This window comes from Podarcis filfolensis (genome assembly GCF_964270895.1).
Source record: "Podarcis filfolensis genome assembly, chromosome: 13".
NCBI lineage: Eukaryota > Metazoa > Chordata > Lepidosauria > Squamata > Lacertidae > Podarcis > Podarcis filfolensis.
In genome coordinates, this window is record NC_139615.1 from 41,320,570 (window position 1) to 41,604,254 (window position 283,685).

At 45.3% G+C, this 283,685-nt stretch overlaps 3 protein-coding genes and 3 long non-coding RNA genes across 12 annotated transcripts; 2 read left to right on the forward strand and 4 right to left on the reverse strand.

Annotated features, from left to right (window-relative positions):
* Positions 1-52,990: 52,990 nt before the first annotated feature.
* Positions 52,991-78,768, reverse strand: DCAKD (dephospho-CoA kinase domain containing). 4 transcript variants are annotated; one of them, XM_083583586.1, is made up of 5 exons: positions 78,764-78,768; positions 63,323-63,440; positions 60,113-60,316; positions 58,045-58,132; positions 52,991-54,193 (listed from the first exon to the last, which is right to left on the reverse strand). In XM_083583586.1, exons 2-5 carry the CDS (start codon positions 63,432-63,434, stop codon positions 53,908-53,910), a joined length of 690 nt encoding a protein of 229 aa, XP_083439712.1. In that variant the 5' UTR covers positions 63,435-63,440; positions 78,764-78,768; the 3' UTR covers positions 52,991-53,907. The 4 variants fall into 4 exon arrangements, with proteins under 4 accessions (XP_083439712.1, XP_083439711.1, XP_083439709.1 ...); XM_083583585.1 differs by lacking the exon at positions 78,764-78,768 and adding an exon at positions 69,410-69,427; XM_083583583.1 differs by lacking the exon at positions 78,764-78,768 and adding an exon at positions 66,237-66,349 and having other exon boundaries at positions 63,323-63,434.
* NMT1 (N-myristoyltransferase 1) lies at positions 70,879-97,944 on the forward strand. Of its 2 annotated transcripts, XR_014541023.1 has the most exons (13): positions 70,879-71,037; positions 78,511-78,619; positions 78,991-79,132; positions 79,573-79,691; positions 81,139-81,230; positions 82,654-82,770; positions 83,412-83,582; positions 85,256-85,364; positions 88,549-88,719; positions 90,771-90,938; positions 91,220-91,357; positions 93,059-95,138; positions 95,188-97,944. XR_014541023.1 is itself a non-coding variant. In XM_083583187.1 (12 exons), exons 1-12 carry the CDS (start codon positions 70,928-70,930, stop codon positions 93,077-93,079), a joined length of 1,467 nt encoding a protein of 488 aa, XP_083439313.1. In that variant the 5' UTR covers positions 70,879-70,927; the 3' UTR covers positions 93,080-97,944. The 2 variants fall into 2 exon arrangements, 1 of the variants encoding a protein (XP_083439313.1); XM_083583187.1 differs by having other exon boundaries at positions 93,059-97,944.
* On the reverse strand, positions 78,764-85,249 carry LOC310748244. The gene is made up of 3 exons (XR_014541242.1): positions 84,289-85,249; positions 82,519-83,405; positions 78,764-81,273 (listed from the first exon to the last, which is right to left on the reverse strand). It is a non-coding gene; the product is annotated as an uncharacterized lncRNA (long non-coding RNA).
* On the reverse strand, positions 97,896-187,267 carry PLCD3 (phospholipase C delta 3). 3 transcript variants are annotated; one of them, XR_014541000.1, is made up of 17 exons: positions 186,931-187,267; positions 150,827-150,988; positions 141,577-141,805; positions 138,951-139,080; positions 135,574-135,799; positions 130,081-130,282; positions 128,312-128,456; positions 124,835-124,987; positions 123,532-123,651; positions 120,115-120,150; positions 116,226-116,385; positions 113,354-113,470; positions 104,742-104,920; positions 102,913-103,048; positions 101,494-101,643; positions 99,244-100,469; positions 97,896-99,186 (listed from the first exon to the last, which is right to left on the reverse strand). XR_014541000.1 is itself a non-coding variant. In XM_083582769.1 (16 exons), the coding sequence occupies exons 1-16, from the start codon at positions 187,064-187,066 to the stop codon at positions 100,381-100,383; spliced, it is 2,370 nt and encodes a 789-aa protein (XP_083438895.1). In that variant the 5' UTR covers positions 187,067-187,267; the 3' UTR covers positions 97,896-100,380. The 3 variants fall into 3 exon arrangements, 2 of the variants coding, with proteins under 2 accessions (XP_083438895.1, XP_083438896.1); XM_083582769.1 differs by having other exon boundaries at positions 97,896-100,469; XM_083582770.1 differs by lacking the exon at positions 186,931-187,267 and adding an exon at positions 157,480-157,538 and having other exon boundaries at positions 97,896-100,469; positions 150,827-151,094.
* On the forward strand, positions 112,290-112,829 carry LOC310748240. Its single transcript, XR_014541238.1, has 2 exons — positions 112,290-112,352; positions 112,614-112,829. It is a non-coding gene; the product is annotated as an uncharacterized lncRNA (long non-coding RNA).
* A 3,475-nt stretch (positions 187,268-190,742) lies between the features above and the next one.
* LOC310748195 lies at positions 190,743-194,399 on the reverse strand. The gene is made up of 2 exons (XR_014541186.1): positions 193,507-194,399; positions 190,743-190,946 (listed from the first exon to the last, which is right to left on the reverse strand). It is a non-coding gene; the product is annotated as an uncharacterized lncRNA (long non-coding RNA).
* Positions 194,400-283,685: the final 89,286 nt, after the last annotated feature.

A 283,685-nucleotide genomic window follows, 5' to 3' on the forward strand; every position in this document is an offset into this window, starting at 1 on the left:
TGTCACTTTCCTCACCGCCCCCCTCCCCCAAGTCTGATCTTTTGCAGAACCAGCTTTGTTGTGCTAGACCCGCCAATCAACTCAAACAGCACAACCTGAATTTGCCGGGATGTGACTGAATCTCGTGCAAAAATAGCAGCAGTCTGGAAACGCTCAAAATCATACATGTGGGGAAGGTTTTAGCAAGACGTTCCTTTTTAAATCAATGAAGCCAAATGATGTCCAAGTATCAAAACACAAGCTTATTTGTGGAAAGCTGAGGAGAGGCAGAGAAAAAGCGAAGATAACAATGCCACGCACACAAGCAATAAATGAGACTTTGCACTGATAAAGTGACTCTGCTATTCTCAAATCTGGAAGAGGCAGTCAGGGAAATAAAGCTGAAATTAGAAAGATATGGGGCAGTAAGGGCTTGCAAAGCAACCATAGTAAGTCAGAGGTACTTTGCTTTAGTGTAACCCCACCACTGCCCACCTCAAAAGTTTAGGAATGCATAGGTCACTCCCAATACAGTGGTACCTCTGGTTACGAACTTAATTCGTTCTGGAGGTCCGTTCTTAACCTGAAACTGTCCTTAACCTGAGGTACCACTTTAGCTAATGGGGCCTCCCGCTGCCACTGCGCCGCCACCGTGCGATTTCTGTTCTCATCCTGAAGCAAAGTTCTTAACCCGAGGTACTATTTCTGGGTTAGTGGAGTCTGTAACCTGAAGCGTCTGTAACCCGAGGTACCACTGTATAACCTTCTGCACAAAGTCGTTTAGATATTTGGCCATAACAATACTGTACCTCAAAATCTGGCAATGCTGCAAAGCCTCAGATAATTCTCTTTTTTTTAAGGACTTAAGGTGGTGGACAAAAGTTATCCTTTTTTGGTTTGGTCACCTAGCAGCATTAAATACAGTGGTACCTAGGGTTACAAACACTTCGGGTTACAGCCACTATTATTAAAAGTTTTGTTTCTCTTCCAAGTACTGCCAGTCTCAGGGTAGAAATACTTATATGCTTGCTTCACCCATTAAGCGCGGAGTGGGGATATTTCTTTATCCAAGTTTGGCACTTTCTGTATACCTTGCTTTGACCACAAGCTTTCCAGTGGCTGTTCAAGATCGCATTGTGTTGCTTCCGTGTGCATGCCCTCCGCCACACGCGTGTGCCAGCCTCTTCCCTCGCACACACGTGTGTGCACAAAAGGCCCTGACCGTATTAGACTCAGATATGCCACTGCTACGTCTGACAGGCCCAGTGGCACTGCTAAGAGCTGTCACTGGAATGAAAAATAATAGCTCGGCTTTGGCTTCCTTCCTCTCACCAGCATCTCGCTCTCTTATTTTCTTCTCCTTCTTCAGTCTCCTTTCTCTTTTAATGAGCTCCTAAAAATATTCCTCACTGAGACTGTGGGCTAAATGAGTCAGCCTCTCTCTCCCGTTTTGACCAATTGCTGGCAAATCCCGACGGGGCCCAAACCACGCGGGATTCTGACATTTGAACGAGACATTTGCCGACCGCTGTGAGTGGTGGTGGGTGGCAGGGGAGGGCTGCGGCGAGGGAGCTGGTACCACAGTTTCGAGAACCATAGAAGCGCAGAGTTGGAAGGGACCCTGACGATCATCTAGTCCAGCCCCCTGCAATGCAGGAATACGCAGCTGCGCCATATGGGGATCGAACCTGCAATTTTGCCGTTATCAGCACCACCTTCTAGCCAACTGAGAAGGAACCCTCTTTTTAAAATAAAATACAGTGGTACCTCGGGTTAAGTACTTAATTTGTTCCGGAGGTCCGTTCTTAACCTGAAACTGTTCTTAACCTGAAGCACCACTTTAGCTAATGGGGCCTCCCACTGCCACCGTGCCGCCGGAGCCCGATTTCTGTTCTTATCCTGAAGCAAAGTTCTTAACCTGAAGCACAATTTCTAGGTTAGTGGAGTGTGTAACCTGAAGCGTATGTAACTTGAAGCATATGTAACCCGAGGTACCACTGTAGTCTTGCACTCCCTTTGGACTGTGTTACTGAAGAGTTGGTGAAGCCTAGAACTTGTTCGTGAAAAGCTGTTTTCTCTTTGGGAAAAAACAACTCTGTCCACTGTGACCTGGAAAGATTTTGAAGTCTTATTTTATTACATTTGTTCCATATAATCATCTTTTCTTCTATGGAACTTAAGGCAGCTTAAGTAGATCTCTGAGGCTCGTGTTCTCCCTATCCAGGCACAGACCAGGCTTGGACCTGTTTAGTTGCCCAGAGTGGCTGGGGAAACCTTATCAGAGGGGTGGGTATTTTTTTTTTTAATTATTATTATTATTATTATTATTATTATTATTATTATTATTATTATTATTATTAGAATAGGACCATAATGTTTTTATATATGCTACATAAGCCTCCCAGAGTGGCTGGGGAAACCCAACCAGATGGATGGGGTATAAATAATAAAGTTGTTGTTGTTGTTGTTATACGTCTCATTGGAGAAATGTTGGAGGGCATGTAGTCCTGCAAGCCATGCTGCAAATCCATTTCTAATTGGGCATCCTGGTATCAACGACACACATGCCAGCGACTGATTTCTACGAGTGGCCCATCCTGTTTCGGCTGCTTCACTCCCCGCCAAATGGATGGGCCGGGTCTCCTCGTCTCCCTCAGACCTCTCCAGACTGAAAAAGGGCAGTGAATCTTGAAGGTTTTCACTTTTATTTTCTTCCGCGTCAGCAGCGGGGAGACTGGCGGTGGTGGGAATAGCAAAGCCTCGAAGATGCACCGCAACAGCAGTTTCTCTCTCGAAAGGTTAAGCAAACAGCATCAGCTACAAAATCAATGAGCAGCCGTGTGGCAGTTATTTGCTTTGCATAATTACACAGGAAACTGGGCCGGGCCGGGTGGAAAGCGAGGGGTTATAGATGTGGTCAGATCGATGCCTTTTCATCCGAAGGGCAAGGGAAGATTCAACGGCACGAAAAGCCGGGCGGGAGGGAAAAGAAAGGCTCCTTATGCATCTGACTTTGCCTCCGAAGGAAGTCGTTATGACATGTTGTCATGTAGGGCGACCATGGCCTAAGCTTGGGATGAGAAACCTGTGGCCTTCTAAATGCTGTTGGACTACATCTCCCATCACCCCGGGTTCTTGGCTGCTCTGGCAGGGGCTGATGGGAGTTGAAGTCTATCAGCATCTGGAAGCCCACAGTTTCCAACAGGCAAATCCACACTACAGTGGTACCTCGGGTTAAGTACTTAATTCGTTCCGGAGGTCCGTTCTTAACCTAAAACTGTTCTTAACCTGAATCACCACTTTAGGTAATAGGGCCTCCTGCTGCTGCCGCGCCGCTGGAGCATGATTTCTGTTCCCATCCTGAAGCAAAGTTCTTAACCTGAAGCACTATTTCTGGGTTAGCGGAGTCTGTAACCTGAAGCATATGTAACCTGAGGTACCACTATATACATTTACTGAAAGCACAATGCACCTGACTTCCTCAAAAGTTTATTGGGAACTGTATTCATCATCCCCACCCTCACGAGAGTTTCATGTGTTTTGTGGTATTTTATGCATTGTGACTCGCCGTTCTCGTAACCGATCACAGTTTAGTAATTCTTTATTGTAACTGATAAGTGTAAAGTGTTTAATTCTTATTTGCTGGTATTTAATTTTACTGTTTATTATGATGCCCTAATGGATTGTTAAATATTGCTTTGTTTGAGATAAGTTGTTTATTTTAAAGTTATCATGACTTTTTTTGTATTGGATCAGATTGTTATTTTGTGTGTGATCTGTGGTTTCTTCAGCTTCTAAACCGCCTTGCGTATGGTAATATAGAAAGGCGGTGTACAAGTTGAAAGTGAAATGAAATGAAAATTAAGGTGATACTCTAGAAAGATTCCCTGATTCTCTCCTGCTACACTGAAGATGCATCTGAAACATGTGCAAGTTGCTCTGAATGGGCCTGATATTTGTGGATTTTGCACTCACAATATCTTTGCTGGGTGACAAAACTATAGCGCCGCCTGGAAGAATCAGCATAGAAGGACCTATTCTTCTGGCCTGGCGTTTGATGTCACCACCAGGAGAGGAGAAAAGCAACCCCAGCTGTTGTGTGTGTGTGTTTCGGATGACTTTGAAAAGAGGTGAAGTCTAAATCTCCACGGTGGTTTAATCCTAGTTAGGAAACTCTTGAGCATACTAAACAAACAAGTTGATTTGGCGAGGGGTGAGGGACAACGCAGCTATCAAGGAGAAAGGAAAATGAGGCAGAGGGCACTGAACTGCATTCCTGTGTTTAATTGTCAAATAAGAGGTGCAGGGGACTGGCATGCTGAAAAACTAGAGACCTCAACCTTCATTCGTCCTGTTTCTGCTTCCTAACCTTTGGTGCATAGCTGTCAACCGTCCCTTATTTGGCGGGAAACTCCCTTATCCCAGTGCCGTGTCCTGCTGTTGTCCCTTATTGATGATGTCCTTTAAATTTCCCGGGTTTCAAAGGAAGCAGCTCCTCTCCCTCCCTCCCTGCCGGCCAGGGAGGAGGGAGGCTCCAGCTGTGTTGCTTGGCTGCCCGCCCCGCCCCCCTCCGGCCTCCTCTCACCAGCCTCGGCCCCCGGGAGCCCCTTCCCGCCAGGACTGGTGGGAGCCTCGGGCCCTTCCGCCACCATCCTCCTCGCGGCCGCCGAACTGAGCGTCTCTGACTGGGGCCTCCTCTCTGCCCATCGCCGCCGCCGCTCCTGCTAGGCCGTACTGCGGCTGCGCCGCCGAAGGACCCAGATGAGATGGGCAGCCTGGCGCGGCCTATGAATTGCTGAGGAGCCTTGAGAGGAGAGTCAGGGCAACCATAGAGAAAGCAGTTCAGGGAGAGGAGGCGGAGGCGGAGGCGGAGGCGGAGGCGCAGGCAGGTGTTCCAAGGGCTAACCATAGAGGGGGAAAGCGGAGGAAGGACCGCAAGCGCTTCTCCCATAGATTTGTAGTGGGAGACTAGCATAGATGGTCTGATCTGCGGGTTTACTTCAGGCACTATTCCCCCCCCCCCTTCCTCCCGCCCCGCCTGATGGAACTGAGAGCTGCAGATGGAGCACGAGAGAAAAGTTACAGAACTGCAACAGCATCTTTGTAGCTTGGACTTCGTTTTGCGAAAAAAAGTGGTTGCTGCTTGTAGTGATTTAATTGCAGTGTTTCATCAGCTGGTGTCTTGAGCAGCAACCTCTGGAAACGAAGGGCTAAAAACCAGCACTGCTCTCCCAAATTATCTGGTCCCTTTTAACTTCGCATTTCAGCTGGTTGACTAAAATCCCTTATTTTGGCTGCTGATCCCTTATTTTCGAGGCTGCTGGTCCCTTATTTTCAAATCTGTAAGTTGACAGCTAAGCTTTGGTGGGGTGGGCTACCTATAGTTACTTATAGCACGTTCACACCCTACACTGAAAGCACTCTCCTATCACTCTGTCATGGCTTCTCCCAAAGAATCCTGGGAACTGCCATTTGTCAAAGGTGGTGAGAGTTGTTAGGAGACGTCCCCTCACAGAGCTACATTTCCCAGAACCCTTAGCAAATGGCAGTTCCCAGAATTCCAGGTGGGAAGCCATGACTGTTAAAGTGGTATAAGGCCTCCTTTGCACTATTATGCCGCTTTAAACTGTCATGGCTTTCCCCAAAGAATTCCATACCCTCCAACATTTCTCTGCTAATAATAATAATAATAATAATAATAATAATAATAATAATTTATTATTTATACCCCGCCCATCTGGCTGGGCCTCCCCAGCCACTCTGGGCAGCTTCCATAAAAACCAAAAATACAGTAAAATATCACACGTTAAATAAAAATAGGGACGTCTTCTTCCATAATCATAACAACAATAATTTTATTATTTATACCCCGCCCATCTGACTGGGTCACCCCAGCCACTCTGGGTGGCTTCCAGCATATATAAAACATAATAAAACATTTTAAAAACTTCCCTATACAGGGCTGCCTTCAAGTGTCTTCTGAAGGTTGTCTAGTTACTGATCTCCTTGGCTCAGGGGTCACATAACTCCATCCCCTCCAACATTTCTCTGATGAAAAAACGGACGTCCTACCATACGCTCCAAAATTTCTTCAAGGAAAAGTGGGACATTCAGGGATCAAACCAGAAACTGGGACAGCTTCTGTAAATCTGCAAATAGGGATACTTGGAAGGTCTGGAATTCTGGGAACTGTAGTTTATTAAGGATGCTGAAAGTTGTTAGGACAGCCTTACTACCCGCACAAAGCCACAATTCCCTCAGTAGTTTAACAGCTGGTATTTATTCTCAGGAAAGTCTGAGAGTATTGCTCTGTGAGGGGAATGGGGTGCCCTAACATCTCACGATTTTACAAACTAAAGTTTCCAGTACAGTGATACCTCAGGTTAAGAACTTAATTCGTTCTGGAGGTCCGTTCTTAACCTGAAACTGTTCTTAACCTGAAGCACCACTTTAGCTAATGGGGCCTCCTGCTGCTGTCGCACCCCCGCCACGTGATTTCTGTTCTCATCCTGAAGCAAAGTTCTTAACCCAAGGTAATATTTCTGGGTTAGCAGAGTCTGTAACCTGAAGCATCTGCAACCTGAAGCATCTGTAACCCGAGGTACCACTGTATTCTTTGTGGGAAGCCATGCCTGTCTACAGTGGTATGGTGCTGCATTAAATACATAGTGCATATGGAGCCCTAGACATGAGCCCTGGCTGTTTGAAGAAATGTCCCTGAGTCTTCTTCATTTTGGTGATCACTCATGGCTGAGTAAGATTGTCTTCCATAAACCCAGTTTTAACAGTGGGTCCATAAGTGACTATGGAGGCCAATTCTGGATCCACACCTCCTTCCACAGTGGGGACATAGGTTTCCAGGCGGGAGTTGATCATGGTGAGGGTTTGCCAAACATGTCTTCCTCTTAGCACATTTCTTCCTTATGTCCTGAGTTTGAGCATCTTCAAAGCCCATTAAACCTTTGGTAAAGGCTGATCTCCAGTTGGAGCGCTCGCAGGCCCGTGTTTCCCAGTTGTCGGTGTTTATACTACATTTTTTTAGATTTGCCTCAAGAGAGTCTTTAAACCTCTTTTGTTGACCACCGGCATTACGCTTTCCATTTTTAAGTTCGGAATAGAGTAGTTGCTTTGGAAGACAATAATCAGACATCCACACGACATGACCTGTCCAACAAAGTTGATCATCGCTTTGACACTGGTGATCTTTGCTTCTCTAGTACACTAGCATTAGTTTGCCTGTGTTCCCAAGTGATGTGGGAGGAGTTGGAGATGGTGTTTATAAGTGGTCCACATTTCACAAGCATACAGTAAGGTTGGTGGTACACTAGCTCTGTAAACAAGCATTTTGGTTTCCCTGCGAATGTCCCGGTCCTCAAACACTCTGCACTTCAATCGGGAGAAAGCCACAATTGCAGAGCTCAGGCGATGCTGGATTTCAGCATCAGTGTTGGCCCTTGTGGAAAGATAACTGCCCAAGTAGGAAAAGCGATCGACATTTTCCAGCGTTACACCATTGAGTTGGATTTGTGGTGCTGCGGAAGGATGGTTTTGTGCTTGTCTATCCCCTCCCATTTCCACATACAGCTCCCCACCCCTTGTTTTCCTTTTACAGGGAGGCTGCACACATCTTTCTGCTTCCTGGTTTATTTATGTGTCTTTGTGCGCAGCACGTCTAAGGTCAAGAAGAAGTGCAGAAAAGATGTGAAGTTTCAAACAACAACAAAAGTAAATAGTGGGATGGTGAACGAGTGAGGAAACAACCCAAGCTAAAGAAAACGTCAGCCATTCCGATATATCGTATTTTTGAACGTTCAGTGCGTGTCTTGCATATTATTCTGTACCAGTCCTTACAACGATCCCTGAAAGGTAGGTCAGCGCAACACTCTACATTTCTCAGATAATGGGGTGCATGAGAGAGTGCTTGTTGAAGATCATCTCATGAACTTGGCAGATGGTGGAATTTGAACTCGGGTCTTCTCTTCCATCTCTCAGCCAAGGATGTGCAATTCCTTTCGGAGAGGGTTGCAAAAGGAAAGGTGAATTATTTATTCATACTTCTCAACAGCTGAGTCTTACTTTACTTAAAACTTTAGTCATAACAGTTTAGATAATAGCCTGGGTAGTTATGCCTAAAAGTGTGCTGATGTTGGTTTCTTTATGACAAAATGTGTTGAGGCATCTCCTGCCAAGGAAAAGCATTGTAAAAGAGAAGAGTTCTGCTATGCAGAAACTTTGTATTTACCATGAAGACCTTGTTGAACCTGATGGCAAAAAGATCAACTGGGTAATTATTAAAATAAACCCCTTTATCCTAGAGGGGATATTTGCACTGTTTGTGGTCTCCCGTGGACCAGAAGTATGTGTCAATGTGGAGCCATGCCTTCCATGTGGTGGGTCAACTCAATGCAAATCCCTCCCATTAGAAATCCACTAGGCACCATCCCTGCTAAGTTCCAAATACCAGGCTAATTTTTTTTCTTGCAGAAGGAGTTTACACCATGAACATCATTCTAATGTTTCATTCTCCAGTGTTTCAATGTACGTCCAGCTCTGAGAGCCTTCTGGCGGTTCCCTCACTGCCAGAAGTGAGGTTACAGGGAACCAGGCAGATGGCCTTCTTGGTGATGGCACCTGCCCTGTGGAACACCCTCCCACCAGATGTCAAGGTAATAAACCAATATCTGACTTTTAGAAGACATCAGAAGGCAGCCCTGTTTAGGGAAGTTTTTAATGTTTAATGCTGTATTGTGTTTTTAATATTCAGTTGGGAGCTGCCCAGAGTGTCTGGGGAAACCCAGCCAGATGGGCAGGGTATAAATAATATAATATTATTAATATTATTATTATTATTTACATTTTGCATATTTGTTTCTTTTTAAAGCCGATTTGATACCCAGATGTGGTTAAAAGTGGGGTATATTTTCTTAATAATAATAATGAAATATGAACTTCTTGGTTTCATATTGTCTAGTCTGCACAATATATTACCCATTTGCATGCATCTTTGGGGGTAATTGAAAAAGAGCCACATTCTTGAAACACATCAGGAAATGGTCTAAAAATAAAACCAGATCCTTAGATTTCTTTATTTCCATTTTCTGCTTGGATTTGTTTGGTAGCTCTCACTTCAACATCCAGCCATGCCTCCTTCCCTTGCATTGCAGCGTGTGGTTCAACTGTTACTCACCGCAGAGCTTGACAAGGAAGGATATTTTGGTCTTTGTGGATCTTTTGAGATTGGTGTTTAGTTAAGCAGCTGTGACACTCTTTTTGTCTCTTTCTGAGTTTTCTGCAGTTGTTTTAATTAAAGCACAGCTGCTAAGGCAAAAGCCACTACTGTTGCCTCTTTCTCTAATACTGCGTACAAGCTCATATACTCTCAGTTGCAGGCTATTACTCAATGCTTAGACCAGGGGCAGGAAATTCTGCTACTTTTCGGATGCTGCTGGACTATTGCTCCCATTATCTCTAATAATGGGGGTTGCGGAAATAAATTCAACTCAGTTCATATTTAAAAGTGCACTTATCTGAAACAATAAGCGAACTGACTCTCAGCCGTCTTTTGAAATTCACAGTTCTCCAGATTTACCCCCAAAGCATGAAAATGCATACTGTATACAGTGGTACCTCGAGTTAAGTACTTAATAAGTTCTGGAGGTCCGTTCTTAACCTGAAACTGTTCTTAACCTGAAGCACCACTTTAACTAATGGGGCCTCCCACTGCTGCCGCGCACAATTTCTGTTCTCATCCTGAAGCAAAGTTCTTAACCTGAAGCACTATTTCTGGGTTAGCGGAGTCTGTAACCTGAAGCGTATGCAACCTGAAGCATATGTAACCCGAGGTACCACTGTACTGGGGGAAATGCAATAAATGCATATATATTAGTATATATATTCAGTATACCTGAAGGAGCATCTCCACCCCCATCGTTCAGCCTGGACAATGAGGTCTAGCTCCAAAGGCCTTCTGGCGGTTCCCTCACTGCGAAAAGTGAGGTTATGGGGAACCAGGCAGAGGGCCTTCTCGGTAGTGGCGCCCGCCCTGTGGAATGCCCTCCCATCAGATGTCAAGGAAATAAACAACTATCTGACTTTTGGAAGGCAGCCCTGTTTAGGGAAGTTTTAAATGTTTGATGTTTTATTGTGTTTTTAATATTCTGTTGGGAGCCGCCCGGAGTGTCTGGGAAAACCCAGCCAGATGGGCGGGGTATAAATAAGTAGTAGTAGTAGTAGTTGTTAAAATAACAAAGAAATATGAGTATATTAGGGGAAATTGCATACAAAATGTGTACAGTGGTACCTCGGGTTACATACACTTCAAGTTACATACGTTTCAGGTTACAGACTCCGCTAACCCAGAAATATTACCTCGGGTAAGAACTTTGCTTCAGGATGAGAACAGAAATTGTGTGGCGGCAGCAGGAGGCCCCATTAGCTAAAGCGGTGCTTCAGGTTAAGAATAGTTTCAGGTTAAGAATGGACCTCCGGAATGAATTAAGTACTTAACCCGAGGTACCACTATATATTCAAAGCAACTCACATAAAACCACCAATGAATTTCCATCAGGATTCCCCCCCTCCTAAAAAAATAATACTAATGTTGAACTGTGAAGAACTGAATTTAGGACTGGAACAGTGAGAGAAACGGAAACTGACATATTCATCCATCCCTCTCCCTAACCATTGGCAATGCTGGCTGGGGCTGCAATATCTGAAGGTTCACAGGTTCCCCATGCCTTGCTTAGAGGCTCTGGCAACATAAAGCAGATCCTGAACACAGGGCCGGCCCTCCCTTGAGGCGGATTGGAGCAGCCATCTCGGGCGGCAAAATCCCATGGGGCAGGACTTCTCTGGTTCCATGTTAACACCACAGTCGTGGAACCCCAGCAAATGAAGCTTGCGCCCCCAATTCCTGATTTTGTAGGGCCATCTTTCTCTTGCCTCAGAGCAGTCATTCCTGTTTTAGGCCAGGAATCCATTGCCACCCCTCCCACGGTACGGGGGGAAACCGGCGCTGCTAATATTAGCCGGGGACATCAGCACGCTGATGGATTATGAGAAATTAGCCATTCAGGCTCCGTAATTTGAATGTAAGGTCCACTGGCCGCTGACAGCTAATAGTTCCTGGGAAATTAATGAGGCAAAGAAGAAGACTCGAGTTTTTAGTTGTTCGATAATTTAATCTTTCCCGCTTGCAGCAGCGGCTCTGACAAGCCTCTCTTGTTGCACCAGAACGTCAGAAGGGATCAAAAGTAACCCCCCACCTCCACTTACACACTTGTGCCGTGCTGACCAAAGTGTACCTCAACCAGCAGATGAAAAGATGGAAAGATGTCTTCACAGGGAAGGATTTCCAGAGACCAATGGCGTAGGTTAGGGAGACGGAACCTCTGGCTCAGAGGCCAAAGGCAACCTCCATGCCACTCCGTCCGGCTCTTAGGATTCTGCCCAGGCTTCACCTCCGTTTCTTCACCTGCAAATGCCTTCTCCCAACCCGTCTCCAGACCTGTTCTGCCCACCTTGAGCAATTTTGCCTGGCTGGGTTGTGTCCTGGAACCCTGATAAATGGCTCGGGACCGCAATACCTCAAGCACCGCCTCTTTCCATATGAACCTACCTGGACCCTGAGATCATCTTCTGAGGCCCTTCTTCATGTGCCCCCTCCTCGAGAGGTCTGGAGGGTGGCAACACGAAAACGGGGCCTTCTCTGCAGTGGCTCCCCGTCTGTGGAATGCTCTCCCCAGGGAAGTTAACCTGGCGCCTTCATTATACACCTTTAGGTGCCAGGCAATAGGGTTCCTTTTTAACCAGGCCTATGGTTGATCCGATTTACATCCTACGCCCTTTTAAAATGTGTTGGAGGGGAGGCTATTGGGTTGTTGTTTTTATTTTTATTATGTATTTTGTGGTTTTATATCTAGATTTTATTCTGTGAACCACCCTGAGACCTCCAGGTTTTGGTGGTATATAAATTCAGTAAATAATAATAATGCAGACCTTCCAAGCGTCCCTATTTTCCAGGGACATTCCCAGGTTTACAGAGGCCATCCCGGTTTCTGATTTCATTCTGCTTTTACTTAAAGGTAAAAAGTAAAGGACCCCTGACAGTTAAGTCCAGTCGCCCACCAATTCCTGCAGCCAAGCTGGTGCCAAACATATTGCTCTGCTTTCCTTTGGACCACATCACCGGGGTCAAGAGGGGGTCTTGTCGTCTGGGCAGCCCAGGACCTCCAGACACACTATCCAGGGTCACGCCCAGGGGAAGGCAGTTCAGTGCTGCTAATACAGCAGTTTGACTTCACCCCCGGAGCTCTTGAGGATGGACGGATGCCAGCGAGAATGCACTCTTAATACCAGATGTGTGTTATGAAATGCACCTCCATGTTACAAAAAGGCTGTGGTCGCTTGGTGGGGATCAAAGGAGGTTACTTGATCGTGCTGAAGTCCCAGCACCCAAAACTAGTTCCTGAGCTTGGCCAGCCCATCCTAGTGCAAAACTACGTTCTTAATACCAATGGGTGCTAAAGCAGAGAGAATCAGGTCGCAAAGCCACTTCCGCCTAAGGAGGAGGTGGGGTTGCGGGCTTCATGGCCCCTCCACATGCACAGTGGGCGGAGCCAGCCCCGAGCAATTGGGGGGGGGATTCCCAGCCACGTCATTCCCAGGCCGGCCAATCGGCTGGCTCACGGGGCGTGGCCTGCCCTATTTAAGGCAGGATGCGGCCAGGGATCTCCCTCTTTGCCGCCAGCCAGCTGTTCCTGTTTTTCCCCACCCTCCCGCCCTATTAGGTTTTCGTTCCTTGACCTTGCTATGGACTTTGGTGGGTCACCGTTGAGGGGCCTGGTAGGAATTTTTCCACTTGGCAAATTGGCACCAGCCACTTGGTTTTTGCCTACCTCGTAGCAACTCGTCACAACTTTCTGGGTATTGGCAGTTAGGCATTGGTATTGTTCTGTAGATGGAAGAGGGGAGGTAGCGCCTTCACCTGCCCCACATATTGAAGGGTAGTCCGTTAATGGATTCCGGGGGGCGTGGCCCTGTCTGAAGCCTAAGGAGGTTAGAGCCCAAGGCACGCCCCCCTAGCGGTGACCCCGGAGGAGTTCCTAGTTGATGTGCATCAGCAGGACTCCCCCTACTGGTGGTTAACCCTTCCCAGACTTCAAGCAGATGGGCTGAAGCTGGATATAGTCGTTTAGGACCAAGGCCTAAGCCAATACTGTTCTTCACCTGTAACCAATAAAGTTCTGGCCTTTTTTAGCCCATTAACCTTAAAAATTGTGTCATGTGTCATTATTTCCACCTGGGGGGGTGGGTCAGGAACTCGCTACGCAACCCTAAAGATTACACAATGGCAGAGGTGTGGTCAAAGCTGCCTCTCGTTGACATTGGCTGCCCTTTCTTCTTCTTCTTCTTCTTCTTCTTCTTCTTCTTCTTCTTCTTCTTCTTCTTCTTCTTCTTCCTCCTCCTCCAGGTATCCACAGCCTCCTGTATTTGTGCATCACTGGAGCTTCCTTTAATCTCTGCCAGCCCAGATCACCCATCCTGGAACTCTCTGCGGCTTTTAACGCTGATCGGATGCAGCAGACGCCATGCTGCTGTGTCGCGGAGACAAGACACTCTTGTGTCCCGAGATGATGCAGTCAGCTACGGTTGGGGGAATCTTCGCAGCCGCCGGGCGCCTAAACTGACAGCGCCCCAGGCTCCAGGTTGGCTCCCAACACCCAAATGTCCCGCACAAAGCATTCCCTGTCACCACCGATGTCTTGGGTGATACAAGGAGGTATCCACAGTGGCGTAGCGTGGGTTGTCAGCACCCGGGGCAAGGCAAGTAATTTGCGCCCCCTAACCCGTGGATTTGCGCCCCCTAACCCGTGGATTTGCGCCCCCTAACCCGTGGATTTGCCCTAACCCCAGATGTTGCGCCCGGTGCGGCCCGCCCCCCCTGCACCCCCCACGCTACGCCACTGGGTATCCAATCTCTTCCATAAGCTGGTGTGCTCAGCTTTTCTGCACTGAAAAAATATGCTTTCGTGTGCTGGAGGGGAGGGTTTAGTGCATGGGTAGGCAAACTAAGGCCCAGGGGCTGGATCCTGCCCGATCGCCTTCTAAATCTGGCCCATGGACGGCCCGGAAATCAGCGTGTTTTTACATAATTAGAATGTGTCCTTTTATTTAAAATCCATCTCTGGGTTATTTGTGGGGCCTGTCTGGTTTTTTTACATGAGTAGAATGTGTGCTTTTATTTTAAATGCATCTCTGGGCTATTTGTGGGGCATAGGAATTCGTCCATTATTATTATTTTCTTTCAAAATATAGTCCGGCCCTCCACAGGGTCTGAGGGACAGTGGACCGGCCCCCTGCTGAAGAAGTTTGCTGACCCCTGGTTTAGTGCCAACTCTGAGGGACCTAACTTAGAGCTCTCTGCTTAATCCAGTGGTCTTCAACTGCTGGGTCAAGATCCAGTCGTGGGGCATGGCCTGATCCAAAGTAGGGCACAACAGGAGCACTACCACCATGCGAATATATGAGGAATCATTAAGAAACAGGCCCCCCAATTTCCTGTTTGGGTTCAAAATGTTGGGATGTGAATAGTTGCTAGGAGGGAATGTATTTATTAGGTATTATCCTTCCTTCCTTGTGTTTTTTGAGTTCAGCAGGGTATCGTCCTTTTGCAGCTTAAAAGGGAAGCTTAGCTAGGCTCCTTTTAGCCTTTTAGTTTAAGTACAGTGGTACCTCGGGTTACAGACACTTCAGGTTACAGACGCTTCAGGTTACAGACTCCGCTAACCCAGAAATAGTACCTTGGGTTAAGAACTTTGCTTCAGGATGAGAACAGAAATCATGTGGTGGTGCGGCGGCAGCAGCGGGAGGCTCAATTAGCTAAAGTGGTACCTCAGGTTAAGAACAGTTTCAGGTTAAGAACAGACCTCTAGAATGAATTAACTTCTTAACCTGAGGTACCACTGTAATTCCAGAACCTGAAGCTGAGGCTCCAATACTTTGGCTACCTCATGAGAAGAGAAAACTCCCTGGAAAAGACCTGATGTTGGGAAAGATTGAGGGCACAAGGAGAAGGGGACGACAGAGGACAAGATGGTTGGACAGTGTTCTCAAAGCTACTAACATGACTTTGACCAAACTGCGGGAGGCAGTGGAAGACAGGAGTGCCTGGCATGTTCTGGTCCATGGGGTCACGAAGAGTTGGACATGACTAAACAACAAAATCCAGGGTGCTTTAAGGCAGACTGGATTCTCCTGGACTTTTCTCTCCCTTAAAACAATAATCACACAAACGATCTTGTAGGAGGTAAAAATAACATTTACTCACTCAGAATACTTGCTGATGAGTAACAGATACAGCAGCTTTGTTCAGGCAGGCTTAAAATGGCAATTTGGTTACAAAGATGTACTTTAGTCTCTAGCTGAACATGGTGTCTGAGCATTGGAGCAGATGTTTTCACATTTCTGGCTCGGTGGAAAGTGACATAAAAAGAGGATGTCCCCAGACAGGTAAGAGTCCTCTCTAGCAAACTCACAGGAAAACTCTGAGCTTCAACTCCTATCATGTGCCTATCTAGCAAAACATGTTTAATGAATCCCTCAGTCTGTTGCCCTCTGGGATTGGGCCACCGTGAACCATTGCAGATTTGCAGACCCTCCAAGTGTCCATATTTTCCAGGGACAGCCCCAGTTTTACGGAAGCTGTCCTGGTTTCTGATTTGATCCCAGAATGTCTCACTTTTCCTTAGGACGTCCCTATTTTCATCAGAGAAATGTTGGAGGCTATGGTAGAATGCCCCTATTTTCATAGGAGAGATGTTGGAGGGTATGGAGTTATCCATGGGTAGGCAAACTAAGGCCCGGGGGCCGGATCCGGCTCAATCGCTTTCTAAATCCAGCCCACGGACGGTCTGGGAATCAGGGTGTTTTACATGAGTAGAATGTTCCTTTTATTTAAAATGCATATCTGGGTTATTTGTGGGGCATAGGAATTTGTTCTTTTTGCCCTTTCAAAATATAGTCTGCCCCCCCCCACAAGGTCTGAGGGACAGTTGACTGGCCCCCTGCTGAAAATGTTTGCTGACCCCTGGCAGTTATCTGACTCCCAAACCATCTGAAGGCAGCCCTGTACGGGGAAGGTATTTTTTTAAAAAAAATAATGTTTTATATACAGTGGTACCTCGGGTTAAATACTTAATTCGTTCTTAACCTGAAACTGTTCTTAACCTGAGGTACCACTTTAGCTAATGGGGCCTCCTGCCGCCACCACACGGTTTCTGCTCTCATCCTGAAGCAAAGTTATTAACCCAAGCTACTATTTCTGGGTTAGCGGAGTCTGTAACCTGAAGTGTATGTAACCTGAAGCGTACTTAACCCGAGGTACCACTGTATATAAAACATTATTTTTTTAAAAAAAATACCTTCTCAGAGTGGCTAGGGCAACCAAGTCAGATGGGTGGGGTATAATTATTAAATAATGTTCTCGTTGTTTTTGTTGTTGTTGTGAAATAGGGTGTCCCTGTTTTCATCAGAGAAATGTTGGAGGGTATCGATTTGTCATGGAAGGGGTGTGCAGCCCAAACTGGCTGGCTTTTGGGAGGGTGGACAGTACAGAAGCTTGAAGTGGGAAAAACAGGCACGGACTGGACATCTAATGCAAATAAACAGAACAAATTTGCTCTTTGAGATAAATTGATGCCAGTGGAGGAAGCCCAGTGACTGGACAAAAGTGGCCCGTCAGGAATGACAGATCGGCTTGGGAGTTGGGCAGAGATTGATTTCGAGATGTAGATAATCAGGGTAAGATGATCTATTATCCAGCCACTGGCAAGATAAACGTGATACAGAAACATTTTCTCCGTGGGTCTCTTGGCACTCGAAAATTCGTTTGAGATCACATGCCTGGAAAAGCGCAAAGCAGGAGCGGGGAAAACCTTGCACATTCCAGATGCCGCTGTACTACAACTCCCACCAGCCCTTGCAAGCACGGCCAATGGCCAGGGACGTTGGGAGCTGTGGTTTGTCAACATCTGGAGGGCCAAAGTTTCCGCCAACACCTGGTACAAAGCGACAGCCATGTCCAGAGAAGCCTGTTGCCTCCGTGAACAGAGAGCGCTTTTGTTAGAATCATAGAATCACTGAACGTAATCTAGTCCAGCTCCCTGCACCGGGTCCCTTCCAACTCAATGATTTCATAACTGTTCATAAAGGTAAAGGGACCCCTGACGATTAGGTCCAGTCGTGGCCGACTCTGGGGTTGCGGTGCTCATCTCGCTTTATTGGCCGAGGGAGCCGGTGTACAGCTTCCGGGTTATGTGGCCAGCATGACTAAGCCGCTTCTGGCGAACCAGAGCAGCGCACGGAAACGCCGTTTACCTTCCCGGTGAAGCGGTACCTATTTATCTACTTGCACTTGGACGTGCTTTCGAACTGCTAGGTGGGCAGGAGCAGGTACCGAGCAACAGGAGCTCACCCTGTCGTGGGGATTCGAACCACCAACCTTCTGATCGGTAAGTTCTAGGCTCTGTGGTTTAACCCACAGCGCCACCCGCGTCCCATACACACTGTTCATACACACACACAAATATACCCCCAGCTGTGTTATATGGGAATGTTGCAGGAGGAATGAACAGGGAGAGATTGCTTTCCCCTTTCCTGCTCCCCAAAGCTACCCCATTTCCCTTGCTATACATAAAATGCTCATGTTTGGGATTGGAAGCCTGCAAGAGGGCCATATTTTCCCTTCCCTTAACCACTCCCACCCCGCTGTTCCCTTCCCCGGGCTGGAACGGCCCTACCAGACTCCAATTCCAGGCTGGTTGGCCGGATCCCTGAGCAAAAGCATTCTTGGGGGCCGGAAATACACTGCAAAACTTTGTCGCAGACCCTCCTGCTACAGGATTCCATTAAAGAGAGGCTCAGCTTAGGAGGAGGCAAGGCAGGCCGACTCCCTGTGCTGTCTGCAGCGTGGGACGAGGCATACTGCATGCACACGCACCGACACAAGCACACACACACAACTTGCACGCTCTTTTCCTTGATCAAACCCGTCTGCAAAGTCCAACCGATCGATACACATTTTTCCAGCCCATCAGCAGGCGTCTGTGTGTGAGCTGCATCGAGTTATGGAGACTTAGACAGCGGGAACCCCAAGCCGACCCTTTTCTTCCCCTGTCAGAGGTCTGGAACGCCGGCAGGAGGTGGGGGTAAGCTGGCCAAAGGCATGAGCCAGCCACCCTACAGGGGAAGCGGCTTTGGAGCTAGAAAAAAAACCCCAAAACAAAACAGGGAACTGGCCGTTACATCAGAAAGCAGCCTCATTGCTGGGCGCCAGCCTCCTAGCTTTTTGGAGCACAAGTTCCATGCAGACCCTTTGATTCGGTTTTGGCTGATGAAGGGCTTCAACCTTGGTCCTTCTTGTTTGATGCAGTAGGAGCTGGAGATCAGCCACCCACACACCAAAAAAAGAGTAAGGGGTGGAGGTGGGGGTGGCCGAGTCTGGCATCCTTATCTCTCAGATATGGTATTGAATTTGGTAGTGGGCGAACCTAGTTTTGACATTTAATAAAAACTCATTTAATAACACTGTGCCTTGAAAGAAGTGCTTCCTTGCCACCAGAGTGCAACCACATACATTATTTTAGCCACCCTCCCAATGGCGACGAGGTTAAGGCAATAATATTATCAGGGGAGATTGCCTGACTACAGTGGTACCTCAGGTTACATACGCTTCAGGTTACATACGCTTCAGGTTACAGACTCCACTAACCTAGAAATAGTACCTCGGGTTAAGAACTTTGCTTCAGGATGAGAACAGAAATCGTGCTCCGGCGGTGCGGCAGCAGCAGGAGGCCCCATTAGCTAAAGTGGTGCTTCAGGTTAAGAACAGTTTCAGGTTAAGAATGGACCTCCGGAACGAATTGAGTACTTAACCTGAGGTACCACTGTATAGGGTTGGGAAGAAAAGAGTGGGGGAGACGGGAGAGAGGGGTGGTTGTAGTAAAGCTTATGTTCTTTTACTTAGTGTATTTGTGGGGGTTTTGTGCCAGCGTCACTTGGAGAGGTTCTCTTTCTACTCACTTGTTATATTTCCTTGGTGGTGAGAGAGTTTGGGGTGGCCGAGGGCGTATGTTGATTGTCTTTGGTTGGCTATGGCAGGATTTGTTTGTGTGTGTGTGAGATCAATTGATCTCAGGGCAACAGGTGAATGGTGAGGCGAAGGCAAACTTCCAACCTATGGGATTCAGGACCACAGGATTCATGGCGGGTGGAATGAAAGGCTTGTCAGAACAGTGGCGTAGCGCGGGTTGCCAGTGCCCAAGGCAGAGTACACATTCACATTCAACTGCCTAGCCCTAACGGCATCTGCACCATGCAGGAGATCGCAGCCACAGAGATAAGAAAAGAAGAGCGGTTCCGTCGTCTGGAGAGGTCACTTCCTGGTCTGGAGAGGTCACTTCCTGGTTTGTATGGAGGAGCCGTTTTCAACGGAGCCAAGTGGTGGAATTGCACAGCCATATTGAGGCACCACCGGGTGTAGAAGCTTTGCACCCCTAGCAATTTTGTGTCTGGGGCAACCACCCCATGCTACGTCACTGTGTCAGAAGGATCAGAGCCATGGAAGACAGACCTATTGTCAGCTTTGAACCATGCAGACCAATCCATAGCGGTCCATTATCAGACTCTGCCTGCTGGATAGATATCGCCATAATGCCCTTCAGCACAGATGGAGGACCTATGGACTCCAACTCCCATTTAGAGTTGTATCCAACACGTCCAGCAATCAGCAAGGAGGGATATGTATGCACAGCATACATTTAACACACACCTCCAACCCTGTCTTTTGAGATATTAACCCCTAGCGTGGCAGGTCTTGAACCAGTTTTCTTAAATGACAGGGCCATCTGCCAGCATTTGCCTTAAAAAAAATAAAAAAACCACTCTAATTAACAGTTTCATCAGAGCTGAGGGAGGTGGGAAGAATTATTTCCAGGATCATCTTTAATCAAAGGATGGGAAGACCGATACTTAATTAGATGAGAGGCTTCTTGATTGATGGAAAATCACTCTTCACTTGCCAGTTAACGACCGGCTCCTACCACTGTTGGTGGGTAGGGAATCGTACTTTCCCCCGTGTAGCTCCGGCACTCGGTCGGCTTAAGATGGATTTGGTGGTGGGAGGGACAGAAGTCAACGCAGCCAGGACTTCTGGACCAGAATAGTGCTGAGACCTTGTTGCAGAATCATGGTGCCTCTTTCAGAATCCCTAAATCCATCCCAGATGAGTGAGGGATGTGCTGTGCTTACTCAGGGTATGGGCAAGTGTAACTTTGTGCAACCTTGTGTAACACAGGGATGCGTGCTGAGTCCCTACCTGTACTCATTGTATACATATGACTGTATTTCATCTGATCCATCCATTGCAATGATTAAGTTTGCAGATGATGACACCGTAATGGGTCTAATTACAGGTGGAGATGAATCAGCGTATAGGGAGGAGGTTCAAAAAGTCTCCACATGGTGCCTAGAGAACAACTTGCACCTAAATATAAGCAAGACAAAGGAAATGGTGTTGGACTTTTGGAGGAAGAGAGGGGAACTAGCCCTGTTGTATATCAGGGGGGCTGTGTGGAGTCTCTTCCTTTAAATAACTGGGAGTTTACCTTAGTAAAGATCTCACTTGGAAAATCAATACAACCCAGGTGGTTAGGAAGGCCCAACAGAGACTCCATTTCCTTAGGGTCTTGCGAAAGAACAACGTCAAACAAAAACTGATGATCTTCTACTGGGCCACAATAGAAAGTGTCCTTTCATACTGTATTACAGTGTAGTACGCTGGTTTGACAGCAATGGACAGGAAGTCCCTACAGAGGGTGGTGAATACAGCACATGATATCATGGGTTGTCCCCGGAGTTTGCTAGATGAGATTGCGGGAGACCGCTGCCTCAGGAGAGCGAGGAAAATTCTTAGGGACAACTCACAACCTGGCCAGCACCTCTTTAATCTCCTACTTTTGAGCAGGAGATACAGAAGTATAGTCAGCCGCACCAACAGGTTACAGTGGTACCTCGGGTTACATATGTTTCAGGTTACAGACGCTTCAGGTTACAGACTCCGCTAACCCAGAAATAATACCTCGGGTTAAGAACTTTACCTCAGGATGAGAACAAAAAGACCATTCGACTTCCAAAACGTTTGACAACCGAGGCGCAAAGGGCGGTCAGCAAACTCAGTGGGGGAAATTGAAAAGGAAAAAAAAGCACACCGGAAGCCATTTGACTTCCAAAAAGCATTCAAAAATGGAAGGAATTACTTCCAGGTTTTTGGCATTTGGGTTCCGAAATGTTCAGCTTCCAAGACACTCCGAAACCTAGGTTACACTGTACGTAAATGTAATTCAAACTGTAATACAAGGAAGTGTAACGTAAGTAATAAAAGAAGCAATAAAACGCAATTAAAAACTAATATGAATATTTGATGTGGTGGATGTATGGTCTTCTGTGTTCAACCACAAATCCACAGACACACCACAAACCACCAGAATTAAGCTTGTGGACCACTGGCAGTTCATGCACCACAGTCAGGGAACCCCTGGGCTAGAGGGGAGCAGCAGCAAGACTTTCAAAGTAGTGGCTTCTTTCCTTTGGAACCTAGTCATCATCAGGGGCGTAGCTTGGGGTTGTGCAGAAGGGCTGAGGCCCTGGGCACACAATTCTTGAGGGGGCACCAACCAGGTGCCCCCAGCACGCCCCAGCCTGGTACTCCTCTCTGTTTGGGGCCAGGCGGGCAGGCTGCTCAGCACAACCCACTTTGCTCTAATGGGGGTGGGGTTGCTCCAGCGGCGACAGCAGTGCACAAGTGCACCCCGGGCACCAGCAACCAATGCTACACTACTGCCAGTCATTGCTGGCTTTTAGATCCCACATATAGATGCTCGCAGGTGGCGCTGTGGGTTAAACCACAGAGCCTAGGACTTGCTGATCAGAAGGTCAGCAGTTCGAATCCCTGCAATGGGGTGAGCTCCCGTTGCTCGGTCCCAGCTCCTGCCAACCTAGCAGTTCGAAAGCACGTAAAAGTGCAAGTAGATAAATAGGTACCACTCCAGCAGGAAGGTAAACAGCATTTCCGTGCACTGCTCTGGTTCGCCAGAAGCAGTTTTGTCATGCTGGCCACATGACCCGGAAGCTGTACACCGGCTCCCTCGGCCAATAAAGCGAGATGAGCACCGCAAACCCAGAGTCGGTCGCGACTGGACCTCATGGTCAGGGGTCCCTTTACCTTTACCTTATAGAAGCTTTCATTTCAAAAAAAGCCTTTGGCTAATTTTGAATATGATGTGAAGGTATTTTTCATTCACTGTACTGCTGATTTTCCCTGATAACTTTACTCTGGAAGCCTTTACAGTAGTACCTCGGGTTAATAACTTAATTTGTTCTGGAGGTCTGTTCTTAACCTGAAGCACCCCTTTAGCTAATGGGGCCTCCTGCTGCCGCTGCATGATTTCTGTTCTCATCCTGAAGCAAAGTTCTTAACCCGAGGTAATATTTCTGGGTTAGCGGAGTCTGTAACCTGAAGTGTATGTAACCTGAAGCGTTTGTAACCCGAGGTACCACTGTACATGTCTGGTCGCAAGTAGAGATGGGAGAGAAATTCTATGTGCTGATGGAAGTTGTAGTTAAAAATTGGACGGCTGGCCTAGAACCTACTGAAAACTTTGAACAAAATGTCTCCCCTTTCTCCCTCCTTCCTTCTCTAAATCTGAACATCCAACTTTAGTTTGCACCAAAACATTTTTTTTTATCTGTTTCCTATGACAGAATTGTGAAAGGGAGTTGTATTCACAGCTTTTGACTCATGGTTAGATCAGAATCCTAAATCCCTTGAGAAGCACAGAATGGTCCTTTCCTGAGGTGAAGCATCCCCTATATTGTATCCAGCCTTTTTTATGCCACTCAAGAAAACGGGTGTCACTTGCGTCAGAAATGAGAGAGGGGTGAGCCACGTGGCATAATTACTCACACCAAGCACAGGAGATCAATAGCAAGACAGAGGATGCCAAGAAGGGAGCTGAAAGTATTCGGCACTAGAATATTTAGGAACCACATCCTGACCTCCCACTGAGTTCAACATTTTATTATGGCAAGGCGCAACAGAAATGGTCTTCCGAAGGCCAAGAAGCGGTGCTCAGGAGCCTGACCCCCATTCATCACTGCTGCTTATTGAGATACTCCAAGTGTCCACCTCCCATCATTGGAAAGCAATGAAGTCAATTAATTGCAGCCCATAAATAAGGCAGTTAGAACAAGAGCTGCCTGGTGCAGCCAAATGGAGAACAAAACCCTTTCAGGTTAAGAACTTTATTCGTTCTGGAGGGCCGTTCTTAACCTGAAACTGTTCTTAACCTGAGGTACCACTTTAGCCAATGGGGCCTCCTGCTGCTGCTGTGCCACCGCCGCACAATTTCTGTTCTCATCCTGAAGCAAAGTTCTTCACCCGAGATACTATTTCTGGGTTAGCAGAGTCTGTAACCTGAAGTGTCTGTATCCTGAGGTACTACTGTAGTAAAAATGAGAACTGTGCAGGCTCCATGAAGACAGAATGCTGACTAACTGTTGGCAAGAGAGTCAGTGTGGTGTAGTGGTTAGAGTGTCAGGACAGGACCTGGGAGACCAAGGTTCAAATTCCCAGTCAGCCATGAAGCTCACTGGGTGACGTTGGGAAAGTCAACGCCTCTCAGCCTATCCTACCTCACAGGGTTGTTGCAGGAATTAAGCGAGGAGGGGGAGAGCCATGTGCGCCACTTTGAGCTCCTTGGAGAAAATGTTGGCATGCAAATGCAATGAATAAAATAGTAATAGTACTAAGAATAATGACTGGGGTGGTGGAATGGGTCATTTTGAAAGAAAGTATGGCTGTCTGGTTAGAATCCTGACACAGCAACACTTTGTTGTCAGTACAATCTGCATAGAGCCCGGCTTTGGTCAGGTAGGGTGGGATACAAATAAAAATTTATTATTATTATTATTAGAACCCATCCCAAAGGTTAGGGCCGGGCATCTGCCTCAGGCAGCAAGATTCACGGGGGCAGCAGATCTTCCCTTACCACTTCTTCCTTGGCAGGGATGGAGACGCCATTTTCAGGTCCGCCTGAGGTGCCACAATGTTTGGGGGAAGGCAAGAATCAGGGCAGGCTCTGAACCATTTCAAATCCAACTCCATCAAACACCTCCACCTGTCTCTGCCCTGGTCCTAATCTTGAAAGGCGGAACCAAACATTGTGGTCTTAACAGTGCCTCCAGAAGGAGTTCAGGTTCGGATTTCGGAAATCTATGCGGCGGAAGGGAAATCCCTAAGCGGGAGGCGATTCTCTCACCGTGTCTTCGCTGAATGAACCTGACACAAATGGTGTCGCGAAGGGGGACACCCACAGTGGGTTGTAGAGATCGTAATGAGAGGGAAGGGAGGAGGCAGCTGTGTTATGCTGGTCCTAAGCTCTGACAAAGAGCCAGCTTTGAGAGAGGGGAGTATATTGTGGTGCTAATGATGCAGAAAGCTTCTCTGTATGATTAATGGAGCTGTCAAGACTCTATGGAGAATGGTGGGTGGGTGAGTGGCAGGCGTCAGTACCCCAAGACAAAGCCCCCTTCCATCCTGCCTTTGCAATGAGGAGGAGGAGCAGGCTGGAGATATTGATGGCTTTGTTGTCATTCATTCACTTCTCTTCCATTTGCTTAAGCCAAGGACGGAGAACCTGCGGTCATCTGTGTGCCTGTTGTTGTTGTTGTTTAGTCATTTAGTCGTGTCTATTCGTGACCCCATGGACCAGAGCACGCCAGGCACTCCTGTCTTCCACTGCCTCCCGCAGTTTGGTCAAACTCATGCTGGTAGCTCCGAGAACACTATCCAACCATCTCGTCCTCTGTCGTCCCCTTCTCCTTGTGCCCTCCATCTTTACCAACATCAAGGTCTTTTCCAAGGAGTCTTCTCTTCTCATGAGGTGGCCAAAGTCTTGGAGCCTCAGCTTCATGATCTGTCCTTCCAGTGAGCACTCAGGGCTGATTTCCTTCAGAATGGATAGGTTTGATCTTCTTGCAGTCCATAGGACTCTCAAGAGCACCGTAATTCAAAAGCATCAATTCTTCGGCGATCAGTCTTCTTTATGGTCCAGCTCTCACTTCCATACATCACTACTGGGAAAACCATAGCTTTAACTATACGGACCTTTGTTGGCAAGGTGATGTCTCTGCTTTTTAAGACGCTGTCTAGGTTTGTCGTTGCTTTTCTCCCAAGAAGCAGGCGTCTTTTAATTTCGTGACTGCTGTCACTATCTGCAGTGATCATGGAGCGCAATAAAGTAAAATCTCTCACTGCCTCCATTTCTTCCCCTTCTATTTGCCAGGAGGTGATGGGCCCAGTGGCCATGATCTTCGTTTTTTTGATGCTGAACTTCAGGCCATATTTTGCGCTCTCTTCTTTCACCCTCATTAAAAGGTTCTTTAATTCCTCCTCACTTTCTGCCATCAAGGTTGTGTCATCTGCATATCTGAGGTTGTTGATATTTCTTCCGGCAATCTTAATTCCGGCTTGGGATTCATCCAGCCCAGCCTTTCGCACGATGAATTCTGCATATAAGTTAAATAAGCAAGGAGACAATATACAGCCTTGTTGTACTCCTTTCCCAATTTTGAACCAATCAGTTGTTCCATATGCTATTGGACTCCAACTCCCATCAGCCCCAGCCAGTAAAGCCAAGGATGATGTGAGCTGTAGTAGTAGTGGTGGCAGGAACAACACAACAACGATTCATTTATTTACAAGCTACCCATCTAACTGGGATGCCCCGGCCACTTTGGGAGGCTTCCAGCAAATTAAAACACAGCAAGACATCAAACATTAGAAACTTCGCTGGACAGGGCTGCCTTCAGAGGTCTTCTAAAAGTCATGTAGCTGCCCATTCTGTTGGGGATAATTCAGACTGAAATTCCCAGGTGTCAAAAAAGGTTATTTATGTATGCCACTCTGTGGCCCGTGTTTTGTTAGCCCCAAAATGGAGAACGAGCGTGGTCCCAACCAAAGAAGAAGAGTTGCAACTTAAGTTGACAGAATATGTGCAGCTTGCAGACTTAACATACAGAATAAGAGAACAAGAAGAACGTATGTTTGGAGAACATTGGAAAACGTTTTTTGAATATATGGGAAATAATTGTGTACAGCTGAAAACCCTGGCAGCATTAAGATAAATTCAACAGTGTAAATAAGTTTTGATGGATGCGATAACGGAATACTGAATGGTATGGTTTTTGTAAAATATGTAGGGATTTATGATATGTAAAATGAACAATGGAAAGAGAAGAAGGGAAGTCACTGATATCTTAAGGATGTAAAAATGAGTACTTAATATTGTAAAACAGAAAATGTAATAACAATTATATACAAATAAATAAATAAAAAATCATGTAGCTGTTTATTTCCTTGACATATGGTGGGAGGGCGTTCCACAGGGCGGGTGCCACTACAGAGAAGGCCCTCTGCCTGGTTCCCTGTAACCTCACTTCTTGCAGTAAGGGAAATGCCAAAAAGCCCTCAGAGTTGGATCTCCAGACTGAATGATGGAGGTGGAGATGTCCCTTCAGGTATGTGGGGCCAAAGCCATGTAAGACAGCAACATGCGGCTTAAAGTTTGACCTGTCCTTAAATCAGCTATGGGAAAAGTTATTTGAGTGAAGGGTCATTAATTCCAAAAGTCGAAATGTGCCCCTAGTAATGGGGAGATTAAAAACAGCAAGTCTTTATGGTCAAATTTTGAGGAGAACATTTTGAATTTCTAAAAGTGTATGTTCTGCATTGTAGGTGTCTAGTTTAAAATTAGGGCTTTTTTCAGCCGGAACTTGCCGCAACTCTGTTCTGACACCTCTCAGGTGGGCTCTATTGCCATTCTAAGAGAACAACATAGGCATTCATGGTGAGTTCTGGCACCTCTTTTTCCGGAAAAATAGCAGATGACAACTTCCCTCCCTCAAACTCGCTCTCATCTGTATTTGCTTATTATTTGTCTGTCTGTCTCCAGCTGATGGTCCTTCACTCAGCAGTGACTTCAGCTTCTAAGTCACACATTTAAAACTCTGCACATCCACCTCTCTCCCATTCGAATGTGTAAAGTCACTGTGAACTTCCCAGTATCCAGATGTTCAGACAAGCAGCCACATTAACTCCATTGCAGTAAAAATGAAAGCTGCAAGAGTCTGGTAGCGCCTGACGTTCTGCGAGAAGCTTTTGTAGGCTTGAGGCCGCTTCATCAAATAAGGAAGAAACCAATATAATGATGAAAATAATTGTGTAATGGGATTTATAGCTTGAGCTGCCTCCTTTACTGTGCTGGTACTGACTTTCTTAGAACACACTGAAATAGAACAGGCAGCTAGGCATCTTGGTTTTCCTTAGCTAGTGGCAGGAGACCTGATTCTTACTGCGAAGCAAGGGAGGAAGGATCTGTCAATATCAGTTCTCCACATTCAGTTCTCCACATTTATGCAGAAATTTGCATAACAAACCAACCTCATGAAAATTATTCACCATTTTAGCACGAATTTCTCCAAACAGGCGCATTTTATACGCAGTTTCGACTAACGTACACGTTTTTGCAAGCAGTTTCTCCCAGTCTGACTCATTTCTGCCTGTTATTCTTCAGCAATATATTATTTATGCACATTATATCCTAATATGTGCATTTTTGTAAACATTGGCTGGCTGGACAACTGCAATGCAAGATTCAGATAAGCAGGAACTTTGAAGGAAGGCTGTTGTTTGGCTCTCACGTTGTTTCAGAAAGCACGAATTTGATAAATTTGGCTTTAAATGCAAGGTGAATTGAATCCCCCCTCCTCAGTCCCTACAATGACAGTTAGGGAAGGTAAAGGTAAAGGTAAAGGGGGCCCTGACCATTAGGTCCAGTCGTGACCGACTCTGGGGTTGCGGCGCTCATCTCGCTTTATTGGCCGAGGGAGCCAGCGTACAGCTTCCGGGTCATGTGGCTAGCATGACTAAGCCGCTTCTGGCAAACCAGAGCAGCACACGGAAACGCCATTTACCTTCCCGCCAGAGCGATACCTATTTATCTACTTGCACTTTGACGTGCTTTCAAACTGCTAGGACAGTTAGGGAAACATTGCTTTAAATGTTAAAGTGGGATTCCAAATAGTATTCATTCTTTGCTTGCATTGCAGAAGCCTCAGAGACCCAGGGCTGCTTTTACAATGTACAGTTGTACCTTGGAAGTCAAACGGAATCAATTCCGGAAGTCCGTTCGACTTCCAAAACGTTCAGAAACCAAGGCGCGGCTTCTTATCCAATCAGAAGCCCCATCGGACGTTCAGCTTCCAAAAATAATTCACAAACCGCAACAGTCCCTTCTGGGTTTGCAGTGTTTGGGAGCCAAAACGTTCACGAACTAAGCTGTTTGAAAACCAAGGTACGGCTGTACATTTAAAGCGCAAGGCTTCTCCGAAAGAACCGCAGTGTATCTCTCACAAAGCTACAACTCCCAGTGCCTTAGCAAACTACAGAGGGGAGGTGCTTTAAATACAGTGGTACCTCTGGTTAAGTACTTAATTCGTTCCGGAGGTCTGTACTTAACCTGAAACTGTTCTTAACCTGAAGCACCACTTTAGCTAATGGGGCCTCCTGCTGCCGCCACACAATTTCTGTTCTCATCCTGAAGCAAAGTTCTTAACCTGAAGCACTATTTCTGGGTTAGCGGAGTCAGGAAGCATATGTAACCTGAAGCGTATGTAACCGGAGGTACCACTGTATAGGGTGTGTTTGCAGCCCCAGACATCAGAACACACTGGCTTTTTCTACACACTGGCTTCTTTCACAGTTGACGTGTGCTCTTGATCACAACCAGGGACGTCTTTACCATTGGTCATAGTGGCGCGGCGAGCCAGGGCGCCAAGTAGTGGAGGGCACCAGGCAGAGAGTCTGGGGAGGGGAGAGTGGGGAGGTAAGTGAGGTGGAACAGGGGCTTGGTTCCTGCGCACCTCCAGCGCTTGTCGGAGGCGGGAAGGTTCCGGATGCTTTTCCGCAGTCCGGAGCTATCTCCGCTGGCTCCACGACACACCACCTCCTCGGTTGCGTGGTGTATGCTTGCATCCCAAGCTCTGCGCATAATAAACGTGACTCTACCACCGCTCCCCCCATCCACTCTACCAGTGAGCCAGTGTGGTGTAGTGGTTAAGAGCAGTAGACTCGTAATCTGGTGAACCGGGTTCGCGTCTCCGCTCTCCACATGCAGCTCCTGGGTGACTGTTATGTACTGAGTTGAATAGGATCCAAATTGCAGCAGTCTGATTGGTCCTAGAACTATAAGATTCAGAATGCAGCAGTCTGATTGGTCCTAGAACAATAGGCTCCAGAATGCAGCAGTCTGATTGGTCCGCAGGAGCCACCCAATCGAACTCCAGGTGGAAGTGAATCCGTAACCTGATTGGCCTACAGGATAATCCCGGAATTAGCCAATCACGTGGGGCTCATTGTGTAAATAATGTATATAAAGCAGACATTTCGGGGGAACTTCCATTCCTCACTACTATGAGCTGAATCAAGAGCATGAAATCCACACTCGACTCCGAGTATATTTCAGTGACCTTCTCTGAAGTCTCTCAGCCTCACTCACCTCACAGAGTGTTTGTTGTGGGGGAGGAAGGGAAAGGAGAATGTTAGCAGCTTTGAGACTCCTTTGGGTAGTGATAAAGCGGGATATCAAATCCAAACTCTTCTTCTTCTACCTTGAAAGATCCCCGCACTCAAGGCTACACGCTGCAGCTGCTGCCCCCAGTGCCCCTCTCCTTCCCCTGCTTCTCCACCGCCTTGCACGGATCCTGCCTCCTCCCACTGCCCCCCCACCTCTGCAATTCTACACACAAACCGCGTTTCCTTCCCCTGCCCGATCCCCTCCCAGTCACGCTTTCTCCTCCTCCCGCCCACTTCCTCCCCAAGCAAGGACGGCAAGACTGCGACTGAGTGAGCGCGCTTCTCTGCTGTGGCGATGGGGATGACCCAGCTTGCTTCGCCTGCCCCTGCCCGGACGAGACCCCCGCGTGCCTCCCGTGCCGTCCCCATCACGCCCGGCTGCCCAGTCGACAACTCTGGGAAACGGGGGGAGGGGCACCGGAGGGATCCTTGCACCACAGTGTCAGATATGCTTAAGACGGCCAGGGCGAAACAGGTGCAAAACGCCGGCACCCTGTCGTCTACAACTTCATTGTCTACAACTTTATTAACATCTATCTACAACTCTACTAGGGACGCGGGTGGCGCTGTGGGTTAAACCACAGAACCTAGGACTTGCCGATCAGAAGGTTGGCGGTTCGAATCCCCGCGACAGGGTGAGCTCCCGTTGCTCGGTCCCTGCTCCTGCCAACCTAGCAGCTCGAAAGCACATCAAAGTACAAGTAGATAAATAGGTACCGCTCTGGCAGGAAGGTAAACGCCGTTTCCATGTGCTGCTCTGGTTCACCAGAAGCGGCTTAGTCATGCTGGCCACATGACCTGGAAGCTGTACGCTGGCTCCCTCGGCCACTAAAGCGAGATGAGCACCGCAACCCCAGAGTTGATCACGACTGGACCTAATGGTCAGGGGTCCCTTTACCTTTACAACTCTACTAGCATCTCTTGGTATTGTGAATATCACCGAACTTACCTTTTGTTGGTCTCTTCATGAACTTATCTAAAAGACTGAGTTAAGCATTTGAAAAATCTATTGAAACCAGACATTATAAGTTCATTTTAGGCTGGGTAGTTCGCAAGTCTTTGTGGCTTTGTTTAATGTTTTGTATTTTTCTCAGAAGGTTGATAAAGTGTGTATAATTACAGTGGTACCTCGGGTTACATACGCTTCAGGTTACAAACGCTTCAAGTTACAGACTCCGCTAACCCAGTAATAGTGCTTCAGGTTAAGAACTTTGCTTCAGGATGAGAACAGAAATCGTGCTCCGGTGGCGCGGCAGCAGCAGGAGGCCCCATTAGCTAAAGTGGTGCTTCAGGTTAAGAACAGTTTCAGGTTAAGTATGGACCTCCGGAACAAATTAAGTACTTAACCTGAGGTACCACTGTATTGTGCAGGGAGGTGGGACCGATTTGGATGGTCCGCCCCCGCCACTTAATGGATCCAAATGGTTTCCAGAGAGTGGTAGGGGATGCTTTATCCCATGTTGATGGCCTTTCAGCTGATTCCCTGGTGGCCCGCTGGAATGTGGAGTTAACCAGGGCTATTGACTGTTTGGCTCCGAAGCGCCCTCTCCGATTGCATGGAGCCCGGACAGCCCCGTGGTTTTTCACGGGTCTGAGGGCAATGAAACAATCATTGAGACGGCTAGAGCGCCGGTGGCGGATGACCCATTCTGAAGCTGACCGGACACAGGTTAGAGCTCAATGTCGAGCTTACCAAGTGGCGGTAGCGACGGCGAAGAAGACTTTCTTCGCCGCCTCTATTGCATCTGCAGAAAACAGCAGCAGGAGACTTTTTCAGGTGGTCCGCAATTTAGCGGAACCACCTGCTACATTGGGGCCCAGTACGGGCCACATGATCTCCTGCAATGATTTTGCAAAGTTTTTTTGCAGATAAAGTCGCTCAGATTCGGGAAGAGGTAGACGCCACCGTGGGAGCAGGGCCGGGGCAGGAGAGTGCTAGAGTTCTGTCTAGTCAAATTGCGTGGTATCAATTCCAATCTGTTACCTCCGAGGATGTGGACAGGCTGCTTGGACGAGTGAAACCAACCACCTATCTCCTTGATCCTTGCCCATCCTGGCTTATAAAAGCTAGCCGGGAAGGGCTGGGCGATGGGCTTCGTGGGGTGGTGAATGCTTCCCTCAGTGAGGGAGCCTTCCCAGACCCGCTGAAAGAGGCAGTTATTAAACCGCTTCTTAAAAAACCATCTTTAGATGCGGCCACGATGGCCAACTATCGCCCAGTCTCAAATCTTCCATTCTTGGGCAAGGTGATTGAGCGAGTGGTTGCTGGACAACTCCAGGCACGCCTGGAAGAAGCGGACCATTTGGATCCCTTCCAGTCGGGATTCAGGCCTCATCACGGGACTGAAACTGCCTTGGTCGCACTGGTTGATGATCTCCGGCGGGCTAGGGACAAAGGTGAGAGCTGTTTCCTAGTTCTGCTGGATCTCTCAGCGGCCTTTGACACCATCGACCATAACATCCTTCTGGACCGTCTTGAGGGGCTGGGAGCTGGGGGCACTGTCATACAGTGGTTCCGCTCCTTTCTCCTGGGCCGTGTTCAGAAAGTGGTGGTGGGGGATGAGTGTTCAGACCCCTGGGCTCTCACTTGTGGGGTGCCTCAGGGTTCTGTCCTCTCCCCCATGCTTTTCAACATCTACATGCAGCTGCTGGGAGAAATCATCAGGGGGTTTGGGCTGGGTGTTCATCAGTATGCGGATGATACCCAGCTCTACCTCTCTTTCAAATCAGAACCAGTGAAGGCGGTGACGGTCCTGTGTGAGTGTCTGGAGGCGGTTGGAGGATGGATGGCGGCAAACAGATTGAGATTGAATCCTGACAAGACAGAAGTACTGTTTCTGGGGGACAGGAGGCGGGCAGGTGTGGAGGATTCCCTGGTCCTAAATGGGGTAACTGTGCCCCTGAAGGACCAGGTGCGCAGCCTGGGAGTCATTTTGGACTCACAGCTGTCCATGGAGGCACAGGTTAAATCTGTGTCCAGGGCAGCTGTTTACCAGCTCCATCTGGTACGCAGGCTGAGACCCTATCTGCCTGCGGACTGCCTCGCCAGAGTGGTGCATGCTCTGGTTATCTCCCGCTTGGACTACTGCAATGCGCTCTATGTGGGGCTACCTTTGAAGGTGACCCAGAAACTACAACTAATCCAGAATGCAGCAGCCAGACTGGTGACTGGGAGCGGCCGCCAAGACCATATAACACCGGTCTTGAAAGACCTACATTGGCTCCCAGTACGTTTCCGAGCACAATTCAAAGTGTTGGTGCTGACCTTTAAAGCCCTAAACGGCCTCGGTCCAGTATACCTGAAGGAGCGTCTCCACCCCCATTGTTCTACCCGGACACTGAGGTCCAGCGCCGAGGGCCTTCTGGCGGTTCCCTCACTGCGAGAAGCCAAGTTACAGGGAACCAGGCAGAGGACCTTCTCGGTAGTGGCACCCACCCTGTGGAACGCCCTCCCACCAGATGTCAAAGAGAACAACAACTACCAGACTTTTAGAAGACATCTGAAGGCAGCCCTGTTTAGGGAAGCTTTTAATGTTTGATGTATCACAGTATTTTGATATTCTTTTGGAAGCCGCCCAGAGTGGCTGGGGAAACCCAGCCAGATGGGCGGGGTATAAATAACAACTTCTTCTTCTTCTTCTTCTTCTTCTTCTTCTTCTTCTTCTTCTTCTTCTTCTTCTGTGTATATTAATCGCCAGCGTGTTGCACGAGTCGCACTACTTCTAACACCAGCACAGCTTGCATTTTTCTAGCTGATCACAACCTTGGCAAACTCTTTCTCCCCCCCCCCCACCCTTGCTTGCAGCTTTTATTATGTTTACCTATGTGCCAATCAAAGGTAGCGACCCAATAACCATCTTGCATCGACACCTATTTTGGGGGTCAGCGTTAACAATAAACCTCAACACACAGAAGGTGCCATAAGCGCCAATATTAAAGTTACACAAGTTGATTTGAATCATTGGGGGGGGGGGGAGTTGCTGTTGTGAGAGAGCAGCAGAATCTCTGGCTTCTTCCCGAATAATATTATTATGGCATTGTAGCCATATATCCTTCCTGGAGCAGCATCTCGCCCACCCCAGTGCAAAACAAACACGATATTGAAATGTCAGCTCCGAGAGGCCTTTGTCTCTCAAAGAAAGATTAAGCAGGCATATATTGAGAGACGAAAGTGTCTGAAGTTGCTTCTATACAGGGATGTGGAAGGGAGACAGATCTCAGCCCATCACCACAATTCTGCTCCAAGGCTCCATCTGCAATACACATGTGAAGCAGAATTATGCCCATTGGCACTGGTGGGTGGTGGGAGGGCAGGCCCACTGCCAAATATTTTAGGGAACAGTCTCCCTGTTGGGAGTTGGGACGCGGGTGGCGCTGTGGGTTAAACCACAGAGCCTAGGACTTGCCGATCAGAAGGTCGGCGGTTCGAATCCTCACGACGGGGTGAGCTCCCGTTGCTCGGTCCCTGCTCCTGCCAACCTACCAGTTCGAAAGCACGTCAAAGTGCAAGTAGATAAATAGGTATCGCTCCGGCGGGAAGGTAAACGGTGTTTCCGTGCACTGCTCTGGTTCGCCAGAAGCGGCTTAGTCATGCTGGCCCGGAAGCTGTACACCGGCTCCCTTGGCCAATAAAGCGAGATGAGCGCCGCAACCCCAGAGTCGGCCACGACTGGACCTAATGGTCAGGGGTCCCTTTACCTCACCTCCCTGTACTCTCCTTCCTTGGTGGTTTTTAAGCAGAGGTTTTAAGCAGGCCATCTGTTGTAGATGATTTAGCGGAGATTCCTGTATTGCAGGGGGTGGACTGGATGACCCTCGAGGTCCCTTGCAAGTCTACAATTCCGTGATCAAATGTGAAAGGCCTTAAAAGGAGGGTCTTGCTCCCAGTAACTCTTTTCCAATGGAAATGCCAGGATCTGTTCCATACCCTCCAATATTTCTCCAGTGAAAATAGGGACACCCTATTTCATGGGTAGGCAAGCTAAGGCTCGGGGGCCGGATCTGGTCCAATCACCTTCTAAATCCGGCCTGCGGACGGTCCAGGAATCAGCATGTTTTTACATGAGTAGAATGTGTCCTTTTATTTAAAATGCATCTCTGGGTTATTTGTAAAGGTAAAGGGACCCCTGACCATTAGGTCCAGTCGTGACTGACTCTGGGGTTGCAGCGCTCATCTCGCTTTACTGGCCGAGGGAGCCGGCGTACAGCTTCCGGGTCATGTGGCCAGCATGACTAAGCCGCTTCTGGCAAACCAGAGCAGCGCACAGAAACGCCATTTATCTTCCCGCCTATTTATCTACTTGTACTTTGATGTGCTTTCAGACTGCTAGGTTGGCAGGAGTAGGGACTGAGCAACTGGAGCTCACCCCATCGTGGGGATTCGAACCGCCGATCTTCTGATCGGCAAACCCTAGACTCTGTGGTTTAACCCACAGCGCCACCCGCGTTGGAATTCATTCATATCTCCCCCCAAAAAAAATACAATCTGCCCCCCACAAGGTCTTAGGGACAGTGGACCAGCCCCTTGCTGAAAAAGTTTGCTGACCCCTGCAGTATTCCATGCCCTCCAACATTTCCCTGATGAAAATAAGAGATATCCCTTCCAACATTTATCTGACAAAAGTAGGGATGTCCTATTCCATACCCTCCAGCATTTCTACAATGAAAACAGGGACGTTCTAAGGAAAAGCGGAACACTCCAGGATCAAATAAGAAACTAGGATGGCTTCTGTAAACCTGGGACTGTCCCTAGAAAATATACGATATCTTTATTGTCATTGTCCCATGCAGAACAATGAAATTGAAAAATAGGGACATTTGGCGGGCCTGCAGTTCACCCCTGAATCCCATATTCCTTTGTCTGGCGTCTTTTAGAAACAGGATCCTGAACTAGGTGGAAGCTTTTCCTTATCCGTCCAAGTTCTTCTCCAGTGCCAAGAGCCAAGCTTCTGAAAGTACACACTAGCAGGAGAGTCAGGCTGAGGCAGGAAAAAAGCTGTGTATCCTTCTTTTCCATCCCCCAAAGGGGGTCAAGAGAGGCTGTGTCCTCACCAAAGCATTTAGTATTAGTACGAAGGGCTCAGGGAGCTCCTGACTCTTGGCCTCAAAGGTTTAAAAGGGGTGAGCCATCTTGAGGCCATTATGAGACCACTTTTAGGCTCCTGTTGCCCAGCAACCATACAGAGGGACAAAGGCGAACAGAGGTCTTTTTCTTTTTCTTCTCCTTCTCCTCCTCCTTTTCCTTTTAGTTGGTCACAACAACAAAACACGGACACAAGGGCAGGGAAGATATTTTACGGACCACAGTTGCTCCCGCGCAGGGCCCTTATACGTTGTCCTAGATTTCTCTCTTATTGATTCGCTTCACAGATGCACTTTAATCTTCTGCATTGCACTTCAGTTCACAAAATAATTGCGCCTCCCGCCTAAAACTGCCTCCTCTTGTCGTCGGTCCCCTTGCACCTCTACTTATGTGGGTTGTGCGGAACAAAAATCGCTGCTCATTGGCGATAAGGCTTTCCTTATACAGTGGTACCTCGGGTTACATACGCTTCAGGTTACATACGCTTCAGGTTACACAGTCCGCTAACCCAGAAATAGTGTTTCAGGTTAAGAACTTTGCTTCAGGATAAGTACAGAAATCGGGCTCCGGCGGCGTGGTGGCAGCAGGAGGCCCCATTAGCTAAAGTGGTGCTTCAGGTTAAGAACAGTTTCAGGTTAAGAACAGACCTCCGGAACGAATTAAGTACTTAACCTGAGGTACCACTATATATCATTTGCTCTTCCCCCGGTGAGAATGCCAGTATTGTCTCCCACAACCTTCGGACTCAGAAAACATGAAAGCTCAGGAGAAACAGGGGGGAGAAAAGTGCACTCATAAGGACTAGAATCTTGCTTTCTACAAACAAGTCTTGCTTTCTATTTGGCTACCAAATGGTAAAAGCAGTGCTTTTTTCTATTAATAAAAAATAGTTTAGGGGTACTCTCATTTTGACTCAAGAAAATCACCATTTTATAGTTCAAATCGGGGCTACCAAATGGTAAAAGCAGTGCTTTTTTCTATTAATAAAAAATAGTTTAGGGGTACTCTCATTTTGACTCAAGAAAATCACCATTTTATAGTTCAAATCGGGGGAAATAAATACAGTAAATGGACAAAAGTACAAAGACTCACAAAATGGTTAGGGGTATATGAACTCCTGCGCCCCCCCCCCCGAAAAAAGCACTGGGTAAAAGTATAAAACAGCAATTCTGTGTTTGGGGGGTGGATATTCTGAAAGAAGCACAGCTTCCTAGCCTATTTTTATAGGCTATACCATCCATAACATCCAACAGTTCTCCAATGAAAATAGCGACGTCCTCTTCAATAATAATAATAATAATATTTATACACCTCCTATCTCACTGGGTCTCCCCAGCCACTCTGGGCGGCTTCCGACATATATAAAAACATAATAAAACATTAAACATTTAAAAACTTCCCTATCCAGGGCTGCCTTCGGATGTCTTCAAAAGGTTGTCTAGTTATTCAGTGGTTGCATAACTCCATACCCTCCAACATTTCTCCAATGAAAATAGGGACATCCTAAGGAAAAGCTGGACATTCCAGGATCAAATCATAAGCCGGGACGGCTTCTGTAAATCCGGGACTGTCCCTGGAAAACAGGGACACTTGGAGGGTCTGGAGGACCCCCCCTAAATTGTAGAAATTAATAAATGATTTTGATTAATTGGGATATGGATGAAAGTACAAGCTGCAGAGCTGGGCCAGGCAAGGAATTCTGAGGAGATTTCACCCCTCCCATATCCAAGAATCTGCTGATGTTCTCTGCTGATTCTCCAGAGAGGAGGGGGCGGTTTCTGCTCTCTACTTATTCCGCTCCAGCCTCACATCAAAGAGAGAGAGACTGAGTGTTAGAGAGAGATTGTGTGTATAGATAAGGTTGCTGCTAAGAGCAGCTGCAGACACTCAGTGCAGTTCAGCATTTTTTGTTTAGACCTCATTTAGCTCTGTACATAGTTGTGTATTATAGTTGTAGATAGAATAAAAGAAGATGTTCTACAGAGCTGCTCTCCGAGTCGTTTATGCTCTGCTATACTCTGCTGTGCGACGACTGTCTTCTTGTGGAAGTGAATCCGGAGCTCACAACTCTAAGCTGTGAGTCCACAGCACTTTGACCTGTTCCTGTGCAGAAGGTGGTCTCTGGAAGTGCTACCCAGCTCGCCTGGCCCAGTCGGGGCTGAAGTGTGTGAGTCCAGTTGGTGGCACTGGCTCAAGGGCGATGCTGACAAGTTCCTGGTCTGGCTTATGCAAACCAGCCTGGCTAGCCAATCTGTTAGCATGACAAAAGGGGTCGATGGGTGTGTTTGAAGTGACATGAAAATAGAGTTTTTAGCAAGGTGTTCTGGGAAGAAGATGGAGGAAGGAAGACTGGGATCCATCTTTGGCAGGCTGGCTGCTTGCTGGCTGGGGAAGATGCCTTGGACTTGCTGTGGAGGACAAGCCCCTCTTGAAATGACCATGCTGCAAGATCTGGACTCCCTGGGGATGACGGGAGTTGGAGTCCAACAGCATACGCAGGGCTGCAGGTTCCTCATTCCTGCTTTAAACCGTGGCAAAATTGAACATCTTCATTGCCGGTCATTTATACTGAAGGCCACGTCAATCTGAGCAAAGGCAACACTGGGAGGGAGGCCAGCTTTCAAAGCCGGGACAGGGAGAAGCAGAATGGCTGTGCAGAGGAAAGTTGTGACTACAGCATATTTTGGGACCTGTTTGCAACAACAAGGACGAAGTACAGTCATTCCGAGATGACGAGAAGGGTGGGGAACCTCTTTTCTCTGCAAATGTCTCCCAGTTTCAGAAAGAATACTTTACTCCGGTCCTGTTGCATTGCGGTCACGGACGAACCGAAGTGATAAATGCGCAAGGGCGCAGCCGATTTTTCTCCAACTTTCAAAGTCCAGGGAGAGAGAGAGGGGAAAGTTCCCGACAGACACGGGCCTGCACGGGGAGAATTAGCAAAGAAGAACTTTTCTTCATTGAAAATCTCGCCTTAGCTCAGGTGATAGATTGCTGAGCCTGATGAAAAACGTGCTTGCAGAGGGAGCAGCAGATCTGGGCTTGCGAAGGGGAGGGACCCACATGCGGCAAGATGCTGATTCCTGAGCCCAAAGGGATGGCGTAGGGAGGGTGGAAAGTGACACTTGTCAAGTCAGCTAGTAATTGATCCGGAGTGCCAATTTGCAGCAACTAAATATTTGGCTTGGGCTCTCAGGATGTGCTCAAACAAACTTCAATTAAGGAGGAAAGGAGCAGCAAGGGGAGGCGAGGGACCACTGCGAACGCCGCCACCACGTCTTCTTAGATCCAGACACAGCCGATCGATCCGGGAAGGTTTTAGCGAGAGATGCTGTGGCATTCTCCTCGCCTCCGCTCCAGCGACCGAACAACCAATGCTTAACAATCCGAAAGAGGTCACCCCTTGACCAAAAAATGCCCGCCTGTTTCCGCTGCCATAACTATTCCCAGTTAATCCAGATAATAATAATAATAATAATAATAATTTTTATTTATACCCCGCCCTCCCCAGCCAAGGCTGGGCTCAGGGTGGCTAACAAGCAATAATAAAAACAAGCTGAATGATTACAACTTAAAAACAAAATTAAAATACAACATTAAAATATTGAAACATAAAAATATTAAAATGTAGCCTCATCGCAGGAGGAGAAAGGAAAAGAAAAAAGAACGAGAGGGAGGGAATCAAATTGGCTCCAAGCCAAAGGCCAGGCAGAACAACTCTGTCTTACAGGCCCTGCAGAAAGAAATCAGATCCTGCAGGGCCCTGGTCTCATGAGGCAGAGCGTTCCACCAGGCCGGAGCCAGAGTTGAAAAGGCCCTGGCTCTGGTTGAAGCTAATCTAACTTCCTTAGGGCCCGGGACCACTAGGGTGTTGCTATTTATGGACCTTGAGGCTCTCCGTGGCAGGGGCTCGCTGTGGCAAAACCAAGGGAGACCAGGATGTGCATTTCTTCAAATGGCATCTCTGATATTTCAGAGATGATATTTCAGGACCATGAAGGACAGTGGGTCCAGAAGGGATGCCTTATCCCGCCCGAGAGCCCACAGCTACATAAACACCACACGTTTAAAGCACATCAAAGAATCATGGGAACTCTGGTTTGTTAAGGGTGCTGGGAATTGTAGCGCCGTGGGGGCAAACTACTGTTCCCAGGATGTTTTGAAGGGGTGGGAGTGTACCTTTTGTTATGTACTGAAGTTTTCACCCTGGGCCAGCAGGGGGATACTGTTGATAGTTTTCACTCAGGTCCACATATGCAAATAAGGGATTGAAAGTGACGTTCAGTGATTGGATAGTTACAGAAAGTGGTTACTGTTGCGATGTAGTGGAGCTCTATATAAGCAGGTTGGCTGAACCCTTCAGTTCAGTTCTGTTCTGGCCTGTGAATAAACAAGAGCTGTTTGAAGAATTGCTGTGTCATCTGATATGTTCACCCACACCTTTAATGCATGGCGTATCTGTGGCCCATGTCAGTTTCGCTTGTCTCAAGGTACAAAGATTTTAGCCAATGCAAAATATGGTATAGAAGTAAGCTTTGGTGGATCTGTTCCTCAGGGCATTTCAAAGCACCCCAAAGGCCCACTTTAAGCCAGGAATAAGTAGCCTCCAGCCAGCAGGCTGTATGCAGGGCCTCCCCAACTCGTCTCACCTCCAATGCAGCAACAACGCTGGGTGAGATTTGCTAGTGGGGAAAGCGCTGTTGCAGACGCTCCAAGGAGCGTCTCCACCCCCATTGTTCATCCCGGACACTGAGGTCCAGCGCCGAGGGCCTTCTGGCGGTTCCCTCGCTGCGAGAAGCCAAGTTACAGGGAACCAGGCAGAGGGCCTTCTCGGTAGTGGCGCCTGCCCTGTGGAACGCACTCCAGCAGATGTCAAGGCAATAAACAACTATTTTTCTTTTAAAAGACAACTGAAGGCAGCCCTGTTTAGGGAAGTTTTTAATGTCTGACTCTGTATTGTTTTTAATATTTGATTGGAAGCCGCCCAGAGTGGCTGGGGAAACCCAGCCAGATGGGCGGGGTATAAATAAAAATTATTATTATTATTATTATTATTATTATTATTATTATTATTATTTCCAAGGGATAGCTCTGTATTTACCAAAGCTGTCTCGGTTTCTGATTTGATCCCGGAATGTCCTGCTTTTCCTTAGGACGTCCCTATTTTCATCGGAGAAATGTTGGAGGGTGTGGAGTTATGCAACCGAGCTAAGGAGATAAGTAACTATACAACCTTTAGAAGTCTTCTGCCCTGTATAGGCAAGTTGTTTAATGTTTTGTTATGTTTTTATATATGTTGGAAGCCACCCAGAGTGGCTGGGGCAACCCAGTCAGTTGGGCAGGGTAGAAATAATAAAATTATTACCGTCGCACCTCGGAAGTTGAACAGAATCAGTTCCGGAAGTCCGTTCGCCTTCCAAAGTGTGGCTTCTGATTGGCTGCAGGAAGCTCCTGCAGCCAATCAGAAGCCGCGGAAGCCCCATTGAACGTTCGGCTTCCAAAGGAACGTTTGAAAACCGGAACACTCACTTCCGGTTTTCGATCATTCGGGAGCCATAACGTACAAGTTCCGGGGTGTTCGAGAACCGAGGTATTATGGAATCGGATGTCCCTATTTTCATCAGAGAAATGTTGGAGGGTATGCTGTTGCAGTACTCAGGAACAGAACTGACTTTCCCCTCTAACTCAGGAACAAACTCAGGCGTAGCAAGAAAGAACCAAGAGAAAGGTCTAGATGCTTTTTCATCTCCCAGAGGCCGAATTTACCTATTTCAAGAAGGAAGTTGGCTTTCCCTGATCTCCTAACAGCCATCTCAGCCTTGCCGGCAATTAAGGTAAGCTGTCACAAGTGCACTTGGTAAAACAGCACAAAATGCTATGCCAGGAAAGCTCAGGTCCTCGGGTTGCTTAAGAGCAACTTTGCAGAACCTGGGATGCTTGACTAAACCCAAACGTCTAATGCAAAAGCCAGGCCCTTTGCTATCTAATTAAGCCAAAGCAGAGATGCGGGACAGTTCAGCTGTAAGGCCTGCAGGTCGCCTTCTGGAACTCCTTAACCGCTTTTCGGGACAAATCTTCCTAAATCCAAGCTTTGGGAAGCTAAGTTGTTGCAAGGGGACTGTGTTTCCGTGTGCCAACGGACCAAGCGGAAAATAACAGGGAGGGAATTGTGGGGTAGACAGCAGAACAATAGATTTCAAACAGGCTTCAGCCTTGTAGCAACGTGATTAGATGTTTCTGAATGGTACGGTTAGCAGACATTTAAGGAAACGGTCTAAACGAATACGTTGCCATATGGACTAGGTTACAGTTCTGTGTACGGTTTTCTGGACTATATATTCCTTATGGATAATGTTGTGGGGACAGAGGATAGATGAAATTCAAGGCTAAGGAAATAGACTCCACATTCTCAGTTCAGCTGTTTGACCTTGGCATGTATATTAAAACAAAATCTCTATCATTCTCTCTCTCTCTTATGAACACACAGTTACCAGACAACCCTCCCTCCCTCTGCATTGCCTTTCATTGATCCTGGTATCAATACTATGAGAGGAGCACTGTTAACCTGGAAAGTAAGTCTTGTCCATGATTGATGGAGGCAGAGTCACTTGTCTAATTATAAATAATGCCAGTAATGATGAGGACTTTGAGCATTGATCAGTCCGTCATGTCACCTGGCTGCATAGAGGTTTGCTAATGGGGAAAGTGCGGGCGCCTCCACTCACTCTATTGAGTCAGAAACTGCTAAATCCAGATCTTATCCCCCCAAATCTCACAGGTTTTTGGCACACCCATGGAAATTCGCACACCCCAGCAAGAATCAGGCCTGCGATTCACGCAAACTTCCATCAATCCTTTGATGCCGGTCTCCTCTATTAGTGAATCTTGCATGCATATGCAAGAAATGTGAGTGTATAGCCACCCGGCACTCCAAAGACCATGTTGCAGTGCAACACCGACATCCAAAGTTTGTGTTCACCAAAAAAAAAGTGAGGTAATCTATTGCAAGCCACCCAGAGAACTTAAGTTATAGGATGGCCTATAAGTAAAAGGTAAAGGTAAAGGGACCCCTGACCATTAGGTCCAGTTGTGACCGACTCTGGGGTTGCGGCGCTCATCTCACTTTATTGGCCGAGGGAGCCGGCGTACAGCTTCCAGGTCATGTGGCCAGCAGGAGTAAGCCGCTTCTGGCGAACCAGAGCAGCGCACGGAAACGCCGTTTACCTTACCACCGGAGCGGTACCTATTTATCTATTTGAACTTTGACATGCTTTCGAACTGCTAGGTTGGCAGGAGCAGGGACCGAGCAACGGGAGCTCACCCCGTCGCAGGGATTCGAACCACCGACCTTCTGATCGGCAAGTCCTAGGCTCTGTGGTTTAACCCACAGTGCCACCCGCGTCCCTGGCCTATAAGTACTTAAGACTAAATCAACAAAAGAATCTGAATAATTTCACTGTGGATTTGACCATTCCTAAGTGGCAGCTTAGCAGACTTCTGGCCTTCTCTATACACCCCTTGACAAAAACCTCTCCTGTCCAGACTGCCTCCTTATTCCTTTGTTTATTTGAAGCATCATTTATTGCGCTTCTGAGAGACCTCATTCCACACCCAACTATCCAGCTATGGCATCTTCACCATTAAGTCTGCCTGATCTCTGTGCCAGATTTATAATTGGTCGAGGTGGGGGTTTCCCTGCTTGATTTTGTTTCTTTACATTTGCAATTAAGGCTCTTTGAAAAACAAAACCAGATTGAGGTGTCTTACCCCAGGTCCTAGGGGTTGTTCCAGTAATGACCTCTGCTCCATCCCTGTGAGGTAATCTGTGCTGAGCAAAAGCACAGATGTATTTCGATGTATTATGCTTTGTTATATTGATTCTCATTCTAATATTTTGTATTCATTCTAGTCTGGTCTGGTCTGAGCCTCTTTGGGCTTTCCTTGGGAAGGAAAACAGAGTTATTAGAAGCTGGTGAAAGGGAAGTAGAATTTGCAAACAGCACTGCATAACCTACCCGCTCACAGAAATAGCTGCATGAGAAAAGTGGCTTTGTGGCTACTTGTGTACTGAACCTCTTGGGCTTGCCAATTGGAAGGTCAGCGGTTTGAATCCCGGCGACGGGGTGAGCTCCCATCGCTCTGTCTCAGCTCCTGCCAACCTGGCAGTTCGAAAGCACACCAGTGCAAGTAGATAAATAGGTACCGCTGTGGCGAGAAGGTAAATGGAGTTTCTGTGCACTCTGGTTTCCATCATGGTGTTCCGTTGCACCAGAAGTGGTTTAGTCCTGCTGGCCACATGACCCGGAAAGCTGTCTGTGGACAAACACCGGCTCCCTCGGCCTGAAAGTGAGATGAGTGCCGCAGCCCCATAGTCACCTTTGACTGGACTTAACTGTCCAGGGGTCCTTTACTTTTTTATTTTTTACCTTGCTATCTTTATGCCCTCCTCTTGGTTTCCAACAGTCATCTAGCAGGAAAAACGATATGCTGGAAACAGACTGGTCCAGCTAGCAATTGTTATGTGTTTATGACGGCGGAACGCAGAAAATATTTGTACATTTTTGTGTGTGAAAGCATAATACATTGTGACTGGAAAACAGCTTTCAGGGCCATTGTGGATCTGAAGGAAGTACGTGCAATGAATGGCCAGATGAGAGGGTTGCAGGTTGACCCATAGCATCCAGGCCCTGACCTCCCTGTGCCTTTTGTTCTTTTATGAACAGAGCCTTTGAGTGTACAGACGAACCAGGAAAATGCAGGTTTCTGTTTATTCAGAGAAAGCCTTTATGTGTACAAGTTGTACACATGCAGACTCAGTTCACAACAACAAAGAAGTGAAGGGGGAAATAGGGCAGGATGGCCCTGTAGGTTTGATCTTTTCTTCTCTTCTACATTTTCAGCGTTTCCACTTTCCAGTCCCCAATGCCTAACCATGATGCACACAGAGGAACAGGAAGCACACCTATTCTGGAAGTGGCAAAACTAGGCTGTTACCTGACTGTTGTTTCTTGCACACAAAAAGCTCTGTCATTAAATAAACAAACAAATAAAAATTCTTCTGTGTACAAATTCAGCGATATCTTGTTGCTCAGGCCAAAGAACCAGCCTGGTCAGGAAGCTCTTATAGAGGTGGGTCAGTTATCACCATGTGATGCGCTCTGATGTATTGCTGGACACGAGGCCTGATCCTGTTGGTCGTTTCCAACTTGACAGCAGCACATGGCAATGGCGTAAGGCCCAAGCCCTGCTTGACATTCCCCCGGGCTTGTGACGTTAACGTATGAGAGTGCTGGAGGTGAAATAGTTAAACAGATTACCCAATCAGAACCCAGGGGGGTGGAGTCAAAGGGACTATAAAACCAGCTCTGGGAGGGGCGAAGGGAGGAATTCACTGGGAGTTGGGTGGTTGGTTGGAGTGGGAGTGAATTGGGATAGAATTGTGCGTAGGTTGAGTTAGGGTAGCGAAATAAGCTGAGTCAGGAACAGTTAGGGGCTAGGAAGACAAATAAATATCTGAGAGGTGGTTTAGTGAGTGAGAGCAGGTAGCGGAAGTTATAGGTCTGGATAGGCACCCCATGAATGTAATTGACCGATACCGTTTATGAAACCACACTCTTGTTAAACTGCAATAAATAAACAGAAGTTTACATTACAATTTAACCCTGACTGGACTCAGTATTGTACCAGGTAGGGCCTGGGTGGTGGCAGCGAGAAATAAAGTGGTGTAACAGGGATCAATAGATGGTGAAACGTCCGGAGATCCTGTGTGATCACCACAGGGCTCAAGACCCGGCAGTTTCCCTGGCAACCAGGGTGGTTGGGTGGGTGTTCTAGTCGGTCAACCCAACACCCTTGTGGGGACCCTCATTTACCCTTGGTCAGGGGCATAGCGTGGTTTGCCAGAGCCCAGGGCGCAGCAGTCAGTCCCTTCGCCGGCCAGCGTCTAATCCAGGGACTTTCTCCTTGCAACCAAGCCCCAACCCGGAAGCAGAGCTAAGTCAGAGAAATGCAAAGCCAGGAGCGCCACTGTGTCTCCTCGCCCTCCTGTCCTTGCAGCGAGGAACTATGGGCAATGCACATGGCTCTGGCAGTGCTTTCCTGCCTTCCTCTTCTTCCCTCCTTGATGGGCAGTGGCGGCAGCACCCTCCCTCCTTCTTGGCCATCCCAGGGGTGTGGTACGTGTGGGCATCCCTTTGCCAGCCATGGGAAGGCCGCGCCACTGCTACCAAAGCCACACAGGTCTGGCTCGGGTGCGGCTCGCCTCCCCGCGGCTCCTGCCTCGATGGAGAAACCTGTTGTGGAGGTGCCTGGTTGTGCCCCCTCAGAAATTTGCGCCTGGGCCACGGACCCCTGTCCTTCCATGCTACGCCACTGCCCCTGGTGACCTCCTTCCTCCGCAATAGCTTCTCTCTTCTTCACGTCCACCTCCCTATCTCCCACCTTCCTCAATATTTCATGCCTCCTGGCTTCTCATGCTGCGAGACAGTGATTGATCCAGTTTGGCCTCGAATAAAAACAGCTGGGATCCCGAGAGCGGCAGCGGCAGCGGCAGCCGCGTCCGTCTTGCAGCCTCGCCATCCAGATGGGTCAGTGTGCTGATGGCAAAGGCAAGAGTTAAGCCGAGAGAGAGATGTAGCAAAGCGAATTAGTGTCAAACAACTTAACCTAATCCCTGCCCACCAAAATCCTCCGGTGTGAGCAGAGCCCGCCAAACGCCGCCGTCTCCCTATTCCTCTCACATCTCCGGCAGACGGGACCAGACTTAAGTTGACGGATATAGGGGTTCTCTGCCCTTATTATGTTTAATCAAGAGAGAACAATTGACAAGGTGGACTTCTGGAAAAAATGGAGCGTCAGCTTCTGAGGGCTGGGCGTGCAGACATCCACAAACACCTCCGATGTCTCTCTCTTTAATTGCTTTACCCTGCCAGAGCGAAACTGGGCTGGCACTGCCCTCTGCTGGGGGAGCGAAGTACCGTCCGCCCCCAGACTTTCAAATTGGTTAGTTGGGGGTCGTTGACTGATTGCATGCATCCTACAGCAATTGGTGGACTAGTTCCTATTGATATGTGGAATTCTGTGTCTACAGCTATAAGGCCCTTTTTGCCTCTTTGGGGTTTTGTGGGTCGCAATGCTGTAATAATAATAATAATAATAATAATAATAATAATAATAGGAAGAAGAAGAAGAAGAAGAAGAAGAAGAAGCTGTCCTTCTGACTGGGTTGCCCCAGCCACTCTGGGCAGTGCCCAACAAAATATTAAAACACAGCAAAACATCAGCCGTTAAAAACTTCCCTGAACAGGGCTGCCTTCAGATGTCTTCTAATAGTCAAATAGTGTTTGTTTGTTTTTTATCTCCTTGACATTTGATAGGAGGGGATTCCACAGGGTGGGCACCACTACTGAAAAGACCCTCTGCCTGGTTCTCTGTAGCATCATGTCTTGCAGTGAGGAAACTGCCAGAAGGTTCTCAGATAGCCTTAACCTCCGTGAACTTCTCTAATCTTTTAAAGCCATTCAAGATGGCTACCATCACTGCCTCCCATGGAAGTGAGTTCCATAGTTTTAACTATGCACCATGTGATGAAGGGGAGGGGTGGTCCCTCTGGTGGGGGCCATATCATGCTCCTTCTGGAGTGGTTTGTCCACCTTTGCACTCAGCTCTCACCTGTGGCTCCTAGAAGCTGTCAGCATGCGATAGCAGCATCCTGGGAAGATAGCTTCAACTGGCCAGGTAAACCAGGTGAGGGCAGCTGATGGGTCTCAAACCCTGGGTGAGTTAGGGATTTCCCCTGCATGTGAAGACGGGCTCTGGAGGATTGAGTGGACAGACAAATAGTGGGTCCAAAGCTCAAGAAGGAGGTTCCTGCACATACCATAGAGCAGTATGTTTCCGAGCACACTTCAAAGTGTTGGTGCTGACCTTTAAAGCTCTAACCAGCCTCAGTCCAGTATACCTGAAGGAGCGTCTCCACCCCCATCGTTCAGCCCAGACACTGAGGTCCAGCTCTGAGAGCCTTCTGGCAGTTCCCTTGCAGTGAGAAACCAAGTTACAGGGAACCAGGCAGAGAGCCTTCTCGGTTGTGGCGCCTGCCCTGTGGAATGCCCTCCCACCAGATGTCAAAGAGAAAAAACAATTACCAGACTTTTAGAAAACATCTGCAGGCAGCCCTGTTTAGGGAAGCTTTTAATGTTTAACAGACCATTGTATTTTAACGTTTTGTTGGAAGCCGCCCAGAGTAGCTGGTGAAACCCAGCCAGATGGGTGGGGTATAAATAATAAATTATTGTTGTTGTTGTTATATAGGCAAACTAAGGCGCGGGGGCCAGATCCGGCCCAATTGCCTTCTAAATCCAGCCTGTGGACGGCCTGGGAATCAGCGCGTTTTTCTATGAATAGAATGTGTCCTTTTATTTAAAATGCATCTCTGGGTTATTTGTGGGGCCTGCCTGGTCTTTTTACATGAGTAGAATGTGTGCTTTTATTTAAAATGCATCTCTGGGTTATTTGTGGGGCATAGGAATTTGTTCATTCTCCTTCTCCCCCCCCCCAAATATAGTCCAGCCCACCATATGGTCTGAGGGACAGTGGACTGGTCCCCTGCTGAAAAAGTGTGCTGACCCCTGCCATAGAGGGACTTGAGGGGCAGATGGGGCTCGTCAACCTGGGAAGGTAGCCCAACCAGGAGAAGGAAGACTCTGATCCGAAACCTCCACTGTCTTGCGGGGTATCTTCGGGAGAAGAATAGGCTAAGGGGTAAACCCTACACAAATTCAGAGTGAAGTCCCTAAGGTGCCTTGTACGCCTCCTTCCGGCAACTCCAAGCTGGTGCCAAACATATTGCTCTGCTTTCCTTTGGACCACAACACCGAGGCTGTCCAAGACCTCCATACACACTGCCTATTAGCTTCCCATGGCTTCTTCCCAGTTTCACACTTAGCCATGTTTATAGTCCCAGCCAAACCAACTACCTTCCCTTCCCTCACAGGATTACTGGGAGCCAGTGTGGTGTAGTGGTTAAGAGGGGTAGTCTCGTAATCTGGGGAACCGGGTTCGCGTCTCTGTTCCTCCACATGCAGCTGCTGAGTGACCTTGGGCCAGTCACACTTCTCTGAAGTCTCTCAGTCCCACTCACCTCACAGAGTGTTTTTTTGTGGGGGGAGGAAGAGAAAGGAGATTGTTAGCCACTTTGAGACTCCTTAAAAAAAGGTAAAGGGACACCTGACCATTAGGTCCAGTCGTGACCAACTCTGGGGTTGCGGAGCTCATCTCGCTTTACTGGCCGAGGGAGCTGGCGTACAGCTTCTGGGTCATGTGGCTGGCATGACTAAGCCGCTTCTGGCGAACCAGAGCAGCGCACGGAAACGCCGTTTACCTTCCCGCCAGAGCGGTACCTATTTATCTACTTGCACTTTGACGTGCTTTCAAACTGCTAGGTTGGCAGGAGCTGGGACCGAACAATGGGAGCTCACCCCATCGCGGGGATTCGAACCGCCAACCTTCTGATCAGCAAGCCCTAGGCTCTGTGGTTTAACCCACAGCGCCACCTGCGTCCCTTGAGACTCCTTAGGGTAGCGATAAAGCGGTGTATCAAATCCAAACTCTTCCTCTTCTCCTCCTCCTCCTCCTCCTCCTTCTTCTTCCAAACTGGCTCTGAGAGCAAATTCTCGGTTGCCGCAGGCAATCCAGCATCAGAGACTTCGCGGCCACCAGCAAAATATAATTATAGATACTGTAACTACACACTTGAAAAAACTAAATAGCTTCAAGGAGAGACATACTTATTTGCAAACACATGTACGCTCATTAGGGAGCCAGGGTTAGCTGTTACTTCCTGTTGAAGTAGCAACCTTGGCTTGCCTCTGGAAATAATCGGCCGGCTGTCAACAATTTCCTTAATTCAGGGGTTTTTGCTGTCCTTTTGCTGCTGCAGCATGCTTTGTGAGCTCTGGGTGGGGTGCTCCAGAAATGTCACAACCGTTTCTCAGCTTTAAAGGAGAATCCGTTTGTCTCGTACAATCTTGCGCACGTGGCAGTGAAGCTTTAATGCACAGGGAAGAGAATCTTTGTAATAAACAACTGATCATCCATTTACTTACAGCAGCGAGAGTTGCAACGGCCCAGAAATTTAAAGTTTATCTTAAGAACTGTTGTAAAATTAATGAGTGCTAAAATGTCATGGGTAAGGTAAAACATAATTGCAGTGATAAATAATTGGGTAAGAGGAAAAAGATTAGAAACTGAATTACAAGTATTGAAATTAGGGGTTGCTGGAAAAGTTTAAAACAGGGATGCAGAAAAGGGAGGTATGGGGAAGTCATTGAAACAAGGTTCAAGAAAGAGAGGTTATGAAATTATATGTGTTTACATGTTTGTTTGTTTATGTGTTATGTCGTTAATTGTTAGTTGTATTGTGTTTTAATATATGTTGTAAAATCAATAAAAATCTATTATAAAAAAAAAGAGAGAGTTGCAACGGCCCAGTTCTGGAGAGATCTTGCTGGTGCTAACGTTGCATTCTGGTATTCTAAAGTTTGGGAAATGGCACTTTTAGAAAAAACCAACTTATCAGCTAAGGTTCCCGAGGGGTCAAATGAAGAGAGACAGATTCCTTTCTGTTGGGTACCATTTTATTATGTTGGTCAACCATGGGGAATGGGCTTTCCCAAGGTTTTAGTTATGATCATAATTTTTCCTTTCTGTGTCTGTCTTCCATGAACATGTAAGAGGTGCTCATATAGAGTGGTACCTCGGGTTACATACGCTTCAGGTTACAGACTCCGCTAACCCAGAAATACTGCTTCAGGTTAAGAACTTTGCTTCAAGATGAGAACAGAAATTGTGCTCTGGTGGCGCGGCGGCAGCAGGAGGCCCCATTAGCTAAAGTGGTGCTTCAGGTTAAGAACAGTTTCAGGTTAAGTACGGACCTCCGGAACGAATTAAGTACTTAACCCAAGGTACCACTGTATAGTATTATTTACATGGCGAGAATTATATACTGTAAATATATTTGGTCTTTATGCTTTTTCTCCCCTTTTCTGTAAGTAGTCATACCTCAGGTTACAGACACTTCAGGATGCATTTTTTCGGGTTACGGACCCGCCGAAACCTGGAAGTACTGGAATGGGTGTCCAGGTTTCGGCGCGCATGCACAGAAGCGCCGAATGGCAACCCACGCGTGCATCCCGCACGGATCACGTCCGCAACCCGAGTCCACTATATATCTCGTTTCTACATTGCTGGATCGATCAACTTTGCATTTGGATATGTGTTTTATCACCTTCGTGGGGAGAGACTTTGTCTGATATTCTACACGGCACTGTGCTTATTGGTGTAATCTTTTTGCATGTCTTGTTGAAAATCAATGGTTTTATTTTTTCTTCTTTAAAAAACAACAACACCCACAGCACTTGCCTACAGGAGGAGGAAAAGGAACTGGAGATTGCGTAGGGCAAAGGAAGTCCTGGTTCACTGAGCTGGAGGCTATATTCTTTTACCCTTCCAAGAACATCTGAGCCAGGCATTCTGCCTGTGATACCTGCTTACATGAAAGCTCCACTTAAGCAGTGCCTCTCCTGTGACGGGAGAGGGAAATCATGCAAATCAAATCTCCCAACCATTTGAAGCTGTCAGCTCACACATTAGTTGATGGGCAGGTGCCCCTCCATCACACACATAACAAACTATGAGAGAGCCATCGCCAAGGCATGAATCAGGATAAACTCAGGCAAAATTGTTGGACTTGGCGGAGACAGCTGAGCTAATATGTCTGATAAAGAGAAAAAGCATTACTACCTTTGCTGAAGGGCTGGAAATTTCTTATGCTTTTCGCGTGAAAGAGAAAATGATCTTGTAATATCTGGATTTGAAAATTGAAAAAAAATACTGGTTCATAGAAGATAGAATGGTTGGATCTTAAAGAATGAATATAATATTCATTCTACAGAGAGCCAGAAGTCCTTTTATTTTGCTCTTATCTTTCTTTGGCTTTTTCATTCTTTTCCTTCTCTCTTGCTTTCTCCTTCTTCAGATTTCTCCTTTTCTTGTATTTTCTTTCTCTTTAGATTAAGTGGCTGTATATATTATAAACAGATACTTTGTAATGGGTGTGTGTTTCTGTATACCTTTGAATAAGAATCAATGATTTATTTCTTTTTAAAGGACACAGGCAAGAAGCAAGGAGGGACATTGAGAGGTGAATGAGAGAGGAGCATTTGAAGCTGGGTAGAGATTTTCTACTTTTGTGTGTTGGAAATTACCAAACAAAATATTGGATGCAAGCCTCCGGCCATGTACGGATGACATCTGCCTTCTGCTTTTTGCTTGTGGAAGTGGAGGCATCGATATCGAAAGGATGTGAAACCCAGCCAGCCTCGGAGCAATTCCGTTTCTGTCAACTTCCTCAAAGCACTCCAACAAAGCAGGCATCCGTTTCACAGGAGAAAGTCCCGGTGGAACTGTGACCTGTAATCGGAGCTGGTTGAAGAAGATAAAATGGCCGACAACCTTTAGGAGCAATGGTTGCGGGTGGCGCTGTGGGTTAAACCACTGAGCCTCTTGGGCTTGCCGATCAGAAGGTCGGTGGTTCGAATCCCCGCGACAGAGTGAGCTCCCGTTGCTCGGTCTCTGCTCCTGCCAACCTAGCAGTTCGAAAGCACGTCAAAGTGCAAGTAGATAAATAGGTACTGCTGTGGCGGGAAGGTAAACAGCATTTCCGTGCGCTGCTCTGGTTCGCCAGAAGCAGCTTAGTCATGCTGGCCACATGACCTGGAAGCTGTACGCTGGCTCCCTCGGCCAATAAAGCGAGATGAGCGCTGCAACCCCAGAGTCAGCCACGACTGGACCTAATGGCCAGGGGTCCCTTTAGCTCTCTCTCTCTCTGTGTGTGTATACACACACACACACACACACACACACACACACCGTATTTTTCACTCTATAAGACACACCAGACCATAAGACGCACCTAGTTTTTGGAGGAGGAAAACAAGAAAAAATAATATTCTGAATCTCAGAAGCCAGAACAGCAAGAGAGATCCATGCGCAGCGATCCCTCTTGCTGTTCTGGCTTCTGCGATAGCTGCGCAGCCTGTCTTCACTCCATAAGACGCACACACATTTCCCCTTACTTTTTGGGAGGGAAAAGGTGAGTCTTATAGAGCAAAAAATACGGTATATGTTTTATATAGGTTTTAATTGCATTGCAGACTGCTTCCAGGTGCTTCAACATGACACGATTCATAAATAACAAGATTCATAAATAACAATCATCATCATGATCTGTTTGAATATAAGCCAGGCGCTGAGGGGCGAAAAAAAACCTACAAGCTCCAGTTCATAATTACAAATACTATATTGTAAGACTGTAGTACATAACGCTTGAGCTGTATGAGTCATACATATAAATTGATGTTAAATGAAATGCAGTAACCAAACAGCCTCCAGAGGGGGGGGAAAAAAGGAACAGCCTCTCCAACTTCTCAGGGTATTTTCACACCTCCGAGAAGCGACTTTTCCTTGTCGCTTCCCCACAGAGAGCATTTTGGCTGAGTGCCCCACAAGCAATATTCAATACTGACCACATTCCTGGAGACATATTGAAAAGGAAGCTCTCAAGGATGCAGTCAATAGCATATCGGAGGGAGGGAGAGGAGGGACAAGAGGTGCACAGTACCCTTTTTTTTTTTTAAAAAAAGTAACTTTGTTGTGGGCTTATCCTGTCAAATTTAATAGGATGCGTTTTTACACTTCAGTAGTAGCCAGCAAGTTTCATCCCCACCCACAGCCCCTCGGCCCAGCAGACCAAAATTCCTACCAGCTTTAGTTAACAACACCCACAACCCCTCAGGTGTGACTAAAATCTTTTGCAAGGGAGCCACGTACAAAGATAGCCGAGAGCCGCTTTGGAATGAATGATGCCTCTTTTCACTTCCAGAGGCGTTCGGAAAGACAACAGACTTGCTGCCTGGATTTGAGGTCTTTTGAGTCGTTCAGGGTGCAAAAAGTACGGAAAGGTTCTGGGTTTATATTGCCCTTCCCAACACGGAAGGGTTCGGTCCCCCTTTCCTCCCCCGTCACCACCACCAAGGGCAAGTTAAGACATGAGCTGCCGCAGTAGGAAATACAGCAAGCCGCTAACCCCAGCTGCTGCTGTGAGGGCCAGGAGCCGCACCAGGAGGAAGTCCATGGAGTCCTCCAACGAGGAGTGCAGCTTCAAGACCTGCTTCCTCGTGGTCTCGACGTCTCTCGAGTTGTCGATGACGTGGCCGGCCAGCTTGACCTTTTGGTCCAGGGGCAGCTGGGCGGCAATGCGCGCTTCGGCCTCCGCCTGGGTCAACCCGTTCCGGCGCATCAGGCGGGACAACTGGCTCTGTGGGTCACTTGGAAAAGGAAGGGAAGAGGAACTGAGCTCAGGGAGAAAGTCAGAAAGTTGTGTGTGTGTGTGTGTGTGTGTGTGTGTGTGTGTGTGTGTGTACACCCCCCTCCCATCTATCTAGTCAATTCCGGCTGCTCTTACACACTCCAGCACGGCTAAGACATGGAAAAGCAGGGAAAGGCCATGGCCACATACACACCATATGTATGGGATGCGGGTGGTCTAAACCAGTGAGCCTCTTGGGCTTGCCGATCGGAAGGTCGGCGGTTCGAATCCCCGCGACAGGGTGAGCTCCCCTCCTTCAGCAGTAGCCAGCAAGTTTCGTTCCCACCCACAGCCCCTCGGCCCAGCAGACCAAAATTCCTACCATCTTTAGTTAACAACACCCACAACCCCTCAGGTGCAACTAAAATCTTTTGCAAGGGAGCCACGTACAAAGATAGCCAAGAGTTGCTTTGGAATGAATGATGCCTCTTCTCACTTCCAGAGGCGTTCGGAAAGACAACAGACTTGCTGCCTGGATTTGAGGTCTTTTGAGTCGTTCAGGCTGCAAAAAGTACGGAAAGGTACTGGGTTTCTTCATGCTGGCCACATAATCCGGAAAGCTGTCTGTGGACAAACACCGGCTCCATCGGCCTGAAAGTGAGATGAGCGCTGCAACCCCAGAGTCACCTTTGACTGGACTTAACCATCCAGGGGTCCTTTACACACACACACACACACACACATATATACACACACACACATATACATATATATATGTGTATATGTGTGTGTGTGTGTATACACACACACACACACACACACACACACACACACACACCTTGCTACCTTTATGCCCTCCTCTTGGTTTCCAACGGTCATCTACCAGGAAAAAATGATATGCTGGAAACAGACTGGTCCAGCTAGCAATTGTTAACAGTCCAGGGGTCCTTTATCATATATATGTATGTATGTATGTATGTACGTATGTCTTACGATACCATTTTAAACAGTCATGGCTTCCACCCCCTCAAAAATAAAAAATCTGGGAGCTGTACTTTGCTGAGAGGTCCAGAGGGTGGCAACATGAGAATGGGCCTTTCCTGCAGTGGCTCCCCATTTGTGGAATACTTCGACTGGCGCCTTCATTATATAGCTTTAGGCGCCAGAAGAAAACGTTCCTCTTCAACCAGGCCTTTGGCCAATTAATATTCTACAGCCTTTTAAATGTGTCTGCTATTGTTTTGCTGCTTTGGTTTAATTATTTACTTGCGTTTTATCTTGTAGTTTATTCTGTGAACTGCCCTGAGATCTGTTGATGAGTGGCAATATATAGTTTTAATAAATATATATATATATATATTTTTAAAACCTGGATGCCTCACAGAGCTACAATTCTCAAGAGTTCCCTGTGAAGAGGGGTTGACCATTAAAACAGTCAGCAGTGTAGCTCTGTGAGAGAAACAAGGGCCACGCCTAACAACTCTCTGCACCCTTTAACAAACTACAGCTCCCAGAATTCTTTGGGGGAAGCCACAGCTGTTTCAAGCGGTGTCATAGTGCTTTAGGGTGTGAACGTGGCCTATGAAGAGATCTGTGGGAAGGGTCATGGCCAGGCAGAGTGGGCTCAGTTGTCAAGGCTGACTTCTGAGGGGTGAAGGACAAGGAGCTCAACCAGCAAATCTGCTGAGGAAAAAGTAAACACACACACACACACACACACAAACCTGTCAAAGGATAGGTAGTTAAAGGGACCCCTGACCATTAGGTCCAGTCATGGCCGACTCTGGGGTTGCGGCGCTCATCTCATTTTATTGGCCGAGGGAGCCGGCGTACAGCTTCCGGGTCATGTGGCCAGCATGACTAAGCCGCTTCTGGCAAACCAGAGTAGCGCACGGAAATGCCGTTTACCTTCCTGCTGGAGCGGTACCTATTTATCTACTTGCACTTTGACGTGCTTTTGAACTGCTAGGTTGGCAGGAGCAGGGACCGAGCAACGGGAGCTCACCCTGTCGCGGGGATTCGAACCGCCGACCTTCTGACCCTCTGTGGTTTAACAGGAACAGCTAATTAATTCCCTGAAGAGATACGCTTACCTTCTCCATCTAACTCGAGGATGGGACACCTCAGGCTTGGGGGCAAAAAGCAGCCCTCAGGGGCCTCTCCCTCTGGAATCTGGGTCTCTTCCCAGCCACACACCCCTCTTCCCAGGCCATCCCCATCACTGGTTCTCTTTTGCATGGTTCATGATTGTTCCTGTATGGCAGGACCAGATCCTTAAACTCTGATAACGCCCTGTAATGGTTATATGGGGTTGCTCGTGCGTAAGTTGCTGCCACTCCTGGCTAGATTGCCTGGTTAAACCTTTTTCTGGCTGGCCAGCCCTTCACTTCGTGGCTGTTTCAGTCGCTAGCAGAATCCGTCAGTGGGCGTTTCTTGAACTTCTTCCAGCAAAGAAGTTCTTTGACGCCAAGTCTACGCCTACTTTCCCTGCGCGGAAGTCTTCTGCGCAGGGTGGGTGTGGGTAGCGGAGGACCCGTGCTCTCCCGCTGGTCTCCGGCGAGGAGTCCTGGAGCCCCCTCGCTGATTCCCCCATCTGCCCCCCTTTATCCCTGGTGTTACGCTGATTTCCTTCCCCAGCCGATGAGCTCCCTCTCTCCCTGCTGGGCCCTTCTCCAGCATCGCTTGGGAGCCTTGCCTCCACCTCTGGCTCCGATGTCAGTTCCCTGACACGCCCGTTGCTTGACGTGTGTGTGTGTGTGTGTGTGTTTGTGTATGTGTGTGCGCGCGCAGACACTAGCCTGTTACACAAAGGTAAGAGTTGCATTTGTTGCTCTGGTCACTTTTGGCTCTATCCTCACCCATCAGAGGCTTGTGGCCTCTGAAAGATTATCCAGACAGGAATGTGGCCCCTACAAAATAAACTTTTTATACAACTCTGTTCACAGGTTTGCAGGAGCTCCAACCCATTCCAAGGGTCAGTCCATTCGGAAGCGCAACAATATTCAGTGTGGCCGTTACAGTACTGCCCTTGAAAATGCTGCAGAAACAGAGTTTGGAATCTGTCAAGTGCATTTTGCACCTGGCTATCGGCCACCTGCGACCAGGTAAAGATGCCTGGGCACCAGGATGGTTCCTGATGTCTCCCGCCATATGGAGGTGTATGCCTGGAGAACCTTGGATCTTGCCTGTTTCCACACACTTGAAGAATTCTATTTGTTATGTTTTATCTGCACAGATTTTGAGTCTGCCCCCAAAATGGCAAAGTACGCATTTCATTCTGGCGACTGTAACCCTGGATTTAAAGAGCCATTTGGCGCCTAGCTTATATATCTGAGTTTCTAACACTGTACAGTAGTCGTACCTTGGTTTTCAAACAGCTTAGTTCTCAAACGTTTTAGCTCCCGGATGCCGCAAACCCGGAAGTGACTGTTCCGGTTTGCGAACTGTTTTTGAAAGCCAAACGTCCGACAGGGCTTCTGATTGGCTGCAGGAGCTTCCTGCAGCCAATGAGAAGCTGTGCTTTGGTTTCCGAACGTTTTGAAAGTCGAACGGACTTCCAGAATGGTTTCAGTTCCGACTTCCAAAGTACGACTGTACGAGCAACCAGTTATAATGGATTTGGTTCATCTGAACGGTCACGTGGAAATCCCATGTAAGCAGAGCTTGGACGGCCATCTGTCATGTATGATCTAGTTGAGATTCTTGCACTGCAGGGGGTTAGACAAGATGACTCTAGTCTAAATTCTAGGATTCCTGACTCAGTTCAGGAGCCAGTGCATTCCAATGGGCATCCTCTGTCCTTTAATCCGTCAGACCGGTTGGCGCTTTCGTACTGTGACATAACGACATCGTTCCCTGTAATATCCTTACCAGTACACGAGAACGGTGTGTTTCATGAACTTGATCAGCGTGTTGGTTTCAAAAAGGAGCGGGATATCGAGGATCACATACCGATGGCCTGCGGAAGGGAGGAGGGAGGTGAATTTTGTATCGCAAACGTTGTAGAAACTGCAAGCATTCATTCCACACACAAACACACACACAAAAAACTGCACAAGGAGTTTTGTGTAAAGCACTGCAAATTCAAGAGTGTGTGTGTTTCATCCCCTTGTCAGATTCTGGAGTAAAATTTGGGGGGCTCCCTGCCTGAAATTGAAAGTGGAATTTTACAGTTGCAATCAGAACAAAGAGCGAGGTTTCTTCAGAATAACTCTGAGTCAACGAAGCCAGAAGGCCTCATATGGACATAATATTGGATAAAGAATTAACGGAACAACTGACGGAAATTAAAACCTCACACAGGAGAAGAAAGGAGAACTTCACCTGCGAATTTACAAATTATTATATGTGTTAATGCGAACTGAAGTTAACTTTTGTAGCTGTGGTATAAGGGATTTTATCAAGAATGGATTGTATTTCATTTGAGCAAGAGTCTGGAGGCAGAATTAAAGGGAATCAGACCCTGAAGTACAGCAACTGGGAAACCCCACAACATTTATAATTGGCTATGTAATTGATTTGTATTTGAATTGGTATCGCTATTTGGTGTTAAGGTAAAAGGTACCTTTATTTGAGAGGGACGCGCGGGGCGCTGTGGGTTAAACCACAGAGCCTAGGACTTGCCGATCAGAAGGTTGGCGGTTCGAATCCCCACGATGGGGTGAGCTCCCATTCCTTGGTCCCTGCTCCTGCCAACCTAGCAGTTTGAAAGCACGTCAAAGTGCAAGTAGATAAATAGGTCTGGCGGGAAGGTCAACGGCGTCTCCGTGCGCTGCTCTGGTTCACCAGAAGCGGCTTAGTCATGCTGGCCACATGACCCGGAAGCTGTACGCCGGCTCCCGCGGCCAATAAAGCGAGATGAGCACTGCAACCCCAGAGTCGGCCACGACTGGACCTAATGGTCAGGGGTCCCTTTACCTTTATTTCATGTTAATATACTATGGCGCATATTGAATTTTTGTAATTGAAGATTAACAAAAATTATTTAGCAACAACAAAATTGGGCCAGGATCCATATACCGAACAAGGCACCGGGATGTCGTTTTTCTGAGCAGGGAATATTCCCCTCCTCTGGCTTCATGTGGCAAACTCCTTTGGAAGCACAGGGAAGTTCCAGCATTATAGTGTGCAGTTCAGAGAAGGAGCTGCTTTTATAATATTGCCACTAATTTGAATGACGGGAGTTGAACTACTCCAATTACCTTAATTTGCAGAAAAGTCTAGGTCTTCTGAAGAACAAAGCTTTGAAGATCACCAGTGAGGCTATTTTCCCAGTTCCCTAAATGCTTTCCCATCTCATCTAAGGGGGTTATATTGGCCTTAGAAACTGGAAAACAGAGAGCTCTGGCTCTCCCTCCCCCCCCCCCGTCTACTTTCAATGAGTTCCTCCTTGTGAGGAGACCCTTCTCTGCTACCCCGAGACCTCCAAAGCAGCCAGCGATATTATCAGGCCCTTGATTAGACAGATTTGTCAGCTGTATTTGTTACAGTTATCAGAGGAATGAAAGGGAATAGAGAGGCGCTGCCGAAATCCCAGCTGTCAAACCATTCTTTTACCTTATCGAGTTCAAAAAGAGCTTTTATAAGAGCACCCGGGAAGTGCGAGCATTTCTGAAGGTGTGACATTATGCACAATACTTCCCAAAGACTCTTTTGTGTGTGCTCTTTAAAGGCAACGTTAAGGGAGCAAAAATGCAAAGGGCAAGGATAAAGAAGGAAGAATTCTCAGGATGTAAGCAGTGAATGGATGAGTGCAAACACGGCACAAAGGAAGCAGCTCAGAGGCCTTTTTACAGTCCGTCCCCTCTTGGCCGGCAAAGAAAAATAAAATAAAATGCAGGGCAAAGGGAGATGGTGCAGCTTTTGTCAGCGTGTATCGATGCCCCGAGGATTCTGCAAAGTGAAATAAAAATAAAAATCAACCTCACCAGTAGCTTACCCAGCATAAAGTATTTCAAGATCTGTTTTACCATCTCCTTCTGTATCTCAGGGTGAGTGATGGAATTCAGCAGCCGACGTTTTTCGGGCTGAGAGAAAACTATGCTTCCCAGAGCTTTGCGGTTGATCTCGCCGCTCTCCAGGAGAATTTCGGGGCCAAAGGAATGCACAATGCGCTGGTATGCCAGGAAGCTTGGCTGGACCACTGAGGAAAGAGGGGTTAACATTAAGACTCCACCAGAGTTGCTTTCAATTTTTTGTCAGGGGTAGCACTGGGAAACTCGATCAGAGGCAAGGGGGACAGCAGAGACAAATTGAAAGTTGAGAAGCGCTGCTTCTGATAAGACAGTTTGCGTCAATTCCTACATACGCTCATTCATGAAATCCAATCTGTCCCGTTGTTATTGTTTAGTTGTTTAGTCATGTCCGACTCTTCGTGACCCCATGGACCAGAGCACGCCAGGCACTCCTGTCATCCACTGCCTCCCGCAGTTTGGTCAGATTCATGCTGGTAGCTTCGAGAACACTATCCAACCATCTCGTCCTCTGTCGTCCCCTTCTCCTTGTGCCCTCCATCTTTCCCAACATCAGGGTCTTTTCCAGGGAGTCTTCTCTTCTCATGAGGTGGCCAAAGTATTGGAGCCTCAGCTTCAGGATCTGCCCTTCCAGTGAGCACTCAGGGCTGATTTCCTTAAGAATGGATAGGTTTGTTCTTCTTGCAGTCCACGGGACTCTCAAGAGTCTCCTCCAGCACCATAATTCAAAAGCATCAATTCTTCGGCGATCAGCCTTCTTTATGGTCCAGCTCTCACTTCCATACATCACTACTGGGAAAACCATGGCTTTAACTATACGAAGCCATGGTTTTCCCAGTAGTAATCTGTTCCACTTCCCCATTAATTTGCAATTTTTGTTTTTTGAAAACCCGCAGGAACATTTGTATTTAAAATATGCTTTTTGCCACAAAATGCATGTTTAAATATGCACTGCATCTCGACGTATGAGTTTCTATCCTAATATGTGCATTTATCTGAAGCTGAGGCTCCAATACTTTGGCCACCTCATGAGAAGAGAAGACTCCCTGGAAAAGACCCTGATGTTGGGAAAGATTGAGGGCACAAGGAGAAGGGGACGACAGAGGACGAGATGGTTGGACAGTGTTGTCGAAGCTACCAGCATGAGTTTGACCAAGCTGCGGGAGGCAGTGGAAGACAGGAGTGCCTGGCGTGCTCTGGTCCATGGGGTCACGAAGAGTCGGACACGACTAAACGACCAAACAACAACAACATGTGCATTTATAACGCATACTGTGCCTTTTCTTTACTTGAGCCGAGAAATTTGGAGATGTGTGAAATCTGACAGATAACCACATTCTGAGCTGCACATTAGTCCAGCAATTGCAGGTCAGCTGGCATCAGAATCCACAGCAGCCCTAGCTTCAACTGGCCCAAACTATTTGCAGAGGTCCTCCAACTGGCAAAAAAACAGGTTCCAAGTGCTGTCGACAGAGAGATGAACACAGCTTCTCTTCCTTGCAAGCAGAAAGCCATATGAGCTCTCCCAAGCTTGCTGCATTTAGAGCTCCTGTCTCCAGCAGCAATCCGCAGGCTAACAAACAAGCGCACAAGATCTGCTCTATCGGAACAGACCAGTAGGTCAGCATTCTGTCTTTCCAGCAGCAGTGAGTCAAATAAGTTTAGAAGCTCACAAGCATATTACATTACAATTCCATGATTTAAAACTCCCAACGTACCGTATTTTTTGCTCTTTAAGACTCACTTTTTCCCTCCTAAAAAGTAAGGGGAAATGTGTGTGCGTCTTATGGAGCGAATGCAGGCTGCACAGCTATCACAGAAGCCAGAACAGCAAGAGGGATTGCTGCTTTCACTGCGCAGCGATCCCTCTTGCTGTTCTGGCTTCTGAGATTCAGAATATTTTTCTTCTTCTTTTCCTCCTCCAAAAACTAGCTGCGTCTTGTGGTCTGGTGCGTCTTATAGAGCGAAAAATACGGTAGTTTTATTTTGCTTTTCAAAAGGCAATTGATGGAGAGGGTGGGGGCCGAGTTTTCATCGCACCTACAGGTACAGAGTTTCTGCAGAGATAGTTTTTCTAGGTCAACAGTGCCTCTCGGGGTGTGTGTGTGTGTGTGCTGGGATCAGGGCTGCAGCGCTTAAGCCAGACTTCCTCAACCTTGGCCCTCCAGATGTTTTTGGCCTACCACTCCCATGATCCCTAGCTAGCAGGACCAGTGGTCAGGGATGATGGGAATTGTAGTCTCAAAACATCTAGAGGGCCGAGGCTGAGGAAGCCTGGCTTAAGCCATGGGTAGGCAATCTAAGGCCCGGGGGCCAGATCCGGCCCACTCGCCTTCTAAATCCGGCCCGCGGATGGTCCAGGAATCAGCGTGTTTTTACATGAGTAGAAGGTGTCCTTTTATTTAAAATGCATCTCTGGGTTATTTGTGGGGCATAGGAATTCATTTTTTCCCTTCAAAATAAAGTCCAGCCCCCACCATAAGGTCTGAGGGACAGTGGACCGGCCCCCTGCTGAAAAAGTTTGCTGACCCCTGGCTTATGCAAATAATTAAGCCCAGTTCCCCAGTGCCGCTGGGGACGCAGGTGGCGCCGTGGGTTAAACCACAGAGCCTAGGACTTGCCGATCAGAAGGTCGGAGGTTCGAATCCCCGCGATGGGTTTAGCTCCCGCGGATGGTCCCTGCTCCTGCCAACCTAGCAGTTCGAAAGCACATCGAAGTGCAAGTAGATAAATAGGTACCGCTCCAGCAGGAAGGTAAACGGCATTTCCGTGCGCTGCTCTGGTTTGCCAGAAGCGGCTTAGTCATGCTGGCCACATGACCCGGAAGCTGTAGGCCGGCTCCCTCGGCCAGTAAAGCGAGATGAGCACCGCAACCCCAGAGTCGGCCATGACTGGACCTAATGGTCAGGGGCCCCTTTACCTTTACCTTTTCCCCAGTGCTGCAGGCCTAATCCAAATTAACCCTCTATTCTTCCTCAGCAGCTTCTCTTTGAGGAAGAAAACCAGTATGTGGGTAGGCCCCAAGACAACTGGAAGACTGTATGGCAAGCGGCATTGGCCTGGAATCTATTTAGTCTCATTTTTATCCCACAAATGGATCCAGGCCGAGAACCCAATACTAATGTTCACCCTCATACAATGTTCACCCTCATACTAAGCAGCACAGGCTAGCTCACCTTGTCGGGCTATAACATCAGCATCAATGACAGCGCAGCCCAGTTCCCGCAGCATAGCAACCACCGTACTTTTTCCTGACGCAATGCCACCTGTCAGTCCTACCAGAAACATCTTGCCCTGGATGGAAAAGAAAAAATAACACTAAGCGACAAAATAAATGTAAAACTCAGCTTGTGGTCATTTGTAAACTTGGTTCTGAAGAGCTTAAATCTTTCCCTCAACCCACCTCGCCACCTAACATCCTATCAGGGTGGATTTGGTTTAAATCAAATCAGTAAGACTTGATTTAAATCATTTTTTAATAGAAAGACTCATTCTTGCTGGTATAATCTTAATATTTACAACCAGATGGAGGTTTCATTTTTGGAATAATACATTTTCAGAGTACTGTAGTTTTTACAGTTATATCAAAAATTACTGATTTGGTTATACTATTAGAAATACATAGACAGATAATTATGAAATTATTGTGAGGTTTAGTAAGTTAACTGTTTATATTTGGACAACTTTTCTGCTGTACTTTACTGGAAGGAGAAAAATAATCATTTCCTTAATAACAATTTAAGCAATCTCTTTAACTAAAACAATAACATTATAGCATATGTATCCATGTTTGTTAACTGATGTGGTTAAACTTTTTTTAAAAACAAAAACTTAGACTGAGTTTTATACACATGAAAAACTTAAAACAAATCCTTATTTCCTGATTAAAAGCCTTTGGTCTACAATGTAACTTAAACAGAAAACTATCTTTAGAAAGATTTTTCTTCCAAAAGCATTTTATTTTAAAAATCTGATTTAAATTAAAAAATCTGATTTAATTTTTTTTAAAACCCGATTTTTAAATTTTCTTTTAAAAAAATCATTGATTTTTATCCATCTTATCTGGAATTTAGATGTTTAAAAAATCACAAAGGGGAGAAAATAATCACTATATTTTTGAGTTGCTCCCTATCGTTACAAGAAAAATAAAAACACAAAAAACCAACAATACATTTAAATGCAATTCAACCAGTATATCTGTAGTATTAAAACAGCAGCATGCATGACCAATAAAGCACACGTTTTAAATGTCATTTGAAACAGGTAGAAGTTCAAAGCCTTTCAATACTGAGACAGCCAATGACAGATCCCTTGGGAGTGAGTTCCATAAGGAAAGGACCATCCCTTCTCCTCATGGCTGTCCAATTAAATGGCTCTTAATAGGGGCATGGGTGGCGCTGTGGGTTAAACCACAGAGCCTAGGGCTTGCCGATCGGAAGGTTGGCGGTTCGAATCTGCACGATGGGGTGAGCTCCCATTGCTCAGTCCCTGCTCCTGCCAACCTAGCAGTTCGAAAGCACATCAAAGTGCAAGTAGATAAATAGGGACCGCTCCAGCGGGAAGGTAAACAGTGTTTCCGTGCGCTGCTTTGGTTCGCCAGAAGCGACTTAGTCATGCTGGCCACATGACCCAGAAGCTGTACGCCGGCTCCCTCGGCCAGTAAACGAGATGAGCACCGCAACCCAGAGTCGTTTGCGACTGGACCTAATGGTCAGGGGTCCCTTGATATTTTTTAAGGGTGAGCCACTGAGTAGGGCCTCCAGTGCCGGTCTTAATCCAGGAGATGCTTCATATGGACACAGGCAGTCCTTTATTTAATAACTTAACCCGGAGCCATTTAGAGTTTCAAAGGTCAAAACCCAAGCTCTCTCAAGGCAAATATGAAAGATTAGGGGGATTGGTCAATGGGCATGGAGTTAAATCACCAGGTTCAAATTATCTGGTTTCTTCCACATAATGTAAAAAACAACACCTCTGTAACAAGCAGAAATATTACCTAAGGATTAGCATAGTATCGTAGAGTTGAAAGGGACCGTGAGGGTCTTCTAGTTCAACCCCCTGCAATGCATTAATCTTTTGCCATTTCATCAACGGCTACTTCTATAAAGGTGGCAAAATACCAATACTCTTCCATTAGGGTAGGATTGTGAATTTTGTGGTGGTGGCGGCAGCAGCAGGAAATCTTATTTTGGGAGTGTGATGATGTATGTCAATAATAAACATAATGAAATCTATAGTGTCTTCAAATTTGAAACTGCCATGGGCTGAAAGAAGATATACAATTTGAAGTTTCAAAATATACCATTTCAGGGCAAATCCAGAGACCCTGAGAGGTCTGTGTGTTTTTAAACAGGGATTTAGGGGAACCCTTTTAAGGTTACCATATTTTTTTACAATGAAATTGGGGACACTTTTCAACTTCAGTAGGAATGATAGGATTTTGTCAGGGGACCGATTTGTAAATCCGGGGACTGTCCCCGAAAAGAAGGAACGTCTGGTAACCTTACCTTAGGTCCTAACAAGAGCATGGCTCAGGCTCCCTGCAATACGTTACTGTGTCCCACCTCCAGTATCTCATATTTATCCCGGCTTATCATTACTAATCAGTGCAGACTTTGCATTTGAAATCTGTGGCTCTTAAAAGAAAGAGAGAGAGAGAGCAAAAACTGGCAATACGTCGTTTAACTTTGGAAAGGCAGGGTTGGAGTTTTGCAAAACGGAGATCCCTCCAGAAAAACCGGGAGAAAACAAATATAATTCACCGCTTTCTTCTGCCACAGATGTGCAGCACACTGCCACCTACACCTCCAAAATTTCTATTAAAAAAAAGAGAGATAGAAGAAGCACTTAAGGATAGAGCTGTCTGGCTACCCTGGAATCCCTTCCACTTAATCTCAGAGGCGAGGTGACTTGACTGCGGTGGCTCAACAGCGAACGCGGCGCGGGAACTCTGCACGTTCTCAGAAACCCTCGGTACGCCGCGCAGGAAATAAACCCGAACAAGCTTGTTCTCCCATGGGCTATGCCTACCCTCCCAGGCCCCGGGTTCAGCGAAGGAAGGGTCCCGATCCTCGCAAAAACACCCCACACTCACCCACACTCGGTTCCGCCACCAAATGCTTACTGAGACCTTTTCCCACCCTCTCGTCGGCTTCACCCGCCTCCAACTTTTCCGACTTCCTATTGGCAGAGGGAAGTCACGCTGGGAAACCCAACCAATCGCTGCCACCGAGGCTGGGCTCTGCTTCCCCAAGCGCGAAGCCAGTGTCGCGATTTGAGGGCGAGGGAGCCGAGGAGCACAAGGAATGAGCAAGGAATTCGAAAAGTTTCCAGGCGGTCAAAGCTAGCTTTAAAGCTGCTCCTCTTCGCCAGCGAGAAAGACTGAAGCTCCTTCACTGTATTTTTTTTTCGACACCTGCTAAAGGCATTCTTATTTAAACTTCTTTTTATTGAGTTTCATATAGGTAATCAAAAAGAGAAAGAAATAACTTCACAATTACAAAACGAAAGAAAAATACAAAACAAATGTCTAAACGTAACATAAGTATTATCTATTTCCGTTACAATTCTTTATCCTCACAATTATCTCTTTGTGTTTCAAGAACTTAAATCATTCTTCTACGCTCTATTGACCTCCATCCCTCCCGCTTTCAGGCTTCTTAATGTACATAATTTATTTTCCTCGCAGCTAGTAATTGTTAATAGTTTACACGTCGTAAGGTTTATATCAGATCTGTTATAGTTTTTAGGCTTCTGTAATTCCCTTCAATGTATGTCATAAATTTTTTCCAGTCATTAGTAAACTTTGTATTTTTTTGGTTTCTGATTTTTTGAGTCATTTCTGCAAGTTCAACAAATTCAAATAATTTTGTTTGCCACTCTCTAATTGATGGGATATCTTGATTTTTCCAATTTTGGGCAATTAATAATCTGGCGGCAGCTGTGGCGTACTGAAATAATGTCTTGTCTTCGTTTTTAACTTCATCCCCAACTATCCCTAGTAGAAATGCTTCCGGTCTTTTAGGGAATGTATATTTAAATATTTTTTTTAACTCATTATAAATATATTCCCAATATTTCTTCATTTCTTCGCAAGTCCACCACATGTGGAAAAAATTACCTTCTTTAACCTTGCACTTCCAGCAGTTCTTATTCCCAGTTTTGTACATTTTCCCCAACTTTGCTGGGGTAATGTACCACCTGTACATCATCTTTTCTAAATTTTCCCTGAGTGTTACACAAGCGGTAAATTTCATTCCACTAGTCCATAATTTCTGCCATTTGTCATACTCTATATTATACCCCAGATCCATTGCCCATCTCGTCATTACCCCCTTTATTTCCTCATCTTTGGTATCCCACTCTAATAATATGTTATACATTTTGGATAGTAATTTGGATTTGCCTTCAATTATCTCTATCTGAAACTTAGATTTCTTTTCATTCATACCTACTTTTTTATCATCACTCCATACTGCATTTATTTGATGGAATTGTAACCAGCCCGTTAATTTGTCTTTCAACTCCTCGTAAGGTCTCATCCTCCAACCATTTTCTGATCCTGTCAATAGGTCCTCATAAGTCAGCCTTTCTCCCTCCATGTTTGCCTTTTTAATTATTAAAATATCCATTGGTGATAACCACCAGGGTGTCTTCCATTCCAGGAGTTTTTTATTTCTTTCCCACACTTCGAGTAGGGGTCCTCTGAAAATATGATTTGAGAATCCTTTATGTATCTTCTCTTTATTCTGCCATAAATAGGCATGCCAGCCGAACCTGTTGTCGAACCCCTCTAGGTCCAACAGGTCGGCATTTTCTAGATTAATCCAGTCTTTAATCCAGCAGAGGCTGGCAGCCTCAAAATATAACTTCAGGTTAGGTACTGAGAAGCCCCCTCTTTCTTTTCGGTCTGTAAGGATTTTGAATCTAATTCTTGGCCTTTTGCCCTGCCATATGAATTTCGACAGGGTTCTTTGCCAATCTGTGAACATTTTAGATCCTCTAATCACTGGGATGTTCTGAAATAAAAAAAGCATTCTCGGTAGTATATTCATTTTTATCGCCGCCATTCTTCCCCTCCACGAAAGTTTCACTCTATTCCACATATCTATTTCTTTCTTGATCTCCTTCCACGTTGTAAGGTAATTATCTTGAATTAAATTTATATTTTTTGTGGTTAACCAAATACCCAAATATTTTATTTTTTTTACCACCTTAATTCCGTGTTGTTCCTCCAATTTTTCACTTTCTTTTTTCCCCAAATTTTTAATCAGCATTTTTGTCTTTAATTTATTTAATTTGAACCCTGATAGTTTACCGAAATCTTCTAGCATTTCCAAGGCCCTGCCAACACTTTTTTGCGGATTTTCCATAGATAACATTAGGTCATCCGCGTATGCTTTTAATTTGAATTCCTTTATCCCTATTTTGATCCCTCGGATCTCAGATGCTGCTCTCATTTTATTTAAAATTATCTCTAGTGCCATGATGAATAAAAGAGGGGATAGAGGGCACCCCTGTCTTGTTCCTTTTTCAATTTTAAAGGAATTTGTTAAGTTGTTATTTATAATCAATTTTGCATCTTGATTCGAGTATATTGTAAAGGCATTCTTATTTAAACAAGCCTACTACCTTGAGGTTTAGAAAGCCTGTATGAATTTTAACTTGTTTGAGTCTGTTCATTCACTCATTCATTCATACATTTTATTTATATGCCACTTTTCCACACACACAAAGAAATCATGCTTACAACCAAGAAACAGGAATGCATTTCAAACAAAGACTACAAAAAAAAAAAACACCCTATTCTATTGGGGTTCTAACTCTCTGTGTGTTTTAAATTATGGTGCAAATTTTTAAAGCGATAATTATTATTTTTTTGTAAACCGCTCTGAGGCTTTCCCCTACAATCAAGCGGTATATAAATCTTATTAAATAAATAAACTAGTAGTATCGACTGGTTGCTTGAAAGTCTTTGGGACAAAATCCCAGCTGACAGAGGCAGCTGGGTGACAGTTCTGTGGCAGAGTAGATCCTTTGAATGCACACTACCCTCCCTCCCCTGGTAAATTTAGGAATGTTGCCAGTTCTTGAATTTAAAATTGTTGATGGGTCCAGAGAGAATTTAAGGCAGAGCTGTGTGGTTTCTGATAGGTCCTGAAATGCAAAAATCTGTATTTTCACCTAGTGTCTAACTTCAAAACAAAACAAAACACTATAAACTTGTGGGGGACATTATCCCTTCTTGCTTTGGGACAACTTACTTGAAAACAAACACAAAAACACCTAGTTCCCTCGCTGCCCCAAGTAGATTAGTTAGTGTAGTGGTGTCTTGAATGTTGATGGACTTTGGCTGGGGAAATTGGGTTTAAATATCTACTCAACAGGATGACCTTCACTCAGCCAAACTTCGCAGAAATTGTTGTGCTTTCCCTGGGGCATATATTCTGGTTGTTGCTCCCTGAGGGAGGGAGGTATAAACATGTACCGCAATAGAAATAAATAAAACCCAATACTGAATCCTTTGCAGCTCCTGTTAAAAGAGGATTTTAGGTGATTGGAGGCTCTGTGAGGCTCTGGAGCACTGCTGCCAGCCAAGGCAGAAATGGAATCACATATTCATAACTGATGTTTTATTTGATACCATTTGCTAAATCTGAAAGCAAAAAAATGGCTTCAGTAACATCCCCTCATATTTGGTGGTTATCCAAAAAGTCTAGGAGACACTGAACCCAAAAAAGTTTAATTAACACTATATTTGGAACTTGTGCAGAGGAGGGTGACCCATATGATAGCTCAGTTGGTACAGCACAAGACTCTTAATCTCGGGTTGTGGGTTCAAGCCCCATGTTGGGCAAAAATATTCCTGCATTGTAAGGGACTGGACTAGGTGATCCTCATGGTCCCTTCCAACTCTACAATTCTTGGAATCTGTGAATCTATAAGGATTGGGAATCCAAGCCTTATGAGAAACGGTTGAGGGAGTCGAATATGTTTAGCCTGGAGAAGACTTAAAGGAGATATGCTAGCCATCTTCAAATATTTGAAGAGTTGTCACATGAAAGATGGAGCAAGCTTGTTTGCTGCTGCTCCAGAACCAACTTAAATGAGATTCCGGCATTGCAAGGGGGTTGATAAAGGCACCACCCTACAGTTACATTTGTATTCTCCCACTTAAGGGTTTATTATTATTAATGTGTCACATCTTAGTGTATTTTTGGTCTTTGTGGAAGCTGCCCAGAGTGGCTGGGGAAACACAGCCAGATGGGCGGGGTACAAATAATAAATTATATTGTTGTTGTTGTTATTATTATTATTATTATTATTGTCACATTTTGGATTTTCCTGCCTGAAGGGTCTATTATTATCAGTGCTTTTTTTTTTACCCAAGAAAATCACCATTTTATAGTTCAAATCAGGAAAAATAAATATAGTAAATGGACAAAAGTATAAAAATTCACAAAATGTTTAGGGGTATGCGTCCCCCCAGGAAAAAGCACTGGTTATTATTAATTAAATTTCCATATCGCCGTTCATCAGACTTGAAACCTCCCAACTCCTAGTACAGCATTAACAACCAAGGCACAGGCAACCAAGGTTTGCTCCCCGCCCCCGCCGCCGCGTCAGCGCGGTTCACGTGCGCTGCGCTTCCGGTTCCCGCCCTGAACCGCCAAGAGATGACTACAAGTCCCAAAGTTCCTTGCGGCCGGCCGCCCAATCGCGGCCCGTCTTCGGTTTCTTTTGCGCAGGCGCGGCAGCCGGCGCGGCTGCCCTTCGCCAAGATGGCGGACGACAGTGATACAGCAGTGAGGCGGCCGTCAGGGGAGGAGGAGAACGACCAGCAGCACTGCAGCGACTGCGAGAATGAGGACGAGCACAACTGCAACCGAGGGTGAGCGGCTCTGAGCCGGTCCGGGTCGGGCCTCCACTCTCTGGTGTGAGGGGAGCCGCCCTGATACACAACCGGCGGAGGGGGGGGGAGGCGGTCCGGTGGGAGGTGGGGAGAAGAGGCGGGAAATAAAGTCGGCCCTGCCCACTTTCCCTTGGTGCGGCGCTTGATTGGCTGAGGCGACTGGGCGGTTGCGTCCCGAGTGGTTGGTTGCTCTGCCAGTCCGAAAGGGGGAGCCGCTGGTTCCTCGCCCGTTGCAGACCAGCGGCGTGACCGCGAAGGCGAAGCGTTTGCCGGGCCTGTTTCGTGATAAGGAGACCCGCCATAGGGAGGGGTCCGGGACCTAGATATTTGGGGGTTATAGGGTGGGTGTGAAGGAAGTGGGCTGAAAAGCAGGAGCTTGAGGGAAAGTGTAGCCTGGGCGAAGGAGAGACTGGGACGGTTTTTATTGCATGCTTTTATTGTATAGCAAATGCATGTTAATCTGTAGCTCTAAGCATAAGGTTGATTTCTCTTCTCCCCCACCACCCAAAAAAATAAGCTGTTATTGCACACTACGAGTTCCTGTGCCTTTTAAACTGCTGGGTGAGGGGCAGAAATACAAGAGTTGCATTTCCACACATACCTTGGCTGGAGATGCAACTTCTGAATTTCTGCCTCTCACAAAGCTGTTAAAAGAACCTTTGTTGGGGGCAGCCGGATACACTTGCCCCAGGTCTTGGCGGGCTAAGCTGGGGGGCACCACCAGGGACCTGGTTGGCAGTGGGTCAGGGAGTGAAAGCGAAAATGGCAGCTGCAACCCAAAGGAGAAGCCTCTGCTGCATTCTTATTTTTTTAAAAAAATCATTTCTGCTTATGAATGTGCCTTTTTAAGTAGTGTAATCTAACCAATTCACATGTAGCATTATTAGGGAATATATGAAGTACCAATGGGAAACTTAATTAGGACCAGCTGCTTATATCTTCTTTTTTTGTTGCTGTCATAAATCCCCCTTATTTGAAATCCCCCTGCTGCTTTTATGGCAGGGTGATACACTAAATGGTTTCTCAGTTGCTTTCAGGCCAACCTTACAGGATTTGCTCCTCAAATATATCAATCCAGTGCCTTTTTTGTTAAACAAGAATGAAAACAGGGACATGTTATGGACAAGCATTTCTTTGAATATGGTCATTCCTCCTCAAAGTCTTCACCCTTGCTGCTAAGCTTATTTTTGATCGTTGTACCTACATAGAGAACTATAGAACTTGGGCTCAAAGAGGCCAAGTAGTCATTAGCTGCACTAGCAGTCTCAGAACAAGAACATCTGCACACAAAAGGCTTGCCAGACCTTAGCATAATGTGACTCAACAAGAGCAGGACTGACTAAAACAGTATTTGGAAAATGTACACACACCCATTTCTGAATTCAAATAAGATGCACACTTTTGTACTTGTGACAATAAATGTTTGTTTTGGTGGTGTAAGAAAGAATAAGGATGGCCTGCATCAAGGAAGCCCATCCCCTGTGTTCTTGCGGGAAGAACTGTTCTGAGTGTAACTCCTGGTGAAAAAAGGAAAGGCAGGCGGCACTGAGCAGCCTCCCCTGTGTACAGGTGCTATGGGTTCACAGGAACATCTGATTATGTAGTTTTATTTTTTTGATGACCCACTAACACTTCTCTCCCAGTAAATTATTGTGCCACAGTACATGGTTTGAGAATTACTAGCATGAGTAGTAATGCTCTTGCCATTAAGTAAGCCCCATTGGACTCAGTGGGGCTTTCTTCTGAATAGACGTGGATAGGATTCTGCTGTGAGGTGCCTGTAGAGTAGACTCCAAAGTACAAACTTGACTTGTTGGCTTTTGGGAAAGGCAGAAAATTTCCTAGGTCACTGCTTGATCTAAAACTGGGATGGAAAGCATTTTAAATGCAGTTATCTGTTTCAGGAGACTGATGATGATTATGTCTTCAAAAGTTAGTAGCTTCCACATACACTTATACAATTTCTGGCCGAAAAAATAATCAGTTAGAGTGTTATAAGAGTACAGTGGTACCTTGGGTTACATACGCTTCAGGTTACAGACTCCGCTAACACAGAAATATTACCTCAGTTTAAGAACTTTGCTTCAGGATGAGAACAGAAATTGTGCAGCGCAGCGGCAGCAGGAGGCCCATTAGCTAAAGTGGTGCTTCAGGTTAAGAACAGTTTCAGGTTAAGAACAGACCTCCAGAACGAATTAAGTATTTAACCCGAGGTACCACTGTACATACGGTCAAACGGTCAAACACTTGAGGAAAAAGGTTTGTTATGTATAGGGAAAAGCTGTTTTTGCACTCGATGACTTGAAACAGCTCTTCTCTATCTAAATAACCCCTAAATATCATCTAAGGAGCTTGCATGTGCTCATTGTGAATGAGCCTCTTAACCACGGTTAGTTTTGAAGACTGAATTGACCCTGTATGTATGAAAGATGAGAGCCACTTAAAATTCAGGTGGTGGAAATGTAGCTATTGAATTAGATTAATCTGTTGAGCATGTATTTTCCTGTTCAGATGAACACTTATAGTACTCTTTTATATCTAATTAAATGATTTGTTCTTTCTCCCCTGCTTGGACTGGTAACAAAGCAGCTTAGAACTTAGGGGGCGGGGGGCGGTACAACATCCCTGTTACACAAGTAGGTGGTTGACAGAGGGAGGAATAAATGCCTTTGAAGCAATAGCTGCAGCACTTGGCTCATCTTTCTAGAGGCTTCTTACCTGAAAAGTTGAGTTTTTTTGGGTTCTTTCATCTCTGCAATAGGTGTCACTGGTTTGTGGACGGACCTTCGGTCATTTAAAGTGTGTCTGTTTTTAGATGACCCAGCCAAAACTGTTTCCTCATTGTCACTATTATCAGTCACATACAGTGGTACCTCTAGTTGCGTTCACCTCCAGTTACGTATCCTTCGGGATACGTACACAGCAAACCCGGAAGTATTTTTCCGGGTTTCACCACATGCGCAGAAGCACTCTACATACTACGTGCATGCACAGAAGCGGCACCTCCGGTTGCAGATTCCTCGGGATGTGGCCTGACCTCCCGAATGGATCCTGTTCGCAGCCGGAGGTACCATTGTATAGTTTTATACCTCTGTAAAGTAGGCCTTTCAATTTCCCCTAAAGTAGGAGGGAGCTACTGGCACACTCGGGACCAAATTGCGACACTCCCAAAGTGGTGTAATGGGAACCCCAAAAGTGGTCTTGGACTTGCTTGCAAGCTCCTTTGGGGGAAGTTAGCTTTGAGGCTTTGACCTAAGTGCAGTGGCTGTGTTGATAATGGTTGGTGACTAGAGTCCTGCAGAGATCATCTGAAAAACGTGCATTAGGTGGTCATGAGCAGTAGGACTTAAAGCTCTGCTTATTAAACCTTCCAGGTGTTAATGCTTCCAAATGTTACAAGACATGGCTGGAGAAATCCTACAAATCTTATTATAACTCAACCCTCCGCTCTGATACCAAACTGGTTTTCTGGTTTAGCTGCTGCCACAGTGGGAATATGCGTGTGAGGCTATCCTGGCTTAATCAGTCTGGTTTGGCTTGCCTCTTGGTTCATATTCCATGTTCTGCTTTGATGTGGTGTAGCACCCATAATCCAGATCTACAAAGTAATGGCTTCCTTCAGCATGCTGTGGGAATCTGTGGAAGCTGCTGAACTGTGGGTTTTGAGATAGTTATTATTATTTATTGGATTTATACACCACCCTATACCCGGAGATTTCAGGGCGATTCACAAACGAAATCAAAATATATAAAATCAAATTAAAAACAATAGCCCAGTAAAAAACCCCAAAAACAGCCACATTCTAAAAGGGTATTGAATGTCAATTGGATCAACCAAAGACCTAATTAAAAGGGAATGTTTTTGCATGGTGCCTAAAGGTGTATAATGAAGGCACCAGGCGAACTTCCCTGGGGAGAGCATTCCACAGACGGGGAGCCACTGCAGAGAAGGCCCATTCTCGTGTTGCCACCCTCTGGACCTCTCGAGGAGGAGGCACACGAAGGAGGGCCTCAAGATGATGGTGGCAGGGTCCGGGTAGCTTCATATGGGAAGAGGCAGTCCTTGAGGTATTGCTGTCCTGAGCCGTTTAAGGCTTTATAGGTCAAAACCAGCACTTTGAATTGGGCCCAGAAAGCGATTTTTGTTCCTTACATGTTAGGGTAAGAGTTAAGGAAGATTCTGGAAGTGTTTTGATAAAAACAATATTTCGCATGTGTATAGTTTTTTTCTAGTTTTAATTGTATTAAAAGCACTTTTGGGTTGAAAGTGCTTTTTAGATGTTAAAGTCACCTTCTTTTTAAAATCCTTACAGCAGGTCCTGTAAGGTAGGTTTTATTATTCCAATTTTGTAGAGGGGAATGGAAAGAGAGGGGCATGCCTAAGTCTTTGTGAATGCATCGGAAAGGGCACATTTGAACCAAGGACTTCAGTTGCTGATGTGGATTGTAATATCACAACATGGGCATGCACGAGGCTCTTAAAGCATTGCTTCCATGGCTCCCACTATCTTGTGACCCTGGGTGTGGGCTGTGTGGATCTTCTTTGCCCTTCTGTTTCGGGTGTGTGTTGCTTGTTTGGTTTTGCTTCTTTCAGTAAACTGGAACCATCCACTCTTGATGGAGGCACCTGGTTTGCTTTGCCCTCAACTAGTGGTGCACAATGCGACCTAGATCTTGTGGTTAACTGTCTGGTGGAGGTGAGTTGGCTTGGGAAGGACCCTACTAAAGGTTTAGAGAAGAGCCTTCTAGCTTTATGGTTGTCTTTGTCTTGCCAGATCTGGGGCACAAGATACAGCACTGCAGCTGAAGAGTCTCTCTCTCTTTTCTCTTAATTCCACTTGGGGCAATGGGGGAAGGTGTCCAGGTTTTCTCCCACTCCCAGACATCATCTAAGGAGCCTGCATGTGCTCATTGTGAATGAGCCTCATAATTCTTAACCATGGTTTGTTTTGAAGACTGAATTGACTCTGTATGTATGAAACATCAGAGCCACTTAAATTCAGGTGGTGGAAATACAGTGGTACCTCGGGTTACATACGCTTCAGGTTACAGACTCTGCTAACCCAGAAATAGTACCTCGGGTTAAGAACTTTGCTTCAGGATGAGAACAGAAATCATGCTCCGAGCAGCAGGAGGCCCCATTAGCTAAAGTGGTGCTTCAGGTTAAGAATAGTTTCAGGTTAAGAACGGAGCTCCGGAACTTATTAAGTACTTAACCCAAGGTACCACTGTATAGCTATTAAATAAGATTAATCTGTTGAGTATGTATTTACCTGTTCAGATGAACACTTACAGTACTTTGTCATGGAGTACTTTCTTTTGCCACTGAGAAACATAGTATTTTCACTGCTGTCTCAGTAGGATCATTGCTCTTGTACTAATAACCAGTGAGCATCACATTTTTGAGTGCGTGAGCATTTGCAGTGCAGGAGATTTGTGAGATTCTCTGGCAACTGTGACATGAATGACAATTGTGTGTAAAACTTTCATTGTGTGCTAAACTGCAAAATGTGATTAGTCTGTGCTAAAATAGCTTTATGCTGCAGTCTGATTCTCTGTTTCGTTCCACTGCAATGCATGACCACACTATGCCGAGATTCCTTAATATCTAGTCCAGACTTATCCCTCTGGTTTCTGAAAAGATTACTTGCTGTAAGTATTAGCTGTAGATTTGCCAAGTAGGACTTAGAAGCACCTACATTTGACGTAGCATGGCTCAGCAGTCAGTGTGAAACACTGGAGCAGAGAAGTCTCGGTTGTGAAGCAGTGAGTGTTACATTGCAAGGATGTAGATTTTAGCTTAACATTAGAATTTCCTAATCTGAAGAGCCAGTCATCAGGCAACAAGCAACCCAGAGAAGTTGTAGCATAATGGTTTTATAGTTGCAGCCATGCAAAGATCTGTCTGGGGTGCTTCAATCATGTCATTGACTGTTTTCCTGTTTTAGAGGAAGTTAGACTCAAAGAATGACTTTCAGTCTTTGTTCTATAGAATCCTGGAATTCATTAGCAACTTATGCATGATTAATAAAAGGAAATTTATTCTGCCTTAGGTTCCACGATGAAAGAAAGGCAGGATATAAATATACTCAATGAACAAAACAAAATAAACTTCCCTGAGAAACAGGTTGTCTGTCAGTGCGTCGTGCAATGTACTACCACAAAGATGATTTGGGGGTAAAATTTCATACTGAGCAGTAGCAAAACCCAAGAGGCATGGCTCCACATGAAATATTCCTCCATCCCCAGAATCTTTTTCCCACAGACGGGTTCTGCAGCAGCTCCTTGGTGGCTTCCACAAGGATTTAAAGTTGTGAGAGAAGCTCTTATCTTGGGCCTAAAGCCAGCTTTTGCTACTTGCTTGGGTTTGCCAGCCATTAACAAACAGCTTGCACACTAGTAATAGAGAATGTTGTCTGGTTTGTGCACTTGGCTTGTGCAGGGCTGCAGTGAGGCTCAGTAGATTTTGCTGACACCCTGTGCTGACAAAGAGCACCCCCTTGGAAGACACCCCAGAATCATATGCAACACACAGAATTTCCATGGCAGGCATGCAGATTCATGTAGGGGGACATTTCGAACCAGTGTTCCATGGTGGCACATCAGATGTTCCTCCGTGGAAAGATATTTGTGGTGTGGGAAAGTGGGTGCAGTGTGGGTACAGGGAACTTATTTTAATTTTTATGCCTTCCTTTTTCCTGAAAACAAGGCCAATATATTATTTTAATCCATAATAACAAAACAGTGATTGAGAAGATCGACAGATCGCGTGCTAGAGGATTACTTTGCAGCTTAGGCAAAAAAAAAAGGGGGGATTGCAAAGAATGCTCAAGGTATATTGTCTTTCGTCTTTGCAACAGCCACCATTGTGCTAAATTAGACAGGAATTACAAGCTAAGAGTGTGCACATTGTGCTGTGTGGATAGTCCATAACTGTGTTATAACTAGTCAGTGCTGGTGCAATATTGTCAGGGCTTCTCACACAAGTGGTTCAATAAAGTCTTGATAAGGTGGAAAAATTGTGCCGAGGCAAAGTTGCAGAAGACCTGGTCGCCTCAGATAACTTGAGCAAATGAGTCGCGTCACATACTGCAGCCAGCCCTTCTTTCCCAATTCCTCACAAAACTGGAACACAGAGATACCCTCCTTCCCCCACACCACAAGAAGCTACAGATTGTGTGAAGCGCACACCTTTATTCCATGCAATTTAGTCTGTATAATTTGGGGTTCCAGCCTTGCAAGACGGAAGGAGTCGGAGCAGTGGTTTCTTTCTTCCCGTATATCCACTCAGGAGCTAGCTTGAAAGAGTGAGTTTCCCCAAGGTATATTGGTCAAAAGAGACCACGCAGAAGCAGACTGTGACCTTTGACCTTTGCACCCATCTCCCTTCAAGCCCTGCTCTTAGCAGTTGATCTGTAAAGTCCCATCAGTCGTGTTTCATTTCTTCCTCAGTGGCTTAAGCCCAGCTGATGACAGTGGGGGGAAAAAGAAGAAAAAGAAACAGAAGCGGAAGAAGGAAAAGTCGGATCAAGTTGATTCAGCCCAAGATCAGACAGTAAAGGTAAAAAGTAAAAATATTTTGCAACAGGTTGGTCATGTTGAACCATCCTCAGGTTCTCTTCCACTTCCTGAGCCTCCTGTTCTCTATACTGTGTTCTTTTTTGGGTACCCATAAAGTTAAATTAGGAAAGGCTGGGGATCTATGCAGTTCGGTGGGGACTGGTTGACCTATATTGTTGCATTTATATTTGTTCTGTTTTCAGTGCGGGTAGATGTGGAATGGTGGGGGTGGAGAGCAGTGTAGGCTTTGAATGTTCAGTGGTTTTAAGGGGCAGCAGGAGAATGTCCTCTCCAAAATTTTAAACTTTCAGGGAGGGGGGGAAGTAGGACGTGGTGGTCAGTTGACTCATTGTGCCTTTGGTGTATTTGCAGGTGACCTTGCCAGCAGAAAGAATGCAGGAGATTCAAAAGGCCATTGAGCTGTTCTCCGTAGGACAAGGACCTGCCAAGACAATGGAAGAAGCCACCAAACGCAGCTATCAGTTCTGGGACACACAGCCAGTTCCCAAATTAGGTACATAATCTTCTCCTTTCCTCTTTTTCTTCTATCTGTCAGGCTTTAAATAGTCTCAAAACATTGGAGAGATCTTTCCAGCCTGTTACTATGGCAATTAGGGCAATGGTTCAGAAATCCCCTACATCTTGTGCATTCCCCAAACCTCAAGAAACTGTGCAAATTGTGTGAGTGGTCAAGCTGTGTGATGTTTCAGTCCCAGAAATGGGATTGCAGGTAGGTTGGGGAATCAGGGAATGTGGGCCCTTGGAGCAATGCTGCAGACGGGATCTTACTAGTTCTCTTGGACAGAAGCATATGGGACCTGGAAGAATTGGGGGCCTGGAGGCTGGAGTTGCCCAGGAAACTATGCTAACACATGTGGAGGGCTAGGAAGGTCCCTTCAGTAATTATTTGTCATGCATGACAGCGATCCTCTCTCTTTTCCCACCCATTCTCAGGAGAAGTAGTGAACACTCACGGACCTGTTGAACCAGACAAGGACAACATCCGCCAGGAGCCCTACACTTTGCCTCAGGGTTTTATGTGGGATGCTCTGGACTTGGGGGATCGAGGTGTGGTGAGTAGGGATGCAGCGGAACTAACCATCCTAGAAGGTTCTCCTCTAAACCATCTCCACCAACCCTACCCCATTGCTACCATAGCGTCCAGTTGTTCCATCTCAGGATTCTGACCACTTGCATTTTAAGGCTTTCCACAGCTTCGCTAGATGATCCATATTTCTCTTCTTTCCCTGTCCATTCCGTGTTTGCCTTTTCTTCTGGCATCTTAATTTTGACCATGCCGCTGTTCCTCTTTCTTTCCTTCCCTTCGCCCAGAAATTCCTGCTGAAAACCAGCTAGGTTTTTGTGCGGGTAAAGATTGTCATAGGATTAATCTCATAGCTTTAAGCTTGGCTGGCTGGCTTGAGTCAACTGGATCTCTTCGTGCATCTCTGCATTGTTCTGCCTTGTCCACGTCTCTTCATTTTGCCCTTCTTTGTGCCATAGTTTTTCCATGTGGCCCAAAACCTTTCCTGCTGATCATGTAGAGCCTACCAGCACTTTAAGAGTCAATTTTTATTGACCCGTTTACCTTTAAAAAATGTTATTATTGATATAAACATTTACAGATATCATTTAAAACATGCGCACAATTTCATAACACTTTGGTTTTTTTGTAACATTGACCTGATCTTTTTATCTCTTAAAAACTAGCCCTCTGTTATTGGTTTGAGACTCAAGACTACACTCGTACGTAATGCTCAACCATGGTTTGATGTTACGTGGATGAGTTGTAGCAAGCCTGAGCAAAGCATTGGGCTTTGCAGTCTCCCCTCTCCTGCCACTATGCAACCAGGGAAAGGACTTGTACAGATATGGGTTTTGCTTTCCTGGAAGGTTAGCAACTTCCTGTCATATGAATCGGGAATCCTGGCTGAAAACAAACTGGCTAGTTAAACAAGCCGATTACATAACCCTTGTCTTGAAGTTGGATTGTTGTGAAACTTTGCAGGAGTTTGGTTTCGCTGTCAACAAGTTGCAGCTTGTTGTGTCACACAGACCAAGAATCGTAGCTTAAAACAAAATCTCTTCAAAGATCACCCCCCCCAGCTGCTAAATCACAGTTGATCATTGTGTGTGAACGCAGCCTTTTTGTCCCAGTCTCATTTTTTAAAAAAATGTTTGGTACATTGCAGCCAAGACACACCTGTGCCATTAAACTCTTAAACTCCTTCGTCATTGTGTAGCAATTTTTGTTGTGTCAGTACTTCGCAGGGTAGTTGTTAGGGAGATCCTTAAGATTCTTCTGCTGGTAGGTGATTGATAAGATATGGACTACAAGTAGAAGTTGAAGTCAGGTCTTTCCCAGTCTATGTCTAAAGCTATTTTAATGTGCTGCTAGTCTCCCCTGCAGTGGCTCTCTAATAATTCTCGCCACAAGTGTCCTTCCGGATAACTCTGTTCTCTTAAGAGGCAGCTTTGCTTCCTTAAGCAGATTATGCTTCTCTCTCTTGGTTTCTTCAGCTCAAAGAGCTGTACACTCTCCTGAATGAGAACTACGTGGAAGATGATGACAACATGTTCCGGTTTGATTATTCACCAGAGTTCCTCCTGTGGTGAGTTAAGGGTCCGTCTGAATTTCTCTGCGGTGGTCTCCATCTGTAAAAAATTAATACATAAAAATCAAAACTGACTCCTTATGCTGAAATAACTAAAATATTGACCCACGGGCTTGGGTTCATACTGGCCCAAGGTCTTGACTTGCCCAACATGGGTCACTACTACCCCATATGAAAATCCCCCTTTGCCAAGGGTCAGGGGGCACCTGCTAGCTCAATTGGCTAGAGCGTGGTTCTGATAACGCCAAGGTTGTGGGTTCGATCACCTGCATATTCCTGCCTTGCAAGGGGTTGGATGATGAGCCTCAGGGTCCCTTCCAGCTCTATGATTCTATGCCTGCTTCTGTTCTGATAGTTTCAGTTGGAAACAGTAGAAACAGGGAACATATGTAATGTGGGTACATATGTGTGGGATCAGCTGGAACTCATGGAGTCAATCGTTGTCAGCCACTGAGTCAAAATAGTGATAGATGAAGAGAGTTTCTCTCCAAAGGGCACACCGCCATACCAAGACAATTCTACAGCCACTGCAATTTATACAAATGCAGCATGCTTGGGTCATTTGTTCTACTGTGCTGGCATGCAGTCCGCCATCTCCTGGCCACCGGGAGCCTTGTTTTCCTCTTCCCCAGTTTTGAAATTTTACTGGGCATATATACTGCCAAGCCTATCCATAAAGCCATGAAACTTGCGGCTGGAAACTTTGACTTTTTTCATTGTGTGACGATCTGCCTTTACAGTCGTATCTCAGAAGTCGAATGGAATCCGTTCTGGAAGTCCGTTCGACTTCCAAAACATTCGGGAACCAAAGCGCGACTTACGTTTGGCTGCAGGAAGCTCCTGCAGCCAATCGGAAGCCCTGTCGGATGTTCGGCTTCCAAAAATAGTTCGCAAACTGTAACAGTCACTCTGGGTTTGCGGCGTTCAGGAGCCAAAACGTTCAGGAACTAAGCTGTTCGAAAACCAGGGCATGACTGTATACCACGGTAGAGGGGACCTGTGACCCTCGAGATGTTGCTGGACTCTTAATACCCATCACAGAATTATAGAGTTGCAGAGTTGGAAAGGATCACGTGGATCATCTACTCCAATGCAGGAAACTTTTGCCCACCATAGGGCTCAAAACCACAACCTGAGATAAATCTTCCGACCGAGCTATATCTGACCATTGGCGACGCTGGTGGGACTGATGGGAGTTGGAGTCCCACAGCATCTCAAGGGCCACAGTTTCCCCATCACCTGCTTTATACTGCCATGCTAAGTGTATCTGCCATTTCAGTATTACCTGCCTGGACTGCAGGGCCTCTTGAAGAGGTTTCCCCCGGGCTTATTACTTGGCAAAGCGCTCTGCGCTTCAGTAGCGATCTCATGTGGGCTTTTGGATCAAGATGTCTTTGACGAGACCCTGTGTTTCTTTCAGGGCTTTGCGTCCTCCAGGCTGGCTGCCCCAGTGGCACTGTGGTGTGAGAGTCATTTCCAGCAAGAAGCTGGTTGGCTTCATCAGTGCTATCCCGGCTGCTATACACATATATGACACGTAAGTCAAGCCACACACTTCTATCTCTTGACTTTGGATGCCCTTTGTGGATCAAAGAAAAGGTTTCAATTTGAGCTGGAGCCATTTTTCACTGTTTCCGCTCTGTAACCTTTCAGATGTGCAGGGGACCTTTGGGCGTGTGCAGAGTGCTTTTTTAATTTTGTGCTGCAAAAAAGTCGCGTGGAACAAGTCAACCAGGCTTGAATCCCAACACCTCTCATGTTACAAGTTACGTAGTGGCTGGGATCTTCTGGGGCTCTGCAGGCCTTTATAATAACAGGATGTGGGTGAGGTAGAATATTGACTGAATAGTATTGCCTGAAAACAGCCCAGTAAATTGGTGTATGCACAGAGAAACAGTGTGTGGGTGATGACAGGGACTTCAGCGTGGATGTGAGACTTAATAAATCCAGCTAAAACGGAGGATTTGCAGAAGAGCTGAGGGAACTCCAAAAAATGTATTTGTGAAAAATTGTGTTATGTGTTTTTATATTTTTGTATTGTAAAATGAATATTTTTTTTTTTTTTAAAAAGAGACTTAATAAATCCAGGACGGTCTTTCCTGCTCTCCTTCAGATCGCTTTTCAAAATGTGACAGAGAAACTGTTCTTCAGAGTTGTTGTCTTTCTCTTCCTCTGAAGGGAAAAGAAGATGGTAGAAATAAACTTCCTTTGTGTGCACAAGAAACTGCGTTCCAAGCGGGTGGCCCCTGTGCTGATCCGGGAGATCACCCGACGGGTCCACTTGGAGGGGATTTTCCAGGCTGTTTACACTGCCGGTGTGGTACTGCCAAAGCCTGTTGGTACCTGTAGGTGAGTGTCCTTTCATTTCATATATTGAATTTATATACCGCCCTATACCCAGAGGTCTCAGGGCGGTTCACAAAAAAGATCACAGTATGGGATGTTGATTAGGTCAAGCAAAGGCCTGGTTAAAAAGGAACGTTTTTGTCTGGCGCCTAAAGGTGTATATAATGAAGGCGCCAGGCAAACTTCCCTGGGGAGAGCATTCCACAGACGGGGAGCCACTGCAGAGAAGGCCCTGTTCTCGTGTTGCCACCCTCCGGACCTCTCAAGGAGGAGGCACACGAAGGAGGGCCTTAAATGATGGTTGCAGGGTCAGGGTAGGTCCATATGGTAAGAGGCGGTCCTTGAGCTATTCCGGTCCTAAGTTGTATAAGTATTTATAGGTCAAAACCAGCACTTTGAATTGGGCCTGGAAACTAATTGGTAGCCAGTGTAGTCGAACCAGGATCAGTGTAATATGCTCAAATCGTGATGTTCTGGTGAGCAACCTGGCTGCTGAATTCTGCACCAGCTGAAGTTTCCAAACCGTCTTCAGAGGCAGCCCTATGTATAACGCATTGCAGTAATCTAACCTTGAGGTTACCAGAACATGGACAACAGTAGTTAAGCTATCCCTGTCCAAATGGGGCATAGCTGGGCCACCAGCCGAAGCTGATGGAAGGCACTCTGGGCCACTGAGGCCACCTGAACCTCAAGTGTCAAGGTGTCTTACCTCGGCTTTACTTTTTTCTCCTCAAAGGTGGCTTCTGAGTTCCACAGTTCTTTCTCTCATGTCAGCTCTCCAGTAGCATCCTGTCTTTTGCCAAACCTGTCAAATGCACTGTGGCGTTTGCCTCCTAGGATGGGTCATAAGGAAAGGGTTAAAATGGGTGTGATGTGATTGGCCAGTGAGAATGCAAGAGGGGAATAAAAGTTAGAGTGGGAGGTTTTGAGTCAGTTGAATTGAGAGTTGAGGCTTGGGAGTTGAAGAAGGAAGAGGGAGGTTTAGGTGTGGGTTAGTAGAGTTGTATTGTGAGAGAGTGAGAGAAATTGTGAGGTGGAGTCAGATAGATAGTTGGAATAATCAGTTTGGAGTTGTTAGGAACTAAGAATAAGAAACTGCCAAGTAAAATTAACTGTAACCATAAGCTTGTTCCTGCATTTAAAAATAAACTTGATTATTTATGTTAACAACTGACTGGACTCCGTGTGTCCCCGTGAGATACGGGGTGGTGGCAGTGGAAAAAGCAATCATAGTGGCGGCACAGGGTCAATAGACCGTCAAACGTCCGGGGGCCCTGTGTGTGATCGCCACACGAACCTTCAAGTCTCCTCTTTCCATGATACTCATGCTGCAGCTGTGATAGGCAAGGGAGATCCTAGAAGTATCACCACTGCCCAGAGAGCAGGGCTCCATCTCTAACCCCTGACTGACTGGATAACAGGGGCAAGAGGGATGCCGGGAAATAAATAATAGGGCTTTCCTGAAAGGAGGGTTTCAGCCATTGTTCTGGCAAGATGATTGATTGATTGATTGATGGATTGATTGTGTGTGTGTGTGTACCTTTCTGGGCCTAGGAGTAAAACGTACCTCCACTTTTAGGTGATACTGAGTTAGGCCTCAAGTTACTAAGGCTTCCGTGGAGGAATGATGGGATCCGAGTGGGATGTCTAACCAGGAAGGCTCCTCTTTCCGGCAGGTACTGGCACCGGTCCCTGAATCCGCGCAAGCTGATTGAAGTAAAGTTTTCCCACCTGAGCAGGAACATGACTATGCAACGCACCATGAAGCTCTATCGGCTTCCGGAGGTCTGTGATGGGCAGGGCAGTAACCTCAGTGGGGCCTTTGTGTAAGAATCTTTCAAGCTGAGATTGTATATTTGCCACACTTTTCCTCATGCGAGTGAGGCAAGGAGTTTCAGAGCATGCGGGGACCCCGACCTTTCCGCACTATTTCCCCACGCCTCTCAAGTTCCGTGTACAGTCATACCTTGGTTCTCGAATTTAATCCGTTCCAGGAGTCTGTTCGACTCGCGAAAGCGTTTGAAAACCAAGGCACGGCTTCCGATCGGCTGCAGGAGCTTCCTGCAGTCAAGCGGAAGCTGGGTCAGACGTTCTGCTTCCAAAAAACGTTCGCAAACTGGAGCACTTCCAGGTTTGTGGTGTTCGGGAGCCAAAGCGTACAAGTACCAAGGCGTTCGAGAAGCAAGGTATGACTGTACAAAACTTCACTCTGGGCCCAAACCAGATTGCATTTAAATGAGGAGTGCCTTGTGAGCTGAAGCCTGAGCTTGTACCCCTTGAGGTCAGGAAAGATTTCCTTCTCACCCCGATCGCATCTCAGCATTAGTTTTTCTTAGGTTCTCCCCCGCCCCATTCTCCTTCCTCAGTATCACCGGAGATTATTCTGCATCTAGAGCAGCAATCCCAAACCTTGCCAAGGGCACACCGGAGTCCCGCGAGAGAACTGCTCACGAGCCGCAAAGAAATAATTACAGGCACCTCTGAGCCCAGCTCATCCATCTGCAGAGAAGATTGCCAGCTGCATCTCTGCGCAAGGTGTAGTCTTGGCCTTGCCTCTTCCTAATCATTCTCTTCCATGGCGTACAGCTTCTGGGTCTTGGCCAGCATGACTAAGCCACTTCTGGCAAACCAGAGCAGCGCATGGAAACGCTGTTTACCTTTCCGCCAGAGCAGTTCCTATTTATCTACTTGCACTTCATGCTTTTGAAGTGTTAGGTTGGCAGGAGCAGGGACCGAGCAACGGGAGCTCACCCCATTGCGGGGATTCGAACCGCCGACCTTCTGATTGGCAAGTCCTAGGCTCTGTGGTTTAACCCACAGCGCCACCCGCGTTTCTTCTCTCTTATACCCTAAAGCTAAAGCTTGCACATGGAGGATGGCACCCTTAATTTCAGAATAGTTGGGGGGTGGAATGTTGACCCATTTGACAAACCACAGAAGGGCAAGTAATGAATAGACAAATGATTTTTTTAAAAAGAACATTGGTCATTTATTATATTCTGGAATGGCAAATTTCCAGACAATATTCAACCATATGATCCTTTTGCTGTGCTATAGTGTAACATATATGTATATTCCTTTAACAAGATAATAATTAATAAAAAGGTGCTTTCTGGGTGGGGGACGGGACACAAAGAAAAGGCTTCTTTGTAGAGTATAAGGGTGAACTGCCCTTTTTTTAATTCGGGAGAAAAATTAACATCAGCCACCAGAAATGTTGGAAATGCAGATCAAGAGCCAAGATGGTGGGTGATAAAGTGATTATGTGCTCCCTCCCCCACCAACATTTTTTAGGATTTTTTCCCAGCATCAGATTGGCTAGAGTGGGGGTGCTTCCCTTTTCCCTCACTTGGAGTACATGTCTTGTTTGCTTGAGACACTAGCTCCAGATGCACCTGCTTTCTCTCCTCATTCTCCTACTATAATGTGAATTTTATTTAGGTTGCCTGGTAAGGAGCTAGAAGATGGGTGGCCCTACCCTTGGACGGGTATTTAGACAGCCTTTGACCCTTTCCTGATTCTCTGGCTGTAAATATTCTGATTCCAGAGTCGATCAAATCTGGTCTGTTGTGTCAAAGTGTATTTGCTTGAAGTCAGGACGTAAAGAGGGTTCACCTTTTTAAATTGGGAGAGCATCAGGTCTCTGTAAGTTGAGCTCAGCTCTGTGCTGGTGTTTCCGGCTGCCATGTGGAGTTGCTGGGCAAGCGGCCATCTCCCAAGTTCAAGGCTGTTCCCTGTGCTGATTGGGTGATTTTTGCTACAGGTCCCTCCCCCCCCCTTTTTTTTTAAAAAACTGAGATGTAATAGAGGGAAATCCTTCAAATTGCGAGTGGCCCTGGCACACGGGTGATTGGGCACTGCTTGGTAACAGTCGCTGGGTGGCAACCGTGCCATGTGAACCACCTTAAATAGTTGAGGCACATCTTTTGAGAATACCCATCATACCACAATTGCAACAGTGATTTCCAGAAAAAGAAGTTCCAGTGGGACTCTGGGCAACTCCGCACTAGCACCATTTTGGGTTGTCGTAGTGCCCATTACTTCTCCGTGCCAGTGGGCAGCAAACTAGCACAGAATCTGATCTGGTAAGTGCGTCCAGAGGAGTTGTTTTTCTCCCCAATGCCCTTAAATGCACTTGGTCCCCCAAGAAAGCCTTATGTGGCTGCTTCCTAATTCTCTGGATCTCATGCATACACCCCCCAAAATTGTCCTTATCTAGCCACTTCCCTTCTGTGCCTGGGCAATAGGATTAGCTCAATATAATACTCCTTTCCGTCTGAGCCACCTCAGGGCCAACACAAAAGTGCTTCCACTGGCCAGGACTGCAATCTCCAGCCGCAGGAATGTGCATGCAGAAGGGTCATCCATGTAGCTTTGAGGACCCTGCACATAGGTTTGCTTGGCACAGAAGCTGCGCAGCACAGGCGCTGCATTGCACAGTTGCCACAGCAGGAGGAGCCAGAGAACAGGGCTGTGCAGTCTCAGATAAGATTTCTCTGCTGGGCTCAACTTGGAGTGAAGGTGCCCAGCAGCGCCTCATCGCAGAAGGAGAGCAAAACAACAACCCCGAACAAGTTTTAGAACAAATTGCTTAGAAAATGTTGGAGAAGGACGTGGTAGTAAAGGGCACCTGTGGATCTAGTTTATCCGGGTTCAAGCTTTCTCCCTTCCCTAGAGATTGAACACTGGGCATCTTGGCGGTATTCAGCTAAGCTTCCATCAGCGTAGACCCCTCAAAATTAATGAGCACGACTCAAGTTAGGTCCATTCATTTCAGTGGTTGTCCTTGCAGTAAAACTTGGTTGAAAACCACACTTGTCACTGAGCCACAGCCCATCCTCCAGCAGTCCTGAGGGTACGGTCTGCAAACCGCCAGTCTAGCTGTGAAGCCCTTCCTTCACTGTCAGCCAGGATCTCTGTCCCCAAATGCCTTTCTAAGCAAAGCCTTTTCCTCTGACTCTTCCCCCAGACTCCAAAGACCCCAGGGCTGCGGCCGATGGAGCAGAGAGACATCCCTGCTGTGCACAAACTTCTGGCTGAGTATCTGAAGCTGTTCAACTTGACCCCTGTCATGAATGAGGAGGAGGTGGAGCACTGGTTTCTACCCCAGCCCAACATCATAGACACATTTGTAGTTGAGGTGAGGAGCGCTTTCTTCCCTGTCGCTTCACTGCCAGTGAGCAGAGGGCAGGGAGAAGGGGTTTGGGAGTTCTGCAGAGTCTGTCTCCCCTGTCCTGCGGAATATGAAGTAGGACAAATTGCATGCAGGTGGGCAGATTTAGATAACTGGATGCACAATAACAATATAAAAAATCGGTGTCACATCTTATGACCTAACTCCACAGACAGAATCAAGATCCTTAAATACATTCGTACCTTGGAAGTCGAATGCCTTGCCAGTTGAACATTTTGGCTCCCGAACATTGCAAACCCGGAAGTGGTTGTTCTGGTTTGCAAACGTTCTTTGGAACCCGAACGTCTGTTGCGGCTTCCAATTGGCTGCAGGAGCTTTCTGCAGCCAATCGGAAGCCGCGCCTTGGTTTTGGAAGTTGAACGGACTTCCAGAACGGATTCTGTTCAACTTCCAATGTACCACTGTACATGTTTTTAAGTATAGAAAAGCCATACTCCTTTGGGATAAAAACAGCCCTGAACATCTGTGTGAAGTGAATATATGAAGGGCATTGCTGTACTTGCAGTCAATTTTAACAGATTTTTCACGCATTCAAGCTGAATAAGGTGTTATGATGGATTTTGTTCTTGTAGACTGCTGGTGGGAGGGAATGTCAATTTTAATGCTCCCCCACATAGAAGAATATCCTTGTAAATCACGGGCTCCCAAACTTGTTTCCCCATAGACAACTTGAAAATTGCTGAGGGGCAGTTAATGATTTTTCTTCCTGTTCCAGCAGTTGCAATGTGCTAGATGCTGCGTGATTTTTAATTGTATTTTTATTGCTTCGTTTATGTCTTATGTATTTGATTGTATAGGCAACCCCCCCATTTACACGTGTTTAGTATGTGTGAGACCGCACACACATGTATTTTCCAAACCTAGAAGTGACCCAAAAATGTCACGAGAAGAGGCAGGGCAGGGGGCAGAACATGGTGTTTGCCGGCCTTTTCAATAGTGTTTCAAATATACGTCATTTCACTTAAATGTGCAATGCCTGTGTAAATGGGGGTGTGCCTGTATTACACTTTGAACTCCACAGAATTCACATTGTAATACAGTAAATTGCAATATAAGAAACAAAAGAAGCAATAAAAACACAATTAAAAACCAGCACCAATATTCCATGCGCTGTCTTCAGCCACAAATCCACAGGCCTGCTGCAGGCCCCCTGAATGAAGCTTATGGACCACCGGTTTGGGACTGCTGCTGTAAATTCAAAAGCAACAAGTATTCCCACATCAGTGGAGAGGTTCTAGCTCAGCCCATTCCTTGCTGTACTAGGTTTCTGCATGGCTTTCCCCCACCCGCAGTCCGAAGTTCTGTCCATTAAGAGCCATTGCCATCTTAATTCCCAATCCATTTTGTTTCTTTTCTAAACCAGAATAATATCGCACCCTATTTTTCGCTCCATAAGACGCACCTTTTTCCTCCTAACAAGGGGAAATGTCTGTGCGTCTTATGGGGCGAATGCACTGGATGGCAGAGGGATCCCTCGGCTGCCGCTGCAGTCGCAAGCTGAGGGATGCTCCGCAGCTGGAGCCATGGCTCCTGTCCGTCATGTAAAGCCAGCAGAGCAGGAGCCGCTGACATGGTCTGCGCAGTTCTTGCTTTTCTTGCTTTAAAGCAAGAGCCACGCAGAGCTTGTCAGCGGCTCTTGCTGGCTTTATAGCGAGGCGGGAGGAGGGATGGGCAAACCAAGTGAGAGCTGCGCAAAGCGGGACAGAAGCCATGTAAGCGGCTCTCGCTTTGCTTGCTTTAAAACAAGAAAAGCGAGAGCAGCTTACACGCCCTGCACAGAATATATTTTTCTTGTTTTCCTCCTCTAAAAACTAGGTGCATCTTATGGAGCGAAAAATACGGTAATTGGAGAGAAGGGAGGAATCAGATCTTCTTGCCCCGCTAAGTTGGAGAGGGCAGGCCCGATGGCAGATGAAGCCAACTTGCTTCCCCCACAGCTGAAGACTGACAGAGTCTGGGGGATTTCATTCTAAAATGTATCTCACTGTTTACTTCAGAACACCGATGGGGAGGTGACCGACTTCCTGAGTTTCTACACCCTGCCCTCCACTATTATGAATCACCCAACCCACAAGAGCTTGAAGGCGGCCTATTCATTCTACAATGTCCACACCAAGACACCACTTCTCGACCTCATGAACGATGCCCTTATATTGGCCAAGATGGTAAGCTGCGCTCTTTAGGTTACGTTATTTGCTTAATGTAACATTCGGGGAAACGTGCTAAAAACAATCTTGTTTATCAGAGCCCAATATATATGTGTTAAGGAGACCCGAGGAGCAGTACAGAATTGATAGTTCTGAATATCTGAGTTATGGGGTTTTTTTAAAGCAACGCTCTCATGGCACTTGAGTGGGAAAAACTGGCCTATTTTTTCTGGATCTTAAGGAATTACAAAGCATACAAATAAGCCCAATGTCTCTCCCTGCCGTACCTCTTTGTGCAGAGGGGCTTCGATGTTTTCAATGCACTGGATCTCATGGAGAACAAGACCTTCCTGGAGAAGCTGAAATTCGGGATTGGAGATGGAAATCTGCAGTATTATCTCTACAATTGGAAATGCCCCAGCATGGGGCCAGAGAAGGTAGGTGACCATTGCTGTAGAGCAGGGATGTCCAACTCCTAAGAGACTGCGATCTACTCTCAGGAAAAAAAGCAGGCAGTGATCTACCCCGTTTGGGGGAGTTCAGGTCATATTTGTTGACCTTTTTTGAGAGTCCTGTTTTTTAGGGGTTCTGGTCTAAGTTGTTGACTTTGTTTAGGGAGGAGAGTCCCGTTATTTTGGAGTTCAGGTCAAAGTTGTTGACACTCCCGTTTTTGGAGAGAGAAGGAACAAATTTTAGTAAAGGGGAATGGGGGGAAAACACTCACCTAAAAATCGCAAAGGAAACAATCTGCCTCTCTGCGAAAACTCCAGCAATCATGCGCAAATGGAGGATAGGGATATGCCCGGGGGTCTCAGGGCGGTTCACAGAATAAAATCAAGATATAAAACCACAAAATACCTAATAAAAATAACAACCCAATAGCTGCCCCCCAAACAAAAAAACACATTTGGTTGATGTAAATTGGACCAACCAAAGGCCTGGTTAAAAAGGAACATTTTTGCCTGGCGCCTAAAAGTGTATAGTGAAGGCACCAGGTGAACTTCCCTGGGGAGAGCATTCCACAGACGGGGAGCCACTGCAGAGAAGGCCCCGTTCTCGTGTTGCCACCCTCCGGACCTCTCGAGGAGGAGGCACACGAAGGAGGGCCTCAGAAGATGATCTCAGGGACTGTGTAGGTTCATATGGAAAGAGGCGGTCCTTGAGGTATTGCAGTCCAGGGCCGTTTAAGGCTTTATAGGTCAAAACTAACACTTTGAATTTGATAGCCAGTGCAGTCGAACCAGGATCAGTGTAATACGCTCAAACCAGCTTGAGCAACCTGGCCGCTGAATTCTGCACTAGCTGAAGTTCCTGAACCGTCTTCAGAGGCAGCCCTACGTATAACGCTTTGCAGTGTACAGATGCATCTATGCGCTTCTTGGCCCTTGCCGCTGTAACTGTTTTTTTTTTTATAATAAATTTTTATTGGTTTTACAACATATATTAAAACACAAAACAACTAACAATTAACAACATAACACATAAACAAACAAACATGTAAACACATATAATTTCTTAAACTCTCTTTCTTAAACCTTGTTTCAACGACTTCCCCATACCTCCCTTTTCTGCATCCCTGTTTTAAATTTTCCCAGCAACCCCTAATTTCAATACTTGTAATTCAATTTCTAATCTTTTTCCTCTTACCCAATTATTTATCACTGCAATTCTGTTTTACATTACCCATGACATTTTAGCACTCATTAATTTTACAACAGTTCTTAAGATAAACTTTAAATTTCTTCCAATCTTCTTCCACCGTCTCTTTCCCTTGGTCACGGATTCTGCCAGTCATCTCAGCCAGTCCCATATAATCAATCACTTTCGTCTGCCACTCTTCCAGCGTGGGTAGTTCTTGTGTCTTCCAATACTTTGCTAAAAGAACTCTTGCTGCTGTTGTAGCATACATAAAAAACGTCCTATCTTTCCTTGACACCAATTGGCCCACCATGCCCAGGAGGAAGGCCTCTGGTTTCTTATGAAAGGTACACTTAAGTACCTTCTTAATTTCATTGCCGCTGTAACTGTTGGGTCACAAGGCCTCTTTTGTGCAACTGGACAGCTTGCACCCACCCACGAAGAAACAGAAGTTCTCAACCTTTCCTAACCCTTTCCCTTTATGCCGGTTATTTCCACAGGTTGGCTTGGTGCTGCAGTAACCAGTAATCTCTGGAGAAGTGCTGGCAAAGCCGCTGAGGACGGGCTAGAGTGGAACTGCTGGCCGTCGCCGTTCAGATGTCTATGGAAGTGCAACCCTCCCGCGGAGGAGCTGGCGCCCCCCTACACTGGCCATGCGGACCGTCCACTGACACTTCTGATGATTGTACCATGCGCCTCGGAGTGCGCCGACATGTTAGCATCAGCGCTTGGCCTCCTCTCCCCCCCCCTCCCCGCCCCGTACAACCACGATCAAGGGAATGTAACTGCTGAAAAACTAGCTCACAATTGGCATATATTGGAGTTAACGGGTGAATAATAATAAAAAAATATATTATATATTCTATACTTTAACCATGTTTGCTGTTCAGCGGAACTGGGACTGGAACCACGGGGTTGCTTAGCTTTCTGGTGTAGAAATAGCGTTGAAAATGGCCCAGATTGCCCCACCCATCACCAGCAAAATTAGTGTTGCGTGGTGCATCCCAACACCCAGCTATATCCAGTGTTTCTCTTTGACATCCAAAGCACAATTGAGCTTCAGTGTGAGTTTTCTCTGGTCTGGTTGCCCAAGGCTGGTGCTAGTTAATGATGTTGGGTTGTTGTTGTTTTTTAAGCCAATTTTCTGCCTTGTGCATGCAGCAAAGGGCTAACGTGCTTAATACTCCTTTCAGCTTTTCTTTTGGAAAGAAATAAAGGGCTAATTTAGTGACTTGCGGAGCTGTCGCAGAACTGAACTCTTGTGGGATGATGTATGTAGCTGTCCCATCTCTCCTGTCCTGGACTTGTGCTAAGGGTTGTCGCTGCAACACTTGACTCTCCAAACTGTTAACAGCCTGTGCCTTTTGGCTCTTAAAATCCATGTTGGCCATGCCTTGCTTTATGGGAGCAGTTCTTCATTTTCCCCCTCCAAGAGATGGGAGTTATTTGGGGCTTGCGATGTCTTGGAACTACAGCTCCACCCCATCTGTGTTTTCTTACAACAGAATCGAACGCACTGCCCGTTTTTCGACCTTTCCTGAGCTGCAGCGTCTCCCTTCTGCTTAAGTCAACTAACAGTTCGCTTGTACTGCCCAGCCCTGAAAAGAACATTTTTGTGCTCCCTTCTGTGAGAATCTGCTGATATTATGAGAAACTTTCCTGGCAGTTGTGCCTGTTGCCTGTCTGCATAAACCCATGAGAATTTCATTCAAGCTACCATGGGAATGGCTATCTGTAACTTTGCCAATGAATACTTGCAATGGGAGACAGACCATATTATGTTGCTGGTGTATCTGTTACAGCAAGGTTATTTTACTTCCTGAAGTTGGGAAGACCAGGCCTTCATTCGAGGGCTTCTACTCAGTGACCTCTTTCAAGGAAGAGGCTTTCCAGTTTCCCAGTGAAAATGTGACCCAACACTAAGCAGATATGTCTTTCTACACCCACCCTTGCTGCCCGTCTTCCAAAATCAGCGGATTTGCTATCTGTGCAGTGAACAAGATGGATGGGCCTTGTCTTACAGAGGGCTCTCCCAAGTTGCCATGGTGGCAAACACCATCAGGGAAATGGGCTTTTCGAAAGGTCTTCTCCATATCTGGAAGGCGTTGGAAAACAAGGATGGCTGGAAAACAAGGATGGCTGAAAAGAAGCAGGGACCGTGAAGAAGAGCAGGAGGGAGGAATTGGCCTCCCATAAATTAAAAAGGTGCCACTTGGATCTGTGAAAACCCATCAGTGACGTTTGTGGTGGGAGACAGCCACTATTCAAGTTCTGAGCTGAGATCCTAGGAAGGGTGTACCTCTATCGTAGCCAAGTCAGTGGCTTTTATGTTGTTGTTTTTTAAAAATTACCATTTATTATAAGAAATTCACATTAAAAAATACAACACAATTCAATTTAATTTGCTGAGAACTGGCTAAAAAATGCAACTGTATCCCAAAGAAAAATAAGCAGTGTACACAAGGGGAAAGGGTCAAGAGTTTGGACAGGCTTAGGAAAACTTGAGTTTTTAAGAGGCATTTTAGAAGTCGTCATGGTCCCTGCCTCACAGATTTCCAGAGGGAGGGCATTGCAGAGGATGTCCTGCTTCCCCATTGCCTGCAAGGGTTCTCCTTGAAATATCTCGCAGGTCAGTTTGGTTTTCATTGAAGGAGATGCTCTGCTAGCTATCCCGGTCCTATGTTGTTTATGGTTTTAAATGTTAACAACAAAACCTGTAGTTTAGGCTGGGAAAACCTGTATCTACATCCTTGGGATGGGGAATCTGTGGCCTTCCAGCTGTTGACTGCAACTCCCACCATCCCTAACCACTTACCATGCTGCCAGGGGCTGATGCAGGTTGGGAGTCCCAACATGAACTGGGGACACCACAGGTTCGCCTCCCCTAATCTAGGCCATATCCCGTCAGACTGAATCTCCATATAGATAACTAGCATACATAGGGGAGAAGACTGGACTGCAACCGATCTTCCTCACCTCTAGCTGCTTTGTATGGTGGAGCATCCATTTCTGTGAGAGACTACCCGTTCTCTGAAATGGTACAATCCAGACACATTTACCACCTGAGTGAAAACTGGGCTCCACTGCTGGGCAGAAAAGGACAGTGTTACCTAGATAACTTGGCACCTCCTCAAAGTGCTATATCTGTTGCAAAAGATGTATATCTCATTCTTTACTTTGCTGATGGCTTTCTACCCAAGCCGGGAAACCGACCCTCCTTCGTGAAGACTGATTCATAAAGACGTAACGGTTTCAAAACACGTTTGGAGGAAGAGGAAATCCCCCTTAGGCTAGAAACCAGCGATTGTGCAATTCTTGTGTCGTAGGCTGGCAACGCCTGCAGCTTTTAACCTCCTGCTTGTGCCGTTGACTCAGAGCTTGTTACGTCGCCCGTGGAGGTTCAGTAGAACATTACGAAAAGGATCTCTCCCGTGATCTGTGCTTGCTTTGTCCAAGTTGCCTTTGCGTCTTTCCACGGTCAAGTGTATTGCTGCTTTATTCAGAAGGAGTACCTTCATTTCCACCCGAGAGGGGTTTGAGAAAACACCCCCTTGGATTTCCAGTGCTTTGAAAACTTCTCAAGAACTATAAGCCTGAAGGCAGCAGCTCCTTCGACAGGACATGCCTCCGGCATTGAAAGAGCACTGGAGTTTCCCTGGCTAATTCCCGTTTGCTTCACAGACATGCTCCCAGCTCTAGATCCTGTATAGACTTTGATAGTTCCGCTTCTAGCATTTTGCCCTTGGTTTGGATCCATTTTCATTTTGGATACGCTTTTGAGGTGTGCTGTGATGAGGACACAGACATCCAGCCTGGGCTTGTGCGTTTCTCTCTCTATATATTGCAGTCTCTGTATAGCATTCTTCAAATGTGATAAATGTGTAATATTTCTTTTCACCCCTTGTGTGCTTATTGGTGGGGAGTATCTGCTTACTTTGGCCAAAGATCTGACAGTGGTATCCTACTTCAATGGCTTTTGAGTGTGTGATTCATTAAGATGGGAACCACATGAATATAGTCATGCCTTGTGGGGTGGGGTAGGGGCTGTGAGTGCGACAGTGGCTTTTAAAAAAGTCATGCTGAAAGTAAGGTTTTCCATTCTGAAGAGGCGGGAGAACACTTCCCAACCTCACGTCTCCTGCTGTCCCTTCACTGTGCTAATGGGAGATGGCTCAGCAGTGCAGGACATATCTCTTCCTCGCATGTCCCTTACTGTGGATGCAGAGCCTATTAATCTCTTCTCAACAGAAATGCTTTTTAAGGGTCTGTCTATATGTTGAGTTCTACCAGCAAAAGAGCTCTGTCTTCAGAGAGCTTCCTGCTGGAGGGGATTCAGTAAAGAGCAATCCCGAAGTCTATAGTAGGGCCAACCAATGTTTAGCCAATCAAAACATTGCAGAGGAGGAGATTAAAAAACACAAACCTGTTGGAGGAGCTGCTTTCGGCTGCCTTTCTCCATCCTTTGTTTAGATCCTTTTGCATTCTTGCTTTTAAAAAATTTGACGGATAGTTGGGAGTGGTGGCGATTGTCTTGAATCATGACTTGTATAACTTCTTGTCTCAACTTGCTGCCTACAGCCTAAGAGTCGATGGCACAGGGGCAGGAAGGAGGAGGAGGAAAAAGGTGGCTTTGCCACGAGAGGGCAACACAGAGAAATGCCACGTTTGTTTGGGATACAGAATATTTCCCTCTCCTGGGAAATGTTGATTCCACCCAATATTCCTATATCGAACAACCCTTGTTGTTGAAGACCACTCTTGTGGTACACTGAGGAATAAAGCATCATCATTCCTTACAAACTCTAAAAGTTAACATTTTCAGCTATTGGAGTGAAGTTTGCTTTCAATTTTCCACCAAAAAATAAAAGACGCAGCTATAGATCTTCCTTGCCACATCATTGTGACGTGGTTGTCATTGGCAGAAAGGGCTTTTTGAACAACACATAAATATTGGTAGAAGGGAGAGAACTACACCACTACCATCACTTTATAAATGGGAAAGTAAGTTCCAGATTTTAAGAATAGGAACTCAAGCTTGGACACTACTTTTAAAGTCTGAAATTGTGCACTGAAAACAGCACATGCCTGCTTCAGAATCCAACAACTACCCAAGAAACCAATTGCTCGCTCAGAACTTAAATACTAAATGTTGAAATGTGGATTTTGAAAACCAGACTCCACATTCTGAAATGCAGATTCCCATACGGATATTATTCCCTGCCCTGAGTCCCATCACAGTTAAGTCTCTGTTAAGGGCAAAGATTGTAGTTCTATTTTGTTGTCATTTACACACGCCGCATTTGTTCCATGGAATTTGAAATTTCTGTGACACTGGGATTTTGTTAAAATAAAATATTTTTATTATAGCTATTCAATACATTATAAACAACAGTCTCTTTTGATACATAGAAGCTTTCAAAATCAAATTCTAGAAAGTGACACTGGTTCTTGGGGGCTTCTTCCTTTATAATATCAAAGAAGAGAGATGGGTAAGAGGTGAAATCACACCAGTGCTGCTTCTTGCAGAGTTTGCAAAGTCTGGATTTGTAAACTCTGTTTAGTTCATAGTGAAATTATGATCCGGGGGGGGGGGAGAAAGCTGGGAAGAATTTGTCTAATGCAGGGCATTGTCATACAGTCTACCATGTTCTAGAGATGGGCTCAGACCAGATCCCGTAGATCAAAGTATCTAAACCCAACTCTACAGAAACTCACTTGATTGCTTCTTTAAACAATCTCTAGAAAGATATTTGTTTGTTTTTTAATAGCTCTGCCTTACTTAAATCTACTTTGCTTGCCACCCAATCCCCCAAACCCCTATTTTAGGGGTAGCCAAAATGGTGCTCTCTAGGTGTCGGGTGGAACTCCCACCATCTGCCTACTTTTCTTGGGAGATGTATCTAATGGCAAGGTTTGTTTCCCTTTTGAAAACTGCCCTTGTCCAGTCCCCCTTAGTAAGAAATGTGTGGGGCTGTCACTGGGGAAAATGGCCCCATGTCAACAGTCGTTTTCTCTTCCTTCTGAGAACGTCCAATAATCCAAAGTGTCTGATAATGTCCATTGCTTTACAACTTTCACTTCCTCTGCATCATTAGCTGCTACTGGGGGCTTAAAAGGCAAGGCCAGCGTATCGCATTTTTGCATTAGCAGGTATAACTCGGAACGGGGGCTGTGGTGTTAGCCAGCGATGCAGCTCTATTTTTCTCTGAAGCGGTCTAAGTCACTTGCCACGCTTCCCCTTAACGTGTATTGCCAGTCCCTCGGTCACTGTCCTTCAAGCGCTCTTGCCTTACCATTACCAAAAAGGAAGGCTTTTCAAGCTAGTTGTTTTGAATGTAAGCCTTAACTGCACCCACCTACGTGTAGGAAGTTGCACACAGCCGTGACTCCCCTTGTGTCTGCAAAGGAAATTAAGCAAACTCCCTCATTCATCCCCATCGAATGTGATGGGCTGCATGCGATTTGTCTGGCTTTTCCCTCTACCAAGTAGGGATTTCTCGTTTTAGGAAATCCGTGGCTGTTAATCTGTGGTCAATAATGGGCAAAACCTGTGCACTGAGCCAAAAAGCTCTGATATTAAGTGACTAGAAGGGGCAAGGTTGAGCGGAGCTCCAAAATGACTTATTGTCTGGCAAAATGGCTAGTTAACTTGCTAATAATGCCTGCTTTTAAACTGTGATGCAACTACCCAAAGCGCCGAAAGATTAGGTGTATTAATATGCCCTTTTCAAATTAACCAAGGGGAAAAGCTATTGTGGAGGTAGCAAGCCTTTTTTATCCTGAAGGACAGGAGCTTATTGTAATCCCATCTTCAAAAGAACCAGTAGGAAAAAGTGCTTCTTAAAATATAGTGTGACATGTACGTGAACTCTTTGGGCACGCTAATATTAATTTGCTAACGCTTGAACCAATATATACAGTACTACTTTGAGAGCCTAGTATAATACGAGTTCTGACCTGCTCTTTTGGGACAAACGGAAGTCAGTGGCTTGTGATTTAGACTGACGATCGGCTAGCTTAAGCGTTTCTAGCCAAAATTTGTTGCCTGGGTATCAAAAGTCTGGACTGGCTTCGCAAGCTGACTGCCAGCTGAAGAGGACTGGCTGCCTATTTCCTAAAGAAGCAAAGATAAGAGTTTCCTACAGCCTCAACCCAACTTCCTACCAAATGCACTTTGATGGGGCGGTCCTCTCCAAACCCATATTGCCACGGGCAGGCTAGTCTAGGCTCGGTTCAATCTGTGGCTCACATTCCTCTGCAGCCTAGAGGGCTGTACCAGAAGCCTCAAACAGGATCCGTCCACTGGCGGATTGCTCACAACCCTCAACCCTCTGTTCCTCCTGACCTCTGTTCTCAAAATCCCCGTTCTAACAAGAGCTATACAAAATAGGTCTACAAATCCTTTCACTCGCTACTTCTCACAAGAGCCGTGTGACTGCCAGAAACTTAAGGAAGATATTCCCATCTTGTGTTCCCTTCCCAAAACATAATGGGGAAGGGGATGGGCCGGGGCCCTCTCCCCAATCTAAAAACCCTGTCCGGAAGAGAGAGATTCTAGGAGTTGCTACACCGCTTGGGCTGTTTATCTTCAATAGCACAAAGGTTTTTTCAGTCTTCTAACCCTAATGCGAGTCGGGCTCTCTGAGCGAGGGTTGCTTGCACACCCGATTCAGCCCAGACCAGGGGGGCTGGGGCATGCTGCTTCCTCAGTGTGGTCCAGATGCACACATCTGGGTGAGCGGCGGCCGGTTATTGGAATCAGCAGAGCCACTCCTCCACCGCAGGCCAGATTTGACTTGGATTCTTGACAATCCAACGCCTTTCACATCTTCCTGCATCTGACGTGCACAAACAGTGTGGCTGGAGACAAAGAAGTCCCATCTTTGGAGAGCAGGTGGATATGCCGGTAGCCTGAGGAGGGAAATCCAGTCAGAAAGGAAGAGGGAGATATGTGGTGGACCTGGAAAAAAGCTAAAGGCTTTTGGGAAATGATACACAGTCGTACCTTGGATCCCGATTGCCTTGGTACACGGACGTTTTGGCTCCCGAATGCTGCAAACCCGGAATTGAGTGTTCCAGTTTGCAAACGTTCTTTGGAACCCGAACGTCTGATGGGGCTTCTGATTGCCTGCAGGAGCTTCCGGGTTTGCGTCGTTTAGGAGCCGATTTGTTTGGCATCTAAGCTGTTTGTGAACCAAGGTTCCACTGTATCCACATTTGGAGAGGGAGACCCTCCCGTTTTGCACCTGAGAACATACTAATTCTCCCAATCTCCCACCCTGGGAGACCCTTTCTATTCTGCCTTTCAAGGCAAGGACCGCCCCTCTCCCGACTGCCCCCTTCCTGTTTGTGTCCTCCTCAGTCCCAAGTAGAGAACCTCTTCTCTCTTCCCACCCTGCCAAGCCTTCGTATAAAATTTTCCAATACAAAAAAATGCAAATGCAAAGAGGAAACAAATGAAATAGAAAAGAGAACAAGCAGAATAAAGTTAAGAGGGAAAAAAAGGAGAAAAACACAATATATGCTTCCACATTGCTACCTGCCAACTGTAGTCGTGGCCGACTCTGGGGTTGCGGCGCTCATCTCGCTTTATTGGCCGAGGGAGCCGGCGTACAGTTTCCGGGTCATGTGGCCAGCATGACTAAGCTGCTTCTGGCGAACCAGAGCAGCGCACGGAAACGCCGTTTACCTTCCCACCGGAGCGGTACCTATTTATCTACTTGCACTTTGACGTGCTTTCGAACTGCTAGGTTGGCAGGAGCAGGGACCGAGCAACGGGAGCTCACCCCGTCATGGGGATTCGAACTGCCAACCTTCTGATCGGCAAATCCTAGGCTCTGTGGTCTAACCCACAGCGCCACCCACGTCCCTATTTAGCATGTACATGATTCCCGAATCATTTCTGCAGCTGAGCTCTCCTGAGGCTGCCACTCACCTTCCTTCAGGCTGGGCAACGGCAGTGTGAATTGCCCCACGAAGTCGTTGGAGGAAGTTGTGTCGTAATCCTCCACTACGAATCGCACCAGCGCCAGCTCTGGCACCCGAACCTGGAAAGTCAGCGTCTCGTCCCAACACGGATTGAATCCTACAAAGAACGGGAAACCAGACATTTAGGAGACAGAGACTTTCTTCCCCGCGGCACAATTCCAGAGGAATATTGTGCCCCGAAACCTTTGTAAACCCAGAGATTCTCGGGAAGCTCACTTGCACGCCCAAGACTTGGTCCTTTTTCCTGCACACATCTTTTCTCTGACCAGAGCTGTCAACTTTTCCCTTTTCTTGCGAGGAATCCTATTAGGACTAAGGGAATTTCCCTTAAAAAAACTTGGGTCTCTGGCTGTTTTTGAACTACAACTCCCATCATCCCTGGCTACCAAGAGCAGTTCTCAGGGATAATAATAATAATAAATAATAAATTTTTATTTATACCCCGCCCTTCCTGATTCAAAAACCTGGGTCAGGGCGGTTAACAACAAATTTAAAACACTTAATTGACACAACAAAAAGCAGCATAAAATACAGTATAAACCATGAATAACAATAAATTCAGAATTCAAAAATCAATTTAGGGGGGGAAATCCAGCCAATAAACATTAGATGATCACCAGGGCTAGCTGGCGAAATTAGTCCTGTTTAGGCCAGCATGGAGACCAGGGGAGAATTAGCTGTGGGATCCCAGAGCGGGTAATCTTCATAAAAAGGGGAGGGGGAGGGAAGGAAGGGGAATAAAAGATCAGGCTAAGTTGAAAGCCAGGCAGAATAGCTCTGTCTTACAGCCCCTGCGGAAGGAAGTTAAATCCTGCAGGGCCCTGGTCTCATAGGACAGAGCATTCCACCAGGTCGGAGCCACCACTGAGAAGGCCCTGACCCTGGTGGAGGATAGTCTGACTTCCTTAGGGCCCGGGACCTCTAAACTATGATTATTCACAGACCTTAAGGTCCTCTGTGGCGCATACCAGGAGAGGCGGTCCTGTAAATACGAGGGCCCTAAACCACAAAGGGAATTGTAGTCTGAAAACAGCTGGAGGCCCAAGTTTGGGAAACACTGCCCAGTATTGAAAGCAAATCTCTCTCTCTCTGTCTCTGTCTCTGTCTCTGTCTCTGTCTCTGTCTCTCTCCCCTCTGGATTCGTAGAGCTGGAAGGGACCACAAGGGTCAACTACTACAACCCCTTGCAATGCCCAACCCGGGGTTCAAACCCACGATCCTCAAATTAAAAGGCTCTCATGCTCTACCAGCTGAGATAGTCCAGCTGGCAAAGGATGCCTCGTTTTGCTTGGAGATGCCAGAAATCAATGCTGGGACTTTTTGCAGGCCACGTGTCTATGTCATTTGCACTCCATTTCCCCCTCACCGTTGTTTAATTTGTATTCAGTATGCTTCTTGGCGCAGTCCCCAGGGACTCCGTAGATCTCGACCCGCACAAAGGGGTCCACGATGGAGGAGCTCTTCTCTTTGTTCAGTTTGGGCAGCTGCTGAGCTGTGATCACCTGAAGAGGGTGGCAAAGAAAGAGTTTAGAACATGGGTAGGCAAACTAAGGCCCAGGGCCGGATCCGGCCCAATTGCCTTCTAAATCCAGCCCGCAGATGGTCCAGGAATCAGCGTGTTTTTACAGGAGTAGAATGTGTCCTTTTCTTTAAAATGCATCTCTGGGTTATTTGTGGGGCATAGGAATTCGTTCTTCTTTTCTCCCCCCCCCCAAAAATATAGTCTGCCCCCCCAAGGTCTGAGGGACAGTGGACTGGCCCCCTGCTGAAAAAGTTTGCTGACCCCTGGTTTAGAACATCCTCCATAAGGTAAAGGGTAAAGGGACCCCTGACCATTAGGTCCAGCCATGGCCGACTCTGGGGTTGCGGCGCTCATCTCGCTTTATTGGCCGAGGGAGCCGGCGTACAGCTTCCAGGTCATGTGGCCAGCATGACTAAGCCGCTTCTGGTGAACCAGAGCAGCGCACGGAAACGCCGTTTACCTTCCCACTGGAGTGGTACCTATTTATCTACTTGCACTTTGACGTGCTTTCGAACTGCTAGGTTGGCAGGAGCAGGGACCGAGCAACGGGAGCTCACCCCATCGCGGGGATTCGAACTGCCGATCTTCTGATCGGCAAGTCCTAGGCTCTGTGGTAAAATGCTCCCCTTCCCCTTAAGAACTGTCAGCAAACCAAAGAAAATATTATTTTGGTACTGAGCATTTTAAAAATGCAATCCCAAATTTAAACGAATCTGTGCCAGCTGAACTAAAGTCAGAGCAATGAGTAATCTGTGCTTGGCAAATAAAAATGAAAACCCTGCCCTCAGTCACTCCCAGTTTCCAAAGCAAGAAAAAAGATGAATTCTGCAACCAGCATAAAACAATGCCAGTAAATATCGCTTATATTGTAGAATTTATTCAGCAATTTGTGCTGTCCTGCTTTATTCATTCTGCCTTTGTTAGTCACGGAAGGGGAAAAGGGCATTGAAGCTGAAAACCTTATTTACACACCTTTCAAGCATTTTGCAGCCTCGAGGGCCGGAGAGTTACTCTTTAAAAACAAAACAAAAGCAAAGAGAGTCAGGAAACTGAATTATGCACCCACTAGAATGTCGCACTAGGGCCTGTTGAATTTTTCAACATTCCAAATTCCAAAAATGAGGGCCACTAAAAAAGCTGTTACATGACTTGGGAATTCAAAAGATATTTTGGTTAAATTAATATAAATTAGTTTTGTTTGGTAAGTAAAATGTGCATAAAATTGCACAGAAATCATTAAAAATAATTGTCAAGTACTTGCAGTTATATTTTTTATTATTATTATTGGCTATTGTTCGGCATTACCTGACATTTTCAGAAGGTAAAATGAAAGTTCTTTGATTTTCCGAGAACAGTTTATGTGCTTCTACATCAATCATCAACTCACCAAGCCAAGTGTTGTGCAGTCCCAAAAACAGCAGGTTTGAATTCCTCATACTCCATAACATATTTTTAAGAGCCATCACCAAGGAGAAGAACCCAGAAACTACGTTTCACACCCAAAAATTACACACAGTATTTCCGGGTTCTGAAGAACTGCAGTATACACACAGCTGAAAACGCAGCCCAAGCGAGGACGCCCAACAGCACATTGCAGTTCATGCACACCCAAATACGTGCAGAAAAACAGGAAGCCAGCCATTTGCACAAAAACATTCTGCATGCTACTATACCTTGATAGTGAGGGCAACCGGGCGCTGGCCTGCCCTGCCCTTGGGAGCTTCAGGATCAAATGTGCTCTGGTGGTTGCGCAGGAAAGCGGGCTTTAGCACGTAGCCGCAACGGCCGTTGACCAAAAAGCGCCCGTCGTTCAGATCCATCTCTGCACCGGGCGTCTGGAAGTTAAGCGCCACTAGAAGAGATCCACACTGAGTTAAGCGCCACACTGAGATCCAGCACCGAGGGCCTTCTGGCGGTTCCCTCATTGCGAGAAGTGAGGTTACAGGGAACCAGGCAGAGGGCCTTCTCGGTAGTGGCACCCGCCCTGTGGAACGCCCTCCCACCAGATGTCAAGGAAATAAACAACTACCAGACTTTTAGAAGACATCTGAAGGCAGCCCTGTTTAGGGAAGTTTTTAATATTTAATGCTATATTGTTTTTAACACTTAATTGGAAGCTGCCCAGAGTGGCTGGGGAAACTCAGCCAGATGGGCAGGGTATAAATAAATTATTATTATTATTATAGAAAGGGGGCAGGGGAAGGAGAGGAGATTACACGGGAGTGGAAGTGGGGCAGAAAAGCAGGGTTCTGTGATGGTGCAGTTTTGCATACACCTGCATCTACACCTTCCAGACATCACTGGACGACAGCTCTCATTATCTCTGACCACTGGCCATACTGGCTGCAACGGATGGGATCTGTAGTCCCAACAACCTCCGACGGGCATTGCATTGCCTACCTCTGACCTATGCCGTTCGCAAATTCAGAAGAGGACTGAGCAACACAAGGGAGGAGGGAAGGGATGGCAGGAGGGGATGGGAGCGAAAGACACCTTGAGCCAAATGCTACCAAGAAAATAAAACATATGCAGAACCGCATCTTTTGTTCCAAGGACAGGGCTTAGTTTAGAACATGGGTTGGCAAACTAAGGTCTGTGGGCCAGATCAGGCCCAATAGCCTTCTGAATCTGGCCCACAGATGGTCCAGGAATCGCTGCATGGATCGCCAGTGCGTGTGTTCTTTCCCTCTCCCTCCCATGGCGGCGGCGCCGCCTCCCTCCCTCCTCGTGGCTTCTCCCTGCCCTGCCTAGAGGAGGAAGGGGCTGAGCTTTGTTGGTTGCTGACGACCCCAATTTTTTAAAACCCAAAATTAAGAAATTAAGTTGTTTAGCTTTTTTTTGGGGGGGGTGGGGGAGGTCACTTCTGCCAAACGCTCATCCACCCACCCACCACTGCCGATCGCTTGCCACAGCCACTGCCGATTGCACACCTCACCACAGCTGCCAATCGCCTGCCCAATTGCCGCAGCCAATCGTCAGCAGGCGTTGCCGCAGCCACCAATCACCCGCCCAATCGCCGCTGCCAATCTCCTGCTTGCTGCTGCCATTAATCGCACGTCCCCCCTCTGCATTCACTATTCATGTATAAGACGACACCCAATTTTTGCCTATTTTTAGCAAAAAGCGTCATACACAGAAAAATACGGTAACTAACCCCAACCCAACAAAAACAAAACAGTCTCAGGGTTGTCCTTGTAGAACTCAGCAAGGAGGAGTTAGCTGGTTCTGCCTGCCATTGGCTCTGGCTCCACCTACTGGTGGGTTCCTTACCTTCCAACCAACCACTGACTAGCCCCTTGCTCATTGGCCATACACCTCAACTGCCTGTCCACCTGTGTTTGGCAGTCCTCCCTAAAGGGAGGCAATGCTTCCTCCCCTCTGAGTCATAAGGCCCTCCTCTCTCTTGCAATGATAGAAGTCCCCCTCGCCTTGCCCATTTCCGCTGGGAGTTTGTGTGGGAAACTGATGTCAAGCACAACTATGCATGAGTGCTAGTTAGTGCATGAAGGGGTTAAGACAACCAAGTTGGATTCCTAGACTCAGCTAGGTCACACCCCCTTTTCTCCAATGAGGGAGGAAGTGAAGTCTTCTCTTCCTGTTCCTTCTTTCTTCTCGCCATGTTAACAACCAAGGCGGATGTGCCTAAGCAAGCTCCAAGCTTAGAGCATGTGCCTGAAGCTACCTTTCTGTATTTTCTACCCAAGATTATTCTGCCTGTGTTCTCCTTGCTGCTGCTTGGATAAATGCATGAATCTGACCTTTGGAACACTGTGTAAGTAAAGCATTTTAAACTTACTTTAACAGTATGTGGTCTGTTCATTGCAAGAGTAGAAAGAGAGGACCGATGGGATAAAAGGGTCTTATAACCTATATTCCTAATGATGCACCACTGCTTGACTTTTGTGTGTTTAAACTATGCTATTGGGGGCTCTCTCCTGCGGGAGAGTATACAAAGCCCTGCATTTTGAATCCAGGCACTCAGTTGATTTTTTTGTTATTTACCCCACACCTGTGGGTCACAGGGATTCATATTTTTACCCCCCTGAACTCCATCCTGCTTCCAGTCTTGTTCACCAGCTTCGTCCTGTCCTAGCTGCCGCCCGGCTTATTGGCGTTGACAAAGGCCATGCACAAACGCCAATGAGCTCACACGCATATGAATGTACTCTCCACATGCTTCAGTGGACAAACACATTAAAAACAGGGCAAGAAACAATGAATCATGGAACAACTCGTTGGAGACCCATTCTGACTATTAAAGGCTTTTTCAAACATGTCCCAATAAGTCCTAACTTCTCAGGAAACATTCTCAAAACAAACCTCTTTGGGGAATGCAGCCAAATCATTCCTTTTGTCTGCCGCTGCCTGGTAAGAACGCTGTCAAGCTGATCAAATTTATTTTTGCCAAGAAGCTGATCTCATATATGCAGATTGGATTTCTATGACGAAAACGGGCTTTTCTCCTCCTCTTCCCAGGAAAAAGACAAGAAGGATAATCTGACAGGGAAGGCGTCATTCTCCCAAGGGAACATCCATCTCCCTAGGGCAGTGGTTTTCAGCCAGTGTGCCATGGCACCCTGGGGTGCCTTGAAGGATGGTCAAGGGTGCCGTGGGCAATGCTGGCCTCTATCCCATACATTGGCTCCCAGTACGTTTCCAAGCACAATTCAAAGTGTTGGTGCTGACCTTTAAAGCCCTAAACGGCCTCGGCCCAGTATCTGTGAAGGAGCGTCTCCACCCCCATCGTTCTACCTGGACACTGAGGTCCAGCAGTGAGGGCCTTCTGGCGGTTCCCTCACTGCGAGAAGTGAGGTTACAGGGAACCAGGCAGAGGGCCTTCTCAGTAGTGGCACCCGCCCTGTGGAATGCCCTCCCACCAGATGTCAAAGAGAAGAACAACTACCAGACTTTTAGAAGACATCTGAAGGCAGCCCTGTTTAGGGAAGCTTTTAATGTTTGATGTATTACAGTATTTTAATGTTTGATGTATTTTAATGTTTGATGTATTAATGTTTGATGTATTTTAATGTTTGGTGTATTACAGCCGTCCAGAGTGGCTGGGGAAGCCCAGCCAGATGGGCGGGGTATAAAAAATAAATTATTATTATTATTACTATTATCCCTCTTTCCTTCCCCCCCTCCTCTGATGCCCTCTAGCATCTCTGCCTCCCAAAGGCTTGTCCAGCCATTTATTGCAGCAGCCCTGTCTACAAACTCCCCAGGGAAATGGTGCCTCTGGGGCTGGCCAAGGGGTGCTGATGCCAGGAGCTGAGAGGCCTCGGAGCAAGCAGGCAAGTGGGTGAGGAAGTCCAGCCAGCCAGCCCTTGCTGTTGGGAAATGGATAGACAAGTGGGAGGCTAGGAGCTGAGTGCCCGGTGCCGAAGGAGAGCCTTTCCGCCATGCAGGCCTGGCAGTGCCCACTGCTGCCACCCAAGGTAAGGTACTGGCCTCATGTTCACCTTTGGCCAGTCTCCGTTGGGCCACTAAGGCTGGGGACATTCTCTTCCCAGGCCTCTGTGGGGCAGTATGAGGAGGCACCTCTCTTTGGGGCAGGGAGGCAGCTCAGAGACCAGGGGCGGCGGCGGCTGCTCAGAAGTAAATCCCAATGAGTTCAATGGGGTTTACTCCCAGGTGCTTATGTATAGGATCTAGTTCTGCAATCCTATAATGACTCGTTTACAAATAAAACCAGCTAATCTCAGCAGGACTTGAAATTCCTCAGAGCAAATCTTTGTTTAACCCCTATCCTTGTAGGTTCTGAATTTCCCGGTCTAGTAGCTTAATGAAGCAAAGCCACAGTTATAAGAACTTAGAACAATATAACTGTAAAGGCACCCCTGGGTCATCTAGTCCAACCCCCTACAATGTAGGAATATTTTGCCCAACCTGGGTCTCGAACCCATAACCCTAAGATTAAGAGTCTTGTCCTCTAACGACTGAGCTAATCCAGCACTTACCCAGCCTTAGCAAAGGGGTTCATTCTCTGCGGCAGCAAAGGAATCGCCACAAAGAAAGATTCTGTTCCCAGCACTGGGAGGAGAGGAGGAAGCAATGATGTGCTTCCAGCTCATAGCTTAGCACATATTAAGCACTGCGCAACAGCCACGTTGTAAACTTTTAAAACGTGCACACAAAAATTACTTTCTTTGTTGTGGTTAATGGCCAGTACAGTGGTACCTCGGGTTAAGTACTTAATTCGTTCCAGAGGTCCGTTCTTAACCTGAAAATGTTCTTAACCTGAAGCACCACTTTAGCTAATGGGGCCTCCCGCTGCTGCTGCGCCGCCGGACCACGATTTTTGTTCTCATCTTGAAGCAAAGTTCTTAACCTGAAGCACTTTTTCCGGGTTAGCGGAGTCTGTAACCTGAAGCGTATGTAACCTGAAGTGGATGTAACCCAAGGTACCACTGTACTGGGAGGAAGGGGGACACACTGTGCCAACGGGAGCCAGATCAGGACAGGAAATGAAAGATCTTGCACTTTGCAGAAATCAATTATCTCCAAATGTGGCGGCCTTCAATTTACAAGTCCGGCGTCAGTGCCATCCAGCAGAAGGGAGCATTTTGGAGACTCTCTGCGGCTGCCACCTGGGCTCGCTCGTCAACAGTTCTGATAATCAAGATTTTTCTCTTCCTTAATTTATAACTAGTATCTTGTAAACTAACTTGAGTTTGGCACTGCCTAGCCAAGTGCTCAGCCCAGCCCAGCTTCATGCAGCCTCACAGTTCAGCGGAGTCAGAACAATAAAACAATGAGATAAAACAATAAATAAAAACAACAAAATGAAGCACGAAAAGGAGTTAAGAAATAAAATGGAAGAGAGGATAAAAACAAATGCTAAGGGTTGGTTCTAGAGCAGAAATTTGCCTCACAGTTGGCCTTAGAGCTCAAAACCCTGCTTCAAGCATTTGGCACCCATCTTCCTCCACTATGAGGAGCCTTCTCTGCATTGCCTGGGCTTCTCTGAGTCCCCAAGCACAGTAATATGAGGCGCCTCAATGTTTTGGTTTCTGGCATTCGTTTAGGGAAAGAGGGATTGTGGGTGTGCACAGCTCAGTGGCCAAGCACCTGCTACGGCTGCACAAGGTCTCAGGTTCAGTCTCTGGAATCTCCAGCTCACCCAGCAGCCTCAAGCAACAGCCCTTAAAGGGATCTTTGCCTGGGAGATTGGACAGCCAATGTAGCTTCACCCTAGTGTTGGTGCTGACCTTGAAAGCCCTAAATGGCCTCGGCCCTGTATACCTGAAGGAGCGCCTCCACCCCCATTGTTCTGCCTGGCCACTGAGGTCCAGCTCCGAGGGCCTTCTGGCGGTTCCTTCAGTGCGAGAAGCAAAGCTACAGGGAACCAGGGAGAGGGCCTTCTCGGTAGTGGCGCCTGCCCTGTGGAACGCCCTCCCACCAGATGTCAAAAAGAAAACCAACTACCTGACATTTAGAAGACATCTGAAGGCAGCCCTGTTCAGGGAAGTTTTTAATGTGTGACATTTTAATGTATTTTTAATCTTTGTTGAAATTGGACAGAGTGGCTGGGGAAACCCAGCCAGATGAGCGGGATACTACTACTACTACTACTACTACTACTAATATATTATTACAGTGGTACTCGGGTTACAGATGCTTCAGGTTACAGACTACGCTAACCCAGAAATAGTACCTCAGGTTAAGAACTTTGCTTCAGAGTTGGTGGAAGAAGACTGGAAGAAATTCAAAGACTATCTTCAGAAATACTATAAAATTAATGAATGCTAAAACTGTGCTTGGATTGGTAATAAGTGGTAATTAGTGATAAAAGTTAATAAGATTATGCAAAAAAGGCATTGATGATTGGTTGAAAATATTGATATAGAATATGTTATGGTATAAAGCTTAAATATTTGAAAAAGGGTAAGAATTTGCTGAATTAAATATCTAAATGGGAATACAAAAGGGGGAGGCGTGAGGAGGTCAAGAACATAAGCATATGAATCTGAGGTCATTGGGAAAAATGGATTTGTTTTATTTTTTCTTTGTTTAAATTTAATTTTTCTTAATTAGTTGTGATTTTTTCTTTGTATTTTTTTGTGTTTCTTTTTTCTGTAACTTATGGTTTCTTATTCTGAGAATTTCTACTTTCTTTTTCTGTAAAACTCTAATAAAAATTTATTAAAAAAAAAAAAAGAACTTTGCTTCAGGATGAGAACAGAAATCGTGCGGCGACAGTGGGAAGATCTATTAGCTAAAGTGGTACCTCAGGGTAAGAACAGTTTCAGGTTAAGAACAGACCTCCAGAACGAATTAAGTTCTCAACCTGAGGTACCACTGTATTGGATTAAAAACGCCTGCATAGGCTGTGTAAGGCAACGGGAAAGGATCTGTAAAGGCACCAGTGATCTCTCGCTGGGGGTTCCAATTGTCTCACTCCGTGCTCCTCCAACCGATTGCAGAAGACACGGTTGGTGGCCCGCTCTCCGCTGCGCTGCAGCTCCACCACTGCAGGTGGCTGGGTGTGTGTGTATTGCATCTACCAGCTCAGCAGGAAATCGAGAAACACGGGGAATAAAGAGGGTTGCCAAGAGTTGGCTGGCTCTGGCCTGCTCCTCAGTAAGGATGTTTGAGGACTTTGGGTTGGTTTGGAGGGAGCGGCAGGGAGAGGCCTGCATTCCTGCAATGAACTCATCCGAACCACAACTCCCAAATCAATGCGCGGATCGGAACGTGGTCTGGAATCCACAGCCTGACCAAACTCTGAGAGATAGCCCACATATACTAGAACATGAGAGAGGGTGTGTATATACACAGACAGAGCGATAGCAAATGAATCCAAAAATGCTCCTGAGAGTGACTGTACATGTTGATATGCTGTCCCTGCCCAGGAAATTGGACAGGGGGCAGCCATCTTTTTTCGGTACAATCGCCACACGTTCAACCTCAGGGTCATTTTCTAGGTGTACAGCAGCAACTGTTTGTTCTAGCTGCTCTGATAGCTAGAATCCTGTGTGGGATTTTTATTTTATTTTAAGAAAAACCATGGCCACACACAGAGGCGAAAATGGAACAGAACAGGCTTTCTATCAGTCGTGTGGTAAAATTGACACAACCTAAAATGTTATTTTGAGGGGCGCTATTGGGTTGCTTTTTTGTTTTTATTATATTTTTGTGCTTTTATATCTTGATTTTATTCTGTGAACCGCCCTGAGACCCCCCCAGGTATATAAATTCAGTAAATAAATAATAATAATAAAGGAAAACATTCACCCATCCCTACTCCTCAGGGCCAGCACACCGTCACTCAACCACAAACTACTGTATTTTTTGCTCTATAAGACTCACTTTTTCCCTCCTAAAAAGTAAGGGGAAATGTGTATGCGTCTTATGGAGCGAATGCAGCCTGCGCAGCTATCCCAGAAGCCAGAACAGCAAGAGGGATTGCTGCTTTCGCTGCGCAGAGATCCCTCTTGCTGTTCTGGCTTCTGGGATTCAGAATATTTTTTTCCTTGTTTTCCTCCTCCAAAAACTAGGTGCGTCTTGTGGCCTGGTGCGTCTTATAGAGCGAAAAATACGGTAAGCTTCCTTTCCTCTGTCCATCTTCCATCACCTATTGAGGCAGCGAGGAGACGACTAGGATTGACCATTTCACAGTGGGAAGGAGGAATCTGGGTCCCCTGCTTCTAGGCTTCCGAGGAGCGGTGGGCAGGGGTTCATGAGTTACCGTATTTTTCGCTCTATAAGATGCACCAGACCATAGGACGCACCTGGTTTTTGGAGGAGGAAAACAAGAAAAATATATTCTGTATCCCAGAAGCCAGAACAGCGAGAGGGATCACTGCTCGCTGTTCTGGCTTCTGGGATAGCCGTGCGAAGCCTCTTCAGGGTAGGGGGAGCCTACATCCCGCTGCCCTAAACAGGCTTCACGCGGCTATCCCAAAAGCTAGAACAGCGAGAGGGAGCGCTGTGCAGCGCTGCGCTGTTCTGGCTTCTGGGATAGCTGCGCAGCCTCTTCAGGGCAGCGGGATGAAGGCTCCCTATACCCGAAGAGGCTGTGCGTGGCTAAGCCAGAAGCTAGAACAGCGAAAGGAGCGCTGCACAGCGATCCCTCTTGCTGTTCTGGCTTCTGGGATAGCTGCGCTGCCTGCATTCGCTCCATAAGACGCACACACATTTCCCCTTACTTTTTAGGAGGGGAAAGGTGCGTCTTATAGAGCAAAAAAATACGGTATGTCCACCAGAGCTATTTTTCACCCATGATGCTTATGGGAGGCTGAGGGGAAGGGGTGGGAAAGAGTCCCAGGGTTGGGTGGTCTCTTACCAAGTTGGCAGCCAGCGTTCCACATTTCCTGAGGGTTGTAGTTGGCAGAGTTCATCTTCAGACCCAGTGGGTAGATGCGGCTGAGGTGCCGGGCGTTGTATCGGACAAAAGGGATTCCTGCAAGGCAGAAAGGAGAGTTGCAGCCCCAGGCTTAAAGCGAGGAAAGGGGGCTGCGAATCGCAATACCCTTAACCAATCTCCGTGCAGAGAACAAACCGATATTTCACTGGCATGACCAAGATGCCCAGGTTCAGCTAAGCAGCGGTGGGTCCGATACAGGGCCGGCCCTACCATTAGGAAACAGCAGCAAATTGTTATTTATTATTGTTGTACTTTTGCTGTCATGGAGGAGAAGTGGAGCCTGTAAGGTTTACTGCCTCAGGTGTCTGAATAACTTGACTGGCTTTGGGTGTTATGCATCTCGACTTCGTGGGGGCAGGGCATTTGCTGTTCCCCCTCAGGTGGCAAAATGTCTTGGGCTAGCCGGCATGCTCAAAGTCAGCAGGCTCCTTCCTGAATCTACAAGCTTTTGCCCAGGCCCCATTTCCCAGGCCCTGTCTCCCCTCAGATCAGTGCCATTATGCTCCATGTTTTGGCAACGAGGTAACCCAAATCCTGCAGCCTGTATTAATCAAACACGCATAAAAACCCTGAGGGAAAATCTATAACTGCTGCCTTGCGGAACATCTCGGGGGGGGGGGGGAGAAAAGGCTAAGGAGTAAACCCTAAGGTAAAAGGTAAAGGACCCCTGGATGGTTAAGTCCAGTCAAAGGCGACTATGGGATGCAGCGCTCATCTTGCTTTCAGGCCGGCATTTGTCCACAGACAGCTTTCCGGGTAATGTAGTCAGCAGGACTAAACTGCTTCTGGACCAACAGAACACCATGACGGAAACCAGAGCGCACGGAAACCCTGTTTACTTTCCCGTCGCAGCAATACCTATTTATCTACTCGCACTGGCGTGCTTTTAAACTACTAGGTTGGCAGGAGGTGGGACAAAGCAACGGGAGCTCACCCTGTCGTGGGGATGCGATCTGTTGACCTTCTGATTCGCAAAGAGGCTCACACATCCAGAGTAGAGTCCCTAAGACGGTTGGATGGCTCCTTGTACGCTTCCTTCCGGCAACTCCTGCAACCAGGCTGGTGCCAAACATATTGCTCTGCTTTCTTTTGGACCCCATCAATGAGGCTGGGGGGGCGGGTTCTTGTCATCTGGGCAGCCCAGGACCTCCAGACACACTGCCCAGGCTTGCACCCAGGGGAGATCACTTCAGTGCTGCTGACTCAGCAAAAACAACACGGGAGGCAGCAGTGACGAGTTACCGGTCTCTGCTGCCACAGCAGGCGCTGTGATTCTCCAGCAGTTTGACTTCACCCCCATAGGGTGCACTCCATTGTCTCTCAAGACAGACAGATGCCAAGGATGACAACAACATGTGATCAGACTCCTAATCATTACAGGTAACTCGCTACTTACACGCATTTAAGTTGTGCGCCTTCAGCTTTACACATTTGCCCCCCCCCAAAAAAAAATGTAAGGGCCAGAGTTCCGGGAAAAATGAGTTTGGCAATCCCAAACTCACACACTCAGCACTATTTTGGCTTTTACGTGTGATTCCCAAAACGTAACTCCTGCATAAATTGAGAGTAACTACACTGTATTTCCCTCTCATTAGGCTAATCTCCATCTGGCTAATACAGTGGTACCTTGGGTTACAAACAATTCTGGTTACATACTCCGCTAACCCGGAAGTAGTACCTCAGGTTAAGAACTTTACCTCAGGATGAGAACAGAAATTGCACGCCCGTGGCACAGCAGCAGTGGGAGGCCCCATTAGCTAAAGCAGTACGTCAGGTTAAGAACGGTTTCAGGTTAGGAACGGACCTCCGGAATGAATTAAGTTCGTAACCAGAGGTACCACTGTATGCAGGTTTATTTTGTATCCTCGTATGGCTCAAGACTGGCCTGGCTCTTGCCTCCAAGTACTGACTTGCTCCCCTTCCTCTTTCAAGGTACTTTCAAGGTTTTCCCTTTCATCTGGCTACTGCCCTATTGGCCAAGGACAAGAATTCCATCCTGCCATCCAGAAATAGGGCATGTTGCCTTTGCATCTCAATTTCTCCTCATTGGGCAGGTTTTTAAAGAATGAGTGAACACAGAAAGAGTACAAGGAAGCATCACCCTTGAGGTGAGATCTTCCTTGTTCAGGCTGATCTTATAAGCTCACTCTATCCCCTAATATTGGCTGCGTTCTCCATCTTCCTTGTAATTTTCTCTGACGCCCTGCCGTCAGACATGAGAGTCGCTTTTACTTCCTCCTGTTCAGGGAATTCACCTGTTCACATTAGAGCCAAACCTGACCTGATTCCTGGTGAGGTCAGCTTCCTGGCTGGCTGACCTCACCGGGAGAATCCGCGACCAGAAAGAAGAGGAACACCAAGAAGACTGGAAGAAATTTAAAGACTATTTGAATGAGTATTGTGATATTAAAGATATGTAACCACTTGAAAGAAACAATTAGGCCTAGGATTAAAATGGAATTAAATTTATAAATAAGAAAATGTACGATAAGGAAAGCTATGTAATATGATTAGAACTGTGATATGGTCTTTTGAAACTCTGATATTGGAAACTGCTACATATAATTACTAAGAAATTCGGATGGAAGAGATTTGAGGAAGTCAAACACTATGTTTATGAAAATGGATGGTACTTAATTTTAATTAATTAAGTGGTAATATGTTGTATGTATCTTTTTTCTTTTTTCTCTTTTTCTCCTATTTTTTGTTTGTTTTTATTATTGTTAATCTTTTCTTTTTTTACTATGTTTATCTACTGAAAATAATAAATATTATTTGAATCAAACCTGACCTGATTCTTTGATCAGCTTCCTGGCTTTCCGCTCGCTGAATGAGCACATCTCCGTAGGCTGCTGGTGGCGCAGAGCTTGAGACAAACTTTGGAAGGAAACAGACCGGCAATAGACAACCACATCAGAGAGTTCCCGTGAAATCTGCCCAGCATCCTTTGCCTGGGGAGAAAGATGTACAAAGATCAAATGATTTCCAATTAAGATGACCCTCCCAGCCTTGCAGTTGAATTACTCCAAGCTTGCAAATAGCTACTGGCCTGGTAGCCTACAGAGTAGAGGTGAGGGTCTACCAGCCCACAGACCTTATCCAGCCTGCCAATCTTCTCCATTTGACCCACAAGGCCATTTTGGGCAAGCCATGCCCACTTGCCCCACAGGTAAAGGTAAAGGGACCCCTGACCATTCGGTCCAGTCGTGGCCGACTCTGGGGTTGCAGCACTCATCTCGCTGTATTTGCCGAGGGAGCCGGCGTACAGCTTCCGGGTCATGTGGCCAGCATGACTAAGCCGCTTCTGGCAGACCAGACCAGCGCACGGAAACGCCGTTTACCTTCCCGCCGGAGCGGTACCTATTTATCTACTTGCACTTTGACGTGCTTTCGAACTGCTAGGTGGGCAGGAGCTGGGACGGAGCAATGGGAGCTCACCCCGTCGCAGGGATTCGAACCGCCGACCTTCTGATCGGCAAGCCCTAGGCTCTGTGGTTTAACCCACAGTGCCTAGCCAAAAGGGGCTTTGTAGCACTTCGTAAGCTGGTAGGCACTTTGGAAGCGCTGCACAAAATACCGTATTTTTCGCCCTATAGGACGCACTTTTCCCCCTCCAAAAATGAAGGGGAAATGTGTGTGCGTCCTATGGGGCGAATGCAGGCTTTCGCTGAAGCCTGGAGAGTGAGAGGGGAGAGCCCCAGCGCCAGCCCCACAAGGTCGGGGGACAGAGGGAGGCGGAACGCCGCCATCCCGCTGTCTCCTGAAGTGGTTTGAAGGCTGACGGCGGGGAGACCCCACCGCCAGCCCCGCAAGCTCTGGGGACAGTGGGGAAGCGCAGCACGTCTCCCCGCTGTCCCCGGACCTGATCTGAAGGCGGGTGGCGGGGAGAAGAGCGCTTCTCCCCGCTGCCTGCCCCACAAGCTCCGGGGACAGCTGGGAGGCGCAGCGGGTCTCCCCGCTGTCCCCGGACCTGGTCTGAAGGCGGGCGGCGGGGAGAAGAGCGCTTCTCCCCGCTGCCTGCCCCGCAAACTCCGGGGACAGCGGGGAGGCGCAGCGCGTCTCCCCGCTGTCCCCGGACCTGATCTGAAGGAGGGCGGCGGGGGGAAGAGCGCTTCTCCCCGCTGCATGCCCCGCAAGCTCCGGGGACAGCTGGGAGGCGCAGCGCATCTTCCCGCTGTCCCCGGAACACGTCTGAAGGCGGGCTGCGGGGAGAAGAGCGCTTCTCCCCGCTGCCGGCACCACAAGCGCCTGGGGGGGAAATAATTTTTTTCCCTTTATTTCCCCCCCAAAAAACTTGATGCGTCCTATGGGCCGGTGCGTCCTATGGGGTGAAAAATACGGTACTTTCCAAACCCTGGGTTCGGCACTTCCCAAGGGAAATGCCATGCAAAAGGCTCTGCAAGCTTTTTTTTTCTTTTCAAAAGGCAGGTGCCTTGGGAGTGGACACCTATCGCCCGATACCTGGTAACTCCAAGCCTCCTGTTCTTTGGAACGAAAGAAAAATATCCCTTTAAAAACAAACAAACAGCTGATTGCAAGTCCTGTGTGGTGCTTTGTGCTACAGATCTCTATCTCCTCGTGCTGATGACACAGGTGAGCAGCCTCACCCACCTGTCAAATCTGGCCTGGCAGGATCAGAGACATAAAAGGTCTGGCCCACCTGCTGAGAAAGTTCGTCACCCCTGCTATATCGAGACTAACAATAGCTTCCTGGCAATCAGGCAGGAAGGCCTTTGTAAACTGGAAGCCAGCTGAGTCCTTATTTTCAGCCCTGCCACAAATGAATGACGCACATGTTGTTGTCATTTAGTCGTGTCTGACTCTTCGTGACCACATGGACCAGAGCACGCCAGGCACTCCTGTCTTCCACTGCCTCCCGCAGTTTGGTCAAACTCATGCTGGTAGCTTCGAGAACACTGTCCAACCATCTCGTCCTCTGTCGTCCCCTTCTCCTTGTGCCCTCCATCTTTCCCAACATCAGGGTCTTTTCCAGGGAGTCTTCTCTTCTCATGAGGTGGCCAAAGTATTGGAGCCTCAGCTTCACGATCTGTCCTTCCAGTGAGCACTCAGGGCTGATTTCCTTCAGAATGGAGAGGTTTGATCATCTTGCAGTCCATGGGACTCTCAAGAGTCTCCTCCAGCACCATAATTCAAAAGCATCAATTCTTCGGCGATCAGCCTTCTTTATGGTCCGGCACAAAGTGGAGAGACAGATTTCAGGGCTGGTGTAAAGATGTTTGTGAGATAGCTTTTTCGGACTAGCTTTCGGAAAGGCTACATTACTAGCTGGCCAAGGATGGATAACCTCCAAGGCTCAAGATGGTCTGGATCGTGTGCTGTTCTGATCTCCAAGACCGGGCTGTCTACAGCGGCGGGATTGGAGGCTCAGGTTGGCAACCCTTTTGTCCAGGAAGCTGCCGTGAGTGGCACAGAAGAATAAAGATCCGAGGTCCTGTGACTGCAACCAGTGGTTCAGACTCCTCTGGTCTGAGGATCACAGAGAATTTCATTCACGGGGGAGGGGGGGGACCCTGTGACTGAAAAACCACCTGTGCAAGGAGTGGATTTTCCTGCACTTTCCTGGCTTGTGTGGGGCAGGGTTATGTGCCCTGTCAAAATCTGCACCTCCTTTTTAGATATTTCCCACGTACGTGCAGGTCCTGCTTGCTGAACACAATGTGCTCCTTTGAAATCGTTCATTAGGCTTGCATTCGCAGAACAAATTGGCTATTTCCATCGATTCCTATGAGTAAATTTCTAATAATAATAATAATAATAATAATAATAATAATAATAATAATAATGATTTATTATTTATACCCCACCCATCCTGCTGAGTTTCCCCAGCCACCCTGGGCGGCTCCCAACAGAATATTAAAAACACGATAAAACATCAAACATTAAAAACTCCCCTAAACAGGGCTGCCTTCAGATGTATTCCAATAGTCAGATAGTTGTTTATTTCCTTGACATCTGATGGGAGGGCATTCCACAGGGCAGGCACCACTACTGAGAAGGCCTCTCTCCTTGGTTCCCTGTAACCTCACTTCTTGCAGTGAGGGAACCGCCAGAAGGCCCTCGGAGCTGGACCTCAGTGTCTGGGCTGAACGATGGGGGTGGAGACGCTCCTTCAGGTATACTGGGCCGAGGCCGTTTAGGGCTTTAAAGGCCAGCACCAACACTTTGAATTGTGCTCGGAAACGTACTGGGAGCCAATCTAGGTCTTTCAGGACCAGTGTTATATGGTCTCGGCAGCCACTCCCAGTCACCAGTCTAGCTGCCGCATTCCCTACCACTTAAATTTGACCCCCCAAAAGCAAATAATATCAAACAGGAAACCTAGAAAAAAATGCTCTCTGATTTGTCCAATCACTCCCTGCTTCAGCCAACCAGCAAAAGGCAAACAAGGAAGTAAAAAATGCCCTCAGTTCCAATCGCTGATGCTGGAGTGTATAGTGAAGTTTGGGTACGAATTCAGATAAGTGAATCTTTGCATAGGAAATAGAAGTGATGGGAAGGTTTCCCACCATTAAGTTACAGATCTACCAACCACCTATCCAGGCAAAGAGAAACCACGACGCATTTGGTTTTACGTGACTGGGGGCGGATGAGATACAACTTCGCTCATTAGCCTCGACATCCCCTGCGACTGCCCTTTCCAGGAATCAAGACATACTCACCTGCAATGGTTTAATCCCTTGAAGAGAATGCGTAGACTAGAAGGGGAAGGGGAAGGGGGAAGAGAGAGAGAGAGAGAGAGAGAGAGAGAGAGAGAGAGAGAGAGAGAGAGAGAACCTCCTGTGAGAAACAAAATACATCTAAGGATATTTTTGAAGGGGCATATCTAAGAACAAATGGCCATTCTGGGTCAGACTAAAAAGTCCCTCTAGCATCTCTCCCCACACAGTGGACAATCAGGGGCCTCTGGGAAGCCCACACGCAGCGGGACCTGAGGGCTATATATCCCTCTCCCACAGTTGGTTTCCTAGTGACTGATGTTCAGAGACATGCTGTCTCTGATCCTAGATGTAGCATCATGTGCGCAGAGAATGGTGACCCATATGACCAAGGGTCAAGAAACGAAACCTTATGAAGAACGGTCGAAGGAGCTGGGTATGTTTAGCCTGCAAAAGAGGATACTGAGAGGGGAGATATGACAACTACCATATTTTTTGCTCTATAAGACGCACTTTTCCCCTCCTAAAAAGTAAGGGGAAATGTGTGTGCGTCTTATGGAGCGAATGCAGGTGGAAGGCTCTGTCAGCGCTCCCTTTAAAGAGCCGTGTGGAGCATGTGTGCGGCTCTTGGGGGCTTTTCCCGAGGAGGGAGAAGGGAAGAAGAAGCCAGGACAGCCAGTGGGATCCATCCCGCTGTCTGTCTTGGCTTATGCCATAGCCGCGTGCAGCCTCTCCAGGTTGGAGAGGCTGCGCGCGGCTAAACAAGAAGCCAGGACAGCCAGCAGGATCGCTGCGCTGCGGTCCCGTTGGCTGTTCTAGCTTCTGGCTTAGCCACGCGAAGCCTCCGCAGGGGAGCGGGGAGCCTTCATCCTGCTCCCCTGCGGAGGCTTCGTGCGGCTATCCCTGGCTTTTGCAGGAGGTGGGGGAAGGGACAGAGCACGTGGCTCTGTCCCTTTCCTCACCTCCCAGAAAAGCCCCCAAGAGCTCTCTTTAAAGAGCACACGGCTCTTGCGGGAGGAAAGCCAGTAGGCTTGCTTTCGCTGAAGCCAGAAGTGCAAGAGGGATCGGTATGCACTGATCCCGCTTGCTCTCCTGGCTTCACGGGTAGCGCTCCCTCTTAGCTCAGGATGCTTTGCGTTCCTTTCTTATTTCTTGTTTTCCTCCCCTAAAAACTAGGTGCGTCCAATCGTCCGGTGCGTCTAATAGAGCGAAATATATGGTATATTCAAATATATCAGGGGCTGTCACATGGAAGATGGAGCTAGCTTGTTTTCTCCTGTTCCGGAGGCTAGGACCCGACCCAACGGCTTCAAGTGACAAGAAAGGAGATTCCAACTAAACTTCAGGAAGAACTTTCTGACAGTAAGAGCTGTTTGACAGTGGAAAGGTCTCCCTCGGGAAATGATGGACTCTCCTTCCCTGGATGTTTTTAAGCAGAGGTCAGGTGGTCATCCGTCATGGGTGATTTCGCTGACATTCCTGCATTGCAGGGGGTTGGACTAGATGACCCATGGGGTCCCTTCCAACTCAACAGTTCTGTGATTCATGATCATTACTGGTGGCCACTCACAGATTTATCCTGTGTGAACCTGTCTAATTGTCAGGCTTTGGGGAATCGGTTTCCTCCCCCCATGGCAGTAGATAAAGGAACGCCTTACCAGTTAGAATCTTTAATAATCACAGTGAGAGAACAAACAGATCTCCTAGAAATGGCGGTGCTCCCAGTTAAGGGATACTCTCCCCTCCGTCCCTATTAATCTGCGTCACTCCTACGTCTTGTGATCTGAGCTTCTACCCACTGCACTTTCTATTCTGACACTTTCTGAGCTCTCTGTTACTTTGGAGAAGGGGTATGAATGCTGTCCAGAGACTATGAATCTCTTAACCCTCTCTCTCTTCCAGTGTTTCTTCTCCTAGCTATTTCCCATCCAGTATTTCCCAGCTTCTGCCTTCTGAACTATGCCCCTCTGCAAACCGCTGTTCCAAATCTATGCTGTCCTCCTGCTCCTGGGAAGATTCAGGGTCAGGATCGGGGGTGGGGGTGGCTCCCACCATTCTTCCTGAGTGCAGTGCTCCTCAGTTGCACTGGCTCCCGGTGGAGTACAGGGTCAGGTTTAAGGCGCTGGTTTTAACCTTTAAAGCCCTTCATGGCCTAGGACCCTCGTACCTACAGGTCTGCCTCTTCTGGTATGCCCCGCGGAGGACCTTACAGTCCGAAAATAATATCTTGGAGGTCCCGGGCCTCAAGGAGGTTAAATTGGCCTCAACCAGGGCCAAGGCCTTTTCAGCTTTGGCCCCAGCCTGGTGGAACACACTGTCGCAGAAGACCAGGGCCCTACGAGACTTGACATCCTTCCACAGGGCCTGCAAGACGGAGTTGTTCCACCTGGCCTTTGGTCCGGGCCCAGTTTGTCCCCACTCTATGGGACCCTGTAAGTTACCTCTTTGGTCCTTATATCGGCTCATGTGGGACCCACATGGATAGCTGGCCCTGATGAATACATGAGGTTCCCAATCCCTATGGCTGTAGGGATTAAATTATTAAATTAAATGATTCGTGGGCAATCATTTAATTTTATTCTGATTCTAATTTTTAAGCTGTACTTCAATTAATTGTTTGATTGTGTTTTAATGTATTTGATATGTGATGTTAGCTGCCCTGAGCCCGGTCTTGGCCGGGGAGGGTGGGGTATAAATAAACATTTACTTACTTACTTACTTACTCAGCACGGTCCCTGACACTAGGTAAAGGTAAAGGGACCCCTGACTGTTAGGTCCAGTCGTGGACGGCTCTGGGGTTGCGGCGCTCATCTCGCTTTCTTGGCCGAGGGAGCCGGCGTACAGCTTCCGGGTCATGTGGCCAGCATGACTAAGCCGCTTCTGGCGAACCAGAGCAGCATATGGAAATGCCATTTACTTTCCTGCTGGAGCAGTACCTATTTATCTACTTGCACTTTGACGTGCTTTCAAACTGCTAGGTTGGCAGGAGCAGGGACCGAGCAACGGGAGCTCACCCTGTCGCGGGGATTCGAACCGCCAACCTTCCGATCGGCAAGTCCTAGGCTCTGTGGTTTACACCACAGCGCCACCCGCGTCCCTGACACTAATCCTCTTTAAAATCTAAACCTCTTTAAAAGCCATATAAGCTAGTGGACATCATCACATCTTGAGATTCCATGGTCAGTTAGAATATTCAAGCTTAGGGAGGTTTGCCCTTTTAGGGTTTTTTCCTGAACACTTTTTGAGCATGTATACACTTTCAGGGCTCCCCCAAGCTTGCCAATTCCTCCATCTATCTTCTCAGTAGTTTTGGCTATGTCTGCCAGCACTCAGCCAATAGTTTGCTATTAATGAGACAGTTTATCCACGTAATTTTTCTCTCTCTTAGGGGAAGCGGTCTAATCTCTGCTATGTCCTCACCTTATCTTCCTCTTCCTCCTGCATTTCTTCCTCAGGATTTGTGATGTAGCTCATTTTTTCGGGATCACCCTTGTCCTCTGGCAGCTTCTTTGCCTTCACCAATATCTTCCACTTTAACTGCTGTCGGGTTTGAAGGAGCGGAGTGTAAACAGCTTAAATCTCTAACGAAACCTTGCACGTGAAATTGTAATAACCCAATTAGCAGAGGCGTCAGGGCTCCAGAATTTGCCCAGCGCCCAAATAGAATTGGGTGAATCTTTTGTTTTGGGTTTCTCTCATTTTTCCATTTTTAAATTTAGTTCTCTACATCCGTTTGCATTTTTTTAAAAAAACAATTGGTATTCAGCAAGTTGGTATTCAATTTACCTTAATACATTCATTTTTTTCAGGATCATTTCCCCTAATATAATGAGTTTTTGTATGCCATTTCCTCCAATATATGCATTTTAATGCATGCTTTGCTCCAGTACATGCATTTTTGTACACCTTACTCGGCTGACAAATGCACTATTGCAGAATGTGAAGAACTGTAGATATTGAAGGATGGCTGTGTTTCAGTTCATGTGTTGTTTTGCAAAGCGCAAACTACGTAGCTTGGCCTTTAAATGCAATCTGAATGAATTCCCCCCCCCCCGCCCTGCATTCCTAGGCCCAAAACCAACAAAAGGCTGGCCAGCCCAACAGTGCCAGCATTCTCACTTTGCTCCTGCAAAATTCAATGAAGATTTTTGTGGGGTGCAAAGTCCTGGCCATAAAGTGTCTTGTTCACACCTGTTAGGTGTTAAAACCCTTTATCCCTTGCAAGAACTAATCACCTCACTAGGACTAAGACGGAAGCTGGATGAAAGAAATCTTGCAATAACTCAGCTACTACATTACCCAAAGTCAATTAGGCCGCCATTTCCCTCCACATAACCTTTTTGGATATCAGTACTGCTCAAGTGCAAACATCTGGCATTGGGCACCAAAATTCTTCTTGGCTTTTATTGTTGTTGAAAGCAAAGTTTCTTAAAGCTAGAACAGATAATCTACTTGTCAAGTCAACCTCCTTTTTGACTTTGGTTTTCTCCTCAGCAAAATTCCCAGCACAGGTGATATGAGGGAGGTGATATGAGGGACATAACCTAGTACGACGCTAGAATTAAATCAGGAGGGAGGAACTTTTGGCCATCCAGATGTTTCAGAACTACAACTGCCACCAGTCCCAGTCAAGCATAGCCAAATGGCCGAGGCTGATGGGAGTCGTAGTCCAACCAAGTCTGGAGGGTCAAAGGTTCCCCCCCCTTGCCCTAAATGGTGTTACCTCTGGTGATGGGAGCTGTTTGGGCGTGTCTCCATCCAGTGGTTGGGTCACAAGCATGTTCCCTAAAATAGCCTTCATGTGGCGCGCCATCTTGGACTGCTGTTCCGGCCCACAGTGGTTTTCCAGAGAGAGAATCACAGGATAGGAAGAATGCTGAGGAGACAAGATGGAGTAAGAAGGCATCTGCCACCTTCAAGATTCTTTCCCCAACCCTTCAAATGATTACTTTTTTTAAAAAATAAAAACACACACACACACCATTAAGCATTTTACTCTGGCTTGCATGAAATTTTGTGTCCATTTGCAACCTCAAAACATTTTAGGAACTGTTTCATCCTAGCTTTTCATGTGTTGATCATTCGCTGGTTAGAATGAATTTCTTTTTTTCTACTCGTGTTATGCTTTCCTAATTGCATTAGATGGTTAGCTTTAATTCTCGGTAGTAGCACCCACCCTGTGGAACGCCCTCCCATCAGATGTCATGGAGATGAGTAACTATATAACTTTTAGGAGACATCTGAAGGCAGCCTTGTATGAGGAAGCCTTTTAATATGTATTGTTTTACAGTGGTACCTTGGCTGTCGAACTTAATCCATTCCGGGAGTCCATTCGACTCCCAGAACCATTCGAAAACCAAGGCATGACTTCTGATTAGCTGCAGCTAGCTCCTGCAGCCAATCAGAAGCCGCAGAAATCGCGCTGGACGTTTGGCTTCCAAAAAACGTTCGAAAACTGGAACACGTCCGAGTTTTTGGTGTTCGGGAGCCAAAACGTACAAGTACCAAGACATTCGAGAACCAAGGTACGACTGTATTATGTTTTTATATATGTTGGAAGCTGCCCAGAATGGCTGGGGCAACTCAGGTCAGATGGGCGGGGTACAAACTATAAGAGGAGGGGGAGGAGGCAAAGAGGAAGAAGAAGGAGAAGGAGAAGAAGAAAAAGCCACAAGCAGGATGCAATGACAATTAGCCGTCTCTGGCTATTATCCCCCAGCAACCAGAATTCAGGCTAGCATTTGTGCCACTCTGGAATTCACAGAAATGTGGTGATGGGGGTTTTTTTATGTTACGGTGAGCATGCTTTCTGGTTCCTGTAAACAGATAGGCACTATCAGTTGCAAACGCCATCTTTCAGTGCAGGGAAGGGTTCTTCTCCTGTTTCTTGCAACTCCACCGATAAGTGGGAGAAGAGCACAAAAGGATGCCAATATTACTTCACACCTTTTTCTGGAGTAGCAGGAAGTTCCAGAGGGAGATGTTCATGCTGAATTGGATGGAAAGCAAGAATGCAGCTGGCAGGGCTACTCCCAAAACAACATCCGTTTGGCACGCCGAGAATCTACGTAAATATCTGGCTTCTCCCAGCCAGGATCCTGTTAGCCATGTTTTCAAGTCAGCCTCAAACCCAAACCTGTCGTGTCTCTTTCTCGCCAAATTAAAGATTGCAAAAGCAGTTCCTCAGAAAACCCCACCCAGCCAGGTAGTATTTGGCCCAGATTCCAAAAGCATAGAGTGACTATCAGCCTTCATTAATCTGGTCTTCCTCAGGTACTATTAAGAGAGCAGGGGAACATTTTGTATAATGGAAAAGAGTCTTTTCATAACACGTTGGCATGCATAATGTGAGTTGCGACATCAGCCCAGCTTGCACATGACACTAAAGGTGTATTGCAAACAAGCAAATATGTGTATTCCCAGAGCAAAGGTCACAGCGACAACATCCTTCTCCCAATTCTACTTCCTCCATAATACCCAGGGCTAAGCCATGGTTTGGTTTACCATTACACTGAGCTGTAACCAAGGTTTGCTCTCAGTTTTGCTGCTCATGGTTGATTGGGGGAGACAAACCACAAGCCAGGGCTTGGGCGTAATCCTAAAACAAATGATGGGTCAGCGCTGGGCAGTGCAGCAGGACCACATGAGAAGCCCAGCAGGGGCAATCTTCATTCCAATCAATCAATTCAATTTATTGTATATAGCCAAAGGCCTTCACAGTGAACAGCAGAGGGCAAAAAGCAAGGCATTCCTCTAAAATCGCACAACGTAAGTCTGCACACGTCTACAGCATTAAAATTTGCAGCACAAAATTTTAAAGTTACAATGCATTCACATAACTGGAGCGAAGTTTCTTAGCTTCCAGAGCAAATTTGTCTACCAGAATTGTAATTTGTAGATATTTAGCAACTTAGCGTTCTATTATCACTTCCTGGCCGGGGGGGGGGATTGATCTGAGAACCAATGGAAAAAAAGGGGATGAAAAAAAATTCTCTCTGCACCATATATAAAGGGCAGGTCAACAAATTGTGTTTGATAGCCTCAGCCTGATTACACCCATAAACGCATTCCCATTTCGTTTGAGCTATTATCTCTAGGAGCCCACGCATTTGCTCAATCACACTAAACCATGGCTTGGCAATACATGCAAACCAGTGTTCCGTGTAAGGTAAAGGTAAAGGGACCCCCGACCATTAGGTCCAGTTGTGGCTAACTCTGGGGTTGCGGCGCTCATCTCGCTTTATTGGCCAAGGGAGCCGGCGTACAGATTCCGGGTCATGTGGCTAGCATGACTAAGCTGCTTCTGGCGAACCAGAGCAGCACACGGAAACGCCGTTTACCTTCCCGCCGGAGTGGTACCTATTTATCTACTTGCACTTTGACGTGCTTTTGAACCGCTAGGTTGGCAGGAGCAGAGACCGAACAACGGGAGCTCACCCCATCGCGGGGATACGAACCGCCGACCTTCTGATTGGCAAGTCCTAGGCTCTGTGGTTTAACCCACAGCGCCACCCGCGTTCCTGTGTTCCGTGTATGAGGCTATTAAATCAGTCTTTGTGTGAATACCTTCACGTATTGTGAAGGTGAAGGCCACATTGCCTAGATAAGAGGTAGTCACCTAGTGCCTTCTGCATGTTAATGGGACTCCCAACCCCCACCAGCCCCAGCCAGTTATGGCCAACGGTGAGAGATGATGCGAGTTGCAATCTAACAGCATATCTGAACAGCACCTTGTTGGCAACCCCACTGTTGCATTAAAATGCCTTCTGCATTATCAATATTTGCACACATGCAACAGAAGGTTGCACCTAAACAAGCAAGAGTTTTTTGTTTTTTTTAATGCTTAATCCAATGGGGGTTTTTTAAAGGCTTAACTACTTTGAGTACAAAAACTTTTTTTAAAAAAATGCAAGCCAGACACCATTGTTTGGAATTGTCTAGAACTGTACCCGCTGCGACCTTTGCATGCACCGCCTTTGAAAAAGGAAGCTTGCACAATCGTTTCCAGCAATTAAATTTGCTCATGAATCATGATACAGCTAAGTGACTAAGTGGTTGGGCAGCGAAGAAAGCTCCCGAGAGAAATGTTTGGGCCTCAGAACATCAAATGCAGCTCCTTCTCCCTTCCGAGGATTCTTAAGAACTGAAATCAATCAATCTTCTTGCTACCTGCATTTCTGAAAACTGTGGTTTAGTCTACCTTGAATGCATGGTCCCGGATGCTTTCAATCACATCCCGGAAGAGGATCTTGGAGGTCAGAGTGTGGCCGTGGTAGATGATGGGCTCCCCGTTGGAGCCCTCCCAGCAGTCAAGCTCCACACAGCGACACCCCTTCATCAAAGCCCTGCCGAAGACAGAAATGGGGTGAGGTGATGATGGACTTGCATTTCAGCCCTCTGCCTGTCAAGGAGCCGTCAGGCGAGCACAGGTCATCCACAGGGCAGGAAAGAACCTGAGGCATGAGATGCAATTAGCATCTAGGATTTTACGAGTCTTAGAGAGTCAGGGAGCATTGTGACGCCTTGCCCAACCTCAGAGATGGACTGTGGACCAATATAGGCCAAGGGGTCAAGTTCTGGTTCAGGCCAACAAGGGCCAAGGGTCGTTCAGCCCAGACACTGAGGTCCAGCTCCAAGGGCCTTCTGGTGGTTCCCTCATTGCGAGAAGTGAGGTTACAGGGAACCAGGCAGAGGGCCTTCTCGGTAGTGGCACCCACCCTGTAGAACACCCTCCCTTCAGATGTGAAGGAAATAAGCAGCTATCCTATCTTTAAAAGACATCTGAAGGCATGTTTTTAATATTTAATGCTGTACTGTTTTTAACACTTGATTGGGAGCCGCCCAGAGTGGCTGGGGAAACTCAGCCAGACGGGCGGGGTATAAATAATAAATTATTATTATTATTATTATTATTATTATTATTATTATTATTATTCTGGTAGGAGACGCAATTGCACATCGGGAAGCGCAAGGAGGGGAAAGGAAGAGTCTGTGTTACTATTTATCACAAGACGTTGCTCAGTTCTGCAAGGTGTACAGCTGCCTGGGTCCTGGCTGCCTGAGTGCCGAGTTCAAGTCCTCCGGCCCCTTATAGGGAGCCAGGCAAGTGTTGCGCTAGCCGGCACTCTTCAAACAAACTTTACGCAGTATGATCCACTAACTTCAAGGTGTAAACAGCTTGTGCCTTCCCACCCAAGGGACAGCTCAATTTCCCACACATTGTTCCGCAGGGCTCCTTCGGGGATTATGGGCCGCATAATTAATGAAATCACCTGAGCCGAGGAAAATGAAATGCATCGTTCTCTCTCCAGGTACCTGGTTGTACTTCAGTAATCCTGTCTTGGCATGTGGCCTCCTTCCCCCCCCCCCCATGCCTGTTCAAAGCAGCCCCACCAATCAACCAATTACTGTATTTTTCGCCCTATAGGACGCACTTTTCCCCCTCCAAAAATGAAGGGGAAACGTGTGTGCATCCTATGGGGCGAATGCAGGCTTTCGCTGAAGCCTGGAGAGCGAGAGGGGTCGGTGCGTACCGACCCCTCTCGCTCTCCAGGCTTCAGGAAGCTATCCGCAAGCCTTGGGAGCCCGCGAGAGTTCCCACCGGGCTCCCTAGGCTTGCGGATAGCAGCCTGTTCTGAGAGCTGGGGTTGGGGGAAGCTCAGGCTTCCCCAGCCCCGCGCCTGGGGGGGAAATAATTTTTTTCTTTATTCCCCCCCCCCCCAAACTAGGTGCGCCCTATAGGGTGAAAAATACGGTAGATTGCTCTCTCCACTCCAGCTCACCCACTGCCTCCCACACCTCTCTGCATGCCCTGGCCAAAATGTTGCAGCCAATGGCCGTGTACCCACCATTATTTGCTAGGATCCTTTACCTATCCCCGCTACCAGCACTCCTGGCCATCTGAAAGCAGTTATTGGGACCCCCTCTGGCTACAGCTGTTCTGTTGCTTCGGCCACAAAAGCTGCTTACCGGATGTAGGCCTCAGTGCTACTGGCGCCTCCAATCTGGTTCTGCGTCAGGTAGGTGTTATGGGAGGACGAGATGAAGTAATGGCACAGTGGCTGCGTCATGTCCTGGTATATCTTTGCATGGCCCTGGTTGAGGATGTCTCCGGCGGAGGACAGCAGGTACATCATGAAGCCATCCATCATCATGAGATTGTGCTGCCTGGCTGTGGGACAAAGACGTGGTTAGCGGAGAGAGTTTCAGACTCTACCCATCCGGCGTATTTTAGCGTACTCGTTTCCTAAGAACGGCGCGTCTTGCCAAATGCAAGGTGGTTCATGTTAGTGAGATTTGGAAGCAATACAGAACACAAGCGAGTGAGAAGATTGAAGATTTTATTCTAAACAGCAAGCGTTAGTGCACACCCCGGAAATGATCTCTTTCAGATTCAGCCTTCTGGAAGAAAGTACAGGGTTATAAAGACTAGGACTAGCCACCTGAGAAACAGTTTCTACCCACATGTGATTTTGGTTTTAAACGCAGTATTAAGGAGTCTCTATGGGAGTATATTGTATTTAAAAATGGGGTATCAGAGTTTTTAGGGGGCTAACCGGGTTGGGATAGCTGGGATAGTAGGCTTGTTGGCTTTTGAATGTCTTATGTAGATTTTTCAAGTTCTTTGTTCTGTATGGGACAATGACAATAAAGATTATCGTATCCTATTGTATCGTATCGTATTATATACATTACCAAGCAAACGCTTCGATCTGCAACTGGGAAGAAGTGGTGAGGCTATCCCCCAGGCGCATAGCTGTCAACGTTTCCCTTCTTTTAAGGGAAATTTCCTTATTCCAAATAGGATTCCTCGCAAGAAAAGAGAAAAGTTGACAGCTATGCCCAGGCGGCCTTCGTTGGCACAGCCCCACGGCCTATAGTCAGAACACGAGCTTCACAGAACTATGCCCCCAAACCATCCGATTTATAGATAGCTGACTTGTTAGCCTACGTGCCTTGCCCGGAGAGCTAGTGCAGATTATTAATTGGCTAGCCCCCTCTTCTACGTTCCTCCAAACAATGTCTAACATCAAAGAAGGTCAGAAGGTTCCCTGCATTATCACTTCTTCCTTCCACCAGATTATACACGAAAGGCTGCTCTCAGCCACCCAAGAGCAGAACAAGAGACAGAGAGGGGAAGTAAACAGAGGCAGGAAAAGATGACCATGTCAGATCACGAAACTCCTCAAAATTACAAATATCTTCCGGAAAAGGTTGTCCATACACGGTGCCTCCAAACATTGTAAAAGTAGGCGAAAAATACACAATACGGAGGTCGTGCGACAGCTATGGAAAGCAGGTGCCCCGCATCTTATTCTTCCACAAGGCCAAGATTGCAACATGATTCCTTGTTTTATAAAGCAAGGACACTCCTCTCCTCCTGCTGTTGAGTGTCAAGCAAAAATCCTGACTTGCACTGATCCAGAGTCCCTTGCTATGTGCAAAGCGGGAAACGCTAGCTTGCTGTTGGTCTCTGGCTTATTTTCCCGGTTCGCCCCTCTGTTGGGCTCTGGTTTATTTTTCTGGCTAGTTGATCGACATCAAGCCAGATTTGCCGTTTGGACACAGCAGGGAACTCTGGCTTTTTGCCAGTCGGGATCTCCATGCCGGAAGCTGATGTGGGGCAGTTGTGGAGCATGAGGCTAGATGCTGCCCCTACGCTACCCCTCCCAGCTGCAGCCATCCTGCTGCTTGCCGGGACTAGGTAGGGCACAGGAAGCACTAGGTTGGCTGTAGCAGTGGGCACAAGCGTGGGCACATAGATGCTTGCCACTACTGCCAACACGGGGTTTCTTCTGCCCTTGACACCTGCAGCCAGGTGGGCAGCACAGCATCGTATGCCACACTCTGCAACTGGTGGCAAGAAAAAGGAAGAGGCAAGAGAGGAGGACTCATTCCCATCACTTGTTCTTTGTTTAAGAAAACTATGGTTCACAAACAATGGCTGGTGACCTAGAATGATTGTGCAAACCATGGTTTAAGTCTAGAATGATCATACAATCCATGGTTTATGACCTAGAATGATCATACAAACCATGGTTCAAGTCTAGCATGATCGTACAAACCATGGTTCAAGTCTAGAACGATCGTACAAACCATGGTTCAAGTCTAGAATGATAATACAAACCATGGTTCAAGTCTAGAATGATCGTACAAACCATGGTTTAAGTCTAAAATGATCATACAAACCAATGTGCAATGCAACAAAACATACCATGGGATGCTATTGTACTTTCTTTTCCACCACCCCACTCGACTTTGCAGTCTGCTTTTTGTGGGGGGAAGGAACAGCAGAGAAACAAAAGCATCGTGATCTGTTATGTATAATCATGATTTCTGTCCCTCCCTCCTCTTTACATTCCTCTGCCTTGTTATGTTTCTTTCTACTGATGTTATTGCTGTGCCGGCTGTTTTCGTTGCAAGGTATTATGCTGTAATTATAATATGGAAAAATCAATGAAGTGTTTGTTGTTGTCGTTTTGTTTTCCTAAAAAAGCATGATGAAATTGTGTCTTTTGTGTGTGTGTGTGGAAGAGAGGACGAAGGAGAGGCTGCTTCTTTCACAGACCAGCACATATACTCTCCATAATGTGTAGTTTCGAGCCGTGGACTTCAATTTTATGGGGCGGCATGCAGATTATAGCTTTCCAAAGACTCAGGGGCAGTGTGGTGTCATTATTTATATAATGCCAGCTAGACATGGTGCTTTGCAAAGGACAGGAGTGACAGACTCCTTATCTGAAAGGGCTTGCAATCTGAAAATAGTAACAGGGGAGAGATGAAAGCTGGGGAAAGCAGAGAAAGAATGTGCCATCATTACAGTTACGTGTACTTAGGCTTGGTCGTATTTATTTATTTAGTTGTTGCATTTTTATCCCAGATTTCCCCCCGCCCCAGGAGCTCAAGGTGGCATACAAGGGTCTTGTCAGGGAACTGCCATCGGAGCCAAGAGTGGAGGTAAGGCTCCCCAACGATGCAGGAGAAGGGACCAGCAGGGAGAGAGAGAACACTTCCTTTGGGGAAGGAAATCGGCGTGACACCAGGAAGAAAGGGGAGCAGGGAAGGACTTCGGAGACATGGCTCCAAGACTCTTCCACAGAGGCCAGCGGGGAGAGCCCAGGACCTCCGCTGGCCACGCCCACTCTGCGCAGAAGACTTCCACGCAGGGAGGCTAGGCGGAGACTTGGCGTCAAGCAGCTTTTATGTTGGAAGAAGTTCAGGAAACACCCACTGACGGATTCTGCCAGTGACTGACACAGCCACGGAGAAAGGGCTGTCCAGCCAGGGAAAGGTTTAGCCAGACAACGTTGCCTAGAGCAGCAGCCCCCTTACGCACGAGCAACCCCAATTCCCTTTACAGGTCTCTCCTCAACTCTTTTAATCCCCAAAACCAATCTGTGCTGTAGGTTAGGCTGAGAGTCTGTGAGTGGCCCAAGGTCACCCAGCAAACCACATGGTTGAGCAGCGATTTGAACCCTGGTCTCCCAGGGACCACACTGGCTCTCAGAGTAAAAACACAAACACACACACCATTATAATAGACAGTCGGGACTAGGCTTTCCCCGCTCCAACCAAGGCTTTAGGGAAAATGTGGGTTTTGAGGAGGATTTTAAAGAAGAGAGGTGATATCACAGAGGTTTCCTGGGAGGCAGTTCCTGGCAGAAGGGTGATCAAGGAAAGGTAAGAGAAAAAAAGGTAAAGGACCCCTGGACGGTTAAGTCCAGTCAAAGGCAACTATGGAGTTCTGGCGCTCATCTCGCTTTCAGGCCGAGGGAGCAGGCGTTTGTCCACAGACAGCTTCCAGGGTCATGTGGCCAGCAGGACTAAACCGCTTCTGGCGCAACGGGACACCGTGACAGAAACCAGAGCGCATGGAAACACCGTTTACCTCCCGCCGAAACGGTACCTATTTATCTACTTGCACTGGTGTGCTTTCAAACTGCTAGGTTGGCAGGAGCTGGGACAGAACAATAGGATGCACCCTGTCATGGGGATTCGAACCGCTGACCTTCCGATCGGCAAGCCCAAGAAGTTCAGTGGTTCAGACCTCAGTGCCACCAGCGTTCCCGATCGAGGAAAGATTACCATTGTTTAAGGAAGCAGGAGTCCTTGAGACAGCTATAGGAGATGAAGCTGGACAAGCTAGGATAGCTCAGTTGGTATGTACCAAAATGATTCCTGCTGCAGGGGGTTGGGCTAGATGACCCACAGGTCCCTTCCAACTCTACAGTTCTATGAAGCGAAGGCCCCAGGTAGGGAAGTGAGAAATAAGGAGAGGACAAGGCCATAGAGGGTTTAAAGGTGAAGGTGAGAAGCTTGTGCAGGATCTGGAAGCAGACACGAAGGCAGCGGCAAACTGGAAGCAGACACGAAGGCAGCGACAAACAAACTCATCTCCTCATCAACACAAAGAAGCCTTCCCCTTTTCTGATCTTTCATATTTGTCAGAGCTGAAAATCCCTGTTCACAACAAGACAGCGTGGAGAACTATAGAAGAATAGCCAATGCTCTTGAAAAGAGGCATGGCTATTGTTCCTGGTTGTATACACTGAAATGTTTAAATGCTTCTTTGATTGTCCTTGAATCTTCCCACTCTGCCACCCTCTCCTGGCACACCAGCGTGGTGAGACACACCCTTTGAAAACCACTGACCTAGGGTGTGGTTTTGCAGAGGGGATAGAGAGGAAGGGCTGTGTTTTTGCAGAGAAGCAGGGCGACTGAGAATGGGAGGGTCAGCAGCAAGAATATTATTGGCCCAAAAATGGAAGCAAGAAGAACTACCAACATTAGAAGAATGGAGGAGAAATTGATGGACTACGCAGAATTAGACAAGCTAACAGGAAGGATCCGAGACTGGCGGGACCAGAGGTTTACCGAAGACTGGACTAAATTTACTGAGTATCTGAAAAGTATTTGTGATGATCAGATTACGTTTGTAGGACTACAAGAAGTTCTGTGAGGCGTAATTTAAGAAATATTGTAAAAATGGAAAGGGAGAAATGATTTGTTAGAAAAGGTAAAGGCAATATTAAGTTAAGAATTGCAGGAGAAATAATCAAGACAGAAGGCTATATCAGAGATGCTGAAGGAAGTCCAAACAAGGACATATGTATTTGTGTGGTATGTCTTAAAAAAATTGTATGCTAAGAATTAATAAAAAATATTATATATATAAAAAAGAGAGAATGGGAGGGTGAGGGGCAGGGGAGAGAAAATCAGAGATAAAACCAGGTTGCTCTTATTTCTCCACGAAAATAACAATCTTCATGCAACCCATGAAAGTCTTAGCTGAGACATCAGTCCCAAGAGAGATTTTTTTGGATTTCAGCTCCTTAACCTGCTTGTTCTTTCTGGATGTGCTTGCAATGCATCAACACAACAAGGGCACTGCATTCACGACAATTATGACCATGCTAGAAAGTGTTCCGTCATAACCTTGAGGTGTGTGTATCGGGTTCATACCTTTCTCGTTCAGCTCAAAAGTCTGGATGATTTCATGAGCCCGCTGCAAGCTGGCTTCCTCGCCCTGGTCGCGGAGAAATTCCTGCAGCTCCTCAGACGACAGCACGCGGTCCTCACCCGAGTAACGGCGAAAGATCTCCTCCAGCTCAGGACGCGCCATCAGCCGTGTGCAGAACTCCTCAATCTCATATTCCTCCAAGCGGTCGTTGTTTGATCTGTCACACTCCTAAGTGAAAGAGCGAAGGAGCAGTTAAGTAAATTGCCATGGGTGGATGGATGAGAGGAAATAGCAACTGATAAGCTCGGGTGGAGACAGGGCTGTGTGTTGTTGGTTTTTTTTAAAAGGGATGGAAGAAATAAATGGAAATTCTGCAAAGAGTACAAAATGTGTGAATCTGGATTTAGTGTACATACAGTGGTATCTCGGGTTAAGTGCTTAATTCGTTCCGAAGGTCTCTTCTTAACCTGAAACTGTTCTTAACCTGAAGCACCACTTGCTAATGGGGCCTCCTGCTGCTGCCGCGTCACCAGAGCACGATTTCTGTTCTCATCCTGAAGCAAAGTTCTTAACCCGAGGTACTATTTCTGGGTTAGCGGAGTCTGTAACCTGCAGCGTATGTAACCTGAAGCGTATGTAACCTGAGGTACCACTGTAATTTATTTTGGTGTTTCTAGGCACTGAAAGGAACAGCTACGAAAAGTACTGAGGTGGAATACAGTCATACCTTGGTCTTTGAACACCTTAGTTCTCAAACATTTTGGTGCCCAAACGCCACAAACCCAAAAGCGAGTGTTCTAGTTTTCTAATGTTTTTTGGAAGCCGAATGTCCAATACAGCTTCCGGTTGAGTGCAGGAAGCTCCTGCAGCCAATCGGAAGCCGCACCTTGGTTTTCAAACGTTTTTGGAAGTCAAACCGACTTCTGGAATAGATTACGTTTGAGAACCAAGGTACGACTGTATAACAGGCATTAGGATCCGGCGTTAAGGTGCCTGTTACCAGAAGCCAGATTATTATAGGCAACAATACAGGGGAAAGGACTATAAAAATGCAGAGGGAAGAGGCAGCCCCTACTCTAGGACTCTGGGAGAAGATAAGGCTGCAAAATCATCGTCAAGGGTGCTTAGACCAGACTGTTGTACTGAAGTCCTGGATTAACAACCCAGCAAGTGAGATAAGGCAGGCCAGAGAGCACATGAGCAAAAGGAGGGAGCCAGTGTCTGATCTGACATCCTCCTTGCCCATCACGGCTCTACAAGTGACTGCTGCAGTTCATTCTGTGTGGGACAAATGTTAACCAGAATGTCGCTTCCAACTAAAGTGAGGCGGTAGGAACGCATGCAACCAATAGGGAGCAAGCTATACCGCCTTCCAGGTAGATTCCAGGTCCAAGTCCAGGTGCTGGTTCTGCCCTCCGAGACCTGACAAGGCTTGGGAGCTGCATGGCTCAGGAAGCCCCTCTCCCTACTTGCTAAGGTTCAGGTCAGGAACAGCTGAGGGCTGGCTCCAAGTTGAGGACCAGAGTCTATTCTGGTGCCTCTGGCTCTGACTAGCTGAACCTACTCTGCTCCCAGAAAGAGACAGTTGGCAGAAGGCCTGGGGAAGAAGTAAAGGTAAAGGTAAACGGACCCCTGACCATTAGGTCCAGTCGTGGCCGACTCTGGGGTTGCGGCGCTCATCTCACTTTACTGGCCGAGGGAGCTGCTGTTTGTCTGCAGACAGCTTCCGGGTCATGTGGCCAGCATGACTAAGCTGCTTCTGGAGAGCCAGAGCAGTGCACGGAAACGCCGTTTACCTTCCCACTGGAGCAGTACCTATTTAGCTACAGTGGTACCTCGAGTTAAGAATTTAATTCGTTCCGGAGGTCCGTTCTTAACCTGAAACTGTTCTTAACCTGAAGCACCACTTTAGCTAATGGGGCCTCCCGCTGCCGCTGCGCCGCTGCTGCACATTTTCTGTTCTCATCCTGAAACAAAGTTCTTAACCTGAGGTACTATTTCTGGGTTAGCAGAGTCTGTAACCTGAAGCGTACCCAAGGTACCACTGTACTTGCACTTTGACGTGCTTTCGAACTGCTAGGCTGGCAGGAGCAGGGACCGAGCAACGGGAGGTCACCCCGTCATGGGGATTCGAAGTGCCGACCTCCCGATTGGCAAGCCGGCCTGAGAAGGGATGAGGGCAAGACTCCCATGGCAGATAATTCAACCCAAGGTGGCAGTTGCCATCTCCCCTGCTCTTTCTTTCTTTCTCTCTCTCTCTGTCTTTCTTTCCAACTTCTACTCTTTTATTTTTCAATTATTTTATACATTTCAATAATTTTGAATAATTTCAATAATTCAATACATTTTCAATTTTATACATTTCAATAATTTTACAATCATTTTAACATTTCAAAACTCGACTTCCTTCCCCCCTCTTTCTACGGTTCCTTAAAATTATTTTTAATATTTTCTGCGTGTCCAAATTTGTTCATCTGCTTTAAATATATACTCTTATAAAACTGCAGGTTATTACAGCAATCCTGCCAATGTTTTCATCTGGATAATCCCCTGCTTTCACTGTATAATAATTTTAAAGTCTCTCCCCCGTCCTTTCTGCCTCACGCTGAGGAATGTGGTCCTTCCTCAGACTAAGCCACCCCTGCCTTTCCACAGCAGGTAGAAATTATTTTCCTCTTCACAAAGAAGGCCAGAGGAAACCCGAGAGACTGTTCCGGGAGGAAAGGCAGAAGTTCAAATATTGGCTTGAAAGAATCTGCCAAAACTTTGGCTGCAGGGCTCTCGTCTACCATTATTCTAAAAGCGTTGACATCTCATAAAGGCAAAACTGGCAGCGGGGGAGTTGGGAAAGCACAGAGTGTGTTTGCAAGAGAGACAGAGCAAAAAAAAAAGATAAAGGACCACTGGATAGTTAAGTCCAGTCAAAGGCGACTATCGGGTTGCGGCGCTCATCTCGCTTTCTGGCCGAGGGAGCCGGCGTTTGTCCACATACAGCTTTCCGGGTTATGTGGCCAGCAGGACTAAACAGCTTCTGGTGCAACGGGACACCGTGATGGAAACCAGAGCGCATGGAAACACTGTTTACCTTCCCACCGGAGCGGTACCTATTTATCTACTTGCACTGGTGTGCTTTCGAACTGCTAGGTTGGCAGGAGCTGGGACAGAGCAACGGGAGCTCACCCCGTCTTGGGGATTTGAACCGCCGAACTTCCGATCAGCAAGCGCAAGAGGCTCAGTGGTTTAGACCACAGCGCCACCCGTGTCTCTTTACCTTAGAGACACAGCACCCTTCGTTTAACCAAGGAGGTGTGCAGCTAGAGCCAAGCAGGTCCTGAAGCTGGAGGCAAGATGGCGTCTAGCGTACAAGGCCAGGAAGTACCTTGAAGAGCCTGTAGGCGTAGATGTCGTTCATGTCTATGTTTATCATCCGCAGCATGTTTTTGATTTCTTTGAAGCTCATCTTATTGTCTTTGTTCTTGTCAGCCTGGTGCAAGATGTCATGGATCCAAGTGGAACCTGATGTAAGGAAAGAACAAAAGAGACTGGGAGGCACCATTCCTGGGAACTAAGGTAACACGTCTACACCCAGGAAGAATTATTATGAGGGGAATTATTGCAGAATCGGGAACCCTTCAGCCTTAGACAAAAACAAATTTCCTGGAGCTAAGCTGTTAGACAATTCAGAGCTAAGGTCTTGCAAGGAGGTATTAGCTTTGGTAATGTTTTGAAAATGCTTCGATTAGAATGTCCAGACTCGTATTCAGAACTCCAGTGGTACCTCAGAAGTCAAACGGAATCCGTTCCAGAAGTCTGTTCGACTTCCAAAACGTTTGGAAACCAAGGCACAGCTTCCGATTGGCTGCAGGAACTTCCTGCAGCCGATTGGACGCCGCGTCAGACATTCGGGTTCCAAAGAACATTCACAAACCAGAACAGTCAGTTCTGGGTTTGTGGCATTCGGGATCCAAAACGTTCGACTTGCAAGGTGTTCGAGATCCAAGGTTCGACTGTACTGGTCATTCGTAAAAGAGAACAATATCCTAGCACATACATTTAGGGACCTAATTGGATTTGAGGTAACTACTAAAATTACTACCTTGGTCAGTGTTTTCCAGCCATGATGAATGTTTTGGCTTCTGTTTGCATCTCACAGGGGTTCCATGAAATTTCACAACCTCCCACATCAAGCACTTCACTTTCAATGATTTCATTCTCTCATATATATATATATATATATATATATATATATATATATATATCCCAAGTTATAATTAAGAATTAAAGTAGGAATTTAACTTTGCATTTTGCAATGGTTAAATAAATTTAGGGCCCCTCCCAGATGGGTGTTTTATTGTGGCTGTATTCTGCAAACATGTCCTAGGCACAATAAGAATGCATTAGTGGGTGGATTTATTCTGCTTTAGTTTGCTCTGTGATGCTTCCCTAACGCTACCACAAGATTGCTGTCCAGAAGTGCTAAAGCGCAACTAAAAAGTGGGACAAAAATAAACCAGTTACGGGACCTCAGCAGGAAGTTACGGGATGTTAACCGACTGGGAATGAAGCAGTGTGACTGCCCCAGAACCTGTGCAGCCTCAAACAGTATCAAAAGTGGGATGTGTGTGACTGCCCCAATAGCATCATGAGCACAAATCATCATGAATGTGCAACAAGAAGGGCGTCTTGAATGGGGCTTTAGTTAGGGGATTTTTGAAAACTCTGCTTGAGGGGAGCAAGGAGAGGGGATTAGGGTTCTGCAGGCTAACGCAAAGTATGACAGGGATTCCTCAGACAAAAAAGAACTGAAAACAACTACTGTAAACTTTCATGTTCTTATTTTTACCAAGGAAGTTGAAAGTAGTGGAATTTCAAGTTCAGAGAGAGAGATCTGAATTTTTCTCCATTAGTATACAGTGGTACCTCGGTTCTCAAACGTCTCTGTTGTTGGAACACAAACACCAAAAACCCAGAAGTAAATGTTTCCGTTTTTGAACATGCCTTGGAAGTCGAACGGCTTCATGTTTTTTGATTTTCTCAAATGCATTTGCAGCCAGCCCTTTGCACCTTGGTTTTCGAGCATTTCAGAAGTCGAAAAGTCTTCTGGAACGGATTACCGTATTTTTCGCTCTATAGGACGCAGTTTTTCCCCTCCAAAAATTAAGGGGAAATGTGTGTGTGTCCTATAGAGCGAATACAGGCTGCGCGGCTAAGCCCAAAGCCAGAACAGGGAGAAGGAGCGCTGCTTGGGGTTAGCTGTGCAAAGCCTACGCAAGGCAGCGGGGTGCCTTCACCCCACTGCTCTGCGGAGGCTTCAAAGGCTGCGCTCCGGGGGCTTCAGGCAGCTATCTGCAAGCCTTCCGAGCACAGCAGGAGTTCCCGCTGCGCTCGGAAGGCTTGTGGATAGCCGCCTGAAGCCCTCCAAGGGCAGCACAAACTCCCACTGTGCTCCCAGGCTTCAGGCAGCTATCCGCAGGCCTTTGGAGCGCAGTAGAAGTTCCCGCTGCGCTCGGAAGGCTTGCGGATAGCTGCCTGTTCTGGGGGCTGGGGTCGGATCCCACTCACTGTCTTGGCTTCTTTGCTCTTTGGGGCTGGGGGGGGATAAGATTTTTTTCCCCTTGATTCCCACCCCCCTAGAAACTAGGTGCACCCTATGGTCTGGTGCGCCTTATGCAGCGAAAAATACGGTATGTTCGAGAATCAAGGTACCACTGTACCTCCAATACACTACCAGCTCACAGATTTAAACAAGCTCTGATCTCACCTTCTAGGAACCTTCTCCAAATGCGGTTCCACAAACCATTTAAAGCCTGGGCTATGTCGCTAAAGCTCTTTCCTGTACCAAAAGCTGCAGGCCGGCCCTTCTTTGAGGCAGACTGAGGCAACTGCCTCAGGCGGCCAAAATAAGGTGTCAATGAAACAGCAGCAAATATTATTTGATTTATGTTTTCTGGCGCCTAAGGACTGACACAATCGCTGCGCTCAAGCGGCTTGAACAGAAAGGATATTGTTCGAGCTTCTCTCGCTGGCTCATGGCTTCGCCTCTGGCCATCAGTTTTGTGAGCCCTCGCACCCATCGCTGAGCATCGTCCACACTCCGTGCAGCCAGGTCCAGGTTTTTCCTCTTGCCCCTGAAGACAATGGTGAAGCATTGCTGTTCGGGGAAAGAGCCGCCAAATTTCCGAAGCCCCTCCGACTGATAACCTTCTCGCACGCTTTCGATGTGTAGGATGGAGACTGGAAGACAAGAGAGGGATGCAGGACTGTGTACAGAAATCAGGGACAGAACAAGATCCCAGGCTGCATGCTTCAGGCTTGATCCTTTGGTGCACACAGCAAGGCTGTTGGTTTAAAGTTAACAATCCAGTTCCGATCTCCAAACTCAAGTCTTAGCAACTTCACTGGTGCTTTAAAAAGGCTGCAGCTCAGGGCCACACTGCCACTGTTTGGGGGCAGAATTTGATCACATACTGGCAAATTACAGATGACTGGGAGGCAACGTGCAAGAAACCTGCTTCTTCAAAAGCAGGGTGTATAAAAATCAATGTATGTTTTTTTAAAAAATCAACAAAATCGGATTTTTTAAAATTTAAATTACATTTTTAAAATAAAATGCTTTTGGAGGAAAAATCTTTCTAAAGATAGTTTTCTATTTACGTTACATTATACTCCAAAGGCTATCCATTAGGAAATAAGGATTTGTTTTAAGTTTTTCATGTGTACTAAAACTCAGTCTGAGTTTTATTTTTTAATAGTTTAACCACTTCAGTTAACAAACATGGATACATATGCTATAATGCTATTGTTTTAGTTAAATAAATTGTTTAGTTATTAAGGAAATGGTTATTTTTCTCCTTCGAATAAAGTACAGCAGAAAAGCTAAGTATAAACAGTTAACTTACTAAACCTCAAAATAATTTCATAATTATGTCTATGTATTTCTAATAGTACAACCAAATCAGTAATTTCTGATATACTGTAACTGTAAAAACTACTCTGAAAATTTATTATTCCAAAAATGAAACCTTCAGCTGGTTGTAAATATTAAGATTATACCAGCAAGAACGAGTCTTTCTGTAAAAAAATGATTCAAATCAAGTCTTACCGCCTAGTGATTTAAATTGTGATTTAAATCAACTTGATTTAAATCGATTTGATTAAAATCAAATCCACCCTGTTCAAAAGATTAGCCTTTCTTGCAATAAGGAAAATGCACTGTAAAGTACAGATCAAGACTTGCTTTGACACAACATCGTCTAGCCTCCTTGCACACAATTCAGGCAAATGCTCAATAAAACAGGTAGTTTAAAACACTCTCAGTCAGAATTATATTACGATTATTAATTACCCATGCTTCATCCAAAGGTCCCAGAGCTTTATTAGGACTCAACCACACTAAAACCTGCTCTTTAATGCTCTCGGCAATCCACAAAAAAAATTTTAAAAATCCAAATTGCCTTTTCATAGAATTGTAATGTTGAAAGGGACCCTAAGGGACATCTAGTCCAGCCCCCTGCATTGCAGGAATATGCAGTTGCCCCATACGGGGATCGAACCTGCAACCTTGGCGTTAGCAGCACGATGCTCTAGCCAATTGAGCTATCTAGGCTTTTGTTCCGATTCAGCATGAAAGAGTGGGCTTTCCTAGGAAAACAGCAGGATATATATATATATATATATATATATATATATATATATATATTATATATATCTCACATGGACTGGGAAAGTATGGAACTACACAGGCCAAAAGCTAAGTGTGGATGAGCCCTTAAGTCTCTGTGAAACAATATACTACTACTACTACTACTAATAATAATAATTTATTATGGCTGGGTCCGCCCAACCACTCTGGGCGGCTTCCAACAAAACGCTAAAATACAATAACCTATTAAACATTAAAAGCTTCCCTAAACAGGGCTGCCTTTAGATGTCTTCTAAAAGTCTGGTAGTTATTTTTCTCTTTGACATCTGGTGGGAGGGCGTTCCACAGGGTGGGTGCCACTACCGAGAAGGCCCTCTGCCTGGTTCCCTGTAACTTGGCTTCTCGCAGGGAGGGAACCGCCAGAAGGCCCTCGGCACTGGACCTCAGTGTCTAGGCAGAACGATGGGGGGTGGAGATGCTCCTTCAGGTATACTGGACCGAGGCCGTTTAGGGCTTTAAAGGACAGCACCAACACTTTGAATTGTGCTTGGAAACGTACTGGAAGCCAGTGCAGGTCTTTCAAGACCGGTGTTATATGGTCTTGGCGGCCGCTCCCAGTCACCAGTCTAATATCTTCCTCAAACAACCAAAAGGTCATTGCCTCCATCGCAAGACTTCTTCCCCACAGCAGTATATGTGACATTCTGTGCAATACATCCAGTCCTTTGCTGGCTTTCAACTTTCATAGCTGTTTTTAGTTTATGGGCCTGATAAAACTACATTTACAACTACCCTTTATTTTTTCATTGAAACATGTGCACCTCCCCTGTCCTAGACAGTCGTACCTTGGAAGCCAAACGGACTCCATTCCGGAAGCCCATTCAGCTTCCAAAACGTTCGGAAACCAAAGCGCGGCTTCCGATTGGCTGCAGGAATCTGCCGCAGCCAATCAGAAGCCCCGTTGGATGTTCAGCTTCTGGAAATAGTTCGCAAACCGGAACACTCACTCCCAGGTTTGCGACATTCGGGAGCCAAAACGTTCAGGAACTATAAGCTGTTTTACTTCCAAGGTACGACTGTACTGGGATACATCTCACTCATTTTTAAAGCAGAGAATTTGCAAAAAGACTATTTTACTGGACCAATAGTGCTCCTCCCTCTGCCCTCTAACCGACTGACACGGCAGGAGTGGGGAGGGCTCCCATTGCACGTGCCTGCACACACTTACAAAACTGTACACGGAAACCCTCAAAGCAAGTTGCTAAACAACATTTTACAGTACTTGTTTGTCCGCAAATTCTTCTTGCACCAACCCATCCCAAAACAAGCTTTCAAATTCCATTCTGTTCCCTACTCTATTGTCTCTGGGGGTGGTGTGGGGTGGGCAACCAAGGAAAACAAACCAACCCACACCTTCCCTTGCACCACACCCTGACTTAAGTGTTAATGAGCCATAAGTAACTGAAAGTTGAAGTCAGGTTCAAGGAGCAAGTATTTCCTGCTTCGGGCGAGGCACTAGGTTCAAACCTTGCCCCTGCCATACTCAAGCTGAGCTTAGGGCTTGGTCACAGTTATTTTTAACGCTGTTCTTTCCAGACACACACACACACAGCCCTGGAGGGTTGGCCAAGGGCGAGCGCAGCTCTGGGGCCAAAAACGACGTTAAAGTACATTTTCAAAATTAGCAACAAAAAGACCCTCCAAACCCAGTACAGTGGTATCTCAGGTTACATACGCTTCAGGTTACAGACTTCGCTAACCCAGAAATAGTGCTTCAGGTAAAGAACTTTGCTTCAGGATGAGAACAGAAATTGTGCTGCAGCGGCGCAGCGGCAGCAGGAGGCCCCATTAGCTAAAGTGGTGCTTCAGGTTAAGAACAGTTTCAGGTTAAGAACGGACCTCCGGAACAAATTAAGTACTTAACCTGAGGGAGCACTGTACAAATTTGTGGGAGCAGGACTGCATCTCTTGTCATCAGTGACGTCACCGGCACTATCCAATAGGTGCCTGCATCAGTTGCATTTCAAACCACTCAGCAATCTGAGGACCGAACGAGAGACGCCATCTGTGAAACAGGAAATCGGGCGAATGGCTCTTAAAAAGTAAATGGCAGGTGCTGTGTGGGATGGGGTGCTTGCCCCGGATCGGGACCTCAGCAAGGGGCAGCGGCTGTGATCCTTTCCTCTCCACTGTGACAGAGATTGTGACTCCTGCACCTGCTATCTGTATAGCAACCAGGCCCTTCTCCCCACATCAGATCCTTCTATACTTATTTGTGGAGCACATAGAACATAACCAGCTTCTATGTCATCCCTGAAACTGATACCCTTTCTTTGAAAATGCTGTTTAGCTGTTGCAAACATTGTGCTGTTTCCTGTTATTCTCTTCCATTCTTTCTCTGAGTCTTGTTATCTTTTTTTCTCTCTCTCTTCCCTGCCCTGACATCCAGTAACAGAACATTTTCCTGTGTTTTGTTTTCGCCTCGCTCCCCCTGGACACAAGGCAGTGTGTTCCCCGCAGTGCAGCCATGTTGCTCTATGCAATCTAAGTTAAACTTCCTAGGAAAAAAAATCCAATTCATTCATTTATTTATTTTTTAAACCTACATCACAGACCACGTCCTATGGCGGAACATAAGGGCTATGGTTGCTGTACATTACAAGATCATTTGGGAGTTGAGGAGGAAAAAAGAAATACCAGCGCTCCATGCATTTAGTTCTTGTCGGCCTGGATGCTACCACGCAGCTTAAGGAATTCACCTTTTGAACCTCTGCAACCTCCCCTTTGCTGATGCCAACAACTAATCTTTGGCAAAAGTGGCACAAAATGCTGCGTCTCTCAAGCCCCATCCTTTCAGAGTTCCATACAGGATTCATATCCGACTTATAAACTAAACAGAAATCCGAAGCCCTGGTGATGGACAGGCAGAGAGGGGCACAGCATAAAACGCTTGCACAAGATGATCTGATGCCAATTTCGTTTTTAATCGTTTTAATCCCGGGCGAGACAAAAAGTCTAGCAAGCTGTTCCCACTTGCAGAGAAAAGATAACAGGGGAATCAAAGCAGGCGCAGAGCTGTAGCTCAGCAACAGAGCATCTGCCTTGTGCGCAGAGTCCCAGGTTGAAACCCTATAAAAGGTAACGGTAAAGGACCCCTGGATGGTTAAGTCCAGTCAAAGGTGACTATGGGGTTACAGCGCTCATCTCGCTTTCAGGCCCAGGGTGCCGGCGTTTGCCCAGCTTTACGGGTCATGTGGCCAGCAGGACTAAACCACTTCTGGCACAACGGGACACCATGAGGAGTGCCAAAGCGCATGGAAATGCCATTTACCTTCCCGCCGCATCGGTATCTATTTATCTACTTGCACTGGTGAGCTTTCGAACTGCTAGGTTGGCAGGAGCTGGGACCGAGCAACAGGAGCTCACCCCATCACAGGGATTCGAACTGCCGACCTTCTGATCGGCAAGCCCAAGAGGCTCAGTGGTCTAGGCCACAGCGCCACCCTATAGACCTTCTTGGGTGTTCAGATCAGCAGAGAAGACCCTCTTGGTAGTTCTACTTCCTTCGAGGTTGTGGGGTGGTGGCCTATAAGAAGGCAGCCTCTGTGACAGCCCCTAAATTGTAGAATTCCCTCCTCACATCTGAAACCTTCACTACGAGGCCTTCAGCAAATGCTGAAAACACGCCTCATGTTGTGTGTTTTCAGGACCCACCCTATTCCTTTTCCCCCCGGCCAATGAATTTTTATTGAGTTCCAATTTCTCTTAACAAATATCAGATTTAATCCATAATTTAAGAGTTGACTGCCCACCCTTCATTCACGGTGTTGCTACAGTGGGACCTCAGGTTACATACGCTTCAGGTTACATACGCTTCAGGTTACAGACTCCGCTAACCCAGAAATAGTACCTTGGGTTAAGAACTTTGCTTCAGGATGAGAACAGAAATTGTGGTCCGGCGGCGCAGCGGCAGCAGGAGGCCCCATTAGCTAAAGTGGTGCTTCAGGTTAAGAACAGTTTCAGGTTAAGTACGGACCTCCGGAACGAATTAAGTACTTTACCTGAGGTACCACTGTATTCCCATTCTTCTTTGCTGCATTATAATTTTATCTATTCCACAGTACTTTCATTGCTATTGTATTTTGTTTTCCATCTGCTGCTCAAAACCTAATCCTGCCCATGATTCCATTTAACATGTAATATCTCAAGATGACCAAATAGGGAGTTTATTCTTTCAGGTCCATTTCATCCCTTGAGCTCGACTTTGCTGTCATCTTTGCCATGTCCACATAAGTTTTTCAAAATACTTTTTCTTATGTTACTATTCCTCCTTCTTACAACCTATGTGCACACGATGTTGGCCACTCGTTCTACATACATCCATAGATTTGTTTGTTTGTTTTGTACATCCACTGATTAATTCTCTTCTTTAAAACATCCATTCTTGTTGCTTTCCACACCGTTGAACGGGGGGATAGGTATAACTTCCTTAGGTAAAGGTAAAGGGACCCCTGACCATCAGGTCCAGTCATGGCCGACTCTGGGGTTGCGGCGCTCATCTCGCATTATTGGCCGAGGGAGCTGGCATACAGCTTCCAGGTCATGTGGCCAGCATGACTAAGCTGCTTCTGGCGAACCAGAGCAGTGCACGGAAACGCCGTTTACCTTTCTGCCGGGGTGGTACCTATTTATCTGCTTGCACTGGCGTACTTTCGAACTGCTAGGTTGGCAGGAGCAGGGACTGAGCAACGGGTGCTCACCCCGTCACGGGGATTCGAACCGCCGACCTTCTGATCGGCAAGTTCTATGCTCTGTGGTTTAACCCACAGCGCCACCCGCGTCCCTCATAACTTCCTTAGAGAATGCATTAATTAAAACTTACCCCCATTCTCTTCCTTGTCATCCTTATTTCTACAGTGTGCTGGGGACCCACCCTATTCCTGTGACTGCAAATTGTTCTTATCTCTGAATTTTAAATTGATATAACCCACCTGGTGAAAGAGTGGGTAATAAATTTAATCATTATTGTCCCTGGCATCTCTGGGTGGGACTGGAAATGTCCCTTTTTCCGAAACCATGGAGAGCTGTTACTAGTCAAGTGTATTCAGCTAAATGGATCACCGGCCTGACGCACTGTAAATACAGCTTTCTCTGTTGCTCCGTAGCAGTGGCTGTCCAAACATGGTCGCAACCACAGCTGAATGAACAGTTTTTCCGTCTCCTGCAGTGCAAGACAGGCTTTCGGGACCCTTAGGAAATGTACTCGCTGTGTGACAATGTGCTGTACACACGACACCATCCCTAAGTCATCCCTGTCCCAATTTTTAGTTGCCACTCCAAAGTGGATTCAAGGAAGAAAGTTATAATCCGTTTGTGCTGAAAATGGACCTCTCCATTGCGTGTTGTATGCATTTGTACACAGATTGTGCTTTTGCTTGACATCAGATGTCAAGGAAATAAACAACTATCTGACTTTTAGATGACATCTGAAGGCAGCCATGTTTAGGGAAGTTTTTACTGTTTGATGTTTTATCACTTTTATTGTTGTTATTATTAATATTAATATTAATATTAATAGCTTGTTGGGAGCCACCCAGAGTGGCTGGGGAAACCCAGCCAGGTGGGTGGGGTATAAACAGTAAATTGTGGTTGTTGCAGCCGGTTGTTGTTGTTCTTATCATCGTCATTAATTATTATTACAGTGGTACCTCTGGTTATGAAATATACTCAGAGTCGCAAAGTGATTTCATGCTCTTTATTCAGCTCATAGTGGTGAGAAGGAATGAATGAAAGTCTCCTCAAAGTATCTGCTTTATATACATTATTTACACAATGGGCTGCACATGATTGGCTAATTCCGGAATTCTACTGTAAGCCAATCAGGTTGTGGATTCACTTCTATCTGGAGCATGATTGGGTGGTTCCTGCCAACCAATCATAATGCTGCATTGTTCTAGGACCAATCAGACTGCTGCATTCTGAATCCTATTGTTCTAGGACCAATCAGACTGCTGCCTTTTGGATCCTATTGTTCTAGGACCAATGAGACTGCTGCAGTTTGGATCCTATTCAACTCAGTACATAACAGGTTACAAACTTAATTCGTTCTGGAGGCCCGTTCTTAACCTGAAGCTGTTCTTAACCTGAGGTACCACTTTAGCTAATGGGGCCTCCAGCTGCCGCCACGGCGCGATTTCTGTTCTCATCCTAAGGTAAAGTTCTTAACTTTCCTGGCTAGTGGAGTTTGTAACCTGAAGTGTTTGTAACCCGAGGTACCGCTGTATTATTATTAGTATACCGCCCTACACCCGCAAGTCTCAGGGCGATTCACAACATAAAATCACAAAATATATACTGGTAATTAAAAAAACAAGAACAACCCAATAATACCCCCTTTCTCCAAAACATTTTAAAAGGGTATTGAATGTCAATCGGGGGGGGGGGGGGACGGACGTTTTTGCCCGGTGCCTAAAGCTGTATAATGAAGGCACCAGCCGAACCTTTCTAGGGAGAGCATTCCAGAAATAGGGAGCCACCACTGAAAAGGCCCGTTTTCGTGTTGCCACCCTCTTGTGGAGGAAGTGCACGAAGAAAGGCCTCAGAAGATGATCTCAGGGTCCAGGTGGGTTCATATGGAAAGAGGCGGTCCTTGAGGTTTTGTGGTCCTGAGCTGTCTAAGGTTTCATAGGTCAAAATCTACTGGGTCAGACGTTGTGGGCCTGTGCCACTCAAGTCTCCCTGTCTGCGAGTGAAATCGGCAAAATGCAAAGCACAGTTACTTAGCTACCTGCTTACACCAATGCACACAACATATCCCTTGTATATCAATATAACACCACACCAGTTTCCAGCCTCTCTCTTCTGAAAAACTGAGAAAAAATATGTATAGTACATATCTTAAATATATACTAATTGAGGGGATGGGAATAGGAAAAACCACTGGGCACTAGTTTGAAGACGATAGTTCCATAATGGTGGCAATGTCAGAGGGGAAGGAAACCCCACAATGTTAACTGAAGATAAATACGCCTTAAACTTCCTGATCTGTAAAAAGCACCAGAAGAAAAGTCTTTGGGAACTATAAACATATGCAATTATCTCCTTCTTCCAGTGTAGTCCTCTCCCCTGCCAGGGTTCCTGAGTCACAATCATTTCTCCTCACCGCAAACCTCACTGTGATTCTGTACTTTTGGCTTTTAACGCCCCTGAATTGCCTGAGACAGGGAAGAGAGCTGAAGATCTGCTTATTGAGTATTCATCCCGATTTGTTTGCAGGGAGATAAGACAATGTCGACTTATTAAATGAGCATATTCATTACGCTTTGTTTGCGAGATTAGTTATCTACTGCATTTCCCCAGCAGTTTCCTTATTGCAAAAATGTCTGATCTGTTTGTTGACCTCTCAATCTGAATTTGCTGGCACGTGTTCCCACCTGAAAATAGGGACAGTCTGGAAGCGTCCCGAGTTCAAAGTACTTGAGAAAACAGCAATATTTTTAAGTATTTCAACTAGAAGGTTTACCACTTCTAGACCTCCTAAAATTATTCCGGATTTGCCCAGCTAGTCTGGATTTGAAGAGTACATACACAAACAGACACACTCAGATACTTACAGACATGTTTGGAGTAAGCCTTCTTGAAACGGGTCTCAAACCAGATGGTCATTCCATCTTCCTGCAGCCGATATATTCTTTGCTTCTGTGCCGGCTTGGCCTTGACTTTCCAAAAGGGGGATCCTTTCAGCATCACCTTGATATCTTCATCGTCTGTCAGGCCTGCCCCGAGAAAAGAGAAAGCGAATGGTAGCAGCTATAAAACCCACAATGAACCTAACATACATTTCCAATCTGAAGAATGCACTTCTATTCGCCAGTGCTTGATCTGAGCCAGAATTCAGCCCTGGAACTCTGTTCTGAATTCTGTCCCTGAAACATAATGTAAAATGTTCACATGAAAAAGAGTGCCTCTAAACACGTGCAAAGTGCCTTTTCCTTTCAACCTCAGGCAGCCATCACTCTCTGGATTAAGAGGATTAAAAATAAATAAAAAGTGTTGCAAACTCCCAACCCTGCACTTAAAAAAAAAATAGCCTGCATTTTGAAAAACCATTAGAATTTTGAAATTCTCTTTGGAAACAGCATAAATCTAGTCAGTGACGAAATGTGTGGAATTCTAGTCCTTCGTGCACAAGAATCAATCCTAGACTTTCACAACTTCTGAATCACTTTCAGGCCTGCAGGGTCAGAGGAAATGACATGGTTTACAGTAGACCAGTAGCAGATTCTGCAGCTGTCTCAAGCAACAATGGAGTGCACCTCTGAGGGTGAAATCAAACTGCTGCATTAGCAACACTGAAGTGACCTCCCCGGAGTGCAAGCCTGGACAGTGCGTATGGAGATTGTGTATGGAAATCTTGGGCTGCCCAGATTACAAGACACCCCTCTCTGCCTTACTGTGGTTCAGAGGAGGGCGGAACAACACACTTGGCAGTAGCTGGGCTGCAGGAGTTGCCGGAGAGGCGTACAGGGCGCCATCCAACTGTCTTAGGGACTCCACTCCGGATTTATGTTGCATTTACTCCTTAATAATATTATTATTATTTATATTATTATTATTTATATTATTATTATTATTATTATTATTATTATTTATTTCTACCCTGCCCATCTGGCTGGGCTTCCCCAGCCACTCTGGGCGGCTTCCAACAAAGTACAGTGGTACCTCAGGTTAAGTACTTAATTTGTTCCGGAGGTTCGTACTTAACCTGAAACTGTTCTTAACCTGAAGCACCACTTTAGCTAATGGGGCCTCCTGCTGCTGCTGCGCCGCCACCGTGCGATTTCTGTTCTCATCCTGAAGCAAAGTACTTAACCCAAGGTAATATTTCGGGGTTAGCGGAGTCTGTAACCTGAAGTGCATGTAACCTGAAGCGTATGTAACCTGAGGTACTACTGTATTAAAATACAGTAATCTGTTAAACATTAAAAGCTTCCCTAAAGAGGGCTGCCTTTTCTTCTGGGCAAACCACCCCAGAAGAAGCACAATGTGTCCCCCAACCAGCAGTACCACCCCTTCCCTAACACCCCAAAAGACCAGAGCAAGAGGCCATGCTTGAAATGGCCCGAGGCAAGGCAAGGCAAAGCAGGGCAGGTGGCCGCCCTGCGAGATCAGTTGCTCGGGAGGAGGAACACAACTTGGACCCACAGCGGTTAGACAGAGCCAGCCAGGCCTACCTGGGCTGCCATCTTTAACTATTGTACTGGAGATATTAGAGCTACATACATATGGCTTCCCCCAAAGAATACTGGGAACTGTACAGTGGTACCTCGGGTTAAGAACTTAATTTGTTCTGGAGGTCCGTTCTTAACCTGAAACTGGTCTTAACCTGAAGCACCACTTTAGCTAATGGAGCCTCCTGTTGCTGCCGTGCTGCTGCTGCACGATTTCTGTTCTCATCCTGAAGCAAAGTTCTTAACCCGAGGTACTGTTTCTGGGTTAGCAGAGTCTGTAACCTGAAGCATCTGTAACCTGCTATTTTCTTTCGGTTCTCCACCGCTGGCTCTTCCTACTGAGGTTTGATGCGAACTTTTCTGGCAGGGCGTAAAAAAAAGATGGAGAAGCCAAGAATCTTAAGAGGAGGAAGAAGCAGGAAATCTGGAAAAAGCATCGGTGCTTTCTGCTGGAACGGGACAGAGAGGCCCCCTAATGCAAATATGCACAGATAATTTGGGAGGGGCAACAGAAGACAGTGAGAAAGATCCTCAGATGATCTCTTGGCTACAGAGCTATGAAAACCACAAAGGGGAGGAGAGCCAGGAGGACTGCATTCAGCACTTAAGCCTCGGTGGCAGGGATTAACAGACCGCATCAATGGCTGTTGTTTGCTTTTGGGCTTAGCGGCCCTCTATGGGCAACTGTGCTAAGGTTTGTTTTATGCTTCTTCCAAAGTTGACACCTTTTCCCTTCCTGACCCCAGCTCAACTCACTCCCCGCATATTTTCAACGTTCTAGTGAGAGCTGGACCATAAAGAAGGCTGATCGCCGAAGAATGGATGCTTTTGAATTACGGTGCTGGAGGAGACTCTTGAGAGTCCCATGGACTGCAAGAAGATCAAACCTCTCCATTCTGAAGGAAATCAGCCCTGAGTGCTCACTGGAAGGACAGATCCTGAAGCTGAGGATCCAATACTTTGGCCACCTCATGAGAAGAGAAGACTCCCTGGAAAAGACCCTGATGTTGGGAAAGATGGAGGGCACAAGGAGAAGGGGACGACAGAGGACGAGATGGTTGGACAGTGTTCTCGAAGCTACCAGCATGAGTTTGACCAAACTGCGGGAGGCAGTGGAAGACAGGAATGCCTGGCGTGCTCTGGTCCATGGGGTCACGAAGAGTCGGACACTTAAAATAATATATATATATAAACACTTATATTCTAATATAGTGAGAGAGATCTTGAGCACAGAGTGCATATGGCTTTTCTTCCAATGTCTACATTGCAAGGGGGTTGGACTAGATGGCCCCTGGGGTGTCCCTTCTGGCTCGACGCTTATAGGATTCTATGAAACCTGGCCTGCACTCTGCCAGAAGAATTACGCTGGCTTCTTGAAATCAACACACAGCAGCGCTTCTGGGAGTTTCCCACCCCCACGGAAGTATGTTGTCAAAGGTACTCTGTACATGCTCAAAGGCATTCTGCCTCAGGTACCAACATTTTAAAAAACCACCCACATTGTGGGAAATGTAATGTACAACTGAAAGGGAAAAAACCAAAACAGAACCTGTTATTGAAATTTGGGGTTGTCTACCGTCAGTGTGAAAATGTTCAGAAAAACCTATTGCGGAAAATACGTGGTTTCGATGTGTGGGAAGCCTGTTGTAAGCGCTGCAGACTTTGCAGCTGATACAATGGTAATATGCTGCGGCAGACAGCAAACACGGAAGTAATTTATTTGGGATTTTAAATGTTCTGCACCTTTATATGTATCTGCAGGTGGCTCAAGCAAGCAAGCCAAGCTGCACACTTCTGGGGGAGGGCAATGCATAAGCTGTGTTCAGACGCCTGCCTGAAGATACAATAGTGGATAGGGGAAAGGGAATATGAATGCAAGCCATCTGGATCTTACCATGTTGAGCGGGAAAGGGCTTTTACTCAAGTTCACCTGAACGTACGTAGAACCCTCTGCACAAATGGGGACCCTGCTTTTTCCAGCTCCTTGATTGTGTGGAAGGTTCTACTCGTGGTCAAAAACAAGTCAAAGCCCCCAAAAGGGTTGATGCACATGGGGAAGGCTTGCATGCACGACCCCAGTCCACACTTTGAATGATTGTGTGTGCCAAAAAGTGCTAAAATGAAATAAAATAATTTATTATTTATTCCCCACCCATCTGGCTGCGTTTCCCCAGCCACTTTGGGCGGTTCCCAACAGAATATTAAAAGCACAACAAAACATCAAACATTAAAAACTTCCCTAAACAGGGCTGCCTTTAGATGTCTTCTAAGAGTCAGATAGTTGTTTATTTCCTCAACATCTGATGGGAGGGTGTTCCACAGGGCAGGTGCCACCACCAAGAAGGCCCTCTGCCTGGTTCCCTGTAACCTCACCTCGCAGTGAGGGAACCACCAGAAGGCCCTTGGCGCTGGACCTCAGTGTCCAGGCTGGACGATGGAGGTGGAGACGCTCCTTCAGGTATACTGGGCCGAGGCCGTTTAGGTCTCACACCATTTAGGTCTCGCACCAAAGGTCAGCACCAACACTTTGAATTGTGCTCAGAAACGTACTGAAACACCTCTATAGGCAGGTGAGACTTACAGAAGTACAAGTGGGATCTGCAACTAAACACTGCATTGTGGAATGCTCCTGTTTAGGTTTCCAGCCAACCAGCCATGCCCATTCCAGGATATTCCATTCCTTGGGAGTTCCTCATTGTACCCCAATAGTTAGTGCTCTGTGCCCACTGAACATGCAGAATCCTTATTAGTCTGCTTTGGGGTTTCCCCAACTGTGTCCTGCTTGGAGTTTTTGTTACGGATCCGTTTGTCTTGAGAGACAAAGGAGTATGCATCCAGGGTGAAGTCAAATCACAGCACGAGCTGTAGACAGGCTTAAATTAATGGGCCTCGGTTACTCTGGTCTATGCATGCCAATGGGTCTAACTCTGAATAAGTCTAATGCTACCTAAAGGTAAAGGTAAACGGACCCCTGACCGTTAGGTCCAGTCGTGGCCGACTCTGGGGTTGCAGTGCTCATCTCGCTTTATTGGCCGAGGGAGCGGCGTACAGTCATGTGGCCAGCATGACTAAGCTGCTTCTGGAGAACCAGAGCAGCGCACGGAAACGCCGTTTACCTTCCCGCCGGAGCGGTACCTATTTATCTACTTGCACTTTAACGTGCTTTCGAACTGCTAGGCTGGCAGGAGCAGGGACCGAGCAATGGGAGCTCACCCCGTTGAGGGGATTCAAACCGCCGACCTTCTGATCGGCAAGTCCTAGGCTCTGTGGTTTAACCCACAGCACCACCCGCTGCCTACTTCGACCCTAAAGATTTTTGTACTTCTGCAAACCTTTGGGCTCCTTCACACCTGCAAATAACCTGGCTGCTTGTGGGTGGGCGGTGCTGTTTTGACTATATATGGAATGTCACTCAAACGGAGCTGGCTATTAGTAAACATTGATGCTGATGCAGAATACCTCCCTCCGCCGACAGAACCAACCCCTTCCAACGTTGTGTATGTTCCATCAGAAATCGTGGTTATATTTATCCTGCTGCTTCTCCCTATGGCTTCGGCCTTTTTTGGAAGCAGACTGCAACCTGATTTCCTGGACGGCGATTAAGTGTCAGTGTTGTGCAACGTTGCAGACCTCCTTTGGGGAGGTGGGAGGAAAAAAACTCTGATGCTCAGACGTGCTGCTAGCCTGGGTGGTCAACAGAGACCCGAAGCAGAATATAACTCACTAGCAGCTACTCTCCAGCCATCCTCCTTTTTTTCCCTTTCAGGGCTGTCCTTGCACATGTGCCAAGAGTGCCCGAGCGCACGGCCTGTCCCAAAGGAGAATCAAATGTGGTGCTCTTCAGGAGAAATCATGCCACGTGGCTTAGATTGAAAGAGCGGCTGTGGAAGTAAAAGGAGCTTTATTGGGTTCAGGGCAGGGAACCTGAGGTGCTGGATGTAAAAGGCAGTGTGCTCAGCGTGGCCAAAGGATGCAAGATACATGCTGGCTACTCCGACAGCTCCCTGGAGTTTTCAACCCAAGGAGCTACTGTATTTTTTGCTCTATAGGATGCACTTTCCCCCCTCCAAAAATGAAGGGGAAATGTGTGTGCATCCTATGGAGCAAATGCAGGCTCCTTGGCTTTAGCGATAGCAATGGGAAGCCTCCGAAGGCAACCACACTCACATACACGCACAGATCTTCCCACTAGGGATGCTCAAGGATTTCCCTTGGTCCGCCATTTTAAATGGGCCAACCTGATTCACGCTTCCCAAAACCAATCGCGTGGACTGGAACAGAGTTATCCTCCAGTTTTCACACCCCTCCAAATTCCACAATACAATCCCTCAATTGTCCTGCAGCTCCCCAGATATTGTTGGACTTCATCTCTGAACAGCCCTAGCCGGGAGGCCAATAATCAGGGATGGTTATGGAGAGAAATTATAACTTATGATCTGTTTGTGTGGTTTGGGAGCTGCACGGTCAGGGAAAAAACAATGTTGTCCAGGGTTTTAAAGACCGCGGAGAGAATAATTGGATGCACTCTTCCCACCCTGGATCAAATCTATGCTTCCAGGTGCCATAAGAAAGCTGCAGAGACAGCGCAGTATAGTGCGCACCCCGGAAATGATCTCTTTCAGCTTCTGCCTTCTAGAAGAAGGTACAGGGTTATAAAGACTAGGACTAGCCGCCTGAGAAACAGTTTCTATTCAAATGCGATTTTGGTTTTAAATGCAGTGTAAGGTAGTCTCTATGGGAGTATATTGTACAGTGGTACCTCGGGTTACATATGCTTCAGGTTACATACGCTTCAGGTTACAGACTCAGCTAACCCAGAAATAGTGCTTCTGGTTAAGAACTTTGCTTCAGGATGAGAACAGAAATCGGACTCCGGTGGCGCGGCGGCAGCAGGAGGCCCCATTAGCTAAAGTGGTGCTTCAGGTTAAGAAGAGTTTCAGGTTAAGAACGGACCTCCGGAACGAATTAAGTACTTAACCTGAGGTACCACTATATTTAATTATGGGGTATCAGAGTTTTTAGGGGGCTAACCAGGCTGGGATAGCAGGCTTGTTGGTTTCTGAATGTCTGGGTGTAGATTTTCAATTTCGTTGCTCTGTATGGGACAATGACAATAAATATTATCGTATCGTATCTGTCAGGGAACTGCCATCGGAACTAGAGGAGGCGGCGAGGCTCCACAGCGATGCTGGAGAGGGGCCAAGCAGGGAGAGAGGCAGGTCTCCGGCTGGGGAAGAAAATCAGCGCAACACCAGGGATAGAGGAGGGCCGATGGGGGAAGCAGAGAGGAGGCTCCAGGACTCTTCGCAGGAGACCAGCGAGGAGAGCATAGGTCCTCCGCTGCCCACACCCACCCTGCGCAGAAGACTTCCGCACAGGGAAAGTAGGCGGCGACTTGGCGTCAAAGAACTTCTTTGCTGGAAGAGGTTCAAGAAACGCCCACTGACGGATTCTGCCAGCGACTGAACAGCCACGGAGTGGATGGCTGTCCAGAGAGAAACGGTTTAACCAGGCAACCTAGCCCAGAGCGGCGGTAACTTACGCACAAGTAACCCCTAAAGCCATTACAGTATCGTATTGTCATTGTATGTTTCAAGAGACAATGGAGTGTGCCTCCAGGGAGCGAAGTCGAAAGGCTGCTGTTAGCAGCACAGAAGTGACCAGACCCTGGGATACAAGCCTGGGCTGGGTGTATGGAGGTCATGGGCTGCCCAGATGACAAGACCCCTTTCTAGGCCTGGCTGATGTGGTCCAAAGGAACGCAGAGCAATACACTTTGGCACCAGCTTGGCTGCAGGAGTTCTGAGGTGGCGTCCAACCGTCTTACGAGACTCCACTCTGGATTTGTGCAGGCTTTACTCAGCCTTCTCGTCTCCCAAAGATGTCCAGCAAGGCATTGGAGGTTTAGACTAAAGAGTTTTCCTTCTCCTAGATGGGCTACCTTCCTAGGTTGCACCTCACTTCCTGCTACACATGCACAGGACGCGGGTGGCGCTGTGGTCTAAACCACTGAGCCTCTTGGGCTTGCCGATCAGAAGGTTGGCAGTTTGAATCCCCGCAACAGGGTGAGCTCCTGTTGCTCTGTCCCAGCTCCTGCCAACCTAGCAGTTCAAAAGCACACCAGTGCAAGTAGATAAATAGGTACTGCTCCGGCGGGAAGGTATATGGCATTTCCGTGTGCTCTGGTTTCCATCACAGTGTTTCATTGCTCCAGAAGCGGTTTAGTCCTGCTGGCCACATGACCCGGAAAGCTGTCTGTGGACAAATGCCAGCTCCCTTGGCCTATAAAGCGAGATGAGCGCTATACCCCATAGTCGCCTTTGACTGGACTTAACCGTCCAGGGGTCCTTTACCTATTTAACCTTCCTGCTACACAGCACGTGCAGAAACCTGGACCCACAATTGGTCTCATCTACTCAATCCGCTGGAACGCGGGTGGCGCTGTGGGTTAAACCACAGAGCCTAGGACTTGCCGATCAGAAGGTCGGCGGTTCGAATCCCAGCGATGGGTGAGCTCCCGTTCCTCAGCCCAGCTCCTGCCAACCTAGCAGTTCGAAAGCACGTCAAAGTAGATAAATAGGTACTGCTCCGGTGGGAAGGTAAACTTAGTCATGCTGGCCACATAACCCGGAATCTGTACGCCGGCTCCCTTGGCCAACAAAGCGAGATGAACGCCGCAACCCCAGAGTCGGCCACGACTGGACCTAATGGTCAGGGGTCCCTTTACTTTTACTCAATCTGCTGGATCCCATCTTTGCATGCAGGAGGGGGCCCTAATTCACTGAGGGTTTGAAACCCATTGGCTACCCTCACCTGGTATAGCCGGCCAGTCGAAGCTGTTGTAATCCTACAACATTGGGAGGACCGCAAGCCTCCCACCCCTACCCCAAACCTCTATTTCTCTCCCACACCCCTTTAAAAAACAAATGAATAAATCCAGGGGAGGGAGTGGCGGGGTAAACACACCAAAGAATAGACAGTAGCTGGCCAAGTGGCTCACTTTTTCCTTCAGCTCTGCAGACCAAGCCCTTTGTGTGGCTTTTTGTACAGCTGGGAGCTGTACCAGGAAGGGGAGGTGAGTCAGCCGGGAGGGCTTGAAAATGAAATTGTTTTCTGCACTTGAGGCAAAGCCATTTCTACTTGGGGGTGGCGGAGGGGGGGAGAGAGAAAAGGGAGAAATGCCTCTTAGCAAAGGCTTCCTCTGGTGCCCAGAAGTTGTTGTTATACGTTCCTAGGAAATAAAAAAAGCAAGCCAAGGCAGAGAGGACAGGGCAAGGCAGGAGGGGTGGAATGTTTCCAGAGGCCGTGCAAGGCAATGGGGTGCTGGAATGTGATGGGGAGGAAACAGAGGAATGGGGAGTGGTGTTTGTGCAAGGAGGTTTCCGATCAACCCGTGCCCCTCGGTTTTGTTGCCATCTGATCCCCCCTTCTGCATGATAAACACGGACAAGTCTCACCCGTGGTGATATCGGTTGTGTTGTTTTTTCCAGCTGCTCTGCTGAAGAAGAGCCAATACCCCTCTCTTTTTTGCTTTTTCTTCCCTTCTAACTGCTGGCTAGGGATTTTAGCTGTTATTCTAACCAGAAACAACCGCATCACCTCCATTGTTTCAAGGAAAATATTTGGCCTGGCTTTGACACAGAACTCACAATCAAGAGAAGTTTGCAATAGTTCTGACTTCACCCCGGTTCGTTTTTTCTACGTTTTCCCTTTTTCCGTTCCTCAACCCACCCCCCTTCCTGCCTCCCATCTCGCCATCTGTGCGCTGAGAATTTTTGTTTACAGTCAGCTGGGTTTTAAAAGGTCGGGAGGATGTGCAGGAGCAGCTAAAGGGTCAGTCGTGGATTTAACAGAAGTGTTTTGGGCTGCCACAGGCCTATGTTTCCAAACACCTCTTCGCCCCCTCCGGCGTTTGACAGAAGAAAACAGGCACATGACTCATCTAATGCGCACAAGAGATTTTTAATAAGGGAGTGAGCAAAGGGGATCAGTGCTGCGACCATGGCGGCTGGCAAATTTCATCACCTAATTATCTTTTTAAAAATAAAATAAAAAGTCCCCATTTGTCATTATAGGACGAACTGCAGAGGCTACCCCTCCATGAAAAACAAAACACAGTGGTACCTCGGGTTAAGTACTTAATTCGTTCCGGAGGTCCGTTCTTAACCTGAAACTGTTCTTAACCTGAAACACCACTTTAGCTAATGGGGCCTCCCGCTGTTGCTGCGCCGCCAGAGCACAATTTCTGTTCTCATCCTGAAGCAAAGGTCTTAACCTGAGGTAATATTTCTGGGTTAGCGGAGTCTGTAACCTGAAGCGTCTGTAACCTGAAGTGTATGTAACCCGAGGTACCACTGCATATCAGACTAGCATGTCAGCGCTAGAACTCTCCTAGACATCTAGCTTTCTATATCAAATTGAGGAGCAATCACTTGTGTGAAGCAGCGCTTACTCATGAGATATCCCATCTGCAGTCTGGTGTTGCTGAGACCTATAGCTGTCAACCTTTCCCTTTTCTTGCGAGGAATCCTATTCGGAATAAGGGAATTTCCCTTAAAAAAAGGGAAACGTTGACAGCTATGCTCAGACCTCTGTGAGAACTAAGACCGTATACACATTACTGGCCTAAAGTCGTTCTTTTAGTCAGTCAAGGTAGTTTTGGGGTACGGGGAATGCATCAAAGCAAAGTATTTGGTAAGAAACTACTGGATAGATATGGATTGTGGCTAATGTCATGTATCCTTATCCAAGCAGTAGGGGGGGGTGTTGTGTGTGTGCATTGGATGCAGAGCAGGGGGGATCGTGTCCACCGCCCCAGTCTCAACAGAAGATCTGAGAAGCAGAAGGGAGAGTAGACTTGGTTGCCATCGAACATTCATGAGTTATGTATTCAGTGGTCTGTGTTTGCCTGAGCTTGAGCCTGGACTAAGGATTCTGAGCTCCTGTGTTCTGATTCGATACATGATGTCCAATCACAGAACATTTCAGGATTTGGGCCTCCGCCACTGGCCCTTGAACTCTAAGTCGTGATTCGCAGCTTGGAAGTTTAGACAGCCAGTCACGTTGGGAGTGGGAGTGGCCCAGGCTTTCAGAAATGTATAGAAGCAGTTGCTTTGCCCCAGTTTCCCCGTTACGTAGTTCAATAAAGGTTTTTGCTGTTATCACTGTGTCTTGCCTGGTGGGAACCCACCAACACTTCAAGGAGTTCTCCCAAATTTTGCACCCTTCCTCTTTGAAAGGGGTCTGAAAGGCGTAAGAAAACAGAACAATCACTTATGATGCACTGCTTGTTTCACTATTCTGTCTTGAGTACATCTTGTTGCATCTTTTTCTTACGTTCCTTGTCTTCCCTTCCCGAAATCCAAACCAGCTTCCTGGTCGTAAAGATCGGAAGGCTGTTTATCAGTCCCAAATCTGGATTCGTGAAGTCTGCAAGCATCCACACCGCACATCTAATAAGAACTGATTCAGAGCCACAACCAGGTGTGTGGTTTGTCCCATCTGGGTGTCTGCAGTCGATGCGCAACCGAGGCAAGAAATGCAATCTGTCTGCTGTCTGCTGCCTGCAACTTCCAACAAGCTGTGCACAGAGCTGGCGTCTGGCTGCATTTTCACAGGCACAAAAGCACAGATCAGCTTACAATTGTTCGCAAATTAGTACTGTGTCTTCACTCAGTTGCTCTGTGGCCATGTATTACCAAACAGCATCCAGAGTAGCATTAGAATAAAAAATTATGGGCATGTTAGCAACTTATCACTTCTACAGGTGTTTCCAAAGTGTTTCCAGCATCAGATCCCTTTCCCTTTAGATATGGATGTATATATCAGGCCATGGCTTAATCCAGCTCCGAGGGCCTTCTGGCAGTTCCCTCGCTGTGATAAGTAAGGTTACAGGGAACCAGGCAGAGCCTTCTCGGTAGTGGCGCCCACCCCGTGGAATGCCCTCCCATCAGACGTCCAGGAAATAAACAACTATCTGACTTTTGGAAGACATCTGAAGGCAGCCCTATTTAGGGCAGCTTTTAATGTTTGATGTTTTATTGTGCTTTTAATGAGTGGCTGGGGAAACCCAGCCAGATGGATGGGGTATAATTTATTTATTTATTTATTTATTTATTTATGTTGTTGTTGTTGTTGTTGTTGTTGTTGTTGTTGTTGTTGTTGTTGTTGCTGCTGCTGCTGCACTTATTGGGACACACAATCATGCAAAGTATGGACTGTTTAGGGAAGTTTTTAATGTTTGATGTTTTATTGTGCTTTTAATATTCTGTTGGGAGCCACCCAGAATGGCGGGGTATAAATATTATTATTATTATTCAGACAGTGTTCTCAAAGCTACGAACATGAGTTTGACCAAACTGCGGGAGGCAGTGGAAGACAGGCGTGCCTGGCGTGCTCCGGTTCATGGGGTCACGAAGAGTCGGACACGACTAAACGACTAAACAACAAAAACAAAATTATTCAGACAGCCCTCAGCATCTCCTGGCAGGGCTCTTGGGCCTTTACAACCATGTGACAGGCAGAAATTCAACCAGAAAGTTTCATGGGGGTGTAGCAGTGTTGGGTCAATGGCACTGGGCAGCTGCCCTTGTCGAACAACTCCCATGCCAGTGTTAAGAGACCTGGGAGTCCTGCCAGAAACCAAGAAACCTCCAGCTAGCCAGCCTTTCTCAACCTGTGGGTCCCCAGATGTTGTTGGACTACAACTCCCATCACCCCTAGCTAGCAAGACCAGAGCTCAGGGATGATGGGAGTTGTAGTCCAACAACACCTGGGGACCCACAGGTTGAGAAACACTGATATAGACCCCTGTGCACCAAGCTGCCCTCCGTGCGTTCTCGCAGCTTGGCATGAGCAATGGCACTTCCACGAAACATGACCAAGCAAGTCCAACAAGGCCACAGCAATTCTGGGTAATTTCAGGAGTAAAAACGGGCTCCGATGGGCATGAATGAACTCAGAGGAACCTCCGTTCATTATTATTTTCTTTGCACAGCTCACAAACCTGTCATCGAAATTGCCAGTGCCTGTTGCATAAGAAACTCCCCGTGGTCTATATTTAACCCCACTGTCCTTACGTAACTCCTCAAGCCCTCCAGCTCCAAAGCGGCGAGAGGTTCTGCAAGACGTTCCGCTCATATTTCGCCCAGTCTTCATTGATGCGGCTTGCAGCTTTGTTTAGGCCTTGCCGACTGCTTCTCCTTAACGTCCCTGAATGAAATGCCAATTGGCTTTTCTCGGCTGCTGTGATGAATTAAAATTTGGATGGGGGCAAGGAGGACACCAACCTTGGCTAAATTGCCTGTCGTTTTTGTTGTCTTCCAAGAATCCACCTTAATCCTAACCAGTAGCTTTTATAGCCCTGTCTTTTCCCCATTAACCACCCCTTGGTGGCTGTGTATACACTATACGTACATTTAAAGCACATCCCACACACACCCAAACAATCCTGGGAACTGTAGTTTGCCCCAACAACGAGCTACAATTCCCAGCACCCTTAACAAACTACGGTTCCCAGTTATTTGGGGGCGGCATGTGTTTAAAACATATTTTGTATCTGCAGCCATTGCTTTTCTTTTTCCTTCCTCTCCCTCTTTTCCTCATTCACTTTATTTAAAGAATGCAAAATGCTACTAGCATCTACCTCAGAATTTATTTACTGCTTTATTTTCTTATTTTGTTTATCAAATTCATAAACCGCCCTTCTTCCGAAGATCGCAGGGTGGTTTAGGATATAAAAACACATGCACACAAACACATAACAAAACAACCCCTTTCCACACACACAAATTAAAAGGCCACAAATTGTTTAATTAGCCCCAAAATGAGGAACAATCCACTTTAGGGTTTTGGACACCAGTACTGGACCTAATCCAGAGAGGCTTGGGTTCAAATCTCCGTTCAAGTGCAAAGCTCACAGGATAGTCTTGAGCAAACCTGTTTTTCCCAGCATCACCTCATCACACAGGGCTGTCATGAGGTAAGACGCAAGGGTGCTGCGCTAAACATAGGATAGAAACATGATATAAAAACAAACAAGGCTGCTTCTGAGCTCGTGCAGAGTGCCCGGGAGACCCAGGCCCATTTTCCTATGGGTAACTAACTATAGGCTCATACGTGACTTCAATGGCTTCATTTATTTCTCACTTCATTTATTTCTTGGCAGGGTTGATTTGGATCAGGTAAGACTTGATTTAAATCATTTTTTTAAAGAAAGACTCATTCTTACTGGTATAATCTTAATATTTACAACCAGATGAAGGTTTCATTTTTGGAATAATAAATTTTCAGAGTAGATTTTACAGTTATATCAAAAATTACTGATTTGGTTATACTATTAGAAATACATTGACAGATTATTATGAAATTATTGTGAGGTTTAATAAGTTAACTGTTTATACTTGGACAACTTTTCTGCTGTACTTTATTGGAAGGAGAAAAATAATCATTTCCTTAATAACTAAACAATTTATTTAACTAAAACAATAACATTTTGGCATATGCATCCATGTTTGTTAACTGATGTGGTTAAACAAGTTAAAAACAAAACATAACTGAGACTGAGTTTTAGCACACATGAAAAACTTAAAACAAATCCTTATTTCCTGAGGAATAGCCTTTGGATTATAGGTAAAGGTAAAGGGACCCCTGACCATTAGGTCCAGTCGTGACCGACTCTGGGGCTGCGGCGCTCATCTCGTTTTACTGGCCGAGGGAGCCAGCGTACCACTTCCGGGTCATGTGGCCAGCATGACTAAGCCGCTTCTGGCGAACCAGAGCAGCGCACGGAAACACTGTTTACCTTCCCGCCAGAGCGGTACCTATTTATCTACTTGCACTTTCGCGTGCTTTCGAATTGCTAGGTTGGCAGGAGCAGGGACCGAGCAACAGGATCTCACCCCGTCGCGGGGATTCAAACCGCCGACCTTCTGGTCAGCAAGCTGTAGGCTCTGTGGTTTAACCCACAGAGCCACCCGTGTCCCCCATTGGATTATAAAGTAACTTAAATAGAAAACTATCTTTAGAAAGATTTTTCATCCAAAAGGAAAATCCAATTTAAATTTAAAAAATCCGATTTTTAAAAGCCACAGAGACAGCATCGTCAATCAATGCCCCAAAATAAGCTGGGAGGTGGGAAGAGCAAGCCACTTCTGCGTCCTCTTCAGACCTGTCCGAAAAGGCTGTGTACACACAACCTGTGGGGCTCAGGCATCATACGGATGGCGTTTTCAAATCGGACCGAAGCTGGTTTTGGGGAGGGAATGCATCAAAATGTGGCATTATTCAAGAAACGACAGGATTGTGACGTGTGCGCACAGCTTCACAAAACAGTGGTGGCATGTTTAATCAGGTAAAGGTCATTGTTAGCATTTACAGTGGTTACATATGCTTCAGGTTACAGACGCTTCAGGTTACATACGCTTCAGGTTACAGACTCTGCTAACCCAATAATAGTACCGCGGGTTAAGAACTTTGCTTCAGGATGAGAACAGAAATCGTGCTCTAGCGGCGCGGCGGGAGCATAAGGTCCCATTACCTAAAGTGCTGCTTCAGGTTAAGAACAGTTTCAGGTTAAGAACGGACCTCCAGAACAAATTAAGTACTTAACATGAGGTACCACTGTACTAAGAGACGGGAAACCTCTCAGACTTTTTGTGGAGAAAAGAAAACAAAACAATGACCTGTGGATTTGAGGATGGAAGATAATGTTGGTTTGCAGAAAGCGGTTTTGTTGGGTATTATATTGGAGTGGATGAAGTGACCATTGTTTATATGTATCGGACAGATGAAGAATCAGAAGTTCTTTAATTTCTGCATTTTATCTTTTCTATTCTCTCTTTTCTCTTGTATCTTTTTCTTTTTATTGTTTTCTCTCATTTTTTCCTATGCCCCCCCCCAAATTTCCTTTTCCTCTATGTTTTTATTTTATTTAGATTAATGTTGGATGAAAAATATATAGTAAGTTTTGTATCTCTCTTTATATACTCCAATAAAATTTATCCAAATAATAATAATTTGTGGGAGCGCTCTGGATGCAGAATAAACATGAATGTGTTCACAAGCCAAGTATAGGAACTGGAAGCTCCCATATCCCAAAAACCACTCTGAATTATGAGAACCCCAAAAGGAACAGATATCTACTGAAACAGACTCTAACAATTCTGCACATTTATATAGCGCTTTTGGAGCTCTCAACACACGGCGTACCTTATCTTGTAAAGCTTGCAGAAACCCTGTAAGAGAGCTCAAGATAATTATCCCCCTGTTGCAAAGCCGGTGTGGGGTGGAATCTGAGACAGAATACTGGACTAGATTAACCTTTGGTCTGAACAGAATTCTTCTTATGATCCCATTGGATCTTTTATAAAAAGAATGAGTGCCATGTTATAAGAATTCTAAGGTCCCAAATATAAAATAAAAGTACAAGGCAAACACATAGGTAAAGGTAAAGGGACCCCTGACCATTAGGTCCAGTCGTGACCGACTCTGGGGTTGCGGCGCTCATCTCGCTTTATTGGCCGAGGGAGCCGGCATACAGCTTCTGGGTCATGTGGCCAGCATGACTAAGCCGCTTGTGGCGGACCAGAGCAGCGCATGGAAATGCCGTTTACCTTCCCGCTGGAGCGGTACCTATTTATCTACTTGCACTTTGACGTGCTTTTGAACTGCTAGGTTGGCAGGAGCAGGGACCGAACAACAGGAGCTCACCCCGTTGCAGGGATTCAAACCGCCGACCTTCTGATCAGCAAGTTCTAGGCTCTGTGGTTTAACCCACAGCGCCACCTGCGTCCCTATTGAGTATATAAACCACGTGTCTGAAATAGTACAGGAGAGCAATCCTGAAACCATTTTGACTCTTCCAAATTGACCTCAAATATTTCTCTGCAAGGAGGAAGGAAACATGAAAGCCTTCCCATTGTCTTTTGCCTACCTGTCTTACGGGCGTATTTGTGTGTGGACAGGGTGAGCCTGTGACCTGGATTCAGGAACTAAAGTATTAACCATCACAAAAGAATGGTCAGGCCGCCCAGGCAAAGCAATCAGTGACCATTATCAGGTATGCTGGCAGACAGGATTTCTGCTGTAGGCTGCCTCCTTCTGTGATGCATGTATGATGTTTTTGGGGGTGGTTTTGGGCTACAGGGTGGGCAACTTCAAAAGTCTATATAAGGGCTTGCGCACTATTGTTCTGGGTTCCTCCTCCCTCCTGCGTGTGGCGAGTGAGGACCCTGTTGCAACAGTTTAATAAAGATCAGGCTTACTAGCCACTTTGCTTCTCAATATTCTCTGGCTGGCCTCTGTTATTTTCTTCTACCGATACGGAACCCACTTAAGGACTATACGGGCTCTTGGATACCTCATATGGGAAAAAGAGCAGATTTTTCCCCCCTGTAACAGCCTCAAAAAGGCCTCAGAAATTGACCAACAGGGGATGTTCATCTTTCTAGGAAGATAATGCCTAAAAGGTGTGGCAGGCAAGGCACAGCTCAACAAGTCAAGCAAGCTGGCAGCATGGTTAAGTCATCAAACCGCCTTGCAACATGCTCTAAATCTCGGACGTTTCATCTTTTAGACCAGGCATCCCAAAGCTAATAAGGCTTATGATTGTCAGGTAAGCATCTAAGCAACAAACAGAAAGCAATGAAGTCCAATAATTAAGTGATGCTCAGGTGAGTGATTAAGGGACGCGGGTGGCGCTGTGGGTTAAACCACAGAGCCTAGGACTTGCCGATCAGAAGGTCGGCGGTTCGAATCCCCGCGACGGGGTGAACTCCCTTTGTTCGGTCCCAGCTTCTGCCAACCTAGCAGTTCAAAAGCACGTCAAAGTGCAAGTAGATAAATAGGTACCACTCCGGCGGGAAGGTAAACAGCGTTTCCATGCACTGCTCTGGTTCGCCAGAAGCGGCTTAGTCATGCTGGCCACATGACCCGGAAGCTGTACGCCAGCTCCCTCGGCCAATAAAGTGAGATGAGCGCCGCAACCCCAGAGCCGGCCACAACTGGACCTAACGGTCCCCTTAAGGGTTTAAAAGCACAGTTAAAAGTACTTATGGGATGGTTTAAGGGCTGCACACTACCTCTGCCTCCCCGACCCTATTTTTCCTTTAAAACTTTTCAGATAGTTCTGTCCAGTCAACCCCACAACCTGAGTGACTAGCATGCGGAACTCCTTGATACTGCAGGCCTCAAATGAGCGCAAATGAGCACCTGGGAGCAACAGGCATTCCGTCGCTCCAGGGGTAGGAATGGACAGATCTGTCCAGATTGGTTCTCCACATTCCTCCACATTTTCCCAATCTTAAATTCAGTCCCATACATTTCCATAACAATGTGTTTTTTCATCAGCTTTTTAGGGCAGATTTCTCTTAATAAACTTACTTCTGGATGCAGTTTTGACAAATATATGCACATTTTTGCAAGCATTTTCTCTCGAATATAATGCGTTTCAGCATGTTATTTTTGTACTAATATATGTACTTTTGTGCACACTTTATCATAGTATAGTGGTACCTCGGGTTAAGTACTTAATTCGTTCTGGAGGTCCGTTCTTAACCTGAAACTGTTCTTAACCTGAGGTACCACTTTAGCTAATGGGGCCTCCCGCTGCCGCTGCACGATTTCTGTTCTCATCCTGAAGCAAAGTTCTTAACCCGAGGTACTATTTCTGGGTTAGCGGAGTCTGTAACCTGAAGCGCATGTAACCTGAAGCGTATGTAACCTGAGGTAGCACTGTATATGCATTTTTGTACACATCACTTGGATGGAGCAACATTTGAAGAAGTGCCGTTTTTGAAGGATGGATGTGTTTAGGTTCAATAGTGTTTCAAAAACTGCAGGTTTGGTAATTCACCTTTAGGTGGGAACTGGGGGCGGTGGGGGAAGGAACCCCATCCATACTCCCGGGGGAACTGCCCAGGAACAGTATGGCTCCCCTCCCAACCCCATGTTTACACTAAATTTGCACAGTGAAATTGGGCTGATATGATGTGGTTTAAAAACTGAGTGTATGAACAAGTAGATATACAATGAAATATGTTGTGGCAGCTAATGTGTAATGAAACAAATCTCATATTGATATGGACGATCAGTGTTAAGTCAATAAATTTGGGATGCTTTTATTTATTCATTCCAAACATTTGTGGATAGCTCAGCTGGTGAGACTCTTAATCTCAGGGTCATGACAATGAACCCCCTCCTGTGCTATGAAATACAAGTCAGCACATAACACTCAGCAGGCTAAGGCCTTTAAAAAATCAATGCTGTTTTCACACTGTTAAAAGTACAAAGGGGAGAGCAGCTGCAGACCTCCCAAGGGAGACAGAGACACAGAGTCTTAGAGAGCACATCCAGCTGCAGAAACACCTGGAGTAAGAACTGATCCAAAACAACAGATGAAAGATCATGTGCTGGAAGAAAAACGGTCTTTGAGGTATGTGTATGGTTCCATGATACGAATGGAGGCAATTATTGTCACTCTGTGGTGAAGTAAATGCACTCTGTATATGCTCAGAAATGCATGGCCTACTTTTTCTTCATTTACCCCTAGGACTGAAAACTCTCATCATTTTTCCATGATTCTAAAGCCCCCTTGCCTAGTCTTGTTGCTACTTCCCCATCGTTCAGCCCGGACACTGAGATCCAGTGCCGAGGGCCTTCTGGCGGTTCCCTCATTGCGAGAAGTAAGGTTACAGGGAACCAGGCAGAGGGCCTTCTCGGTGGTGGCGCCTGCCCTGTGGAACGCCCTCCCAGCAGATGTCAAGGCAATAAACAACTATTTTACTTTTAAAAGACAACTGAAGGCAGCCCTCTTTAGGGAAGTTTTTAATGTCTGATGCTGTATTGTTTTTAATATTCAGTTGAAAGCCACCCAGAGTGGCTGGGGAAACCCAGCCAGATGGGCAGGGTATAAATAATAAATTATTATTATTATTATTATTATTATTGTTGTTGTTGTTGTTGTTGCTGTTGTTGTTGTTGTTGTTATTTATTTCACCACCACTTGATCTGACCAAACTGAACACAAACATCCAAAATCTACACATACAAAAAGCCAAAACATATTCGGCAGCATATAGATTTTTTAATGTTCATAATGCCAGTGTATGGAAATCTGATGGGGGGGGGATTTTGTGACCCACTCCAGAAATATCGTGGCTATAGAAAGCCACTTCTCCCCCCCCCCTTTCTTTTGCAAAATGTTCTGAGGTTTTATTACAATCAAGCGGTATATAAATGCTGTGAAATAAAATTAATTTGGTAAATTACAGCAATAATTAAATTGCCAAGAAGCCAAACGAGCAACAACAAAGCAACCCACCAAAAGTGTGTTAACAGAGAATATAAAATGATCCTGGAATTTGTTCACCTCTTAGGTCTTTTTTATTGCTGCCTGTGTGGTAGAACTCAGAACAGGGGAAGAAAAGAAAAAAAGCACTCACAAAACTGTTTTCTAAACATAGATCCACCACCTCTAATATTTTATATGGAATTATCTTGTAAATCTATCATACAGATCCCAATCTCAGTTACTGGAAGCCTCTTCTCCATTATTTTAAATTTCTAAAGATTATTTATTATCCTAAGGCTCAGGTCATGGCACTCAGGAAATGGCAGAGCTCAAGGGAACAGTTCCTGTCAATGCAAGAGCCAAGTCTTAGGGAACTTTTACATTTTTTTCTTTTAAAAGTGCATTCTTCTAACTGTTCTCCTGTACAGTGGTACGTTGGTTCCCAATGGCTTAGTTGTCGAACAAAGCGGCTCCCAAACACCGCAAACCTGGAAGTAAGTGTCCTGGTTTGCAAATGTTTTTTGGAAGCCGAACATCCAACGCAGCTTCCGATTGGCTGCAGGACACTCCTGCAGCCAATCGGAAGCCGCGCCTTGGTTTTCGAACAGTTTCGGGAGTCAAACAGACTCCCAGAACAGATTAAGTTCCACAACCAAGGTACCACTGTACAGAATTCTTCTCCTTTTCTTAAAAGTGTTTCCAGACTATATTTATTGCTGTCTATTTCTGCGTCGTGTTCTACTACGGAATGAGGTAGAAACTCATATTGGGACAGCATGCTGGGAAAGGAGGTAAACAGTTAAATAACTTCCCCTCCCCCTGGAAACCACCAGAAACTGGCCAAAACATCAGATCACATCCAGCGATCTAACAGCCCCTTTAGCCTATCACTTAGTATGTTGATCAACCCATTGCAAAAGTCGCCTGCAGGCTTTTTCCTTTCAAACTTGCAAAGGTTACCTTAACAGCCAAGAATATAATTTTTAGGCAACCTGAAAGGAGGAGGAAACAAAGAGGAGGGGAGGAAACTCAGGAGACAGATTAATTTTAATGAGTAGGTCTGGAAGCAACATGTGCTCTCAAAGAGACAAGGCAGCGGCAAGCTTGAGGCAGCAAAGAAGATGGAGCCAAGAAAACGCTGGAAGTGTGAGCCAGAAAAAGGTGACGCACAGTTCCAGTTGTTGCATTTTGAACCAGAACAGCTCTTCCATCAGTAGATAAAAGCTAGCTCCAGCTGAAAATTGATCAGCAATGAAGGCTGGATAACTATTTTGCGGCTTGCCTAGCTCTGGCAGGATCCTGCTATTCAGTAATTCCTCGATCCAAAGGATCAATGCCCTTGAGGTGCATTATCTCCAGCACCAAGTCAGACTTCGTCACTTGCATACCTGTGCCCCAGGGTGTGGATCAGTAAACTGGATTACTGTGTGCAGTGGAGGGTGGGTGACATTACACCAGTTTGACTGATGGAACTATAGGCTCCTCCGGACAATCTATTTGCTGAACATTCATCCTGATTTGATTGCACAAAGCTTATGTGGAGGTTAGATTACATCCAGGTTTTGCTGAGCATCCCTTCCAATTTGCTTAGGGGGCAGTTATACAAGCACAGGGATGCAGGCTGGCACTGTGGTCTAAACCACTGAGCCTCTTGGGCTTGCCAATCAGAAGGTCGGCAGTTCGAATCACCGCGACGGTGTGAGCTCCCGTAGCTTGGTCCCAGCTCCTGCCAACCTAGCAGTTTGAAAGCACGCCAGGGCAAGTAGATAAACAGGTATCTATCTGCGGCAGGAAGGTAAACGGCGTTTCCATGCGCTCTGGCTTCCGTCACAGTGTTCTGTTGCACCAGAAGCGGTTTAGCCATGCTGGCCATATGACCCGCAAAGCTGTCTGCGGACAAACGCCGGTCACCTCGGCCTGAAAGCGAGATGAGCGCCACAACCCCATAGTCGCGTTTGATTGGACTTAACCGTCCAGGAGTTCTTACCTTTACCTATACAAACACTCGTCCCGTATTTATCCAGGTATGTTTACAATGCATTATACATTAGTCATACATCCATCTCCTATTTTCCAATACTTTTCCCTGTCACTTTCCAAACTGCAAAATGCCAGATTCTTTTTTTAAAAGGGGCATTGCTGTCGCTAGGGCAACGGCACATGTTTTTTCTCTCTCTCTCTTTTTTTATAATATTTTTATTCATTTTCCAATACAAAATTATACAATTCATACATCTTAATTACATTCCATTTCTCTTTTTTTGACTTCCCTCAACCTGTCTGTGACTCCTTCACAATTCAACTTCTTCCACATTTCTATTGTTATACTTATATTATTGTTATATTTTAAACCTTATTTTTAATAATTCTAACATTTCTTCTCACAAAGCTTCATGGCAACGGCACATGTTAATCCACTTCGAGTTCGCAAACCTTACGTTTTGATATGCACTTGAATCACTCCCACAAAATGGTAACAGTTTAGAGAATACCCCAATACAGACTTCACTAACAGTCAGTGGTCGCCACCATTGATGGCAAACAACGGGAGCTCTTGCTGTCAGGAAGAGATCTGCCTGGGGTATCAAGCTACAACTCAAAAGGTAAGGGTAAAGGGACCCCTGACCGTTAGGTCCAGTCGTGGCCGACTCTGGGGTTGCGGCGCTCATCTCGCTTTACTGGCCGAGGGAGCCGACGTTTGTCCACAGACAGCTTCCGGGTCATGTGGCCAGCAGGACTAAGCCGCTTCTGGCGAACCAGAGCAGCACACGGAAACGCCGTTTACCTTCCCGCCGGAGCGGTACCTACTTATCTACTTGCACTTTGACGTGCTTTCGAACTGCTAGGTTGGCAGGAGCTGGGACCGAGCAACGGGAGCTCACCCCGTCGCGGGGATTCGAACTGCCGACCTTCCGATCGGCAAGTCCTAGGCTCTGTGGTTTAACTGCCAGCGCCACCCGCGTCCACCTCTACCAGTTTCCAAATCTCTTAACTACCTAGGTACACTATTTTAATTCATTGCCGCAGAAGCAGTAGTTTCCAATATGGGGAGAGAGAGCTAGAACATGGAATTTTGCAAGCTCTGTGTCTGGAGACGGAAGTTTCAAGCCTCACGGTCCTAACAAACAGGGCTGTATGTTTGCAAGAAGACTTTGCCATCAGCTGGTCTGGGTATTCCTGGATGGTAAAACAACAGACCAGACAAGTTTAGGCTTGTCTGTGTGTGCAATACGCTTTCTGTGCACAGGGCAGGGAGGTGCCAAGAGCACACCTGGGGTTGTTTTGGTTTTCTCTGGAAATGTTCTCCGATATATCAGTCTTCAACCTGTTTTAGACATGGAACCCACTTGGAACCTCAAAATAATGATAGGGCATTATTTTTTAAATCATAGTTGCTTGCCTTTCTCCTCTCTTTCTTCGCTGGGTACAAAGGAAGGCAAGACCTGTAACAATTCTTCTATAGAAGATAAAATTGTGGCGGGGGCACTTTTCCCCCACCCTTGTAAGATCGGCTGCTGCACCTGTTCAAATTCTGTCTTCCTCCCAGCTGTAAAAGGTACAGGAGGAGCAGGGTCGGCCCAAGACATTTTGCTGCCTGAAGCAGAAAAGCAAATGGTCAAGGTGCATGGCACCTCAAGTTAGTTTGGCAACTGAGAAAATTGCAAGAGACCAGCACAGGCAGAAAAAATACAATACAGTGGTACCTCGGGTTACAAACGCTTCGGGTTACCAATTCCGCTAACCCGGAAGTAGTACCTCAGGATGAGAACGGAAATTGCATGCCAGCGGCGCGGCGGAAACAGGAGGCCCCATTAGCAAAAGCACGCCTCAGGTTAAGAACGGTTTTGGGTTAAGAACAAACCTCCGGAACGAATTAAGTATGTAACCCAAGGTACCGCTGTATTAAATTACATTAACGATTTGGTGCCCTTTCGTGTCGTTCAAAATCAGCTGGTACCTTGGTTCCCGAACGGCTTAGCTGTTGAACAAATCGGCTCCCGAACACCGCAAACCCGGAAGCAAGGGGAAGTAACTTTGCCTAATAGTGGAGCCGGCCCTGTGAGGAGGCATCTTGGTTATTCTGGTTTCTCTTTTTCTACTCTCTCTCTCCCCCTCCCATGAAAGCAAAAAACAAACAAACACCCTAATCAAAATCTGGTGGCAGCACCACTCACACGACTTAACTCTTAACATTTATGTGTAACCTGCTTGCAGGTCTCAGCCAACCATTGAAAACAGATATTCACAGCCATGATGGCCCTTCACAAATAGAGTCAGGCCAGTCCAAGCATATACGATCTCACAGAAGATTATATATATTTCACGCAAGCACCTTAATACAGCACATTCCGATCGCTATATGAGAGGTAGCTCACCTAGAGTTGCTTAAGTTTTTATTTATTTATCCACATAGTTGCAATTTATAAGCAGCTTTTCAATAAGGCATAAAAATGGGCTGTTTAAGGTATGGATGGCCTCAGGGTTGGAACACGCGTTCCCAAGATGGATTAGGCACCAGAAGCCAAATGTGTAGACACATAATACCTTGTAATTACCTTGGCGTGCATTTAACTGTAATTGTTTTTAGAATGTTTTTAACTGCCTCAGAATGTTCTTGCTTAGTTTTTGCTTTCCATTTGTGCTATCTGTTTGTCATCCTGTGCAACTTGGGGAGAAAGGGTGGGATATAAATTTGATCTATTATTATTATTATTAATAATAATAATAATAATAATAATAATAATAATAATAATACTCTGCCCATCTGGCTGGGTTTCCCCAGCCACTATGGGCGGCTCCCAACAGAGGACCAAAAACAGAATAAAACTTCAAACATTAAAAACTTTCCTAAACGGGGCTGCCTCCAGATGTCTTTTAAAAGTCAGATAGTTGTTTATTTCCTTGACATTTGACAGGAGGGCGTCCCACAGGATGGGCGCCACCACTGAGAAGGCCCTCAGCCTGGTTCCCTCTAACCTTGCTTCTCACAGTGAGGGAACCACCAGAAGGCCCTCGGAGCTGGACCTCAATGTCTGGGCTGAACGATGGGGGTGGAGACGCTCCTTCAGGTATACTGGGCCGAGGCCATTTAGGGCTTTAAAGCTCAGCACCAACACTCTGAATTGTGCTCGGGAATGTAAATAGTAATATGGATACTAATTATTACCACAACCCACTCACCCAAGTGTTTAGGTACAGATAACTTGACAAGGGACGCAGCAACCATTTCCCCAATGGTTCTCGTTTTCGTGCCTCGTGGAGGAAGAACTGTTAGCTATTTGCAATACAGGTGAAACATACATTTTTCAGTGACAACCATAGGTGTGGTCCCATACCATAGGGGTGGTCAAATCCGACCCTACAATTAATTTCCACCTGAAACATCTTACCTACACAACCCCAGAGCTCATCCCACAAGCACAGAGCAGGCACACAGCAGAAGAGATCCTGAAAGCTATACAGTTGTACCTCGGAAGCTGAACGGAAGCCGTTTGGGAAGTCCATTCAAATTCCAAAACGTTTGGAAACCAAGGCGTGGCTTTCGATTGGCTGCAGGAAGTTCCTGCAGCCAACTGGAAGCCGCGCCAAACGTTTGGGTTCCAAAAGAACATTTGCAAACCGGAACACTCACTTTCGGATTTACAGAGTTCAGGAGCCAAAACGTTTGAGTGCCAAGGCGTTCGGCTTCCAAGGTACGACTGTAGATGGTGAATCTCCACTCACTTCATCGAAAGATGCATTAGCACCGCTAGCCAATCTAAGCTGGCAAAGTTGTGGGGGAATATAGGGAGATCGGTCATACCTTTAAGCAGCAATAAAAACCTTTAGTTGCATTTCCTCAAACAAAAACGTACTGAGATGCAATTCATACCATCCAGGGCCTCTCTTGCGGCAAGACTGATAGTCCACTTGTGAAAAACCCTTTCCTTGACCCCACTGGGGCTACAGGCAGACAACAGTTTTTACAGGAATTGGAAAGTCTGAGGGAGGCGTCATATCTCCCATACTCAGATTCCAATTCTTTCATCCTGTGCTCATGTGTACAGTGGTGCCTTGGTTCTCAAACTTAATCCATTCTGGAAGTCCGTTCCAAAACCCAGGTGTGCTTTCCAATAGAAAGTAATGCAAAATGGATTAATCCGTTCCAGATTTTTATAATCAACCCCTAAGACAGCAATTTAAAATGAATTTTACTATCTAACGAGACCATGGATTCATAAAATGAAAATAATAAACAATCTACTGCAGTCACACAATCAATCAATCAGTAGCTGAATTGGGTTCCACACAGTCACAAAACAAAACAAAAAGATCCGCAAAAACAAAAACAAAAATAGCGAAAGCAGGCAGACCTCAGCGTAACACTCAAAACGGAAGTGTAACACTCAAAATGGAGTATGTTTGGCCTCTGAAAAAAAGTTCACAAACCGGAACACCTACTTCCAGGTTTGCAGTGTTTGGGTTCCATGTTGTTTGAGTACAAAAGGGTTTGAGAACCAAGATACCACTGTATTTTGACACCACTAACAAGTAAGATTAGGGGCACAGGTGGCGCTGTGGGTTAAACCACTGAGCCTAGGACTTGCCGATCAGAAGGTCGGCGGTTCGAATCCCCGCGACGGGGTGAGCTCCCATTGCTCGGTCCCTGCTCCTGCCAACCTAGCAGTTTGAAAGCACGTCAAAGTGCAAGTAGATAAATAGGAACCGCTCCGGCGGGATGGTAAACGGCGTTTCCGTGTGCTGCTCTGGTTCGCCAGAAGCGGCTTAGTCATGCTGGCCACATGACCCGGAAGCTGTCTGCGGACAAACGCCGGCTCCCTCGGCCCATAGAGCGAGATGAGCACCGCAACCCCAGAGTCGGTCATGACTGGACCTAATGGTCAGGGGTCCCTTTACCTAACAAGTAAGATTGGTAAGCCTACAGCCTATTCCCCACTCAATGAAGCCTGTGAAATAGATAAGGCAGGGGCAACATGACTTCCCAAAGCCCCCCAACAAACCTGATGGCCAAGCAGTAGCTTAAATGTGATTTTCCCATTCAAGTTGGGCAACCTCTCTCGCTATTCCACACCTGTGCTGATTTTGCACACCAAAAAGACCGGCGCCCGTGATTCATTGCAGATCCGGCACCATCAGGGAAAGGCCACCTGCTTTGGGGGGAGGATATGCCGCTGCCCCCCCGTCGAAACAGGCAATACATTGAGGGACGTGCAAAAAGTAGAGGCAGAATTGCATTCCCCAATCTGTCTCCCAAGCTCTCCGTAGCAACTTTCTTTTTTTAATTTTTAAATATTTTTAATTTCATTTTAATACACCACATACAAAAAGAAAATATGAAGATACACAGATATCCATCACCTCACAACTAAGAAAGAAAGAAGAAAAGAAAAATACAAAACAACAACAACACCAATACATTGAAGATGGCTCACAATACATTTAACATAAAAATGACTTTTTCCTACGTAGCTGACTTCCCGTCTACCCCTTACTTATATTTCTCATCCGCTATTCAGTGCCATATTATAGCATATTTTGGCTTTAATGTTATTTATTCTATCCTAGGTTTTCCATCAGATTTAAAACTCCGACTGAAGTTATTCAAATGCTGCTACAGACTTCAAACTGCCATTGTTATTTTTCAAATAATTTTTAAAGACTTCCCATTTTGTGGTAAATACTTCCTTTGGTTTATTTTTTATTCTTTCTGATAACTGGTCTAATTCTGCATACAGTGGTACCTCGGGTTAAGTACTTAATTCGTTCCAGAGGTCGGTTCTTAACCTGAAACTGTTCTTAACCTGAAGCACCACTTTAGTTAATGGGGCCTCCTGCTGCTACCGTGCCGCCGGAGCACAATTTCTGAAGCAAAGTTCTTAACCTGAAGCACTATTTCTGGGTTAGCAGAGTCTGTAACCTGAAGCGTGTGTAACCTGAAGCGTATGTAACCTTAGGTACCACTGATTTCAGTCATTTTTTTGAATCCACTCTGATCTAGAAGGGACTTTATCACTTTTCCAATTTGTCGCAACTTTCTGTGGGAAACCTGCTTGCCAAATCAGATCGTTCGGTTCTCTCTGAGTTGCCATTTCCTTGAAATCATCCATTGCTCTGTTTCAGACAAAGGCCCTGGGTGTTTTTGTGCATGTGCGTCTTGCTTACGCTTACTCTGCCCCATAGACTCAGCCTGCAACCGTATCCACACACGCTAACCTGGGAGCAAGTGCTTCTCTAAGCAAACAGGACTGCTCTGTTAGATGCTGCAGAGAAAGACATTCCTCCACGTATCTTTCGCTGAGATTACAAGTGGCGCTTTGGCCCAGCCGAAGTAAGAAGAAATCGAGTGCAAGAATACAGAATATTCATTGTTCCACCGCTGAAAAAAACACAGGGACACATCCTGGAGGAATGAATCTGCTAGATATCAACTTCAGGTAAGCATGCCAGCTCTTTCAGAGCACCAAATTTCAAAATGAATGCAAATTCCACACCGCTTTTGGTTATTGGAATCGCTCTGTACTTTAGGCCCGCAAAACTTCTGACCCATCAAACCAAACAAAGCTTGCCAGCCAGGTGCAGGTCTCACTAGGGACTAGCAAACCTCTTTTTGCAGCCTGCCTGAGGCTGAAAAACAAGGGAGCTGTTCCTTCTGTCTTTATGCACCACCCCCTCTCCTGTTTTATTCTCTCCTCCCAATAAACCCGTAGGTTCTTCTCGTTCTTCGGTAGCCACCATTGAAAAAAGGATGCTGGCCTAGACCGAGCCTTGGTCTTATCTAGTTAAGTTTGTATATGTTCTTTACAGTGGTACCTCAGGTTACATACGCTTCAGGTTACAGACTCCGCTAACCCAGAAATAGTACCTCGGGTTAAGAACTTTGTTTCAGGATGAGAACAGAAATCGTGCAGCGGCGGCACAGCAACAGCAGCAGGAGGCCCCATTAGCTAAAGTGGTACCTCAGGTTGAGAACAGTTTCAGGTTAAGAACAGACCTCCAGAACGAATTAAGTTCTTAACCTGAGGTTAACATGACGAATACCACTGTATTGCCAACCATCAAGCAATACCCTCCAACATTTCTCTGATGAAAATAGGGGCATCCCATTCCATAATGGCAATTTTACTATTTATACCAGGGGGCGGCAAGGCTTACCTTGCCTGGGCCGGATCACTCCCGTGGAGATCCTCTGTGGGCCAGGCCGGCACAGCGCGATGCCAGAAATCGCATCTGTGCATGTCCGCGACACCGGAAACTTCCAATTTCTGGCACCACAGACATGCACAGATGTGATTTCTGGAGCCGCAGAAGAGAGTCCCCGCGCCACACCGGTTTAGCGCAGCGTGCCGGGACCCACCAAGTGGGCAGCTCGGTTCTGGGGCGGCTCTTAGCCCAGTTAAATGGGCTTCCGGCCCATGGGCCACACGTTGCCGACCTCTGCTTTACACCCTACACATCATACTAGATTGCTGCAGCCACTCTGGGCAATTTCCAACATATATAAGGTAAAGGTAAAGGGACCCCTGACCATTAGGTCCAGTCGTGACTGACTCTGGGGTTACGGTGCTCATCTCGCTTTATTGGCTGAGGGAGCCTGCGTACAGCTTCCGGGTCACGTGGCCAGCATGACCAAGCCGCTTTTGGCAAACCAGAGCAGCGCACAGATACGCCGTTTACCTTCCCGCCGGAGCGGTACCTATTTATCTACTTGCACTTTGATGTGCTTTCGAACTGCTAGGTTGGCAGGAGCAGGGACCGAGCAACGGGAGCTCACCCCGTCGCGGGGATTCGAACCGCCGACCTTCTGATCGGCAAGTCCTAGGCTCTGTGGTTTAACCCACAGCGCCACCTGTTTCCCTTACTTCCAACATGTATAAAAACATAATAAAACATTAAACATGAAAAAACCTTCCCTATACAGGATTGCCTTCAGGCGGCTTGGGGGCGGGTTGGATGACTCCATACCCTTCAACAATTCTCCAATGAAAATAGGGACATCCTAAGGAAAAGTGGGACATTCCGGGATCAAATCAGAAACTGGGACAGCTTCCCTAAATTACGGATGTCCCTGGACAATAGGGACACTTGGAGGGTCTGCATCCATAGCTAGGGGGTTCTTGTGTTCGACCTGCCGAGCTGCAAGTTTGTGCATACCTGTTCTACTGGAATGTTCAGAAAAGCCAAATCTTGCGATCTAGGCTTTGGAACTGTTTCTCTAGTATTAAGAGGGGGGCCTTCACAGTGAGCTTCCCAAAAGCCTATACGGAAAAAGAGATTACAAGCAGAAGGCTGGGCAAATACTACATCAGCTCCTGTTCCAGGGAAAAGAACAAAAACTTATTGACAAACGACCCCAGCAAGGATTGCGAAATCGCTGTCACATTCTCAAGGGGGAGAAAAATGCTTTGCAAAGTTACTTGGGAAAATATCACACTGGCATCAATTTGATAAAAATAAAATAAAGCCCAAGCACCAGCTAAGAGAACCAGAAACAGATACGGCAATAGTTTCTATTGAGCTCAGACTATGCAAGATTTCGTGCTGGAAGAGTTCCAAGCAAAAGTATTGTGAGTCACAGTTTAGATTTCATAACCCAAATTAGATTAAACAATGAACAAGATTAGAATACATATCAAAACACAGCTCACAATTTATTTTACATGTATATAGCAAAAGCAGCTGACACTAGAGTTTATGCTTTGTATCTGCATGTAATTCGAGTGAAACGTTATGGCCCCCGTCCAATGAAAGTGGCAAGTTAAGAATACACGCACATCCAAAGTCGTTGCGGATTTGTGAGGGTCCATTGCCGTCTCCCCAGAAGAAGGGGCATATACCTAGAAGACACTCCTACTATGCAGGGTGGGGGGAAATACGGTGGGGGCAGTTTAAAGCACTGGTCTTCAAGGGGTAGAATCCACTAGCAGATAGTGTCTGATCCAAGGTGGGTCACAACAGGAGCACAAACACCACAATTATTATTATTATTATTATTATTATTATTATTATTATTATTATTTGAATTTATATACTGCCCTATGCCCGGGGCGGGGGTCCTTAGGACAGTTCACAGAATAAAATAAAGATATAAAACCACAAAATAACTAATAAAAATAAAAACAAAAACCCAATAGCCCCCCCCCAAAAAACCCTCCACATTTTAAAAGGTCATAGGATGTAAATTAGGTCAACCAAAAGCCTGGTTAAAAAGGAACATTTTTGCCTGGAGGCTTAAAGGTGTATAACGAAGGCGTCAGGTGAACTTCCTTGGGGAGAGCATTCCACAGATGGGGAGCCACTGCAGAGAAGGCCCCGTTCTTGTGTTGCCACCCTCCGGACCTCTCAAGGATGCAAATATGTGGTAAAAGATTGAGAAATGAACTGTCGAACGCATCTTTGGGTTGGGGTCTGAAAAGGTTTAAGATTCCTTGTTTTGAAAGGAAAGCCCCCCCCCCAATGGGAAAGGCCAAAGGCTGTACAGTGGTACCTTGGTTTATGAACTTAATCCGTTCCGGAAGTCTGTTCTTAAAGCAAGCGTTCTGAAACCAAGGTGTGCTTTCCCATAGCAGCAGGGGACTCAATTTACAAATGGAACACACTCAACACGTTCTGCTTCCGAGGCAAAGCTCACAAACCAAAACACCTCCTTCCAGGTTTGAAGCATTCTTAATCCAAGTTGTTCATAAACTAAGCTGTTCTTAAACCAAGGTACCACTGCACAAGCATGTTACCCTCACGCGGCCACGGAAATTTGGCAACCTAAGAACAGAGCTCCAGGAGAAGTCCTCAGGTTGTCATTAGACTGGCTTCCACACAGGGACTGAGTTTGCTGAACATGGAGGAAGAAAGCACATTTGATTCCAATCAACAACTCCCCTCCACCTTTGCAAAGGACTGCTAAAGCTGCAAATGGGGCAGATCCCCTAGAACAGGGGTCAGCAAACTTTTTCAGCGGGGGGCCGGTCCAATGTCCCTCAGACCTTGTGGGGGGCCGCACTATATTTTGAAGAGAAAAAAAACGAACGAATTCCTATTCCCCACAAATAACCCAGAGATGCATTTTAAATAAAAGGACACATTCTACTCATGTAAAAACACACTGATTCCTGGACCGTCCACGGGCCGGATTTAGAAGGCGATTGGGCCAGATCTGGCCCCTGGGCCTTAGTTTGCCTAAAGGGTAAAGGGAACCCTGACCATTAGGTCCAATCGTGACCGACTCTGGGGTTGCGGTACTCATCATTTAGGCACAAGGAGATTTTTTAAAAATCTCAGCCTCTTCACAGTGAATTTGGCTTCTGGTCAAGGTGATAGGCATTTACTTGTAGCTAGTTTTTAGGAATTCTGCATACAAGTTAAATAAACAGAGAGACAATATACAGCCTTGTCATACTTCTTTCCCAATTTTGAACCAATCAGTTGTTCCATATCCAGTTCTAACTGTAGCTTCTTGTCCCACATAGAGATTTCTCAGGAGAAAGACGCCTGCTTCTTGGGAGAAAAGCAATGACAATCCTAGACAGCATCTTAAAAAGCAGAGACATCACCTTGCTGACAAAGGTCCGTAAAGCTATGGTTTTCCCAGTAGTGATGTATGGAAGTGAGAGCTGGACCATAAAGAAGGCTGATCACCAAAGAATTGATGCTTTTGAATTATGGTGCTGAAGGAGATTCTTGAGAGTCCCATGGACTGCAAGAAGATCAAACCTCTCCATTCTGAAGGAAATCAGCCCTGAGTGCTCACTGGAAGGACAGATTGTGAAGCTGAGGCTCCAAGACTTTGTCCACCTCAGGAGAAGAGAAGACTCCCTGGAAAAGACCCTAATGTTGGGAAAGATGGAGGGCACAAGGCGAAGGGGACGACAGAGGACAAGATGGTTGGACAGTGTTCTCGAAGCTACCAGCATGAGTTTGACCAAACTGCGGGAGGCAGTGGAAGACAGGAGTGCCTGGCGTGCTCTGGTCCATGGGGTCACGAAGAGTTGGACACGACTAAACAACAACAAAGTTTTTAGGAAATGTTACTGAATGTTACCATTGCATGTTTACAGTTTATATGTAAGAACCGCTTAGATATTTTTTATTATGTTAAGCAGTATTTTTTTAAATATAAATAATAATCGCCAATTTAATTATTGTGAGACATTCCATACTCAAGGAATTCCCTTTGCCTGGATATTCCCCAGAACCTTTCTTCAGCTGAGTTTAGCAAAACCACATTTCGACCTTTCACTTCTGGAGAGAATTAAGCTGTGTGAAATAGGCAGAACTGGGCGGCTGTTTTCATTTACTGTGTCTTATATCCATTTCTGTTAGGAATGCAATCTTTAATTGACAGAAAAATCAAATTCCCAGCTGCTGATCACAGGAGCAAATGTTTAAGCAGGGGATTAGCAATGATAACGTTCAGTATTTACATAGTTCTTTTGAACAACCAGAGTGCTTACCGTACTTTAAAACTGCAAGGAAGTCAGTATCTCCATATTGTAAATAAATGGAAAAGCTAAGCAAGTGAATGTTTAAGACCAACTAAACAGTTCACTTTAGTGACCGTGCTACAACAAGTGTCCACATCGCTGGTCACACTAGTTTATTTTAAAAATCCATTTGTACTATTGAAACTGAGGTTTTTAAAAGAAATAATGAAAAGAATCCTTTATTGCTAAGTGGTAGCTCGCGGATATTAAATTCTTCTCCTATTTCTTTCAATGTCCTCCAAGGGACATCCGTATTTAATTGACTAATGTCAATTCTGGATATTAAACCAGAAGTAGGCTTTCACAGAGCGAACACCTGTAAGTGGGGAAGAGATTTATGAACTTAATAAAGGATTTTTGATGTAATCAGATAGCTGGTTAAAAGCTACCTCAACGTAGATAAATCAACTAAAAGACAGTCCTAAAGACTATTGCAAGTCGTGATTTTAAAAGTGTATATATTCATTAGGGCTGTCATCTTTAACTTTTTCTGGCCCAGAACCCAATTTTAACCCACACATGCAATATTTAAAACTTTTACCATGTATTCGCAAGGTGGTAGTGCTCCTGGATCAGGCCAAAACTCCCTAGTGAAGCCAGAGTATACGTAAGATGAGAGGGCTGAAGGATGAAATCAAATCTAGCAACGAGGTAACGTATGAGTTCCTATATGTTTATTTCATCCATCAATCTCCACTCCACATAGGGCTTCTGATACCATGGTAGCGATTTATTACAAAAAGGTCTCTTGCAAGTAAGACTAGTCTTGGTCTTGTAAAGGTAAAGGGATCCCTGACCGGACGGCTCTGGGGTTGCGGCGCTCATCTCGCTTTATTGGCCAAGGGAGCCGGCGTACAGCTTCCGGGTCATGTGGCCAGCATGACTAAGCCGCTTCTGGCGAACCAGAGCAGCGCACGGAGACGCCGTTGACCTTCCCGCCGGAGCGGTACCTATTTATCTACTTGCACTTTGACGTGCTTTCAAACTGCTAGGTTGGCAGGAACAGGGACCGAGCAATGGGAGCTCACCCCGTCGCGGGGATTCGAACCGCCGACCTTCTGATCGGCAAGTCCTAGGCTCTGTGGTTTAACCCACAGCGCCACCTGTGCCCCTAATCTTACTTGTTAGTGGTGTCAAAATACAGTGGTATCTTGGTTCTCAAACCCCTTTGTACTCAAACAACATGGAACCCAAACACTGCAAACCTGGCAAGTCCTAGGCTCTGTGGTTTAACGCACAGCGCCACCCGCGTCCCTTAGTCTTGGTCTTGTAGCTTCATCTAAAATCAATTTTAGCACCAACTACTCCCAGCTTTGGCCATGCCTCTTCTTTAACGAAACTGCTCAATTTGACTCAAAAAGTAAAGCAATTACTTTTTCTTCTTTTTAACTTTCAGCTAGAGCGAAAATGGTGCCGTGCCCTGATCAAATCTCAAGAGAAAATGTTATCTAAAGGTAAACACTGAGAAATTTTAAAGGTTTATTGCAGCGGTTCATTCCAGTGACATTGCTAAGCCGTTTCTGACCACAAACACACTGCTTTTTCCCACCGCCTACAGTACCCTACTGCTGCCCACTGGTTGGTAATGCCTCTGTGGTTCCCAGCCTTTTCCCCCTATGACCACTTAAAAATTGCTGATGATCTTGACATATGACTTCTGCCTGTGCCTTGTGCTAGATGCCATTTGGTTTTTAATGTATTTTTACAGACACACCACGGAGAACCTGAATTAAGCTCACAGACTACTGTTGACCCGGACAAAAGTAAACATTTGATTCCGATTCCAAAAAAACACACAAATAAAGCAAAGGATAGCAATTAAATCCCCTTCGCTCAAATCCGGTTTAGTACAAGAACTCAGGTTTTCCATTAAGCCACCCAGCAGCTGACCGAAGGAACTTTTGACAATCATTTGCTTAAATCTTACATTCTTCACTCCCCCCCCCCCCCCGCCAAAAAAAAATATTTCCTACTGTCTAAAGGGCAACTTGCGGTTAAGGCACCTGGCAAATCAGAATCACTCAAGAACCAATTATTCAAATATTACATTATCTGTGCCGAAGTACAAATTACATTCAGATTAGTAAAAAAAAAAAAAAAGCACTTTGTTCTTTTTAATCAGGTCACATGCCTCAAGGCTGATACGGTATGGAAAATAGGTCCCGCACTGTGCAAGGAGACAAATTAAATCCTGCGTTCCTGGAGTTATGGCAACACCCAGGCTAAAAGCAGCCGGCGTTTAATGTCGAGACAGAAAGAAATGTTCGTCTGGAAACACATTCCTTTGCCCGCTAGAGAAGCCCACCCCCAATTTACACCCCCTATCCGCTGGGGCACCGGGAGCGATTTCAGCGGTGACAGAAATGCACTCTGCAGCTGCTCAGGGGCCCTCTCGTCTACTTTGACGCCACCTCACTCCAGCGCTAAATAAATATATTGACTCATTTAACTTCTCCACAGTGTTTTTTGCTGGACCTTATTAGCGCCAGGGCTCAGCCCCCGCACATATATATGTATATGCGGGGGCTGAGCCTTGGCGCTAATGTATATGCGGGGGCTGCGCCCTGGGCGCTAATTGGGTCCAGCAAAAACATTGCGGAGGAGTTTTGGAAAGAATAACCGACGGGAGGAACCTGCAAAGTTAGGAAAGACTTGCCGGGAGCGGGGGAGCTCTCCTATTTTTTTTTTAAATCCCCACCGGGCACTTCACTTCTCTGACTTACCCAGTTTTTTGAAGGCGCGGTGCCCGGAGAGTTTGGGCACGATTGCGCACGGCTGGCTGGAGAGTTGTTGCTGCTGCTGGCGCGGGCAGCAGCGCTGCTTTTCCCCGCACGCCTTTTTCTTCCTGCCGCAAATCATGGCCGGGAGAGACTTCGCGTTCCCGTCTCGGCCCGGAGCCCCTTCTCGGTCGCTTGTTTTCGTTTTGCCCCCCTTCTCTCCGAGGCAGAGACGGAGCAGGCAGCCCACAAGCAGCCCGCCCTCTCCGCGCGCCTGGGCGCCTCCTCCGGGGCTCCGGGGCGCAGCGCGCAGATTGGAGAGGCGGATCTTGGAAGGACTCGCATTTCAACGCCGACGCGCTCCGCCCTCTCGCTTCCACTCGGTGGGAAGGAGGGATCCGGTCTCTTGCGCTCCCCCGCCTGAGCCGCGAGGAGGATCCGTGTCGCCTTTGCCCCGCGCCAGGGCTGTGTCCTAGAAATAACGAAACAGCTATTAGAAGTCACCCCAGAACTGGCCCTGGTCAACATTTTCCAGTGGAATAATGCCCACTCGCATTCTAAAGAGCTTATGAACCATCTGTTCGGTCTTTGGCTCTCATTTTATGTCTGCTTTTCAGGTTTATACATTTCACCAGTGCTTTTTTCCTAAAAAAAACATGTTTAGGGGTACTCTCATTTTCCCACTTATATTGAAATACTGCCCCTCAATGAGGCCAAACTTAGATTCACAAAATGTTTAGGGGTGTGCTCCCCCCAGAAAAAAGCACTGCATTTCACTAATTTTACAATCATTTTAACATTTCAAAACTTGACTTCCTTCCCTCTCTTTCTGCAGTTCCTTAAACTTATTTTTAATATCTTCTGCATATCCAAATTTACTTAATTTGCTCATTTAGTTTAAATATATACTCTTACAAAACTGCAGGTTATTACAATAATCCTGCCAATGTTTTTATCTGTTTACAATTTATCTGTAAATATTCAATAAACCATTTCCATTCTTCTATAAAAAGTTTGTTATCTTGATTTCTCATTCTTCCGGTAAGTTTCGCCATTTCTGCATACTCCATGAGTTTTTATATCCATTCTTCCTTTGCTGGTATTGTAATCCAAAAAAAGGTTGCAAACCGGGACACGCACTTCTGGGTTTGACGTGTTTGTAATCCAAAAGGTATGCAAACCAAGGCGTATGGAAACCAAGGTACCACTGTAAAGGTAAAGGGACCCCTGACCGTTAGGTCCAGTCACGGACAACTCTGGGGTTGTGGCGCTCATCTCGCTTTACTGCTGAGGGAGCCGGCGTACAGCTTCCGGGTCATGTGGCCAGCATGACTAAGCCGCTTCTGGTGAACCAGAGCAGTGCACAGAAATACCATTTACCTTTCCACCGGAGTGGTACCTATTTATCTACTTGCACTTTGACGTGCTTTCGAACTGCTAGGTTGGCAGGAGCTGGGACCGAGCAACGGGAGCTCACCCCGTTGCGGGGATTCGAACCGCCGACCTTCTGATCAGCAAGTCCTAGGCTCTGTGGTTTAACCCACAGCGCCACCTGCGTCCCTTACTTCTTCTTAATTGTATTTCACTATTAATATACTTCTTCTTAATTGTATTTCAGTTCAACAATTACTTTGATAAAATGCATATTTTGTTATGTGCAAATGGCTGTTAGGTCCATGAATATCATATAGAATATATTCAACACAAAAAACAGTGACAATTTGTTGTTGACAAATATACATGAAATTCTTCCAACTTTTCTTCTTTTTTTCTCTTTATTTTTTTCCTTTTTCTCTTTTGTTCCTTTTTTCATATATATGTGCTTATTTGAAATATGTATGTTTGTATGTATGTATGTATTTGTAATAGTTTGCTTATATTTTGTAACAATTATGTTAAATAAACAATAAAATATTTTTACAATAAAAAAAGACAAAGGGCAGCTGGACATATAAAGGGCCCCATTACCTTCAGTAGCTTAGGGCCTCATCAAACCTAAATCCGGCCCTGCAGCTGTCCCTTACAGGGATCAAACTTGCAACCTTGGCGTTATCAGCACCACGCTCTAACCAACAGAGCTATGGGAGGTCCTGTCTGGGATATGCCGTGCACCTGAGGATGTGCAAGGGGGTGGGGTGTCCCCATTTAGGGCAGTAAGAGACCTCACCTTGTCATCAAGTTGTTGTGTTGGTGCCCAGTAAGGAGGACATGCCGTCCAACATTTCTCCGATGAAAATAGGGGCATCCTGTTCATTACTAATACTACTAATAATAATTTTGTTATTTATATCCCACCCATCTGACGGGATTGTGCCAGACACTCTGGGAGGCTTCCAAAATATATGAAAACATTAAACATTAGAAAGCTTCCCTATGCAGGGCTGCCGTCAGATGCCTTCTAAAGGTTGTCTAGTTACTTATCTTCTTGGCTTGGGGGGTAACATAACTCCATACCCTCTAACATTTCTCTGATGAAAATAGGGACGCGGGTGGCGCTGTGGGTTAAACCACAGAGTCTAGGGCTTGCTGATCAGAAGGTCGGTTCGAATCCCCACGACGGGGTGAGCTCCCGTTGCTCAGTCCCAGCTCCTGCCAACCTAGCAGTTTGAAAGCACCTCAAAGTGCAAGTAGATAAATAGGTACCTCTCCAGCGGGAAGGTAAACGGTGTTTACGTGCGCTGCTCTGGTTCGCCAGAAGTGGCTTAGTCATTCTGGCCACATGACCCGGAAGCTGTACCCCGGCTCCCTCGGCCAATAAAGCGAGATGAGCGCCGCAACCCCAGTGTCGTCTGCGATTGGACCTAACGGTCAGGGGTCCCTTTACCTTTTTAAGGGAAATTGGGACATTCCAGATCGAATCAGAAACTGGGACGGTTCCCTGAAAAATAAGGTCACTTGGAGGGTCTTGGAGGAGAGGTCAGAAAACCCCTCATCTGAACTATGAGGACCCTGATAAAGGTTTGCTTGGTAATTGTGTACACACAGAAGGAAACGTTTTTCTCTTAATTTTACAAACATTCCTGACATGTTTTTGCCCCAGGGTACGTAATTTACATGTACTTAACACAGAACCACATGTGCCATTTTGCCCCCGTCTCACATACAGAGGCTCCATCTGTGCTATACATTTAAAGCAGTATCGTATCATACTGTCAGAAACAATCATAGCTCCTCCCCCAATGAATTCTGGGAACTGTAGTTTGTTTGGAGAGTCATATTCTCCTCACAAAGCTACAGTTCTCTGAGTTCCATCAAAAGAGGAATTGCTAAACCATTCTGGTAATTGTAGTTCTGTGAGGGAGCTCTCCTAACAAGTTTTCGCCAGTGCCTTTAACAAACTACAACTCCCAGAATTCATTGGGGAATACTGCTTTAAATGTACAGTGTGGATGGGCCATTGCAACACAGAAACCATGCACCCCTTTCTGTCCTTTATTCTATAGGGTCTATATCTTTGGATAATTAATTTCTCTTCCTCCAGTCCAACTTGTTTCTGTTTTGCTCACTATTTACATTATTTCTCTTTAAAACCAAGCTCACCTCCTCTGTCTTCTAATATTAGCAAATAAGCACCTATATTTTCTGTATTTCCTTTACTGCCTTAATTGCAGTATTTGCAAAAGCCTTATTTGGTTTTGGTTACAAGTTTTAACGATAATTCACACAACCCCATTTTTATTTTTGCCAAACTCCCCCACTTCTTTTATTTGGGGTGTGTGTGTGTGTGTTTGTGTGTGTGTGTGTGAGAGAGAGAGAGAGAGAGAAAGATCTGGTACTCAGGAGGTTCTGTGGAGGAGGAACTTAATGATGCTCAAGTCTTCCATACGGCATACAAGTTTATTCCTTAATCTGAAGATAAGAAAGTATGAACCCACACATCAAGAGAAGGAAGGCTAGATTAAATCATTAATTTAATCAGCAATTGGCTGTTTAAATACTTTTCACCTGTGCTAGCAAGCCGTTCACTGATCTTACAATGTTATTATTACACTGCAAGAATGTGTGTTCTTGATTGTTGAATACTGTAAAGAGAGAGAGAGAGAGATGCAGGTTAACTCTGATGAATAAGAAAAAGGAAGAAAGAACATTTGTTGGGATTTCTAAAAATAAATCAGATTCCCTTTCTCCTGTCCAAGCTGTAAATGTAGGGCACACAGTCCAATATACAAACTGCTAAGTAGACACAAAAAATACTATATAATAGCATAACTGGGTCTGTGGTTAGAAACTCCTGTGTTTGCATTGTCAGCAGTTCAAGTTCTTTGTATGATGCTCAAGGAAAGGGTCACTTTGCTAACAGCTACAGCTCTCTAATAACTCCCTGCACTGTTGTTTTGTTTCAAATCATTACCTTAGATTTGTGAAATCTTGTATATTTAGTTCTATACCCACATATACAGATGCTTGCTAAAAGCTTAGATATATTTCCAGTGCTTTTCCACCTGACAACATCTTGTTGTTGTTTAGTCATTTAGTCGTGTCTGACTCTTCGTGACCCCATGGACCAGAGCACGTCAGGCACTCCTGTCTTCCACTGCCTCCCACAGTTTCGTCAAACTCATGCTGGTAGCTTCGAGAACACTATCCAACCATCTCGTCCTCTGTCGTCCCCTTCTCCTTGTGCCCTCCATCTTTCCCAACATCAGAGTCTTCTCTTCTCATGAGGTGGCCAAAGTATTGGAGTCTCAGCTTCAGGATCTGTCCTTCCAGTGAGCACTCAGGGCTGATTTCCTTCAGAATGGAGAGGTTTGATCTTCTTGCAGTCCATGGGACTCTCAAGAGTCTCCTCCAGCACCATAATTCAAAAGCATCCATTCTTTGACGATCAGCCTTCTTTATGGTCCAGCTCTCACTTCCGTACATGACTATTGGGAAAACCATAGCTTTAATTATACGGACCTTTGTTGGCAAGGTGATGTCTCAACATCTTAGTCTGTAGCTACTTGCAGACAGATGGTTCCCAGTGCTATGCAATGATTGCTCTTCATTTTCTAAGCAACAAATAAAATTTGAAATTAATTGACCTTCTGCAGGTTTGCGAGCATTGTGTGTTTTCTTTTCTATGAACACATCCCACTCTGGCCAATATAACAGACAGGTCAGTTATACCTTACGTGGTACCATCAGAACCATGACGTCTTAGAGTAGGCATAGGTTATAAATAAAAAGTCAGTGAAATTGTCTCAAGAGTCATAACTGGGAGGGGTACCGGGTTTAGGATTACGGACAGGGAAAGTGTGGGGTAAAACAAAAGGATTCTTAATAATAGCAATATGTAGTCTTGCCCTTTAGAAATGGAAGCCTGAGGTACACACAGGTGATAATAAATGCAATTTCTACAAATTCTTCTTCTAAATCATTCATGGTGCTCTATCTCACAGGTTAGATAAAGATTCAGCATACGTGAGCAGCATCTAGTGAGATCATGAATCTCTTCAGTTGCCCCCTACAAGCCAAATTATTTCAAGAACTAGATTCTGGAAATTACAAAAGTATGGAGCATACACAGATCTAGAGACACAATCAAAAGGTAATCTCACCAGTTTTTATAGTGTCCATGCGCCATCAGTTTTGCGAGTTTTATCATGTCATACTTAAAAAAGTGAAAATATGGACACAAAAGTTGTTGAGTTTGTTTTGCAAAGGAAATTCACCAAAATCTACACCTCTGACATGTCTTGCCATACATTCGGATTTACACACACACACACACCACTTTTAGTAGATGTGTTTTATTAATCCAGTATTAATAATTATTACTCCAGTATGTACAAGGCAGCAACGCCATCTTGAGGCCAAAACCTGATAATCATTTAATCTGTATTCCATAAAATCCTTATGGCTGTGCCATAATAATATTATGAGTTGAGGAGTGTGGGGAGGGTCACCTGTATGCCTGAATCTCTTCTAATTCCTGGATCCAGCAAGGGTTAAAATCTAATGGAGGATTCAATTCAAGGGCCCCTAAGTACGGGTCATTAGGGTAACAAATGAAGTGGTTTTGTGCCAGAGGACAAATAAGTTGGCCTCCATCCTTGAACTGGGTGGTAGTTAGAAAGACAAAAGTTAAGGTCTATGTGAGAAGAGAGCTGAGACAGAAGCAGGCTGCAGGCAGAAGCCTGGGAGGAGAGATGCTTATTTTTAAAATTGAATTAAAGGCTGTGGCTATGGTAGAGGTTCCATGCATCCAGACATAGCCAGAATACTGCAGTCGGAAACAGTGCCCGGTCAGAAATATTAGTAGTAGTAGTAGTAGTCGTAGTAGTATGTACGGGGACCCGTTGCTCGGTCCCTGCTCCTGCCAACCTAGCAGTTCGAAAGCATGTCAAAGTGCAAGTAGATAAATAGGCGGGAAGGTAAACGGCGTTTCCATGTGCTGCTCTGGTTCGCCAGAAGCGGCTTAGTCATGCTGGCCACATGACCCGCAAGCTGTACGCCGGCTCCCTCGGCCAGTAAAGCGAGATGAGCGCTGTAACCCTAGAGTTGTCCGCAACTGGACCTAACAGTCAGGGGTCCCTTTACCTTACTGCAAAACTGATGGTGGAAGTGTCATCTCAAACACCAGATAGTCCCCAAACAAACCCTTTCATCACTTGGCATAAAGATCCGTCTCAACCAGCCTTGATCTGATTATTAACTTGTCTCTCCTTTAGCCAAGACTTGGAGTTTATCCTGATTGTGACATCATACTTGACAACAGAATGAAGTGCTTGCATTCAACCAAGGCTGTCGCCATGTCGACCAAAGTGGTTGTCCCATAAACCTTGGCAACTAGGTAAACATCAGCCAGATTCTCCAGCAATTTTGACGTCAGGTCTAATAACCTAATCTTGAGGAAGAGTTTTAGTATAACCTGAAAGCCTGCCTCCGGTGTTAAGCGAACCCCAAGTTCCAGTCAATCTAATTATATGTGTAAACTTGTTGTTGTTGTTGTTGTTGTTTAGTCGTTTAGTTGTGTCCGACTCTTCGTGACCCCATGGACCAGAGCACGCCAGGCACTCCTGTCTTCCACTGCCTCCTGCAGTTTGGTCAAACTCATGCTGGTAGCTTCGAGAACACTGCCCAACCAATGTGTAAACTTACTTCTGTGTATAGAGGTTCATGTGTGAGTCTGTTTTTATAAAGGGAATCAGTGTTAATATGCATCCGTTCAAAATAAATCCTTGACCCAATACCCTGATCTGACTATTTCTCTCTACACTATGGGTTATCTCGTCTTTCGTTTTAAGGGAATTATTCCTTTATAATATGGAAGTCCATCAGTCATGAAAAAAAAGTCTGTGGTTTTAATCTCAGATTAAACTGCAATTTAATGTAATCACTTCTATGGAGTATGAATGTGCATCTAAGTGGATTTCCCCCACATCCGCTCTTTACCTAGTTTCTCCCTTTCTGTTGTCTCACCCACCCACCCTGTCCAAATTTAGACTGAAAGGACTTTTATTTTCCTTACATGTCAGCCCCGTGTGCATTGACAGCAGTGGATCAATCATCATCTTCATCATTTTTAAATGTCTCCGTGCCTGACATGGATGAGAGCAAACATTGGGGAATTGTGCGAGAAGTCCCTCTGTGATGAAACAAAGGCATATTTTTTTACAAGCATCACACTGACATCAGATGTGCTGCTCTTTTCCAAAACTGGGGAGATAATTTAGTGATGGTGTACAAGGAAGATAATGAAACCTCTGTAAGAAAGAGTTGGTCATGTTATGTACTGAAGTTCTCACCCTGGGCCAGCAGGGGGATACTGTAGATAGTTTTCATTCAGGTCCACATATGCAAATAAGGAATTGAAAGTGACGTTTGGTGATTGGATAGTTACAGAAAGTTGTTACTGTTGCCTTGTACTGGAGCTCTATATAAGCAAGCTGGCTGAACCCTTCAGTTCAGTTCTGTTCTGGCCTGTGAATAAACAAGAGCTGTTTGAAGAATCGCTGTGCCATCTGATATGTTCACCCACAACTTAAGAGGGACGGAGCCAAGACGCCTGTATGGAGGCCAAGTGGGGAAAGGTTCTCAGGTAGGAGGAAATGCTAGCAGCCTTTGACTGGACTCTCTTCTGTTAAGTCGCCTCACCCTCTTTTAAAGCCATGCCGTCAGAGATGCTCTTCTGCTGCATCTCATGGTCATCTGATTGTTCCTGAAAAAAGACAGTTCTTGTGAGCTCAGAAGTCCGCTCACCTTTTCCCAGTGGGTGGCATTTGACTGCCTCTTCTGTGCCAAAGATGGCCAGGAAGGAGCCATGCCAACATGGAGAAGGGGCGGTGGGGAAGAGGGGCAAGGGATGGCAGCCAGGGCCCCCAGGGATGTCCTCTGGTCCTTCATCCCAGGAGCTGGAGCTGGAGCCTCATCCCTGTAGGCAGTGGCCCTGTGGAGAAAAAAGGACATCATATTTTGTGTCCAGGGGAGCTGTTTATCAGCTCCATCTGGTACGCAGGCTAAGACCCTACCTGCCCGCAGACTGTCTCACCAGAGTGGTGCATGCTCTAGTTATCTTCCGCTTGGACTACTGCAATGCGCTCTATGTGGGGCTACCTGTGAAGGTGACCCGGAAACTACAACTAATCCAGAATGCGGCAGCTACACTGGTGACTGGGAGTGGCCGCTGAGACCATATAACACTGGTCTTGAAAGACCTACACTGGCTCCCAGGACGTTTCCGAACACAATTCAAAGTGTTGGTGCTGACCTTTAAAGCCCTAAACAGCCACTAGACTTGAAGGAGCATCTCCACCCCCATCGTTCAGCCTGGACACTGAGGACCAGTGCCGAGGGCCTTCTGGCATTTCCCTCACAGTGAGAAGCCAAGTTACAGGGAAACCAGGCAGAGGGCCTTCTCGTTAGTGGCAGCCGCCCTGTGGAACGCCCTCCCACCAGATGTCAAAGAGAAAAACAACTACCAGACTTTTAGAAGACATCTGAAGGCAGGCCTGTTTAGGGAAGCTTTTAATGTTGAATAGGTTATTGTATTTTAGTGTTCTGTTAGAAGCTGCCCAGAGTTGCAGATATTATTATTATCAAATGGGAATGGGCTGTGACTGACCAAAACTATGGACAGAACGTCAACTCAGACACACATTCAGCTGTCTCAGCCACACCAAACCCCCTTTTTGATTCTTTTGATTTTTTGGCCAAGAACATAAAGTCAAATGCACGCATGTTAGATGCGCCAAAGTTGCAGGCCTCCTGTAATCGTCAAGGAATGATGGAAACATGCAACTGCGAACCAGGTGGAACTTCGTAAGGTGAGAGAACAAGATCACACTGCCGATCTCACAAGAGCCGCCGCCTTGCGGGAATAAAAAAGCCAAGGAGAATCAGATGCCCCACAAGACCATCTTGGAGGAGGTGGCTTTCAAAGAGGGTGATACAATTGCATGGTCTATCCAATGCAAGTAGCCTTCATGGCTATGCTCAGCCTCCACAGTTGGAGGGATCAATGCTTCTGAAAAGCGTTTGCTGGAAGCCACAGGTGGGGAGAGTGTTCCTATGACTCCCCAAAGGTATTTCACAAGGACCTATGCAGCCTTAGAGTAAAGAGAATACAGTGGTACCTCGGGTTACAGATGCTTCAAGTTATAGACGCTTCAGGTTACAGACTCCGCTAACCCAGAAATAGTACCTCGGGTTAAGAACTTTGCTTCAGGATGAGAACAGAAATCATGCTCCGGTGGTGCGGCGGCAGCAGGAGCATCTCCAAATGGGCTCTCACCATTTTTGGGCAAGCCTTGAATGACCCGGACAGCAGCGTCAAACTGTTTCTGGTAATCGGGTTCTTCTTCCTTCATCCCCATTGCCGCCGCCGCCAATCTTGGAAGAAAAGCAGAGGTGCTGAGGAAAACCGAGGGCTCTGGGGGGAGAAAGGTAAAGAGATTCGTTTGCTGCAGCTTCTCACAGGGACAGCGCAAGGGTGGTGAAACCAGCATTTGAAATTCGCCAGGTTGGCACCTGGCAATCCACCACTTGCAACCAAGTAAAGATACCAGGGAGCCAGGATGACGCCCGATGTCTGCACCTTTTGACAGGCTGGCACACAGCAACCTTTTTTGGCTGCGGTGCTATAACATGAGCCTGATTTTAGCTGGAGCTCTCAGCTTTGTAATCTTGTGTGTGTGTGTGTGTGTGTGTGTGTATCTATATCTATATCATCTATAGATATATAGATATATATCCTAAACATTCTGGATGAAATCCAAATACAGTGGTACCTCAGGTTACAAACGCTACAGGTTACAGATGCTTCAGGTAACAAACTCCGCAAACCCAGAAATAGTACCTCGGGTTAAGAACTTTACCTCAGGATGAGAACAGGTTTTTTTTAAAAAATCTTTTTCCACCGGTTAAGTTGTGGAGGGCTGATTTCTTGTCCTGTGATAAAAAGCCTTCTGTTTCCATCGCCAAAGCTTTCAGGGGAGCATTTGCAAACGTTTGGCACCATTTTTGAGTGAATTGCCAAAAGTCAGATTTTTGCTGAAATTGTGACCCCGGGGCTTAGTGATTTTCTCAAAAAACAAATTTCAGCCGGTTAGTTTTCGAGGGCTGATTTCTTGTCCTGTGATAAAAAGCCTTCAGTTTCCATTGCCAAACCTTTCAGGGGAGCATTTCCAAGCGTTTGGCACCATTTTTGAGTGAATTGCCAAAAGTCTGATTTTTGCTGAAATTGTGACCCCGGGTCTTAGGGATTTTTTCAAAAAAAAGTTTTTCCGCCGCTTAAGTTGTAGAGGGCTGATTTCTTGTCCTGTTATAAAAAGCCTTCTGTTTCCATCGCCAAAGCTTTCAGGGGAGCATTTGCAAGCGGTTGGCACCATTTTTGAGTGAATTGCCAAAAGTCTGATTTTTGCTGAAATTGTGACCTCGGGGCTTAGAGATTTTTTCAAAAAAAAAAATTTCAGGCGGTTAAGTTGCGGAGTGCTAATTTCTTGTCCTGTGATAAAAAGCCTTCTGTTTCCATTGCCAAAGCTTTCAGGGGAGCATTTGCAAGCGTTTGGCAACATTTTTGAGTGAATTGCCAAAAGTCAGAATTTTGCTCAAATTGTGACCCCGGGGCTAAGGGATTTTTTCAAAAAAATCTTTTTCTGCCGGTTAAGTTGTCGAGGGCTGATTTCTTGTCCTGTGATAAAAAGCCTTCGGTTTCCATCGCCAAACCTTTCAGGGGAGCATGTGCAAGTGTTTGGCACCATTTTTGAGTGAATTGCCAAAAGTCAGATTTTTGCGGAAATTGTGACCCCGGGGCTTAGGGATTTTTTCAAAACAAATCTTTTTCCGCCGGTTAAGTTGCTGAGGGCTGATTTCTTGTCCTGTGATAAAAAGACTTCTGTTTCCATCGCCAAAGATTTCAGGGGAGCATTTGCAAAAGTTTGGCACCATTTTTGAGTGAATTGCTAAAAGTCAGAATTTTGCTGAAATTGTGACCCCGGGGCTTAGGGATTTTTTCAAAAAAATCTTTTTCCGCGGGTTAAGTTGTCGAGGGCTGATTTCTTGTCCTGTGATAAAAAGCCTTCTGTTTCCATCGCCAAAGCTTTCAGGGGAGCATTTGCAAGCGGTTGGCACCATTTTTGAGTGAATTGCCAAAAGTCTGATTTTTGCTGAAATTGTGACCTCGGGGATTAGAGATTTTTTCAAAAAAATCTTTTTCCGGCGGTTAAGTTGCTGAGGGCTGATTTCTTGTCCTGTGATAAAAAGCCTTCTGTTTCCATCGCCAAAGATTTCAGGGGAGCATTTGCAAACGTTTGGCACCATTTTTGAGTGAATTGCTAAAAGTCAGAATTTTGCTGAAATTGTGACCCCGGGTCTTAGGGATTTTTTCAAAAAAATCTTTTTCCGCCGCTTAAGTTGTCGAGGGCTGATTTCTTGTCCTGTGATAAAAAGCCTTCTGTTTCCATCGCCAAAGCTTTCAGGGGAGCATTTGCAAGCGTTTGGCAACATTTTTGAGTGAATTGCCAAAAGTCAGATTTTTGCTGAAATTGTGACCCCTGGCTTTAGGGATTTTTCCAAAAAAATCTTTTTCTGCCGGTTAAGTTGTCGAGGACTGATTTCTTGTCGTGTGATAAAAAGCCTTCGGTTTCCATCGCCAAACCTTTCAGGGGAGCATGTGCAAATGTTTGGCACCATTTCTGAGTGAATTTCCAAAAGTCAGATTTTTGCTGAAATTGTGACCCCGGGGCTTAGGGATTTTTTCAAAAAAATCTTTTTCTGCCGGTTAAGTTGTCCAGGGCTGATTTCTTGTCCTGTGATAAAAAGCCTTCTGTTTCGATCGCGAAAGCTTTCAGGGGAGCATTTGCAAGCGGTTGGCACCATTTTTCAGTGAATTGCCAAAAGTCAGATTTATGCTGAAATTGTGACCCCGGGGCTTAGGGATTTCTTTAAAAAAATCTTTTTCCGCCGGTTAAGTTGTCGAGGGCTGATTTCTTGTCCTGTGATAAAAAGCCTTCTGTTTGCATCGCCAAAGCTTTTAGGGGAGCATTTGCAAGTGGTTGGCACCATTTTTGAGTGAATTGCCAAAAGTGAGATTTTTGCTGAAATTGTGACCCCGGGGCTTAGGTATTTTTTCAAAAAAATCTTTTCCCGCCTGTTAAGTTGTCGAGGGCTGATTTTTTGTCCTGTGATAAAAAGCCTTCTGTTTCCATCACGAAAGCTTTCAGGGGAGCACTTGCAAGCGGTTGGCACCATTTTTGAGTGAATTGCCAAAAGTGAGATTTTTGCTGAAATTGTGACCCCGGGGCTTAGGGATTTTTTCAAAAAAATCTTTTTCTACCGGTTAAGTTGTGGAGGGCTGATTTCTTGTCGTGTGATAAAAAGCCTTCTGTTTCCATCGCCAAAGCTTTCAGGGGAGCATTTCCAAATGTTTGGCACCATGTTTGAGTGAGTTGCCAAAAGTCAGATTTTTGCTGAAATTGTGACCCCGGGGCTTAGGGATTTTTTCAAAAAAATCTTTTTCTGCCGGTTAAGTTGTCGAGGGCTGATTTCTTGTCCTGTGATAAAAAGCCTTCTGTTTCCATCGCCAAAGCTTTCAGGGGAGCATTTGCAAGCGGATGGCACCATTTTTGAGTGAATTGCCAAAAGTCAGATTTTTGCTGAAATTGTGACCCCGGGGCTTACGGAGTTTTTTCCCAAAAAATAATTTCGGCCGGTTAAGTTGCTGAGGGCTGATTTCTTGTCCTGTGATAAAAAGCCTTCTGATTCCATCGCCAAAGCTTTCATGGGAGCATTTGCAAGCGTTTGGCAACATTTTTGAGTGAATTCCCAAAAGTCTGATTTTCGCTGAAATTGTGACCCTGGGGCTTAGGGATTTTTTTTTTAAAAAAAAATTCGAGTGGTTAAGTTGTCGAGGGCTGATTTCTTGTCCTGTGATAAAAAGCCTTCTGTTTCCATCGCCAAAGCTTTCAGAGGAGCATTTGCAAGCGTTTGGCTCCATTTTTGAGTGAATTGCCAAAAGTCAGATTTTTGCGGAAATTGTGACCCCGGGGCTTAGGGATTTTTTCAAAAAAATCTTTTTCCGCCGGTTAAGTTGTGGAGGGCTGATTTCTTGTCCTGTGATAAAAAGCCCGCTGTTTCCATCGCCATAGGTTTCAGGGGAGCATTTGCAAGCGGTTGGCACCATTTTTGAGTGAATTGCCAAAAGTCAGATTTTTGCGGAAATTGTGAACCCGGGGCTTAGGGATTTTTTCAAAAAAATCTTTATCCGCGGGTTAAGTTGTGGAGGCCTGATTTCTTGTCGTGTGATAAAAAGACTTCTGTTTCGATCGCCAAAGCTTTCAGAGGAGCATTTGCAAGCGGTTGGCACCATTTTTGAGTGAATTGCCAAAAGTCAGATTTTTGATGAAATTGTGACCCCGGGGCTTAGGAATTTTTTCAAAAAAATCTTTTTCCGCCGGTTAAGTTGTTGAGGGCTGATTTCTTGTCCTGTGATAAAAAGACTTCTGTTTCGATCGCCAAAGCTTTCAGGGGAGCATTTGCAAGCGGTTGGCACCATTTTTGAGTGAATTGCCAAAAGTCAGAATTTTGCTGAAATTGTGACCCCGGGGCTTAGGGATTTTTTCAAAAAAATCTTTTTCCGCCGGTTAAGTTGTTAAGGGCTGATTTCTTGTCCTGTGATAAAAAGACTTCTGTTTCCTTCGCCAAAGCTTTCAGGGGAGCATTTGCAAGCGATTGGCACCATTTTTGAGTGAATTGCCAAAAGTCAGATTTTTGCTGAAATTGTGACCCCGGGGCTTAGGGATTTTTTCAAAAAAATATTTTTCCGCCGGTTAAGTTGTGGATGCCTGATTTCTTGTCGTGTGATAAAAAGCCTTCTTTTTCGATCCCAAAGCTTTCAGGGGAGCATTTGCAAGCGTTTGGCACCATTTTTGAGTGAATTGCCGAAAGTCAGAATTTTGCTGAAATTGTGACACCGGGGCTTAGGGATTTTTTCAAAAAAATCTTTTTCCGCCGGTTAAGTTGTCGAGGGCTGATTTCTTGTCCTGTGATAAAAAGACTTCTGTTTCGATCGCCAAAGCTTTCAGGGGAGTATTTGCAAGCGTTTGGCACCATTTTTGAGTGAATTGCCAAAAGTCAGATTTTTGCTGAAATTGTGACCCTGGGGCTTAGTTATTTTTTCAAAAAAATCTTTTTCCGCGGGTTTAAGTGTCGAGGGCTGATTTCTTGTCGTGTGATAAAAAGCCTTCTTTTTCGATTGCCAAAGCTTTCAGGGGAGCATTTGCAAGCGGTTGGCACCATTTTTGAGTGAATTGCCAAAAGTCAGATTTTTGCTGAAATTGTGACCCCGGGGCGTAGGGATTTTTTCAAAAAAATCTTTTTCCGCCGGTTAAGTTGTTGAGGGCTAATTTCTTGTCGTGTGATAAAAAGCCTTCTGTTTCGATCGCCAAAGCTTTCACGGGAGCATTTGCAAGCGGTTGGCACCATTTTTGAGTGAATTGCCGAAAGTCAGAATTTTGCTGAAATTGTGACCCCGGGGCTTAGGGATTTTTTCAAAAAAAACTTTTTCCGCCGGTTAAGTTGTCGAGGGCTGATTTCTTGTCCTGTGATAAAAAGACTTCTGTTTCGATTGCCAAAGCTTTCACGGGAGCATTTGCAAGCGGTTGGCACCATTTTTGAGTGAATTGCCAAAAGTCAGATTTTTGCTGAAATTGTGACCCCGGGGCTTAGAGATTTTTTTCAAAAAAATCTTTTTCCGCCGGTTAAGTTGTGGAGGCCTGATTTCTTGTCGTGTGATAAAAAGACTTCTGTTTCGATCGCCAAAGCTTTCAGGGGAGCATTTGCAAGCGTTTGGCACCATTTTTGAGTGAATTGCCAAAAGTCAGATTTTTGCTGAAATTGTGACCCAGGGGCTTAGTTATTTTTTCAAAAAAATCTTTTTCCGCGGGTTTAATTGTCGAGGGCTGATTTCTAGTCCGGTGATAAAAAGCCTTCTGTTTCCATCGCCAAAGCTTTCAGAGGAGCATTTTCAAGCATTTGGCTCCATTTTTGAGTGAATTGCCAAATGTCAGATTTTTGCGGAAATTGTGACCCCGGGGCTTAGGGATTTTTTCAAAAAAATCTTTTTCCGCCGGTTAAGTTGTCGAGGGCTAATTTCTTGTCGTGTGATAAAAAGCCTTCTGTTTCGATCGCCAAAGCTTTCACGGGAGCATTTGCAAGCGGTTGGCACCATTTTTGGGTGAATTGCCAAAAGTCAGATTTTTGCGGAAATTGTGACCCCGGGGCTTAGGGATTTTTTCAAAAAAATCTTTTTCCGCCGGTTAAGTTGTGGAGGGCTGATTTCTTGTCCTGTGATAAAAAGCCCGCTGTTTCCATCGCTATAGGTTTCAGGGGAGCATTTGCAAGCGGTTGGCACAATTTTTGAGTGAATTGCCAAAAGTCAGATTTTTGCTGAAATTGTGACCCCGGGGCTTAGGGATTTTTTTAAAAAAATCTTTTTCCGCCGGTTAAGTTGTGGAGGGCTGATTTCTTGTCGTGTGATAAAAAGCCTTCTGTTTCGATCGCCAAAGCTTTCAGGGGAGCATTTGCAAGCGGTTGGCACCATTTTTGAGTGAATTGCCAAAAGTCAGATTTTTGCTGAAATTGTGACCCCGGGGCTTAGGGATTTTTTCAAAAAAATCTTTATCCACGGGTTAAGTTGTGGAGGGCTGATTTCTTGTCGTGTGATAAAAAGACTTCTGTTTCCATCGCCAAAGCTTTCAGAGGAGCATTTGCAAGCGTTTGGCTCCATTTTTGAGTGAATTGCCAAAAGTCAGATTTTTGCTGAAATTGTGACCCCGGGGCTTAGGGATTTTTTCAAAAAAATCTTTTTCCGCCGGTTAAGTTGTGGAGGCCTGATTTCTTGTCGTGTGATAAAAAGACTTCTGTTTCCATCGCCAAAGTTTTCAGGGGAGCATTTTCAAGCGGTTGGCACCATTTTTGAGTGAATTGCCAAAAGTCAGATTTTTGCGGAAATTGTGACCCCGGGGCTTAGGGATTTTTTCAAAACAATATTTTCCGCCGGTTAAGTTGTCGAGGGCTTATTTCTTGTCCGGTGATAAAAAGCCTTCTGTTTCGATCGCCATCGGTTTCAGGGGAGCATTTGCAAGCGGTTGGCACCATTTTTGAGTGAATTGCCAAAAGTCAGATTTTTGCTGAAATTGTGACCCCGGGGCTTAGGAATTTTTTCAAAAAAATCTTTTTCCGCCGGTTAAGTTGTGGAGGGCTGATTTCTTGTCATGTGATAAAAAGCCTTCTGTTTCGATCGCCAAAGCTTTCAGGGGAGCATTTGCAAGCGGTTGGCACCATTTTTGAGTGAATTGCCAAAAGTCAGATTTTTGCTGAAATTGTGACCCCGGGGCTTAGGGATTTTTTCAAAAAAATCTTTATCCGCGGGTTAAGTTGTCGAGGGCTGATTTCTTGTCCGGTGATAAAAAGCCTTCTGTTTCCATCGCCAAAGCTTTCAGAGGAGGATTTGCAAGCGTTTGGCTCCATTTTTGAGTGAATTGCCAAAAGTCAGATTTTTGCGGAAATTGTGACCCCGGGGCTTAGGGATTTTTTCAAAAAAATCTTTTTCCGCCGGTTAAGTTGTGGATGGCTGATTTCTTGTCCGGTGATAAAAAGCCTTCTGTTTCCATCACCAAAGCTTTCAGAGGAGCATTTTCAAGCATTTGGCTCCATTTTTGAGTGAATTGCCAAAAGTCAGATTTTTGCGGAAATTGTGACCCCGGGGCTTAGGGATTTTTTCAAAAAAATCTTTTTCTGCCGGTTAAGTTGTGGAGGGCTGATTTCTTGTCGTGTGATAAAAAGACTTCTGTTTCCATCGCCAAAGCTTTCAGGGGAGCATTTGCAAGCGGTTGGCTCCAATTTTGAGTGAATTGCCAAAAGTCAGATTTTTGCTGAAATTGTGACCCCGGGGCTTAGGGATTTTTTCAAAAAAATCTTTTTCCGCGGGTTAAGTTGTCGAGGGCTGATTTCTTGTCTGGTGATAAAAAGCCTTCTGTTTCCATCGCCAAAGCTTTCAGAGGAGGATTTGCAAGCGTTTGGCTCCATTTTTGAGTGAATTGCCAAAAGTCAGATTTTTGCGGAAATTGTGACCCCGGGCGGGGCTTAGGGATTTTTTCAAAAAAATCTTTCTCCGCCGGTTAAGTTGTGGAGGGCTGATTTCTTGTCCTGTGATAAAAAGCCCGCTGTTTCCATCGCCATAGGTTTCAGGGGAGCATTTGCAAGCGGTTGGCACCATTTTTGAGTGAATTGCCAAAAGTCAGATTTTTGCTGAAATTGTGACCCCAGGGCTTAGGGATTTTTTCAAAAAAATCTTTTTCCGCCGGTTAAGTTGTGGAGGGCTGATTTCTTGTCGTGTGATAATAAGCCTTCTGTTTCGATCGCCAAAGCTTTCAGGGGAGCATTTGCAAGCGGTTGGCACCATTTTTGAGTGAATTGCCAAAAGTCAGATTTTTGCTGAAATTGTGACCCTGGGGCTTAGGGATTTTTTCAAAAAAATCTTTTTCCGCCGGTTAAGTTGTTAAGGGCTGATTTCTTGTCCTGTGATAAAAAGCCTTCTGTTTCGATCCCAAAGCTTTCAGGGGAGCATTTGCAAGCGGTTGGCACCATTTTTGAGTGAATTGCCGAAAGTCAGAATTTTGCTGAAATTGTGACCCCGGGGCTTAGGGATTTTTTCAAAAAAATCTTTTTCCGCGGTTTTAAGTGTCGAGGGCTGATTTCTTGTCCTGTGATAAAAAGACTTCTGTTTCGATCGCCAAAGCTTTCACGGGAGCATTTGCAAGCGGTTGTCACCATTTTTGACTGAATTGCCAAAAGTCAGATTTTTGCTGAAATTTTGACCCCGGGGCGTAGGGATTTTTTTCAAAAAAATCTTTTTCCGCCGGTTAAGTTGTGGAGGCCTGATTTCTTGTCGTGTGATAAAAAGACTTCTGTTTCGATCGCCAAAGTTTTCAGGGGAGCATTTGCAAGCGGTTGGCACCATTTTTGAGTGAATTGCCAAAAGTCAGATTTTTGCGGAAATTGTGACCCCGGGGCTTAGGGATTTTTTCAAAACAATATTTTCCCCCGGTTAAGTTGTGGAGGGCTGATTACTTGTCGTGTGATAAAAAGCCTTCTGTTTCGATCGCCAAAGCTTTCAGGGGAGCATTTGCAAGCGGTTGGCACCATTTTTGAGTGAATTGCCAAAAGTCAGATTTTTGCTGAAATTGTGACCCCGGGGCTTAGGGATTTTTTCAAAAAAATCTTTTTCCGCGGGTTAAGTTGTCGAGGGCTGATTTCTTGTCCGGTGATAAAAAGCCTTCTGTTTCCATCGCCAAAGCTTTCAGAGGAGCATTTGCAAGCGTTTGGCTCCATTTTTGAGTGAATTGCCAAAAGTCAGATTTTTGCGGAAATTGTGACCCCGGGGCTTAGGAATTTTTTCAAAAAAATCTTTTTCCGCCGGTTAAGTTGTGGAGGGCTGATTTTTGTCATGTGATAAAAAGCGTTCTGTTTCAATCGCCAAAGCTTTCAGGGGAGCATTTGCAAGCGGTTGGCACCATTTTTGAGTGAATTGCCTAAAGTCAGATTTTTGCTGAAATTGTGACCCCGGGGCTTAGGGATTTTTTCAAAAAAATCTTTTTCCGCGGGTTAAGTTGTCGAGGGCTGATTTCTTGTCCGGTGATAAAAAGCCTTCTGTTTCCATCGCCAAAGCTTTCAGAGGAGGATTTGCAAGCGTTTGGCTCCATTTTTGAGTGAATTGCCAAAAGTCAGATTTTTGCGGAAATTGTGACCCCGGGGCTTAGGGATTTTTTCAAAAAAATCTTTTTCCGCCGGTTAAGTTGTGGAGGGCTGATTTCTTGTCCTGTGATAAAAAGCCCGCTGTTTCCATCGCCATAGGTTTCAGGGGAGCATTTGCAAGCGGTTGGCACCATTTTTGAGTGAATTGCCAAAAGTCAGATTTTTGCTGAAATTTTGACCCCGGGGCTTAGGGATTTTTTCAAAAAAATCTTTTTCCGCCGGTTAAGTTGTGGAGGGCTGATTTCTTGTCGTGTGATAATAAGCCTTCTGTTTCTATCGCCAAAGCTTTCAGGGGAGCATTTGCAAGCGGTTGGCACCATTTTTGAGTGAATTGCCAAAAGTCAGATTTTTGCTGAAATTGTGACCCCGGGGCTTAGGGATTTTTTCAAAAAAATATTTTTCCGCCGGTTAAGTTGTGGAGGCCTGATTTCTTGTCGTGTGATAAAAAGCCTTCTGTTTCGATCGCCAAAGCTTTCAGGGGAGCATTTGCAAGCGGTTGGCACCATTTTTGAGTGAATTGCCAAAAGTCAGATTTTTGCTGAAATTGTGACCCCGGGGCTTAGGGATTTTTTCAAAAAAATCTTTTTCCGCGGGTTAAGTTGTCGAGGGCTGATTTCTTGTCCGGTGATAAAAAGCCTTCTGTTTCCATCGCCAAAGCTTTCAGAGGAGCATTTGCAAGCGTTTGGCTCCATTTTTGAGTGAATTGCCAAAAGTCAGATTTTTGCGGAAATTGTGACCCCGGGGCTTAGGAATTTTTTCAAAAAAATCTTTTTCCGCCGGTTAAGTTGTGGAGGGCTGATTTTTGTCATGTGATAAAAAGCGTTCTGTTTCAATCGCCAAAGCTTTCAGGGGAGCATTTGCAAGCGGTTGGCACCATTTTTGAGTGAATTGCCTAAAGTCAGATTTTTGCTGAAATTGTGACCCCGGGGCTTAGGGATTTTTTCAAAAAAATCTTTTTCCGCGGGTTAAGTTGTCGAGGGCTGATTTCTTGTCCGGTGATAAAAAGCCTTCTGTTTCCATCGCCAAAGCTTTCAGAGGAGGATTTGCAAGCGTTTGGCTCCATTTTTGAGTGAATTGCCAAAAGTCAGATTTTTGCGGAAATTGTGACCCCGGGGCTTAGGGATTTTTTCAAAAAAATCTTTTTCCGCCGGTTAAGTTGTGGAGGGCTGATTTCTTGTCCTGTGATAAAAAGCCCGCTGTTTCCATCGCCATAGGTTTCAGGGGAGCATTTGCAAGCGGTTGGCACCATTTTTGAGTGAATTGCCAAAAGTCAGATTTTTGCTGAAATTTTGACCCCGGGGCTTAGGGATTTTTTCAAAAAAATCTTTTTCCGCCGGTTAAGTTGTGGAGGGCTGATTTCTTGTCGTGTGATAATAAGCCTTCTGTTTCTATCGCCAAAGCTTTCAGGGGAGCATTTGCATGCGGTTGGCACCATTTTTGAGTGAATTGCCAAAAGTCAGATTTTTGCTGAAATTGTGACCCCGGGGCTTAGGGATTTTTTCAAAAAAATATTTTTCCGCCGGTTAAGTTGTGGAGGCCTGATTTCTTGTCGTGTGATAAAAAGCCTTCTGTTTCGATCGCCAAAGCTTTCAGGGGAGCATTTGCAAGCGGTTGGCACCATTTTTGAGTGAATTGCCAAAAGTCAGATTTTTGCTGAAATTGTGACCCCGGGGCTTAGGGATTTTTTCAAAAAAATCTTTTTCCGCGGGTTAAGTTGTCGAGGGCTGATTTCTTGTCCGGTGATAAAAAGCCTTCTGTTTCCATCGCCAAAGCTTTCAGAGGAGCATTTGCAAGCGTTTGGCTCCATTTTTGAGTGAATTGCCAAAAGTCAGATTTTTGCGGAAATTGTGACCCCGGGGCTTAGGAATTTTTTCAAAAAAATCCTTTTCCGCCGGTTAAGTTGTGGAGGGCTGATTTTTGTCATGTGATAAAAAGCGTTCTGTTTCAATCGCCAAAGCTTTCAGGGGAGCATTTGCAAGCGGTTGGCACCATTTTTGAGTGAATTGCCTAAAGTCAGATTTTTGCTGAAATTGTGACCCCGGGGCTTAGGGATTTTTTCAAAAAAATCTTTTTCCGCGGGTTAAGTTGTCGAGGGCTGATTTCTTGTCCGGTGATAAAAAGCCTTCTGTTTCCATCGCCAAAGCTTTCAGAGGAGGATTTGCAAGCGTTTGGCTCCATTTTTGAGTGAATTGCCAAAAGTCAGATTTTTGCGGAAATTGTGACCCCGGGGCTTAGGGATTTTTTCAAAAAAATCTTTTTCCGCCGGTTAAGTTGTGGAGGGCTGATTTCTTGTCCTGTGATAAAAAGCCCGCTGTTTCCATCGCCATAGGTTTCAGGGGAGCATTTGCAAGCGGTTGGCACCATTTTTGAGTGAATTGCCAAAAGTCAGATTTTTGCTGAAATTTTGACCCCGGGGCTTAGGGATTTTTTCAAAAAAATCTTTTTCCGCCGGTTAAGTTGTGGAGGGCTGATTTCTTGTCGTGTGATAATAAGCCTTCTGTTTCTATCGCCAAAGCTTTCAGGGGAGCATTTGCAAGCGGTTGGCACCATTTTTGAGTGAATTGCCAAAAGTCAGATTTTTGCTGAAATTGTGACCCCGGGGCTTAGGGATTTTTTCAAAAAAATATTTTTCCGCCGGTTAAGTTGTGGAGGCCTGATTTCTTGTCGTGTGATAAAAAGACTTCTGTTTCCATCGCCAAAGTTTTCAGGGGAGCATTTGCAAGCGGTTGGCACCATTTTTGAGTGAATTGCCAAAAGTCAGATTTTTGCGGAAATTGTGACCCCGGGGCTTAGGGATTTTTTCAAAACAATATTTTCCGCCGGTTAAGTTGTGGAGGGCTGATTACTTGTCGTGTGATAAAAAGCCTTCTGTTTCGATCGCCAAAGCTTTCAGGGGAGCATTTGCAAGCGGTTGGCACCATTTTTGAGTGAATTGCCAAAAGTCAGATTTTTGCGGAAATTGTGACCCCAGGGCTTAGGGATTTTTTCAAAAAAATCTTTTTCCGCGGGTTAAGTTGTCGAGGGCTGATTTCTTGTCCGGTGATATAAAGCCTTTTGTTTCCATCGCCAAAGCTTTCAGAGGAGCATTTGCAAGCGTTTGGCTCCAATTTTGAGTGAATTGCCAAAAGTCAGATTTTTGCGGAAATTGTGACCCCGGGGCTTAGGGATTTTTTCAAAAAAATCTTTTTCCGCCGGTTAAGTTGTGGAGGGCTGATTTCTTGTCCTGTGATAAAAAGCCCGCTCTTTCCATCGCCATAGGTTTCAGGGGAGCATTTGCAAGCGGTTGGCACCATTTTTGAGTGAATTGCCAAAAGTCTGATTTTTGCTGAAATTGTGACCCCGGGGCTTAGGAATTTTTTCAAAAAAATCTTTTTCCCCCGGTTAAGTTGTGGAGGGCTGATTTCTTGTCATGTGATAAAAAGCCTTCTGTTTCAATCGCCAAAGCTTTCAGGGGAGCATTTGCAAGCGGTTGGCACCATTTTTGAGTGAATTGCCAAAAGTCAGATTTTTGCTGAAATTGTGACCCCGGGGCTTAGGGATTTTTTCAAAAAAATCTTTTTCCGCGGGTTAAGTTGTCGAGGGCTGATTTCTTGTCTGGTGATAAAAAGCCTTCTGTTTCCATCGCCAAAGCTTTCAGAGGAGGATTTGCAAGCGTTTGGCTCCATTTTTGAGTGAATTGCCAAAAGTCAGATTTTTGCGGAAATTGTGACCCCGGGCGGGGCTTAGGGATTTTTTCAAAAAAATCTTTTTCCGCCGGTTAAGTTGTGGAGGGCTGATTTCTTGTCGTGTAATAAAAAGCCTTCTGTTTCGATCCCAAAGCTTTCAGGGGAGCATTTGCAAGCGGTTGGCACCATTTTTGAGTGAATTGCCGAAAGTCAGAATTTTGCTGAAATTGTGACCCCGGGGCTTAGGGATTTTTTCAAAAAAATCTTTTTCCGCCGGTTAAGTTGTCGAGGGCTGATTTCTTGTCCTGTGAAAAAAAGACTTCTGTTTCGATCGCCAAAGCTTTCACGGGAGCATTTGCAAGCGGTTGTCACCATTTTTGACTGAATTGCCAAAAGTCAGATTTTTGCTGAAATTTTGACCCCGGGGCGTAGGGATTTTTTTCAAAAAAATCTTTTTCCGCCGGTTAAGTTGTGGAGGCCTGATTTCTTGTCGTGTGATAAAAAGACTTCTGTTTCGATCGCCAAAGCTTTCAGGGGAGCATTTGTAAGCGGTTGGCACCATTTTTGAGTGAATTGCCAAAAGTCAGATTTTTGCTGAAATTGTGACCCCGGGGCTTAGGGATTTTTTCAAAAAAATCTTTTTCCGCCGGTTAAGTTGTGGAGGGCTGATTTCTTGTCGTGTGATAAAAAGACTTCTGTTTCCATCGCCAAAGTTTTCAGGGGAGCATTTGCAAGCGGTTGGCACCATTTTTGAGTGAATTGCCAAAAGTCAGATTTTTGCGGAAATTGTGACCCCGGGGCTTAGGGATTTTTTCAAAACAATATTTTCCCCCGGTTAAGTTGTGGAATGCTGATTACTTGTCGTGTGATAAAAAGCCTTCTGTTTCGATCGCCAAAGCTTTCAGGGGAGCATTTGCAAGCGGTTGGCACCATTTTTGAGTGAATTGCTAAAAGTCAGATTTTTGCTGAAATTGTGACCCCCGGGGCTTAGGGATTTTTTCAAAAAAATCTTTTTCCGCGGGTTAAGTTGTCGAGGGCTGATTTCTTGTCCGGTGATAAAAAGCCTTCTGTTTCCATCGCCAAAGCTTTCAGAGGAGCATTTGCAAGCGTTTGGCTCCATTTTTGAGTGAATTGCCAAAAGTCAGATTTTTGCGGAAATTGTGACCCCGGGGCTTAGGGATCTTTTCAAAAAAATCTTTTTCCGCCGGTTAAGTTGTGGAGGGCTGATTTCTTGTCGTGTGATAAAAAGCCTTCTTTTTCGATCGCCAAAGCTTTCAGGGGAGCATTTGCAAGCGGTTGGCACCATTTTTGAGTGAATTGCCAAAAGTCAGATTTTTGCTGAAATTGTGACCCCGGGGCTTAGGGATTTTTTCAAAAAAATCTTTATCCGCGGGTTAAGTTGTCGAGGGCTGATTTCTTGTCCGGTGATAAAAAGCCTTTTGTTTCCATCGCCAAAGCTTTCAGAGGAGCATTTGCAAGCGTTTGGCTCCATTTTTGAGTGAATTGCCAAAAGTCAGATTTTTGCGGAAATTGTGACCCCGGGGCTTAGGGATCTTTTCAAAAAAATCTTTTTCCGCCGGTTAAGTTGTGGAGGGCTGATTTCTTGTCGTGTGATAAAAAGCCTTCTTTTTCGATCGCCAAAGCTTTCAGGGGAGCATTTGCAAGCGGTTGGCACCATTTTTGAGTGAATTGCCAAAAGTCAGATTTTTGCTGAAATTGTGACCCCGGGGCTTAGGGATTTTTTCAAAAAAATCTTTATCCGCGGGTTAAGTTGTCGAGGGCTGATTTCTTGTCCGGTGATAAAAAGCCTTCTGTTTCCATCGCCAAAGCTTTCAGAGGAGCATTTGCAAGCGTTTGGCTCCATTTTTGAGTGAATTGCCAAAAGTCAGATTTTTGCGGAAATTGTGACCCCGGGGCTTAGGGATCTTTTCAAAAAAATCTTTTTCCGCCGGTTAAGTTGTGGAGGGCTGATTTCTTGTCGTGTGATAAAAAGCCTTCTTTTTCGATCGCCAAAGCTTTCAGGGGAGCATTTGCAAGCGGTTGGCACCATTTTTGAGTGAATTGCCAAAAGTCAGATTTTTGCTGAAATTGTGACCCCGGGGCTTAGGGATTTTTTCAAAAAAATCTTTTTCCGCCGGTTAAGTTGTCGAGGGCTGATTTCTTGTCCTGTGAAAAAAAGACTTCTGTTTCGATCGCCAAAGCTTTCACGGGAGCATTTGCAAGCGGTTGTCACCATTTTTGACTGAATTGCCAAAAGTCAGATTTTTGCTGAAATTTTGACCCCGGGGCGTAGGGATTTTTTTCAAAAAAATCTTTTTCCGCCGGTTAAGTTGTGGAGGCCTGATTTCTTGTCGTGTGATAAAAAGACTTCTGTTTCGATCGCCAAAGCTTTCAGGGGAGCATTTGTAAGCGGTTGGCACCATTTTTGAGTGAATTGCCAAAAGTCAGATTTTTGCTGAAATTGTGACCCCGGGGCTTAGGGATTTTTTCAAAAAAATCTTTTTCCGCCGGTTAAGTTGTGGAGGGCTGATTTCTTGTCGTGTGATAAAAAGACTTCTGTTTCCATCGCCAAAGTTTTCAGGGGAGCATTTGCAAGCGGTTGGCACCATTTTTGAGTGAATTGCCAAAAGTCAGATTTTTGCGGAAATTGTGACCCCGGGGCTTAGGGATTTTTTCAAAACAATATTTTCCCCCGGTTAAGTTGTGGAATGCTGATTACTTGTCGTGTGATAAAAAGCCTTCTGTTTCGATCGCCAAAGCTTTCAGGGGAGCATTTGCAAGCGGTTGGCACCATTTTTGAGTGAATTGCTAAAAGTCAGATTTTTGCTGAAATTGTGACCCCCGGGGCTTAGGGATTTTTTCAAAAAAATCTTTTTCCGCGGGTTAAGTTGTCGAGGGCTGATTTCTTGTCCGGTGATAAAAAGCCTTCTGTTTCCATCGCCAAAGCTTTCAGAGGAGCATTTGCAAGCGTTTGGCTCCATTTTTGAGTGAATTGCCAAAAGTCAGATTTTTGCGGAAATTGTGACCCCGGGGCTTAGGGATCTTTTCAAAAAAATCTTTTTCCGCCGGTTAAGTTGTGGAGGGCTGATTTCTTGTCGTGTGATAAAAAGCCTTCTTTTTCGATCGCCAAAGCTTTCAGGGGAGCATTTGCAAGCGGTTGGCACCATTTTTGAGTGAATTGCCAAAAGTCAGATTTTTGCTGAAATTGTGACCCCGGGGCTTAGGGATTTTTTCAAAAAAATCTTTATCCGCGGGTTAAGTTGTCGAGGGCTGATTTCTTGTCCGGTGATAAAAAGCCTTTTGTTTCCATCGCCAAAGCTTTCAGAGGGGCATTTGCAAGCGTTTGGCTCCATTTTTGAGTGAATTGCCAAAAGTCAGATTTTTGCTGAAATTTTGACCCCGGGGCTTAGGGATTTTTTCAAAAAAATCTTTTTCCGCGGGTTAAGTTGTCGAGGGCTGATTTCTTGTCTGGTGATAAAAAGCCTTCTGTTTCCATCGCCAAAGCTTTCAGAGGAGGATTTGCAAGCGTTTGGCTCCATTTTTGAGTGAATTGCCAAAAGTCAGATTTTTGCGGAAATTGTGACCCCGGGCGGGGCTTAGGGATTTTTTCAAAAAAATCTTTTTCCGCCGGTTAAGTTGTGGAGGGCTGATTTCTTGTCGTGTAATAAAAAGCCTTCTGTTTCGATCCCAAAGCTTTCAGGGGAGCATTTGCAAGCGGTTGGCACCATTTTTGAGTGAATTGCCGAAAGTCAGAATTTTGCTGAAATTGTGACCCCGGGGCTTAGGGATTTTTTCAAAAAAATCTTTTTCCGCCGGTTAAGTTGTCGAGGGCTGATTTCTTGTCCTGTGAAAAAAAGACTTCTGTTTCGATCGCCAAAGCTTTCACGGGAGCATTTGCAAGCGGTTGTCACCATTTTTGACTGAATTGCCAAAAGTCAGATTTTTGCTGAAATTTTGATCCCGGGGCGTAGGGATTTTTTTCAAAAAAATCTTTTTCCGCCGGTTAAGTTGTGGAGGCCTGATTTCTTGTCGTGTGATAAAAAGACTTCTGTTTCGATCGCCAAAGCTTTCAGGGGAGCATTTGCAAGCGGTTGGCACCATTTTTGAGTGAATTGCCAAAAGTCAGATTTTTGCTGAAATTGTGACCCCGGGGCTTAGGGATTTTTTCAAAAAAATCTTTTTCCGCGGGTTAAGTTGTGGAGGGCTGATTTCTTGTCCGGTGATAAAAAGCCTTCTGTTTCCATCACCAAAGCTTTCAGAGGAGCATTTTCAAGCATTTGGCTCCATTTTTGAGTGAATTGCCAAAAGTCAGATTTTTGCGGAAATTGTGACCCCGGGGCTTAGGGATTTTTTCAAAAAAATCTTTTTCCGCCGGTTAAGTTGTGGATGGCTGATTTCTTGTCCTGTGATAAAAAGCCCGCTGTTTCCATCGCCATAGGTTTCAGGGGAGCATTTGCAAGCGGTTGGCACAATTTTTGAGTGAATTGCCAAAAGTCAGATTTTTGCTGAAATTGTGACCCCGGGGCTTAGGGATTTTTTCAAAAAAAGCTTTTTCCGCCGGTTAAGTTGTGGAGGGCTGATTACTTGTCGTGTGATAAAAAGCCTTCTGTTTCGATCGCCAAAGCTTTCAGGGGAGCATTTGCAAGCGGTTGGCAGCATTTTTGAGTGAATTGCCAAAAGTCAGATTTTTGCTGAAATTGTGACCCCGGGGCTTAGGGATTTTTTCAAAAAAATCTTTATCCGCGGGTTAAGTTGTCGAGGGCTGATTTCTTGTCCGGTGATAAAAAGCCTTTTGTTTCCATCGCCAAAGCTTTCAGAGGGGCATTTGCAAGCGTTTGGCTCCATTTTTGAGTGAATTGCCAAAAGTCAGATTTTTGCTGAAATTGTGACCCCGGGGCTTAGGGATTTTTTCAAAAAAATCTTTTTCCGCCGGTTAAGTTGTGGAGGGCTGATTTCTTGTCCTGTGATAAAAAGCCCGCTGTTTCCATCGCCAAAGCTTTCAGGGGAGCATTTGCAAGCGTTTGGCTCCATTTTTGAGTGAATTGCCAAAAGTCAGATTTTTGCTGAAATTGTGACCCCGGCGCTTAGGGATTTTTTCAAAAAAATATTTTCCGCCGGTTAAGTTGTGGAGGGCTGATTTCTTGTCCTGTGATAAAAAGACTTCTGTTTCCATCGCCAAAGTTTTCAGGGGAGCATTTGCAAGCGGTTGGCACAATTTTTGAGTGAATTGCCAAAAGTCAGATTTTTGCTGAAATTGTGACCCCGGGGCTTAGGAATTTTTTCAAAAAAATCTTTTTCCGCCGGTTAAGTTGTGGAGGGCTGATTTCTTGTCATGTGATAAAAAGCCTTCTGTTTCGATCGCCAAAGCTTTCAGGGGAGCATTTGCAAGCGGTTGGCACCATTTTTGAGTGAATTGCCAAAAGTCAGATTTTTGCTGAAATTGTGACCCCGGGGCTTAGTTATTTTTTCAAAAAAATCTTTTTCCGCGGGTTAAGTTGTTGAGGGCTGATTTCTTGTCCGGTGATAAAAAGCCTTCTGTTTCCATCACCAAAGCTTTCAGAGGAGCATTTTCAAGCATTTGGCTCCATTTTTGAGTGAATTGCCAAAAGTCAGATTTTTGCGGAAATTGTGACCCCGGGGCTTAGGGATTTTTTCAAAAAAATCTTTTTCCGCCGGTTAAGTTGTGGATGGCTGATTTCTTGTCCTGTGATAAAAAGCCCGCTGTTTCCATCGCCATAGGTTTCAGGGGAGCATTTGCAAGCGGTTGGCACAATTTTTGAGTGAATTGCCAAAAGTCAGATTTTTGCTGAAATTGTGACCCCGGGGCTTAGGGATTTTTTCAAAAAAAGCTTTTTCCGCCGGTTAAGTTGTGGAGGGCTGATTACTTGTCGTGTGATAAAAAGCCTTCTGTTTCGATCGCCATAGGTTTCAGGGGAGCATTTGCAAGCGGTTGGCAGCATTTTTGAGTGAATTGCCAAAAGTCAGATTTTTGCTGAAATTGTGACCCCGGGGCTTAGGGATTTTTTCAAAAAAATCTTTTTCCGCGGGTTAAGTTGTCGAGGGCTGATTTCTTGTCCGGTGATAAAAAGCCTTTTGTTTCCATCGCCAAAGCTTTCAGAGGAGCATTTGCAAGCGTTTGGCTCCAATTTTGAGTGAATTGCCAAAAGTCAGATTTTTGCTGAAATTGTGACCCCGGGGCTTAGGGATTTTTTCAAAAAAATCTTTATCCGCGGGTTAAGTTGTCGAGGGCTGATTTCTTGTCCGGTGATAAAAAGCCTTCTGTTTCCATCGCCAAAGCTTTCAGAGGAGGATTTGCAAGCGTTTGGCTCCATTTTTGAGTGAATTGCCAAAAGTCAGATTTTTGCGGAAATTGTGACCCCGGGGCTTAGGGATTTTTTCAAAAAAATCTTTTTCCGCCGGTTAAGTTGTGGATGGCTGATTTCTTGTCCTGTGATAAAAAGCCCGCTGTTTCCATCGCCATAGGTTTCAGGGGAGCATTTGCAAGCGGTTGGCACAATTTTTGAGTGAATTGCCAAAAGTCAGATTTTTGCTGAAATTGTGACCCCGGGGCTTAGGGATTTTTTCAAAAAAAGCTTTTTCCGCCGGTTAAGTTGTGGAGGGCTGATTACTTGTCGTGTGATAAAAAGCCTTCTGTTTCGATCGCCAAAGCTTTCAGGGGAGCATTTGCAAGCGGTTGGCAGCATTTTTGAGTGAATTGCCAAAAGTCAGATTTTTGCTGAAATTGTGACCCCGGGGCTTAGGGATTTTTTCAAAAAAATCTTTTTCCGCGGGTTAAGTTGTCGAGGGCTGATTTCTTGTCGTGTGATAAAAAGCCTTCTGTTTCGATCGCCAAAGCTTTCAGGGGAGCATTTGCAAGCGGTTGGCACCATTTTTGAGTGAATTGCCAAAAGTCAGATTTTTGCTGAAATTGTGACCCCGGGGCTTAGGGATTTTTTCAAAAAAATCTTTATCCGCGGGTTAAGTTGTCGAGGGCTGATTTCTTGTCCGGTGATAAAAAGCCTTTTGTTTCCATCGCCAAAGCTTTCAGAGGGGCATTTGCAAGCGTTTGGCTCCATTTTTGAGTGAATTGCCAAAAGTCAGATTTTTGCTGAAATTGTGACCCCGGGGCTTAGGGATTTTTTCAAAAAAATCTTTTTCCGCCGGTTAAGTTGTGGAGGGCTGATTTCTTGTCCTGTGATAAAAAGCCCGCTGTTTCCATCGCCAAAGCTTTCAGGGGAGCATTTGCAAGCGTTTGGCTCCATTTTTGAGTGAATTGCCAAAAGTCAGATTTTTGCTGAAATTGTGACCCCGGCGCTTAGGGATTTTTTCAAAAAAATATTTTCCGCCGGTTAAGTTGTGGAGGGCTGATTTCTTGTCCTGTGATAAAAAGACTTCTGTTTCCATCGCCAAAGTTTTCAGGGGAGCATTTGCAAGCGGTTGGCACAATTTTTGAGTGAATTGCCAAAAGTCAGATTTTTGCTGAAATTGTGACCCCGGGGCTTAGGAATTTTTTCAAAAAAATCTTTTTCCGCCGGTTAAGTTGTGGAGGGCTGATTTCTTGTCATGTGATAAAAAGCCTTCTGTTTCGATCGCCAAAGCTTTCAGGGGAGCATTTGCAAGCGGTTGGCACCATTTTTGAGTGAATTGCCAAAAGTCAGATTTTTGCTGAAATTGTGACCCCGGGGCTTAGGGATTTTTTCAAAAAAAGCTTTATCCGCGGGTTAAATTGTCGAGGGCTGATTTCTTGTCCGGTGATAAAAAGCCTTCTGTTTCCATCGCCAAAGCTTTCAGAGGAGGATTTGCAAGCGTTTGGCTCCATTTTTGAGTGAATTGCCAAAAGTCAGATTTTTGCGGAAATTGTGACCCCGGGGCTTAGGGATTTTTTCAAAAAAATCTTTTTCCGCCGGTTAAGTTGTGGATGGCTGATTTCTTGTCCTGTGATAAAAAGCCCGCTGTTTCCATCGCCATAGGTTTCAGGGGAGCATTTGCAAGCGGTTGGCACAATTTTTGAGTGAATTGCCAAAAGTCAGATTTTTGCTGAAATTGTGACCCCGGGGCTTAGTTATTTTTTCAAAAAAATCTTTTTCCGCGGGTTAAGTTGTTGAGGGCTGATTTCTTGTCCGGTGATAAAAAGCCTTCTGTTTCCATCACCAAAGCTTTCAGAGGAGCATTTTCAAGCATTTGGCTCCATTTTTGAGTGAATTGCCAAAAGTCAGATTTTTGCGGAAATTGTGACCCCGGGGCTTAGGGATTTTTTCAAAAAAATCTTTTTCCGCCGGTTAAGTTGTGGATGGCTGATTTCTTGTCCTGTGATAAAAAGCCCGCTGTTTCCATCGCCATAGGTTTCAGGGGAGCATTTGCAAGCGGTTGGCACAATTTTTGAGTGAATTGCCAAAAGTCAGATTTTTGCTGAAATTGTGACCCCGGGGCTTAGGGATTTTTTCAAAAAAAGCTTTTTCCGCCGGTTAAGTTGTGGAGGGCTGATTACTTGTCGTGTGATAAAAAGCCTTCTGTTTCGATCGCCATAGGTTTCAGGGGAGCATTTGCAAGCGGTTGGCAGCATTTTTGAGTGAATTGCCAAAAGTCAGATTTTTGCTGAAATTGTGACCCCGGGGCTTAGGGATTTTTTCAAAAAAATCTTTTTCCGCGGGTTAAGTTGTCGAGGGCTGATTTCTTGTCCGGTGATAAAAAGCCTTTTGTTTCCATCGCCAAAGCTTTCAGAGGAGCATTTGCAAGCGTTTGGCTCCAATTTTGAGTGAATTGCCAAAAGTCAGATTTTTGCTGAAATTGTGACCCCGGGGCTTAGGGATTTTTTCAAAAAAATCTTTATCCGCGGGTTAAGTTGTCGAGGGCTGATTTCTTGTCCGGTGATAAAAAGCCTTCTGTTTCCATCGCCAAAGCTTTCAGAGGAGGATTTGCAAGCGTTTGGCTCCATTTTTGAGTGAATTGCCAAAAGTCAGATTTTTGCGGAAATTGTGACCCCGGGGCTTAGGGATTTTTTCAAAAAAATCTTTTTCCGCCGGTTAAGTTGTGGATGGCTGATTTCTTGTCCTGTGATAAAAAGCCCGCTGTTTCCATCGCCATAGGTTTCAGGGGAGCATTTGCAAGCGGTTGGCACAATTTTTGAGTGAATTGCCAAAAGTCAGATTTTTGCTGAAATTGTGACCCCGGGGCTTAGGGATTTTTTCAAAAAAAGCTTTTTCCGCCGGTTAAGTTGTGGAGGGCTGATTACTTGTCGTGTGATAAAAAGCCTTCTGTTTCGATCGCCAAAGCTTTCAGGGGAGCATTTGCAAGCGGTTGGCAGCATTTTTGAGTGAATTGCCAAAAGTCAGATTTTTGCTGAAATTGTGACCCCGGGGCTTAGGGATTTTTTCAAAAAAATCTTTTTCCGCGGGTTAAGTTGTCGAGGGCTGATTTCTTGTCCGGTGATAAAAAGCCTTTTGTTTCCATCGCCAAAGCTTTCAGAGGAGCATTTGCAAGCGTTTGGCTCCAATTTTGAGTGAATTGCCAAAAGTCAGATTTTTGCTGAAATTGTGACCCCGGGGCTTAGGGATTTTTTCAAAAAAATCTTTATCCGCGGGTTAAGTTGTCGAGGGCTGATTTCTTGTCCGGTGATAAAAAGCCTTCTGTTTCCATCGCCAAAGCTTTCAGAGGAGGATTTGCAAGCGTTTGGCTCCATTTTTGAGTGAATTGCCAAAAGTCAGATTTTTGCGGAAATTGTGACCCCGGGGCTTAGGGATTTTTTCAAAAAAATCTTTTTCCGCCGGTTAAGTTGTGGATGGCTGATTTCTTGTCCTGTGATAAAAAGCCCGCTGTTTCCATCGCCATAGGTTTCAGGGGAGCATTTGCAAGCGGTTGGCACCATTTTTGAGTGAATTGCCAAAAGTCAGATTTTTGCTGAAATTGTGACCCCCGGGGCTTAGGGATTTTTTCAAAAAAATATTTTTCCGCCGGTTAAGTTGTGGAGGCCTGATTTCTTGTCGTGTGATAAAAAGCCTTCTGTTTCGATCCCAAAGCTTTCAGGGGAGCATTTGCAAGCGGTTGGCACCATTTTTGAGTGAATTGCCAAAAGTCAGATTTTTGCTGAAATTGTGACCCCGGGGCGTAGGGATTTTTTCAAAAAAATCTTTTTCCGCCGGTTAAGTTGTCGAGGGCTAATTTCTTGTCGTGTGATAAAAAGCCTTCTGTTTTGATCGCCAAAGCTTTCACGGGAGCATTTGCAAGCGGTTGGCACCATTTTTGAGTGAATTGCCAAAAGTCAGATTTTTGCTGAAATTGTGACCCCGGGGCTTAGTTATTTTTTCAAAAAAATCTTTTTCCGCGGGTTAAGTTGTTGAGGGCTGATTTCTTGTCCGGTGATAAAAAGCCTTCTGTTTCCATCACCAAAGCTTTCAGAGGAGCATTTTCAAGCATTTGGCTCCATTTTTGAGTGAATTGCCAAAAGTCAGATTTTTGCGGAAATTGTGACCCCGGGGCTTAGGGATTTTTTCAAAAAAATCTTTTTCCGTCGGTAAAGTTGTGGAGGCCTGATTTCTTGTCGTGTGATAAAAAGACTTCTGTTTCCATCGCCAAAGTTTTCAGGGGAGCATTTGCAAGCGGTTGGCACCATTTTTGAGTGAATTGCCAAAAGTCAGATTTTTGCGGAAATTGTGACCCCGGGGCTTAGGGATTTTTTCATAACAATATTTTCCGCCGGTTAAGTTGTGGAGGGCTGATTACTTGTCGTGTGATAAAAAGCCTTCTGTTTCGATCGCCAAAGCTTTCAGGGGAGCATTTGTAAGCGGTTGGCACCATTTTTGAGTGAATTGCCAAAAGTCAGATTTTTGCTGAAATTGTGACCCCGGGGCTTAGGGATTTTTTCAAAAAAATCTTTTTCCGCGGGTTAAGTTGTCGAGGGCTGATTTCTTGTCGTGTGATAAAAAGCCTTTTGTTTCCATCGCCATAGGTTTCAGGGGAGCATTTGCAAGCGGTTGGCACCATTTTTGAGTGAATTGCCAAAAGTCAGATTTTTGCTGAAATTGTGACCCCGGGGCTTAGGAATTTTTTCAAAAAAATCTTTTTCCGCCGGTTAAGTTGTGGAGGGCTGATTACTTGTCGTGTGATAAAAAGCCTTCTGTTTCGATCGCCAAAGCTTTCAGGGGAGCATTTGCAAGCGGTTGGCAGCATTTTTGAGTGAATTGCCAAAAGTCAGATTTTTGCTGAAATTGTGACCCCGGGGCTTAGGGATTTTTTCAAAAAAATCTTTTTCCGCGGGTTAAGTTGTCGAGGGCTGATTTCTTGTCTGGTGATAAAAAGCCTTCTGTTTCCATCGCCAAAGCTTTCAGAGGAGGATTTGCAAGCGTTTGGCTCCATTTTTGAGTGAATTGCCAAAAGTCAGATTTTTGCGGAAATTGTGAACCCGGGCGGGGCTTAGGGATTTTTTCAAAAAAATCTTTTTCCGCCGGTTAAGTTGTGGAGGGCTGATTTCTTGTCGTGTAATAAAAAGCCTTCTGTTTCGATCCCAAAGCTTTCAGGGGAGCATTTGCAAGCGGTTGGCACCATTTTTGAGTGAATTGCCGAAAGTCAGAATTTTGCTGAAATTGTGACCCCGGGGCTTAGGGATTTTTTCAAAAAAATCTTTTTCCGCCGGTTAAGTTGTCGAGGGCTGATTTCTTGTCCTGTGAAAAAAAGACTTCTGTTTCGATCGCCAAAGCTTTCACGGGAGCATTTGCAAGCGGTTGTCACCATTTTTGACTGAATTGCCAAAAGTCAGATTTTTGCTGAAATTTTGACCCCGGGGCGTAGGGATTTTTTTCAAAAAAATCTTTTTCCGCCGGTTAAGTTGTGGAGGCCTGATTTCTTGTCGTGTGATAAAAAGACTTCTGTTTCGATCGCCAAAGCTTTCAGGGGAGCATTTGTAAGCGGTTGGCACCATTTTTGAGTGAATTGCCAAAAGTCAGATTTTTGCTGAAATTGTGACCCCGGGGCTTAGGGATTTTTTCAAAAAAATCTTTTTCCGCCGGTTAAGTTGTGGAGGGCTGATTTCTTGTCGTGTGATAAAAAGACTTCTGTTTCCATCGCCAAAGTTTTCAGGGGAGCATTTGCAAGCGGTTGGCACCATTTTTGAGTGAATTGCCAAAAGTCAGATTTTTGCGGAAATTGTGACCCCGGGGCTTAGGGATTTTTTCAAAACAATATTTTCCCCCGGTTAAGTTGTGGAATGCTGATTACTTGTCGTGTGATAAAAAGCCTTCTGTTTCGATCGCCAAAGCTTTCAGGGGAGCATTTGCAAGCGGTTGGCACCATTTTTGAGTGAATTGCTAAAAGTCAGATTTTTGCTGAAATTGTGACCCCGGGGCTTAGGGATTTTTTCAAAAAAATCTTTTTCCGCGGGTTAAGTTGTCGAGGGCTGATTTCTTGTCCGGTGATAAAAAGCCTTCTGTTTCCATCGCCAAAGCTTTCAGAGGAGCATTTGCAAGCGTTTGGCTCCATTTTTGAGTGAATTGCCAAAAGTCAGATTTTTGCGGAAATTGTGACCCCGGGGCTTAGGGATCTTTTCAAAAAAATCTTTTTCCGCGGGTTAAGTTGTCGAGGGCTGATTTCTTGTCTGGTGATAAAAAGCCTTCTGTTTCCATCGCCAAAGCTTTCAGAGGAGGATTTGCAAGCGTTTGGCTCCATTTTTGAGTGAATTGCCAAAAGTCAGATTTTTGCGGAAATTGTGACCCCGGGCGGGGCTTAGGGATTTTTTCAAAAAAATCTTTTTCCGCCGGTTAAGTTGTGGAGGGCTGATTTCTTGTCGTGTAATAAAAAGCCTTCTGTTTCGATCCCAAAGCTTTCAGGGGAGCATTTGCAAGCGGTTGGCACCATTTTTGAGTGAATTGCTGAAAGTCAGAATTTTGCTGAAATTGTGACCCCGGGGCTTAGGGATTTTTTCAAAAAAATCTTTTTCCGCCGGTTAAGTTGTCGAGGGCTGATTTCTTGTCCTGTGAAAAAAAGACTTCTGTTTCGATCGCCAAAGCTTTCACGGGAGCATTTGCAAGCGGTTGTCACCATTTTTGACTGAATTGCCAAAAGTCAGATTTTTGCTGAAATTTTGATCCCGGGGCGTAGGGATTTTTTTCAAAAAAATCTTTTTCCGCCGGTTAAGTTGTGGAGGCCTGATTTCTTGTCGTGTGATAAAAAGACTTCTGTTTCGATCGCCAAAGCTTTCAGGGGAGCATTTGCAAGCGGTTGGCACCATTTTTGAGTGAATTGCCAAAAGTCAGATTTTTGCTGAAATTGTTACCCCGGGGCTTAGGGATTTTTTCAAAAAAATCTTTTTCCGCCGGTTAAGTTGTGGAGGGCTGATTTCTTGTCGTGTGATAAAAAGACTTCTGTTTCCATCGCCAAAGTTTTCAGGGGAGCATTTGCAAGCGGTTGGCACCATTTTTGAGTGAATTGCCAAAAGTCAGATTTTTGCGGAAATTATGACCCCGGGGCTTAGGGATTTTTTCAAAACAATATTTTCCCCCGGTTAAGTTGTGGAATGCTGATTACTTGTCGTGTGATAAAAAGCCTTCTGTTTCGATCGCCAAAGCTTTCAGGGAAGCATTTGCAAGCGGTTGGCACCATTTTTGAGTGAATTGCTAAAAGTCAGATTTTTGCTGAAATTGTGACCCCCGGGGCTTAGGGATTTTTTCAAAAAAATCTTTTTCCGCGGGTTAAGTTGTCGAGGGCTGATTTCTTGTCCGGTGATAAAAAGCCTTCTGTTTCCATCGCCAAAGCTTTCAGAGGAGCATTTGCAAGCGTTTGGCTCCATTTTTGAGTGAATTGCCAAAAGTCAGATTTTTGCGGAAATTGTGACCCCGGGGCTTAGGGATCTTTTCAAAAAAATCTTTTTCCGCCGGTTAAGTGGTGGAGGGCTGATTTCTTGTCGTGTGATAAAAAGCCTTCTGTTTCGATCGCCAAAGCTTTCAGGGGAGCATTTGCAAGGGGTTGGCACCATTTTTGAGTGAATTGCCAAAAGTCAGATTTTTGCTGAAATTGTGACCCCGGGGCTTAGGGATTTTTTCAAAAAAATCTTTATCCGCGGGTTAAGTTGTCGAGGGCTGATTTCTTGTCCGGTGATAAAAAGCCTTTTGTTTCCATCGCCAAAGCTTTCAGAGGGGCATTTGCAAGCGTTTGGCTCCATTTTTGAGTGAATTGCCAAAAGTCAGATTTTTGCTGAAATTGTGACCCCGGGGCTTAGGGATTTTTTCAAAAAAATCTTTTTCCGCCGGTTAAGTTGTGGAGGGCTGATTTCTTGTCCTGTGATAAAAAGCCCGCTGTTTCCATCGCCAAAGCTTTCAGGGGAGCATTTGCAAGCGTTTGGCTCCATTTTTGAGTGAATTGCCAAAAGTCAGATTTTTGCTGAAATTGTGACCCCGGCGCTTAGGGATTTTTTCAAAAAAATATTTTCCGCCGGTTAAGTTGTGGAGGGCTGATTTCTTGTCCTGTGATAAAAAGACTTCTGTTTCCATCGCCAAAGTTTTCAGGGGAGCATTTGCAAGCGGTTGGCACAATTTTTGAGTGAATTGCCAAAAGTCAGATTTTTGCTGAAATTGTGACCCCGGGGCTTAGGAATTTTTTCAAAAAAATCTTTTTCCGCCAGTTAAGTTGTGGAGGGCTGATTTCTTGTCATGTGATAAAAAGCCTTCTGTTTCGATCGCCAAAGCTTTCAGGGGAGCATTTGCAAGCGGTTGGCACCATTTTTGAGTGAATTGCCAAAAGTCAGATTTTTGCTGAAATTGTGACCCCGGGGCTTAGGGATTTTTTCAAAAAAATCTTTATCCGCGGGTTAAATTGTCGAGGGCTGATTTCTTGTCCGGTGATAAAAAGCCTTCTGTTTCCATCGCCAAAGCTTTCAGAGGAGGATTTGCAAGCGTTTGGCTCCATTTTTGAGTGAATTGCCAAAAGTCAGATTTTTGCGGAAATTGTGACCCCGGGGCTTAGGGATTTTTTCAAAAAAATCTTTTTCCGCCGGTTAAGTTGTGGATGGCTGATTTCTTGTCCTGTGATAAAAAGCCCGCTGTTTCCATCGCCATAGGTTTCAGGGGAGCATTTGCAAGCGGTTGGCACAATTTTTGAGTGAATTGCCAAAAGTCAGATTTTTGCTGAAATTGTGACCCCGGGGCTTAGTTATTTTTTCAAAAAAATCTTTTTCCGCGGGTTAAGTTGTTGAGGGCTGATTTCTTGTCCGGTGATAAAAAGCCTTCTGTTTCCATCACCAAAGCTTTCAGAGGAGCATTTTCAAGCATTTGGCTCCATTTTTGAGTGAATTGCCAAAAGTCAGATTTTTGCGGAAATTGTGACCCCGGGGCTTAGGGATTTTTTCAAAAAAATCTTTTTCCGCCGGTTAAGTTGTGGATGGCTGATTTCTTGTCCTGTGATAAAAAGCCCGCTGTTTCCATCGCCATAGGTTTCAGGGGAGCATTTGCAAGCGGTTGGCACAATTTTTGAGTGAATTGCCAAAAGTCAGATTTTTGCTGAAATTGTGACCCCGGGGCTTAGGGATTTTTTCAAAAAAAGCTTTTTCCGCCGGTTAAGTTGTGGAGGGCTGATTACTTGTCGTGTGATAAAAAGCCTTCTGTTTCGATCGCCAAAGCTTTCAGGGGAGCATTTGCAAGCGGTTGGCAGCATTTTTGAGTGAATTGCCAAAAGTCAGATTTTTGCTGAAATTGTGACCCCGGGGCTTAGGGATTTTTTCAAAAAAATCTTTTTCCGCGGGTTAAGTTGTCGAGGGCTGATTTCTTGTCCGGTGATAAAAAGCCTTTTGTTTCCATCGCCAAAGCTTTCAGAGGAGCATTTGCAAGCGTTTGGCTCCAATTTTGAGTGAATTGCCAAAAGTCAGATTTTTGCTGAAATTGTGACCCCGGGGCTTAGGGATTTTTTCAAAAAAATCTTTATCCGCGGGTTAAGTTGTCGAGGGCTGATTTCTTGTCCGGTGATAAAAAGCCTTCTGTTTCCATCGCCAAAGCTTTCAGAGGAGGATTTGCAAGCGTTTGGCTCCATTTTTGAGTGAATTGCCAAAAGTCAGATTTTTGCGGAAATTGTGACCCCGGGGCTTAGGGATTTTTTCAAAAAAATCTTTTTCCGCCGTTTAAGTTGTGGATGGCTGATTTCTTGTCCTGTGATAAAAAGCCCGCTGTTTCCATCGCCATAGGTTTCAGGGGAGCATTTGCAAGCGGTTGGCACAATTTTTGAGTGAATTGCCAAAAGTCAGATTTTTGCTGAAATTGTGACCCCGGGGCTTAGGGATTTTTTCAAAAAAAGGTTTTTCCGCCGGTTAAGTTGTGGAGGGCTGATTACTTGTCGTGTGATAAAAAGCCTTCTGTTTCGATCGCCAAAGCTTTCAGGGGAGCATTTGCAAGCGGTTGGCAGCATTTTTGAGTGAATTGCCAAAAGTCAGATTTTTGCTGAAATTGTGACCCCGGGGCTTAGGGATTTTTTCAAAAAAATCTTTTTCCGCGGGTTAAGTTGTCGAGGGCTGATTTCTTGTCCGGTGATAAAAAGCCTTTTGTTTCCATCGCCAAAGCTTTCAGAGGAGCATTTGCAAGCGTTTGGCTCCAATTTTGAGTGAATTGCCAAAAGTCAGATTTTTGCTGAAATTGTGACCCCGGGGCTTAGGGATTTTTTCAAAAAAATCTTTATCCGCGGGTTAAGTTGTCGAGGGCTGATTTCTTGTCCGGTGATAAAAAGCCTTCTGTTTCCATCGCCAAAGCTTTCAGAGGAGGATTTGCAAGCGTTTGGCTCCATTTTTGAGTGAATTGCCAAAAGTCAGATTTTTGCGGAAATTGTGACCCCGGGGCTTAGGGATTTTTTCAAAAAAATCTTTTTCCGCCGGTTAAGTTGTGGATGGCTGATTTCTTGTCCTGTGATAAAAAGCCCGCTGTTTCCATCGCCATAGGTTTCAGGGGAGCATTTGCAAGCGGTTGGCACCATTTTTGAGTGAATTGCCAAAAGTCAGATTTTTGCTGAAATTGTGACCCCCGGGGCTTAGGGATTTTTTCAAAAAAATATTTTTCCGCCGGTTAAGTTGTGGAGGCCTGATTTCTTGTCGTGTGATAAAAAGCCTTCTGTTTCGATCCCAAAGCTTTCAGGGGAGCATTTGCAAGCGGTTGGCACCATTTTTGAGTGAATTGCCAAAAGTCAGATTTTTGCTGAAATTGTGACCCCGGGGCGTAGGGATTTTTTCAAAAAAATCTTTTTCCGCCGGTTAAGTTGTCGAGGGCTAATTTCTTGTCGTGTGATAAAAAGCCTTCTGTTTTGATCGCCAAAGCTTTCACGGGAGCATTTGCAAGCGGTTGGCACCATTTTTGAGTGAATTGCCAAAAGTCAGATTTTTGCTGAAATTGTGACCCCGGGGCTTAGGAATTTTTTCAAAAAAATCTTTTTCCGCCAGTTAAGTTGTGGAGGGCTGATTTCTTGTCATGTGATAAAAAGCCTTCTGTTTCGATCGCCAAAGCTTTCAGGGGAGCATTTGCAAGCGGTTGGCACCATTTTTGAGTGAATTGCCAAAAGTCAGATTTTTGCTGAAATTGTGACCCCGGGGCTTAGGGATTTTTTCAAAAAAATCTTTATCCGCGGGTTAAATTGTCGAGGGCTGATTTCTTGTCCGGTGATAAAAAGCCTTCTGTTTCCATCGCCAAAGCTTTCAGAGGAGGATTTGCAAGCGTTTGGCTCCATTTTTGAGTGAATTGCCAAAAGTCAGATTTTTGCGGAAATTGTGACCCCGGGGCTTAGGGATTTTTTCAAAAAAATCTTTTTCCGCCGGTTAAGTTGTGGATGGCTGATTTCTTGTCCTGTGATAAAAAGCCCGCTGTTTCCATCGCCATAGGTTTCAGGGGAGCATTTGCAAGCGGTTGGCACAATTTTTGAGTGAATTGCCAAAAGTCAGATTTTTGCTGAAATTGTGACCCCGGGGCTTAGTTATTTTTTCAAAAAAATCTTTTTCCGCGGGTTAAGTTGTTGAGGGCTGATTTCTTGTCCGGTGATAAAAAGCCTTCTGTTTCCATCACCAAAGCTTTCAGAGGAGCATTTTCAAGCATTTGGCTCCATTTTTGAGTGAATTGCCAAAAGTCAGATTTTTGCGGAAATTGTGACCCCGGGGCTTAGGGATTTTTTCAAAAAAATCTTTTTCCGCCGGTTAAGTTGTGGATGGCTGATTTCTTGTCCTGTGATAAAAAGCCCGCTGTTTCCATCGCCATAGGTTTCAGGGGAGCATTTGCAAGCGGTTGGCACAATTTTTGAGTGAATTGCCAAAAGTCAGATTTTTGCTGAAATTGTGACCCCGGGGCTTAGGGATTTTTTCAAAAAAAGCTTTTTCCGCCGGTTAAGTTGTGGAGGGCTGATTACTTGTCGTGTGATAAAAAGCCTTCTGTTTCGATCGCCAAAGCTTTCAGGGGAGCATTTGCAAGCGGTTGGCAGCATTTTTGAGTGAATTGCCAAAAGTCAGATTTTTGCTGAAATTGTGACCCCGGGGCTTAGGGATTTTTTCAAAAAAATCTTTTTCCGCGGGTTAAGTTGTCGAGGGCTGATTTCTTGTCCGGTGATAAAAAGCCTTTTGTTTCCATCGCCAAAGCTTTCAGAGGAGCATTTGCAAGCGTTTGGCTCCAATTTTGAGTGAATTGCCAAAAGTCAGATTTTTGCTGAAATTGTGACCCCGGGGCTTAGGGATTTTTTCAAAAAAATCTTTATCCGCGGGTTAAGTTGTCGAGGGCTGATTTCTTGTCCGGTGATAAAAAGCCTTCTGTTTCCATCGCCAAAGCTTTCAGAGGAGGATTTGCAAGCGTTTGGCTCCATTTTTGAGTGAATTGCCAAAAGTCAGATTTTTGCGGAAATTGTGACCCCGGGGCTTAGGGATTTTTTCAAAAAAATCTTTTTCCGCCGTTTAAGTTGTGGATGGCTGATTTCTTGTCCTGTGATAAAAAGCCCGCTGTTTCCATCGCCATAGGTTTCAGGGGAGCATTTGCAAGCGGTTGGCACAATTTTTGAGTGAATTGCCAAAAGTCAGATTTTTGCTGAAATTGTGACCCCGGGGCTTAGGGATTTTTTCAAAAAAAGGTTTTTCCGCCGGTTAAGTTGTGGAGGGCTGATTACTTGTCGTGTGATAAAAAGCCTTCTGTTTCGATCGCCAAAGCTTTCAGGGGAGCATTTGCAAGCGGTTGGCAGCATTTTTGAGTGAATTGCCAAAAGTCAGATTTTTGCTGAAATTGTGACCCCGGGGCTTAGGGATTTTTTCAAAAAAATCTTTTTCCGCGGGTTAAGTTGTCGAGGGCTGATTTCTTGTCCGGTGATAAAAAGCCTTTTGTTTCCATCGCCAAAGCTTTCAGAGGAGCATTTGCAAGCGTTTGGCTCCAATTTTGAGTGAATTGCCAAAAGTCAGATTTTTGCTGAAATTGTGACCCCGGGGCTTAGGGATTTTTTCAAAAAAATCTTTATCCGCGGGTTAAGTTGTCGAGGGCTGATTTCTTGTCCGGTGATAAAAAGCCTTCTGTTTCCATCGCCAAAGCTTTCAGAGGAGGATTTGCAAGCGTTTGGCTCCATTTTTGAGTGAATTGCCAAAAGTCAGATTTTTGCGGAAATTGTGACCCCGGGGCTTAGGGATTTTTTCAAAAAAATCTTTTTCCGCCGGTTAAGTTGTGGATGGCTGATTTCTTGTCCTGTGATAAAAAGCCCGCTGTTTCCATCGCCATAGGTTTCAGGGGAGCATTTGCAAGCGGTTGGCACCATTTTTGAGTGAATTGCCAAAAGTCAGATTTTTGCTGAAATTGTGACCCCCGGGGCTTAGGGATTTTTTCAAAAAAATATTTTTCCGCCGGTTAAGTTGTGGAGGCCTGATTTCTTGTCGTGTGATAAAAAGCCTTCTGTTTCGATCCCAAAGCTTTCAGGGGAGCATTTGCAAGCGGTTGGCACCATTTTTGAGTGAATTGCCAAAAGTCAGATTTTTGCTGAAATTGTGACCCCGGGGCGTAGGGATTTTTTCAAAAAAATCTTTTTCCGCCGGTTAAGTTGTCGAGGGCTAATTTCTTGTCGTGTGATAAAAAGCCTTCTGTTTTGATCGCCAAAGCTTTCACGGGAGCATTTGCAAGCGGTTGGCACCATTTTTGAGTGAATTGCCAAAAGTCAGATTTTTGCTGAAATTGTGACCCCGGGGCTTAGTTATTTTTTCAAAAAAATCTTTTTCCGCGGGTTAAGTTGTTGAGGGCTGATTTCTTGTCCGGTGATAAAAAGCCTTCTGTTTCCATCACCAAAGCTTTCAGAGGAGCATTTTCAAGCATTTGGCTCCATTTTTGAGTGAATTGCCAAAAGTCAGATTTTTGCGGAAATTGTGACCCCGGGGCTTAGGGATTTTTTCAAAAAAATCTTTTTCCGTCGGTAAAGTTGTGGAGGCCTGATTTCTTGTCGTGTGATAAAAAGACTTCTGTTTCCATCGCCAAAGTTTTCAGGGGAGCATTTGCAAGCGGTTGGCACCATTTTTGAGTGAATTGCCAAAAGTCAGATTTTTGCGGAAATTGTGACCCCGGGGCTTAGGGATTTTTTCATAACAATATTTTCCGCCGGTTAAGTTGTGGAGGGCTGATTACTTGTCGTGTGATAAAAAGCCTTCTGTTTCGATCGCCAAAGCTTTCAGGGGAGCATTTGTAAGCGGTTGGCACCATTTTTGAGTGAATTGCCAAAAGTCAGATTTTTGCTGAAATTGTGACCCCGGGGCTTAGGGATTTTTTCAAAAAAATCTTTTTCCGCGGGTTAAGTTGTCGAGGGCTGATTTCTTGTCGTGTGATAAAAAGCCTTTTGTTTCCATCGCCATAGGTTTCAGGGGAGCATTTGCAAGCGGTTGGCACCATTTTTGAGTGAATTGCCAAAAGTCAGATTTTTGCTGAAATTGTGACCCCGGGGCTTAGGAATTTTTTCAAAAAAATCTTTTTCCGCCGGTTAAGTTGTGGAGGGCTGATTTCTTGTCATGTGATAAAAAGCCTTCTGTTTCAATTGCCAAAGCTTTCAGGGGAGCATTTGCAAGCGGTTGGCACCATTTTTGAGTGAATTGCCAAAAGTCAGATTTTTGCGGAAATTGTGACCCCGGGGCTTAGGGATTTTTTCAAAAAAATATTTTTCCGCCGGTTAAGTTGTGGAGGCCTGATTTCTTGTCGTGTGATAAAAAGCCTTCTGTTTCGATCCCAAAGCTTTCAGGGGAGCATTTGCAAGCGGTTGGCACCATTTTTGAGTGAATTGCCAAAAGTCAGATTTTTGCTGAAATTGTGACCCCGGGGCGTAGGGATTTTTTCAAAAAAATCTTTTTCCGCCGGTTAAGTTGTCGAGGGCTAATTTCTTGTCGTGTGATAAAAAGCCTTCTGTTTTGATCGCCAAAGCTTTCACGGGAGCATTTGCAAGCGGTTGGCACCATTTTTGAGTGAATTGCCAAAAGTCAGATTTTTGCTGAAATTGTGACCCCGGGGCTTAGTTATTTTTTCAAAAAAATCTTTTTCCGCGGGTTAAGTTGTTGAGGGCTGATTTCTTGTCCGGTGATAAAAAGCCTTCTGTTTCCATCACCAAAGCTTTCAGAGGAGCATTTGCAAGCATTTGGCTCCATTTTTGAGTGAATTGCCAAAAGTCAGATTTTTGCGGAAATTGTGACCCCGGGGCTTAGGGATTTTTTCAAAAAAATCTTTTTCCGTCGGTAAAGTTGTGGAGGCCTGATTTCTTGTCGTGTGATAAAAAGACTTCTGTTTCCATCGCCAAAGTTTTCAGGGGAGCATTTGCAAGCGGTTGGCACCATTTTTGAGTGAATTGCCAAAAGTCAGATTTTTGCGGAAATTGTGACCCCGGGGCTTAGGGATTTTTTCATAACAATATTTTCCGCCGGTTAAGTTGTGGAGGGCTGATTACTTGTCGTGTGATAAAAAGCCTTCTGTTTCGATCGCCAAAGCTTTCAGGGGAGCATTTGTAAGCGGTTGGCACCATTTTTGAGTGAATTGCCAAAAGTCAGATTTTTGCTGAAATTGTGACCCCGGGGCTTAGGGATTTTTTCAAAAAAATCTTTTTCCGCGGGTTAAGTTGTCGAGGGCTGATTTCTTGTCGTGTGATAAAAAGCCTTTTGTTTCCATCGCCATAGGTTTCAGGGGAGCATTTGCAAGCGGTTGGCACCATTTTTGAGTGAATTGCCAAAAGTCAGATTTTTGCTGAAATTGTGACCCCGGGGCTTAGGAATTTTTTCAAAAAAATCTTTTTCCGCCGGTTAAGTTGTGGAGGGCTGATTTCTTGTCATGTGATAAAAAGCCTTCTGTTTCAATTGCCAAAGCTTTCAGGGGAGCATTTGCAAGCGGTTGGCACCATTTTTGAGTGAATTGCCAAAAGTCAGATTTTTGCGGAAATTGTGACCCCGGGGCTTAGGGATTTTTTCAAAAAAATCTTTTTCCGCCGGTTAAGTTGTGGAGGGCTGATTTCTTGTCCTGTGATAAAAAGCCCGCTGTTTCCATCGCCAAAGCTTTCAGGGGAGCATTTGCAAGCGTTTGGCTCCATTTTTGAGTGAATTGCCAAAAGTCAGATTTTTGCTGAAATTGTGACCCCGGCGCTTAGGGATTTTTTCAAAAAAATATTTTCCGCCGGTTAAGTTGTGGAGGGCTGATTTCTTGTCCTGTGATAAAAAGACTTCTGTTTCCATTGCCAAAGTTTTCAGGGGAGCATTTGCAAGCGGTTGGCACAATTTTTGAGTGAATTGCCAAAAGTCAGATTTTTGCTGAAATTGTGACCCCGGGGCTTAGGGATTTTTTCAAAAAAACCTTTTTCCGCCGGTTAAGTTGTGGAGGGCTGATTTCTTGTCGTGTGATAAAAAGACTTCTGTTTCCATCGCCAAAGTTTTCAGGGGAGCATTTTCAAGCGGTTGGCACCATTTTTGAGTGAATTGCCAAAAGTCAGATTTTTGCGGAAATTGTGACCCCGGGGCTTAGGGATTTTTTCAAAACAATATTTTCCGCCGGTTAAATTGTCGAGGGCTGATTTCTTCTCCGGTGATAAAAAGCCTTCTGTTTCCATTGCCAAAGCTTTCAGAGGAGCATTTGCAAGCGTTTGGCTCCATTTTTGAGTGAATTGCCAAAAGTCAGATTTTTGCTGAAATTGTGACCCCGGGGCTTAGGGATTTTTTCAAAAAAATCTTTTTCCGCCGGTTAAGTTGTGGAGGGCTGATTTCTTGCCGTGTGATAAAAAGCCTTCTGTTTCGATCGCCATCGGTTTCAGGGGAGCATTTGCAAGCGGTTGGCACAATTTTTGAGTGAATTGCCAAAAGTCAGATTTTTGCTGAAATTGTGACCCCGGGGCTTAGTTATTTTTTCAAAAAAATCTTTTTCCGCGGGTTAAGTTGTTGAGGGCTGATTTCTTGTCCGGTGATAAAAAGCCTTCTGTTTCCATCACCAAAGCTTTCAGAGGAGCATTTTCAAGCATTTGGCTCCATTTTTGAGTGAATTGCCAAAAGTCAGATTTTTGCGGAAATTGTGACCCCGGGGCTTAGGGATTTTTTCAAAAAAAGCTTTTTCCGCCGGTTAAGTTGTGGAGGGCTGATTACTTGTCGTGTGATAAAAAGCCTTCTGTTTCGATCGCCAAAGCTTTCAGGGGAGCATTTGCAAGCGGTTGGCAGCATTTTTGAGTGAATTGCCAAAAGTCAGATTTTTGCTGAAATTGTGACCCCGGGGCTTAGGGATTTTTTCAAAAAAATCTTTTTCCGCGGGTTAAGTTGTCGAGGGCTGATTTCTTGTCCGGTGATAAAAAGCCTTTTGTTTCCATCGCCAAAGCTTTCAGAGGAGCATTTGCAAGCGTTTGGCTGCAAATTTGAGTGAATTGCCAAAAGTCAGATTTTTGCTGAAATTGTGACCCCGGGGCTTAGGGATTTTTTCAAAAAAATCTTTATCCGCGGGTTAAGTTGTCGAGGGCTGATTTCTTGTCCGGTGATAAAAAGCCTTCTGTTTCCATCGCCAAAGCTTTCAGAGGAGGATTTGCAAGCGTTTGGCTCCATTTTTGAGTGAATTGCCAAAAGTCAGATTTTTGCGGAAATTGTGACCCCGGGGCTTAGGGATTTTTTCAAAAAAATCTTTTTCCGCCGGTTAAGTTGTGGATGGCTGATTTCTTGTCCTGTGATAAAAAGCCCGCTGTTTCCATCGCCATAGGTTTCAGGGGAGCATTTGCAAGCGGTTGGCACCATTTTTGAGTGAATTGCCAAAAGTCAGATTTTTGCTGAAATTGTGACCCCCGGGGCTTAGGGATTTTTTCAAAAAAATATTTTTCCGCCGGTTAAGTTGTGGAGGCCTGATTTCTTGTCGTGTGATAAAAAGCCTTCTGTTTCGATCCCAAAGCTTTCAGGGGAGCATTTGCAAGCGGTTGGCACCATTTTTGAGTGAATTGCCAAAAGTCAGATTTTTGCTGAAATTGTGACCCCGGGGCGTAGGGATTTTTTCAAAAAAATCTTTTTCCGCCGGTTAAGTTGTCGAGGGCTAATTTCTTGTCGTGTGATAAAAAGCCTTCTGTTTTGATCGCCAAAGCTTTCACGGGAGCATTTGCAAGCGGTTGGCACCATTTTTGAGTGAATTGCCAAAAGTCAGATTTTTGCTGAAATTGTGACCCCGGGGCTTAGTTATTTTTTCAAAAAAATCTTTTTCCGCGGGTTAAGTTGTTGAGGGCTGATTTCTTGTCCGGTGATAAAAAGCCTTCTGTTTCCATCACCAAAGCTTTCAGAGGAGCATTTTCAAGCATTTGGCTCCATTTTTGAGTGAATTGCCAAAAGTCAGATTTTTGCGGAAATTGTGACCCCGGGGCTTAGGGATTTTTTCAAAAAAATCTTTTCCGTCGGTAAAGTTGTGGAGGCCTGATTTCTTGTCGTGTGATAAAAAGACTTCTGTTTCCATCGCCAAAGTTTTCAGGGGAGCATTTGCAAGCGGTTGGCACCATTTTTGAGTGAATTGCCAAAAGTCAGATTTTTGCGGAAATTGTGACCCCGGGGCTTAGGGATTTTTTCATAACAATATTTTCCGCCGGTTAAGTTGTGGAGGGCTGATTACTTGTCGTGTGATAAAAAGCCTTCTGTTTCGATCGCCAAAGCTTTCAGGGGAGCATTTGTAAGCGGTTGGCACCATTTTTGAGTGAATTGCCAAAAGTCAGATTTTTGCTGAAATTGTGACCCCGGGGCTTAGGGATTTTTTCAAAAAAATCTTTTTCCGCCGGTTAAGTTGTCGAGGGCTGATTTCTTGTCGTGTGATAAAAAGCCTTTTGTTTCCATCGCCATAGGTTTCAGGGGAGCATTTGCAAGCGGTTGGCACCATTTTTGAGTGAATTGCCAAAAGTCAGATTTTTGCTGAAATTGTGACCCCGGGGCTTAGGAATTTTTTCAAAAAAATCTTTTTCCGCCGGTTAAGTTGTGGAGGGCTGATTTCTTGTCATGTGATAAAAAGCCTTCTGTTTCAATTGCCAAAGCTTTCAGGGGAGCATTTGCAAGCGGTTGGCACCATTTTTGAGTGAATTGCCAAAAGTCAGATTTTTGCTGAAATTGTGACCCCGGGGCTTAGGGATTTTTTCAAAAAAATATTTTTCCGCGGGTTAAGTTGTCGAGGGCTGATTTCTTGTCTGGTGATAAAAAGCCTTCTGTTTCCATCGCCAAAGCTTTCAGAGGAGGATTTGCAAGCGTTTGGCTCCATTTTTGAGTGAATTGCCAAAAGTCAGATTTTTGCGGAAATTGTGACCCCCGGGGCTTAGGGATTTTTTCAAAAAAATCTTTTTCCGCCGGTTAAGTTGTGGAGGGCTGATTTCTTGTCCTGTGATAAAAAGCCCGCTGTTTCCATTGCCATAGGTTTCAGGGGAGCATTTGCAAGCGGTTGGCACCATTTTTGAGTGAATTGCCGAAAGTCAGAATTTTGCTGAAATTGTGACCCCGGGGCTTAGGGATTTTTTCAAAAAAATATTTTTCCGCCGGTTAAGTTGTGGAGGGCTGATTTCTTGTCCTGTGATAAAAAGACTTCTGTTTCGATCGCCAAAGCTTTCACGGGAGCATTTGCAAGCGGTTGGCACCATTTTTGACTGAATTGCCAAAAGTCAGATTTTTGCTGAAATTTTGACCCCGGGGCGTAGGGATTTTTTTCAAAAAAATCTTTTTCCGCCGGTTAAGTTGTCGAGGGCTGATTTCTTGTCGTGTGATAAAAAGACTTCTGTTTCGATCGCCAAAGCTTTCAGGGGAGCATTTGCAAGCAGTTGGCACCATTTTTGACTGAATTGCCAAAAGTCAGATTTTTGCGGAAATTGTGACCCCGGGGCTTAGGGATTTTTTCAAAAAAATCTTTTTCCACCGGTTAAGTTGTGGAGGCCTGATTTCTTGTCGTGACATAAAAAGACTTCTGTTTCCATCGCCAAAGTTTTCAGGGGAGCATTTGCAAGCGGTTGGCACCATTTTTGAGTGAATTTCCAAAAGTCAGATTTTTGCGGAAATTGTGACCCCGGGGCTTAGGGATTTTTTCAAAACAATATTTTCCCCCGGTTAAGTTGTGGAGGGCTGATTACTTGTCGTGTGATAAAAAGCCATCTGTTTCGATCGCCAAAGCTTTCAGGGGAGCATTTGCAAGTGGTTGGCACCATTTTTGAGTGAATTGCCAAAAGTCAGATTTTTGCTGAAATTGTGACCCCGGGGCTTAGGGATTTTTTCAAAAAAATCTTTTTCCGCGGGTTAAGTTGTTGAGGGCTGATTTCTTGTCCGGTGATAAAAAGCCTTCTGTTTCCATCGCCAAAGCTTTCAGAGGAGCATTTGCAAGCGTTTGGCTCCATTTTTGAGTGAATTGCCAAAAGTCAGATTTTTGCGGAAAGTGTGACCCCGGGGCTTAGGAATTTTTTCAAAAAAATCTTTTTCCGCCGGTTAAGTTGTGGAGGGCTGATTTCTTGTCATGTGATAAAAAGCCTTCTGTTTCAATCGCCAAAGCTTTCAGGGGAGCATTTGCAAGCGGTTGGCACCATTTTTGAGTGAATTGCCAAAAGTCAGATTTTTGCTGAAATTGTGACCCCGGGGCTTAGGGATTTTTTCAAAAAAATCTTTTTCCGCGGGTTAAGTTGTCGAGGGCTGATTTCTTGTCCGATGATAAAAAGCCTTCTGTTTCCATCGCCAAAGCTTTCAGAGGAGGATTTGCAAGCGTTTGGCTCCATTTTTGAGTGAATTGCCAAAAGTCAGATTTTTGCGGAAATTGTGACCCCCGGGGCTTAGGGATTTTTTCAAAAAAATCTTTTTCCGCGGGTTAAGTTGTTGAGGGCTGATTTCTTGTCCGGTGATAAATAGCCTTCTGTTTCCATCGCCAAAGCTTTCAGAGGAGCATTTGCAAGCATTTGGCTCCATTTTTAAGTGAATTGGCAAAAGTCAGATTTTTGCTGAAATTGTGACCCCGGGGCTTAGGAATTTTTTCAAAAAAATCTTTTTCCGCCGGTTAAGTTGTGGAGGGCTGATTTCTTGTCATGTGATAAAAAGCCTTCTGTTTCAATCGCCAAAGCTTTCAGGGGAGCATTTGCAAGCGGTTGGCACCATTTTTGAGTGAATTGCCAAAAGTCAGATTTTTGCTGAAATTGTGACCCCGGGGCTTAGGGATTTTTTCAAAAAAATCTTTTTCCGCGGGTTAAGTTGTCGAGGGCTGATTTCTTGTCTGGTGATAAAAAGCCTTCTGTTTCCATCGCCAAAGCTTTCAGAGGAGGATTTGCAAGCGTTTGGCTCCATTTTTGAGTGAATTGCCAAAAGTCAGATTTTTGCGGAAATTGTGACCCCCGGGGCTTAGGGATTTTTTTCAAAAAAATCTTTTTCCGCCGGTTAAGTTGTGGAGGGCTGATTTCTTGTCCTGTGGTAAAAAGCCCGCTGTTTCCATCTCCATAGGTTTCAGGGGAGCATTTGCAAGCGGTTGGCACCATTTTTGAGTGAATTGCCAAAAGTCAGATTTTTGCTGAAATTGTGACCCCGGGGCTTAGGGATTTTTTCAAAAAAATCTTTTTCCGCCGGTTAAGTTGTGGAGGGCTGATTTCCTGTCGTGTGATAATAAGCCTTCTGTTTCGATCGCCAAAGCTTTCAGGGGAGCATTTGCAAGCGGTTGGCACCATTTTTGAGTGAATTGCCAAAAGTCAGATTTTTGCTGAAATTGTGACCCCGGGGCTTAGGGATTTTTTCAAAAAAATCTTTTTCCGCCGGTTAAGTTGTGGAGGCCTGATTTCTTGTCGTGTAATAAAAAGCCTTCTGTTTCGATCCCAAAGCTTTCAGGGGAGCATTTGCAAGCGGTTGGCACCATTTTTGAGTGAATTGCCGAAAGTCAGAATTTTGCTGAAATTGTGACCCCGGGGCTTAGGGATTTTTTCAAAAAAAAATTTTTTCCGCCGGTTAAGTTGTCGAGGGCTGATTTCTTGTCCTGTGATAAAAAGACTTCTGTTTCCATCGCCAAAGTTTTCAGGGGAGCATTTTCAAGCGGTTGGCACCATTTTTGAGTGAATTGCCAAAAGTCAGATTTTTGCGGAAATTGTGACCCCGGGGCTTAGGGATTTTTTCAAAACAATATTTTCCGCCGGTTAAATTGTCGAGGGCTGATTTCTTCTCCGGTGATAAAAAGCCTTCTGTTTCCATTGCCAAAGCTTTCAGAGGAGCATTTGCAAGCGTTTGGCTCCATTTTTGAGTGAATTGCCAAAAGTCAGATTTTTGCTGAAATTGTGACCCCGGGGCTTAGGGATTTTTTCAAAAAAATCTTTTTCCGCCGGTTAAGTTGTGGAGGGCTGATTTCTTGCCGTGTGATAAAAAGCCTTCTGTTTCGATCGCCATCGGTTTCAGGGGAGCATTTGCAAGCGGTTGGCACCATTTTTGAGTGAATTGCCAAAAGTCAGATTTTTGCTGAAATTGTGACCCCGGGGCTTAGGAATTTTTTCAAAAAAATCTTTTTCCGCCGGTTAAGTTGTGGAGGGCTGATTTCTTGTCATGTGATAAAAAGCCTTCTGTTTCGATCGCCAAAGCTTTCAGGGGAGCATTTGCAAGCGGTTGGCACCATTTTTGAGTGAATTGCCAAAAGTCAGATTTTTGCTGAAATTGTGACCCCGGGGCTTAGGGATTTTTTCAAAAAAATCTTTATCCGCGGGTTAAATTGTCGAGAGCTGATTTCTTGTCCGGTGATAAAAAGCCTTCTGTTTCCATCGCCAAAACTTTCAGAGGAGGATTTGCAAGCGTTTGGCTCCATTTTTGAGTGAATTGCCAAAAGTCAGATTTTTGCGGAGATTGTGACCCCGGGGCTTAGGGATTTTTTCAAAAAAATCTTTTTCCGCCAGTTAAGTTGTGGATGGCTGATTTCTTGTCCTGTGATAAAAAGCCCGCTGTTTCCATCGCCATAGGTTTCAGGGGAGCATTTGCAAGCGGTTGGCACAATTTTTGAGTGAATTGCCAAAAGTCAGATTTTTGCTGAAATTGTGACCCCGGGGCTTAGTTATTTTTTCAAAAAAATCTTTTTCCGCGGGTTAAGTTGTTGAGGGCTGATTTCTTGTCCGGTGATAAAAAGCCTTCTGTTTCCATCACCAAAGCTTTCAGAGGAGCATTTTCAAGCATTTGGCTCCATTTTTGAGTGAATTGCCAAAAGTCAGATTTTTGCGGAAATTGTGACCCCGGGGCTTAGGGATTTTTTCAAAAAAAGCTTTTTCCGCCGGTTAAGTTGTGGAGGGCTGATTACTTGTCGTGTGATAAAAAGCCTTCTGTTTCGATCGCCAAAGCTTTCAGGGGAGCATTTGCAAGCGGTTGGCAGCATTTTTGAGTGAATTGCCAAAAGTCAGATTTTTGCTGAAATTGTGACCCCGGGGCTTAGGGATTTTTTCAAAAAAATCTTTTTCCGCGGGTTAAGTTGTCGAGGGCTGATTTCTTGTCCGGTGATAAAAAGCCTTTTGTTTCCATCGCCAAAGCTTTCAGAGGAGCATTTGCAAGCGTTTGGCTGCAAATTTGAGTGAATTGCCAAAAGTCAGATTTTTGCTGAAATTGTGACCCCGGGGCTTAGGGATTTTTTCAAAAAAATCTTTATCCGCGGGTTAAGTTGTCGAGGGCTGATTTCTTGTCCGGTGATAAAAAGCCTTCTGTTTCCATCGCCAAAGCTTTCAGAGGAGGATTTGCAAGCGTTTGGCTCCATTTTTGAGTGAATTGCCAAAAGTCAGATTTTTGCGGAAATTGTGACCCCGGGGCTTAGGGATTTTTTCAAAAAAATCTTTTTCCGCCGGTTAAGTTGTGGATGGCTGATTTCTTGTCCTGTGATAAAAAGCCCGCTGTTTCCATCGCCATAGGTTTCAGGGGAGCATTTGCAAGCGGTTGGCACCATTTTTGAGTGAATTGCCAAAAGTCAGATTTTTGCTGAAATTGTGACCCCGGGGCTTAGTTATTTTTTCAAAAAAATCTTTTTCCGCGGGTTAAGTTGTTGAGGGCTGATTTCTTGTCCGGTGATAAAAAGCCTTCTGTTTCCATCACCAAAGCTTTCAGAGGAGCATTTTCAAGCATTTGGCTCCATTTTTGAGTGAATTGCCAAAAGTCAGATTTTTGCGGAAATTGTGACCCCGGGGCTTAGGGATTTTTTCAAAAAAATCTTTTCCGTCGGTAAAGTTGTGGAGGCCTGATTTCTTGTCGTGTGATAAAAAGACTTCTGTTTCCATCGCCAAAGTTTTCAGGGGAGCATTTGCAAGCGGTTGGCACCATTTTTGAGTGAATTGCCAAAAGTCAGATTTTTGCGGAAATTGTGACCCCGGGGCTTAGGGATTTTTTCATAACAATATTTTCCGCCGGTTAAGTTGTGGAGGGCTGATTACTTGTCGTGTGATAAAAAGCCTTCTGTTTCGATCGCCAAAGCTTTCAGGGGAGCATTTGTAAGCGGTTGGCACCATTTTTGAGTGAATTGCCAAAAGTCAGATTTTTGCTGAAATTGTGACCCCGGGGCTTAGGGATTTTTTCAAAAAAATCTTTTTCCGCCGGTTAAGTTGTCGAGGGCTGATTTCTTGTCGTGTGATAAAAAGCCTTTTGTTTCCATCGCCATAGGTTTCAGGGGAGCATTTGCAAGCGGTTGGCACCATTTTTGAGTGAATTGCCAAAAGTCAGATTTTTGCTGAAATTGTGACCCCGGGGCTTAGGAATTTTTTCAAAAAAATCTTTTTCCGCCGGTTAAGTTGTGGAGGGCTGATTTCTTGTCATGTGATAAAAAGCCTTCTGTTTCAATTGCCAAAGCTTTCAGGGGAGCATTTGCAAGCGGTTGGCACCATTTTTGAGTGAATTGCCAAAAGTCAGATTTTTGCTGAAATTGTGACCCCGGGGCTTAGGGATTTTTTCAAAAAAATATTTTTCCGCGGGTTAAGTTGTCGAGGGCTGATTTCTTGTCTGGTGATAAAAAGCCTTCTGTTTCCATCGCCAAAGCTTTCAGAGGAGGATTTGCAAGCGTTTGGCTCCATTTTTGAGTGAATTGCCAAAAGTCAGATTTTTGCGGAAATTGTGACCCCCGGGGCTTAGGGATTTTTTCAAAAAAATCTTTTTCCGCCGGTTAAGTTGTGGAGGGCTGATTTCTTGTCCTGTGATAAAAAGCCCGCTGTTTCCATTGCCATAGGTTTCAGGGGAGCATTTGCAAGCGGTTGGCACCATTTTTGAGTGAATTGCCGAAAGTCAGAATTTTGCTGAAATTGTGACCCCGGGGCTTAGGGATTTTTTCAAAAAAATATTTTTCCGCCGGTTAAGTTGTGGAGGGCTGATTTCTTGTCCTGTGATAAAAAGACTTCTGTTTCGATCGCCAAAGCTTTCACGGGAGCATTTGCAAGCGGTTGGCACCATTTTTGACTGAATTGCCAAAAGTCAGATTTTTGCTGAAATTTTGACCCCGGGGCGTAGGGATTTTTTTCAAAAAAATCTTTTTCCGCCGGTTAAGTTGTCGAGGGCTGATTTCTTGTCGTGTGATAAAAAGACTTCTGTTTCGATCGCCAAAGCTTTCAGGGGAGCATTTGCAAGCAGTTGGCACCATTTTTGACTGAATTGCCAAAAGTCAGATTTTTGCGGAAATTGTGACCCCGGGGCTTAGGGATTTTTTCAAAAAAATCTTTTTCCACCGGTTAAGTTGTGGAGGCCTGATTTCTTGTCGTGACATAAAAAGACTTCTGTTTCCATCGCCAAAGTTTTCAGGGGAGCATTTGCAAGCGGTTGGCACCATTTTTGAGTGAATTTCCAAAAGTCAGATTTTTGCGGAAATTGTGACCCCGGGGCTTAGGGATTTTTTCAAAACAATATTTTCCCCCGGTTAAGTTGTGGAGGGCTGATTACTTGTCGTGTGATAAAAAGCCTTCTGTTTCGATCGCCAAAGCTTTCAGGGGAGCATTTGCAAGCGGTTGGCACCATTTTTGAGTGAATTGCCAAAAGTCAGATTTTTGCTGAAATTGTGACCCCGGGGCTTAGGGATTTTTTCAAAAAAATCTTTTTCCGCGGGTTAAGTTGTCGAGGGCTGATTTCTTGTCCGATGATAAAAAGCCTTCTGTTTCCATCGCCAAAGCTTTCAGAGGAGGATTTGCAAGCGTTTGGCTCCATTTTTGAGTGAATTGCCAAAAGTCAGATTTTTGCGGAAATTGTGACCCCCGGGGCTTAGGGATTTTTTCAAAAAAATCTTTTTCCGCGGGTTAAGTTGTTGAGGGCTGATTTCTTGTCCGGTGATAAATAGCCTTCTGTTTCCATCGCCAAAGCTTTCAGAGGAGCATTTGCAAGCATTTGGCTCCATTTTTAAGTGAATTGGCAAAAGTCAGATTTTTGCTGAAATTGTGACCCCGGGGCTTAGGAATTTTTTCAAAAAAATCTTTTTCCGCCGGTTAAGTTGTGGAGGGCTGATTTCTTGTCATGTGATAAAAAGCCTTCTGTTTCAATCGCCAAAGCTTTCAGGGGAGCATTTGCAAGCGGTTGGCACCATTTTTGAGTGAATTGCCAAAAGTCAGATTTTTGCTGAAATTGTGACCCCGGGGCTTAGGGATTTTTTCAAAAAAATCTTTTTCCGCGGGTTAAGTTGTCGAGGGCTGATTTCTTGTCTGGTGATAAAAAGCCTTCTGTTTCCATCGCCAAAGCTTTCAGAGGAGGATTTGCAAGCGTTTGGCTCCATTTTTGAGTGAATTGCCAAAAGTCAGATTTTTGCGGAAATTGTGACCCCCGGGGCTTAGGGATTTTTTCAAAAAAATCTTTTTCCGCCGGTTAAGTTGTGGAGGGCTGATTTCTTGTCCTGTGGTAAAAAGCCCGCTGTTTCCATCTCCATAGGTTTCAGGGGAGCATTTGCAAGCGGTTGGCACCATTTTTGAGTGAATTGCCAAAAGTCAGATTTTTGCTGAAATTGTGACCCCGGGGCTTAGGGATTTTTTCAAAAAAATCTTTTTCCGCCGGTTAAGTTGTGGAGGGCTGATTTCCTGTCGTGTGATAATAAGCCTTCTGTTTCGATCGCCAAAGCTTTCAGGGGAGCATTTGCAAGCGGTTGGCACCATTTTTGAGTGAATTGCCAAAAGTCAGATTTTTGCTGAAATTGTGACCCCGGGGCTTAGGGATTTTTTCAAAAAAATCTTTTTCCGCCGGTTAAGTTGTGGAGGCCTGATTTCTTGTCGTGTAATAAAAAGCCTTCTGTTTCGACCCCAAAGCTTTCAGGGGAGCATTTGCAAGCGGTTGGCACCATTTTTGAGTGAATTGCCGAAAGTAAGAATTTTGCTGAAATTGTGACCCCGGGGCTTAGGGATTTTTTCAAAAAAAAATTTTTTCCGCCGGTTAAGTTGTCGAGGGCTGATTTCTTGTCCTGTGATAAAAAGACTTCTGTTTCGATCGCCAAAGCTTTCACGGGAGCATTTGCAAGCGGTTGGCACCATTTTTGACTGAATTGCCAAAAGTCAGATTTTTGCTGAAATTTTGACCCCGGGGCGTAGGGATTTTTTTCAAAAAAATCTTTTTCCGCCGGTTAAGTTGTGGAGGCCTGATTTCTTGTCGTGTGATAAAAAGACTTCTGTTTTGATCGCCAAAGCTTTCAGGGGAGCATTTGCAAGCGGTTGGCACCATTTTTGAGTGAATTGCCAAAAGTCAGATTTTTGCTGAAATTGTGACCCCGGGGCTTAGGGATTTTTTCAAAAAAATCTTTTTCCGCGGGTTAAGTTGTCGAGGGCTGATTTCTTGTCCGGTGATAAAAAGCCTTCTGTTTCCATCGCCAAAGCTTTCAGAGGAGGATTTGCAAGCGTTTGGCTCCATTTTTGAGTGAATTGCCAAAAGTCAGATTTTTGCGGAAATTGTGACCCCGGGAATTAGGGATTTTTTCAAAAAAATCTTTTTCCGCCGGTTAAGTTGTGGATGGCTGATTTCTTGTCCTGTGATAAAAAGCCCGCTGTTTCCATCGCCATAGGTTTCAGGGGAGCATTTGCAAGCGGTTGGCACAATTTTTGAGTGAATTGCCAAAAGTCAGATTTTTGCTGAAATTGTGACCCCGGGGCTTAGGGATTTTTTCAAAAAAAGCTTTTTCCGCCGGTTAAGTTGTGGAGGGCTGATTTCTTGTCCGTGTGATAATAAGCCTTCTGTTTCGATCGCCAAAGCTTTCAGGGGAGCATTTGCAAGCGGTTGGCACCATTTTTGAGTGAATTGCCAAAAGTCAGATTTTTGCTGAAATTTTGACCCCGGGGCGTAGGGATTTTTTTCAAAAAAATCTTTTTCCGCTGGTTAAGTTGTGGAGGCCTGATTTCTTGTCGTGTGATAAAAAGACTTCTGTTTTGATCGCCAAAGCTTTCAGGGGAGCATTTGCAAGCGGTTGGCACCATTTTTGAGTGAATTGCCAAAAGTCAGATTTTTGCTGAAATTGTGACCCCGGGGCTTAGGGATTTTTTCAAAAAAATCTTTTTCCGCGGGTTAAGTTGTTGAGGGCTGGTTTCTTGTCCGGTGATAAAAAGCCTTCTGTTTCCATCGCCAAAGCTTTCAGAGGAGCATTTGCAAGCGTTTGGCTCCATTTTTGAGTGAATTGCCAAAAGTCAGATTTTTGCGGAAAGTGTGACCCCGGAGCTTAGGAATTTTTTCAAAAAAATCTTTTTCCGCCGGTTAAGTTGTGGAGGGCTGATTTCTTGTCATGTGATAAAAAGCCTTCTGTTTCAATCGCCAAAGCTTTCAGGGGAGCATTTGCAAGCGGTTGGCACCATTTTTGAGTGAATTGCCAAAAGTCAGATTTTTGCTGAAATTGTGACCCCGGGGCTTAGGAATTTTTTCAAAAAAATCTTTTTCCGCGGGTTAAGTTGTCGAGGGCTGATTTCTTGTCCGGTGATAAAAAGCCTTCTGTTTCCATCGCCAAAGCTTTCAGAGGAGGATTTGCAAGCGTTTGGCTCCATTTTTGAGTGAATTGCCAAAAGTCAGATTTTTGCGGAAATTGTGACCCCCGGGGCTTAGGGATTTTTTCAAAAAAATCTTTTTCCGCGGGTTAAGTTGTTGAGGGCTGATTTCTTGTCCGGTGATAAATAGCCTTCTGTTTCCATCGCCAAAGCTTTCAGAGGAGCATTTGCAAGCATTTGGCTCCATTTTTGAGTGAATTGCCAAAAGTCAGATTTTTGCTGAAATTGTGACCCCGGGGCTTAGGAATTTTTTCAAAAAAATCTTTTTCCGCCGGTTAAGTTGTGGAGGGCTGATTTCTTGTCATGTGATAAAAAGCCTTCTGTTTCAATCGCCAAAGCTTTCAGGGGAGCATTTGCAAGCGGTTGGCACCATTTTTGAGTGAATTGCCAAAAGTCAGATTTTTGCTGAAATTGTGACCCCGGGGCTTAGGGATTTTTTCAAAAAAATCTTTTTCCGCGGGTTAAGTTTTTGAGGGCTGATTTCTTGTCCGGTGATAAAAAGCCTTCTGTTTCCATCGCCAAAGCTTTCAGAGGAGCATTTGCAAGCGTTTGGCTCCATTTTTGAGTGAATTGCCAAAAGTCAGATTTTTGCGGAAAGTGTGACCCCGGGGCTTAGGAATTTTTTCAAAAAAATCTTTTTCCGCCGGTTAAGTTGTGGAGGGCTGATTTCTTGTCATGTGATAAAAAGCCTTCTTTTTCAATCGCCAAAGCTTTCAGGGGAGCATTTGCAAGCGGTTGGCACCATTTTTGAGTGAATTGCCAAAAGTCAGATTTTTGCGGAAATTGTGACCCCGGGGCTTAGGGATTTTTTCAAAAAAATCTTTTTCCGCGGGTTAAGTTGTCGAGGGCTGATTTCTTGTCCGGTGATAAAAAGCCTTCTGTTTCCATCGCCAAAGCTTTCAGAGGAGGATTTGCAAGCGTTTGGCTCCATTTTTGAGTGAATTGCCAAAAGTCAGATTTTTGCGGAAATTGTGACCCCCGGGGCTTAGGGATTTTTTCAAAAAAATCTTTTTCCGCGGGTTAAGTTGTTGAGGGCTGATTTCTTGTCCGGTGATAAATAGCCTTCTGTTTCCATCGCCAAAGCTTTCAGAGGAGCATTTGCAAGCATTTGGCTCCATTTTTGAGTGAATTGCCAAAAGTCAGATTTTTGCTGAAATTGTGACCCCGGGGCTTAGGAATTTTTTCAAAAAAATCTTTTTCCGCCGGTTAAGTTGTGGAGGGCTGATTTCTTGTCATGTGATAAAAAGCCTTCTGTTTCAATCGCCAAAGCTTTCAGGGGAGCATTTGCAAGCGGTTGGCACCATTTTTGAGTGAATTGCCAAAAGTCAGATTTTTGCTGAAATTGTGACCCCGGGGCTTAGGGATTTTTTCAAAAAAATCTTTTTCCGCGGGTTAAGTTGTCGAGGGCTGATTTCTTGTCTGGTGATAAAAATCCTTCTGTTTCCATCGCCAAAGCTTTCAGAGGAGGATTTGCAAGCGTTTGGCTCCATTTTTGAGTGAATTGCCAAAAGTCAGATTTTTGCGGAAATTGTGACCCCCGGGGCTTAGGGATTTTTTCAAAAAAATCTTTTTCCGCCGGTTAAGTTGTGGAGGGCTGATTTCTTGTCCTGTGGTAAAAAGCCCGCTGTTTCCATCTCCATAGGTTTCAGGGGAGCATTTGCAAGCGGTTGGCACCATTTTTGAGTGAATTGCCAAAAGTCAGATTTTTGCTGAAATTGTGACCCCGGGGCTTAGGGATTTTTTCAAAAAAATCTTTTTCCGCCGGTTAAGTTGTGGAGGGCTGATTTCCTGTCGTGTGATAATAAGCCTTCTGTTTCGATCGCCAAAGCTTTCAGGGGAGCATTTGCAAGCGGTTGGCACCATTTTTGAGTGAATTGCCAAAAGTCAGATTTTTGCTGAAATTGTGACCCCGGGGCTTAGGGATTTTTTCAAAAAAATATTTTTCCGCCGGTTAAGTTGTGGAGGCCTGATTTCTTGTCGTGTAATAAAAAGCCTTCTGTTTCGATCCCAAAGCTTTCAGGGGAGCATTTGCAAGCGGTTGGCACCATTTTTGAGTGAATTGCCGAAAGTCAGAATTTTGCTGAAATTGTGACCCCGGGGCTTAGGGATTTTTTTTAAAAAAAATTTTTTCCGCCGGTTAAGTTGTCGAGGGCTGATTTCTTGTCCTGTGATAAAAAGACTTCTGTTTCGATCGCCAAAGCTTTCACGGGAGCATTTGCAAGCGGTTGGCACCATTTTTGACTGAATTGCCAAAAGTCAGATTTTTGCTGAAATTTTGACCCCGGGGCGTAGGGATTTTTTTCAAAAAAATCTTTTTCCGCCGGTTAAGTTGTGGAGGCCTGATTTCTTGTCGTGTGATAAAAAGACTTCTGTTTTGATCGCCAAAGCTTTCAGGGGAGCATTTGCAAGCGGTTGGCACCATTTTTGAGTGAATTGCCAAAAGTCAGATTTTTGCTGAAATTGTGACCCCGGGGCTTAGGGATTTTTTCAAAAAAATCTTTTTCCGCGGGTTAAGTTGTCGAGGGCTGATTTCTTGTCCGGTGATAAAAAGCCTTCTGTTTCCATCGCCAAAGCTTTCAGAGGAGGATTTGCAAGCGTTTGGCTCCATTTTTGAGTGAATTGCCAAAAGTCAGATTTTTGCTGAAATTGTGACCCCGGGGCTTAGGGATTTTTTCAAAAAAATCTTTTTCCGCCGGTTAAGTTGTGGATGGCTGATTTCTTGTCCTGTGATAAAAAGCCCGCTGTTTCCATCGCCATAGGTTTCAGGGGAGCATTTGCAAGCGGTTGGCACAATTTTTGAGTGAATTGCCAAAAGTCAGATTTTTGCTGAAATTGTGACCCCGGGGCTTAGGGATTTTTTCAAAAAAAGCTTTTTCCGCCGGTTAAGTTGTGGAGGGCTGATTTCTTGTCCGTGTGATAATAAGCCTTCTGTTTCGATCGCCAAAGCTTTCAGGGGAGCATTTGCAAGCGGTTGGCACCATTTTTGAGTGAATTGCCAAAAGTCAGATTTTTGCTGAAATTTTGACCCCGGGGCGTAGGGATTTTTTTCAAAAAAATCTTTTTCCGCCGGTTAAGTTGTGGAGGCCTGATTTCTTGTCGTGTGATAAAAAGACTTCTGTTTTGATCGCCAAAGCTTTCAGGGGAGCATTTGCAAGCGGTTGGCACCATTTTTGAGTGAATTGCCAAAAGTCAGATTTTTGCTGAAATTGTGACCCCGGGGCTTAGGGATTTTTTCAAAAAAATCTTTTTCCGCGGGTTAAGTTGTTGAGGGCTGGTTTCTTGTCCGGTGATAAAAAGCCTTCTGTTTCCATCGCCAAAGCTTTCAGAGGAGCATTTGCAAGCGTTTGGCTCCATTTTTGAGTGAATTGCCAAAAGTCAGATTTTTGCGGAAAGTGTGACCCCGGGGCTTAGGAATTTTTTCAAAAAAATCTTTTTCCGCCGGTTAAGTTGTGAAGGGCTGATTTCTTGTCATGTGATAAAAAGCCTTCTGTTTCAATCGCCAAAGCTTTCAGGGGAGCATTTGCAAGCGGTTGGCACCATTTTTGAGTGAATTGCCAAAAGTCAGATTTTTGCTGAAATTGTGACCCCGGGGCTTAGGGATTTTTTCAAAAAAATCTTTTTCCGCGGGTTAAGTTGTCGAGGGCTGATTTCTTGTCCGGTGATAAAAAGCCTTCTGTTTCCATCGCCAAAGCTTTCAGAGGAGGATTTGCAAGCGTTTGGCTCCATTTTTGAGTGAATTGCCAAAAGTCAGATTTTTGCGGAAATTGTGACCCCCGGGGCTTAGGGATTTTTTCAAAAAAATCTTTTTCCGCGGGTTAAGTTGTTGAGGGCTGATTTCTTGTCCGGTGATAAATAGCCTTCTGTTTCCATCGCCAAAGCTTTCAGAGGAGCATTTGCAAGCATTTGGCTCCATTTTTGAGTGAATTGCCAAAAGTCAGATTTTTGCTGAAATTGTGACCCCGGGGCTTAGGAATTTTTTCAAAAAAATCTTTTTCCGCCGGTTAAGTTGTGGAGGGCTGATTTCTTGTCATGTGATAAAAAGCCTTCTGTTTCAATCGCCAAAGCTTTCAGGGGAGCATTTGCAAGCGGTTGGCACCATTTTTGAGTGAATTGCCAAAAGTCAGATTTTTGCTGAAATTGTGACCCCGGGGCTTAGGGATTTTTTCAAAAAAATCTTTTTCCGCGGGTTAAGTTGTCGAGGGCTGATTTCTTGTCTGGTGATAAAAAGCCTTCTGTTTCCATCGCCAAAGCTTTCAGAGGAGGATTTGCAAGCGTTTGGCTCCATTTTTGAGTGAATTGCCAAAAGTCAGATTTTTGCGGAAATTGTGACCCCCGGGGCTTAGGGATTTTTTCAAAAAAATCTTTTTCCGCCGGTTAAGTTGTGGAGGGCTGATTTCTTGTCCTGTGGTAAAAAGCCCGCTGTTTCCATCTCCATAGGTTTCACGGGAGCATTTGCAAGCGGTTGGCACCATTTTTGAGTGAATTGCCAAAAGTCAGATTTTTGCTGAAATTGTGACCCCGGGGCTTAGGGATTTTTTCAAAAAAATCTTTTTCCGCCGGTTAAGTTGTGGAGGGCTGATTTCCTGTCGTGTGATAATAAGCCTTCTGTTTCGATCGCCAAAGCTTTCAGGGGAGCATTTGCAAGCGGTTGGCACCATTTTTGAGTGAATTGCCAAAAGTCAGATTTTTGCTGAAATTGTGACCCCGGGGCTTAGGGATTTTTTCAAAAAAATATTTTTCCGCCGGTTAAGTTGTGGAGGCCTGATTTCTTGTCGTGTAATAAAAAGCCTTCTGTTTCGATCCCAAAGCTTTCAGGGGAGCATTTGCAAGCGGTTGGCACCATTTTTGAGTGAATTGCCGAAAGTCATGATTTTTGCTGAAATTGTGACCCCGGGGCTTAGGGATTTTTTTTAAAAAAAAATTTTTCCGCCGGTTAAGTTGTCGAGGGCTGATTTCTTGTCCTGTGATAAAAAGACTTCTGTTTCGATCGCCAAAGCTTTCACGGGAGCATTTGCAAGCGGTTGGCACCATTTTTGACTGAATTGCCAAAAGTCAGATTTTTGCTGAAATTTTGACCCCGGGGCGTAGGGATTTTTTTCAAAAAAATCTTTTTCCGCCGGTTAAGTTGTGGAGGCCTGATTTCTTGTCGTGTGATAAAAAGACTTCTGTTTTGATCGCCAAAGCTTTCAGGGGAGCATTTGCAAGCGGTTGGCACCATTTTTGAGTGAATTGCCAAAAGTCAGATTTTTGCTGAAATTGTGACCCCGGGGCTTAGGGATTTTTTCAAAAAAATCCTTTTTCCGCGGGTTAAGTTGTCGAGGGCTGATTTCTTGTCCGGTGATAAAAAGCCTTCTGTTTCCATCGCCAAAGCTTTCAGAGGAGGATTTGCAAGCGTTTGGCTCCTTTTTTGAGTGAATTGCCAAAAGTCAGATTTTTGCGGAAATTGTGACCCCGGGGCTTAGGGATTTTTTCAAAAAAATCTTTTTCCGCCGGTTAAGTTGTGGATGGCTGATTTCTTGTCCTGTGATAAAAAGCCCGCTGTTTCCATCGCCATAGGTTTCAGGGGAGCATTTGCAAGCGGTTGGCACAATTTTTGAGTGAATTGCCAAAAGTCAGATTTTTGCTGAAATTGTGACCCCGGGGCTTAGGGATTTTTTCAAAAAAAGCTTTTTCCGCCGGTTAAGTTGTGGAGGGCTGATTTCTTGTCCGTGTGATAATAAGCCTTCTGTTTCGATCGCCAAAGCTTTCAGGGGAGCATTTGCAAGCGGTTGGCACCATTTTTGAGTGAATTGCCAAAAGTCAGATTTTTGCTGAAATTTTGACCCCGGGGCGTAGGGATTTTTTTCAAAAAAATCTTTTTCCGCCGGTTAAGTTGTGGAGGCCTGATTTCTTGTCGTGTGATAAAAAGACTTCTGTTTTGATCGCCAAAGCTTTCAGGGGAGCATTTGCAAGCGGTTGGCACCATTTTTGAGTGAATTGCCAAAAGTCAGATTTTTGCTGAAATTGTGACCCCGGGGCTTAGGGATTTTTTCAAAAAAATCTTTTTCCGCGGGTTAAGTTGTTGAGGGCTGGTTTCTTGTCCGGTGATAAAAAGCCTTCTGTTTCCATCGCCAAAGCTTTCAGAGGAGCATTTGCAAGCGTTTGGCTCCATTTTTGAGTGAATTGCCAAAAGTCAGATTTTTGCGGAAAGTGTGACCCCGGGGCTTAGGAATTTTTTCAAAAAAATCTTTTTCCGCCGGTTAAGTTGTGGAGGGCTGATTTCTTGTCATGTGATAAAAAGCCTTCTGTTTCAATCGCCAAAGCTTTCAGGGGAGCATTTGCAAGCGGTTGGCACCATTTTTGAGTGAATTGCCAAAAGTCAGATTTTTGCTGAAATTGTGACCCCGGGGCTTAGGGATTTTTTCAAAAAAATCTTTTTCCGCGGGTTAAGTTGTCGAGGGCTGATTTCTTGTCCGGTGATAAAAAGCCTTCTGTTTCCATCGCCAAAGCTTTCAGAGGAGGATTTGCAAGCGTTTGGCTCCATTTTTGAGTGAATTGCCAAAAGTCAGATTTTTGCGGAAATTGTGACCCCCGGGGCTTAGGGATTTTTTCAAAAAAATCTTTTTCCGCGGGTTAAGTTGTTGAGGGCTGATTTCTTGTCCGGTGATAAATAGCCTTCTGTTTCCATCGCCAAAGCTTTCAGAGGAGCATTTGCAAGCATTTGGCTCCATTTTTGAGTGAATTGCCAAAAGTCAGATTTTTGCGGAAATTGTGACCCCGGGGCTTAGGGATTTTTTCAAAAAAATCTTTTTCCGTCAGTAAAGTTGTGGAGGCCTGATTTCTTGTCGTGTGATAAAAAGCCTTCTGTTTCCATCGCCAAGGCTTTCAGGGGAGCATTTGCAAGCGGTTGGCACCATTTTTGAGTGAATTGCCAAAAGTCAGATTTTTGCTGAAATTGTGACCCCGGGGCTTAGGGATTTTTTCAAAAAAATCTTTTTCCGCCGGTTAAGTTGTGGAGGGCTGATTTCTTGTCATGTGATAAAAAGCCTTCTGTTTCAATCGCCAAAGCTTTCAGGGGAGCATTTGCAAGCGGTTGGCACCATTTTTGAGTGAATTGCCAAAAGTCAGATTTTTGCTGAAATTGTGACCCCGGGGCTTAGGGATTTTTTCAAAAAAATATTTTTCCGCGGGTTAAGTTGTCGAGGGCTGATTTCTTGTCTGGTGATAAAAAGCCTTCTGTTTCCATCGCCAAAGCTTTCAGAGGAGGATTTGCAAGCGTTTGGCTCCATTTTTGAGTGAATAGCCAAAAGTCAGATTTTTGCGGAAATTGTGACCCCCGGGGCTTAGGGATTTTTTCAAAAAAATCTTTTTCCGCCGGTTAAGTTGTGGAGGGCTGATTTCTTGTCCTGTGATAAAAAGCCCGCTGTTTCCATCGCCATAGGTTTCAGGGGAGCATTTGCAAGCGGTTGGCACCATTTTTGAGTGAATTGCCAAAAGTCAGATTTTTGCTGAAATTGTGACCCCGGGGCTTAGGGATTTTTTCAAAAAAAACTTTTTCCGCCGGTTAAGTTGTGGAGGGCTGATTTCTTGTCGTGTGATAATAAGCCTTCTGTTTTGATCGCCAAAGCTTTCAGGGGAGCATTTGCAAGCGGTTGGCACCATTTTTGAGTGAATTGCCAAAAGTCAGATTTTTGCTGAAATTGTGACCCCGGGGCTTAGGGATTTTTTCAAAAAAATATTTTTCCGCCGGTTAAGTTGTGGAGGCCTGATTTCTTGTCGTGTAATAAAAAGCCTTCTGTTTCGATCCCAAAGCTTTCAGGGAAGCATTTGCAAGTGGTTGGCACCATTTTTGAGTGAATTGCCGAAAGTCAGAATTTTGCTGAAATTGTGACCCCGGGGCTTAGGGATTTTTTCAAAAAAAAATTTTTTCCGCCGGTTAAGTTGTCGAGGGCTGATTTCTTGTCGTGTGATAAAAAGACTTCTGTTTTGATCGCCAAAGCTTTCAGGGGAGCATTTGCAAGCGGTTGGCACCATTTTTGAGTGAATTGCCAAAAGTCAGATTTTTGCTGAAATTGTGACCCCGGGGCTTAGGGATTTTTTCAAAAAAATCTTTTTCCGCGGGTTAAGTTGTCGAGGGCTGATTTCTTGTCCGGTGATAAAAAGCCTTTTGTTTCCATCGCCAAAGCTTTCAGAGGAGCATTTGCAAGCGTTTGGCTCCAATTTTGAGTGAATTGCCAAAAGTCAGATTTCTGCTGAAATTGTGACCCCGGGGCTTAGGGATTTTTTCAAAAAAATCTTTTTCCGCCGGTTAAGTTGTGGAGGGCTGATTTCTTGTCCGTGTGATAATAAGCCTTCTGTTTCGATCGCCAAAGCTTTCAGGGGAGCATTTGCAAGCGGTTGGCACCATTTTTGAGTGAATTGCCAAAAGTCAGATTTTTGCTGAAATTGTGACCCCCGGGGCTTAGGGATTTTTTCAAAAAAATATTTTTCCGCCGGTTAAGTTGTGGAGGCCTGATTTCTTGTCGTGTGATAAAAAGCCTTCTGTTTCGATCCCAAAGCTTTAAGGGGAGCATTTGCAAGCGGTTGGCACCATTTTTGAGTGAATTGCCAAAAGTCAGATTTTTGCTGAAATTGTGACCCCGGGGCGTAGGGATTTTTTCAAAAAAATCTTTTTCCGCCGGTTAAGTTGTCGAGGGCTAATTTCTTGTCGTGTGATAAAAAGCCTTCTGTTTTGATCGCCAAAGCTTTCACGGGAGCATTTGCAAGCGGTTGGCACCATTTTTGAGTGAATTGCCAAAAGTCAGATTTTTGCTGAAATTGTGACCCCGGGGCTTAGTTATTTTTTCAAAAAAATCTTTTTCCGCGGGTTAAGTTGTTGAGGGCTGATTTCTTGTCCGGTGATAAAAAGCCTTCTGTTTCCATCACCAAAGCTTTCAGAGGAGCATTTTCAAGCATTTGGCTCCATTTTTGAGTGAATTGCCAAAAGTCAGATTTTTGCGGAAATTGTGACCCCGGGGCTTAGGGATTTTTTCAAAAAAATCTTTTTCCGTCGGTAAAGTTGTGGAGGCCTGATTTCTTGTCGTGTGATAAAAAGACTTCTGTTTCCATCGCCAAAGTTTTCAGGGGAGCATTTGCAAGCGGTTGGCACCATTTTTGAGTGAATTGCCAAAAGTCAGATTTTTGCGGAAATTGTGACCCCGGGGCTTAGGGATTTTTTCATAACAATATTTTCCGCCGGTTAAGTTGTGGAGGGCTGATTACTTGTCGTGTGATAAAAAGCCTTCTGTTTCGATCGCCAAAGCTTTCAGGGGAGCGTTTGCAAGCGGTTGGCACCATTTTTGAGTGAATTGCCAAAAGTCAGATTTTTGCTGAAATTGTGACCCCGGGGCTTAGGGATTTTTTCAAAAAAATCTTTTTCCGCGGGTTAAGTTGTCGAGGGCTGATTTCTTGTCCGGTGATAAAAAGCCTTTTGTTTCCATCGCCATAGGTTTCAGGGGAGCATTTGCAAGCGGTTGGCACCATTTTTGAGTGAATTGCCAAAAGTCAGATTTTTGCTGAAATTGTGACCCCGGGGCTTAGGAATTTTTTCAAAAAAATGTTTTTTCCGCCAGTTAAGTTGTGGAGGGCTGATTTCTTGTCATGTGATAAAAAGCCTTCTGTTTCAATCGCCAAAGCTTTCAGGGGAGCATTTGCAAGCGGTTGGCACCATTTTTGAGTGAATTGCCAAAAGTCAGATTTTTGCTGAAATTGTGACCCCGGGGCTTAGGGATTTTTTCAAAAAAATATTTTTCCGCGGGTTAAGTTGTCGAGGGCTGATTTCTTGTCTGGTGATAAAAAGCCTTCTGTTTCCATCGCCAAAGCTTTCAGAGGAGGATTTGCAAGCGTTTGGCTCCATTTTTGAGTGAATTGCCAAAAGTCAGATTTTTGCGGAAATTGTGACCCCCGGGGCTTAGGGATTTTTTCAAAAAAATCTTTTTCCGCCGGTTAAGTTGTGGAGGGCTGATTTCTTGTCCTGTGATTAAAAGCCCGCTGTTTCCATCGCCATAGGTTTCAGGGGAGCATTTGCAAGCGGTTGGCACCATTTTTGCCTGAATTGCCAAAAGTCAGATTTTTGCTGAAATTGTGACCCCGGGGCGTAGGGATTTTTTTCAAAAAAATCTTTTTCCACCGGTTAAGTTGTGGAGGGCTGATTTCTTGTCGTGAGATAAAAAGACTTCTGTTTCCATCGCCAAAGTTTTCAGGGGAGCATTTGCAAGCGGTTGGCACCATTTTTGAGTGAATTGCCAAAAGTCAGATTTTTGCGGAAATTGTGACCCCGGGGCTTAGGGATTTTTTCAAAACAATATTTCCCCCCGGTTAAGTTGTGGAGGGCTGATTACTTGTCGTGTGATAAAAAGCCTTCTGTTTCGATCGCCAAAGCTTTCAGGGGAGCATTTGCAAGCGGTTGGCACCATTTTTGAGTGAATTGCCAAAAGTCAGATTTTTGCTGAAATTGTGACCCCCGGGGCTTAGGGATTTTTTCAAAAAAATATTTTTCCGCCGGTTAAGTTGTTGAGGGCTGATTTCATGTCCAGTGATAAATAGCCTTCTGTTTCCATCGCCAAAGCTTTCAGAGGAGCATTTGCAAGCGGTTGGCACCATTTTTGAGTGAATTGCCAAAAGTCAGATTTTTGCGGAAATTGTGACCCCGGGGCTTAGGAATTTTTTCAAAAAAATCTTTTTCCGCCGGTTAAGTTGTCGAGGGCTAATTTCTTGTCGTGTGATAAAAAGCCTTCTGTTTTGATCGCCAAAGCTTTCACGGGAGCATTTGCAAGCGGTTGGCACCATTTTTGAGTGAATTGCCAAAAGTCAGATTTTTGCTGAAATTGTGACCCCGGGGCTTAGTTATTTTTTCAAAAAAATCTTTTTCCGCGGGTTAAGTTGTTGAGGGCTGATTTCTTGTCCGGTGATAAAAAGCCTTCTGTTTCCATCACCAAAGCTTTCAGAGGAGCATTTTCAAGCATTTGGCTCCATTTTTGAGTGAATTGCCAAAAGTCAGATTTTTGCGGAAATTGTGACCCCGGGGCTTAGGGATTTTTTCAAAAAAATCTTTTTCCGTCGGTAAAGTTGTGGAGGCCTGATTTCTTGTCGTGTGATAAAAAGACTTCTGTTTCCATCGCCAAAGTTTTCAGGGGAGCATTTGCAAGCGGTTGGCACCATTTTTGAGTGAATTGCCAAAAGTCAGATTTTTGCGGAAATTGTGACCCCGCCCGGCTTAGGGATTTTTTCATAACAATATTTTCCGCCGGTTAAGTTGTGGAGGGCTGATTACTTGTCGTGTGATAAAAAGCCTTCTGTTTCGATCGCCAAAGCTTTCAGGGGAGCATTTGCAAGCGGTTGGCACCATTTTTGAGTGAATTGCCAAAAGTCAGATTTTTGCTGAAATTGTGACCCCGGGGCTTAGGGATTTTTTCAAAAAAATCTTTTTCCGCGGGTTAAGTTGTCGAGGGCTGATTTCTTGTCCGGTGATAAAAAGCCTTTTGTTTCCATCGCCATAGGTTTCAGGGGAGCATTTGCAAGCGGTTGGCACCATTTTTGAGTGAATTGCCAAAAGTCAGATTTTTGCTGAAATTGTGACCCCGGGGCTTAGGAATTTTTTCAAAAAAATCTTTTTCCGCCGGTTAAGTTGTGGAGGGCTGATTTCTTGTCATGTGATAAAAAGCCTTCTGTTTCAATCGCCAAAGCTTTCAGGGGAGCATTTGCAAGCGGTTGGCACCATTTTTGAGTGAATTGCCAAAAGTCAGATTTTTGCTGAAATTGTGACCCCGGGGCTTAGGGATTTTTTCAAAAAAATATTTTTCCGCGGGTTAAGTTGTCGAGGGCTGATTTCTTGTCTGGTGATAAAAAGCCTTCTGTTTCCATCGCCAAAGCTTTCAGAGGAGGATTTGCAAGCGTTTGGCTCCATTTTTGAGTGAATTGCCAAAAGTCAGATTTTTGCGGAAATTGTGACCCCCGGGGCTTAGGGATTTTTTCAAAAAAATCTTTTTCCGCCGGTTAAGTTGTGGAGGGCTGATTTCTTGTCCTGTGATAAAAAGCCCGCTGTTTCCATCGCCATAGGTTTCAGGGGAGCATTTGCAAGCGGTTGGCACCATTTTTGCCTGAATTGCCAAAAGTCAGATTTTTGCTGAAATTGTGACCCCGGGGCGTGGGGATTTTTTTCAAAAAAATCTTTTTCCGCCGGTTAAGTTGTGGAGGGCTGATTTCTTGTCGTGAGATAAAAAGACTTCTGTTTCCATCGCCAAAGTTTTCAGGGGAGCATTTGCAAGCGGTTGGCACCATTTTTGAGTGAATTGCCAAAAGTCAGATTTTTGCGGAAATTGTGACCCCGGGGCTTAGGGATTTTTTCAAAACAATATTTCCCCCCGGTTAAGTTGTGGAGGGCTGATTACTTGTCGTGTGATAAAAAGCCTTCTGTTTCGATCGCCAAAGCTTTCAGGGGAGCATTTGCAAGCGGTTGGCACCATTTTTGAGTGAATTGCCAAAAGTCAGATTTTTGCTGAAATTGTGACCCCGGGGCTTAGGGATTTTTTCAAAAAAATCTTTTTCCGCGGGTTAAGTTGTTGAGGGCTGATTTCATGTCCAGTGATAAATAGCCTTCTGTTTCCATCGCCAAAGCTTTCAGAGGAGCATTTGCAAGCGTTTGGCTCCATTTTTGAGTGAATTGCCAAAAGTCAGATTTTTGCGGAAATTGTGACCCCGGGGCTTAGGAATTTTTTCAAAAAAATCTTTTTCCGCCGGTTAAGTTGTGGATGGCTGATTTCTTGTCATGTGATAAAAAGCCTTCTGTTTCAATCGCCAAAGCTTTCAGGGGAGCATTTGCAAGCGGTTGGCACCATTTTTGAGTGAATTGCCAAAAGTCAGATTTTTGCTGAAATTGTGACCCCGGGGCTTAGGGATTTTTTCAAAAAAATCTTTTTCCGCGGGTTAAGTTGTCGAGGGCTGATTTCTTGTCTGGTGATAAAAAGCCTTCTGTTTCCATCGCCAAAGCTTTCAGAGGAGGATTTGCAAGCGTTTGGCTCCATTTTTGAGTGAATTGCCAAAAGTCAGATTTTTGCGGAAATTGTGACCCCGGGGCTTAGGGATTTTTTCATAACAATATTTTCCGCCGGTTAAGTTGTGGAGGGCTGATTACTTGTCGTGTGATAAAAAGCCTTCTGTTTCGATCGCCAAAGCTTTCAGGGGAGCATTTGCAAGCGGTTGGCACCATTTTTGAGTGAATTGCCAAAAGTCAGATTTTTGCTGAAATTGTGACCCCGGGGCTTAGGGATTTTTTCAAAAAAATCTTTTTCCGCGGGTTAAGTTGTCGAGGGCTGATTTCTTGTCCGGTGATAAAAAGCCTTTTGTTTCCATCGCCATAGGTTTCAGGGGAGCATTTGCAAGCGGTTGGCACCATTTTTGAGTGAATTGCCAAAAGTCAGATTTTTGCTGAAATTGTGACCCCCGGGGCTTAGGAATTTTTTCAAAAAAATCTTTTTCCGCCGGTTAAGTTGTGGAGGGCTGATTTCTTGTCATGTGATAAAAAGCCTTCTGTTTCAATCGCCAAAGCTTTCAGGGGAGCATTTGCAAGCGGTTGGCACCATTTTTGAGTGAATTGCCAAAAGTCAGATTTTTGCTGAAATTGTGACCCCGGGGCTTAGGGATTTTTTCAAAAAAATATTTTTCCGCGGGTTAAGTTGTCGAGGGCTGATTTCTTGTCTGGTGATAAAAAGCCTTCTGTTTCCATCGCCAAAGCTTTCAGAGGAGGATTTGCAAGCGTTTGGCTCCATTTTTGAGTGAATTGCCAAAAGTCAGATTTTTGCGGAAATTGTGACCCCCGGGGCTTAGGGATTTTTTCAAAAAAATCTTTTTCCGCCGGTTAAGTTGTGGAGGGCTGATTTCTTGTCCTGTGATAAAAAGCCCGCTCTTTCCATCGCCATAGGTTTCAGGGGAGCATTTGCAAGCGGTTGGCACCATTTTTGCCTGAATTGCCAAAAGTCAGATTTTTGCTGAAATTGTGACCCCGGGGCGTGGGGATTTTTTTCAAAAAAATCTTTTTCCACCGGTTAAGTTGTGGAGGGCTGATTTCTTGTCGTGAGATAAAAAGACTTCTGTTTCCATCGCCAAAGTTTTCAGGGGAGCATTTGCAAGCGGTTGGCACCATTTTTGAGTGAATTGCCAAAAGTCAGATTTTTGCGGAAATTGTGACCCCGGGGCTTAGGGATTTTTTCAAAACAATATTTCCCCCCGGTTAAGTTGTGGAGGGCTGATTACTTGTCGTGTGATAAAAAGCCTTCTGTTTCGATCGCCAAAGCTTTCAGGGGAGCATTTGCAAGCGGTTGGCACCATTTTTGAGTGAATTGCCAAAAGTCAGATTTTTGCTGAAATTGTGACCCCGGGGCTTAGGGATTTTTTCAAAAAAATCTTTTTCCGCGGGTTAAGTTGTTGAGGGCTGATTTCATGTCCAGTGATAAATAGCCTTCTGTTTCCATCGCCAAAGCTTTCAGAGGAGCATTTGCAAGCGTTTGGCTCCATTTTTGAGTGAATTGCCAAAAGTCAGATTTTTGCGGAAATTGTGACCCCGGGGCTTAGGAATTTTTTCAAAAAAATCTTTTTCCGCCGGTTAAGTTGTGGATGGCTGATTTCTTGTCATGTGATAAAAAGCCTTCTGTTTCAATCGCCAAAGCTTTCAGGGGAGCATTTGCAAGCGGTTGGCACCATTTTTTAGTGAATTGCCAAAAGTCAGATTTTTGCTGAAATTGTGACCCCGGGGCTTAGGGATTTTTTCAAAAAAATCTTTTTCCGCGGGTTAAGTTGTCGAGGGCTGATTTCTTGTCTGGTGATAAAAAGCCTTCTGTTTCCATCGCCAAAGCTTTCAGAGGAGGATTTGCAAGCGTTTGGCTCCATTTTTGAGTGAATTGCCAAAAGTCAGATTTTTGCGGAAATTGTGACCCCCGGGGCTTAGGGATTTTTTCAAAAAAATCTTTTTCCGCCGGTTAAGTTGTGGAGGGCTGATTTCTTGTCCTGTGGTAAAAAGCCCGCTGTTTCCATCGCCATAGGTTTCAGGGGAGCATTTGCAAGCGGTTGGCACCATTTTTGAGTGAATTGTCAAAAGTCAGATTTTTGCTGAAATTGTGACCCCGGGGCTTAGGGATTTTTTCAAAAAAATATTTTTCCGCCGGTTAAGTTGTGGAGGGCTGATTTCTTGTCGTGTGATAATAAGCCTTCTGTTTCGATCGCCAAAGCTTTCAGGGGAGCATTTGCAAGCGGTTGGCACCATTTTTGAGTGAATTTCCAAAAGTCAGATTTTTGCTGAAATTGTGACCCCGGGGCTTAGGGATTTTTTCAAAAAAATATTTTTCCGCCGGTTAAGTTGTGGAGGCCTGATTTCTTGTCGTGTAATAAAAAGCCTTCTGTTTCGATCCCAAAGCTTTCAGGGGAGCATTTGCAAGCGGTTGGCACCATTTTTGAGTGAATTGCCGAAAGTCAGAATTTTGCTGAAATTGTGACCCCGGGGCTTAGGGATTTTTTCAAAAAAAAATTTTTTCCGCCGGTTAATTTGTCGAGGGCTGATTTCTTGTCCTGTGATAAAAAGACTTCTGTTTCGATCGCCAAAGCTTTCACGGGAGCATTTGCAAGCGGTTGGCACCATTTTTGACTGAATTGCCAAAAGTCAGATTTTTGCTGAAATTTTGACCCCGGGGCTTAGGGATTTTTTTCAAAAAAATCTTTTTCTGCCGGTTAAGTTGTGGAGGCCTGATTTCTTGTCGTGTGATAAAAAGACTTCTGTTTCGATCGCCAAAGCTTTCAGGGGAGCATTTGCAAGCGGTTGGCACCATTTTTGAGTGAATTGCCAAAAGTCAAATTTTAGCTGAAATTGTGACCCCGGGGCTTAGGGATTTTTTCAAAAAAATCTTTTTCCACCGGTTAAGTTGTGGAGGGCTGATTTCTTGTCGTGAGATAAAAAGACTTCTGTTTCCATCGCCAAAGTTTTCAGGGGAGCATTTGCAAGCGGTTGGCACCATTTTTGAGTGAATTGCCAAAAGTCAGATTTTTGCGGAAATTGTGACCCCGGGGCTTAGGGATTTTTTCAAAACAATATTTTCCCCCGGTTAAGTTGTGGAGGGCTGATTACTTGTCGTGTGATAAAAAGCCTTCTGTTTCGATCGCCAAAGCTTTCAGGGGAGCATTTGCAAGCGGTTGGCACCATTTTTGAGTGAATTGCCAAAAGTCAGATTTTTGCTGAAATTGTGACCCCGGGGCTTAGGGATTTTTTCAAAAAAATCTTTTCCCGCGGGTTAAGTTGTGGAGGGCTGATTTCTTGTCGTGTGATAAAAAGCCTTCTGTTTCGATCGCCAAAGCTTTCACGGGAGCATTTGCAAGCGGTTGGCACCATTTTTGAGTGAATTGCCAAAAGTCAGATTTTTTCTGAAATTGTGACCCCGGGGCTTAGGGATTTTTTCAAAATAATCTTTTTCCGCCGGTTAAGTTGTGGAGGGCTGATTTCTTGTCCTGTGATAAAAAGCCTTCTGTTTCGATCGCCAAAGCTTTCACGGGAGCATTTGCAAACGTTTGGCACCATTTTTGAGTGAATTGCCAAAAGTCAGATTTTTGCGGAAATTGTGACCCCGGGGTTAGGGATTTTTTCAAAAAAATCTTTTTCCGCGGGTTAAGTTGTCGAGGGCTGATTTCTTGTCGTGTGATAAAAAGCCTTCTGTTTCGATCGCCAAAGCTTTCAGGGGAGCATTTGCAAGCGGTTGGCACCATTTTTGAGTGAATTGCCAAAAGTCAGATTTTTGCTGAAATTGTGACCCTGGGGCTTAGGGATTTTTTCAAAAAAATCTTTTTCCGCGGGTTAAGTTGTGGAGGGCTGATTTCTTGTCGTGTGATAAAAAGCCTTCTGTTTCGATCGCCATAGGTTTCAGGGGAGCATTTGCAAGCGGTTGGCACCATTTTTGAGTGAATTGCCAAAAGTCAGATTTTTGCTGAAATTGTGACCCCGGGGCTTAGGGATTTTTTCAAAAAAATCTTTTTCCGCCGGTTAAGTTGTGGAGGGCTGATTTCTTGTCCTGTGATAAAAAGCCTTCTGTTTCGATCGCCAAAGCTTTCACGGGAGCATTTGCAAACGTTTGGCACCATTTTTGAGTGAATTGCCAAAAGTCAGATTTTTGCGGAAATTGTGACCCCGGGGCTTAGGGATTTTTTCAAAAAAATCTTTTTCCGCGGGGTAAGATGTCGAGGGCTGATTTCTTGTCCGGTGATAAAAAGCCTTCTGTTTCCATCGACAAAGCTTTCAGAGGAGCATTTGCAAGCGTTTGGCTCCATTTTTGAGTGAATTGCCAAAAGTCAGATTTTTGCGGAAATTGTGACCCCGGGGCTTAGGGATTTTTTCAAAAAAATCTTTTTCCGCCGGTTAAGTTGTGGAGGGCTGATTTCTTGTCCTGTGATAAAAAGCCCGCTGTTTCCATCGCCAAAGCTTTCAGAGGAGCATGTCCAAGCGGTTGGCACCATTTTTGAGTGAATTGCCAAAAGTCAGATTTTTGCTGAAATTGTGACCCCGGGGCTTAGGGATTTTTTCAAAAAAATCTTTTTCCGCCGGTTAAGTTGTCGAGGGCAGATTTCTTGTCTGGTGATAAAAAGCCTTCTGTTTCGATCGCCAAAGCTTTCAGAGGAGCTTTTGCAAGCTTTTGGCTCCATTTTTGAGTGAATTGCCAAAAGTCAGATTTTTGCGGAAATTGTGACCCCGGGGCTTAGGGATTTTTTCAAAAAAATCTTTTTCCGCCGGTTAAGTTGTGGAGGGCTGATTTCTTGTCGTGTGATAAAAAGCCTTCTGTTTCGATCGCCAAAGCTTTCACGGGAGCATTTGCAAGCGGTTGGCACCATTTTTGAGTGAATTGCCAAAAGTCAGATTTTTGCTGAAATTGTGACCCCAGGGCTTAGGGATTTTTTCAAAAAAATCTTTTCCCGCGGGTTAAGTTGTGGAGGGCTGATTTCCTGTCGTGTGATAAAAAGCCTTCTGTTTCGATCGCCAAAGCTTTCACGGGAGCATTTGCAAGCGGTTGGCACCATTTTTGAGTGAATTGCCAAAAGTCAGATTTTTGCTGAAATTGTGACCCCGGGGCTTAGGGATTTTTTCAAAAAAATCTTTTTCCGCCGGTTAAGTTGTGGAGGGCTGATTTCTTGTCCTGTGATAAAAAGCCTTCTGTTTCGATCGCCAAAGCTTTCACGGGAGCATTTGCAAACGTTTGGCACCATTTTTGAGTGAATTGCCAAAAGTCAGATTTTCGCGGAAATTGTGACCCCGGGGCTTAGGGATTTTTTCAAAAAAAGCTTTTTCCGCTGGTAAAGTTTTGGAGGCCTGATTTCTTGTCCCGTGATAAAAAGCCCGCTGTTTCCATCGCCATAGGTTTCAGGGGAGTATTTGCAAGCGGTTGGCACTATTTTTGAGTGAATTGCCAAAAGTCAGATTTTTGCTGAAATTGTGACCCTGGGGCTTAGGGATTTTTTCAAAAAAATCGTTTTCCGCCGGTTAAGTTGTGGAGGGCTGATTTCTTGTCGTGTGATAAAAAGCCTTCTGTTTCGATCGCCATAGGTTTCAGGGGAGCATTTGCAAGCGGTTGGCACCATTTTTGAGTGAATTGCCAAAAGTCAGATTTTTGCGGAAATTGTGACCCCGGGGCTTAGGGATTTTTTCAAAAAAATCTTTTTCCGCCGGTTAAGTTGTGGAGGGCTGATTTCTTGTCCTGTGATAAAAAGACTTCTGTTTCCATCGCCAAAGCTTTCAGGGGAGCATTTGCAAGCGGTTGGCACCATTTTTGAATGAATTGCCAAAAGTCAGATTTTTGCGGAAATTGTGACCCCGGGGCTTAGGGATTTTTTCAAAAAAATCTTTTTCCGCGGGGTAAGATGTCGAGGGCTGATTTCTTGTCCGGTGATAAAAAGCCTTCTGTTTCCATCGACAAAGCTTTCAGAGGAGCATTTGCAAGCGTTTGGCTCCATTTTTGAGTGAATTGCCAAAAGTCAGATTTTTGCGGAAATTGTGACCCCGGGGCTTAGGGATTTTTTCAAAAAAATCTTTTTCCGCCGGTTAAGTTGTGGAGGGCTGATTTCTTGTCCTGTGATAAAAAGCCCGCTGTTTCCATCGCCATAGGTTTTAGGGGAGCATTTGCAAGCGGTTGGCACCATTTTTGAGTGAATTGCCAAAAGTCAGATTTTTGCGGAAATTGTGACCCCGGGGCTTAGGGATTTTTTCAAAAAAATCTTTTTCCGCCGGTTAAGTTGTGGAGGGCTGATTTCTTGTCCTGTGATAAAAAGACTTCTGTTTCCATCGCCAAAGCTTTCAGGGGAGCATTTGCAAGCGATTGGCACCATTTTTGAATGAATTGCCAAAAGTCAGATTTTTGCGGAAATTGTGACCCCGGGGCTTAGGGATTTTTTCAAAAAAATCTTTTTCCGCGGGGTAAGATGTCGAGGGCTGATTTCTTGTCCGGTGATAAAAAGCCTTCTGTTTCCATCGACAAAGCTTTCAGAGGAGCATTTGCAAGCGTTTGGCTCCATTTTTGAGTGAATTGCCAAAAGTCAGATTTTTGCGGAAATTGTGACCCCGGGGCTTAGGGATTTTTTCAAAAAAATCTTTTTCCGCCGGTTAAGTTGTGGAGGGCTGATTTCTTGCCCTGTGATAAAAAGCCCGCTGTTTCCATCGCCATAGGTTTTAGGGGAGCATTTGCAAGCGGTTGGCACCATTTTTGAGTGAATTGCCAAAAGTCATATTTTTGCTGAAATTGTGACCCCGGGGCTTAGGGATTTTTTTCAAAAAAATCTTTTTCCGCCGGTTAAGTTGTGGAGGGCTGATTTTTTGTCGTGTGATAAAAAGCCTTCTTTTTCGATCGCCAAAGCTTTCAGAGGAGCATGTCCAAGCGGTTGGCACCATTTTTGAGTGAATTGCCAAAAGTCAGATTTTTGCTGAAATTGTGACCCCGGGGCTTAGGGATTTTTTTCAAAAAAATCTTTTTCCGCCGGTAAAGTTGTGGAGGCCTGATTTCTTGTCATGTGATAAAAAGCCTTCTGTTTCGATCGCCAAAGCTTTCAGGGGAGCATTTGCAAGCGGTTGGCACCATTTTTGAGTGAATTGCCAAAAGTCAGATTTTTGCTGAAATTGTGACCCCGGGGCTTAGGGATTTTTTCAAAAAAATCTTTTTCCGCCGGTTAAGTTGTCGAGGGCAGATTTCTTGTCTGGTGATAAAAAGCCTTCTGTTTCGATCGCCAAAGCTTTCAGAGGAGCTTTTGCAAGCTTTTGGCTCCATTTTTGAGTGAATTGCCAAAAGTCAGATTTTTGCGGAAATTGTGACCCCGGGGCTTAGGGATTTTTTCAAAAAAATCTTTTTCCGCCGGTTAAGTTGTGGAGGGCTGATTTCTTGTCGTGTGATAAAAAGCCTTCTGTTTCGATCGCCAAAGCTTTCAGAGGAGCTTTTGCAAGCTTTTGGCTCCATTTTTGAGTGAATTGCCAAAAGTCAGATTTTTGCGGAAATTGTGACCCCGGGGCTTAGGGATTTTTTCAAAAAAATCTTTTTCCGCCGGTTAAGTTGTGGAGGGCTGATTTCTTGTCGTGTGATAAAAAGCCTTCTGTTTCAATCGCCAAAGCTTTCACGGGAGCATTTGCAAGCGGTTGGCACCATTTTTGAGTGAATTGCCAAAAGTCAGATTTTTGCTGAAATTGTGACCCCAGGGCTTAGGGATTTTTTCAAAAAAATCTTTTCCCGCGGGTTAAGTTGTGGAGGGCTGATTTCTTGTCGTGTGATAAAAAGCCTTCTGTTTCGATCGCCAAAGCTTTCACGGGAGCATTTGCAAGCGGTTGGCACCATTTTTGAGTGAATTGCCAAAAGTCAGATTTTTGCTGAAATTGTGACCCCGGGGCTTAGGGATCTTTTCAAAAAAATCTTTTTCCGCCGGTAAAGTTGTGGAGGCCTGATTTCTTGTCGTGTGATAAAAAGCCTTCTGTTTCGATCGCCAAAGCTTTCAGGGGAGCATTTGCAAGCGGTTGGCACCATTTTTGAGTGAATTGCCAAAAGTCAGATTTTTGCTGAAATTGTGACCCCGGGGCTTAGGGATTTTTTCAAAAAAATCTTTTTCCGCCGGTTAAGTTGTGGAGGGCTGATTGATTGTCCTGTGATAAAAAGCCTTCTGTTTCGATCGCCAAAGCTTTCACGGGAGCATTTGCAAACGTTTGGCACCATTTTTGAGTGAATTGCCAAAAGTCAGATTTTTGCTGAAATTGTGACCCCGGGGCTTAGGGATTTTTTCAAAAAAATCTTTTTCCGCCGGTAAAGTTGTGGAGGCCTGATTTCTTGTCGTGTGATAAAAAGCCTTCTGTTTCGATCGCCAAAGCTTTCAGGGGAGCATTTGCAAGTGGTTGGCACCATTTTTGAGTGAATTGCCAAAAGTCAGATTTTTGCTGAAATTGTGACCCCGGGGCTTAGGGATTTTTTCAAAAAAATCTTTTTCCGCGGGTTAAGTTGTCGAGGGCAGATTTCTTGTCCGGTGATAAAAAGCCTTCTGTTTCCATCGCCAAAGCTTTCAGAGGAGCTTTTGCAAGCGTTTGGCTCCATTTTTGAGTGAATTGCCAAAAGTCAGATTTTTGCGGAAATTGTGAACCCGGGGCTTAGGGATTTTTTCAAAAAACAAATTTCTGCTGGTTAAGTTGTCGAGGTCTGATTTCTTGTCGTGTGATAAAAAGCCTTCTGTTTCCATCGCCAAAGCTTTCACGGGAGCATTTGCAAGCGGTTGGCACCATTTTTGAGTGAATTGCCAAAAGTCAGATTTTTGCTGAAATTGTGACCCTGGGGCTTAGGGATTTTTTTCAAAAAAATCTTTTTCCGCCGGTTAAGTTGTGGAGGGCTGATTTCTTGTCGTGTGATAAAAAGCCTTCTGTTTCGATCGCCAAAGCTTTCACGGGAGCATTTGCAAGCGCTTGGCACCATTTTTGAGTGAATTGCCAAAAGTCAGATTTTTGCTGAAATTGTGACCCCGGGGCTTAGGGATTTTTTCAAAAAAATCTTTTTCCGCGAGTTAAGTTGTCGAGGGCTGATTTCTTGTCCGGTGATAAAAAGCCTTCTGTTTCCATCGCCAAAGCTTTCAGAGGAGCTTTTGCAAGCGTTTGGCTCCATTTTTGAGTGAATTGCCAAAAGTCAGATTTTTGCGGAAATTGTGACCCCGGGGCTTAGGGATTTTTTCAAAAAAATCTTTTTCCGCCGGTTAAGTTGTGGAGGGCTGATTTCTTGTCCGGTGATAAAAAGCCTTCTGTTTCCATCGCCATAGGTTTCAGGGGAGCATTTGCAAGCGGTTGGCACCATTTTTGAGTGAATTGCCAAAAGTCAGATTTTTGCTGAAATTGTGACCCCGGGGCTTAGGGATTTTTTCAAAAAACAAATTTCTGCCGGTTAAGTTGTCGAGGGCTGATTTCTTGTCCTGTGATAAAAAGCCTTCTGTTTCCATCGCCAAAGCTTTCAGGGGAGCATGTCCAAGTGGTTGGCACCATTTTTGTGTGAATTGCCATAAGTCAGATTTTTGCTGAAATTGTGACCCCGGGGCTTAGGGATTTTTTCAAAAAAATCTTTTTCCGCCGGTTAAGTTGTTAGGGGCTGATTTCTTGTCCTGTGATAAAAAGACTTCTGTTTCCATCGCCAAAGCTTTCAGAGGAGCATTTGCAAGCGATTGGCACCATTTTTGAGTGAATTGCCAAAAGTCAGATTTTTGCTGAAATTGTGACCCCGGGGCTTAGGGATTTTTTCAAAAAAATCTTTTTCCGCCGGTTAAGTTGTGGAGGGCTCTTTTCTTGTCCTGTGAAAAAAGAATTCTGTTTCCATCGCCAAAGGTTTCAGGGGAGCATTTGCAAGTGGTTGGCACCATTTTTGAGTGAATTGCCAAAAGTCAGATTTTTGCTGAAATTGTGACCCCGGGGCTTAGGGATTTTTTCAAAAAAATCTTTTTCCGCGGGTTAAGTTGTCGAGGGCTGATTTCTTGTCCCGTGATAAAAAGCCCGCTGTTTCCATCGCCAAAGCTTTCAGGGGAGCATGTTCAAGCGGTTGGCACCATTTTTGAGTGAATTGCCAAAAGTCAGATTTTTGCTGAAATTGTGACCCCGGGGCTTAGGGATTTTTTCAAAAAAATCTTTTTCCGCCGGTTAAGTTGTGGAGGGCTGATTTCTTTTCCTGTGATAAAAAGCCTTCTGTTTCGATGGCCAAAGCTTTCAGGGGAGCATTTGCAAGCGGTTGGCAACATTTTTGAGTCAATTGCCAAAAGTCAGATTTTTGCGGAAATTGTGACCCCGGGGCTTAGGGATTTTTTCAAAAAAAGCTTTTTCCGCTGGTAAAGTTTTGGAGGCCTGATTTCTTGTCCCGTGATAAAAAGCCCGCTGTTTCCATCGCCATAGGTTTCAGGGGAGTATTTGCAAGCGGTTGGCACTATTTTTGAGTGAATTGCCAAAAGTCAGATTTTTGCTGAAATTGTGACCCTGGGGCTTAGGGATTTTTTCAAAAAAATCTTTTTCCGTGGGTTAAGTTGTGGAGGGCTGATTTCTTGTCGTGTGATAAAAAGCCTTCTGTTTCCATCGCCAAAGCTTTCAGGGGAGCATGTCCAAGCGGTTGGCACCATTTTTGAGTGAATTGCCAAAAGTCAGATTTTTGCTGAAATTGTGACCCCGGGGCTTAGGGATTTTTTTCAAAAAAATCTTTTTCCGCCGTTTAAGTTGTGGAGGGCTCTTTTCTTGTCCTGTGAAAAAAGAATTCTGTTTCCATCGCCAAAGGTTTCAGGGGAGCATTTGCAAGCGGTTGGCACCATTTTTGAGTGAATTGCCAAAAGTCAGATTTTTGCTGAAATTGTGACCCCGGGGCTTAGGGATTTTTTTCAAAAAAATCTTTTTCCGCCGGTAAAGTTGTGGAGGCCTGATTTCTTGTCATGTGATAAAAAGCCTTCTGTTTCGATCGCCAAAGCTTTCAGGGGAGCATTTGCAAGCGGTTGGCACCATTTTTGAGTGAATTGCCAAAAGTCAGATTTTTGCTGAAATTGTGACCCCGGGGCTTAGGGATTTTTTCAAAAAAATCTTTTTCCGCCGGTTAAGTTGTCGAGGGCAGATTTCTTGTCTGTTGATAAAAAGCCTTCTGTTTCGATCGCCAAAGCTTTCAGAGGAGCTTTTGCAAGCTTTTGGCTCCATTTTTGAGTGAATTGCCAAAAGTCAGATTTTTGCGGAAATTGTGACCCCGGGGCTTAGGGATTTTTTCAAAAAAATCTTTTTCCGCCGGTTAAGTTGTGGAGGGCTGATTTCTTGTCGTGTGATAAAAAGCCTTCTGTTTCAATCGCCAAAGCTTTCACGGGAGCATTTGCAAGCGGTTGGCACCATTTTTGAGTGAATTGCCAAAAGTCAGATTTTTGCTGAAATTGTGACCCCAGGGCTTAGGGATTTTTTCAAAAAAATCTTTTCCCGCGGGTTAAGTTGTGGAGGGCTGATTTCTTGTCGTGTGATAAAAAGCCTTCTGTTTCGATCGCCAAAGCTTTCACGGGAGCATTTGCAAGCGGTTGGCACCATTTTTGAGTGAATTGCCAAAAGTCAGATTTTTGCTGAAATTGTGACCCCGGGGCTTAGGGATTTTTTCAAAAAAATCTTTTTCCGCCGGTTAAGTTGTGGAGGGCTGATTTCTTGTCCTGTGATAAAAAGCCTTCTGTTTCGATCGCCAAAGCTTTCACGGGAGCATTTGCAAACGTTTGGCACCATTTTTGAGTGAATTGCCAAAAGTCAGATTTTTGCGGAAATTGTGACCCCGGGGCTTAGGGATTTTTTCAAAAAAATCTTTTTCCGCGGGTTAAGTTGTCGAGGGCTGATTTCTTGTCGTGTGATAAAAAGCCTTCTGTTTCGATCGCCAAAGCTTTCACGGGAGCATTTGCAAGCGGTTGGCACCATTTTTGAGTGAATTGCCAAAAGTCAGATTTTTGCTGAAATTGTGACCCCGGGGCTTAGGGATTTTTTCAAAAAAATCTTTTTCCGCCGGTTAAGTTGTGGAGGGCTGATTTCTTGTCGTGTGATAAAAAGCCTTCTGTTTCGATCGCCATAGGTTTCAGGGGAGCATTTGCAAGCGGTTGGCACCATTTTTGAGTGAATTGCCAAAAGTCAGATTTTTGCGGAAATTGTGACCCCGGGGCTTAGGGATTTTTTCAAAAAAATCTTTTTCCGCCGGTTAAGTTGTGGAGGGCTGATTTCTTGTCCTGTGATAAAAAGCCTTCTGTTTCCATCGACAAAGCTTTCAGAGGAGCATTTGCAAGCGTTTGGCTCCATTTTTGAGTGAATTGCCAAAAGTCAGATTTTTGCTGAAATTGTGACCCCGGGGCTTAGGGATTTTTTCAAAAAAATCTTTTTCCGCCGGTTAAGTTGTGGAGGGCTGATTTCTTGTCCTGTGATAAAAAGCCCGCTGTTTCCATCGCCATAGGTTTTAGGGGAGCATTTGCAAGCGGTTGGCACCATTTTTGAGTGAATTGCCAAAAGTCAGATTTTTGCTGAAATTGTGACCCCGGGGCTTAGGGATTTTTTCAAAAAAATCTTTTTCCGCCGGTTAAGTTGTGGAGGGCTGATTTTTTGTCGTGTGATAAAAAGCCTTCTTTTTCGATCACCAAAGCTTTCAGAGGAGCATGTCCAAGCGGTTGGCACCATTTTTGAGTGAATTGCCAAAAGTCAGATTTTTGCTGAAATTGTGACCCCGGGGCTTAGGGATTTTTTTCAAAAAAATCTTTTTCCGCCGGTTAAGTTGTGGAGGGCTCTTTTCTTGTCCTGTGAAAAAAGAATACTGTTTCCATCGCCAAAGGTTTCAGGGGAGCATTTGCAAGCGGTTGGCACCATTTTTGAGTGAATTGCCAAAAGTCAGATTTTTGCTGAAATTGTGACCCCGGGGCTTAGGGATTTTTTTCAAAAAAATCTTTTTCCGCCGGTAAAGTTGTGGAGGCCTGATTTCTTGTCATGTGATAAAAAGCCTTCTGTTTCGATCGCCAAAGCTTTCAGGGGAGCATTTGCAAGCGGTTGGCACCATTTTTGAGTGAATTGCCAAAAGTCAGATTTTTGCGGAAATTGTGACCCCGGGGCTTAGGGATTTTTTCAAAAAAATCTTTTTCCGCCGGTTAAGTTGTCGAGGGCAGATTTCTTGTCTGGTGATAAAAAGCCTTCTGTTTCCATCGCCAAAGGTTTCAGAGGAGCTTTTGCAAGCGTTTGGCTCCATTTTTGAGTGAATTGCCAAAAGTCAGATTTTTGCGGAAATTGTGACCCCGGGGCTTAGGGATTTCTTCAAAAAAATCTTTTTCCGCCGGTAAAGTTGTGGAGGCCTGATTTCTTGTCCGGTGATAAAAAGCCTTCTGTTTCGATCGCCAAAGCTTTCAGGGGAGCATTTGCAAGCGGTTGGCACCATTTTTGAGTGAATTGCCAAAAGTTAGATTTTTGCTGAAATTGTGACCCAGGGGCTTAGGGATTTTTTCAAAAAAATCTTTTTCCGCCGGTTAAGTTGTGGAGGCCTGATTTCTTGTCGTGTGATAAAAAGCCTTATGTTTCGATCGCCAAAGCTTTCATGGGAGCATTTGCAAGCGGTTGGCACCATTTTTGAGTGAATTGCCAAAAGTCAGATTTTTGCTGAAATTGTGACCCCGGGGCTTAGGCATTTTTTCAAAAAAATCTTTTTCCGCCGGTAAAGTTGTCGAGGGCTGATTTCTTGTCGTGTGATAAAAAGCCTTCTGTTTCGATCGCCAAAGCTTTCAGGGGAGCATTTGCAAGCGCTTGGCACCATTTTTGAGTGAATTGCCAAAAGTCAGATTTTTGCTGAAATTGTGACCCTGGGGCTTAGGGATTTTTTCAAAAAAATCTTTTTCCGCGGGTTAAGTTGTCGAGGGCAGATTTCTTGTCCGGTGATAAAAAGCCTTCTGTTTCCATCGCCAAAGCTTTCAGAGGAGCTTTTGCAAGCGTTTGGCTCCATTTTTGAGTGAATTGCCAAAAGTCAGATTTTTGCGGAAATTGTGACCCCGGGGCTTAGGGATCTTTTCAAAAAACAAATTTCTGCCGGTTAAGTTGTCGAGGTCTGATTTCTTGTCGTGTGATAAAAAGCCTTCTGTTTCCATCGCCAAAGCTTTCACGGGAGCATTTGCAAGCGCTTGGCACCATTTTTGAGTGAATTGCCAAAAGTCAGATTTTTGCTGAAATTGTGACCCTGGGGCTTAGGGAGTTTTTCAAAAAAATCTTTTTCCGCCGGTTAAGTTGTGGAGGGCTGATTTCTTGTCGTGTGATAAAAAGCCTTCTGTTTCGATCGCCAAAGCTTTCACGGGAGCATTTGCAAGCGGTTGGCACCATTTTTGAGTGAATTGCCAAAAGTCAGATTTTTGCTGAAATTGTGACCCCGGGGCTTAGGGATTTTTTCAAAAAAATCTTTTTCCGCGGGTTAAGTTGTCGAGGGCTGATTTCTTGTCCGGTGATAAAAAGCCTTCTGTTTCCATCGCCAAAGCTTTCAGGGGAGCATTTGCAAGCGGTTGGCACCATTTTTGTGTGAATTGACATAAGTCAGATTTTTGCTGAAATTGTGACCCCGGGGCTTAGGGATTTTTTCAAAAAAATCTTTTTCCGCCGGTTAAGTTGTTAGGGGCTGATTTCTTGTCCTGTGATAAAAAGACTTCTGTTTCCATCGCCAAAGCTTTCAGAGGAGCATTTGCAAGCGATTGGCACCATTTTTGAGTGAATTGCCAAAAGTCAGATTTTTGCTGAAATTGTGACCCCGGGGCTTAGGGATTTTTTCAAAAAAATCTTTTTCCGCCGGTTAAGTTGTGGAGGGCTGATTTCTTGTCCTGTGATAAAAAGACTTCTGTTTCCATCGCCAAAGGTTTCAGGGGAGCATTTGCAAGTGGTTGGCACCATTTTTGAGTGAATTGCCAAAAGTCAGATTTTTGCTGAAATTGTGACCCCGGGGCTTAGGGATTTTTTCAAAAAAATCTTTTTCCGCGGGTTAAGTTGTGGAGGGCTGATTTCTTGTCCTGTGATAAAAAGCCTTCTGTTTCCATCGCCAAAGCTTTCAGGGGAGCATGTCCAAGCGGTTGGCACCATTTTTGAGTGAATTGCCAAAAGTCAGATTTTTGCTGAAATTGTGACTCCGGGGCTTAGGGATTTTTTCAAAAAAATCTTTTTCCGCCGGTTAAGTTGTGGAGGCCTGATTTCTTGTCGTGTGATAAAAAGCCTTCTGTTTCGATCGCCAAAGCTTTCACGGGAGCATTTGCAAGCGGTTGGCACCATTTTTGAGTGAATTGCCAAAAGTCAGATTTTTGCTGAAATTGTGACCCCGGGGCTTAGGGATTTTTTCAAAAAAATCTTTTTCCGCCGGTTAAGTTGTGGAGGCCTGATTTCTTGTCGTGTGATAAAAAGCCTTCTGTTTCGATCGCCAAAGCTTTCACGGGAGCATTTGCAAGCGGTTGGCACCATTTTTGAGTGAATTGCCAAAAGTCAGATTTTTGCTGAAATTGTGACCCCGGGGCTTAGGGATCTTTTCAAAAAAATCTTTTTCCGCCGGTAAAGTTGTGGAGGCCTGATTTCTTGTCGTGTGATAAAAAGCCTTCTGTTTCGATCGCCAAAGCTTTCAGGGGAGCATTTGCAAGCGGTTGGCACCATTTTTGAGTGAATTGCCAAAAGTCAGATTTTTGCTGAAATTGTGACCCCGGGGCTTAGGGATTTTTTCAAAAAAATCTTTTTCCGCCGGTTAAGTTTTGGAGGGTTCTTTTCTTGTCCTGTGAAAAAAGAATTCTGTTTACATCGCCAAAGGTTTCAGGGGAGCATTTGCAAGTGGTTGGCACCATTTTTGAGTGAATTGCCAAAAGTCAGATTTTTGCTGAAATTGTGACCCCGGGGCTTAGGGATTTTTTCAAAAAAATCTTTTTCCGCGGGTTAAGTTGTCGAGGGCAGATTTCTTGTCCGGTGATAAAAAGCCTTCTGTTTCCATCGCCAAAGGTTTCAGAGGAGCTTTTGCAAGCGTTTGGCTCCATTTTTGAGTGAATTGCCAAAAGTCAGATTTTTGCTGAAATTGTGACCCCGGGGCTTAGGGATTTCTTCAAAAAAATCTTTTTCCGCCGGTAAAGTTGTGGAGGCCTGATTTCTTGTCCGGTGATAAAAACCCTTCTGTGTCCATCGCCAAAGCTTTCAGAGGAGCTTTTGCAAGCGTTTGGCTCCATTTTTGAGTGAATTGCCAAAAGTCAGATTTTTGCGGAAATTGTGACCCCGGGGCTTAGGGATTTTTTCAAAAAAATCTTTTTCCGCCGGTTAAGTTGTGGAGGGCTGATTTCTTGTCCCGTAATAAAAAGCCTTCTGTTTCCATCGCCATAGGTTTCAGGGGAGCATTTGCAAGCGGTTGGCACCATTTTTGAGTGAATTGCCAAAAGTCAGATTTTTGCTGAAATTGTGACCCTGGGGCTTAGGGATTTTTTCAAAAAAATCTTTTTCCGCCGGTTAAGTTGTGGAGGGCTGATTTCTTGTCGTGTGATAAAAAGCCTTCTGTTTCGATCGCCAAAGCTTTCACGGGAGCATTTGCAAGCGGTTGGCACCATTTTTGAGTGAATTGCCAAAAGTCAGATTTTTGCTGAAATCGTGACCCCGTGGCTTAGGGATTTTTTCAAAAAACAAATTTCTGCTGGTTAAGTTGTCGAGGGCTGATTTCTTGTCCTGTGATAAAAAGCCTTCTGTTTCCATCGCCAAAGCTTTCAGGGGAGCATTTGCAAGCGGTTGGCACCATTTTTGTGTGAATTACCATAAGTCAGATTTTTGCTGAAATTGTGACCCCGGGGCTTAGGGATTTTTTCAAAAAAATCTTTTTCCGCCGGTTAAGTTGTTAGGGGCTGATTTCTTGTCCTGTGATAAAAAGACTTCTGTTTCCATCGCCAAAGCTTTCAGGGGAGCATTTGCAAGCGATTGGCACCATTTTTGAGTGAATTGCCAAAAGTCAGATTTTTGCTGAAATTGTGACCCCGGGGCTTAGGGATTTTTTCAAAAAAATCTTTTTCCGCCGGTTAAGTTGTGGAGGGCTCTTTTCTTGTCCTGTGAAAAAAGAATTCTGTTTCCATCGCCAAAGGTTTCAGGGGAGCATTTGCAAGTGGTTGGCACCATTTTTGAGTGAATTGCCAAAAGTCAGATTTTTGCTGAAATTGTGACCCCGGGGCTTAGGGATTTTTTCAAAAAAATCTTTTTCCGCCGGTTAAGTTGTGGAGGCCTGATTTCTTGTCGTGTGATAAAAAGCCTTCTGTTTCGATCGCCAAAGCTTTCACGGGAGCATTTGGAAACGGTTGGCACCATTTTTGAGTGAATTGCCAAAAGTCAGATTTTTGCTGAAATTGTGACCCCGGGGCTTAGGGATTTTTTCAAAAAAATCTTTTTCCGCCGGTTAAGTTGTGGAGGCCTGATTTCTTGTCGTGTGATAAAAAGCCTTCTGTATCCATCGCCAAAGCTTTCACGGGAGCATTTGCAAGCGGTTGGCACCATTTTTGAGTGAATTGCCAAAAGTCAGATTTTTGCTGAAATTGTGACCCTGGGGCTTAGGGATTTTTTCAAAAAAATCTTTTTCCGCCGGTTAAGTTGTGGAGGGCTGATTTCTTGTCGTGTGATAAAAAGCCTTCTGTTTCGATCGCCAAAGCTTTCACGGGAGCATTTGCAAGCGCTTGGCACCATTTTTGAGTGAATTGCCAAAAGTCAGATTTTTGCTGAAATTGTGACCCCGGGGCTTAGGGATTTTTTCAAAAAAATCTTTTTCCGCGAGTTAAGTTGTCGAGGGCTGATTTCTTGTCCGGTGATAAAAAGCCTTCTGTTTCCATCGCCAAAGCTTTCAGAGGAGCTTTTGCAAGCGTTTGGCTCCATTTTTGAGTGAATTGCCAAAATTCAGATTTTTGCGGAAATTGTGACCCTGGGGCTTAGGGATTTTTTCAAAAAAATCTTTTTCCGCCGGTTAAGTTGTGGAGGGCTGATTTCTTGTCCGGTGATAAAAAGCCTTCTGTTTCCATCGCCATAGGTTTCAGGGGAGCATTTGCAAGCGGTTGGCACCATTTTTGAGTGAATTGCCAAAAGTCAGATTTTTGCTGAAATTGTGACCCCGGGGCTTAGGGATTTTTTCAAAAAACAAATTTCTGCCGGTTAAGTTGTGGAGGGCTGATTTCTTGTCCTGTGATAAAAAGCCTTCTGTTTCCATCGCCAAAGCTTTCAGGGGAGCATGTCCAAGTGGTTGGCACCATTTTTGTGTGAATTGCCATAAGTCAGATTTTTGCTGAAATTGTGACCCCGGGGCTTAGGGATTTTTTCAAAAAAATCTTTTTCCGCCGGTTAAGTTGTTAGGGGCTGATTTCTTGTCCTGTGATAAAAAGACTTCTGTTTCCATCGCCAAAGCTTTCAGAGGAGCATTTGCAAGCGATTGGCACCATTTTTGAGTGAATTGCCAAAAGTCAGATTTTTGCTGAAATTGTGACCCCGGGGCTTAGGGATTTTTTCAAAAAAATCTTTTTCCGCCGGTTAAGTTGTGGAGGGCTCTTTTCTTGTCCTGTGAAAAAAGAATTCTGTTTCCATCGCCAAAGGTTTCAGGGGAGCATTTGCAAGTGGTTGGCACCATTTTTGAGTGAATTGCCAAAAGTCAGATTTTTGCTGAAATTGTGACCCCGGGGCTTAGGGATTTTTTCAAAAAAATCTTTTTCCGCGGGTTAAGTTGTCGAGGGCTGATTTCTTGTCCCGTGATAAAAAGCCCGCTGTTTCCATCGCCAAAGCTTTCAGGGGAGCATGTTCAAGCGGTTGGCACCATTTTTGAGTGAATTGCCAAAAGTCAGATTTTTGCGACTCCGGGGCTTAGGGATTTTTTCAAAAAAATCTTTTTCCGCCGGTTAAGTTGTGGAGGGCTGATTTCTTTTCCTGTGATAAAAAGCCTTCTGTTTCGATGGCCAAAGCTTTCAGGGGAGCATTTGCAAGCGGTTGGCAACATTTTTGAGTGAATTGCCAAAAGTCAGATTTTTGCGGAAATTGTGACCCCGGGGCTTAGGGATTTTTTCAAAAAAAGCTTTTTCCGCTGGTAAAGTTTTGGAGGCCTGATTTCTTGTCCCGTGATAAAAAGCCCGCTGTTTCCATCGCCATAGGTTTCAGGGGAGCATTTGCAAGCGGTTGGCACTATTTTTGAGTGAATTGCCAAAAGTCAGATTTTTGCTGAAATTGTGACCCTGGGGCTTAGGGATTTTTTCAAAAAAATCTTTTTCCGCCGGTTAAGTTGTGGAGGCCTGATTTCTTGTCGTGTGATAAAAAGCCTTCTGTTTCGATCGCCAAAGCTTTCAGGGGAGCATGTCCAAGCGGTTGGCACCATTTTTGAGTGAATTGCCAAAAGTCAGATTTTTGCTGAAATTGTGACTCCGGGGCTTAGGGATTTTTTCAAAAAAATCTTTTTCCGCCGGTTAAGTTGTGGAGGGCTGATTTCTTGTCGTGTGATAAAAAGCCTTCTGTTTCGATCGCCAAAGCTTTCACGGGAGCATTTGCAAGCGGTTGGCACCATTTTTGAGTGAATTGCCAAAAGTCAGATTTTTGCTGAAATTGTGACCCCGGGGCTTAGGGATTTTTTCAAAAAAATCTTTTTCCGCCGGTTAAGTTGTGGAGGCCTGATTTCTTGTCGTGTGATAAAAAGCCTTCTGTTTCGATCGCCAAAGCTTTCACGGGAGCATTTGCAAGCGGTTGGCACCATTTTTGAGTGAATTGCCAAAAGTCAGATTTTTGCTGAAATTGTGACCCCGGGGCTTAGGGATTTTTTCAAAAAAATCTTTTTCCGCCGGTTAAGTTGTGGAGGGCTCTTTTCTTGTCCTGTGAAAAAAGAATTCTGTTTACATCGCCAAAGGTTTCAGGGGAGCATTTGCAAGTGGTTGGCACCATTTTTGAGTGAATTGCCAAAAGTCAGATTTTTGCTGAAATTGTGACCCCGGGGCTTAGGGATTTTTTCAAAAAAATCTTTTTCCGCGGGTTAAGTTGTCGAGGGCAGATTTCTTGTCCGGTGATAAAAAGCCTTCTGTTTCCATCGCCATAGGTTTCAGGGGAGCATTTGCAAGCGGTTGGCACCATTTTTGAGTGAATTGCCAAAAGTCAGATTTTTGCTGAAATTGTGACCCCGGGGCTTAGGGATTTTTTCAAAAAAATCTTTTTCCGCCGGTTAAGTTGTGGAGGCCTGATTTCTTGTCGTGTGATAAAAAGCCTTCTGTTTCGATCGCCAAAGCTTTCACGGGAGCATTTGCAAGCGGTTGGCACCATTTTTGAGTGAATTGCCAAAAGTCAGATTTTTGCTGAAATTGTGACCCCGGGGCTTAGGGATCTTTTCAAAAAAATCTTTTTCCGCCGGTAAAGTTGTGGAGGCCTGATTTCTTGTCGTGTGATAAAAAGCCTTCTGTTTCGATCGCCAAAGCTTTCAGGGGAGCATTTGCAAGCGGTTGGCACCATTTTTGAGTGAATTGCCAAAAGTCAGATTTTTGCTGAAATTGTGACCCCCGGGGCTTAGGGATTTTTTCAAAAAAATCTTTTTCCGCCGGTTAAGTTGTGGAGGGCTCTTTTCTTGTCCTGTGAAAAAAGAATTCTGTTTCCATCGCCAAAGGTTTCAGGGGAGCATTTGCAAGTGGTTGGCATCATTTTTGAGTGAATTGCCAAAAGTCAGATTTTTGCTGAAATTGTGACCCCGGGGCTTAGGGATTTTTTCAAAAAAATCTTTTTCCGCGGGTTAAGTTGTCGAGGGCAGATTTCTTGTCCGGTGATAAAAAGCCTTCTGTTTCCATCGCCAAAGGTTTCAGAGGAGCTTTTGCAAGCGTTTGGCTCCATTTTTGAGTGAATTGCCAAAAGTCAGATTTTTGCTGAAATTGTGACCCCGGGGCTTAGGGATTTCTTCAAAAACATCTTTTTCCGCCGGTAAAGTTGTGGAGGCCTGATTTCTTGTCCGGTGATAAAAAGCCTTCTGTTTCCATCGCCAAAGCTTTCAGAGGAGCTTTTGCAAGCGTTTGGCTCCATTTTTGAGTGAATTGCCAAAAGTCAGATTTTTGCGGAAATTGTGACCCCGGGGCTTAGGGATTTTTTCAAAAAAATCTTTTTCCGCCGGTTAAGTTGTGGAGGGCTGATTTCTTGTCCCGTAATAAAAAGCCTTCTGTTTCCATCGCCATAGGTTTCAGGGGAGCATTTGCAAGTGGTTGGCACCATTTTTGAGTGAATTGCCAAAAGTCAGATTTTTGCTGAAATTGTGACCCCGGGGCTTAGGGATTTTTTCAAAAAAATCTTTTTCCGCGGGTTAAGTTGTGGAGGGCTGATTTCTTGTCCTGTGATAAAAAGCCTTCTGCTTCCATCGCCAAAGCTTTCAGGGGAGCATGTCCAAGCGGTTGGCACCATTTTTGAGTGAATTGCCAAAAGTCAGATTTTTGCTGAAATTGTGACTCCGGGGCTTAGGGATTTTTTCAAAAAAACCTTTTTCCGCCGGTTAAGTTGTGGAGGGCTGATTTCTTGTCGTGTGATAAAAAGCCTTCTGTTTCGATCGCCAAAGCTTTCACGGGAGCATTTGCAAGCGGTTGGCACCATTTTTGAGTGAATTGCCAAAAGTCAGATTTTTGCTGAAATTGTGACCCCGGGGCTTAGGGATTTTTTCAAAAAAATCTTTTTCCGCGGGTTAAGTTGTCGAGGGCTGATTTCTTGTCGTGTGATAAAAAGCCTTCTGTTTCCATCGCCAAAGCTTTCAGAGGAGCTTTTGCAAGCGTTTGGCTCCATTTTTGAGTGAATTGCCAAAAGTCAGATTTTTGCTGAAATTGTGACCCCGGGGCTTAGGGATTTTTTCAAAAAAATCTTTTTCCGCCGGTTAAGTTGTGGAGGGCTGATTTCTTGTCCCGTAATAAAAAGCCTTCTGTTTCCATCGCCATAGGTTTCAGGGGAGCATTTGCAAGCGGTTGGCACCATTTTTGAGTGAATTGCCAAAAGTCAGATTTTTGCTGAAATTGTGACTCCGGGGCTTAGGGATTTTTTCAAAAAAATCTTTTTCCGCCGGTTAAGTTGTGGAGGCCTGATTTCTTGTCGTGTGATAAAAAGCCTTCTGTTTCGATCGCCAAAGCTTTCACGGGAGCATTTGCAAGCGGTTGGCACCATTTTTGAGTGAATTGCCAAAAGTCAGATTTTTGCTGAAATTGTGACCCCGGGGCTTAGGGATTTTTTCAAAAAAATCTTTTTCCGCCGGTTAAGTTGTGGAGGCCTGATTTCTTGTCGTGTGATAAAAAGCCTTCTGTTTCGATCGCCAAAGCTTTCACGGGAGCATTTGCAAGCGGTTGGCACCATTTTTGAGTGAATTGCCAAAAGTCAGATTTTTGCTGAAATTGTGACCCCGGGGCTTAGGGATCTTTTCAAAAAAATCTTTTTCCGCCGGTAAAGTTGTGGAGGCCTGATTTCTTGTCGTGTGATAAAAAGCCTTCTGTTTCGATCGCCAAAGCTTTCAGGGGAGCATTTGCAAGCGGTTGGCACCATTTTTGAGTGAATTGCCAAAAGTCAGATTTTTGCTGAAATTGTGACCCCCGGGGCTTAGGGATTTTTTCAAAAAAATCTTTTTCCGCCGGTTAAGTTGTGGAGGGCTCTTTTCTTGTCCTGTGAAAAAAGAATTCTGTTTACATCGCCAAAGGTTTCAGGGGAGCATTTGCAAGTGGTTGGCACCATTTTTGAGTGAATTGCCAAAAGTCAGATTTTTGCTGAAATTGTGACCCCGGGGCTTAGGGATTTTTTCAAAAAAATCTTTTTCCGCGGGTTAAGTTGTCGAGGGCAGATTTCTTGTCCGGTGATAAAAAGCCTTCTGTTTCCATCGCCATAGGTTTCAGGGGAGCATTTGCAAGCGGTTGGCACCATTTTTGAGTGAATTGCCAAAAGTCAGATTTTTGCTGAAATTGTGACCCCGGGGCTTAGGGATTTTTTCAAAAAAATCTTTTTCCGCCGGTTAAGTTGTGGAGGCCTGATTTCTTGTCGTGTGATAAAAAGCCTTCTGTTTCGATCGCCAAAGCTTTCACGGGAGCATTTGCAAGCGGTTGGCACCATTTTTGAGTGAATTGCCAAAAGTCAGATTTTTGCTGAAATTGTGACCCCGGGGCTTAGGGATCTTTTCAAAAAAATCTTTTTCCGCCGGTAAAGTTGTGGAGGCCTGATTTCTTGTCGTGTGATAAAAAGCCTTCTGTTTCGATCGCCAAAGCTTTCAGGGGAGCATTTGCAAGCGGTTGGCACCATTTTTGAGTGAATTGCCAAAAGTCAGATTTTTGCTGAAATTGTGACCCCCGGGGCTTAGGGATTTTTTCAAAAAAATCTTTTTCCGCCGGTTAAGTTGTGGAGGGCTCTTTTCTTGTCCTGTGAAAAAAGAATTCTGTTTCCATCGCCAAAGGTTTCAGGGGAGCATTTGCAAGTGGTTGGCACCATTTTTGAGTGAATTGCCAAAAGTCAGATTTTTGCTGAAATTGTGACCCCGGGGCTTAGGGATTTTTTCAAAAAAATCTTTTTCCGCGGGTTAAGTTGTCGAGGGCAGATTTCTTGTCCGGTGATAAAAAGCCTTCTGTTTCCATCGCCAAAGGTTTCAGAGGAGCTTTTGCAAGCGTTTGGCTCCATTTTTGAGTGAATTGCCAAAAGTCAGATTTTTGCTGAAATTGTGACCCCGGGGCTTAGGGATTTCTTCAAAAAAATCTTTTTCCGCCGGTAAAGTTGTGGAGGCCTGATTTCTTGTCCGGTGATAAAAAGCCTTCTGTTTCCATCGCCAAAGCTTTCAGAGGAGCTTTTGCAAGCGTTTGGCTCCATTTTTGAGTGAATTGCCAAAAGTCAGATTTTTGCGGAAATTGTGACCCCGGGGCTTAGGGATTTTTTCAAAAAAATCTTTTTCCGCCGGTTAAGTTGTGGAGGGCTGATTTCTTGTCCCGTAATAAAAAGCCTTCTGTTTCCATCGCCATAGGTTTCAGGGGAGCATTTGCAAGCGGTTGGCACCATTTTTGAGTGAATTGCCAAAAGTCAGATTTTTGCTGAAATTGTGACCCTGGGGCTTAGGGATTTTTTCAAAAAAATCTTTTTCCGCCGGTTAAGTTGTGGAGGGCTGATTTCTTGTCGTGTGATAAAAAGCCTTCTGTTTCGATCGCCAAAGCTTTCAGGGGAGCATTTGCAAGTGGTTGGCACCATTTTTGAGTGAATTGCCAAAAGTCAGATTTTTGCTGAAATTGTGACCCCGGGGCTTAGGGATTTTTTCAAAAAAATCTTTTTCCGCGGGTTAAGTTGTCGAGGGCTGATTTCTTGTCGTGTGATAAAAAGCCTTCTGTTTCCATCGCCAAAGCTTTCAGAGGAGCTTTTGCAAGCGTTTGGCTCCATTTTTGAGTGAATTGCCAAAAGTCAGATTTTTGCTGAAATTGTGACCCCGGCGCTTAGGGATTTTTTCAAAAAAATATTTTTCCGCCGGTTAAGTTGTGGAGGGCTGATTTCTTGTCCCGTAATAAAAAGACTTCTGTTTCCATCGCCAAAGCTTTCAGGGGAGCATTTGCAAGCGGTTGGCACCATTTTTGAGTGAATTGCCAAAAGTCAGATTTTTGCTGAAATTGTGACCCCGGGGTTTAGGGATTTTTTCAAAAAAATCTTTTTCCGCCGGTTAAGTTGTGGAGGGCTCTTTTCTTGTCCTGTGAAAAAAGAATTCTGTTTCCATCGCCATAGGTTTCAGGGGAGCATTTGCAAGCGGTTGGCACCATTTTTGAGTGAATTGCCAAAAGTCAGATTTTTGCTGAAATTGTGACCCCGGGGCTTAGGGATTTTTTCAAAAAAATCTTTTTCCGCCGGTAAAGTTGTGGAGGCTTGATTTCTTGTCGTGTGATAAAAACCTTCTGTTTCGATCGCCAAAGCTTTCAGGGGAGCATTTGCAAGTGGTTGGCACCATTTTTGAGTGAATTGCCAAAAGTCAGATTTTTGCTGAAATTGTGACCCCGGGGCTTAGGGATTTTTTCAAAAAAATCTTTTTCCGCGGGTTAAGTTGTCGAGGGCAGATTTCTTGTCCGGTGATAAAAAGCCTTCTGTTTCGATCGCCAAAGCTTTCAGAGGAGCTTTTGCAAGCGGTTGGCACCATTTTTGAGTGAATTGCCAAAAGTCAGATTTTTGCTGAAATTGTGACCCCCGGGGCTTAGGGATTTTTTCAAAAAAATCTTTTTCCGCCGGTTAAGTTGTGGAGGGCTCTTTTCTTGTCCTGTGAAAAAAGAATTCTGTTTCCATCGCCAAAGGTTTCAGGGGAGCATTTGCAAGTGGTTGGCACCATTTTTGAGTGAATTGCCAAAAGTCAGATTTTTGCTGAAATTGTGACCCCGGGGCTTAGGGATTTTTTCAAAAAAATCTTTTTCCGCGGGTTAAGTTGTCGAGGGCAGATTTCTTGTCCGGTGATAAAAAGCCTTCTGTTTCCATCGCCAAAGGTTTCAGAGGAGCTTTTGCAAGCGTTTGGCTCCATT

Bases quoted from the DNA above. Each gene is read 5' to 3' on its own strand.
- PLCD3 (XM_083582769.1), bottom strand. From the start codon at position 187,066: ATGATTTGCGGCAGGAAGAAAAAGGCGTGCGGGGAAAAGCAGCGCTGC. The intron at 141,806-150,826 runs GTAAGTATCTGA...CTTGTCTTCCAG, and splicing joins GGCTTACTCCAAACATGTCT to TCTCCATCCTACACATCGAA. The intron at 104,921-113,353 runs GTAAGAGACCAC...GATCTCTTCTAG, and splicing joins GAACGCTGGCTGCCAACTTG to TGGCGCTTAACTTCCAGACG.
- NMT1 (XM_083583187.1), top strand. From the start codon at position 70,928: ATGGCGGACGACAGTGATACAGCAGTGAGGCGGCCGTCAGGGGAGGAG. The intron at 79,692-81,138 runs GTGAGTAGGGAT...TGGTTTCTTCAG, and splicing joins ACTTGGGGGATCGAGGTGTG to CTCAAAGAGCTGTACACTCT. The intron at 91,358-93,058 runs GTAGGTGACCAT...TTATTTCCACAG, and splicing joins CCAGCATGGGGCCAGAGAAG to GTTGGCTTGGTGCTGCAGTA.
- DCAKD (XM_083583586.1), bottom strand. From the start codon at position 63,434: ATGTTTCTGGTAGGACTGACAGGTGGCATTGCGTCAGGAAAAAGTACG. The intron at 60,317-63,322 runs GTGAGCTAGCCT...CTCTTTCCTCAG, and splicing joins TGATGTTATAGCCCGACAAG to TGGTCCAGCCAAGCTTCCTG. The intron at 54,194-58,044 runs GTAAGGATATTA...TCCTTTTCCAAG, and splicing joins CACACCGTTCTCGTGTACTG to TGACCCACAGAGCCAGTTGT.